This window comes from Lonchura striata, chromosome 14 (genome assembly GCF_050655825.1).
Source record: "Lonchura striata isolate lonStrDom1 chromosome 14, ASM5065582v1, whole genome shotgun sequence".
Taxonomy (NCBI): domain Eukaryota; kingdom Metazoa; phylum Chordata; class Aves; order Passeriformes; family Estrildidae; genus Lonchura; species Lonchura striata.
In genome coordinates, this window is record NC_140716.1 from 16,326,334 (window position 1) to 16,605,468 (window position 279,135).

General features: G+C 44.0%; 9 protein-coding genes and 2 pseudogenes across 25 annotated transcripts; 8 read left to right on the plus strand and 3 right to left on the minus strand.

Moving 5' to 3' along the window:
- Positions 1 to 5,389: 5,389 nt before the first annotated feature.
- On the plus strand, positions 5,390 to 17,941 carry AMDHD2 (amidohydrolase domain containing 2). Of its 7 annotated transcripts, XM_085591846.1 has the most exons (12): positions 5,496 to 5,786; positions 6,337 to 6,473; positions 7,134 to 7,273; positions 7,617 to 7,671; positions 8,067 to 8,279; positions 9,310 to 9,398; positions 10,370 to 10,514; positions 10,774 to 10,881; positions 11,574 to 11,642; positions 12,080 to 12,181; positions 15,317 to 15,404; positions 17,704 to 17,941. In XM_085591846.1, the coding sequence occupies exons 1-12, from the start codon at positions 5,704 to 5,706 to the stop codon at positions 17,939 to 17,941; spliced, it is 1,467 nt and encodes a 488-aa protein (XP_085447972.1). In that variant the 5' UTR covers positions 5,496 to 5,703. The 7 variants fall into 7 exon arrangements, 5 of the variants coding, with proteins under 5 accessions (XP_021385309.1, XP_085447972.1, XP_085447971.1 ...); XM_021529634.4 differs by lacking the exons at positions 15,317 to 15,404; positions 17,704 to 17,941 and adding an exon at positions 12,551 to 14,183 and having other exon boundaries at positions 5,390 to 5,786; XM_085591845.1 differs by lacking the exons at positions 5,496 to 5,786; positions 6,337 to 6,473 and having other exon boundaries at positions 6,480 to 7,273.
- Positions 14,604 to 21,900, plus strand: C14H8orf33 (chromosome 14 C8orf33 homolog). The gene is made up of 7 exons (XM_021529637.4): positions 14,604 to 14,658; positions 15,140 to 15,265; positions 17,899 to 18,033; positions 18,222 to 18,901; positions 20,389 to 20,479; positions 20,590 to 20,736; positions 20,860 to 21,900. Exons 3-7 carry the CDS (start codon positions 17,970 to 17,972, stop codon positions 21,051 to 21,053), a joined length of 1,176 nt encoding a protein of 391 aa, XP_021385312.1. The 5' UTR covers positions 14,604 to 14,658; positions 15,140 to 15,265; positions 17,899 to 17,969; the 3' UTR covers positions 21,054 to 21,900.
- Positions 21,901 to 23,645: 1,745 nt separating this feature from the next.
- Positions 23,646 to 60,301, plus strand: LOC146766098 (uncharacterized; annotated as a pseudogene). Its single transcript, XR_014958503.1, has 9 exons — positions 23,646 to 47,916; positions 52,641 to 52,856; positions 53,777 to 54,077; positions 54,775 to 54,977; positions 55,363 to 55,522; positions 56,849 to 56,964; positions 57,735 to 57,914; positions 58,434 to 58,533; positions 59,486 to 60,301. The product of XR_014958503.1 is annotated as an uncharacterized LOC146766098 (transcript).
- A 133-nt stretch (positions 60,302 to 60,434) lies between these two features.
- Positions 60,435 to 62,669, minus strand: LOC110470227 (uncharacterized). The gene is made up of 3 exons (XM_021529710.4): positions 62,269 to 62,669; positions 61,964 to 62,136; positions 60,435 to 61,232 (listed from the first exon to the last, which is right to left on the minus strand). The coding sequence occupies exons 1-3, from the start codon at positions 62,666 to 62,668 to the stop codon at positions 60,855 to 60,857; spliced, it is 951 nt and encodes a 316-aa protein (XP_021385385.4). The 5' UTR covers position 62,669; the 3' UTR covers positions 60,435 to 60,854.
- A 12,011-nt stretch (positions 62,670 to 74,680) lies between these two features.
- RNPS1 (RNA binding protein with serine rich domain 1) lies at positions 74,681 to 83,314 on the plus strand. The gene is made up of 7 exons (XM_021529633.4): positions 74,681 to 74,722; positions 77,840 to 77,995; positions 78,271 to 78,462; positions 79,623 to 79,725; positions 80,261 to 80,414; positions 80,881 to 81,022; positions 82,224 to 83,314. Coding segments are annotated over exons 1-7 (855 nt in total). The 5' UTR covers positions 74,681 to 74,720; the 3' UTR covers positions 82,330 to 83,314.
- A 129-nt stretch (positions 83,315 to 83,443) lies between these two features.
- TELO2 (telomere maintenance 2) lies at positions 83,444 to 103,930 on the plus strand. Of its 3 annotated transcripts, XR_014958427.1 has the most exons (21): positions 83,444 to 83,771; positions 84,282 to 84,559; positions 85,054 to 85,122; positions 86,082 to 86,229; positions 86,610 to 86,712; positions 87,447 to 87,515; positions 88,368 to 88,509; positions 89,706 to 89,842; positions 90,561 to 90,649; positions 91,893 to 92,003; positions 92,598 to 92,683; positions 92,931 to 93,028; positions 93,930 to 94,046; positions 95,007 to 95,078; positions 95,594 to 95,764; positions 96,403 to 96,494; positions 97,354 to 97,453; positions 97,976 to 98,040; positions 98,187 to 98,286; positions 98,650 to 98,765; positions 101,705 to 101,807. XR_014958427.1 is itself a non-coding variant. In XM_021529692.3 (20 exons), the coding sequence occupies exons 1-20, from the start codon at positions 83,455 to 83,457 to the stop codon at positions 101,806 to 101,808; spliced, it is 2,484 nt and encodes an 827-aa protein (XP_021385367.3). In that variant the 5' UTR covers positions 83,444 to 83,454; the 3' UTR covers positions 101,809 to 103,930. The 3 variants fall into 3 exon arrangements, 1 of the variants encoding a protein (XP_021385367.3); XR_014958426.1 differs by having other exon boundaries at positions 98,187 to 98,765; XM_021529692.3 differs by lacking the exon at positions 98,187 to 98,286 and having other exon boundaries at positions 101,705 to 103,930.
- On the minus strand, positions 103,145 to 181,882 carry IFT140 (intraflagellar transport 140). The gene is made up of 29 exons (XM_021529630.4): positions 181,736 to 181,882; positions 180,399 to 180,620; positions 176,890 to 177,011; positions 176,088 to 176,230; positions 170,974 to 171,149; positions 167,851 to 167,942; positions 166,673 to 166,779; positions 165,382 to 165,530; positions 160,089 to 160,292; positions 159,650 to 159,722; positions 158,463 to 158,554; positions 157,534 to 157,661; positions 155,938 to 156,055; positions 155,379 to 155,506; positions 151,564 to 151,711; positions 149,837 to 149,968; positions 147,489 to 147,685; positions 111,826 to 112,003; positions 109,480 to 109,670; positions 108,361 to 108,456; positions 107,878 to 108,010; positions 107,645 to 107,788; positions 107,124 to 107,252; positions 106,735 to 106,917; positions 105,857 to 106,063; positions 105,482 to 105,694; positions 105,236 to 105,402; positions 104,130 to 104,271; positions 103,145 to 103,582 (listed from the first exon to the last, which is right to left on the minus strand). Exons 1-29 carry the CDS (start codon positions 181,880 to 181,882, stop codon positions 103,382 to 103,384), a joined length of 4,362 nt encoding a protein of 1,453 aa, XP_021385305.1. The 3' UTR covers positions 103,145 to 103,381.
- On the plus strand, positions 118,957 to 147,197 carry TMEM204 (transmembrane protein 204). Its single transcript, XM_021529631.4, has 3 exons — positions 118,957 to 120,028; positions 132,938 to 133,093; positions 145,042 to 147,197. The coding sequence occupies exons 1-3, from the start codon at positions 119,749 to 119,751 to the stop codon at positions 145,284 to 145,286; spliced, it is 681 nt and encodes a 226-aa protein (XP_021385306.1). The 5' UTR covers positions 118,957 to 119,748; the 3' UTR covers positions 145,287 to 147,197.
- Positions 181,883 to 190,529: 8,647 nt separating the features above from the next.
- Positions 190,530 to 239,794, plus strand: CRAMP1 (cramped chromatin regulator 1). 7 transcript variants are annotated; one of them, XM_085591810.1, is made up of 22 exons: positions 190,530 to 190,835; positions 193,080 to 193,429; positions 202,396 to 202,589; positions 204,024 to 204,177; positions 207,039 to 207,122; positions 209,615 to 209,663; positions 216,990 to 217,075; positions 217,760 to 217,883; positions 218,974 to 219,055; positions 220,089 to 221,348; positions 223,593 to 223,767; positions 225,955 to 226,136; positions 226,803 to 226,877; positions 228,156 to 228,237; positions 228,928 to 229,032; positions 229,678 to 229,856; positions 230,394 to 230,462; positions 231,779 to 232,013; positions 232,329 to 232,493; positions 233,139 to 233,284; positions 235,543 to 235,706; positions 235,831 to 239,794. In XM_085591810.1, the coding sequence occupies exons 2-22, from the start codon at positions 193,081 to 193,083 to the stop codon at positions 236,018 to 236,020; spliced, it is 4,149 nt and encodes a 1,382-aa protein (XP_085447936.1). In that variant the 5' UTR covers positions 190,530 to 190,835; position 193,080; the 3' UTR covers positions 236,021 to 239,794. The 7 variants fall into 7 exon arrangements, with proteins under 7 accessions (XP_085447936.1, XP_085447932.1, XP_085447934.1 ...); XM_085591806.1 differs by lacking the exon at positions 190,530 to 190,835 and adding an exon at positions 190,865 to 192,611 and having other exon boundaries at positions 202,399 to 202,589; XM_085591805.1 differs by lacking the exon at positions 190,530 to 190,835 and adding an exon at positions 190,866 to 192,611.
- LOC144247168 (lysosomal dipeptide transporter MFSD1-like) lies at positions 210,349 to 264,815 on the minus strand (annotated as a pseudogene). Its single transcript, XR_014958508.1, has 8 exons — positions 264,776 to 264,815; positions 264,517 to 264,596; positions 263,913 to 264,044; positions 263,269 to 263,429; positions 261,713 to 261,821; positions 260,762 to 260,862; positions 259,137 to 259,250; positions 210,349 to 258,513 (listed from the first exon to the last, which is right to left on the minus strand). The product of XR_014958508.1 is annotated as a lysosomal dipeptide transporter MFSD1-like (transcript).
- Positions 243,389 to 255,294, plus strand: JPT2 (Jupiter microtubule associated homolog 2). The gene is made up of 5 exons (XM_021529623.4): positions 243,389 to 243,564; positions 249,440 to 249,588; positions 250,044 to 250,186; positions 252,146 to 252,191; positions 252,955 to 255,294. Exons 1-5 carry the CDS (start codon positions 243,389 to 243,391, stop codon positions 253,131 to 253,133), a joined length of 693 nt encoding a protein of 230 aa, XP_021385298.2. The 3' UTR covers positions 253,134 to 255,294.
- Positions 264,816 to 279,135: the final 14,320 nt, after the last annotated feature.

Here is a 279,135-nt window from a genome sequence, read left to right on the forward strand (position 1 = left end):
TGTGCTCACCCTGATCACATCTGGCTCGGTGTGGTGCTCTGCAACCAGGGGTCAGGGAACTTCAGCCTACACCAAGAGCCAGGGAGAGAGGGTGCAGGATGCAGCCTGTGACCAGGAGAGGAGCTGCCTTGTCAGGAAACAAGCAGCCTGCCCAAGATGAGCTGCTTTGGAAGCTGTACTGTGAATAGTAATTGCCTCTGAAGTACCTCAACAATAGTCTCATCAACAAAATGGCTTCAGTCAAGAACTTGTATTTTTATCTTTTAAATCACAGGACCATTTTAGCTGGGAGACTCTGCAGCATCTACTGAGTGCTGGAGCAGCCTCCTCTGGCCTGAGGATTTTGAGTACTGCCAAGCTTATATGAGAAATGTGTTGCACCTTTTCAGTGGTAAAAGCCAAAATGTTGCTACTCAGACACCTGGTGCTAGCAGTGTATTTGACATCAAACCAAGCTGATGTATTTAGAGGGATGTTTCACCTGGTTGGGAATGAAAATGCATATGTGTGTTTCACCAAGGTACCTGTCCAATAAGTGGTGCAAGTACCATGAAGAGCAGTGGCCAGAACATAAGGAATTCACTGAAGCTGTTTGGAGCTTCTAACCTGGAAATGGCATTGCCTAGCCCAGGCCTGGTGCCACTGGGTGCACCTTGTGGGCGGTCAGGAGTCTGTAGCTATGAGCCAGTTGTCCTGTCAGGGTCAGCAATAATTATTAACAAAGGAATGGGCTTATTTTTTGCTGTTTGCTAGAACACTGATCTCTATGCAGTCACCTCTCAGTGGGCTGGCCTGGCCCAGGCTGGTTTTGCTTGGGCAGTGTTTTGCCTCGTGGCAATGTGAGATGGTGGTGAGGCAGTACAAAGGCATAAGCTGACTGAAGGAAAATCCTGCATGCCTGCTGCAGCAGTGGCTGGCAGAAGGAGAAATTCCTGATCTAAATGGTTTTGGTCATTCTTTTCATCAGCAAAAGTAGTAGACTAAACCTCTGAATTAGGCTTTCCCCAGGGCTCATAAATGTTTGTGGAATCTGTAGGTTAATTGTGTCTCACAGTGACTGCAGAGGGGGCCCTGCCTGGTGCATTGTGACGGCTTGCAGCTGTGGGGTGAATTCCAAACCCAGGCTCTGGAGAGGATGCTGCATCCAGCTTGCAGTTCTGGTGAGAGGAATTGATTTGGCAAGTCAAATTGTATGAAAGGATAGGAGAGGGTCCTGTCTGAGGCTGCAAATGTGCTTAACATTCCGTTCTACTTTCTGTAAGGGGACCCTACTGCCAGTCTTGCATTTAAGAGAGCAGCTAAGTGCTCTCATCTCCAAGGGCAATAAGCAATTGAAAGGTCCCCTATTCCAATCACCCCTAAGGTCCCTTGTAGGTTGGTGACATCATGCAGAGACAGTTAATAGGTACTTCCAGAACCAGTGCAGAGAAGGTCCCTTCAATGGCATTTTGCTTCATGCCTTAGAACATGTAGCCTTTGTCATTAATTTATAGCACCCATGCAAGAAGAACAGAGCTGGGGTGAGCATGAACTGGGGGAGGATCACTTTGTGCCAAGTACCTGCAAATACACCCAAAGTCAAATTAACAGTCAGTAGTGCTGCCTCAGCCATGACAGTGATGCTCTGAATCCTCTGTGATGACTCCCAGCTGAAAACTCCCATTTCAAGTCCTTCACTGGTACTATTGCATCAGCAGGTTTCTCAAGTGATTCAGGGCTTTAAGAATATGAGGGGTCTTTGGGGTTTTTGAAATTCTCTTACTGCCAGGAGCACGGCAGCTCAGAGGGCAGTCCCAACTGGCAGGGTGTGTTTGGTGGTGTGTTTGGAAGAGGGGAAGGGGGTGGCTGTGCCGGCACAGCCATGGTGGTTTTGTGTTCCACGCGTGGCTGGGAGTGCTGCAGTGAGTCAGCCCTGCGGAGAGCAATGGAGTGGGGCCTCTGCAGCAGCAGCACCACAGGAACAGGGCCATCTGCAGTCAGTGCAGGCTCAGGGAGGTTCAGGACCAGATGTTAGAGCTGCCAGTACAGACAATGCTTCCACAGAGCCTGCTGACCTTGTTCTTTGTTAACCCTTTCACACTGTTTTGTTTGTTTTTTTCCAAAGGCTGCAATTTTTTTTTCACTGCTGTTGGAGAAGCATTTTTCAGTACCAGCATTTTATCTGTGATTGCTCAGAGACTGGCTTTCCTGGGGAGATCTGGCTTACAGAGAAGCATTGTATCCTGGAAAAGTAAATAAGCTTTGGGGAAGTAAAAACCTTGTGTTACGAGAAACTGAAACCAGTCGCTGTTTTCAATTACAGAGTAACAGCAGAGCTAATGACTGTAGCTCTCAGTAAACCTTGTGTCCTTCCCGGGCTGGCCATGGGAATACTGATTATAGGGCATTCTGTTGTTTCCAGCTGGCTGCACTTTCCAAACCATCACTGTGCTCAGGTGAGAGTTACTTGTCTCTGCACAGGGCTTGCAACCTCTACCCTTAGTTTTACAGCTGTTAACCATCTTTTCCGCTTGACATGATTAAATTAAATCCAGAGCACATCTTCACAATGCCACTTGCCCTGGAGTGGGAATTTTCTGTTTCAGGCTCAAAGGATTGTGTCCCAAAATGCTTATCCATTTTTGTTCCTGCTAAAGCTAATAAACACCGTTCTTTTTTATTCTGTGAACTCCTGAGAGCCACAACTTTGCAACTTGTATCAGTGGTTTTCAGCCAAGCTGGTTCTTGTGTCACAACACAAAAGCACACAGGATAAAATCCTGCCCTAACCTTATGTATTTAGGGACCGAGGCTTTTGGTGCCCACACTGTATCCACAGGGTACCTACAGGCCCCTGACAGCTCTCTTGGACCTGAGAGAGCACAAGCTGGGCAGGATGCAGCTCCTGGAGAGCTGGCGGCTTGTCTTTGCCATTTTCCTTTTGCTGGGGGACAAGCTGCCCTCACCACAGGATCAGGTTTGGCTCTTCAGGATTCATCAAGGGGATACCAGGGACTGTGTAAGTTTCAGAGCCTTTTCTGGCACTTTGAACTGCGCTGTCTGTGCTGTTACACCTGTGCTTTCTTCTTTTGCCTTTGGCAGAGGGGAAAAGGGTGACTTGAGTGGCAGAGAGTGAATTCAGCCACCCTCTCCTAATGGCTGTCTGCATGAGGTAGGCTAAGGACAAATTTTGGGAAATCATGTATATTCCTAAGACTGGTAGTTTGTTCCAAGCAGCCTCCATGGCTCCTGTGTCACTTGGGACAATTTCTTACACATCTTTGTGAAAGCCTATGAAAATCAGAAGACAAGGCCATATTTCAAGCCCCTCATGCAGCAGCAGTGCTGACCTCAGCCCCGCTCCTGCAGCTGCTCCATGTGCTCCCCAGTGCCTCCCAAGTGCACAGGTACAACTGCTCATGCTGCCAGGCAGTGAACCAAATTTGGGAATTGAGCCAGATTAAAAATAACAACCTGAAGGAAAAACATGCACATTTACTAAAGAAAATGCAAGCAAAACTACAGCCTGTGATTCCTTCCCCCTGTTACTGGGCCAGTAGAGAGAAAGAATATGGAATTATTAGAAGAGTGTGCAGTATTGGCAATGCAAGACAGGGCTAATTTAATGCTGAGAAATAAAAGGAGAACATCCAAAGGATTAAGACTGTTAGCAGCACTGGGCTGGATGTTATACATGCAGCCTCCAGGAGCAGTGCCCATCACTTGGCACAGACTGGTTCTCCCAGCAGTGCAGACAGGAGGTCTCAGCACTCTGATCCAGGCTTGGGACTGGCAGCTTGAGGATCTGTGTGGCTGAAGGGCTCTCAGATGAAACTCTGTCACTGCTCTGGGTGGGCCTGAGGCAGGATGTTCATGGTGGGTGGTCCTATTTTTGCAGTCAGTATTTGCCCTTACCTTGGCATCTCTTCCACTGCCAGCTCAAGATACTGTCACAGCCCTGTCAGCTTGTGTGTTCCTGGGGAAGGGACCTGTTTTGACCAGCGGCAGTCTGGGTGCTGTGCATGCCCTTCTGACATCCAAATTCGATTTAGCAGCTTGGATGGGTCCTTTCTTCTTCACAGACAGATAAGCAGGGCTGAGAGCTGGTTTTAGAATTCTTCTCAACTTCTAATTTTGGAGTCTCCTCAGCTCCACTTGTATGAAGCTAAAAATCATTCCCAGCAATACAGTGCTGGGTGTCCCAGATGTGCATAATTTCATGAAGAAAAACTTACAGCTCATCCAGTTCCACCCCCTGCCAAGGGCAGGGACACTTTCCACTATCCCAGGTTGCTCCAAGCACTGTCCTACCCGGCCTTGGACACTTCCAAGGATCCAGGGGCAGCCACAGTTGCTCTGGGCCATCTGTGCCAGGGCCTCAGCACCCTCACAGGGAACAATTACTTCCCAATATCCCATCTAACCCTGTCATCTGGCAGTGGGAAGCCATTCCCCTTGTCCTGCCCCTCCAGGCCCCTGTCTACAGTTCCTCCCCAGCTCTCCTGGACCCCCTTTAGGCCCTGGAAGAGGCTCCATGGACCCTTCTCTTCTTCAGGTTAACCCTCCCCAGCTCTCTCTGCCTGGCTCCAGAGCAGAGGGGTTCAGCTTTTGGAGCCTCTCTGTGGCCTGAAACCATTCTTAGCCTCAAATTCCCAAAACAGTGCTGTGGTGCACATTGTTTTCCCAGCCTCCACCAGCATCATTCCCATCTCTCCCTTTCAGGCCCCTTTCCCAGCATCCTGCTGACAATGGGAGCAGCTTGTAGCATGTACAAGCACTGACATCATGGCATGATAAGCATGGCTCAAAACCTAATAAAAACCCAATTCCAGGCCAGTCAGGGATATTACATTCTGACAAAATTACATTCCCCATCACTTTTCTTTCCTAGGAGAGATTAATCAGTAGTGTCAGAGCCCACATCTGCTGGGTGGAACCATTCCTTGTCAGCTTCCCTTGGGTTCACAGGGGCTAGTGGTCCCAGGGCGTCACAAGGGCGTCCTGCGATGGAGGTGTCAGGATGGGGATCTCAGGATGGGGTTTCTGGATGAGTTCTCAGCATGAGGTCTCAGAATGGAGTCTAGGATGGGGATCTCAGGACGGAATCTCACAATGGGTAGGGTCTCAGCATGGTTTCACAATGGGATCTCATGATGGGGGTTTGACAGTGGGGTCTCACGATGGGGCCTGGAGAGGAGGGTGCAGGACAGAGGCTCATATGGGTCTCAGGGAGGGCTCCTCCGCCGACCTGCTCAAGATGGCGGCGCCCTTCCCGTGATGGCGGCCCCGGGGCCGGTCACGTGCCGCGGGGCGGGGGCGGAGCCCCGCACATGCCCACGTGACCAGGAGCGGGCGGTGCGGCGGCGAGGCCGCGCCCAGGCCGCGCCCCCGGGCCCGGGGGCACCGGGGCCACCGGGGCACCGGGGCAGGGACAGCGCCCCGGGCCCGGCGCTCGTCGGACGTCGCGGTGGCGCCCGCCCGGGCGGCCTCGTGGGGCTTGTTCCTCGCAGCGTCGGCTCAGAGCGCCGGGCAGGGGAGGGAGCTCACCCTCCGCCTGCCTCGGAGGCGGTGCTCCGGTGCCTCCGCCCCTCGCCGCCTGAACAAGTCCCGCGGCAGCCGCTCGCACCGGAGCCGCGGCCTGGCCTTGCTTCGCCGCGCCCGGTTCCTTCCCTCTGCGTCGGCCACCAGGGGGTTCGCGCTTCCCCCGGCTCCCACTGCCCCGCGATGCCGTCCAACAAATCCGTCTCGGACGCGCCCATCGTCCAGTTCACCAACTGCCGCATCCTGAGGGACCACCAGCTCCAGAGGTGAAGCGGGGGGTGCCACAGTGGCTGGGGTCCCAGGGGTATGGTGGTGTCCGTGGGTACCGAGGCTGCGGCGGTGCCGGGCTGTGGGGGCTCCCGGACAGGCTGCCGACCTGACCTGACACCTGCAGTGCAGAGGGAAGGTCGCCGGTTCCCCTGCGCACCGGCTCTTGGCCCTCACCCCGCCTCGCTCTACCGTCCCACGTCCCCTTTGCCGAGTTTTGGAGGGACATAGGGCGGGTTGTGGTGTATGGTCCCTGTTTTGTCTCTTCTTCCAGCCCCCTGGTGCTTTGCCCATCATCACCACCACTTTTAAGGGGTAGCCCATGAAAATCCCATTCCTGTGAGTTTTGCAGAGCCAGAGCCAGGTAGAGAGGGCTGCTTGCTGTGTCCCAGCTGAAAGAGCAGCTGTGCTCTGGCACACCCCACAGAGCCCGTGGCTGGAGGTGCCGGTGGGATCCACTTTGCTCAGGATCACTGTCACTGGGCACGCCTACCTGCTCCACATGGTGCAGATGGCACCAGAGCTTGATATGTGTGACTGTCCCTCCAGGGAGGACCTGTGGGTACGAGAGGGGAAGATCCTTAACCCAGAGAAACTCTTCTTTGACGAAAAGGGCTCTGCTGATGTCCAGCTGGACTGCAAGGACAGCATCATCGCCCCAGGTTTCATCGATGTCCAGATCAATGGTACAGTGATGCTACATGCACTTGCAGACTGGGGGCATCCTGGGTTTGTCCATCCCCGATTCCCAGCCCCACTGCGGGTGTCCTGCCCATGGCCACATTTCAGCTGCTCATGGGAGGTGTGAGTCACCCAACCAGTGACAAAGAGCAATTTTGCCTTTGGTTGCTGCTATTTTGTAAGTGATCCCCTTTAGCCAGGTGAGGGTTTCCTCTGAACTATTTTTTATCGGTATTTTGTCCTGCCCCTGCACTGGCAGGATGCCTGCCCTACCCTTTCCAGGATGTGGGAGGAGAGGGCAAGACTTCCCACAGGAACAATAACAATTAACTGCAACAGCTCTCTTCAGAAGGAAAGAGGAGCTTGTTCTAGTTGGAAGCCAGTTCCCTTTTCAGCAGAGAATCGTCACATTTTGCCCTGCATCAAAATAAAAAGGTTGTGCTTGCAAAACACTGGGTTGCTGTGGGGAAGAGCACTTCATAAGGGCAGTGATGGTGAGATTTGTACTTGTGGAACCTTGGAATGTAGGACAGAAGTGCTGGTGGAGTCCTCTGTGTCAGCGCCCTACAAATGGAACATCTCCCTCCAGTCACAAAGTCTTTCTTCAGTGTTTCCACACCCACTGAGGAAGCAGCAGTTTCACCCCTGTTTTGTTTGTGGTGCAGGAGGCTTCGGGGTGGACTTCTCTCTGGCTACAGATGACTTCAAATCAGGTATTGACCTGGTCAGTCAGAAAATCCTCTCCCATGGAGTGACCTCTTTCTGTCCCACCCTGGTGACCTCTCCTCCATCTGTATACCACCAGGTAAGGGGCCTTCTCTCCCATCCGCAGGGTGATCAGGGACTGAGGTTGGTATCAGGAGGTGGGTGGGCCAAGACTGGGATAGCTGCCAGGACAGAAAAGCCATGGGCATGAGGAGCTGGACTCTACCCTGGGTTTCTTGCCCTCAGCATTTAGAATGCTGAGACAGCCATGTCTCCCAAGCGAGCTCTGCACACCAAGGCTTGAGACAGCTTTTCCTTTGTGGGCTGTGATGGTCCCAAGTGGTCCAGCTACAAATATCCCTGTGGACCTGACATTTGGGTCTGATTTGGCAGGCTGGGGGGCTGTGTCTGTGTTGCCATGTCTGACAAACCTCTTTCTCTAGGTTCTCCCTCAGATCAGTGTAAGAAATGGGGGAGCCCATGGAGCAGGAATCCTGGGTAAGTGGATTCAATCCTCTGTGGTGCTAGTCTAGGTGGGCAATTATCTTGTTCGCAGTTGACATGAAAGAAGTTACAGAGCACAAATAGGGGAGGAATGCATAGGTGGGCACAGACCCACCTTGTCCCTTAGTCTGTGCTGGCTTTTACTGTGTTTTCTGTCATCATACACATTGCTCCAGCCCCTCTGGGGCCCCTGGAGCAATGGCAGTGGGATGGCTTGGCTTGGCCAGTGGCCAGCACTGCATCTTCACTGTGATGAGCTTACAGTTGCTTGAGACGTGTAATGCTGCAGAAAAATGGCAAGAGTGTGACTGGAGCAGAGTAGACATCAGGTTTCATGGTTCTTGGCAGGGGAAGGAAGGGTCATGGTTCTTTTTTTCCTGTTTGGACAGGAGCCCACCTGGAGGGGCCGTTCATCAGCAAGGAGAAAAAGGGTGCCCACCCGGAGCACTGCCTCCGCACCTTTGAGGCAGGTGCTTTCCAGGACCTGCTTGCCACCTACGGCTCCCTGGACTGTGTCCAGATAGTGACCCTGGCCCCTGAAATGAGGAGGAGCAGTGAGGTGATCCGGGAGCTCACCAAGCGGGGCATCTGCGTCTCCCTGGGTAAGGGCTGGGTTTAGGGAAGCTCTGGCTGCCCCTCCCTTGAGGCTGTGGCATCTCTAACAGTGTCTCAGTGCAACTGGACGGGGTGGGATTCTGGATGGAGATGACAGACCTGTCACAAATGGGGACCTCACTTGATGCTGTCAATCTGTCATGGCAAGGGCCAAAGTTTGTATCGACTTAGAAGCCCCTGCAGTAAACACAAGGTGCTGTTCTAACACAGGGAAGAACAGCAGTCTTAGTTGGAGGTTTGATGATGTGGAAGGGTTCAAACTCTGAAGTTCCACTGCTTTCAGCCTTATGTGACAGGTGAAATCATTTTCCAAAGGTTACTGTTTGTTTGATAATTCTGTTTTTCAACTGGAAGTACTGTAGGAACCTCTTCCACCAACATCTGGCTGGCTTCTGACTTAAAACTGGCTGTGTTTTTCTTTTCCTTTGCTTCACAGACTCTTCTTTGTCTCAGATCATTGAAGAAGTTTTTTTAAAGGGGGGAAGTTATTTAGGGTGAAATTAAACCTCAAGTGAGAAGGGCATTCATACAGCAGACTGTCTCTTATCCCAAAGCCACATAAAGAGCTCCAGAAAGGCAAGGTTAGCACACAGAGCTGCTGTCCTGTTGGGGAAACAGAAGTTTCTTTCTTGATAGTTTCATTCCCATATGTTTTGCTAGCAAAGTTCCCACTGTTGTGAGGGTGTTTTCTGATAATTCTCTACAAAACATTTAAGTGTCTGAGGCCAGCAGAAAGGCGTATCATTGGACCTCAAACTCAGCCTGAAGACAACATGCTGTGAGCAAGGCAGCATTGTGACAGCTGTGATGTGAACACTGAAGGCATTCAGGTGACACACCCACCCCCCAGAGTCCTCCCACCGGGTCATGGCCAGACACATCTGTGTTGAGGCTGCACCTGAGACCTCAGGCCAGGGTTGGCATTAGAGCATAGTCCAGTGATGGAGTGTCTTTGCTCCTGTAGGGAAATCAGTGGAGAGATGGGCAGAGGAATCAGGCATTGGTCTGTGTTCCCAGGTCACTCAGTGGCTAATCTGTCCCAGGCCGAGGAGGCTGTGCAGCACGGAGCAACCTTCATCACTCACCTCTTCAATGCCATGCTGCCGGTGAGTCCCCAGAGGCACCTGCCCTGCTCCAGGGCTGCTTTTGGGCTTTGTCTCCTGCTCCCCATGGGTCTGTGTTCTCCCCAGATGGCTTTGTACCATGCTTTGCAATGAGGTTTTGGCACTGAACCTCTGGCTTCACATTCCTACTACTGGATCTGAAAGAGATTCAAGGCTGTAGCAGACTCTTGAAGTTCATCACTGAGAAGGACTAGCAAGTATTAGTGGGTGAGAGCTGGACATGCCCTTTCTGTGCACACAGACCCCCTCCTGTGTGTGGACAGCAGGGAAGGGGGGGGGATTCTGCCCCACTCGGATGAGACCCCCACCTGCAGAACTGCTTCCAGCCCTGGGACCTTCTGTCAGAAGGATGTGGACCTGCTGGAGTGAGTGTAGAGGAAGCCACAGAGATGCTCCAAGAGCTGGAGCCCCTCTGCTATGGAGCCAGGCTGGGAGAGCTGGGCGTGTTCACCTGGATAAGAGAAGGCCTCAGAGAGACCTCAGAGCCCCTTCCAGTGCCTAAAGGGGCTCCAGGAGAGCTGGAGAGGGACTTTGGACAAAGGCCTGAAGTGGCAGGACAAGGAAGAATGTTTTCCCACTGCCACAGGACAGGGTTAGATGGAATATTGGGAAGAAATTCTTGGCTGTGATGGTACTGAGACCCTGGCACAGGTTGCCCAGAGGAGCTGTGGCTGTCTCGGCCCTGGAAGCATTTAAGGTCAGGTTGGATGGGGCTTGGAGTACCCTGGAATAGTGGAAAGTGATGCTGCTCATGGAGGGGTTGGAATAAGATAAACTTTATGGTCCCTTCCAACTCAAACCATCCTGTGATTCTGTGATTAAAGGCAATGCCCAGGTTTGCCTGGTAAAGCTGCCCAGGCACTGTGATAGAGATGGCAGCTGCATCCCCTGTAATGAAGTCTCAGCCAGTGTGTCCTGGTCCTCTCTCTTCTCCTCTCTCTCCCCTTGAGCAGTTCCACCACCGTGACCCTGGCATTGTGGGGCTGCTGACAAGTGACAAGATTCCTTCTGGGCGGAGGGTCTTCTATGGCATGATTTCTGATGGCATCCACACCAACCCTGCTGCCCTGCGCATTGCCCACCGAGCCCACCCCAAAGGTGAGCCATGGCAGTCCCCACAGTGTTACCAGCTATTCCCTCTGAGCACTGTACCATCTCCCAGAAGACATTTGTGCTGCCCTTGCTGTCTGGAAGGGCACAGTCACTTGTGCTGATCCCTCAGTCCTCTTGCTTTGGTGCAATGTCGCTGGAGACACGTGGTTCCTCTCTGGGAGGGTCAACAAGGAACAGTGCTTGGATGGAGCTGCAGCAAAATCAGCAGCAGTGTTTACAAGGCCCCTTTCCTTGTGTTCTGCAGGGCTGGTGCTGGTGACAGATGCAATTGCTGGCATGGGGCTAGCACCGGGTCGGCACACACTGGGTCAGCAGGTGGTGGAGATCGATGGGCTGAACACGTACATCGCAGGTAAGTGCTCTTCCTCTTGCTGAAGAGCTGGGGACAGTGCTGCCACTGGCACCATTCCTGAGGAGCTGAGCACACCTTGCTGTCCCTGTTGGTGTGTGGCAGCGTTTGTGCCATCCTCTTGGGTTTCGATGCCTGGTGGATCTGCAGTGACTTGGCCTTGGGGATAATGAAACTCCTGGTAAAGAGGAGAAGTGTGCTACCCTTGTTGAGGAATCTGTCCAGTTACAGCTGTCTGCAACACTTTGAAAGCTTCATTGCCCAGTGTCAGGGGTGCTAGAGGTTCAGGGTGTCAGTAAGGACAGAGAAATCTTAGAGCTATTTATTGTCCCTTTTCTTCATTATAACACTACCACTACTTGCTAGCTAAATTCCCTAAGTTTCAAATTCCTAAGCAGATGAAGACTGGGAAAGTATTTCAGAGAAGGAACATTCCTTTCTCCATTCCCCTCCTCTGGCAGCAGATGTCTGTGTTGTGAGATGGTTTCACCCAGTCCAGCTGGTCTGATAGTGGAGCTGCAAGTAAAACCCAGGTACCTCTTCCTGTGCCCCAGGAGAAAGTGGCTGCAGGCCCTTTAGCTTGCTCCTCCTGCTACACAGGACTTCTGCACTTCTGGTCCCATTATGCTTCCCTAGTGCCCTGCTTCTTGTGTGAGCTATGGGCACTGCTCAGTGCCATCCTATTTCTCTCCCAGGCACAAAGACCCTGAGTGGCAGCGTGGCGACCATGGACACTTGTGTGCGACACTTCCAAGAAGCCACAGGTAAGAGAGCCTTGTCCACAAGTTGCTGCTCCCTATGTTGACACGGGAGGAGGTCTTGCTTTTCCCAGATGTCTCCATTCCACCAGGAATGTTCCCTCTCACTTGAGACATGGCAAGGGCTGGAATCCCTGCCCTCAGATGAGCCCCTTTTTGAGGGGAAGTTTCAATTTAACCCACAGAACTAATGAGAGATGAACTGTCCTGCTTCTTCCTCACAAAAGTGAATGGTTTTCTCCGTACCCTAGGTATTCAGTTTTCCTATGCCTGCTCTCTCCTGTAGGGATATTTCCCTTTCCAGCTCCAGCTGGCCGTGCTGAGGGTGTTCCATCTTGGGTCCATCAACTGCCTGGTTGACAGCTGCCTTGTCCAGGGGGATTTGGGCTGCTCTGGCAATGGGGCTCTGGCTGCCCTAACATCTCCCCAATTCTCTGTCCAAGGGTGCTCAGTAGAGACTGCGTTGGAGGCAGCATCTCTGCATCCCGCTCAGCTCCTGGGGATTGAACATAAAAAGGGGACACTGAATTATGACTCCGATGCAGGTACTGGTGTGGGCACAGCATGTACTGGTATGGAGACAATGGTGCCAGGGCTCACAAGTGCTGGAGCAAAGCAGGGGCTGCTGTAAGCACATGCTCATCCCCTGTTTCAGTGGGAGCTGCAGGGAGACTTGCTCCACCTGGGATATGCTCTGGGCTTTTGCTCCAGTGTTTTTTTCCTTGGATGCTGGTGGTTTGGGAAACCTTCTAGAGTGCCCCCCACATCTCAGCTGAGCAGAAAGCAGAGCTGCTATTGCCAGGATTGCACTGCAGCGCCATCCTGGGGTGGGGAGAAGCCCTCCCGCAATGATCTCAGCTCTCTCCAGCAGCTCCATTCTGACAGCTGCTTTCTTTCTCTCTTGTTCAACACAGATTTCCTAATGCTGAATGACAGCCTGTATGTGCGAGCCACATACATTGCCGGCGAGGAAGTCTGGCGACAGGATGTCTTGGGCATGTGACACTGGGCTGTCCCAGTGCCCTCCAGGGCTCACTGGCACTGTGGTTAGCAGCTCTGGCAACCACTCCACTTCTCTCTTTTGGTTTCTTTTCCCAATTCCTTCCTGCAACTCCCTCTAAGGAGCCTCATACCAAAGAGATGCATTTTCCAGCTTCCAGTTCAGCCATGCCTGCCAAGAATTTGTTGGTGCTCAGTTGGTGGTATGGGGAAAGAAGGCAGCTCTGTGCTGGCAACGAATGCCAATCCTGGAGTGACCTACAGGACTGCACATCTGTCCTGCCCCCAAACAGGTGCTCCTGTCACCATCTGACAGCAGTGAGGAGTTGTCCCAGCCTTTGCACAGTTTATACAGCACACACTAACCTGCTCTGCACCTGAGGCAGGCTCAAGCCATTCCAATTCTTCTGCCTGCTGTTTGCTTCGCTTCCAGGCGGCCATGACTTGTTAGACATCAGCTTCCACCAACTCAACTTGCAGCTCTTCCCATGACAAGGTTTCTGTTGTGTAAGCAGAAGCCGAGGATCACATTCGGATCTCCTGACAGCCCTTCTGTCGTGTGTCCTCAGAGCTGCCTCAGCTGCCTCAGCTCGCTTACTTGGTGTCCTTGTGGGGCTGAATCCTCAGGGCAGAGATCAAATCCAGGAATACCAAGGCATTGCTGGTCCGTTGTGCCTTTTTCCTGCATGGGCACTGCGTCCACAGAGCTGGAGATATGAACAGCGTCCTACGACACAAAACAATGTTCCTTTTACTCCTTGCTCTGTCGAGATGGGTTCTGCAGGCTCTGTGCCAGCCATACCAAGAAGAGCCTTTGCATCACCTGCAGGGTTTGTGCATTCCTCAGGCTATGGATGGGAAGCTTTTGCTTTAGGGGATGCATCCAGACTGGTGGTGACAGGCTCACAAGCCCTCAGTCCAGCTCAGGCACTGAGGGAGAGGAAAACTGCAGTGGGATTCTGGTCTTTCAAGATAGATACAATAGCTCATTATTTTGTGCTCATTATCTTCTCCAATACTTGACTGTCAGATTTTTTACTGATGCAGGGACACTTATATGTGAGGACTGATGCTGATTTCAACCCTACTCAACCACTCAGAATAAGCCTTGAGATAAAGTCTCAAGACAACCTTGGGTAAGGCTCAAACCACTGAGGAGGTTTTTGTAATGAGGAGAGGGCTCAGCAAGGGTGGAGATTGTAACGCAGACAAAAGTCTGATTTGGATTGGCAGAAGTGTACCGATTTTTCCAGTACCATTTTATAATCTTTAGCAGCAACACTAAGAAGTGCTTCCCCAGCACTTTAGAGCCCTTCTGTCAGCCTTGGAGAATTTCTAACATCAACTGCCAATGACGAGAAATTACAACCTCCATGGTTTGAAGCATTTGAGAGACACCAAGCCCTGTGCAGTGACATGCTACGCTGCTGCAGTACTGACCTCAGGGGGATCTTCTGGCTGTTGAACACAATCCAAGAGGGGGAAATGCCTATGAAACAAGCTTTTATTTACAAAATTAAATAATCAAAAGGAAATCTAAACTAGAAATGGGATTAGACAGTGCCAGTAGGTGTATATTACCCTTTTTTGCCTGCCCTGGTGCTTGCTGGCACGGCCTCTGTCAGGCTGGTGTGGGTGCTCCTGCGGGGGTTTGGCTCGGGGAAGGCGGCCCCGCCGGACACCCGCGGCGCGGTCCGTGGGCACACGTGTGGGGCGCAGGGGAGCAGCAGGGAGGCGCGGGGGGACAAACGCGCGGCCCAGGCGGGCGCCGGGGGCTGCGGCCCGCCGGGCCCGGCCTGTGGGGCGGGGCGGCAGCGCGGGGAGCGGCCCGAGCGCCGCGGCGGGGACCCGGGAGGCGGCCCCGAGCCCCCGTTGGCGGTGCCGGCCCGGCGGGGCCGGGGACCTGAGCGGCGGCCCCGAGCCCCGTTGGCGGTGCCGGCCCGGCGGGGCCCGTGACCGGAGGTGGGCGGCGCGGCGGGGCCGCTTCCTCCGGCGGCGGTGCGCGGAGCTCGGCGTGCGGCAGGTAAGGCCCGACCCGCGCCGAGCCCCTCTCATTGCAGTGTTCTCCCTGAAGTCTCCCATCTCTGGTGCCTTTCCCAGCCCCTTCTTATCTCCTTATCCTGAACATGCTTTCTGTTCCTAGTGTTTTAGTGTGCCTTGTCCACAGGCGGGCTACAAACCTTAACTTCCACCTGCTTATCAAGAGGCAGCTAGCGTAGAAGTAGAGCATATAGGGCCTCAAGGGCTTGTGTTTAGGCTAAAAATAAATTCTGTGTGTTACCAGCGCTGTGCTAAAGGGAAATTTCTTGCTTTGGAGGCATTATGCCATTGCCTAAGCTTCAAGAAAAATGAGAAATCTTCCATTTGGGGCTTTAAAAAAGGGACAGGTGGAGAAAAAGATGAAAAAAAAAAATCGGGGGGTAGTCCTAGCTTGCTGGGAGTGGTGAGGTTTCCTGCTAGTAAGAGCTGTAATTTTTGTAACGCATTTGGTGCTCTCTACACAGGACACGTGTCTCTGTGCTATGCTGATTTATGGTATAAATGGGCTGTTACACAGCACACCTCCAGTGTAAAGCCAGGTGTGATCTCCTGTGAGAGGGGAGGAGGCCTCAGGAAACTCAGTTTTGGAGGTGAGAGATTTGTGCTTCTAATCATTCTGCCTTCCCCACACAATGTCTAAGGATCCCCAGGGTGTGTTCCAGGAGGAGCTGGAGTGGTGCATTTCATAACTGGAGGCAGATCTACATCTCATTCCACATCCCAAACTAGGTATGTTCCTCTTTTCCAGCCCATACCCCCCCCCATATTCTTGCCTTGGATGTGATTTAGCAGATGTGGATGTTTTTCTGTTTATTCTCTCCTTTATGTTCCCTGTTATTGTGTTATTTGGGATTTGTTCTAAACACAGGACAACACTGGGCTTTAGGGACTGTGTTTCTGGAAGCAGTTTTATTTTTTATTCATTTAGTGTTTGTTCTCTCTGCTTTCTATATTCTTTGTCATGTTCTTTTTTCCAATATGACTTGTTTGGTTCTGCTACAGCTTTGCCTTTGTTTTTCATCTTAGGGAAATCCTGTGCCAGTGTGTCTGGCCCTTAAATACCAGTAGGCTTATTTTTGTGAAGCTTTTTTCAGGGAAAAATTATATGGAAGATAAAATTCTATAAGGTCGTAGTTTGATCTTGTTAGTCCAATTTGTAGAGCTGCAGACACATGTCCTATCAGGTACCAGTATTGAACTGACACATGTCAGTACCTAACCCTGGGAGAGGACTGTGAACCCTATGTAAGATGCTCAGGTGAGTGTTTGCTGGCCTGCCTGAGGATGGAGTAGTAACTGATAGGTGCCTACACCTTGTGCTTGAGCATCAGGCTCCAGGAAAAATTAAGGCTGAGAGGGTTGTGGTTGTTCATCCTGGAGAGGGACGGCTCTGAAGAGAACCTCAGGGCCCCTTCCAGTGCCTAAAGGGGCTCCAGGAGAGCTGGAGAGGGACTGGGGACAAGGGATGGAGGGACAGGACACAGGGAATGGTTTCCCACTGCCAGAGATAATGCTTAGATCAGATACTAAGAAGGAATTCTTCCCTGTGAGTGTGGTGAAGCCCTGGCACAGGGTGCCCAGAGAAACTGGTTACCCCTGGATCCCTGGCAGTGTCCAAGGCCAGGCTGGACAGGGCTTGGAGCAACCTGGGATAGTGGAAGGTGTCCCTGCCCATGACAGGAGTGGATGAACTTTAAAAGTTTCTGCCCAAGCTATTCTGTGATCAGACCATTCTGTTACAAATGTGTCCTGTGCTGGTCTCCAGTGCCCAGCAGCAGGGAAGGCAGCTCCTGAATGGGAAGCAGGAGCTGAGCACAGGAATGAGGCAGCAGAAGCAGTGCCCTGGCCAGAAAAGGACCCTTTTGCACAGTATGTGAGCCAGGAGAGCTGAGCAGTGGTGCTGATGGTACTTAGGCTCTGCCTGGAGTCCCAGCTGCTAGAGAAGTCTGGTGAGGAGGCAGATCCAACATCTAGTCAGGAATTCAGGATCTGGATCAATGAGTTGTTTGGCTGTAGCACTGTATGCATGAGGTACTCAGCTTAGAGTAACTTCCAGGTGAGGGAGGGAAGCTTTTCCCTGGAGCTTTCTCTACCTCTTGTTGTGTAACTGGCCTGGGTTGCAGCTAGCCAAACCCCTTGAAAGAAGAGTTCATGTGGTCAGGACCCTGACACCCAGATGCTGTGAAGGTACATCTCACTTCTGTCCCACCATGGTCAGGGTGCATCAGGCCCAGCATCACTGGCTGAGACAGGGAGGGTGTTGTCCCTCTGCCCTGCCTGGGGCAGCCTCACCTCAAGTGCTGGGGGCATTTTGGGGCACCACAATGCCAGAAGGGTCTATAACTGTTAGAGAGTGTCCAAGGGGAGGGATATGAGGATGCAGCAGGGTCTCAAGGGGAAGCCATAGGAGGAGCAGCTGAGGGCACTTGGTTTGTTCAGCTGGAGGAGGTGGAGCACAGAGCTCATCAGGGCTCCTGAGGGGCAGCAGAGGGGCAGCTCCGATCTCTGCTTTCTGTGACCAGAGACAGGACCTGAGGGAATGGCTGGAGCTATGTTAGGGGGTGATTATTAGGCTGGATGTTAAGGAAAGGTTCTTTCCCGAGAGGATGGTCAGGTGCTTTAGCTAGGAGACTCTCAAGTTGTTCTGTGGCTTAAAATAAGTGGGAAAAACACTACAAGACTATATTTAGGGTTTCCAAATTGAGGTCTTGGGGACCACTGTCATAGAACAACTCTGTTTGTTTTGTAGAGAATTTGTTCTAACACAAAAGCTTTGGATTCTTCTTGTGGTCAGGCTGGTTTGTAAGCAAGAGCAAGAGTCCTGTTTTTCAGGGTATGCCCTCTACTAAGATTTTTTCCAGTTTCCCAGAGAAGAAACACTGAATTAGATTCTGGGATTTGTCTTCACCTTGAGGGAAAGATTGCTAAGCCCTCTGTAGCTTCTGTGCCATTAGCAGTACACTCATTGCAGTGTAAGAGTCTGACTGTAAGTAATAAGCAGTTAAGATTTTTTTTTTCCCCTCTGTAGGAACCTCTCACAGTATTTGAGCTTCTGGAAGCACTTGGGAATTTCCTTTCAATTGAATGTTAGTTATGGATTAGTCAGAGGTGGTATGAACACAGAGCACATTAAGAGAAGAATCAGTCATCAGCATCCCACAGTGTGGGTTTTAAGGCCCACTGTAAACTGTTTCTTGTCTCTCTTGGTGTTTTTTGAGTGCAGCAGAAGAGACCCAACACATTTTCAAGGTCCTGCACTCCCCTGAGACTCCTCTTGCAGAGAAGCAACAAGTGATGAGCAATGAGTTTGGGGATTGTCATCTCAAGATGGATGAGGGTCAGAAGAGCATGGAGAAAGGTGAGCTTGAGGTGTCCCTCGGGGGATGGTGAGATTTGGTTCTTTTCTGTAGATTTCTTACGTTGCAGCCTTAATTGAGTCATCTCTCTCCACTCTCTTTAGAGTGGAAACTGCAGTGGTACCCCCATGGTAGGAAACTGGTGCATGGAGAACACCAGTATTGAAGCAATATTTTTTGTCTTTTCTAGGCATGACCCCTGATGTTGTGGAAGTACAGCCAAGCAAGGGACAGGCTTCAGATGGTGTGAAACAGTCTGACCCAATGCCTGAGGCAAAGCCAGAGTTGTTCACATCATCTGGCAGCAGATTCCAATTTGATTTTACACTTTCCAAGACTGACTCAGAAGCTGATCCTGGTGACAGTAGTGCTGAGCAGGTACAAAACTATGTCAGAGCCACCAAGCAGGAGAACTGGAATGGTGCCTTGAGGTTTTCTGCCTCTGGAAAAGAACCCAAGTTTGCTTTCAACTTTGCCATCCCAGATGAAGACTGTCCTGATCTTCAGTTACTTCCAGCAAGTCAACATACAGAGCACACAGCAGATTCTTCACTCCCTGCTGAATCAGCAGCTCTGCCACAGGCTGCAGCCTTGCGGAAGCCTGAGGCGACTCAAGAGACAGGGAATACACCCAAAGAGGATAGAAGCCATGTCCTATCAAAGATCACCCAAACAGAGACAGCCCCTGCAGATGCAGCAATGACAGAGAAATCAACAGGAAGTGGGGCTGCCCAGAAAAAAAAGAAGAAACAAAAAGCACCTGTCAGTAAAAACAAAGCAGAAGAAACTGAGACCAGCAGGAAGGCAAAGGCAGAAGCTAACAGCTGTCAAAATACAGATACTTCCCATCAGGATGAGAAGATCTCTCAGGTAGTTAAATACTGATGGGATCCCGTTATTTATAAACTCTTGAGCTAAAGAGACACTTTATTATCTATCTTTGTACAGATGAACAATTAGCATACTGCCCTGAGATGGAAGCTAAAAGACCACATTTGCTGCTTACATGTTCCAGCAGCTGTTAGCTTTCTCTGCTACGCAGCTGAGGAACCTGACCAGAGCAAAGGAAGTTAATGGTCCTTCAGATTTGTGCTGAAAGATTTCATGTTTAGGCTTGTGACAGCTAATCCTGGGGAGCTGGATGCCATGTTTTCTTAAGGAAAAAAAAAATAGGAAATGGAGGTAACTGTTTTCAGTTGGTGCCAAGCTGGTGCCTGTGGGTGCTGAGCCAGGCCCTGTAGCTCTGATGTGTGTGTTGCAGGGTGAATTACTTTTGTAGTACAAGGAGCAAAGCCAAGGCACAGAACTGCCACCTGGTGTAGCCAAGGACCTGTGGTAGAACTCAGGGGTGCTTCTGAGAAGGTGCTTCCTCTGAAGGGCATGGCCCAGAAATCAACTGAAATTGCAAGTTATGTGTAAACACAACATTAAGACACACCCTGAGGTTTTCTATTCTGCTAAGATCCAGGTCTTCATTTTATTTTACCTTCCAGCATTGGTGTAGACTTATACTAACAAACAGTGCCAGGTGATCTATATTGTGACACAAGATTGCACAAAACCTTCCTTTTCTTAATATTTTACAAGGAAATTGCACTGATTGTTCTCCTGCCTCTGGAACATTTCATCCAAAGGTCTGCTTCACCTGCAGTCCTACCAATAAACACTGCTGAGCACCAGAGACACAGGAAGAGTTGAAGGTCAAGTAAAGCCCCTCCATTCCTTTGGAAGGACACTGTTGTAGGTAAAATGAGACAGTGTGAGGGTATTTGTATTTACATGTACATAACAGTTAAGAGTTGCTTCAGTCCCAGGGTGCAGCCCTGTTTCCCTGTCCCACTGCTGACTTAGCCAGCTGGCTTTGCTCAGTGGCATGTGGCTTCCTTCATCTCCATGGGCTTCATCTTCCTTGTCCCTCAAGCACTTCTGGTTGAGCAACCACAAAGGAGCTGAGAAGAAATACTCAGCTTCTGATTTTGTCCATTGTTTGTTTGTTTTTGATTTTGTGCAGGTTTGAGGATAGGGGTTTTGTGTTGTTAATGTTTATTTCTCTCATCTGTAAGTTTCTTTGAAAGCTGAACACCTTTCCAGAAAACAGCACATTCTAAATGCCAGCCACACATCAAATCCATCTAATAGAGACAGTGAGTTGCAGCTAAACATTTGCACAGTTCTTTTACTTTATTTGATGAAAAACACTAGAGGGAAAATGTAATGAAGTCTACTAAGCAATCACCAGAACATAATATTTGGAAAAGTCCTGACTTTACGGAGTTCCCTTTCATCCTGTGTAGCAACTGCTGCTGTAATTTTTGGGTAATTTACTTCCTCTTGCTCACTGTGCTTTATGCTGATAGGAGTCAGAAGAGCAGCTGTGGAAGGAGGTGGACTGGTGTGTGAACCAGCTGGAACTTGGCTTGAAGACACAGAAACCCACTCGAAAGCAGGGTAAGCATTGCAGTAAAGAAGAGGTCTCTCCTGGGGGCAGCATTGGCAGGAATGCAGGGGCAGAGCCAGCAGGGAGCCTTAACCTATGTGTTGTTTCTCCATTGCTGCAGCTGAGGAGGCTCTCAGGGCAATCAGGACATTGCGCAGTGACAAGGCTCCACTGGTGAAGAAGCGTCAGCTCATGAGATCGATGTTTGGAGACTATAGGAAGAAGATGCAGGAGGAGCTGTGCAGAGAGCTGAAACTTATGGAAACAGGTAGGAGAAATTTCCACGGTGAGGAGGAGAAGAAAAGGAGTCAATCCTGCCCTATGCTTTGCGGACTGAGGCCTCGCTATATGAGATGACTGAACGTTTCTTATTATTTCTCCCCTCTTTAAGCTGCAAAATCTGCCAAGATCATGGAGTTGAAGGGAAGCATCCATAAGAAGAATGGCCAGTTTGTCCGGAAGTGCTTGGGAGCTTGCAGGAAAAGCCACAGTTTGGGAGAATCCCCTTCAGAGTCACACAGGACACTTAACACAGGCTTATTCAATTTCTCAACTCCCCAAGAATTTCACTTTAATTTCTTCTAGAAAAGTCACTTTGACTAAAACTGTGCCAGATCTCCTGTAAATTGAAGAATGGTGGAAAGGTACTGTGCAGAAGGAAATGTCATGTGTGAATCTCTGAATCTTCTTCCAGGGTGCCTTATCAAGAAGTTTAAAGTAGATCTGCCTACTATGCATATGACCCCAAAACTCAGCCTACTTAAATGCTCCTCTGTGCTCATATTGGACTTTAAAAGGGTCAGCAGTGTGGAAGGATCTGCTTTCTTTCCTGTAGAATTGACATTAACTGTAGAATCTGTCTTTGTACCATGAGATTTTCCCTTTCTCCCGTTGCTCTTAAATAAAGCAGAGCCTTTCTAGCAGCTGAGGTAGCAATGCATACAGCAGGGAATGGTTTGGAATCAATATCCAGAGCAGTGGATAGCTGGGTGCTTCCACTCCCCAAGTCTGTGTGAATGCAGCTTCTGGCACCCAGCAGATACCAGCAGAGCATCATCCCTGACCCGGAGGAGCATGAGCTCAGGGTCTTTGGGGAAAAGTGAGCGAGGCCCATTTTTGCTCATTCATCTCTTTCACTGACAAGTACAGACCTAGAATAAAACTGCACATCATGATTTAATCCAGCCTAGAGATGTAAGGACGGTTGTTTCTAGGAAAACAGGGAAAATTTTTGTTGCTGAAGCTAGGTTCTGGACAGCTAGGAAGGATGTGTACTATCAGCTCTTAAATAAAGTTTATAAGTAGCTCAGTTACAACCACTAATGCCTCAGAGGGAAAATTAGCTGCATGCCAACCTTGGGGGATGGTAAAATAAACTGTCACAGCCCAAAGACTCTTCCATTTGATTTGTATTAAATTTTGGCTTTTTGAATGTGTGTCTCCAGTCAATACTGCTTGAGTCACTGAACCTATCTCTTAAGTTCATGCAGAAGATCTTCCCACCAAGTGTAAAAAATGCTGAAAGAAGTGCTGTGAAAGGCTACCTGGTATCAGGTATCCCTAGGGAGCAGTGCATTCCTGCCTTTTATAGTCCAGTCAACCTTTGTGAAAAGTGGGAAATGGGAATGTAGCCAGATTCCAGGGAGTGCTGAGAGCAGCTGAGAGATGGTGAAAAACATAGGCTGTGAAAGACTGAAAACCTGATTGTAGCTCTAAAAAATTAATTAAAAAATTAAAATTTAAAATTTCAAAATTAAAAAATTAATTTTATTACTAAGCTCTGATGGCAGGCAGTTGCATCTGCAATACTTTATTTCTTTTAAATTTTAAATATTTTAAAAGAATATTTTAAAGAATTCCTGTCTGGGCATAAGAAGAAACTGAACCTGGGTAACATATATGATGAGGAGAAACATGGAGAAATGAATTTGTCTTTTGGAAGTCAATAGATGAAAACTGAAAATTGAGGTCAGCATGCTTTATTTGCCAAGGAGCATAGCTGTTACTTTGAATGTGTAGAATGATCTTAGTTTTTTTTGTTTTATTTTTTTTTTTCCAGGATTTTACATTAAACATACAAAAGCTGTGTCCTTGTCACACTTTTCATGTTTTCATGCTGTTTACTGAGATTCAAGAGCATCGTCTACATGACCTTGGAGCTACAGCTGTTTGCTTCCCTGGCTGATTATGCAAGAGATGTCTGGGAAATAGTTGTTTTTATCCTTGTCATATCTCAAGTAAAGCTAAAGCTGCTAAAATACTATAAAGCCCTTGCTGCAGAAGACTGCAGAAGTATTCTGGAAAGCATTCTTACATAATTACCTCATGTTCATGCCATTCATTAGGCATTTACAGTTAGACTAAAGATACCACTGAGGTGGGCATCTGGTGTGACTGATCCAGCAGTTATCTTCAAAGGGGTCAGAGAAAACTCCATTCTAATATGAGAACAACTCCTATGGTTTTCCAGAGGTCTGAATAATGTTGACCTGTAAAACCAGTTCTTTTTTCTGTACTTCATGACTGGAGGACTTATGTATGTGTTTGTGGGAAGGCAGATGTTCATCAGTGTGATATGTCGTGTTCCCGAGTGTCACGTCGGCTCAGTTCCATGAGTCGGCCATGGAATCTTGGACAAAGTGTTTTGCCTTTTTCTGTCTACTCCTTGTTTTTATAGTCAAGGTGATGCTTCCTGAGTTTCTGACAGATGTGCTCTAGTTACTTCATTAGTGATTGTATCTTAAAGAGCTGTCTGAAACTACAGCAGTCTGTACTTCACTTTTAAGCTTTGCGGTATTATATTTGTTTGAAAGGAAGCAAGCAATGATATTAGAAGTTAGGAAATGCCATGGCTGCTCCATCCATCCTTTCCCCTTTTAGAAGGGCCACAGTGCAGTCCTAATCATGTTTTTTAAATGCTGTGATTTCCACTTTTAACATTTCTTTCTTCAGGATTTCAGTGCTGTTTAGGGTTTCAGTGATGTCTCTTATTACAGCAGTGTCAGGTTTGGATCAGGGCTTTGCTCTACTAGTAACTGTAATACCTGTGGCTGGAGGTTTGGTCTATGCCCCAAGGTATTAATGAAGTGAGAGAGAAGGGAGATACTCTGATCTACCTGGATATCTCTGACCCACTGTTCTTTCTTTAAGGAAATGTATCTCAGGTTTGATAAAAAATTGAGCTCAATTCTGACCTGCCTGTTTTTGCATCCTCTCCTCAGCTTTGTGCCCAGCATGTGAGTTTGGTGCCACCAGAGTGACTGGACTGGGAATCTCTTTGCTGACTGGCCACCTAAATGTAGAACAGCAGTGCCAGGCCCAGGCTTATAGGCAGGAAACTGCTTACAGAAGTATCCTGCACAGCTGTGAGCACAGGAATGAATTAAAGACAAGGCAAAAGGGGATGGGAAGTACCACAGTGCTTCTAGAGCAAAACTTGCTTCACAGCATGAGTCTTGGAGAACTAAAAGCTGAGATCAGCTTCTAAAGAGAATAAGGGGTTACAGGGACGCTGCAATTTGTCTCAGACCATTCACTGTAGCAAAGCAGGGGAATTGTCTCACTTTTGGGAACAAAGTGGCAGGGTAAGGCCAAAAATGCACACAGATGCAGCAGAAATCTGGGTATGATCTCTGCTCCATTTAGGCTTGGCACCCTCCTCTGTAAACAGATTCCCTGAGAAAAGGTTAGGAAATGCAATCCCATTCCACAGAGACTGCCTTCAGATGGAGACCCTGCCTTCAGGGGATGGCCTGCCTGCCCCCTCACAGGCTGGCCCTTGTCCCACTTGGCATTTTGGCTGTTAACCTGGACACTGGGCACTAATCAGACGTTTGTCCAACCCCTTCTCCTGTGCTTGATCAGTAGAAATGCATTTATTTCGCTCATCTCTGAGTAACCAGGAGGCAGAGTCACCAAGGAACAGCCCACAGAGAATCTCCAAGGGATCCCTACAAAGTTCAGCTGGAATTATTTTCAGAATCCCAGCAGGGACTTCTCTCCCAAGACCAGAAAGAAGCCAACATTGGTCCCACTGATCCTGTGTTTCAGGTGACTGATGTTATCTTGTCTCACTTGGATTTTCTGGATGCTGAGACTGTGGACTTAGCATCCAGTCACTCCTAAAGGATAACATTATCTTCATTTGGGGAGGGAAATCCCTAACTTTTATTTGAATTAGAAAGAAGAAGAACTTACCACTTCAGGAAAGACATGGTCAGGAACATTCTAACAGAAGGAAAGTTAAAGATCAATTAACTTGCAGCTCCATAACAAAAAGTGGAGAGATGCTGCTATTTTAAGACCATACAGAACTGTGACAGATGATATTGTATCTTTCTGTTGCCTAGAATTTTTCTGCTCCTCATTGTTTCTGCTGCTTGCATCTTTAGAACTGTGGAAGGTTTGCAAGACATGCTGCTTAGAAAGTCCAGCTGTGACATCTCCAGTGGTTTGATTCCTGTCACCTGTCCTTCGGTGCATGCTGACAGCTGGGGAGTTCTGACCACTGGCAGTGTTTGGTCCATTTGGCTTCTTCCCTGTGAGTACATCAGCAGGCACCAGCTCCTGATATCTCACCTCCATAAGGGATGTTGAAGTCTGGATTGTGTATCTGCAACTCATCTCGATAATCATCATGCATGTTCTAATGAAACAAAACCCAGATGTGGAAGAAGCCAGGAAGAAGGAGAGGAAAAGCAAACTATCCCTGCCACCCTCTTCTTCCCCCAGAAATGTTGGCAAACAACTGGAGTATATTCAAGAAGAGCTGGATAAGTTTCTGGAGAAGCTAAACCATGTTGTCTTTGACACAGAAGCCAGAAAAAGGGATGGCCACCATGATCAGAGGTCCCTCCATCGCAGAAATACTGATGTTGTGTCAGAAACTAAGGAACACTTGGGAAAGGAGGTAGGACACTCAACATCTGTCAGGTGGCACAAAAGTTCAAGTAGGAGACTTACAATGGCTCACAGACACAACCCAAGGCAGAGCTCTTGGCTAAGTGTACAGCGTGCGCCGCGCGGGGCGGCTGCGGCGGGGCCGCGACCGTTCCCTGCGAGCTGCAGTCCCAGTTATCGGCAGGGACAGAGCAGGGACACACAGCCATGGCACGGGGCTTGGGCTGCAACAACACGGATTTATTCCTGGGCTCCCAGACAGGACTGAGGGGGTGAACAGAAGTTTTTATACAGCAGCTCAGGAGTAGGGGTGTAGGAAAGTGAACCGAGGAGGATATGGTAGGAGAGGAGTATAAGGTGGGGTAAGCAGCTTACGAGCCTATCAGGGAAAACAGGGGGAATAATACGAAGTAACAAATGGGGTGTCGAGGGCATCAAGACAGACACAGAACTCTCTGGAGAAAGGGGTAGGGATAGGGAGGATTGACAGCTTGGAAGGGAGGAGGTTAGGGAAGGGCTTGGGAAAATTGGCAACTGGGAAAGGGAGGGGATTAGGGAGGAGGACAGGGAGCAAACGTGGATTCAAAGCAAAACATGCCAAGACGGCTAAAGTGGTTAATCCTGCCTGATATAGTGAATCCTGATGAAATGAACTTGGAGGGGAAGAGGTGGGAGGAAGTCTTGTTATTTTGAAGGTAATCATTACCTATTTTTGCACTGCTTATATCAACATTACACAGTCTTCCAGAGAGAGCTCTGCATGGTGTATATGTTACATGTGAAAGATGTAAATGTTGGCATTAGCATCTGTGTATGTGTATGTAGCTATTATGTAAATTTCTCCTTCCTATAGAAACAGGCATAATTTCTTACTTCAAGAAATTATTGTGCAGCTCTTCAGCTGTTACAAATCTCCCACTTGCCCCTCATACAGCAGCGTTTTGCCTGTTTTCCCAGCTAAGGGTCTGGCCCAGTACAGAACAGACATTTTTCTAGAGGCCACTGCATGGTACTGAGCCATGGGGAATACTTACGTAATTTTTCTTCTGTGCACAATGATCACACAGTGTACTCTGTAAACATGAAAGGCATTACTGGGAACCTGCAAAATTCTCTTTGCCTTGACCAAGGCCCTTTTTTAGGGGCTGAAACAATGTGAGTCTATATATTTTTATTATTAGCCTCATTGCAATACATCAGATTTTGCCCTCGAGATGACAGTTTTCATGGCAGCTCCATGAGGCTGTGTCACTTTATGCCAGCAGCTGTTTCTCCCACTTTCTCCCCATCCAGCACCTGTTTCTATTCTTCATTCCTGAGACATGGATCCCTTAGTGCCAGTGCCCCATTGTGTCATGGAGCACCTCTTGAGTCCAGGTGGGAGCACCAGCATGAAGCCTTCAGTGCAGAGGAGATCTTGCTGTCAATAATGGTGTCCTGCTCAAGAATCAAGAGACAGATGTGAACAGTCTTTGCAGTGAGCTAGGACATTGTAACTTCCTAAATCCTCCAGAGCTGCCTGAGTTATCTGAGAGAATTAGTACAACCAGTTGAAGGCAGAGGGACAGATACACAAAATGTGTGGCTGTTTTTGGAAGCACATAGGCAGGAAGAGTAATTCAAGTTTACTTAGTAATTCAAATTTATTTAGCAGCCAATTTAATTTACTGAACAAGATGCTATTTTATTAGGTCTGCTACAGATAAAAAAATAGCAATGATTTTTCATTTTAGAAATAGATCATATTGCAAAGTAACAGTGTTTGCTTATATTTCTGTTATGGTTAAAGATGTTACAAGAATGGAGACTGGGGAGAAAAGGTGCTGTGATCATTTTTCACACAGTTTAATCCAGTACTAGGTAGCTTCAGGGAACATTCACTTGCTTACAAAAAGGAAGTTTTCACACACAAATCACAGTACAGTTCACGTTGATAGGGTCCACGGTGGCTCATCTGGTCCCACCTCCCTGCTCAAGCACGGTTATCCCAGAGCACAGAATTGTGTCCAGATGGTTCTGCACTATCTCCAGTGAGGGAGAGTCCAGCCCTCTCTGGGCAGCCTCTTCAGTGCTTGGTCAGTGCACAGGAAAGTTCTTCCTCATGTTCTGGTGAAACTTCCCGTGCATCAGTTTCTGCCTTTGCCTCTTGTGCCATTGCTGGGCCCCTGGAGCAGAGCCTGGTCCCTGCTCGGAGCCCTCCCTGCAGACAGGAACAGATTTTTCTGTCATTCATTAGACTCATCTAAGCTTTTGTCTTTTTCATAAGAATTCATATTTGTTGCTATACCTTATGATCTAAAAATCCTTTCTAGATTCCCTCCTATTTCCCACTTCCAACCTGTTCTTGTAGAAACCGGGCAGTCCACTCATTAGAGCCAAAACAGGAACAAATGAATTAATTCAGAAGTGCCAGAGGGATAAGACAAGTGTCTGTCACACACAGCAAGAGTGATAGAGCAGTAACCAGATTATTTGGGAAATAAATTTACTCAGAGTGTTTCCTGCTTCATTAAATTTAATCAGAGTTATTTTTCAGGTTGCTTCAGAAGCAACAAGAAATGAATGGTGGCAGATGGCAGAGAGGCCAGGCATGTCTCCAGGACATGCATTGGGCAGCAGAGCACATGTGCCCATTGGGACAAGGCAAGAGGTGGAAGCCCTTTACATAGCCATAGATTTAGAAAACCCACAGTGGCAGTTTTGAGTCCCACAGGAGCGGGAGGTCTGTGCAATGCCCCAGCCGAGGGGGGTCAGGAGTCATTTCCAAAGGGTCTGCGTTCTGTCACAGCAAGAGTTGGAGTTCAGAAGAAGCATGCCTTGAGTGTCTGTCATCAGGGACTGTGAAATACCCACTGGGTAAGTTAATGGTGGCTTGCCCAACTCTGATGGGCCTGTAATTGTGTATGAAGAGTTTGAGATGGGTCAGCCTCTCCTGGAAGTGCTTCATAGTCAGCAATCTCCAGTGCTGTCCTTAGCCCAACTATAGAATCACAGAATAGTTAGGGTTGAAAGGGACCTTAAAGCCCATCTTGTTCCAAACCCCTGCCATGGGCTGAAGCACCTTCCACTAAACCAGGTTGCTCTCAGCCCCATCCAACCTGGCCTTGAACACTTCTAGGAATGGGGCAGCCACAGCTTCTTTGAGTTGTGCCTATGGAAATCCTCATGGTAAAGTGTCAGTATCAGCAGAAATTCATGTGAGCACAGCCTAATGGACAGAGTTGTGAAGGAAAAAAAAGATTATTCACCTGCACAAGGTTCACTTCTATTGTGTAGTACTGGGCCTTCTCACTCTTCCAGGTCTGATATGAGTAGCAGGCTTTCTGCAGTGCATTCCTGGTTGATATTGTGTGGTTTGTGCTGCAAGAACCTCTGCACCTTCAGTCCATCACCTGATTCAGCCTGCTTCCTCAGCCCATCATAGGCCATGAAAACTACCTGGATGACTAAAACAGTCATGTGATTAAATCTCTGTGGATCTCATGGTGCAATGACAGACACCTTAAATGACACTGCCTGAAGTGATCTATGTATAATAGAATATCCTGAGCTGGAAGGGATCCACAGGGATCATCCAGTCCAGCTCCTGGCCCTGCACAGACACCCCAACAATCTCACCCTGGGCATGCCTGGGGGCATTGTCCAAAGACTCCTGGAGCTCTGGCAGCCTTGGAGCTGTGACCATTCCCTGGGGAGCCTGGGCAGTGCCTTGCCACCCTCTGAGAGAAGAACTTTTCCTGATCTCCAACCTTCCTGTCCCCTGACACAGCTTCATCCCATGTTGTCTTTTGTAAAACTATAGAGGGGAGTGAGGTGGGAAGGATGAGATCACCTAGCCAAGCCCCCCTGGTCAATGCACAGCCAGCTGGAGCATTTTTGCCCAGGGCTACATCCAGCCAGATTTTTAGTATCTCTTTCTGGATACTGGATATTCTCTAACATATGAAAAATTGAGCATTTGTACAGGAAAAACAAAACACTGTTTCTTTTGCAGCCTCTGCTTCTCTCAGGTTCTCCATCTCTGTATTGCATCTAGATGTTTCCCACTCTCTTTAGCTCACGAGCACACACTTATCTCAGAGAAGAAATTTAGGCAGATAACAGGATGTGTATCTAGAAAATAAAGTTTCATATTTGTGCCTCAACTCTGACTTTTCATCAGATCTATTCCAAGCAGCTTCTAATTGTCTCTTTCAACAGGAGGAGACATTTCTACCTTCTTTTTCTTGCTGGTGAGAAAACATAGAGCCTTCAAGAAAAATGATTAGAGGTTCAATAGGTTTGGAGCCCATCATCAGTAACAAGCATTTATTTACAGGTACAGAATTTCCTTCTCCTTGAATCTCTTTCCTACCTCAGCAGTTGGTGACACTTAAGTAACACCTATATTTGTAGTCTAGAAGATTAGGATTTCTTCCACTTGCAAGATTTAACTTCCAGTTGGCTGAACAGTTAATTGTGTCACAATCTTCATGTGATTCAGATGCTCTGTAAGGACCCAGCTTGTCCCAGCAGTCTGTAATGTGAGCCAGCACTCAGTGATGTGTGTGAGGATCCACCCCATGCATTCAGAGAGAAGGACTGATAACTGGAGAGGAGCACTTGATTATTCATGCTTTGTTAGGCAACATGTGGGAGATTTTTGTGGACTTGCTTTCAGAACTTGATAAAGGAATATTCAGAGAAAAAGTGAGTCAATATTGTCATGCTATACACATTTCCATTTTTAGGCTTGTTGAATTGATTTCCCATTTCAGAGTGAAAGTAGGATTCAGGTTAATGGAGATAAAGGAAGGGTATAAAGTCACAAATTAGCAGAAATATTGAAAATGGCAAAGGATGGATATTTACAGCCCTCCGTGGACCTTTGCTCTCAAATGGCTTCAAGAGTTCTGCTCCTGGATTTTATTTGTTCAAGGACATTGTGTAAATACCTCCAAGTTATTAATAAGCTGACTATTGCATATGTTGCCCATTTGGTATCACTGTGTGGCTTCGTGATGAGGCATTTTTAATCATGTGGCATGTGCTCAGAGACCTGGGTGAGTCAAAGTGAAGGAAGAGAGAGAGAACATATCTGCTCAAAAAGATGGTTGGTTCTTGGGGGAAAAGAGTGGAAAAGGTTGATGTTATTTTAGGGGAAATAATAAACAAGATTTCATTGGAAGAGTCTTGCCAGCTCTTGTTTCCTTTCCTGGCTCTTTGAATCAGGCAGTGTTGATGCACATCCCCTGCAACTGAGCTAGTGCTGAGCTCTCAGCACAACCTGTTTATTCTTTCCCAGCTGGGGTTAGGAAGGTCATAGCATCTGTGTCATATTTGCCATGTCAAATCTGGGGATCATTTCAGTTCTCCTGTCCTTGACTCTTGTTGTTAAATAGGACATTGTTTGTAGTGTGCTTTAGAGACCCAAAAGGAGTTAAGAGCAGCAGGCAAAAATTACCATAAACAAGCAAATGACCTCTTACTATAAGCAGAATTAGCCTGGTTTCATCTTTATAGCTGGTCATGCCCACCAGTGTGCCCTGCTAGTTCTCGTGTCAGCAGTTTGTCCTTCAAGCTCTGGTCCACAGTGGCAGCATCCCAGCCCTTGGCAAATAGAAATCTTTTTAGTGTGAGGGATTTTTGATCACTCTCTTCTCTATACTCTCCTCCAAGTATCTGGAACTGTATCCCTGCCAGCCTCTTATGGTGAGCAGAAGTGGCCTCAGGCATATTCACACTACCTAGCTGCAGACATTAAATTTGATGCTCTGGAAGAGAGGTGTGGTTTGAAGGTAGGAACGAAAGTAAAATGCCTAAAATTACCTCAATTAATTAACCATACACCAACTCCCTTCCATTAGCTGCCCCCCAGCCTTCACCACTCCAACAAGCCATGGCATTGCCACTGGAAGAATTGTGAGTGCAGATGTGCAGCTCAGGGGTGACAGTCTTCAACAGTGAACAGCCTGCAAGTGCTTTAAAGAGATGAGCCGAAACCTTTAATTTGTCTAATGCAAGACATACATGGGAGAAAAATTCCTGTGTGCAAATGTAGGTGCCTAGAAATTAGATATGCAAACCCTGAGCTGCCCCTGTGCTGCCCCTTGGGAGGACATTGAAGAGCTCGATGAGGTCTCCCCTCGGTTCTCCTCCACACTCAACACACAAAGTACCCTCAACTGCTCCTCATATGACCCCTCCAAACCCTTCCCCATCATTGTGACCTCCTTTGGATGCTCTCCAATGGCCTAATGTCTTTTTTATATTGCATACAGGACTTGAGGTGAGGCCACCCCAGAGCAGAGCAGGACAATCCCCTCCCTGGTGTTCCCCCCCCAGTTTTCTCTTGGCTTAGCTGCTGGTGGAGCATTCAGGTGCAGTGTGTTGATCCCTTGGAGTAGGTCTGAGGAACAAGGGAGCAAGTCACCACTTACCACTTGGTTGCTCCAAGCCCTATCCAGCCTGGCCTTGGACTCTTCCAGGGATACAGGGGCAGCCACAGTTGCTCTGGGTAACCTGTTCCAGGTCCTCCCCGCCCTCACAAACAAGAATTTCTTCCTAGTACCCAATCTCTAGTCACCCTTTTTCAGCTTAAAGCCATCCCCTCTTGTCCTGTCACTCCAGGCCCTTGTCCAAAGTCCCACTCCAGCTCTCTTGGAGCTCCTTTAAGGCACTGGAGGAGGCTCTAAAATCTCCCAGGAGCCTTCTTTTCTCCAGGTGAACACCCCCAGCTCTTACAGCCTGGCACCAGAGCAGAGGGGCTCCAGCCCTTGAAGCATCTCCATGGTCTCCTCTGGACCTGTTTGAACTGGGGCACATACTTCCTGTGCTGAGGACCCCAGACCTGAAGGCAGCTCTGCAGGTGGGCAGAGTAGAGGGGGAGAATCCCCTCCTCTAACCTGCAGTCTGATCTCAGCCCATTCTATATAATCAAAACAAACCAATCAAAAACCACCTTAACATGGAGGCTCCCATGCAACCTTAGCATAAGAGCTCCAGAGTTACTCGTGTCCAGTTCCTGGTGTGTAGCTCAGGTGTGTAGCTCTGTGGACAGACAGACTGCAGGATGCTGAGCTGTTAGTGCTAACTGCAGTCACTGAGAAGGAGCAAAGCAAACGTCAGACCTCAGATCTGCAAACTGACTCCCACTGCCTGGATCTTGCTCCAGCTCAGCTCTCCTCCCTCACTCATCCTCATTTACCTGGTTAGGTACTGGCAGGATGAATACAGAACATGTGAGACAATGTGGAAAGTAGGGAGCTTTGGGCATGGCTCCAGTAGGGAGCTTGTAATGAATAAAAGTGGGATTTGTGCACTGCATTTAGATTTTTTTCTACCAAAGACATGAGATTTTCTGAGCTGGATCCTGTGGTGGGCAGGGAAAGAACAGCGAGCACCCAAACTGATGGAAGAAAGGGCTTAGCAAGAAGCTGCCAACAGCAGAGAGCACAAAAAGTAGTGCCAGCAGGGATTTGACATAGCACTGGACTACAGGTGATAGTTTTTATCTGAATTGAATCAAGTCAGAGTATTTTTATTTCCCCCTTATGACTGCAAAAAGGGTTCTTTATTATGATTTTTGAAAGGTTCTTAATTTTTCTCTCTCTAAATTTAATTTTTTTCTTAATGTTTAAAATTTGCTGCCAATTCAGGGACTCTGTGTTGCGATTTCCTTTGTTATCCCAAGTGACAAAGCATCAAATACTCCAGCACCTGTGAGATCAATGTAGTTAGTCTTGCCATGGATAAACTCAACCCCTGAGGAAATTTGCAGGATCATTTTACCCATTTCCTTTCCAAATTCACCCTTTTTCCAGATATACTGTGGCTGCTGAGTTGAATTGATTAGAAAATGACATCTGCATTTTGAGGTATTTGCATGTATCATTCAACTGAAATTAGGAAAGCCTCATCAGGCATTACAGGTCCAAATGAGTGGGTTCCTGGATCTGTTCTTTCAGTACAGGAGGGTAAGATCCAGCTCCTGAAGACATGAACATGTCTGCAGGCAGCTCTGATGCAGCTGCAGGAGGACAGTGTGTGTTTAGATGGCCTTGTGTGCCAACAGCTGTTTGTTGTTAGAGTTTACTCCTTTCTTTTACAGAAATATCTAATATTTGCTTATTTGAAACATATCACTCACAATAACTTTGTTTACAGGTTTGGGGCCAACACTGTTCTCTGTATGCATGTCAGTCACATGAGTGGTGCTTATCAGAAGAATGAACTGTGCTTTTCTTGCTCTTTTTCCAAACTCTGGAGCAAACAGTGCCAGTTTGTACAGATATCTTTTAAGAGAAGTTATCTGTTTTAAGGAAAAAAACACCCTGAGGAGAATAACTTAGGCTGCTCATGTGGTTTCACAGCACCATAACTGAAGGCCTTGGGCTTGGGTGGGTTGGACACCACGCTGCTGGGTGGGGTGTCTGAAAACAGCCATGATGGTGCTGAGAGCAGGAGGGTGACAGCTCAGTCCCCATGGTGTTGGTGTTAATCAGAGCTATGACCAGGAAAGCCCCACTGCTTCATAGAACCACAGATTCACAGAACATTAAATCATTAAGGTTGGAAAATATGGGTATTCTCAGTTCAGTCAGAGAGAAAGGAGAGTTTCTAACCAGGCTAGAGCCTGGGAAAGAGTTGCAAAGGAATGTAAACAATTCTCTATCTCTCTTGTTGTTCACATTGTGTATAGATATGTTCTGCACCGTGTGTCATGGTGTCATCACACACCAATGGTGTGAGATGTTTTTACTTTAAGACCAATGAAATTGATCTGCACGATGCTCTCTATAAAAGAGCAATATATTTGAAATAAAGTACTTAGTGTTCACATCATCTAGCCTTCTGAGCTGGAGTTCTTTTGTTCCCATCCTGCCTCAACAGTGACAGGAAAAGACCTTTAAGATCATCAAGTCAGCCATTAACTCACTGCTTCCTCTAACCTATGTCCCCAAGTACCACATCCACAGGTCTTCTAAACCCTCCCGGAGATACTAACTCCACCACTGCCCTGGGCAGCCTGTGCTAGTGCTTTACAACCCTTTCTGTGAGGAAGTTTTCCCAATATCCAACCTAACTGTCCCTGGCACAATTTGAGGCTCTCTCCTTGTCCCCTGGGAGCAGAGCCTGAACTCCCTCTGCCTGCAGCCTCCTGTCAGGGAATTGTGGAGAGCCAGAAGTTCCCCTCTGAGCCTTCTTTTCTCCAGGCTGAGCCCCCCCAGCTCCCTCAGCTGCTCCTCATCAGACTTGTGCTCCAGAGCCTCCCCCAGCTCTATTCCATTCTCTGAACATGTTTGAGCACCTCAATGTCCTTCTTTTCTTCTTCTTCTCTCAGACCCACGGGGCAGGTCAAGAGGCACTTGATAGGTTATTCCTTTCTTGGTTTTGAGCAGGAAAAAACACTCCTTCTGGAAACACTGAGAACATTGTGGAAGAGGTTGGTGTGTCGAGCCAAACAAGATTGTGGCTGCTGAAATCACCTTCTCCCATGCAGGCATTTGCTTCTGCTACTTCAGCCAAGAGTAATCGGTACTGCTCCTGGCTTTGCCATCTCATGCATGAATATCTGCATGCCAAGTATTCAGGGTCCTTCTTAGCATCCAGAATCCAGCTCTAAGTGCTTGCATTATCCATCAGGCAAATGGGCATTTCCCTGTGGCCCATTTGTTTTTGAATGAAGCAAACATACACAAACCAAAGGGCTGTCTTTGGGCATTGGTTTAATGAGGCCCGATGCCAAGAGATGGTTCTCCTGAACACTGTGTCTGCAGAGCCCTGAAATGGGGTCAGTAGGATGGTCCCAGTGGCATGGCAGATAACCCTGGAGGCACGTGGCACTGTGGCTGGCACACTTGGCACGTAGCACCTGTCATGTGCCCGAGGGTGGTCTCTGGCTGCATGTGGGGCCACATGCAAAAAGAGAGGGGTGGCAGTCCTCATCCTGACCCACAATCACAAGGCAGCAGATAGTCTTAGTCTTGCCTTCTCTTTCATTCTGTCACTCTCCTCCAGCCCAGCCCACTCTATGTGTGCTGGATCCCTTCCCCAAACTTCTCCTGCTCAGCCTGATTTGCAAACAGGTCACTGACTTCAAAATCTATTTTAGCATTCTCCCCTTACAAACTGCCCTTTCTCCATGTGAAAGCAGAGGTCCCAGAAACTGAGGTCCAAAACTGTCCTCCACAAAACATTGCTGGCAATTACTCCTGATGGAAGCTTTTGGAAACTTCTATTGCTTCTGTCCACAAGCATAACAGGCATTTTTGACAAAAAATTCAAATAATTAAATCTGAGCTTTGTTTTACCACAAATCTGTTGCCAAAATTGATTTGACCAGCCATGTAGTACTGTGTGTGATGAAAACCTTCCTAATTTTAGTTTTCTCTATTATATCACAGCCAGCTCTTTATTAGCTTTATCATCTGCAGATTTAAGCTTGGAAACCACAACTTATTTACATACCACAGCTTATTTATGTACTTCCTTGTGATGCTAAACATACACATATTTGACATAATCAGTGTTTACAGCAGGTCACAATGGGCTTACTGACACCTGCACAGAGCTTACAGGGGTATAGCTCTCTCTGCTCTGCTTCCAGAGCAAGCAAATCAGCAGACAGTGCACACAGAACAGGGTGAGAGAAGACACCAGTGCCAGTCTGCTTCCAGGAGATGCTGCGAGCGTTACTGGTAAAGATCATTTATATCTGTGGGATTCTTGTCTCGGCTGTTGCTCTTGTTGCCTCCCTTTCCTGTCTTTCCCTGCACTTCTGGACTCTGCTAAGCTCAGCCACATCCTTAATGAGTTGGGGTGAGAAAGCAACTGCTCCTTCTGGTGGGAGGTGTGCTGTGGGGTGGGATTTGGCTAGGGATGGGTGAAGCTGTGGAGACAGGGATGTGAAGGAACACAAGGGGTTCTGGGATATTTTCCCTGTTGATGTGGGGCAGGAGCTGTGACCATATGGGAGAAGAAGAGCTGAGTAAGGGGTGGTGTTATTTTCTCCGTGTGTGAAGTGAGTGTCTCATAAGTGATTGGCAGAAGGGCTTCTGTATTTCACTTGGTGTCTGTGTGTCTGAGGGATGGGACAGTGGCTTGTCTGGGAATCTTCATGGAAATGGAGAGCCCGTTCCCAGTATGTGGTCCCTGGGTGGCAGCAGAGCCCTCGGTGGAGCCTGGAGTCTGTGCAGTATCCCATGGCCTGGAGGCACTGCAGCTTGTTCAAGACAGCGTGCTGGAGGCTACACCTGAGGGGAGAGGGAAAGGTTTTATTTCTATTGCTGAGCCACAGCAGCACAGCAGGCTTCGGGACCCAGAGTGACCCAGGTAGATAGACCAGAGCTAAACAACCTGTCACAGAGAGTTCACCCAGCTCCAAAGTTTACTGTGATCTAAGTGACAAGAAAGGAAGAAATGGCACTTACGGAAACCCACTGTGGGTTCCTACTGCCAAGGAAGGAGAAAAAAGGAGAAGGGTAAGGGGGATATAGGGCTTATAGAAAAAGAAAGAATGCTTTTTATGTTCTTCAGCCATTAAAAAGCATCTCCTTGGGATTTTATTTCTTTTTTTTGTTTCAGTGGTGAATGCTCATACAGTCTGAGAATGGTCCTGTAATCCACAGCTGGGGGGAGATGGTTTCACACCTTGTAGTACTGCTGTGTGCCCAGCATGATGCACAGTGCATAGAAGAATGTATGTGCACATATGATCTGTGCGTGCATTTAGCTAGAGCATCTGCTCCCACCTTCTCCATCACAGGTTTAACTCTTGTGATGATTTCAAGGAAGTAAGCACAGTTGAAGAAACACACTTATGGTTAGGTATCCCCTAGATATCACAAATATATGCATATACATTATGTGCATATAGTGCATTAGGATACTGTATATGTGTATATTATTATATACTGTTACCTCCATGTACTGACATGGTTTAACCTTGCTTTGGCTCTGCCAGGGAGGTCACACCAATGGCAATTTAGACTTGATCCAGTCTCCAAGCATCAGGTTATGTTGGCAGCTGAAATAGCCTTCCTCAGGCATCCAAAACATCTGCTGATGTATAATTGGAACCCTCTCCTTGGCACCTGAAGTTCAGAGGAAAATGGGGAGCAGGAGGAGGGATGCTCCAGACTTTTGGACATGGAACCCTGATGAATCATGTCAGCCCCTGTCCACCATATCAGGAAGAAGGTGGATCAATGAGACCTGCTTCCCCAGAGTGCTGCTGCTGGCAAAGCCATGTCTTGAGTCTCAACAGGGAGCCAGGGCCCAGCCCTGCCACTCCATTCTCAGCTGGTGTCCAGGGCCAGGCAGATGCTCAGGCACCTTCCTGTCTGCCGTGAGCCCAGAGTAGAGTAGGGAAGTATATTCTGAGAGTCTATCTCCCAGGAGCTGCTGAGCAGAGAGGAAGGTGTCATTTTCTGTCAGGGCCACATGCAGCAGAAAGCAAGTAGTTCTCATGCTTCCTGGTGCCAAGGGTTCTGTGCATGTGTCAACCCCCTTTGGAATTTGTTCAAGCACTCACTGGACAGGTTCAGCCTTTCATAGCTGGGATGTCCCTCAGGAGTGGGCACTGAGCTCTGCATGCTGGGAAGGCCATTGACAGCTGCTCTGCTATGGCTGCTGCTTGCTCACAGCAGGAACACAGCTCACTGTGCTGTCACAGCTCATGGCTTCAAGGTTCAGCTTAGGGGACTGAAGGATTTGGACTTTGTACCAGCAGCAAAATGAGCATTTGGTCTGGAGCTGTGAGTGACTAGATTGTGACTAGTTTGTCCCAGAGCTGTGCTGCACTCCCCAGGTCTTGAGTGGGCTGAACTGCTGCATCCTCAGCCCATGAGAACTGAGGTGAGACCACTGGTGACAGTGTACTTCTCTCCAAGGGTAACACCTTTAGTTTTTCCTTTCTTCAGTTTGCAGATGTTATCCCCCTCTCACTGACTAGTTTGGCTTTGGTTCTTGTCTTGCAGGCCTGAAGCAATTGTTCAGCCTGAGACTGACACTGCTTAGAGCTGTGGCTGCTAAGTGTCCCCCTAGCACACACTGCCTGTTTTATATCACTGCATTGGCTGAAGGGGTGAAACGGCCACAGCCTGTGACACCTGTCTGCTGACAGTTCTGTCCATCTGTCCTTTCCCATGGATGAAGGAACTGCAGAGCATGAGGTCTGACATCCTGGGGGCACAGGTCGACAGCCGGCTGAACATGAGCCACCTGTGCCCTGGTGGCCAGGAAGGCCAGCAGCATCCTGGATCAGGAATGTATCATCCTGTATCAACGGCCTGCATCAGAAACAGGGTGGCCAGCAGGAGCAGGGATGTCATTCTTCCCCTGTACTCAGCACTAGTGAGGCCACGCCTTGAGCGCTGTGTCCAGTTCTGGCCTCTCACTTTGGGAAGCGTTGAGACGCTTGAGTGCGTCCAGAGGATGGCAACAAGGCTGGTGAGGAGCTTGGGACACAAGTGCTCTGAGGAGCGACTGAGGGAGCTGGGGCTGTAGAGCCTGGAGAAAAGGAGGCTCAGAGGTGACCTTAATTGCTCTCTACAACTCCCTGAAAGGTCATTGTAGTCAGGTGGGGTTGGTCTCTTTGTCCAGGCAGCAACTGAGAGAATGAGAGGACACAGTCTCGAGCTGTGCCAAAGGAAATATGCCACCCTGTTCTTTTAAAAGTTTTAAAGTTCCTTTAAAAGTTTTCTATGCCCTCTGATGTTTACATATTTCTACTGGAGTTCTCACACACTGTTCATGTAAATAATGATTGTTTTGCATTCTTCTTTGTGGGAGGAGAGAATTGATGGACTGTTGGTTTGACCAGTGTGGTTGGAGAGGTGGCAATTTCACCCTCCAATCCACTGTCACCTTTGGAATTCTATATATTGCAAGGCCAGAAATAAAACTTCCTCTTTTCCTTCTTTTGCATCTTGAGCAGGTGCATGAGTTATTTCATGTTGTAGTGTGACAGAAATATAGGTTGAATATTAGGAAAAAGTTTTTTACAGAAAGGGTGATAATGTTCTGGAATTGCCTGCCTGGGGAGGTGGTGGAGTCACCATCCCTGGATGTGTTTAAAAAAAAGACTGGATGTGGCACTTGGTGCCATGGTTTAGTTGAAGTGTTGGGGCATGGATTGGACTTGCTGACCTTTGAGGTCTCTTCCAACCCAGTAATTCTGTGATTCTGTGAATTCTGTCCTGAACCTCTGGCTGTGTTTTGCCTTGCACCATATTTTCTGATTGTTGGATTCACAACGTGTGCCTCTTCCTGCCCAGCTTGTTCCTGTCTGGAGCTGCCAGAGGATAGGCTGAACCCACCTACCTGCATTGCCCACCCCACAGTGTTCCACCTAAGTCCTAGGTTTTGGTGGTTCCATGGATATAGTCTGTTCACCAGCTTTAGACTCTCTTGGTGCTGTCAAGCACTGTCTCTGTGAGAGCTGCAGAGCTGGCAGAGGATTTGTTTGGCCCAGGGTTTTCCAGAGCCATTCAGAACCAGCATTCCAGAAGTGCTCTGTGTCATCATTGTTGTCCTCTGCCTTCAAGTGACATTGGTGCTGAGTAAATACTTTCCTTCCTACCAGGAAACCCTGTCAGGGCTTGCTCTTGCTCCTCCTCCTCCTCCCACAGTCACTGCTTATATCCCATTCTTGCAGTCTTCAGACAGGTCTCATTACCTTTTACTTTGGTCCCATTCCCTTTTCCTTTCTGTTTCCTGACAGCTCCATCTTCCACAGTGTGTGGCAGCAGCTTGCAGCAGTAGTGCTCTGCATCCCTCTTGGAGGAGGCCTGGAGAGAACCAAGAGGTTTAGTGGGGTAAGGTGAGAACAGGATTGAGGTATCTTTAAAGGTTCCCATCCACCTGGGTGAGGGGACCACTTGGTGTTGCAATTCTGTTGCAGCCAAGGCAAAAATCTTTGCTTGTGCCAAGGCCAGGCCAGGCACATTTGCTGTTTCCTGGGGATAAATAGTTTTTTTTTTGGTTTTTTTTTTTTAGGACAACTGCAGTCTCCACCCAACCAGGCACTAACTGACTGGAGATAAATGGCTCCACAGCAAGCCCTTCCCTGCTCCTCTCAGCAGCCATTGCTTTCCACCCAGCCCATGGCCCTGACAGCACCCCATGGCACTAAGAGAAGAGGTGATGCCAAGAAAGAGGAGACAGCATCTCAGGAAATACCAATGCTCTGGCCTGGCGAGTCTTTGGCCCATTTGTTGCAGTGGTTGCCTGTCTCAGGCCATCCAAAGCTATCCCACAGCCTGGGACTGATTTAGCTGGGCTTTTCTGGCTAAGAGGACACAGGGTTTGTGTGAACACTGGTGGAATCGGGAGTGGGCATTGTTCCCACTCTCAGGGTCCATCCCAAATCTGTTACCTTTGGCTCTATTCATGTCTGTTCACGAGAGCAAAGCCAGACTGCACTGGGGCTGAGCAGTGCTGCACAACCTTCATCAGAGCTTTTATACCTGTTCAGTAGTTCTCCAAAGACCCCTCCTGCACAGCAGCAACTGAAAGTCAGAGCAGTTGGCTCTATCACTGGGAGGCTGTGGCAGATGCTGAATGAGTGGAGAAGGTCCCCACTGTGCCTTCTTTTCTTCAGGTTAAGCCCCCCTAGCTCACTCAGCTATTCCTGTATTCCTATCAGACTTGTACCCAGAGCCTTCCCCTTTCTCTTCTCTGGACACGCTCCAGGCACTCAAGATCTTTTACATCATGAGGGATTCATCTATTTGATGTCATTAACCTTTCTACCTCTGTGCCATGCCCTGGCAGGGGTGGGAGCAGAGCCTTCCTGAAAGCTGGTATAGGGATGCTCCTCCAAGATTAATGTGGAGGCTTTAGTCTCTGCTTTAGCCCCTGAATGTCCTTGGTTTTCTGGGCTGAGGTGTGAGTTCTGTGGGCATCCTACCCTTAGCACAGGTTAAGTGGGAGGTGAGAAATCCCCTCAGCTGGGCTGAGACACTCAGTTAAAAGTCCCTGCTGCTGGGCTGGCAGAAAGCTGCACAAAGGAGCATCCACTGTCCTTTCCATGGTACAGGTGCCAGGAAAAGCCTGCACAACACCAATAAGTCTTATTTGCTGAGAGAAGAAAAACAACTCCCAGCAGAGCTCTCAATTCATGGCCGGGGAAGGAAGAAGGTTGAAGTGGATAAATACTAAGGATTTCCTCAGGATTTCATCTAGAATAGATGCAGGTGAGCAGCATAAAGATACTGAAAATAGCCTTCAGGCAGATAATAACAGCTCACCCTCAAGATTTCTTGGAGCAGGAGGGGTGGGTTCAATAGGAAGGAAAGGCATGGGCCACACTTCACCTGAGGCAGCACATCGTGCTGAGGGACAGAATCCCCCAGAACCGGGCTGCTGCTAGCTTGGGAGCATTACCTGTTCCATGGGACATGATCAGTCCCACGTCTTCATTCGTTGCCTTCTCTGATCCCAGCGCCACTGGCAGAGTCAGCCCGTGGTGGGTGCTGTTGCTCCGGGCAGGTAGCCGTTCTGCTCGCAGCACCCGGCAGTCGCTCGCAGAAGAGAAAAGGAACAAGGGAAGGCTGCAGCTCACCCACCTCTGCCTCTGCGGGCTGCCCGGGCCCTGACAGCTGAGCCCGCAGGTGGGAGCATCTCCTAGCGGGTGCTGTAAAACCCCACCTGGGACCTCACACCTCCGCCCCCTCACTGATACATCCCCCCTGCCGCAGCTGTAAGAGCTCGGGCTTTTCCAGCCTGCAGGGGACGGATCAGCAGCCCCGCAGGTGCTTTGCTGTAGGCAGCGAGAGCGTCTCTGGGCGTGGGAGGGCAGCATGTGTCGGAATCGCTTTGCGGAGCAAGGCGCTGGCTAACCAAGAGATGTCGGCAGCGTAGAGGAGCCATAGGATTAAATCGTCCCGTAACTGCAGGGCGGGAGCTCAAAGGAATCTGTGTCCTCTGCATCTGCGTGTGCAGCGGAGTCGGCTCATTCCTCGTACAAAATGTTTGCATCAAGCTTAGTAAACACTCTGTGCCTGTGCCCCTCACTGAGCTGAGCTCCCCAGACCCTTCCCTGCACCATGTGCCACTGGCAGCTCTGCCATGGTCACCCCACCAGCAGGATGAGGCACCCACGGTCACAGCTGACCGTCCAGATGCGACATGGCCACACCCTCCAGAGCCCTTGTGCTGGGTGCCCAGCAGTGATACCCCACATGCCCAGTCTGGGCCAGGGGTAAGAGTATGGGGAGGGCACAGTGCACCATGCTGGACACAGATTTGGACAAATGGCCCTAGGGGCTTTGCTGGAGATGGTTCTGCTGTGGCTGGTCCGGCACAGATCCCTCCAGTGTCCCCCAGCCTCAGCAGCACCAACAGGTGCTCCCGCTTCTCCCCTGTGCACTCAGAATCAGCCATCTCTGATCTCCCCACAATAAGACTCTCCACCCCAGCACCTGAACCCCTCTGCTGAGGGGGTATTTCTGACATGAGAAAAAATTCATCCCTTCTACAGTATTTTCCTGGATTTCATGTTTTTAACAACCTGACCGTCACAGCTTGTTCAGAACACAGGTAAGGTACACATTCCAGCAGTGAAATATGTTGTCCTAGTAAAGAGGTTAAAGGTTTGGCAGGGCTGTACATGCTCAACTTCTGAGTCCTGCTTGCCCTGGAAGCTGGGGAGCACAGCCATGACTGTGCCCAGCCCACCCAGCAGACACGGACCCCACAAAGCAGTGAGACCTGCAGCTTTCCTCCTGGTGCCTGCATGGCCCAGAGCTGCCCTGCACTGCAGATCAACCTCCCAGCCACACTGGACACAAGGGGAGTTTTGGCATCAGCCCACGTGCCTGAGCAGAGTGGCCATGGACAGGAGGTGCTGCCCGTCACCTCTGCTCTTCTCTCTGGGGGTCCAGCTCTCCCTCACCAGTCCCTGCTCATTGTATGAGCAGCAGCCCCACTTGTTGGTGGCTCCACAGGGGCTCCCTTCACCTCATGGTAGGATGTTTGGTCTCTCCCCAAAGCACACCTGACTGTGCCTCTCCACAGGCTGCTGGGCCACAGTGTAGGTGGAAAAGTCAGATGAGAGGAAGCAGCTTTCTGGGGATCCAGGAGCTCCCCACCAGGATTTGCTACTGCTCTATTGGCACTGAGCAACAGTGGGTGAAGCAAGTGGAGCACACAGGGACCAGAGCAGGTCTGGGATCCACCACAGGCATGATGGAGTTACTGAGTCTTTGCACCATGTGGATCCAGCAAGCTGAACAAAGTCAGGGCTGTTCTGGGTAAGGGTGTTTCCCTTCCTCCGCCCTTTGCAATTCCAAAGCCTCATGATTACATAAGTACAGTGGCTCAAAAATGTGATAGTTCAACTAAATAAACCCTCTCAAAGGGATTGTTGACTTCACTACCCTGTCATGGAGAAGACCCACAGAGCACTCAGGGCCAGCAGTCAGCTCCACATGCTCAGGGAGTTTGTTTTGCTCAAGCTGGGGGTGGGAGCTGCCTCAGCACCATTCAGCAGACTCCAAACTGCCTGAGACTGTACCTAGGTCACTGGGAAAGCTCATCCTGCTCCTCCCTCTCCAGGGACAGACACCAATTGCAGTGTTTTACACTCCAAGGAGCACTGTGGGGGAATAACTGTGGATCCCATGAAGACACTAAGGCTGTAGGGGCAGAGGTACACTCAGCCCAGATGGCAAGACCAGGGACAAACATGGCCTCTCTGGAAGAGTTTCTCACTTACTCTAAAGCAAAGAGAAGAGGAAGGCATCAGGCTGCTGAATTGTGAGTAGGAGTTGGATCTGGGAGAGCAGCAGAAGCAGCTGCTGCACCAAATGAGTGTTTCTCTGTGGTCTGAGAAGAGCCTCATGAAGGGCTGTGGGGCAGAGCATTCCAAGGCACGGTTGCTCAGGGACACCTCTCCATCAGGGCCTGTTCTTTTGTGGAATTCCTGTCAGCTTCATTCTCTGGAGTTACTGCTGAGTCCTCATGTTGGTGAGGAAACACCAGCCCTGGCATCAGCTCAGCTGTCCATGAGAACGGGCCACAATCTCGCTCACAGCCTGGGCATGTGCAGCCATGGCTGAAGGATGTGATGCTGTGTCCCTCTGCGGCTGGCACTCTCCTAGAAAATATCACAGGTGTCCATGCCTTGGGACTGCTGTGGTCAGCAGCCCTGATTTTAAGTAGCAGGAGGATTGGGTGCATCCTTGATCTGTCCCACTCACATGGAAGTGGCCCTGCATTGCAGGAAGGCAGCAGGTTCTTACTGTGCTGGTACTGTTGCATGGGCTGGAACCTTCCCCAGGTTTGATCTCTACTGGCCAAGGACTGCAGGAAGGTCACCAAAACTCAGCATATGATGATAAAGATGTCTGTGGGATGTGAAAAATTGTTGTGGTGTGTTTTGCTTTGAATCCATGTTTGCCCCCTGTCCTCCTCCCTAATCCCCTCCCTTTCCCAGTTGCCAATTTTCCCAAGCCCTTCCCTAACCTCCTCCCTTCCAAGTTGTCAATCCTCCCTATCCCTACCCCTTTCTCCAGAGAGTTCTGTGTCTGTCTTGTTGCCCTCGACACCCCATTTGTTACTTCGTATTATTCCCCCCGTTTTCCCTGATAGGCTCATAAGCTGTTTACCCCACCTTATACTCCTCTCCTACCATATCCTCCTCGGTTCACTTTCCTACACCCCTACTCCTGAGCTGCTGTATAAAAACTTCTGTTCACCCCCTCAGTCCTGTCTGGGAGCCCAGGAATAAATCCGTGTTGTTGCAGCCCAAGCCCCGTGCCATGGCTGTGTGTCCCTGCTCTGTCCCTGCCGATAACTGGGACTGCAGCTCGCAGGGAACGGTCGCGGCCCCGCCGCAGCCGCCCCGCGCCCTACACAGTGCACTCTGCAACAAAAAATGCACATTTTATGATTGGCTTTTTGCTAATATTACAATGAATATTAGATGTGTAATGTTAGAAAGTTATGCTGTATTATCTTAAGTAATGTGTTAAATATATTTTTTGGTTATAACACAATGTTAAAATAGAAACTTTGCTATGTAAGATACTTTTTAACTAGCTTAAGAAAGAGATGAGATAATCATTAAATTCTTTGCACAGAGATAACAGCGACAGCACATGTTGAGGATGATGAATAAATATGATTGTCTGGCAGAAGATTCACAGTAGTACAGCCAGGATGAAAACAATCCTCCCTACTAGCTGGACAATACGCTTACCTACAGATAGGTCCAAAGGTCAAATGGACTGTTCCATCTCAACCCCCAAAATGTACGGCTCACCCCGCACCTATAACCCTCCCCTGAAGCATCAGGTGTCTCTGACCCCATTGGCCCAAGCCTTGCTCCAGCCCACCCTGAAGCCCCCTGATAAGGGGTCTCCGAGGGGCCGGACGCCGTCCTATTGGATCTTCCCCCTTTTAGAACTTCCACCCTCTCCTAGAGCATCCTCTTGTCTCTCCCTTCCCCTATCCCCTCAAGCCTCGCCACGTGCTGTGTCTGGCAGCTCCAAGCAGGACCTTTCTCCATCCCTAATAAACCTTATATCCCAAAAGCAGCCTGCAGAGATCTCTCGTCTCCATCCACCCACACCGTCCTGGAGCACAGCGTCCCCACAAGCGCACATAAAGAGTTAAAGCCTCCTTATCAGAAAAGACAAACATTCTTCCACCTTCTCTCCTTCTTTATGGAACCACCATGATTAAGGGGAAGAAGTGGAAAAAACCAGAAAAGTTCTTAATTTGCAAGAAATTTATGCATCATGTATGAGATATATGAATATGCAACAGGCTTTTAAGGGTTATTCCTTTGTTCACAAGGCAGCTTAGTGTCCAAAAACATCTGGACATCCATAATTCTTTCCTTTTTATTGTCATGTAATTGTCCTAACTCTAAATTATTATTACTCTAATTGTATTACTATTTTAATAACCATTTTATTATTATTAAACTTTAAAAAATTCTAAAAATAAGTGTTTTTCACAGGGGAAGAGCTCTGGAAATGGGAAGACAAATCTCACTATTTCACTGAACAAATTCCAGGTTCATCCCAACTGCTGCAGCCTTGGCATCTGCAGAAGCTGCAGCTGGGTTCTTTGGTGGGAGAGTCAGTGGAGCTGCTCCATCATGTGTGCGACAGGAATCCACCTTCTGTAGTCTCCTTCCCCACCTTCATCTCAATGAAGATGGTTACTATCATCTTTGTGCCATTTTGTGTTAATTTCCATGGAATAAATTTGATCCAGGGAAGTAACTATTAACACTAATGTCTAAAATTTCCATTGGTCACACAAGTCTCAGGGCACTGAACACTGCAGACTTCTGGGTTTGCCCCATTGCATCATGATAAATCTCTGAAGAAACACGGAGGAGAAATTAGGGGGCTTTAAGTCTGTTCAACGTCACTGGTGTGTTTCTGTTTCCTAACACAATTCTTCTTTCTTCCCATACCCTCCCCACAGCGTTTAAAGCACCTGAGCTAGGAATTCTCTTTGTTTAAGCCATACTCTTCAGGTCTGTATGGGATTGATATTTTGTTTGCCAAACCTAAACTCTGTGAAGAAGAGTGCCTGCCTCTGCCATTGAGAACCCAGGTCTTCATATACTTGTCCTGCACAGCCTGTGGTAGCATCCTGCTGTGCCCTGTTAGTGGCTGTGAGAAGAACAGGCTCTCTCTCTAGACTTGAACTGTAACAAAAATCCCAGCCTTCATCATGGGAGGTACCTGGCACATTGGATTCATGGTACTTCTGTAACCTCTGCTTTTCCAAGGGTGCTGCTTAAAATCTCATAAAAACCACCAGGGGCTGGGAAACTGAGCACACTCTCCTGGTCAACGAAGTCAATGCTGATAGCCCAGGAGTGGACACTGCTGAATTTATGGAGCTCTATCACACCAGTGGGCAAACAGCCCACCTGGATGGCCACTACCTGGTCTTGTACAATGGCAACGGGAACCAAGTGTACAAGGTGTTAAACCTCCAGGAGAAAGTCAATGACAGCCAAGGGTTCTTTCTCATTGGCTCCTCTTCCCTGAACCCTGCCCTGGTTATCCCTAAGAACACCATCCAGAGTGGCCCTGATGTCATTGCTCTCTACTATGAAAATGGCACTACAAAGAAGGCATGAGCATCACAAGCTATGGACTGGTAGATGCCCTGGTCCATAAGACTCAGAAGATAGACAGAGCAAGACACTCTTGTCAGGGTGCTGACCCCTGGCAGAGAGGCTTTCCTGGAGGACCCCACCTTGAGGGCTGTGGATGAGTCAATAGAGAGGTGCCGTGGGAAAGATTCTCAGTGGATCTTCCATATGGCCTTCCCCACACCAGGCAGGGACAACCAGTGCATCCTGACTCCTGAGATGAACTCATCTGCTGTCCTCATCAGTGAGGTCCTTCCCTCTGCTCCTTCTGGCAAATTTGAGTTCATAGAGCTCCAGGGGCCCCACTCCACCGTGCTGAGGGACATTGTCTTGGTGCTGATTGATGGTCAGACCAAAGACATTATTTCACTATGGATGTCTATGGCCAAACTTCCATAGATGGACTCCTCCTGATCGGCCCAGCACAAAGCAAATCCCCAGGTAAGAACTGATGTGTGGGTGGTGACCTCTGGGCTGGAGGAGAGATCAGCCAGGCTGGGGGCTGGGGGATGCTATTGTGTTTTATTGTTGAGCATTCTGAGAGAGAAGTGAAAATGTGACTCAGAACTCAGTGGCAAATAAAAAAGCAAATCAAATGTTGTACATTATTGAAAAAGTAATTATATAAAGCAAAGTGAATATCAGAAATTATTAGAAGAGGAAAAAACGGAGGACAGCTTTTATGCCTCTGTATAAATTCATGGTTTGCTTGGATGTTTAGCTGTGTGCCTTGTGTAGTTCAATATATCAATCTCAAAAAGGACGTATTAGGACTGGAGGCATTCAGACAGGTCAGCCAGGATGGGTAGTGCTGTGGAAATTCTTCCACAGAAGAAATAACTTAGAACACCTAGAAAAGGAAAAGCTGAGGAGGGCTCTGGCAGAGGTTTTAGAGATGTGAGCAGCCCAAAGAAAGTGAACAGAGCTTCATTGCTTACTCTTTGTCATGGTTTGACACTGGCACCATGCCAGTGCCCCCATGAAAATGTGATCCCTACCTTGAATGCTGTGAAGTGGAATCTAGAATAGAGCAAAGCAGGCCCAAGCTTAATAACAGGAAAAAAACTTTATTAAACTACTACTACTAAAAGAAAAGAGAAAACTAAAGAAGGGGGAAAAAAAACACACAAAGATCAAATGAAAACCTTGCAAAACATTCCTCCCCCCACCACCCAACTCCAACAAACCACAGTGAGACACAATCTGGACCCCAGTCAGGTTTCCACCCTCCAAGCAATCGATACTCAGTCCATTGAGGGAACAGAGTCTCTCCTGTGCCACAGACCCCCCAAGAAACACAGCTCCACATCCTGTGTTTCCATGTCACACATGGCACCGCCCGGAGAAAAAGTTTGCCATGGTGACCCTTCTCCTTTCCATGCACAGTGCTCTCACCACAATGCATGGATGGTCACTGCCTTTAGGATTTTTCCTTTCAAGGATGCCCTGCCAAGAGGGGAGAAAACAACAGTTCAGTTTTTCATTGTTTGGGACCACAGTCCCCCCCATTTTCCCCTGGGGCCGAGGGCTCAAGAACAGAGATCTTCTTCTCTTCTCTTTCCTTTCCAGGGCAAGGGGGCGCCACCACAAACCCCCTAACCTTTTCTCTGTTCACTCCACTTTTGTCTTTTTTCCCAGCTGAAGCAGGTCTCTTGACTCACTGGCATCCTCCCAAAACACAGTCCCTCTTGAAGGAGAAGATTTGTTTCAGGTTGTGGCTAACACGGAAAAGTCCAGCCAAAAGCCACTCCTTGTCCCCCTCTCATGTAGAATTCCTCCTTCCAACATCCCATCCCAGGGTCCAAGGTGTCCCTCTTCTTCTCTTTCAAACCGAGGAGGGGAAAGGAAAATTCACAAAGCTTTCATTTCTCAAGGAAAGGGTTAAAAGTCTGAACTCCTAGGATGGCTCGATGCCCGGACATCCAGCAACTCCCACACAACTGGGCACCTTGCAGCTCCCCCCGCTCCTCCTTCCTTGCGGCTTTCTCTCTCCCTCTCGGGAGAGGAACTCTGGGGGGGGAAATGGAGACATCCCAGATTTCTTCCACCATTCCATCTGCAGGGGCCAGCCCGGTTCCAGTCCTTTCACCACCCTTCGGGCTTTCGGCCTACCTTTCTCAGGCCATGGGCTTCCCCTGCCCCACCCAGCTCGTGGCTGGGCGGGGGAAGGTCTGCACTGCACGCTGACCGGAACCAAAGAGAGCGAGTTCCCCTGGGAATTCTGCTTTCAACCCCTCTGTGTTCTCAGAGGCGTGTCTACTTTCAATTGGTCAATATCTAAATTGACCTCTTCCTTCCGGGAAAAATTATCTTTCCGTGTCAAACCACGACACTCTTCCACCTGGCACAAGTGCTAAGGGGCAGCAAAAGGAGATAGTTTCAGGGCAAACAAGAGGAGGTGGTGTGCCAGTGGTCTGCAGAGCCCCAGGTTAGGGACTTGATGGAGGTCCCAAGCCCATGTTTTCTTTGCCTCTTGGGAAGATGCAGTTCCTCTCTCAGCCCTGCAGCCACCCTGCCATCATCCCTGGTTGTGTCACATCTCCTGGAAGTATCCCCCTTCTCTGTGTGAAACATCGTGGTCACCCACAGCAAATACACACACTCCTACAAAAACCACAAGGGCTTTACTTCCGTGGCATCAGCTGCAAGCACAGGTCACACGTGTGCCAGCTGTGTGTACCTGCCCTCTTAACTTTCTCCCAGTGCTCTCAATTTCTTCCAGGCCACCAGAGAAGGAAGAAATATTTTGTTATTTTGGGAACCTCGAAAGAAGATTCTGGGGATGGTGACTCTGCAGATATCTTGTGTAACTCACTGACTCATGATTTCTGGGAGTATAGTTTTCCTGTACAAAGCTGGTTCCCTTTGACAAACTGAAACATTTTTGAACAATTTAACTCCTTACAATTCAAACTGCGCTGAATATTCTCACACCACATGCAAAAGATCTGATTGTCCACTTCAACTCTGCTTTTTCCCCAGGAAAGGTTCTCTGATTTCCCCTCTGAATGAGTTGGGCTGTGAGCAGTAAATAACCAAGGGGGTGGGCCAAGAAAAGCAATATGAAAACACAACCAGTTTTCAGACTAAGCAGGACATTTGTAAGGATTTGTAAGGATTATGTTTAACTCTTCCTCAAGACTGATACTAGTCAAGGAGATGACTGGAGTTAGGCTTTGACATAACTTTCTGATGAGGCTTTGTTAAGATGTCTCAAGCAGTTTGGGGAAGATTTTCCTTCATTCCACCCAATGACACTGTATGACTGCATTTTAATTATCTTAAAAGGCATTTTTAAAGCGACTGCATGCTGAGCATCCTGTGAGAAGCTGACTGTTGCTATCATGCTGGCATGGTAGTGTGGAAGGAGGGTTTTAGAAAGGCCTTGGGAATGGGAAACTGAGGAAAATATCTGGGACAGAAGCTTATAAAAATGTCCCAGCTTCTAGTCCTTAGTACAGCTCATCTGTCTCATACTGAGAGATCTTAAAGCTGTGAGAGCACTGAAGCAAAACTCCACCCTTGAGAGATGCCAATATAGAGACATTCCACTGAATCCCTGAATGGTTTGGGTTGGGAGGGACCTTAAAGGTCATCTTGTTCCATCCCTCTGCCCTAGGGACACCTTTCACTAGACCAGATAGCTCCAACCTGGCCTTGGACAATTCCAGGGATCCAGGGGCAGCCACAGCTTCTCTGGACAATGTGTGCCAGGGCCTCACCACCTTCATCATAAAACTTTCATTCCTTATTCATGTAATCTAGATCTAGCCTCTCCCACTTTAAAACCAATACACCTCATCCTGTCAGTAGGGCTAAAAAGTGTGTCCCTTTCTTAGTACTGAAAGGCCACTGTAAGATCTCCCTGGAGCCTTCTCCTCTCCAGGTGAGCACCCCCAGCTCTCCCAGCCTGGCTTCAGAGCAGCGGGGCTCCAGCCCCTGGGGCATCTCTGTGGCCTCCTCTGAACTCTCTCCAGCAGCTCCCCGTCCTGCTGCTGTTGGACCCCAGGGCTGGAGGCAGCTCTGCAGGTGGAGTCTCACCTGAGCAGCACAGAGGGGCAGAGTTCTCCCCCACCCCTGCCGCCCACGCTGCAGGATCAGCCCAGCACACAGTGGGGTTTTGGGGCTGCCAGGGGATCTTGCCATGTTGACTGGAACATTGCGGATGCAGCCATTCAGCCAATTCCCTATCCATTGAATAATCCACCCATCAAACCCTACCTCTTCAATTAAGAGACCAGGTATTGTGTGGGATGTGTCCAAGGCCTTGCAGAAGACAGATGACATCAGTTGCTCTTCCCTTGTTTTCCAGGACAGTCGAAGGCCACCAGATTAATCAGGTGGGTGGAAAATAGTTCCCAGCACAGGGCTGTCCCTTGGTATCCAAGTATCCTGGAGGCACTTCTCCAGGGGTAACCACTTCTCCTTACTCTTCTGCCTTTCATGTGATTTCTTCTTTAATGTTTGTTCCCTGGAGCTATTTACAGAGCCAGAAAGCCTGTTTCTGAAATACCAGAAGCCTCTTTCTGAATGGCCTCATCAATTCCTCCTGGAAAAACAGCTTGTGAAGGGAACAGTAAGTAGAAGGAAAGAAATTAGGAAGCTCATGAAATTGCAAAACTCCACCAAACCTCCACCTTAATTCTGTGTACTGGTGTCCTGTCCTATATATGTGTGTTTGTGTGTAGTTTATGTTTGTAAAAACCACAGAGTGTTTAATGCTAGAGAAAAATGTAAACTCTTAAATATTGTTGTGTAATAATTGCTACCTGAAAGGTTAGTTGAGGTTGCAGATCTCTTTTAGAATTAAAAGTTAATGTTACTGTACAAGACCACATCAGTACTGGCTTCCCAGTTCACCTGCTCACACATGGATCAGCTCTCTGCTCACAGAACAAGAATAGCAGGATGAACTCTGCTCAGATTTCCCCCTCCAGCTTCCTCCACGATGTGGATCTGGCCATGAATGGGAAATTCAGGCTGAGCAAACATGAAAAGTGTTTCTGAGGAGAAAGATGGGGCAGCAGATGCCACATTTGTACTAACTAGTCAATCCCAGCCACCTTCTGAGTCCTTGTGTGCTGCTGTCCAGAACCAAAGAGATGTTGTGAGTATTGCCCAGGTGTTGCTTACATCCCTGCATTGTTCCTTACCTTGGTGTGCAGTACACCTGCTGTTCCCAGAGAACACCACCCATCCTGTCCTCAGAGGTGGCCCCACTGCCATTGCCCTCTACAGAGGCCACAGAAGCAGTTTTGTGCCAGGGAAAATGCTGCTGGAGACCAGCCTGCTGGATGCCTTTGTGTACATGAGCATGAGGAACAGGACCCAGAGCTGCTGCAGACCATGACCCCTGGCAGACCTGCCTTCCTAGAAAAGCAGTGAGGGGCTCTTGCTGGGCAGGGCTGGGAGCATGGCTGGACACTAGAGCTGCTCCTGCCAGATGGGCTCACTGCAGCCTTGTGCCCCAAACACTGATAGGACTGGGAGACAAGTGCCACCTCCACAGCAGGGTCTCCTCATGGCAGTATTGAGTCCCATCCTTGTCTAAGGCCATAGATATCCCCCTCTCCACATGGGTCCTAGTGCAGCTTCAGAACTAAGTACTTGAGGAATTTTCTGATCAGTTGATTGCTGGCTGTAACATTTATATTTTATTGTTTATGAAAGTGTAATTGTCAATGTAATAAATTCTTCAGGACTCCTTTCAATTAGAAAAGGTTTTTCTTAGGTTCAGATTGGAATTTCAGGTCAAAATGAGGGTGAGGAAGGGACCTCAGCACTGCTTGCCTGACTCAGGAGGAAATCCCTGTTTCCTCCAGACCAAGGACTGGAAGCAGGATTACTGCTCATCTGGGTTCAGTTCACTTTCTTTTTTATTTTTGGGTTTATTTTTGCCTTTGTGGGTTAAAGATTAAGAAAGCTGAAGAGGGACTTTGGACAGGGGCCTCGAGGGACAGGACAAGGGGGAATGGCTTTAAGATGGAGGACAGTTTAGGTTGGGTATTATAAAGAAATTCTTCCTTGTGAGAGTGGTAAGGCAAGATTGCCCAGAGCAGCTGTGGCTGCCCCATCTCTGGAAGAGTCCAAGGCCAGGTTGGATAGGGCTTGGAGCAACCTGGGATAGTGAAAGGTGTCCTTGCCCCTGTGGGGCTGGATGGGCTTTAAGATCCCTTCCAATCCAAACCATTTTGTGATTTTGATTATATCCTCTTGCCTCACCAGGGAGCCTCAGGAGGTGTTCAGGTGAACAAGAGGTAATGCTGTGAGCGGCTGTCACTCCACCTGAATGAAATGACAGTGTCAGTGGTGGCAACAGCTTTTGTGTCTCCCCGCAGGTGACCATGGGGACACCACTGGGGAAGAACTTGTACATCAGCTTCACAGTGCCAGGCCCTCCTGCCATCTGCATCAGTGAGCTGTGCCTGGCCAGTGGCGATACCCATATCTGCTTCATGGAGCTGGAGGTGAAGCCTGGCACCAGCCTCAGAGGGCTCAACTTGGTGTTCTTCTCTGGGAAGAACATACCAGCATCCCTTTGCAGGGCACTGTTGGAGTCACAGGGCTGTTGGTGTTTGTGCTGGATGGAGAACATGGGCATGGTAAGTCCAACAAAATGGGCCTGGTGTCTTCAAACACATGGGCAGGGGCTTGAGCAGTTTAGAGGAAACAGATGGAGGAGGGTGCACAACATGGGGAACAATTCTGCCTTGCCTTTCCTTTCCTGTCTTTCATTCCTGGTTTTTCCTCTATTTGTTCTGCCTGGGCTGTTCTGTCATACTCAAGTGAGAAGGTGATAAATCCTCCCCTGTGCCTCTGCTAATGCAGGAGAGTGGGAGGACCAAAAGTTTCTCCTGCTGGTACCAAGACAAGGGGATTTCAGGAGAAGCAGGGCCCACCAGGGCTGTGGGTTGTTCCCTCATGTCATGTTCACTGATGCTCTCTGAACCCTGCAGTGGTACTGCCTCCTCCTGATCCTCAGCTGGTGCTTTGTCAGCACCAGCTTTGTCAGTTCCTTTATCTTGTTCACCTTAACACATTCACATTCTTACTCATGTTCACCTTAATTTCTGTCTGGGCTGCATGAAGATGACTGCATCTCAGAGGAACCTTGATCTTTCTGGAAACACGTTCACAGCAAGCAGCTTCCTTGCAGCTTTACTTGGCCTCAGTCACAACCATTACTGTGTTTCTCATTTCTTGAGTTCTCCTTGTTGCCAGCTTTGAGTCCTGTCAGGCTCAAAGTTCAGCCTAACACTATCTAGATATTAATCTCATCTATTTCCCTGGCATTTCCAGATGGGACAAACCTGATCTCCAAGAACATCTCTGTTACTAGTGAAGGCTCAGCACAATAGCTGCGTACAGCACCAATGGGATTCCTGCTGATGGGAAGGCAATGCCAGAGAACTTGGTGGATGCCTTGGTTTACATGTGTGAGCCTGCCACAGCTGGAGGACCCTTGGGCTTCCTTGGGCCATCTTACATTGTGCCCTGCAAGGGTGACAGCTGAGGTTACTTCTCTAGGAAGGTTTGGGGTGTGAAGAGGGAACAATAGGTTAATGAAATGCAGGGGCAGGTATTGTGTAGCTTGGAAAACTCTGTCCTGGAGGACAAACTCTTAGGTGTGGAAGTCTGGCTGTAATGAGGCAGCAATCTTATTCCTGCAGAAACTAGTCAGATCAATTAAACTTTCTCTGTCCAAGCTCACATAGTCTCCAGCTGGAGGGGTAGGGTGGACCTATCTCTATGATGGCTCTGTGAAAGCTGGCTTCAGCTCCAGCTTCAGTTCCAGCTCCAGCTCCCGCCAACTCTCCATCATCCAGCGCCAGGAATTGGGGCCCAGGGTGGGATTTAGAGGTGGGACAAAGGTGTTAATCATCTAAGTGAGTTTTGACTTTTCTGGGGACAGGCCCGTGTCCCTGAGCTGCTGTGGCAATGCCAGCACAGGACTGCAGTTTGCCTTGTCAGAGCCTTCTCCTGGGCTGTGGAACAGCTGTCCCCAGCACGCCTTCGCCACAGATCTCCACCTCTGCTTCGTCACACCCAGTGAGTGAAGCAGGGTATCCCACCAGGCTGGGGTGGGAGGGCTGGGACAGGGGCTGACCTCAGCTTTCCATGGCATGGGAGAGGGGCTTTTGGGCAGCCTTCTGCTGTGAAAGAGGATGCACTGGAAGAGAACTGGTACACACACCAATGTGTGGATGTGGGGCTGCCAGCCCAAGAGAACACCTGCACCTACAGCTCCAACGTGGGCTTGTATGGGCTTGGAACAGGCTGCCCAGAGAAGCTGTGGCTGCCCATCCCTGGGAGTATCCAAGACCAGGTTGGAGGAGCTTGGTGGAACCTGGGATAGTGGAAGGTGTCCCTGCCCATGGCAGTGGGTGGGCCAAGATGAGCTTTAAAGTCCCTTCCAACCCAAACTGTTCTATGATGATTCTGTGATATGAAGGTGGCCACGTATTTCATTTGAGTTGTCTCTGCTCAGGCCAGGCTGAGCCCTGATCTGTCACCCTGTTCTTTTAAAAGTTCTTTTAAAAGTTTTCTATACCTTCTGATGTTTACATATTTCTACTAAAGTTTCTTACGCACTGTCATGTAAATAATAATTGTTTTACATTCTTTGTAGGAAGAGAGAATTGATAGACTGTTAGTTTAACCAGTGTAGTTAGAGAAGTAGTAATTTCATCTTCCAATCCACTATCACTTTTAGAATTCTATATATTGCAAAGTCAGAAATAAAAGTTCCTTCCTTTTACTCTTTTAATCTTAGTGTGCTTGCGTGAGTTATTTCATGTCATAGTGTGACACTGATCAGGATTTCTTTCTGCAGGGTTACATTTGCAGCAATGGCAGGAACCCCCCTGCTCCACGTCTCTCATGGTGGTGGGGGCAGTCAGGGAAACTGCCAGCACACCCTCCAATCTCAGCCCATCTGTGGAAACCAATTCCTGTGTCTCAGTGCTGACCCAGAGTCAGGAAAGCACAGGGGGGTCTCCAGCCTCTGCAAAGACTACACTTGGATCAGTGTGCCAAGATCTGGCAAAATGAGAATTCCTCTTCCACCCTTCTGAGAGGGGCAAGAGTTCGTGTCTCCCTCCTCTCCCAGCATAAGAGACTGCTCTGTCCTGGCCCTTGTGGTGAGATGAGGAACATGCCCCTTCTTCACTCTCCTGGGAGGCTGTCAAAGGAGCCAAGCTGGTGTACAGTGGTAGAAGGCCAGAAGTAAAGACTCACCCGGCAGGAGAGGGCAGAGGAGAATGGGAGGCAGAGGAGGGTGGGATGAAGCCAAGTGTTTTGGAAGGGACACATAGCCAGGAGCTTACTACCAGTCCTGAACTGCACCCAGAAAAAACACATATACTCTTCCCCTAAACTGTTCCATGTGAAACCTGCACCACAAGAGGATGCTGAAAAGTTTGGAGAGGGTGTTGGTGAACTCCTTGGAGGAGGAGTGTTCCTCCAGTGTCTCTGACCTCTACCTGCAAGGCTGATACCCAGCTCTTTGTGCCCAGTTCAAGTGCCCTCTTCCCTTGTAATTGCTCATCCACAGCTGCCTTATCAGGACAGTCCCTGCTCCAGCCCACCCTGCAGGCTGGCACTGGAGTGAGAGGACCTTGAGGATCAGTGGTGGGCACTGGGATTTCAGTGAGGGGAGCAGGAGACAACCTGACCTGGGCTCCTCGTGAGGCCAAGCTGGAGGGCCCCATGAGGAATAGCAGTCTCTGCTGATCCTTGTGGGGTCTGCCAGACAAACCTAAACCCACAAAGCAAACAGCCCTTTGCAGTCCAGAGGACTCTGCTTCCCAACTCTTGCATTTATTCAAAGTACCCAGACCAAACAGTCACTTCCAGAAGCCATAGGGACTACAACTTTTGAAGGAAAAAGTGTTTCTGGGTTTTGGCTGGATTTGTAAGGAAGAGAAGACTTTGCTGCTATGCTCTGTCTCCCTAACCCAAATGCCTTTTTGACCAGTTGAAAAATTTCAGTCAATTCTGACTAGTGGGTTGACGTACAAAGTGCAGTAAAAAGTATTCTGTTGGGTGGGATGATGACCTCAAGTCCCTTTTGTGACCAAAAGAAAAGTTGAGCATGTGCTCAAGTTACCTGTGATGCAGCACAGCAGCATGATTTCAGAGCAGGGGGGAGAGAAAGGTGAAGAGCATGGGAGCAGCAAGGCACAAAGTCATGGGAGAAGTATGATCCCTGACACCAGAGGGTTTCTGACGACCCAAAATGCGCTGTTGTTTCTTGGCAGAGCTTACCATGACATGTGTGGACTCACTGGTGAATGTCTGGGCTCAACAGTCAGAGCAGGAGCAGTCCATCAAAACCTGTCTCCAGGGATTCTTGGTCATCTCTTCTTCATGGATAGGAGACTTCTGAAAACCAGTCTCGAGTGTGTCACCCCCAAAAATATGCCATTCATATCATACAGCGGTGGTAAGTAGGAGGGACTCTGCTTCCAGCACAGTCAGCGGGGCTAGGACCAGGGCTAGGTGACATCTCTACAGGAGAGGGCACATGTGGGCAAAGCACTGGCCTTAAGTGAGGAGGCTCTTGCTTTTGGACCTGTTGCTCAACAGTCAGGAAGCCCCAAGCAGCTACTGGCACTCAGGCTGGAACTGTCCAGAGCTGTGATGTCACAAGGGCTGTAATGGAAGAAAAATAGTGGGAGGCTGAGACAGCCCAACCTGCTGTTGCCCAGAGAAGCTGTGGCTGCCCCACCCCTGAAAGTGTTCCAGGCCAGGTTGGGTGGGGCTTGGAGCAACCTAGGATAGTGGAAGATGTTCCTGTCCATGGCAGGGGATTGGACTAGATGGCCTTTAAAGGTTCCTTTCAACTCAACCCAACCCAACCTGGCCCAATCCAACCCATTCTATGACTCTGTGTGACCTCTTAGGGCCCCCAGTGCTGGGAAAGGTCATGGCTGTAAATGCCTCTTCTATGCCTTTGTTGCCTCATCTTCCTTCCAGGGCTGGGAAATTTCCCTGTTTGTTATGGGATCTCTCCTGCTGCTCTTATTGTTTGTTGGCCTGGCTTTCTATTTCATCAAAAGTTGAAAAACCACCACTGTATCTGCTGTGCATCCCCCACCCTCTCCTTCCCCAGGGCCTCCCCTCTAACTGCTGCAGAGACTGGCTCCTTCACTCAGCTACACTGCCTTCAGACTGTTCAACATGATGCTCTGCATTCTTGCAGCAAAATCCCTTCCTTTTCACAAATCCCCTTTGTTTCTGACAGAGCAGACTGCAGGTTTTGCGGGAGGTTGAGATAACACCAGTAAATCCTGGATGATGCTGGGAATATCAGCAGGTGCAGTGTAAGAGCCATCAGTGGCACTGACAACATGTTGTGGTGGGAGAGTAGAAAGCTGAAGGCATGTGGCACACAACAGATGATGCTCTGGCCACAGGGAAGAGCTCTTCCTTGGAGCAAGATTACCTGGGTGGGAAACACCTTCCACATTATAACATGACACCACATTAAATAATAACTTGGTGTTCCCTAATGTGGTCAGGAGGCAAACAGCAGCTGAACACTCAGGCTGTACATCTGTCTGAAATAAATGTTACAGTGGATGGTTATTTAACAAGCCCAGGTGATTTATTTTTATTAATTTTGGCTGGGTTTTTTTTAGCACTGGATAAAGGGCTGATGTGCAAGAGTTAGAAATGAGGAAAGTTCTTAGAATACATTTGGGGAATAGAAAAGCCAGTATATATATTGGTAGATACATATATATTTTTAAAATAATTTAAGAAATAGCCCAAGTCAGATTTAGGGAAGCTCTTTCAGAAACCAGCATGGTTTTATGTACATGTGCCAGGGAATAGCAGCTGTTCTGCTCCTCTTTTCCTCTGAAACTTTAACAGAGACATTAGGAAACTGTGATTGCTGAGTGCTGGTCCTCCAGCCTCTTCTTTTCAAACCTGAGGTGCAGATTAGCTGCCTTGTGCAAAAGAGCAGAGCAACTGATCATGTGTTTTTCTTCATCTGTTGCTTTTCAGATGTCCACAAAATTACACCAACATCAAAATGAATGACTGCAGGCAGATGGCAGAAGATTTCTAGTTCTCTTGGGCACAGCCCTGGAGCCAGAAATGTGTCTTGGGGGAGCAGAGCGGGTGTCCGGCTCCCTCAAACACTGGGGCTGCTGCACAAACCTGCCACATGCACCTACATCTATGCATACGTGTACAGCTCTGTATGTGTGCCTCTGTACAAACACCTCAATTGGTTATTACCCTTCTTAATTTTGACCTTGGCCTCAAAGAGACCTGAGAAAAAGGCTGGGAAATTCTCAAAGGCACAGGTTGTGCCAAGCGTGGTGCCCATGCAGACAAAAGCCTGCTTGGCTGATGCAGAGGAAGAACACATGCTCTGCCTCCTCTCAGGATTCACTACTGGGTGCTGAGCCAAGGCCACTGCCATCAGACCCTTCCTCCTGATAGACAAGGCCAGTCTCTGGTCCTTCTGGACTCCAGCCTCCCCTGTGCCCTTCTGGTCCAGGCAAGCTCTAGGGAGAGCCCTTGCAACTGGGATCACAACCAGGAGGGTATCCTTCCCAGGGAAATTGGTTAGAGGAGAGCTGAACACCCAGGTAATCAGCTCCTGCCCAGGTACAACTCTTATTGGTATGGTCCTACCCATATCTTGCCAGACAGTGGGCAGCACCAGTACCAGACTCCAGATCTGCTGGGTCTGTGGGGTGAGGAGGATGGAATCTCCTCAGTAAAAGATTGTTTCCTACAAGTCTGATCTATCCTTAAGGGTGCAGGACCTGATACCAAGCTCCAACAACATCGTGTGTGGAGTGCTGGTCTCACCTCATGAGTTTCTGCACCTTGTGCAGTTCCGTGCATGGTGACAGTGACACAGACAGATCCAGCCTGCTCACTGGCCAGGTGAGGGGTAGGGCATATGTGGATACTGATCACACACTGGTTCTGAACCGTGGTGTAGACAGATTTTTACTGAACAAGGTTCTGTGGAGGGGAGGGCAAGATTGATCATCACGGCATTGATTCTCACAAGAAGGAAGCCTCCTGTATCCTTGGAGTCCCACCTCCCTGCTGGGTCCACATTAGCTGCATCTTCTCCTTACAGGCAACTGCCTTCTGCTGAGGTCCATGGGCCCCAGCCAGCTCCAGTGCCAGCCAGGATTAGCAGCACAGGAGGAGCAAAGCCTCAGCCTTCCACTGCCCAGCCTCTTGTGCCAGGCAGCGCCTTCCAGTCAGCAGGTCTGGGAACATGAGGCACCAGGGACCTTATCTGCTGGGTGCTGCATGTAATCCTTGAGCAGCCTCTGAGAGATGGTTGTTCCTCTCGGCTTCCTTAGCACAGCACTGCTGGCACACACAGGCCTTGCAGGAGCTCAGATCAGCTCCATCTTGAACTGGCTGAAGTTTGCCATGGTGGGCGAGGGCTCAGCCATGCTGCTGAAGGGGCCACAGGGCTGGGTGGCTGGCACAGCGCCGTGGCTCACGGTGGAGCTGAGCTGCTGCAGTGTCATCAGCACCTCTTGTTGCAGCCGCTGCTGGTGCTCCTGCTGGCGTTCCAGGCAGCACTGCCGCTCCAGCACCGCATGCAGGGCCTGGCTCAGCTTCTGCACCTCCATCTGTACAGCATCCAGCTTCTCAGCAATGGCAGGGCAGCTGGGAGCAGTGGGGGGCACTGGTCCACCCCAAGCAAGGCTGTGATTTCCTGGACCCACAGAGTTTGGCAAGGCAGTCTGAGTACTGACATCTTTGACCTGGAATAGTGGGAGGCAGGAGAGAAGGGAATGTGAAGTATTATCAGCTGCTCGTTCAATGGCATTTAACAAGAGATTTATTCTGCACTTAGCTACAAGGCTCAGAGAAGAGCTCTCAGAGAAAGGCATCACCTTGCTGAAGACCTCGGGACCTCACCATGAACTGTACTTCAGTCCCACCCAGCCCCTAGGCTGTTGCTCCACAGGAGCCCCTGGTGCACCATGTTGTTAGCACATGCTGACCCATCCTGGGTGAGCGCTGCTGAATGGCAGTGGGGCTGCCCATGCTGATGCCAGGCTTGTGTTTGCTCTCTGCAGGGACAGAAACAACATACCCTGGATTTTGCTTTATAGCCTTGGGTGGCTGGAAGAACCTCCTGAGATGGTATTGACACCAAGTCTTAAAAAGAGGTTTGTGAGCAGCTGGTTGGAGGACAAGCCTGGCGTGACTGGCATCTCCATGGCCAGCAGCGAGTGCTGGCTGGAGGTGGGGGGGCGCATGGCCTCACCCCCACGTGGGAAGAGGGGCTTCCCAGATATATTTGCCAAGTGCCAGGGTTAGCATTGCTGGGGAGTGCAGCTAGCAGAGGTTGGGGGCACTCTGGGAGCCTTTCACCCCCAGAAGCCTGCCCCACCACATGGTGTAGATGCAGCAGGGTTCTGTGCAGGGCTGGCCAGATGGCAGCAGCTCCTGGCTGGAGCACATGGACTCTCCCATCCTGCCATCCTACCTTTTTCTGCAGGAGGATAGCCCTGTCCACTGTCTTCTTTTTCACCATCAGGGCTGAGTTCTGAGTGGAGGGTGTTACCAGCTGCCCTCGGCTGGACAGTGACTGGGGCAGGGGGGCAAGAGCCCCCAGAGCAGTCCCTGAAGCCAGGGCTGTGCCTGTGGAGCTATCATCACCTGCAACAATAGAGAGAGAAACACCTCAAAAGGAGGCCCTTGAGGGGTCTCCAGTGGGGAATGGGGCCCTTTCATGAGCCCAGCAGTGCCAAGGAAGTGGCCACGGTAAACCCCAGTGGGGCCAGGACTTACCATTCGCCAGCTCCATAGCCAAAGTGTCCCCAAGCTGCCCACCGTCCTTGCAGAGTGAGGCCACACTGACAATCTGGATGCCTTCCTTGGTGTCCTGGCTGCCATCACAGCAGGGTGCCCGGCTGCCCATAGGATCCCCAGCGGGCAGTGCAGGGTGCCGGGTGCCCAGCCTGGGGGGCTCAGCCTCATGCCCCTGCAGTGGGGGCCAGGGCTGGTCCCCATCCCAGCCAGCTGCTGCTGACCCCGGTTCCACACTTTTCCTCTTGAGGAAGAGGTACACGGCCTGTGGCGTCACCCGGATGTCATCCAGCTCCAGCACCTTCTTGATCTTGCGGAAGCTCAGCCCAGCCCTGCGCAGCTCCACGATCCTCCTCTTGGCATGGTCATCCAGCCGGCCCATTGCTGCCAGAACTCCTCCTGCGCCCAGCACCTACATCCCTGGAGTGTGTCTGTGGTGGGGATGCTGGCACCCCCCAGGCAGCTCTATGCCCCGTGATGGTGCTCAGGCTCAGCTAGTGCCTTGCTGCCAGGCTGCTGGCTCTTGCTCTGTGTCCATGTGGTGCCATCCCCAGCAGTGACACGGTTCCCAGGTGGAATGGGTGAAGGATGTGGCTCTTCCCACCAGAGTGAATATGGACAGCCCTTGAGCACGTGGAGCCCCTTTAGAGAGAGGGATCCAGCTTGGTCCCCCAGTCTGCCAAGGGCACAGAGGATGGTGATGGGCTTGGCTCTGCCCAGTGTCCTAAACTGGACATCAATCCCACCCTACCAGCAGCACAGTGAGGAATCAGAAGCAGTCAGGATCTCAAGCAGCAACTCAATGTCTCAGGAAGCCTGGAGAGAGTCCTGGCAAGTGACAGTTCATCGCACAAGGCTGGCAGGACCCCATTGTGTTTCCCTGGTGGCCCAGAAGGTCACAGCAAGCAGAACTGTAGAAAATCCATGTGCGAACTGCTGGTGCTGCAGAGCCCGTCCTTGGGTCTGGAGACAACACTGTCCTGTACCTTTGGGAGAAGCAAATGCAACCACTGATACACTCATAAAGAAGGCACAACTATAATATAAGCACTTTCTGTGCTTCCCCTCTCACACCAGGTACATGCCTATACCACAGAGGAATATACCTATATATGTCTATACATGCCACATGTATGTGTCTAAACAACTATGGTGGAGAATATTTTTCTACCAAATTCCTTAATCTGTAGGCATTTCTTGGGCCCTCAGCACTACAACCACTCCCTAAAGGACATACGTTTAGGTTTCAGTTCACTAAAACCAGAATCTTCTAAGAATTCCCAGAACGCAGCAAAACACTTCTGATTAAAGATTACCTCAAGTGGCTGCTGCCAAGCAGATGTGATATAAGAATCTTTTCCAAACCACACTTCCCAAGGTACACATGGATCTTAAAAAAGACAGTAATGTTTTATGTTGGGCAAGAAAGCACAGAGACTATTGGACATCAGCCTCAGGGAGAAATGGAGCCACATAATTTGATAGAGTGCCCCTCTGCATCTTACTTGTTCTATGGCAAGAGGAAGACACATTAGTTCCAGAGATGTAGGCTCTACTTTGATCTAGCTCTGTTTATGTCTAGAGGCCACCCCATGCCCTGCTTGTGTGCATTATGGACCTTGTAGATAAGAGCTGAGGAAGGGGGTATTGGAAAACAGACATCCTTGGATGCAGACAGTACAACTGCAGAGCAAGAACAAAAGGTCAGAAATTCTCAACCTACTCCACATCAAAAGATGCTCCAAGGAGACCACCACCTTAAAGCTGCAAGTATGAGAAGCTTAAGCCCTGGAAATATACTCTGTCTCCAGTGTCTCCAGACACAGCCAGAGGACACTGGAGTATCTGAGCAGCTGGTGACAGAAACATATCATTTACATAAATGTCAGGAAAGCCAACAGCCACAGCTGCAGCCTTCACCCAGCCTTCACAGGGAAGATGAGGAGACCACCTTGGAGGAGCACCAACTCCACACTACATCTCCTCCAGTTTCCTCTCCACTAAAAGTGTTGCTCTCTGTATACCATTCCCATGTCCCAAATCCCTCCTTCATCACATGCTCATCCCCTTCAGCCCTTCTCCAGCCTTTGACTGAGATCCTACCACCCTACCCTGCTTTCCTGGGCTTGGGAAAAGTTCACGGGAGGCACAGACCATCCCTGCCTCACTAACCCCACATAAACTCAGCATTTCCAATTCACAGTGCTCCCTCAGAACCCTCCATTTGTTGGAGGAGCAGCAGGATGAGAAGTTTGGCCAGGATGGCTTCATGGCTATGGACAGCAGCTCCATAGAGATACCATCAATGCTCAAGGCTTCACTCAATCTCCTTATCCTTCAAAAACAGCACTTGCCTCTTGCAGCAGGGCTTTTAAAAATATCTATTTATTGATCAGAGGTAGACCAAGACCTGAAAAGCCATTTCAGAGAAGATACTGCAAAGCAGGCTGGGAGTCAGAATCCAGCAGGTGAGGAGATGCAGGTATTAAGTGCAGGTCAAAAAACCATCTCCAACCCTGCTCACTTACACCTTGAGGGTGAACAAAGTGCACAACAGCTACTCCACCCCTGTCAGGTAGGGGAAAAGGGTTACCAGTGAAAGCAATATGGGTCTCTCCATAAAATACAGTATTCCAGCAACTTCCGCCAAGATCACAGAAATCAGCTAGGTTGGAAAAGACCTCTGAGTGCAACCTTTGATCAACACCTTGTCAATTAGACCATGGTACTGAGTGCCACATCCAGTCCTTTCTTAAACACCTCCAGGGATGGTGACTTCATCACGTGCCTGAGCAGCCCATTCCAATGCCTGATAACCCTTCCCGTGAAGAAATTTTTCCTCATGTCCAACCCGACTCCTCCCCTAGCTCAGCCTGAAGCTATGCCCTTGTCCTGTCACTAGTTCACTGAGAGAAAAAGCCTTTCAGGTAGTTGTAGAGAGTGACAAGGTTACCCCTAGACTCCTTATCTCCAGGTTAAACAACCCCAGCTCCCTCAGGCATTCTTCATAAGATTACCCTTTAAACCCTTCCCCAGCTTCACTGCCATTCCCTGGACTCACTCCAGCATCTCATTATCTCTCCTGATTTGAGGAATCCAGAAGGCTTTGGGTGGGAAGGGACCTTAAAGCTCATCTTGTTCCACTGCCCTGGCATGGGCAGGGACACCTTCACTATCCCAGGTTGATCCAAGCGCCATCCAACCTGGCTTTGAACACTTCCAGGGGCAGCCACAGCTTCTCTGGACAGCCTGTGCCAGGGCCTCACCACCCTCACAGGGAACTTACTTCCTAATATCTCATCTAAACCTACTCTCTAACAGTTTGAAGCCACTCTCCTTTGTCCTTTCCCTAGATGCCCTTGTAGAAAGTATCTCTTATAAGCTTATCCTTATAAGCTCCTTCAACTACTGGAAGGCCAACTCACAAGTCCCACAGTCAGCCCTTGCAACGGCCTGGCCTGGCCCCATCTCTACTTAAAACTTTATTTATCCAGGTCTTGCTGCAAACTCACAGTTTTCCTGTACTAAATGTGCTCCCCAATTCCACACTGAGTCCATCACCTTCTCCTCCTCCTCCCTCTCCAGAGGGTATTTTCCCCAGGGAGCTGCAACCTGTGCTGTGCACACACATTATCAACTTACACATTCACAAAAGAGTGAGATCTTTACACTCACCTGGCCCTCAAGGTGTTTGTTACTCTCCAACAATTTTTGCACAAGGAAAACCAAAAATCAATTCAAGGAGAGGGAAAGATTCAAGGATTTTCCTAGACCTGTGACTGATGAGGTTCCCTTTGTTTTCCAGAATCAGGCCAAGAGTGACATGGTTCCTCTAATTGTTTCTTACACCACTCGAGAGAAGTTAATTGGTGTTTTTTCAGGAGGATAGGTAAAGGGAGCACATCTGTGTAAGAAAATTCACAGCAATTGTGTGAGCTCACCCTCTGCCTCTAACACTTTCTGTAGATATCACAAACACAGAGAGGGTTCATCTCCTCCAGAAAATCCTGAAACAGTCTCATCTCAACTGATTCAATCTTTGCTATTTCTAAAATATAGCAGCACCGCAAAGTTGGCTTGGCTGGCATTTTGATACAAAGACCAGGTGCTGTCTTTGTATTTGTGGCAATAAAAGTTCCCTGTTTTGAAATCCTGCTTGCCTCCGCCTCCCCAGCTGTCACGCTGTGTTCCAGCCACAGCTGCAAGTCCTTTGGCAAATCCCACATTCTGCAGCCACAGATTAATCCCCTGCAAGCTGCAATGGCTTCTCATGGTATGGAAGTGTCTTCCCCCCCCACCCCTTGCATTTTGCAGTGGGATGAGGATCCCGGTGGGGGATGTGGTGACTGGATCACTCAGTTTACTTATTTCCAATCAGAGAGGGCTTTCATGCAGCACCACAGGCTACAAGTTTTTCCCTTTAGTGGGTTGGCTTCTGAGACCTTACAGAATCAGACGGACATACACATTTGCCTTGTTACACAACCACACCTGCAACAGGAATTTTACTCCAGCCTGCCAATTTAGGCGTCAGTCCAAATTTCAGATTAGCCACCCTTTCTTCAGCTGCTGCTCAATGCTTGCAATGCCTGAAGTTTTATATACTTAGTTGTAGCTGAGAAACGTCCTTTACCCCAGTATTACTGCTGATAATGCTCTATTCCATAACTCTGCATGCAGCTATAGCCACAGAAACACAGTCTAGAGCCTGGAGCAGCCTTCTGATTACCAGGACTGTTTCATTAGTTCCCATACGCTCTGGCCCAGATAATATTACATACAAAATGAAACAGCCTCAAGAGACGAGGAGAAAGAAGACAGCATGCTTCAGACTTCCTTTCAGAGCAGAGTGTATTTAAGGTCTAAAAAAGAGGAAGAACATGAATTCAGGCTTCCTACAACTCAAATGATGTAACCACTAGCCTTAAGCCAAGCAGGCTCTTCCTCTGTACAACTTGTTCCTGTGCTTGTGCAAGCCCCGATTCCAGGAGGTGAACCTGAGAGAGGACCTCCCCAGTGTCTATCCTGCAAGTCCTTGGGGTAGAGCTCCCTCACCTGCCTGCACTCACATCCACCCCAGCCACTGTCACCTGTCTCTCCCACAGTTCTTCTGAAGCCCTGATTACCTCTCTTTGAATGCCAAATTCCCCAAGAGTGAAACATTAGTTGTGTGACCATGGAGCTGGCTCAAGTCTGGGAAGATTAACTTCTCCCTTTTGTCTCACAGCTGCTCTTGGACACAGGCAGTTTTTATCCTTGTGAGGTACAAGCAAAGCTGCTTCTAGAATTCATGCTGGGGTGAAGCAAGGAAGAGTTAATCCTTCAACAGTCATGGCACAGGTCGCTGTGCTACCCTGGGGCTGTGTTTTCTCAATGGCTGTTTCAGCTGCAACACAGCACACCCATGGCCAGCCTGGCCCAGAGATGGAATAGCCTTGGAGACATGGAGGCATGTTTGTACAGATGGTCTTAATCAGAGCAACAAGCTCCCATCCACTATTTCAGGAGCAACAAAGTCATGAGGCAGCAGGTACAGAGGTGGAGCAACAGGTTTCACCAGAGAGACAAACTGCTGATGCTGAGAACAGATGTGATTGAAGGAGAGAAAGCAGAGACACAAAAGCTGGGACCCACAGGGAGCATGAAGATGCAGAGCATGAAAATACAGCTTATTGTCTGGTCTCAACAATTGAAAACAGACACTTTAAGTTGTTAACATCCCAAAGCATGTTGAGGTTAAAGGCTTGCTGTGCTGCACAGAGTGCAAAATACTCTTGCCCTAAAGAGGTTCATGTCAGATTATGAAGAACAAAGTTGAATGTGGCTATGTCTCTCCTTTCAGTGCTCTTTTTACAGTGCAAGGCCAGTTTACCAAGGCACGGGAAACAGTTTGTCTCATTAACAATGGCTTCAGTGTTGCCAAAAGGGGATTGATCCTTCTGGACCTTGTAAAGAGACACAAGCCAAATCTGTCAGATCTTGGCCTTGTGATTAGGAACAGCTCGACAAGACTCTCTTGCCCCCACTTTCCTTTGTGTCTGATTTCCAGACCTCTTTCTCAGACCTCCTGCACAGCCTGGGAAGCTGGAGCAGCTGCAAGAAGCTGGGGAGGGATACTCATCCATCTTGTTTAATTTTGTTTCTTTCCTGTAGTGTTCTGAATAGCTGCTGCAAAACCTGACAAGGAAAGTCCTTTTTCACTCTGCATCAGCTTGGAGGGGACAAAATTATTAAAAACATCTCCCAGAAGCACAGGGAAGACAGTGCTGGGATTCAGATACAGATTCAGACAGCAAGAAGTGCATCAAGTAGAGCAAGGAATTGTGGAAGGAGTGAGTCTACTAGGGATGCCCAAATCCCTGCAGAGAACTGTGCTCTGAACACAGTCGTGTTCACGGGCAGGACTATCCTCCACTGGGCTTCCTGCCCTCCGGGTCCTGTTCCAGAGGCTGTCTGGCACACCTCACAAGGAACATGGATAGTTCTTTGCTATTCATGCAGAGAACAGTTTCACTGCAACAGGGACAGACTGGGAAGTCTCTGTGGAGATAAGTAATCAGAAAGGGCTCACAGAATTGCAGGATACCCTGACTTGGAAGCGACCCACAAGGATCATTGAGTCCAACTCCTGGCCCTGCACAGGACAGCCTCAAGAACGGCAATGAGCTGGCCAAGGTGGTTCAGTGGAACTTAGCCCAGAAAAAGATGAACAGTATTAGGTGTCCAATGCTGAAATGTTGCCAAAGAGAAAGATCTGTGCCAGGGAAAAATGGTCACTTATCCTAGGCTGCAATTTTACTCAGTGCCACTGTTCTGTGGGATTTGCCAAGCCTTATGGAACAATAACATTATCTAACAGCACTGAGTGTAGTGTACCTTACCCTTTCTTTGTAAAATTGGTGAACGAGCAGTTCTGTTACAGGTTTTCAAAAGGTGATGATGGGTCAGATGAATTTAGACTCTGCTGCCACTACCTGAGCCATGCTAGCTCCCCTCTGAAGGGATAACCTCAAAAGATGATTTTAATCAAGTTGTACTTCAGACATCAGAATAGCAGAGAGAAAGTGTTGGGTCTGGCCCAGGATTTGAAGTGAACTGTTTAGAGCCTGCAGCTCAGTTGGCTCTATCACCTACTCTGACAACTGCTTCATTCGTTTAGGCTGTGCTTTCAGAGCAGTTGAGAAGCTACCCCTACCTAGCCATACTTTAAAAATCAGATCCTTACATGGAAAACACAAAAATGTATGGTTCTACCTTAAGATTTGCAAATGTGAACACTGAAGAAAGTTGGATCTCCACAAGGTTTCTTTAACAATGTTGGGGGATGCAAAAAAAAAAAAAATTGTGAGTACAATGATTCACATAGTTTGCTCTTGCCTCAGACAATGCTACTACAGCCTGAAGCCATTGGGGAATAGGGTATAGAGATATGGTGGGAAGATAAAAGAGGAGTGTGTTAGGATGTTTAGGAGCACAGCATGACAACACTGTTAGTATTGTTAGTACTGTTACCTCACCTTTCAGAGGAAAAAGGGAACAGTATCACGAATACTGGAAAATCCTCCCTTATTGGTGAAAGGGTCCCAGGCCACACACCACAGAACAGAGATACTGTATAAAATCACACTTTGATAGCCTTGAACAAAAGGCTGGATCAACCCTCCCACAGCCCAAAATCCAGAGGTGACCCTCAACGTTTTTACTTGGTCTGACAAACTCAGCATGGTTGTGATTCTGTACCTGGTGGAGGTTGGGTATGTATTAAGAAATTATTTGGAGCATCCAAACATGATATTAAGGCAGAACCACGGCCTGAAGGAGTAAGATGCTTTCACAGAGCATCTGGAGGCCTTTGGGAGAGGAGCAGGTTAGATTTCACATTCTGGCTCCAAAATCTATCTTTGCCCTCACACTGAACAAATGCATCAAGTAGTATTCAGACAAGAATAATAAATGCCAAGTATCTCACTGTCCTACCTCTACCTGTGCCTCTCTGTAAAGTGTTATGTACTTTGAGTCACTGCTCTCCACAGACACAGTCCTTCCAGCAGAGAGAGCTGCACTGGCAATGCCACAAGCACATCTTGAATTTCTAGTCTTTCACACACCTGAAGAAGAAATAAATAAATCACTGCAAAGTGGAACATAGTATTTATTCCTTGTGGTGAAACCAGGACGTTTGACTAAGTTTAGCATTAAGCAGGTATATTCCTATAGCATCAGGATGGAAGAGTGTTGCAGGAAAATGAGCATCAAGGCACAGTTTTTAAGCTAAAAGCCCTGAAAGATACAAATGTATGCACTGACACATCCAGAGGCAGATAGTCATGAAGCCCTAAACCTGTTCATAGCCTAGCTACCAGTGTGCACTGCAAGAATAGCCTTAGACCTCAAGAGAGTTCAGAAACTACTACAGATGGCTTAATAGACCTGTAAGTATTTCAACTAAATTGCTAAATTCACATCCTTCTGCAGATTAGAGGAAAATCCCAAAATCTCCTATTTTTGTTGTTCCAAATCAATGTAGCTACTCAACAAAGCAGCCAATGGAAACTCTCTCAACTTCCTGCAATGACAACGAAGGCTGTTTCTACACATTTGGATGAAAAGTTTCCAAGTCCTCTGAAGACAAATGCTCCACCCTGCAATTCCTCTAAGGAAGCCACACAGACCGTGCCCTCTGAAGCCACACACACATCTACCCCTACTCTCATAGAAGTGCCATACTCCCATAGGGAGTAACAGACTGAACAGGGAGGCAGACCAAAGATCTCCCAGCACAGGAAAAACACCAGCATCCAGAGGCTGTGGGCTGAGCCAGTGCTGCAGTGCAATCCCCACAAATGCAAAGGCACAGGGTGCTCACACCTCACCATGATAAAGGAATGCCAGTGTTGCTGTGAGCAGAATGACCCACTGATCGCCTGGATTTCCGGGGCCTCAAGGAGAGCTCTCTAGTCGCCACCACAACCCAAAGCCAATTAACAGGAAGGACAAATGAAGCGCCAGTTGCAAGTCAGCGCAACACACGGGACAAGCGCCCTCAGCCTCAGGCAGCGTTTAGAGACAATCAGCCCCAACCCCACTGGCACCGGAGCAGAGCAGTTCACCTGCGGAGGTGGCTGGAAATAGTCTGTCCTCAGCAGAAGCCTGGGAGTGCAGGAGGGAGGGGAAAGAAAAGCACTGAAGTAAGAGCCAAAAGCAGCACTCACACAGCTCTGTTATTTCATCTCTTGCTCGTCCACCAACACATGGGCAGTATCTAAAGGAATCTGCACTTCGCTGGAAAATTGCTGGGCAGGCTTCTGAGTTCAGGAAGAGCCTGGAGGACAGCACTTCTGATTGGGCGTGCCACTCCCAGCTCCCACACCGAACCTCCGCAGCGCACAGCCTCCGCACAGCCGGGGCCCCGGAACCCTGTCCTGCTGCACACTCCCTGCGCTGGCACCTCTGCCGGGAGTTCTCTCATCCTTCCCCACGCCACTCCCAGCACCCAAACCAGCTCAATGCACGGAAGCAAATGGGCAGAGCACCCACGTACAGGGACTCCCGACGGCTGCCGGGGTCCTCTCAGGCGACGGCACCAACTCGCTGCCGCTTTCTCCGGTGGCCGGGACCAGCTAGGTGCCAGCGCAGCCCAGCTCTACCGCAGCCAACTTTCCGGGAAGCGGCTGTTTGAAAACCTCCCGTGGTCTTTGTTTGGTTGGGGCAGAGCCAGCAAGGGCTGCTGGGAAGGTCACCCAGGAGGACACCGACGTAGAGGCAGGGCGGGGCCCTCCTCGTAACCCTTTCGGGGCAGCCGCGCTCCGGGGCCGCCGGGAGCCGCGTCACCTCGGGGCACGGACCCGGCTGTACCGTCCCGGAGCACGGCCCAGGGGTGGCTGGTCACACCTGCGCAGAGGATGGAGGACAAGCCTCACGGGAGCAGCGCTGCCGTCCCTACAGGTGCCCTTCAGCCCTGGAAGCACCAGCTCGATCCCTGCGGGGGATGGTGGCCGTGCGGTGCCAGCCGGGCTGCTGGCAGAGCGCAGAGGCCACAGCTGGGCCATTCCTCTGAAACTGAAGCAGACGCGTGCTTTGAGCTATTCTCATCTCTGCCAGTGTTCCCACATGAGATGTTAAAATGTCTCTCCTCGTTCGGGCTTGGCTTAAAGGCTCAGTCCTGCCAGCTGCTGGCAGCCCCTGGAAGCAGATCACACCCCCCACACGCTGCCACCACCGTCCTGGCGCTCTCAAATCTTCAGGACCCTGCTTCAGCTAACAGCTAGCAGCAAGCCTTTTTTACAGTACTATTATTTTTCTGCTGGGTCAGTGACCTTACCTGCCCACGTCTGGGGGGGATGAGAGTTGTTATGAGAATAAGGGTGTGCAGGACTTTGGGATCAGTTAGCCTTTATGGCTTTGCTATAACTGAGAGAGGAAAAAATGTTAAACACTGTGAATGCAGATAGGTGGGCATTGGGCTCTGCTCCTAGCGAACACTGGACAGGATAAGAAGAAATGGCCTTAAGTTGCACTAAGGGTGGTTTCCTTTGGATATGTTGTAAGTACATATTATATTGTTGGCTTCTTGCAAATATTAAGATCAATGCTGTATGTATAATGTTAAAATAACTTTGCTTTTATTTCTGCTATTAACAAAAATTTAGACATAGTACTGATAGCTGATACAGTTATGAGTGAACTGTCTGTTCACTCAGGATAACATCCAATGAAGATGTCATGAGGACCCTACTACTGATATGCCAACTACCAGCATCTGCCATCTGAAGAAAATATGGACCAAAGCCCAAACTAGAAGTGACAAAGAGAACAGACCAAAACCACAGCCAAGAAACATTCATGCTCTAAAAAGGCGGACCCAAGGAGGGCCCATGCAAAATAGTTCCTGGAATTGTTTATGGGAAGGTAGTTTATGGGAAAATATGACTATGCATAAGAATCTATGAATATGCACTGAAAAGGTATTTAAGGGGTATCTCCAAAGATAACAGTGTGCTCTTGCCTGAATGCTAAGCACCTGGCCGTTTTTAACCCTTTACTTTATTTCTGTCTCCTGTCTTTTTATTAAACTTTTAATTAAACTTTTATTAAACTTTAAATTAAAATTTTACCAGGAAAGTGAACCTCATTTTTCACAGATATTAGGGAAATACTCCTTGCAGAATGGGTGGTCAGGCACTAGAAGAGGCTGCCCAGGATAGTGGTAGAATCACCATCTCTGGAAGTGTTCAAAAAAATATGTAGATGTGGCATCTGGGGACATAGTTTAGTGGTGGCCTTGGCAGCACTGTGGGAATGGCATTGGAATTAGACTCAATGATCTTAGAGGACTTTTCCAACCTAAATGATTCCATGATTCTAAGCTCATCATGACAGTCTACTAATAGTGCCCATTTGACATAATGCAGTTTCTCATCGAACCAATGTGAACTTTTAGTAGACTACAAAATTGCCTGTGAGAGAAATCTGCCCTTAAACAAGATGTTGTGGACAGAAGAACAACTTCCTTTTTGCTTTCTTGGGGTTTTGTTTGTTTTCTTGTTTACTGAACCTGTTCCATGCCAGGTTTTATGTAATACCCCTTGATTTTGCAGCAGAACGGAGAATAAGTCTGTTTTTCTTGTTGCCACACACGAATTTAAAGATACCTGCCCTGGTCTTGCTCATGTCCTGTGATGGAGGTAGACAGGACATATCCTTCCACTGCATTCAAGAGGTGAAGCTTCCATCATTAGGAATTTAACAAACATGCCTCTGGCCATACACATAAGCAGATCGACACACCTCTTAGAAAGATCTGTCACTTTTAAGGCCCTGTATTAGGGATGGGATCAAAATACACTTCTGGCTTTGTTCCTCTCAAGTCAAAAGTCAGGCAGCCAATGTGGTGACGTCAGAGGTTCAGTGTCTGCAGTGGCAAATTCCCTTTTAAGTTCACAGCAAACACATTTGGCAGGGATATCCGTCCCACATGACATGAAATGCCACTGTATGGTGCTCCATCTTAAGTCTTTCATTCTCCTCTTCCCAATTTTCTTGCAGTTGAGAGGGCAAATCCCCGCACAGTAGTGCCATCCCTACACCCGCCACCACCTCAAATCAGAGTCTGTGCGCTGTGTGAGCCTGAGGCAGCGTGGGCCAGAATTCACGTGTGGGGGCTGCAGCCTACTGGGTTGTTAAGCTTTTAAAACCCAGAGCTGAAGCCCAAGCTGCTACTGTCATTACCACGGCTATGCAGGACAGGGTTTGCAAGAACCTTTACGTCAGCGGCGGGGGCAGCAGCAGCCGCCCCGCCACCCCGCTCCTGCTCGCTTGAAGCCCGTCCGCCCGCCCCGCCCCCGCTGTGACGCCATCACCGCGCGCGGCGCCGCTCCTTCCCGCCCGTCGCGTCAATCTCGCGCGACGAGCGCGGAGCGGCGGCGGGGCCGAAGATGTGAGTGCGGGGCGGGGGCTGCACCATCCGCGTCCATCCGGCCGGGCCGTGGCCCGACCGGCCCCTCCGCCGCGCGGGGCACCGGGGGGAGTGCGCTGGGGCTGCCGAGAGGCGATGGTGGCGCGAGGGTCGGGGATGGGGTCTCGGAGCCGTGGCCAGAGGCGGGGAGGGCAGGGGAGGGAGAGCCGGGGCGGGGCCGGCCGTGGAACCGGGCCCGAGTGTCGGCGGTGCCGCGGCCTGGCCTACGGGGAGGAGCGTTGTGCAGGCCCGAGGGACGGGTTGCTGTGCTGATCTCGCGGGCCCTGCCCCACGGGCGCCATACCGCACCCACGGCGGGCGGATCTGGCTGCCCCGCGCTTCGCCGGCCGCACAGCTGGGCCGAACGGCCGTAGTGGACAGAGAAGTGCCGGGCGCCGAACCCTCTTCACACCTGGAATTCTGCCGGTTTGCAGCTGAAGACCTGGAGCAAACTGTCAGTAAAGAACTCGCCTATAGCCTTAAGGGAAGCCTGAGGGCAGCGACTTTACTTCTTTTGCAGAGAACTGCTGCTCTGAGTGTGCAGATTCTGTCTCTAAAGCAGAAGTATGTGTGAGATGGACGTTTGGGTTTGTGTAGATTGCAATTTAGACTTTCTGTTGTAGGGTGGATGCCCCTAAACCAGCTATTTTTTAGACAGTGAGAGGTTTTTGATTATAAAGATGAAGCATATAGTTTAGAGATGCAATGTTATTTAGCCTCGTGTGAGGACTGTGATTTATTCTTTCCTCATTTTCCAGTGAATGTCTGAACTTGTGCAGGTGAAAATGCCCTTGTGTAGGGTGAGGTTTCCAACTAAAGTGAGTATGGTCAGGGGCATTCCTGAGAAAGGATTAAAACCACTGGTTAGTTTGGAGACTGCTTTAATGTAGCATCATTTGGTGAATATTCCAAAGCTATGTGGCTGATCTGCCTGCTAAGTGCCTGTTCTAAGGAGCAGTAAGCAGGGAATCCTGAAAGGAGATTGTAGCCAGGTTGGGGTCAGGCTCTTCTCCCAGGCAATGGGCAACAGAACAAGAGGACACAGTCTTAAGATGCACTGGGAGGTTTTGATCAGACATTAGGAAGACTGTCTTCACAGAAAGGGCAGTTGGGCCCCTGGAAGGGGATGCCCAGGGAGGTTGTGGAGTCACCATCCCTGGAGGTGCTTATGGAAAGACTGGATGCAGCACTGAGTGCTCTGGTCTAGTTGACATGGTGGTGTTGGGTCAGAGATTGGACTTAATGGTCTCAGGTCTGTTCCAATGTAATTGATTCTGTGATTCTATTTCCTGCCTCAGCAGCAGGCTGGGTAACAGCAAACATGCTGGTCTTTATCTGTGTTTCCGTTTCCCTTCTCCCAGAAGGGGTAAACCAGATCTGACTCTTGAACACTAGCAGATAGTTTTGTATGCTGATAACATTATGACTTTGATAGTCCACAGGTGCAGGAGGAACTGATGTGTAGGCAGAGATAAACCAAACTTGGCTATGGGGTATTTAGAAGAAGAAAAATGGGCTATGGGTAACCTACTTGCAGCCTTCAGTACCTGAAATGAACCTATAAGAAAGATGGAGTGAGACATTTTACAAGGGCCAGGAGAAGGGGGAATGGCTTCTCACTGACGGAGGGCAGGTTTATGTTAGAGATTAGAAGAAAATTCTTCCCTGTGAGGGTGGTGAGGTCCTGACCCAGGATGCTCAGAGCAGCCCCATCCCTTGAAGTGTTCAAGGCCAGGTTGGAGCAACTTGGTGTAGCAAAGACCATAGTTGGGGGGTTGAAAAGTGATGAGTTTTAAGGTTTATGCCTTCCCAAACCAGTCAGCGATTCTGTGATTTTATGAAAGGAAAAATCTTAGGTTCCTGGTTTCACAAGACCAGAAAACCTGTCTGTTTTGTACCACCCAGCTGGGCTCATGCAGTGGCTTTACAATCTGTATGCCCCTCAGAGCTTGCACTGGAGAGGCACGGAGCTGGATAGAAATATCCTAAAGCTGAGTGATATACACAGGTTTGCTTGTCTTGGATCCCTTTGCGATGCTTGTGGGACAGTCCATAACTGCTTTCTTCCTGCCGCTGGTGCTAGAGGAGGCATTTCCTTTCCCAGCAGCTTCTGCCAGTGGCACATCTGTGGTGTGGGTTTCTTGTCCTCCATGTAGAAAGGCCATGGGTGTTTCTTGGTTTCTGCAGGGAGCTGGGTTTGTGAATAGTCATTTGTGTTGTTTCTTGCAGTTGGTGTATTAGGGAAAACTGTGAAGCTGAAAATCAGGAAAGCAAGTTTGGCTGTTCAGAAGTAATCTCTTCCCAACCATGCATTTAATTGCAATTCAGAGAATAAAGTAATTGCTGATCAGAAGCACAGAAGGAAAAAGATTGTTTGATGCTGTGAGCTGGTGAAGTTTTTTTCTTGTTCACTGAGTTTGCCTGTGATGTACATGGGGATGGAGATGTTTCCAATATCCCACATTACAGTGCATATTTGGTGCTGCTGCAGATAAGGCTGGCAGCTCCAACAAGCTTCTACTCATTCCCGGGATGTTTAATTCTTTGGTAGTTGGGAGTGTCACATTCCTTTAAAGGTTATTAAAATGTTAGAGGCAGATCTGTATCACAGGTTTTAAATGATCCCCATGGAATAATCAAAATGCTGCATGTTTATAGATGTTGCAGATTTTGTGATGGATGCAGCCTCATATGGTAGACATCTGGAAGTCAACTAATGCCCAGCATTTCAGTGCTAAATAGAGAGGTGTTAAATCTGTCTCCTTTTGGAGCTAGGGCAAAGAGGGAACTGGTTCTCTTAATCCAGGAGTTAGAAGTGAGATGTGAGACATGGGGCCCATTCTGTTGCTATGGATATCTCGGAAGGGGAAAAGGAGTTACTAGGATTGAAAAAGAAGAGGTTGCTAGAACTTTTTCTAAAGTGTCTGGAATTGCCTAATGCTTTAACTCCTCAGTTTCAGTGATCCTGAGTTACATTCAAAGTTCAGTGTTTTGTGTTGCAGTCCTGTTCTTTATTTGGGTGTGGGGCTTTTGTTGGCTATGTTGGTTGTTTTTTTTTTTTATAATTAAGTGATGCCTTCTGCAATTTGTTGTGAAAAGGGCTCCCTCACCAACCAAGCGCAAGGACAGGTCAGAAGAGAAATCGAAGGACCGGTCCAAGGATAAAGCAGCTGCTAAGGAATTGAGTGAAAAGGATCGTGGTCGGGACAAAACACGCAAAAGACGCAGTGCCTCCAGTGGGAGCAGCAGTACCAGGTGGGTACTTTTATGGGAATATCAAATGACAGCATTTTCAGTAATCAGTAGCTTTATTCGTGGTAGTCTTTGGCCTGTTGAAAGCTTGTGTTGTGTTAGTCACTGTGCAGTTTTCTCTAACTTAAGAGGGTTTATATTTTAGGTGTGAATTTCTTTGAAGTTCCACAGCTCACCAGAGAACCAGTCACAGTTATTCTCTGTAGTTGTCAGAAGTTTCTCAGATGTTATTTGTCTGGGTATTCCACTAATTTTTATTCTTCTCCCCCTTGAAACAGGTCCCGTTCCAGCTCAACTTCCAGCTCAGGGTCCAGTTCCAGCACTGGTTCTAGCAGTGGCTCAAGTTCCTCTTCTGCCTCGAGCCGCTCTGGGAGCTCCAGCACCTCACGCAGTTCCAGTTCAAGCAGCTCTTCTGGCTCTCCCAGTCCTTCTCGACGGAGACATGACAATAGGAGACGGTCCCGCTCCAAGTGAGTTTTATTTGTCTTCTAGAAATTGCCAGATGTCACATTAATTCCATTTGAAATACAAGATTGTGATCAGAAGAGATTGTTCTCTGAAGACCATTTGCTTTCTCCATAACTTAGAGACGTGAATTTTGTTACAGTGGGTGTCTTGTTTCCTTAGAATTGAAACATACACCCTGTAGGAACAGAGATTAAAAACCTAATTTTTAAGAGTTTAAAGATTTTAAATGCTACATTTTTAGAGGTGATTTTAATCAGTGTTTCCTTAGTAGTATGGGTCTAGATCAGAGTAAAGCTGTTCAATTCCTGTAAACTACAACCATGACTAACAGAAAAGTCAGGGCTAAAACCAGCATATATATGTACATATTTATATTCTTATTTATGAAAAATAAAATAAGAAGGAAGGCAGAGGAAACCTCTGTAGGGGTAACATGAGAATCAAACTATCTTAATGTCTGTACAGTTTTTCCTTTGCATAAGGCGATGAAGGCTGATAAAAATCTGCGTAAAGATGTGTGGGTTTTTTGTATGACTCAATTTATGGACTTTAAGTTTAGGAAGAAGCATAAAGATAAATTTTCTACATACTGATTTTTTTTACAGAATAAAGTTTCATTCCAGATTTCTTTTTTTTTTAACTGCAAAGGCATTGTGATATGCAGCTAATTTTAAATAGATTTGTTTTCATTTTTGGACCTCTGTAGTGAATGGAAGATAAAGAAACACAAATTATTGAATCTGTTCATTTGACTGATTGTGGTATTTATGTGATCTTTATGGCCTTATTTTGCCTCTTCAGTTGTTAAGGCAAAGAACGTTTCTGTGTTTACAACTGGGAAATGCTCTAACTATGACAACAACTTCATAGAAGTGCTTACCAAATTTTATGTTTGTTACTCTAGTTGCAGTGAAGTTGAAAAGTTACAAAAAAAAAGTTCTCAAATTCCAATAGGTTCTAAAGCAAAAGCAGACAAGAAAAATGCAAGTCCTGAGGTGTTTCTGAGTGGAACACCCTCAGCACCACCCCAACACTGTAACTTCTTCAGGACAAAGATCCCCTTCAATAAAAATTGTACTTTTAATCATGTGATAATGACTGGCTTTGGATTTGTCCTGCATGTTCCCTGGAGACTGTAAATGTTTTCTGTTCTTCAAATCAGGTCCAAACCACCCAAGAGAGATGAAAAGGAGCGGAAGAGGCGGAGTCCATCACCCAGACCCACAAAAGTGCATGTTGGAAGGCTCACTAGAAATGTGACAAAGGTAATAATGGCATGTTCCCATGCAGTCAAGCATTCATGTTCTTCTGTGAGAATGTGTGAGTTGCTTTTTCAAAGCTCTCCAAACCTTGGTTACTACAGATTTGCCAAGGTGTTGCTGTTGGATATTGTTTCTTTGTGTCCAGGTTGATCAGTGAGGAAAATTTTCATGTGATTTTACTGAATCAAATACCATGAAGCCTTCTGAGAAACTGTAGTGCCTAAGAAGTTTGCTTGTTTTGTCACTATTCCAGACCTTATATCCTGCTTTACTAGGAAGAAAATGATAGAACTTGGGACAACAGCTGAAATTACCTTGGAGGCATAAAGGATATTGGGGAGTTTTTGATAAAGGATCTACAGGGAGCTGGGTTGGCTTGAGTTGTCTTTGCTAGAATGTACTTTAAGGTCTTCAGAGGTAAAAGGTTTAGGCTGCTGAAAAATTATGTGCTGTGGATTTACTGCTCTGTGCCAGCCAGCCCTGGCTGGCGAGTGTGCTCTGTGTTCAAAAGGCTTGCTCTCTTTCTCTCTCTCTGCAGGATCACATCATGGAAATCTTTTCCACTTATGGAAAGATTAAAATGATTGACATGCCCGTTGACAGGTTAAACCCACACCTCTCCAAAGGTTATGCTTATGTGGAGTTTGAAAACCCAGATGATGCTGAGAAAGCCCTGAAACACATGGATGGAGGTAGGTACTGACCTGCAAGGAGCCTGTGGGCTTTACAAAAGCTTCAGAGTAGATGGATTTGATCAGAAAATGAGTTAGAGGTGATAGGGATGTCTTTGGTGAACAGATCTAAAGTACTCTCAGTTTACAGCCCAGATGGCTTTTGTGAGGTTCAGGGCAGATCCAGGAAATCACAGGACTATTAAAACTAATCATTTTTTCAAAACAGTGAAAAAATAATTTTAAGCTTATGTGAAAACTTTTCCAGGTTTACATCTGAACTGCACTTTGATGGGATTAGATAAAGAAGTCTAGTTGGTGTGTGGACTTTGTCAGAATAGCCCCTGAGGAGCAGGGTGTGGAGCTCTGTGGGCTGATCCCACTTCAGTTGCTTGTGACAAAGCAGTGAGTTGCAGTAGTATGATGTGTCTATATGTTAGTGTTGAAAAATACTTATTTCTCCCTGTTTCTTTGATGCCCTAAAAAGGCCAGATTGATGGTCAGGAGATCACAGCCACAGCTGTGCTGGCACCACGGCCTCGACCACCCCCCAGACGCTTCAGCCCCCCGAGGAGGATGCTGCCACCGCCGCCGATGTGGCGCAGGTCCCCCCCTCGCATGAGGAGGAGGTGAGAGCTGGGACAGCGCTTTTCTTTCTCAGTAGCAACTCGTTATCGCTGAAAGACTTGGCATGGGGAAAATCCTATTTGACTTCACTTTCCCAAGCCAAGTGACAGTAACAGATTTTGGACATTGGTTGAACCTGGGTTGCAGTTCCTAACTCATTAGCTCCAGGGTGCCTGCTCTGGTCTGTGCCCTGAGCACAGTCTCTGGGTAAGGTCTCATCCTTCCCAGCCTGTTCCCAGGAGTGCCTTCTACATAAAGGCTTCAAGATGAAACGGGAACAGACTTTGGCTGAAAGAACACTTGGGGCAGGCCGTGCCAGTTTCTTGTTTTTTGGAAGCCCTTGTACCTCCCTCCCTTACTTCTGAATGGGCACAATACCAAAAAGCAGTCCTCTGTCAGGTGAGTGGAATACACTGGCCCCAAGGTGTTATCTGATAGTTGTGCAACTTGGAGCTGCCTGATTGTGATCAGGTACGTTCTGAGTCTTCAGTATTAACGTGTTTTCAGAATTTCTTACTTGTCAGTAATAACTTGATTGCTAAATAACTTTCAGCCACAGGTTTAAAAATGAGCAGTAATTACTGTGGCATAAGATCTAGGAGGCTTCTTGGTGCTCCTTTAAACACACCTTTTGCTGAGATCTCAAAGATGCAGGTTTGCCATTCTCTCCTCCTTTGTTATCTTTCCTACTCCGACTTTTACTGTCCTGTTAGCTCTGCTAGTATTCTGTGCCTGGAAGCTCTGTGTCATAGCAGTAGTTACACTGATAAGACTGTTGGTTGTAGTACTGAGAAGCTTGAAGCTAAACTACTTCTGGAATAAGCTTCCTCTAAGAAGCTTCCTTGTAATTTGAAAGGATTTGGATAAATCCTTCCCTGAATATCACTCTTTCAGGAGTCAAAGATGACTTCAGGTGAAGGGGCATCTTACATATGATCTGAGCTAATTTTCCTTGAGGAAGATGAGTTTCGTGTTGTTCAAGTATTAATCATTTTTTCTGGTTCCTGAAGCAGAGGGAGGATAGCCAGAATAGTCCTGCTATGTCCTCTATGGAGCTGTGTCATGCTCATTCTTTTCCCATGGTGTGTGAGGGATTTTGGTATGATGCAGGGGGTGTTTTCAGAAAGTTGGTAGCTGAGCTGACCAATTACTTGAACCTGTTGCTTGTCTCCTAACAGAAACTTTCTCCTCATTCCCTGCCAGGTCCCGCTCTCCTCGGCGCAGATCCCCTGTTCGCCGGCGGTCCCGATCCAGGTCTCCCGGGCGAAGGCGCCATCGCAGCCGCTCCAGCTCAAACTCCTCAAGATAAAGCAAAAGGACTGGACAGCTTTTTACTTTTTAACTTAAATCCCATCAGATGGAATACTGTACCTTTTTTTATAATGAATCTGGGTGGGGAGGAGTGAGAGATAATCCTGGCAGTGAAGGCAATGTAAGAGGAGAGAACAGCAGTTCTTGGCCAGTAACCTTTACTGTGAGGCTTCTGGATTCCTGGCATTGAACTGAAATTATTTAAAAATGGCTTTGATTTTAAAGGCTGCAAAAACATCTTTTTCAGATAGAGGGAGGGAAAGATGTTTCAGCCTCTCTTTCTCCAGTTAGCAGCTGCTGCTTGGTGATTTGTAAACGTTTAGCACGCTGTACAGACCAGCATGTAAATCTTGAGCTAGTTCAGAACCCCAGTGAGTAAGACAGTGAGCCACATACGTTGATCTCCAGGCCAGCACAGGATTTTATCAGGGCAGCTGGAGCCCAGACCTGCCTGAGACTTAATTCAATACAGAATTGTTGCTTTATTCCAGTTCCCCTGGATGGTTAGTTTCTGCAGAGTACACTCTTCTGTAAGGCTTACACCGGGCAATCCCCACAGAAGCAATGGTCCAGCCCGGTGAATATGATGCTATTATAGAGAAGAAGCTGGAAAGCCAATGAAGTGTTCTGTAGCTGCCCCCATAAGTGATTTCTTTCACTTTTTCATTGAGGGTGTCAGTAACAACTTGCTATTCAGCCCACAGTGAAACAGTGTGAGTGGTTTTACAAATACCAAATGAGTAACTGAGCACCAGCCCCTTGGAAACTGCAAAGCAGAGAGGGAGGCTTGAAGCCATGATAGTGGCTAGAATAACTGGGGTTCACACAGGGAAAGGCAAAGAACTTAACCACCTGTTGTACAGTCAATACTATACAGATTTGTTTTCGTTTTTTGTTTTGTATAACTTTGTATCCTTTTGGGCCATGTTGTGTTTGTACTTGTGTAGGACAAGCAGTTACTGAATAAAGCGGTAGGGTTGAAAGCGGCTGTGCTGGCTGGCGGTGCGCGGGGTGGGGCTGTCGGGCCGCGCGGGGCGGGGCTCGTCCCCGTCCGTTGGCCGCCGCCCATTGGCGCCGCGCGGGGCGGGCGGAGGCGCGGCCGCGGCGCGCTGCCCTGGGCGCGATGGCGGCGGCAGCGGCGCCGCCGGGGCCGGGGCTCGCTCTCGAGCCGGGGCTGGAGTCCGTCCTGCGGGACGCCGTGGCGACTCCGGGCCGGGAGGGGTTGGCGGCGGCGGTGGGCGCGGTACGCGCCGCTCTGGCGGCAGCGGGCGGCCCGGCCGCCCTCGGGGAGCGGGAGCGGGCGCTGTTCGGCGCCTTCCTGCGCAGGCTGGCCTGGGCGCCTGGCGCGGCGCGGCCCGCGGGCCTGTGGCAGCGCTGCTTCCTGGAGGGCCCACCCGGCCTTGTCCTCTGCGTCTTGCTGGAGGCCCTTGGCTCTGCGGGGTCAGTCCGGCTCCCGGGGCAGGCGGGCGGGGATCCCCAGGGCTGGTCTCGGCGCGCAGCGGGGATATCTGGGGGTGCAGTTCATGTGGGCTGAAGTGCGCAGGGGGACGGAGATCTCTGTGAGCGCGGGCAACCCTTCCCCGCCCTGCGTGCCTTCAGACCCACGCGATGCTGTGCATCCCGCAGACACAGAGCTGTATCAGTCCTGATTGTTGAAGGTCCTGAATATTTAGAGCTGAGGAAGCTGCAGATGAAAAAGACGCTAAAATCGTATTGGTGTTTTTTTGGGGGGTTTTTGGTTTGTTTGTTTGTTGGTTGGTTTGGTTTGGTGGTGTTTTTTTTTTTTTTTGTGGTTTTTGTGGGTTTTGGGATTTTTTTGTTTTTTTTTTTTAATCCAATGTAGCAGAGCAGAGGCATTTCAGTAATGATACCGTAATAGAAAACCAGTAGCATGCAAAGCTTATTTTTACCATTTAAAAGAGGCAGGAACCTAAAGTTATTTTCTTCCAGCTCTGGCCTTGACCCGAGGGAGGTGGTTGGGGTTCTGGAGCAGTTCCTGCAGCAGGACCGGTTGTCAGCATTACTGTGGGAGGTCTGTCAGCCGCAGGCACAGGCAGGCTGCCTGGAACTGCAGGGTGGTCTTCTCAACAAGATCGTCTGTTTGCCCGAGCATGTGAGCAATAAACTCCAGGGGAAAAACCCACCAGTGTTCTTCCCACAGAACTACTTCCCTCTCCTGGGTGATGCAGTTCTCCAGGTGCTAGAGAAGATCTCTGACTCTCTGCGGGGTAAGGCTGCAAAGATGGCTGTACTGTAAGGTCACGTTTTCTGAAGAATTGTTTTGAGCATGGACCCCATGGCTGCTGCTTGAAATACAGATGATAACTGAGGCCTTTTGGAATCCACCGAAAGCCTCAATCTTCTAAGCAATTAGACAGCATCATCTGTTGCTAAAGCTTGGTTGTGGTCACTTAGTGTCTGCTGAAGGAATTGTTTGGGAGATATGAGTGGTACTGAATCAACCAGTGGCATTGCTACCCATGGCATCACGTTAAAGTGGGACTGAGTTGCTTTAGCCTTCTGCCTGTCACTGTAACTAATACTGAAGAATGGTTTATGCCTGAAGGCAGGTAACGGAGGGAGGAAGAGATGGTGCTTGAAGAGAAAAAGTCAGTGTGTTTTCAGAATTCAGGACTTGTGGAAGTCTCTGCACCTCCTCCTGAAGGTTGGTTGGAGGATGCTGGTGCCACGCTTACTTAAGTTCACATCTCTTTTATCCCAGGTGGCTTGGACTGCTCCATCTCTTTTGTTTCTCATGTCCTGGGGAAGGTGTGCTTTCATGGATGGCAAAGTGAGTGTTTTACTATGCTCTTCTGGGGAGGGGGAAAGTGGTTTAGTGTATTAGCATGGGAGGATGACTGTGATGATCAATGGAAGGAATGGGAGACCAGTGATTTAATTTGGAGCTATTCTGAGTTGAGCTGCGCAGGCTGCTCAGCCATGTCTGGTAGATACATCTTGTGGGAGCAGCTGTTGGTCTGGCATTGCTTAGAACTTCGGGGCTACTGATGCAGTAGTTAACTGGGAAGAAGAAGGAAGATTTTTCCGGCTTTTTCCTGGGATGAAGAATTCTGGCTGAGGATGAGGAATCCTTAGACTGCTTAGGGTGGTTCTTACCAGTCAGTTCTGTACTTCTTGTTTGAGCATGAACAAAGGAGAGCAAAAGAGCTGGGGAAGGATCTGAAGCATAAGTGTGAGGAGGAACAACTGGGGGGGGCTCAGCATGGAGAAGAGAAATCTTAGAGGGGACCTTCTCACTCCACAACTCCCTGACAGGAGGGTGCTGCCAGGTGGTGGTCAGGCTCTGCTCCTAGGGAGCAAGGGACAGGACAAGAAGAAATGGCCGCAGACTGTGCCGGGAGATTTAGATTAGATATTAAGGAAAACTTCTTTGCAGAAAGCGTGATCAGGCATTGGAACAGGCTGCCCAGTGTAGCAGTGGAGTCACTAAATTAATGGAGGGATTTAAAAGCCATATGGATGTGGCATCTGGGGATATGGTTTAGTGTTTAGTGTTGGCCTTGGCAATGCTGGGTTATAGTTGGACTCAATGGTCTTAGAGAGCTTTTCCAACCTAAATGATTCCATGATTGTAGTCATATTTCTACTTCAGGAAAAATATACAACTTCAAACTGTACATTGTATTTTTTTTCATGTTGTGAAGATCTTAAAATTCTCAGGTTAGGTTCAAATGCCATTGTACCAGTCCTGCCCATCTGGGGTATTTACTGTTTTCTCTTGTGCTTCAGAGGAAATTCTGGGAGTTTTGGTGCCCCGCCTGACAGACCTCACCAAGTCAGACTACATCTGGCAGAGGATATGCTGGCAGTTGGTGGAAAGTGTGCCAGACCGCTGGATGGAAGCAGTGGTCCTTGGTTTTGTGCAGCTAGCACCCGAGTAAGAACTCTCCTTTTTCTCTGATCCACAGCAAAGGCAGGAATTGTCACAAATACTTGCAGAATTGGTCTCTGAAAGGTGCTGTGTTTGTGTAGATGGTTTTTTACACTGCCATTTCCTAAAACACTCAAGGGATAAAGTAGTTGATTGTTGCCTCTTAGGGACAACCTATACCATTTCTTAAGTATCTGCATCATGACATGCAGTGGAAAAACAAGAAAAACAGGTGAAAGCATTCTTTGCCATTACTGGCTCACTATCCGAGTTTAGAAGTATTCTAGAGACTTAGTTGCAAATAGTTGCTCTCAGATTTTCATGTGATTAAGAGCAGCAAGACAAGAATAACATGGATTCCTGCTGTTTTATTGTTGTCTTGTTAGGGCAAGTGTCTTGTCCAGATTGCTGGGTAACCTGGTTGTGAAGAACAAGAAGGCTCAGTTTGTGGTGGCACAGAAGATGCTGCTCTTGCAATATGGTCACACGGTGAGGACTCTGTGGGGAACAGCAGTGTAGTAGTGCCAGGTTTTCCCTGATGCCAATTTTTAGCTGAGCTCTTACTCTCTCTGAGTAAGGTTTAACTCCATTCGAAAATGAGTCCTCAGTCTCCCCACATTTGTGCAGCTGTAACAGAGTGGGAATGGTGAACAGTAGCTTTGACAGCATGGGATTCATGTGCTCTCTCAGAGTTAATGGTGATTAGCGAAATTACTGTACTCCTCTGGATCCAAGTGATTATTTGTACACAGTCTCAGAATTCTGGGAAGCTGAAGGCATTAAATTATATTAGATTCTGAAATAGGAGATTGAAACATCCAGGATCAGCCCTCGGGGATAAGAATTAAAGACATGAGGCAGGGACCATTGGGTTTTTTCCTGTGCACCTAAGTTTGTCATGGTATGTTAGGAACTGTATTGTGGTTTGTGATGCTGTTGTGAGAGATGTTCTTTAGACTTCACGAGTTCTGTGTTTGCCTGTGACTGTGCTGGTTTTGTTGGTAAAACACTGAACTGTATTTCTGTCATGTTTTTCTATGTATTTAATCAGCAACTGCATATGTGTGCTTGCTTGTTTTTTTTAAATTCATTTACTTTTCTGTCTCTGTTGCCAACGACTCCCTTAGAATGAAGTTTAATGTAGTAAATAAAAACAGACACTTGTCATTTGTGGATGACAGCTTTATGACCAGTTGAAGCAGGAGTTGTGGTTTTCCTTGCAGACGGCAGTGCTGCAGAACCTCCTTGGCTACCTGTCCCTGGACAGCATCCGGCGCACCTTGTTGCTCAGAGTAAGGTTCACTGAGTCGCTGATGAGGTGTCTGATGGGGAGCATTCTGCTCTGTGTGTGTCTGGGGGTACAGAATTTTGGTTCTTCTCTCAGACTTTCTGGTTGCTGTTCATGAGAGTGAGGGAAGCCCAGCTATATCACGTGAGCTGTGATAAATGAATCAAAGCTTTCTGCACTGTTGGCATTAAATTTTCATATTTCATTGGTAAGTCATCTTCCAAGTAGCAAAACTAGTAAGGCTTGGGTTCTGACAGATGTCCCATGTCCTCTGTCCTTCTCAGCTTCCTCAGTAACCCAGTTTATGTGGCTGGGCACATGGCAACAAGGGATCAAACTGGTGGACAGTTGTCTCTTTACCAAATGGTTGATATTTCAGAATCTCTCTCATGCACATTTTCCTCAGTGGGGATGGCAGATATTCTGCCTCTCCAAGTCAGCAGTGTGATGAAACTTTTGTGAAATCTGTATATCTGGAAATCCCTACTATTTTTTTCCCACTGTTTACATGTTCTAAAATGGTCTGGAAGGACTGACAGTTATCTAAAATTGGACTAAAAACAGATAAAACCTTATAATATCTTACTGTTTCTTGATAATAATACATATCGCTTTGTATATAATATTTATTAAGGAGAAATAAACATCACTTTTAAATTAAAAAAACACATTATATTTAACAATATCTTAAATGAAAGTGCAGTTCTTGGTTGGTCAAACACAGTACATTTTGGGCCCTGAAATACAAAATTTCTATTTTTTTCCCCCTCTTTGTAGGGAGACTAAAAATATTGTTCAAAAAATTACCTCTGTATAGAAAAGATCCATTTCAGCCAACCTGAGTTCTCTGGTGTAGGTGCTGCAGGAGCTGTTGGAGACCTGGAGCAGCAGCAGTGCTGTGAAACACTCCCCAGCTGAGCAGCAGCTGTACATTAGCAAGGCCATCCTCATCTGCCTCTCCCACCTGAAAGAGCCTGAAATTGCCAGCTGCAGACAAGGTGAGGCTATGTGAGAAGTGAGGCTTAGATTTGTTTTAGCAGTGTCCTACGACATGTAGAAAAATATCTTGTTTTGGTCTGTGGATAAGAATTGTCCCATATTCACCTTGGCAAATGAGATGATAAGCTGCTGGAGTCCTCTTAAGCATTGATGTGATAGAATTCCAAGTGCATAACTTTAGGTTCTGGAATTGAAGAAGGTCTGTCTTTGCCTTAAGGTTCTTACCTGAGTTGTGGTTTAAAAACCCTGAAGTTTTGTCATGGGAAAATAAGGACTGACTCTGGGACTAAGAGGAATGGTGTGATTTGTAATTTATAGGCTTAACCTTGGAGCACAGGTGCAGCTCCAGAGAGGCAGGGAAGGTAACTGGGGGTAAAAAGCTGTTAGCTTGGTGTCTGTGGGCATTCCTCAGTGAGGTTAGTCACTGGCATGGACCTCCAGTTCTGTGCTCACACAGTGCATGGCATGCTGGGGTCCTGGCCTAACATCTCTGTTTCTGTTGAAATTAAAAAAAAAAATCTTTAAAATGCCTAGAATTACTTATGTGTGTGTGACATGGGGGATGTGAAGGTTCACTTCAAGACTTGCTCATCTGTTTCATTCTAGAATTAATTGTTCTTTAAGTGAATAAGTGACTTGATACATACTACAAGTTCTGTAGTTTTATAGTAATTTTTTTGTCTGACAGCTGTTGGAAGGATAAGCTTTCTGAGATGAAGGATGTCAGTCAAACAGCAGTAAGCCTGCCTGGTGAAGCTGGCAACCAGTATTCCCTGAGTGCTGAGAAATACTTGTGTTATCTGCCTGTTTGAGCTTATCCAAAGTTAGGCAGATATCTGTCTCTATGTGATTGTAGTGGTCAGAATTTGTAATGTCCTCAAAATATATCATTTATTTAAGTGACTCTGAAACACTCTAAAACCAAACTAAAGATTGGCTTGACTTACCATCCTTTTTTGTTTCAGCGAAAACCAAAATATTGCAAATTTAGAATATATTGTTATGTTTTGTTGACTTTGTACCCCCATGGAAGGGTGTGGGTTTGCATCACTGACACTGCAGGGAGGGAAGCTTTTCTATCCATTATTTTGTGGTGAGTTGGCAAAGTTGCCCTCAGGGAAGCACATAAAGATAGGTGTTTCTGCCACTGTTTCAGAATTTCAAACATGCACTGTTTGCTGGTTGTTTGTTTCAGAGCTTCTGACAAGCATGATGGAGGGTGTGAAATGCCACTTGGAGAGCAGTCTGCCACCACTACGGCGTCTGGGCATGGTGGTGGCAGAGAGCATCAGCCTGAAAATAAACACTGAGGGGCCTGTCCTGAAGTTTGAGGTGAAGATTTCACTGAAACTTATGACTGCTGTACTAGGCTTAGAGGAAGTAAAAGCTTTAAACCAGATGATCCAGGGCATTATAGCACTTTTTATCTGGAAATAAGGAGAGGCAGTCACACCTTCAAAACGAGAATCTATTTACAAAAAAAGAATTGTATGTAATGGTCAGGTGGCTGAGAGTTATCTCAGGAGTGCAATCTTCTGGCAGAGGTTAGGATAAACTTGGTAATTAAAATTTATCTTATTGCATGAGAGAATCAGAATCTGATTTGTGGGAGTTGAGAGGGAGCTCCAAACCTAAAGCAGTGGTGAGCGTTCAGTCCCTGACATGGTGGGAAGCCTTGTCCTGAGCTGGGATTTTCAAGACTGACATGGAGATATTTGCTCTGCTCTTTCCAGTAGAATTTATGTGACTTATCTGAATAAATCACATTAATTCTTTAGAAGCCTGCCACATTCCTCCTGTCACATTGCCATTTATTAAATGTTTGAAATATGGAAATAACATTCAGAAAAGGTGTCATCAGGTACTACTTTTAAATGTAAGGTCAAAGATTACAGCTGCCTGCTGCTGTCAACACAGGGATTGAAACAGGATTGGTGAGAGTTCATCTGCTCATGATTTAGTCCATGTGCACTACAAGGCTGAAATGTTGAATGCTGGGCATATTTGCAGTAAGTAATAGAGTGCAGCAACAGTTATTTTGAATGTCTAGTATGAAGAGGACGATGAAACAAGAGAATTGAAGTCTCTTCTGGTGCAGACTCCATCATTCTGTGTTGTCCCCAGCCTTCCAGATGATGAGTAAGTTGTTGCTATTCATTATGTCTTTTTGCCCTTCTCCATGCCTTTTTCCCATTGCACACAAGAACTATATACAGCATTCAAGATGTTTTATGTATTCTTAAACATCATAATGCACCACCTTCTTGCAATGTAATTTAGTTACATTCATAATTCAATTGGTAGTGTGTATTAAAATTGCCTGTTGATAGCTGCATGTGGTGAAACTGTGGTGTAGGAGTCTTGTGTGCCCTTTGGCACAAGCAAATGGACATTTCTGTTTGCTTCTTGGAAAAATGGTATTTGTGTTGTATGCCCCCAGCCCATTCACCCATGACAAAAATCTACTGCATCTGTCACTCTAAAAACTGGCTCTTCAGTGCTCTTAACTTCCAGAACATCTACTGAGGCTCTTTGAAGCACTTTTTGATTAGCAGAGGAGTGAAGCACTTATTAGCAGATGAAGCTGTCGAGCACTCCAGGGAAGTACAAAAGATTTATTGCTCCCATTTTAGGGGCATGATCAGCATAGACAGCTGTTAGAGACTGGTTTTGAGAATCAGAGAGATGAAAGGACAATGCTGAAGTCCACAGAAATAGTAGAGACAGAAAAAATATTCTCAATTATTGTGTTCACCCTGGGCAAGACCTAGCAATTGTTAAAAATGATTTTTTTCTCGTTTTGAAGAGTCGTGGAATGGTTTGGCTTAGAAGAGGCCTAAAAGTTCATTCCATTCCACACCCTGCCATGGGCAGGGACACCTTCTATTAAAACCAGGTTGCTGCCAGCCCTGTCCAACCTGGCCTTGAACAGTTCTAGGGATCCAGAGGCAGCCACAGCTTCTCTGGGCAGCCTGTGCCAGGGCCTCACCACCGTCATAGGGAAGAATTTCTTCCTAATAGCCAATCTAAACCTACTCTCAGTTCAGTTTCATTCACAGTTTCAAATCTCGTGTAAGTCAATGCGGTCTGGTTTGTGGAGTATTTCCTTAGCAGTCCCAGGTATTGTGCAGGGGAACACAGGAAACTAGCCAGTTTAATTTTTTTTATCAATTGCTCTTCTGTTAGAAGATTCTGCATCTTTTCTCCCCTACTCCATTCTCCTTTCCAGTACTTTGTTCTTTGTGTCAGCCAAGCTGGGTGTGAAACTGCAGCAGGAATAATTATCCTGTTTTATTTAGGCAGCAAGGGTTGGTAGGGTGAGTATTTTCTTCCTTGTAAGAACTGTTACAGTATCCATTTTAAAAATTCCTGTTCCTCGCAGCAAGAGTGAGAAAGCAGGTGCTGCACTGCCATTGGTACCAGAGAGTAATGAGAAATCCTATACAGCAACCCCTGTGATGCCAGATGAGGAGTCGGATGCTGAGCTTGACAGGTACGAAGAAAGAAACAGGGAGGAAATGGATCTGCCAGTACCTGCATTTCTTGGCAATTGTTGTGATTTCTGACCTTGTTCAGCTGAGTGGTTTGCAGCAGGGCAGGACTTTGCATAGGCAATTGCGCTAGTCAATAAATTAGGTAAGGCCTGTGTTGTATGCTACCACTGTATTTGTTCCGTTTGGCTTAGATATATATTTCCTGGAAATTGTGGATGTATTTACCCATTTTAATAGTGGACCTGCTTTATTCTGTCAGTATATGAAGAAATATATCAATATATATATGTAAATATATATGTGTATATTTATATATATATATAAAATGAAATCTCAAGAGTCTAGTCTCTTGGTCATCTGTATCCTGTACCTGACCAGGATATCCAGTTCCAGATCTAGTCACAGAGCTGCTCTTTCCCTAGAACTCCCAAGGATCCCTCTCAGGCCAGGCTTCAGCAGTGCTGCTGAGTGATACAGGAGTAATGTGGTTATGACGGTGTATGCACTGGTTCCTTCTCTTTGTGTGGCTATCTGGGTAAAACAAGAACATCTGCACTCCATAAACTAAACCCATGCCTTTAACTCTTTTACAGTGATGATGACTTCATCCCTTATGACATGTCTGAGGATAAAGAGCTAAAAATTAAGGCTCCTATGTATATCCGAGATTGTATTGAAGGTAGGAGATATTGGGCTGAGTCTTTATCTGTTTCTTACTGAGCTTGGGAGAGTAAATTCTTGCATAGGTTTATTTTTTCTGATCTAATTTGAAGAAGCTATAGAATTTTTGAGTAATTTTAGTTTAGTTCCTAATGGTGGTCATGCTGAGTGTCTGTCCCAAGACAAATGATTGGCAGAAGGAAGTTTGGGTATATACCCAAACACAGCCATTCTGTTAGTAACTTTTGTTTGTCCTTTGATTTCAGTTCTGACTGGATCAAGATCTGAAGATGTGGATAAATGGGAAGCTACAGTCAAGGCACTTGAGAGCTTGGTTCGTAGGAATCCAGCAGCAACAAGAGAGGTGAAGTAATATGATCTAGGTTACAAGGGGCCTGTATTGCCAGAGGGCCTATCCCTTTGCTGTCATGAGGAGACTAAACATGCCAGTGGAGCAGAAGGCCTGGCTAATGTGTAACTGTGTTAAAGGTACACATTCACAAGCTTTCAACTTGGAAGTAAAAGGAAATAGTTACCTTGAAGGTGAGGCAATAGAGCACAGGGGAACAGAGTAGCAGCAAAAGTGCTGGCAGCACTCTGCCAAAATGAAACATCCTACAAGTAGTGTTTGCTAGTGTGAGGAAGTTCCATGCTTTGTGCTGGGCAGGAAAAACACTAAAAAAGGAGATTACAGAGCTGCCATTTTGGATTTTGAATTGAAATTCAATTTAATTGTTATTACCAAACAAAAACAGAGGCAAAATCAAATGCACTTTCTCTATTTGCTTGCACAAGCATAATGTCTTGTGGAGGGAGTAATTGGATTGTACTGGTCAAGATAAAAAGCTCAGGGGAGAGGAACCTAGGACAAGGTCACTGTGCAAAGAGTGCTTGCCATTACCTGCTAGTGAACGCTTGAAAGTGACAGAGACACCAGCTGAGAAAGAGAAGGGCTGTGCTACTGTACCCTTTAACCCATCCATTACAGTGACCATTCAATGTCATGATGCTACTACTTCTCCAAAACAGTCCAAGTGAAATGTGGACAGAGAATTGACAGGTGAAGAATCTGTTCAGGGTTTTGGGAAATAAGTCTGATGGCATTTGGCTTAATGCGTTTTCTCTCCCTCTTAAGGAATGGACATGTTGCCTAAACAGAATACCTCCTTGTCTTTGTTTGACCATTAGAAGTGGTCCATAATTCCTATGAGGAAAAAACCCAAACAGCATCAGGGTTTTGATTCTTTTTTTCATACTTTGAGCAGGTTAGTGTGGAGCTGGCAAAAATACTATTGCATCTGGAGGAGAAGACCTGCATTGAAGGCTTTGTGGAGCTCCGTCAAAGAGCTCAAGTAGCTGTTTTAACCACAGACCCAATACCTGTGAGTTCCTCGCACTATTTTCCTTTTTCCGGTTGAAGCACAGGCAAAAATTGAAGCAGCTGGAGTCTCTTTCTCATTTGATAGAAGGAGCTGTCTGTGTGGTAGAACAGGTAGTTCAGGTCTAACAACATTTATGCTCCTGAAGAATCTGCAAGGCATGTCTGAACGAGGAAAAGAACACCCTGTCAAACAAAGGTCCTGTTGGGAGGCTTTTGGTTTAGTGTACCTGACAAGGCAGATCAGATAAGGACTTGTTGTTCTGAAGGATTTCACATAAAGGGAAGCTGAGGCATAAATATATATAAATAATAAAAAAATACATATTATATTATACATACAAAGACCTGACTGGTGATGCTAATCAGGGAATCACAGCGGATCTTTAAAGCTCACCTCATTCCAGACCCCTGCCATGGGCAAGGACTCCTTCCACTGTCCCAGGTTGCTCCAAGTCCCGTCCAACCTGGCCTTGGACACTTCCAGGGATCCAGGGGCAGCCACAGCTGCTCTAGGCAACCTGTGCCAGGGCCTCAGCACCATCACAGGGAAGAATTCCTTCCTAATTCCAATCTAGATCTATTCTCTGCCAGTTTAACATCTTTATCCTTCATGCTAGCCAGGCCCCAGTAAAGAGCCTCTGTCCATCTTTCCAATAATGTTCTTTAAGTACTGAAAGGCCACAGTGAGGTCTCCTAGCTGCTGTGGTGGTTGTTTGGGTACCTCTGCATAGGAGAGAGAGAAGAATGATGCAGTCTCATCTGCCATTTAGATTTTTTGGGAGAATCTAGAAGTGGCAGTGTCTGAATTTCCCATTTACACTGCATGTTTCTTCCCTTCTCTTGGAGGCTTGCTGTTACGTAACAGGAAGCAGAACCTGTGAAATTAAATGCTTTTAGAGTTAATGGGAAGGCTGTTTGTAGCATGGGTCTGTGTTCACTGTACCCTGATTTTTCTGTACAGGTTGCTAAGTACCTGACTTCCCAGTTCTACTCTCTGAACTACAGTCTCCGTCAGCGCATGGACATCCTTGATGTGAGTGCTTTCACTTCCCACCTTCCTTCTGTCTGTTGCAGCAGTGATGAGGTGTAATGGTGTAAATACCTTTTATTCGTCATGGGAGAAGGCAGTGGCATGGGCATCTCTTATATTGCTATTTGTGTCTGGCATTCCCCTCTTGTTCCTAACTGTGCTGCACTCCCATCACACAGAGATCCGTCCCCACAGAATGCAGAGCATGTGTTGAGCATTTGCCTGGGAGAAGCCACTGTTTACTTTCACATCATCAGTCTATGTTATCTTCCCTTTCTGAAGGACAGTCATGTGTCTGTGACTCCTTCCACACTTGTGTCTCAAGGAGGAGCCACCACTCTGTTTCAAGGCTAAGTGACCAAGTGCTTGGTCAGTACCTCAGAGCCAGGTGGCTGTTGGAGGTCAATTTCCTGCTCTCTCACTTTCCTGCTTTCTTCACTCTAAAACTGTTGTGCCTTTCTGCCTTATTGCTCCTGTCAGTTTGGATGGAGGTAATGCTTTCTCTCTGTTTTATCTAGGTATTGGTTTTGGCAGCTCAGGAACTCTCCTGTCCCAAATTTCATGGGAAGACCAAGCATTCTGGTGTCCAAAAGCCTTGTATCCAGCTCCTTCCAGGAAGTGACAGCTCTAAGGGCTGGAGAAGAATTGTTGATGAGAGGATCAAAAGCAAGACTCGGAGATTTGATACGGTGAGGCCAGAGGCAAACTAATATGAAATCCACCAGAAATAGGGACACTTGGAGTTACTGTAAGCTCTGTCTGGAAAGAATAAAAAACCTGTGAAAGTGGACCCAATCCAAAAAAGTTTGGATTTTTTCTCTCCAGCAGGGAGAGGAAGATAAACCTGAAATTCCTTACCTGTCTTTTAGGGATAATTGTTGTTCTGAGCTTGTGTGGCCACTGCAAGGAGCTGTGACTTCACCTCACAATCCCAAGGCCGCAATCAGACAAACTGCCTCTGGAACTACACTGTCTCAGTGTTCCTGTTTTCCAGGGAGATAAATTGATGCCAGTTTCCTAGTTTCCAGAACTCCCCTGTGGTTCATCCTGGAGAGTTTGCCTTCCAAAACTCCTTTATCCCTTGCATGTTCTTGTTCCTTATATCTAACTGAGCAGTACTGAGGCATATTGTATTGAAATGTTTAGATATGGAGAAGATCCGAAGTGGGAAGTGAGCAGTCCAGTTGGGAAACTGGTAGCTGTAGGTGTACAAGCAGTAGTTGACAAAGGGCTGGCTGCAAGGAATCTGTAGTCTTGACAATGTCCAGTGAAGTGGAAGAGCTGGATGCTGTATCTTGTGCCTAGACTTCATTTTTCTCTTGGACAGGGTCAGTCTCGTGTGGAACTGGTGTCCTGCCCAAACGGGTTCAATTCTGTTGCTGGGTATTTCTTTTTCCCATTGATTCAGCATTTTGACAGGTGAGTGTGAACACCTTAGGATATGGGATGTGGACATCCCATGTGAACACCTTAGGATATGGGATGTGGCAACTGCCAGAGGGAGCCTTTCTGCTTGTCCTGCTTGTCTCAAAGCAGCAGGCTACAGCCCAGGAGCTGTGCAGGAGACCAGTGACACCACACTGACACTTGGGTCCTTCATAAAGCTTGGAGAGGAGAGGGTTGTGGTCTCTTGGACTTACCCTTTGATGTCTTGTGGGGCAGGAGTATGTAGGACCCTGCACAAGTGAAGATCCATCAGCAGGTACACAGACAAGTAATTCTGGCAGCACCACACCACAGATGTCTTGGCTGAGCCTCTACTATGGGAGGTTCACACAAACCGCAGAGCTCAGATTGCAATCTTGAACCAAAGTTATCTCTGTCTCTGTTTTGGCCTATCACCTCCACTGGTCTTTGAAGCCACAGTATAGGACACAGGACTCAGTTTATTGTCAGTCCCTTAAGGCTTTGCAAACCTGAGGAGGACTGAGTAATCAGTTTCATCAGTTTCAAGATTATTGTAATACCAGTTGTAATGGTATGGCAGTAGGGGCAGCTCTTGCCTATAGCTCTTCACAGGTAAAGCCTGTTGGTAGAATGTGTGATACCTGCTGTACGAGTAGAGGATATTGCTCTGCGAGGTACTGGTCTGGGAGAAAAGATGAGAGCAAACAGCTCTGATCTCTGTTAACCTGGTAGTGCCTGTATAATGACTGTTGTTCTAGGGATTCAGGCTTTTTTTTGGGGACAGTTCCCCCTGCATAACCCTCCTGACTGTTCCAAAGAGGCACTGATCATCCTTCTCACTGCTACACAACTCTGTGTCTTGTCCTTGCAGGCCTTTAACAACATTTGATCTTCTGGGAGAAGATCACTTAGTCCTTGGAAGACTGGTCCACACTTTAGCAGTCCTGATGTACTTGGCTGTCAACACTGTGGTAAGGAAGGGCAGAGAGGGCAGGGGTGACTTCCAGCCTTGGAACTTGAGATGCCTTCTGGATTAGCTGTGTGCTTCTGGGCCTGCTGCATTGAGACTGGCAGCAAGTTGGAGTTGAGTGGGCTAAGAAGTTGTGAAATGGGCTGGAAAGAACTGGTCAGAAAAGAGACATGGGATTCAAGCCACCTCTGCACTATCCTGCACTATCTTTTGCTTCTTGTCAACTTCTTGGGGGGATTGGGCACATTATTTCCCTTCACTGCCAAAGTTTCCACATCTGTAAAATAAATCCAGTTGTATTTGATCTTAACAAAACCTTTGTTCATGCATTTGGACAACACTTCCAGGCGCATGATGTGATTGTTGGGGTGTCCTGTGCAGGGCAGGAGTTGGATTCATGACCCTTGTAGGTTCCTTCCAGCTCAGGACATGCTGTGATTTGATGAGCAGTATGTCTTGAGGCCCAGTTCTACAGGGCAGTATGGATGGTGTTCAGTGGTGCTGTCACGATCCTCTTTTGCAGGCAGTGACAGCAATGGGAAAGGCACTGCTGGAATTCGTTTGGGCACTGCGTTTCCACACGGACTCGTGAGTTATTGTAGTTGTATGCTCTCATTTTTAAAGATCAGCTGTGAGCCAGCCTCTAATCATGGTTTGTCTTTGTCCAAGATCAGCATCTGGCTCAGAGTGTCAGTGCCAGTGACTTAATGCATTTATGTTGTGCTCTCTTCCAGCTGTGTGTTCTCTCCTCCAGCTGTGTGTTTAATATCAGCCCAACATATGAACTTTGCTGTTGTCTTCTAGTGTGGCACTACAGTCATTACCTATAGAAAGGTTGACAAATTTCCTGACTACCTGTCCATGTGATAGTTTTATCTGTGTTTACTCAGGGAGCTCAGAAAACTTTAGAAACAATTCCAACATTCAGTCTTGGAAAGCAATTAAGTCATGTAGCCAAAAGTCTGTAAACATCCAATTTCTGTTTTGCTCTCAGATGTGTCCAGGACTCTGAATTGTGTTAGACTTCTGTGCACAGCATGACAGGGGCTTTGTATGTGGGACACACTGCAAGATTACACCCCTAAGCAGCAGGAATATGGCAAAAGTTGTCATGCCATTTGAAATTCGAGAGCCCCTGAGGTGAAGAAATCAATGCAGAGCATAAAGCTGCATTACAAGTTCAGTCCTTGTCCACAGGTACGTGCGCCAGGGCCTTTTGTCCTGCATCTCCTCCCTGCTCCTCAGTGTCCCTACAGAACGGATTCTGGCAGACATGACAGAAGAGCTATTGGAGACTCAGTCCTGGCTGGGAGGTAAGACCTGGTGAGGTACAGCAGTGCTTTTCTGGTTAGTGGCGTGGTCTTTGTACAGCATCTCTTTAATTGTGATGAGCAGCAGTGATGTCCTGGCATTGTGCATCAGAGATCTGCATGATCAGCAAGCAGAGCACCATGTGTGCTGTAGGGATGCAACACTGGGGCACCTGATGTATAAGCCAGCAACTGGGTATGGCATTACAAGCTGTGACTGTCTTCAACAGGCCACCCAGAAAAATCCCCAAAGATAGTCTGTGCCCCCTTTCTCCACCTCACCAGCCAACTACAGGAAGCTCCTGAAGCTGCAGGAAGTGTTATCATGTTGCCTGTTACACCCAGGCAGTGACTTTAGCCAGCAGGAGCACACTAAGCCTGTACAGCCTGTTTACACCATGTGCTCATGAGGAGGGTGTTGTTAGAGCTAAAAACAGGAGGAAGAGGGGCATGGCCTAGTCTCTAGTTTCCTATTGTTGATGGAAAGAAAAAGCTACAAAAAACAGCAAATTACTTTAAATGCTGTACCCAGCACATCTTACATCAACACAAGCTGTGTCTGTGGGTTCTGGCAGGCTGGAGCTGCACAGATCAGTGCTCAGGTACTGCAGTGAGCTGGAGGGAAAAGAACAACTAATGTTGAAGCCTTCACTCTATTGTGAGGGTGATTCTTACGATTCCCTAGTCTGGTTTCCCTCACCATTCTCACTTTTGGTGAGTTGCTTCCCACAGAGAGAAAGCAGGAAGAAAAACTGACCCAGCTGGCCTCTGATCCTGGCAGGTTGGGGTACTTTGTGCCCTTTGAATGGAAGAGAGCTACCATGTGGGGCTGAAGACTTCACTTTTCCCATGACACTATGTGCTCTCAGGAATCTGCTTGTCTCTACATTTAACACTGCTGTTACCAAGCGAAGCCTTTCAGGAATGTATTTCCAGCATGAGGGTTTGCATAATCTGTTTTCAATGAGTTATTTTGGGGAGGAGGAGGATGATGACCAAGATAGAAGAATCTTCTCATGGTTCTCATGTAGGTAGAGTAATAGCCCTGTCTTTTCATCTAGTGCTTTTGCATGAAAACTGCATGGTTATTCCTGGTGGGAATGAGAGCGGGTTAAGATAATTGTTGTGGGTATACCGGAGAAAGGAAAATGCTGCAGGAGTCATTCAGAAGCCTTAAAGAATTCAGCTTCACATATGCAATTTAAGTGCAATTTAAACGGCTTCTAGAGCTGCTTCCTGAAACACACCAGCTTCTTGGTCTGTGCCTTTGCTGTTTATTGTAAGGCTGTTGGGGAAACAGTTGCAGAGGGAGGTACTAGGCTCTCCCTGCTGCTCCAACAGGTCAAGTTTGGCTCTAGAGACATGTTTCTGTGACTGAATCCTGGACTTGGCTGTTGCTTCATGCCTCTTCCAGACAAGATTTTCAAGAGGAGTCATGTATTAGCTGTGCTGTAGCTGGGAATGACAAGCTGTCCTGTATGGGAGCCTTGACTACTATGCTTTTTAGCCATTTTGGGTTTCAGCTTAAAGCATCTCTGTTTCTCCCAAAGCACAGTGATGAACAGTGGGATAGGAAATGTTATACATGAAGTGCTTAGTAGAAATCCACAGACCTCTTTCAGTTTGTTGTTCCATCCGGACCTTTGCAAACGGTTGTAGTGTGTCCTATGACTGACTGTTGGCCCTTCAACCTGTTGGCTGCAGCCCTGGCACTGTCTGCTTACTGGATGCTTTGGGATGTACCAGCTACAGAGAGAGGCGAGAATCCACTTTGAACTTGTCTATCATTACCCTTAGTTGCCATGCTGGACTTGCTGCCAAGCAGCCCAATCCTTCCTGGGGGAGGGAGGGAATACCTAAATGCTTCTAGGAAATGGTCCCTTTGATTCCTCAGCAGCTGCCTTTGAGGGAATTCCCCACCCCTTACAAGTACTCTGCAGCTATGTCATGAGTAAGTGAGGTTTATGTCAGGACCAACAGGACACTGTGGTGCCTCCCATGCAGTGCCAGCAGTGCCAGGTCCATGCTCATGGAACAGAAACAGCACTAACAGCACTCTGAGCTTTTGAGCTTGTTCCAATCTGCCTTGTAACCTTCCTTTTAGTCTTCTGCAGAGGGAGTATGGAAGCACCAGGGTGCAGCTCTCCCTGGATTATAAATAGCTGTGCTCCAGTGACATGAGTCATGTGTTTGGGCTGACAGTGCCGGGCTCCCAACACACTACTCGTGCGTACAGGATATCCTCACACAGGCTCCCTGCTCTTCCAGGCTCCCCTGCTCAGACATCCTGCATGCATCCTGGTTGTTACTTTGCAGGCCCATTAAGGGCCCCTGGAATAACAGCTGCTGGGAACAGCCTCATGCTGCCCTTATGCACTGTGGGAAGTGTGGAACCCATTTATCAGAAGATTGGTCTCTCAGAATGGAGACTATGCTGAACCTTGGGGGCTGTCTCCTTTCCCCATTAGATCATGACCCCAAATTCAGGAAGGGGGACTGACCATTTTAGATTGCAAGAATGACAAAGTGGAGACTTTAGACTTTGGAGCAAGTGGATTTCTAGCTGCAGACTTCATTCACACTTGTAGTTCAGCTGTACAAAGCTTTTGTGTAGCTCAAGGTGACAAATGCAAATTATGGCATGAAGATTATCCCATGGGATCCAAGGTCAGACAGTTTCTACAGTGTTTCAGACGAACTGACTGTTTCTCATATGAGACTGGAGCACTACCCCATGTGGCAGTCAGGACTTGGCTGATGCTGCTTTACATGATCAAGTTTGTGCATCTCTGCCTTCTGACCTAATGCAGTACCTGCAAGTCCTGATGCCCAGCCATAGGTGCAAATGCTGTTGTTTAGTTCCATGATTGTCAGTAAAACAGTAGAAGGGTTGCAGGCACTTTTTCCCATTCTCCAATTAACAGTGGCTGCTTCTGTTGCAGATGTGATGGAGAAAGACCCTGATGGGGACTGCAGAAGGCTGGCCCTGCAAAACTTGCTGCTAATGGAGAACCTGAAAAATAAACTTGAAGCTGTTCCTTCCTAGCTGAAGAGTAACAGAAATGACTGGACATATTTGGGCACTGCTGGGGCCTCTTCAGCAGTCACCTGGCTGGAGTAGAGGAAGAAGGGGGAAGGGTGCTGAGCTGTAAGCCAGCAAGCCTGACTTGACATCTGGACTTTGTAGTGGAGGCCAATTGAGTGAGCTCTGGGTATCCGGTACAGCATGTACAGATGCAGGAAGGTAGGCGAGCGCTGCCATCCTCCCGCGCCCCCAGCCCCCACCCCAGCTATTTATAGCCTGGCAGGTCTGAGCACTCAGCTAAAAATACAGGGAAGATCTCACAGAGCCTTCTTGACAGAAAAACAGGAGGGCTGGGGAGGGCCACTTGCCACTATGACCTGCTCTTTATGAAGGCTCCCACATCCCTGAGCAGTTGGAGTTTGGGGGATCAGCTGTTGGTCTGCCGCTGGAGGGGGTGGAAGGATTGGCATGGCTGATGGGATGCAAGCACTGGGATAGCTACACTGAAGTGCTGAAAGCATGCCAGACTTTAACAGCCTGAGCTAGAGCTGGGCTGTGGTTAGGAAGGAATAACACAGGGAATTCTTTTTGTGTAATCTTAGTACAGAAGTATGTTTCTGCTAAAGAATAAATAATGTTCAGATTTTGATTATAAAATCTCCCTAAACCTTCTTCCCTGAAAGCAATTTAGAAACTTCATGTTCACCCCAAGTTTTTAAGCAAGTCACAAAACATGAAAAAGAAAAATCATTCTAAGTGTAAGGGCTAGTTGGTAAGAAAGGTGAGTGACCTGGTAACTACTCCTTGGCAGGGCATGGTGACAGGCAGAGAGGTGAGCAGAACCTTGGTTCTTACGTTGAGCTTCACTTCTCTCAGTCCTGCTTGTGCCAGGGAAGAAATTAACCTCCAGAAATCTGACTAGTACAGAGTGGCTTGATGTAACTGCAAGAGAAAAAGCTTCAAAGTAAGAAAGAAACTTCACTCACGAGTGTCCCAGCTAGAGCAGGGATTGGATTGAGGGGCATCCAGGATCTCTTCCAACCCAGACATTCTGTGACTCTGAGGTTTACCCCACTGTAAGGAGTTGCTCTACCCCACATGACCCTCTCATGTATTTAAACACAGAAGTTTTTGTTGGGGAAACTCTGCCTTCAACCTGCAGAAGTGGATAGTTTGACTTTTAACCAAGCTCCTACCCAAAGTGGGATGGGGCTTGTTTTCAGACGGTCTCATTTCTAAGGAATCACAGATCTGCACCTTTGCAGATCACAGTTGTACTTAAAAGGCAACTCACAGTTTCCACCTCAGTTATTCAGCTCTTCTGTACTGAGAAAAAGTGAAGTTGTCATATACAGTCTTTACTGTTTTTTTCTGCCTCAAATTTATTAAAATACTTGCATTGCTGTATGCTGTGTGCGAGAGAACATATTAACTCTAATACTGTTGCTTGTACAGTCAAGCAGGAAAAATAAATTTATTGGTAATAACCAAAAAGCTGTGTGGCAACAGCATGTGACTGATCTGGGCCCCCTAATGAGGATGGAATAAATGAGCTGATAATAAAGTCAGCTTTGCGCTTGGTAAATGCTCATTGTCAGGGGTCTTCCACTTCATCAGCCACTTCTTCCTCCTCCCTGTTGTCCATGCTGCCATGGCCAGAGTGTGCTGGGGCCAGGGCTCGGCTCATGGGAACACCAGCACCTCGGTGCACGGCCTCCATGGTCTGTGGGGACACGTAGTAGCTCAGGTTCAAGGCTGGAATTCTTTTCTGCATCTCTTCCAGGTAGCGATAAGCCTAAAGGAATGCAGAGATCACTGTCAGAGGGAACACTGCCACAAGGGGCCCCAGTAAACCATTTATTTTACTTTACACATTGAAGTTCATCAGCACAGCTGGAGGAACTCACACTTGGCATCCTCATATTTCATAGGAGCAGCAGGCACTGGAGCTGTTCAGGGGATGTGTGGCACATCTGTCCTGAAGGAATGATTCACTGTTTCCTCAAGTAATTGCCATTTTACAGTTTTCTTCTCTGGCCAGGTAGCAAACACAGTGTGGTGGCATTGCTGAGGCACACACCCAGATGTACCCTCTGTTCTCATTTAATTACTGGGAATGGTTAAAAATCTACCACCATTTACACTCTGTGTCCTGTGAGCTTTCCTCTTATCTTCTCCCATAGAATGAAAAATAGAGGTAAAGTTCCTAAGCTGTGCCTCACCCTGCTGTGCATGTAGGCTCCTACCATGGAATATCTTCCTGTGTGAGAACCACACTCCACCAAGCTGCACAGGTGGACAATATGGCTTCTGTAGGTTAGAAGAATTTAGACTTCACTTACTGTATGGAATTCCTTCACTTGTGCATAATGCTGAACCAAAAATCCCAGGACATCGCCATGCCGGATGGCATCATCAAAGTCCTGTTCAGCCAGGAGAAGTTCACACTGCCTGACTGCTTCTTCAGTATCTTCAGGGTAAACTCTAGGAAAGGGGAAAAGGAAAGTGTCACAGCCCAGGGAGAGAGCCTTATCCAGCCAAAGACAGGGAAGAGTTTTTACTGCATTAAATTTCATGACAGAAGCCCAGACAAAACCCAGAAACCCCCTTGTCCTGGGGCTGATTGGCCAGTGTGGGCAGCAAGGGAGGTGGAGATTCTGCCCTGTCCTGCTCAGACAAGACCCCCACCTGCAGAGTTCCCTCCAGCCCTGGGGTCCCAGCACAGGCAGGATATGGAGATGCTGGAGCAAGTCCAGAGGAGGCCATGAAGGTGTTCCAAGGTCTGGAGCCCCTCTGGACCGAGGCTGGGAGAGCTGGGGGTGTTCATCTGGAGAGAAGGCTCCACAGAGACCTTACCTCCTCTAGGACCTAAAGGGGCTCCAGGAGAGCTGGAGAGGGACTGGGGACAAGGGCCCTGAGGGACAGGAAAAGGGGGAATGGCTTCCCACTGCCAGAGAGCAGGGTTAGATGGAATATTGGGAAGGAATTGTTCCCTGGGAGGGTGGGGAGGTGCTGGCACAGGTTGCCCAGAGAAGCTGTGGCTGCCCCATCCCTGAAGTGTTCAAGGCCAGGCTGGAGGTGGCTTAGAAGAACATGGGGTAGTGGAAGGTGTCCCTGCTTTTGGAACAAGATGGTCTTTGAAGTCCCTTCCCATCCAAATCACTCAGTGATTCTGTGATTTTATGATAATCACCTTTCTAGCTACACCTCCCTTGGTCCATATCCTTCTCTTTCAGGTTGCCTTTCCATCTTTAATGCAGCTTTTTAAATGCACTTTTAAAAATTACATTATGGTTTCCCTGGTAGAAAAATGTATCAGCAGTTTGTTGTTTTTTTTTTTTTTCAGCAAGCTGCAAATTATTTATTAAACTTTAGGTTCTGTTATGACTTCTATTCTGGTATGATATTTCTGTCACTTAGTTTCTGTGCTACCCATGCTGCAGCTCACCTCTGAGCATGGATGAACCGTTTCATCAGACTAATCCTGTTCTGCAGGTGACCAAGTTTGCTCTCCTGTTCCACAGGGCTTCTGGCTTTTGCTTTGGAAAGGCACTTATATGCTTCTGTCAGTGCTCTGTGGGCTTTTTCATAGTTCTGATACTCATCGATTTCTACCTGCAAGAGGAGAAAGGGGATGGTCTTGCTCCAGAGCCAATAAACCAAACACCTTCAGCAGTCACAGAAAGGGCAGTACCTGAGCACATGCATCATAGAAACCTGCCAGGAGGTCAAGGGCCCCTCCTTTGGTGTAGAAGCTGATGATATTTGCAATAATTTTTGCGTCCTTACGCCAGTCGAGTGACTGCAGGTAGTTGGCTGCCATGATATAAATTTCTCTCTGTCTGGAAACTCCCGCAAAGAAGATAATTTTCTCAGTATCTCCAGATTTCAGCAATGCCCTCATAGCCTGGCAAGGGAAAGAGTGGCACAGAGGGAGAGAGGGAAAAGACTGTGAATGCAAAAACACAATCAAGATGGCTCAGAAGTTTCATCTGGGTACCTACTGTAAGAAGTCTGCTTCAAGGTTTATTTTTCAAAACACCCTAATTTTGAGGCTATCCAGACTGACCTTTAACTTGTTTCCTGCTTGTGTGTATTTCTTGGTGGCAATGTGGTAGTTGCCTTGTCTCATGCAGCAGTCGGCAATTTGCTCCAGCAGCTCCCTCCGGGACTCCTCAGAGAGATCCTGGGACTCCCTGGAGATTGTCATCTTCTCAGCCAGCTCCTCGGTGATGGTCAGGTTCTGTTCCAGGCAGAGCTGCAGAGCTTCGTGGTACTGATGGGAGCAAGAGAGCATCTCATTGCAAGCACTACCGTGATGCCTCATGTTTGCTTGTGACAGCTAGAAACACAGGTAGCTGGGGATGCTCTGTCTGGAACACTGGGCTGCAGTTACTTGTCTCAACATCAGCCCCTATTCAGGCACACACTGTCCCATTTGTTTGCTAAGAAGAACATGTATGCATGACAACATTGCTCTCACACAAGTGTGCCACTAAAGATTCAGCCATTTTGACTCTGAACATGAGATTTTCAGAGACATACAAGTCAGGTTTGTTAGGCATGATCAATAGTAGCATTTTCAGCAAATACAAATAAATTGAAAGATTTTGTTAAATATTTTGGTACTTCCCATACAGGAACAAATTCTGAGTAGGCTATACAAAAGTTTGCAGTCCAGAAAAGGGCTATGGTACCCTTGCAAAGTGTAGAAGAAAGCCAGCCCACAGGAGCTTGTTCAAGAGGAGTGAGCACAGACTGGTCTGGTACCCAGGATTTTGGCAAAGCTGAGCTGCCAGTGCCTCTGAATCACTAGCTTAGGAGGAATCTTGAAAATGTACACGTGTCTCTTGTATCTGTTTATCAGCACAGATGAATGGCTGTGTGCAGATACACACCTGTTGTGCTCCTCTACCTGTGCAGAGGGCACCAGAGGGCTCAGCTCACCTTTTTGGCTGTGAGCAGCAGCTCCACTGCCTTCTCATACTGAGCATGTTCAATGAAGAACCCAGAGCAGTGGGCAAGCAGGGCTGGGTCAGATTTCTCATCCAGGTCCTCAGCAATGAGCTGTAGGGCCCCAAACTGCTGCGTGGCGAAGGCCAGCTCCAGGGCTTTGGAGAAGTGTCCTGCCTGCAAAATTAGGAATGAGGCTTCAAAGACTAGAATGAGCACTACAGAGCCAGTTCACAGGACACCTTGGCTTAATAAAGCATTACTCACCATGAAAAAATTACTAATAAGCAGGACATAGTAAGCACCACAGCTGATTTAACATTCCTCTGCTGTAGGAACTGCTTCAGTGTAAAATTTGGGAGTTTTTACTAAAAAACATTTACCTTGTGGTATAACATAACAGCTCTGGCCATTTGATCCCCCTTTTCCTCATAATAGCAGGCTGCCTCTATCATGTCTTCTGGTGAGCTCAGGAGAGCCAGGTTCATCAGCTGATCATTTAAATTATTTGCCTGTTCAAAAGTAAAAGGTTTGGCTCTGAGTGTGCACACAAAAATTTCATAATTCCAATTTCTGACAGGCCTGTGTCTTTATGCTGTCCCACAGTATTAAAGTCTGACCCCCTTCTGTGTAAAACCTCTACAACCCAAGTTGTTTCAGCTTCGATTATGATTGTTTATTTCAGGGAGTTTCTGATGAGTTGTTTAAGAAAATACATTTCCAAACCACCAAGGCTTTATTGATCCACCTTTGGTAGAAGAGGTCAGCAGAAACCAGGAGCAGCTTCATCATGGACTGTTCAAGAGCAGGCAGTGTCTTAAGGGACAGAACAGGCACAAACACCTTATACGACCAAAGGGCAGAACCCTGTGCTGGTGTGGGCACACTGTGCCTCTCCACGTACCTTGCACAAGCGGATGGCATTGTTGAATGCCTGGGCCCGGCTGTAGAAGTGCACGGCCTGCTTGATGTCCTCCTGACTCTCATACTGGCGTGCCAGGTGATAGGAGGCTGCCCCATTCCTCGTTTCATTTGCTATTTCAGCAGCCTGCAGAGGGAATTGTACAGCTTTACTTCATGTCCATGCTCTTCCCAGGAATGAGAACTCTGGAAGCAGATGGAAGCAGGCTGCCTTACCTTTTCAATGTTGCCTTGAAAGCAGTGAACACGGACTAGGGAAAAATAATCCTGAGCCAGTGCATAGTATTTTAATGCAGACTCCATGTCTGACTGGCTCTCCAAGTACTGTGCCCACCACTTCCACAGGCTCCTGGAAAAGCAACGATATTAACTGCAGCAATGAGAACTGACATATGCTAGTTTTCACTCCTAGAGAGCTTGAACTAAAGACTGAACACACTTCTTAGTGTGTCCATGGTTTACCCCACCTAAGTGTGACACTCCCAAGATCTGCACTATACAGGAAGTCAGCCTGGATAACCAATGTGGCAGCTCTTATGCAAGTCCGGCATAAACCGGAAAAGCTGTTGGAGGGTCATAGTGGATAAGGCAGGGGTTGAGTGAGACTGAGAAGATTCACACTCTGTCGTCCTCGCATTTGTCACAAATTGTATGTCAGACCTGATAGCCCCGTGTAGAAGGAACAAGCATAATACTGACTTGTCTTTCCTCTTGTTGATGTAGTTCTCCAGAGCTTGTAAGTCTTCAGAGAGCATTCGAGGTACCTCGAACCTGTGTGTGTCTGATTTTTCATAGCTGTAGAGAAGAACATGTTAGATGTGAAATGACAGCCTCCTTATTAGGTCTCTATGTGTAAAACATCTATTTAATCTTGTTTGCCAGCCATCAGCAGAAAACACTGGCAACAACTGCTTCAGCTGTGTAAGTTCACTGTAAGACCAGTTGCAGTCCATCAGCATTGTCAAAAATTAAAAGTTTAATGGTACTGCCAGGTACTTGGAATGAGGGAGGTGTGATTTCATAGCACACAAAATACTTTAAAAGTGCCACTGATGGCCCAAAGAAGTATTCCAGAAAGTTCCCCAAGCATCAAGCACACCTGTCTGGGCAGGTCACAAATGGCCCAGGCTCCACACTGTACCACCCACTCCAACATCAGCCTCTGCCACTGCTGAGAGGTCACTGCCCTTCAGCACCCATGTCTCCTAAGCCCAACTGCCCACATGGTCATCAGTGGGTCTGCCTGAGCACAGCAGAGTTCTGCTTTGATTCTGAACAGAATTGACCTTATTGGATGGTGATGATGATCATCATCATCATAACGGGAACTTTCATATTGGAAAACTCATATAAAAACAAGATCTCAAACAAGAAATAAAAGACGTCAAAAATACCCTCCCCTAACTTCTTATGGGACTTGACAATCACAGGAGAGGATCAGCCACCAGAAGCAACCAATCAAACTAAAGTCTGTTCCACCAGTTGTGTCTGGGACTCTTGGGAAAAGCAAATAATTGTTTTTTTCATGGAAAAGGAAGGAAAATATAGCAACGGTCTTCCAGAGACAAACACAGGACTGCATATGAGTGGGTTTTAACTACTGGCTCAGACAGACTCTTGACTTTTTAAGACACTGCACATTATTTGCACAGCATGGTTGCTGGGAGGTTTCATTGGGAATGCTTTCACTCTGTGAGATAGAAGGCAAGGAAAAGAGTTTAATTAATTTTTACTGGTCATCATCAAACATACTCCTTCACCTATCTTCACAGGAGAAAGAGGCTCGCAGTCCCCCAGCTACACCCAGCTGGTGCTTACTGGGTGAGCGCCAGGCTCTGCTGCCCGGTTGCCTCCAGGTGCTTCGCGTAGTTGTAGTGGGTGGTGCGCAGGTGGACCCGGTCATGAGCCTCGGCCGTTTCGATGGCTTTCTGCCACTGGTTGGAGGCCTGGTAGAACTTGTTCAAGAGGTCATACCGTTTGCAATCCTTGTACAGCTGCTCTGCGTCCTCCTGGGAGAGGAACACCCAAAATCCCCATCAGCCCCAACCATGCTGCGTGTCAGTAACACCAGGCACTCCTTGGAACAGTTTATTAGTGCAGGGCATTGCAATGCAATTAAAGCAACAATCATTCAGTCAGAAGTTTTAACCAACTAAATATATGTGGTCTGGGATAGCATGTTATTGGGAAACAGGATGGTTATGTAAAAATAAGGAAAGCACTCAGATCCTGACATTTATTGTACAGGATTGCCTGGGAGGGAGGGGAATGACACAAGCAAGTCATCAATGATCAAATGCTGTCATTAGGAGTGTGAATCACCAAAAATGGAGACATGCTTAGGTGAGGGTACAGCTACCAATCATGCTGCCCACCCAGGGGTGAGGCTTAAGAGAAGATCCTGGCACTCTGGCTTTGAGAATTAAGGTGTTACAAGCCAGGGAACCCCTGTGGCCTCCCAGTAGATCTCAAAGGTAGCAATGCTGTTTGTGGACAACTGAGGTCCATCCCTGGGAATAAATGTTAGTAATTTATTGCAGAATTAGAACAGGAGGGTTTTGCCAGTGCTGACGCAAGGGTGAGCAAATTTGGAACTATTATTTTTATTCACTGAGAAGTTCTAACTCCTGTGGAAGGAGCATTTTCCTGCTCCACCCAACTGCTGTCCAGCTGAACACTATATTTAGTAAATTGAGATTATCTGTTCAAGACAGAAAAATGCTTTCTGTCTCTTATTACAGAAAGTGGAAAAGGAAGATGCCTGCCCTAAGATTCTGTACAAGATGGAAAAAAGCAGTAGAACTCATTTGTTTTGCTGTAGTTCCCTTCCACCTCTCTAAACAGATATAAATATCCAAGAGAAGAAGCACTGACACTTTTCAGCCTCACAGTTTTCTCTGCCAGGAAGCCTTTACAAACATTTAGTTGGAATTTTCCTTTTTTCCTTACCTTTAACTCAGAATAGTCACTCTCTGTCTCTTTTTCTCTCTCATAGTCATCAAGTTAACTATAGATTACTAAATACCTTTTCAAGCCAAACTCTAATTATTTGGCCATTTTCACAGATTTCTTTTTCTGTGAAATCTTCCCAAGAGCTGGGCAATTTGCATTGATTTTTTTCTAAATCTTTTCCAGTTCATCAACATTTTTTTTCTGTAATGAGATACTTAAAGGCTGGAGGTCATTATTCCAGTTGTAGCTGCCCTAAATACACACACACGAGTTACCAAATCCAGGCCCCAGGATTTGGCATCTCCTCAAACATGGCCCCAAACTAATTTTTGCTGTCATAGCACCTTGTTATTTTTTATCTAATTCAGTATTTCCTATAGACTGGGTTATTTCATAAATTCTTTTCCAGTTTTTCCCTCTGACGGATTGTATGCCTGGATCTCTTACAGTTCCCAAACTAAAAATTTCTGGCTTTCTGGATCATTGCTGAAGGTATAAAATAAGTGGAATACAAATTCCCCTCTAATTAGCACCAGTCAATTTTCAATCCATGTGACAATGCTGGTCTCAAATCCAGCTTAGATCTCACTTCTATTGGCTATCAAGGGGAATGAAGACAGACATGAGACACAAGGTCCACTTTGGGGTGTAGTTGCTGCCAGGTTGGGCTCCAGATGAGGGAACAGCCAGATCTTGTCCTCTGGCTGAGCTGGACCCAGCCAAGTTCCTGCTCACACAGTGGGAGAAATCAGGATAGAAATCTGGGTGACTAGGCATCCCTGGGACAGCACAGGCAATGAATGTGACTGAACAGAGCTCTCCAGCCCCACAGGAAAAGTCTCCTTCCACAACTACAGGTCAGCCCTCACTCTGTTACAGCACACAGCTCTAGCCTTTCACTCTAGAAACAAATAATTTCAAAATGGAATTTGTGTTCCATATCAGAACTTAAATATTAAAGCTCCATATCAGAGCTTAAAACATGTTTGTTGAAACATTTTAACTGTAATAAAATACAGCGTTTTTTAAATCCAGTGAAACCTAGAATGATTCAACTTGGATGAGGCTTATGCCCCAAGAAAGCAGATTTTTGTTAAATGTTTCACACATAAAACATCTTTCAAAGATGTTTCCTTTAGTCAGCAGTTTCTTTCACTGAGTAATTTTTCAGAGCCTGATATAAATGCTTCACAACCTGGCTGTGGGATTTACCAGCATGCCCAGCTGGATGGCCAGCACAGCCACCCTGGCGTTCTGCTCTGGCTCTTGCTCAGCCTCCCGCAGTGCCTTGGCTCCTCTTGCATGACCCATGTGCCCCAGGCAAATTTTGGCAACATCGAGCCTCTGAGTCTTCACACACATGCGAGCCATGTTCTCCCAGACAGCCTCACTGCAGGAAACAGGAAAGAAAAGGAGAGCTGTTACTGTGTCACCTGGAAGGCAAGTGAGGTGTGAGGAGGGAGAGTGTGAAAGGGGAAACCATCAGTATGTTGGGAAAGGGGTGACTGTAACAGACTCCAGCAGCTCTGTGAAGATTGAAGAGGAACAGAAGCAGGCTCACACAAAGGTCAGTTCTTGAGCTAAATTACCCTAACCTTAAGGAAATATTGTGGACTTTGATTTACAACAATGTCTAAACAACAACAGTTACACCTCTACTCTGGAGACAGGCTGAGAGAGCTGGGAATGTTCACCCTGGAGAAAAGAAGGTTCTTAAGAGCACCTTCCAGTGCCTAAAGGAGCTCCAGGAGAGGTGGAGAGGGAGTTAGGATGAGGGCCTAGAGGGACAGGACAAGGGGGAATGGCTTTAAATTATAAAAGGGGAGATGCAGATTGGAAGAAATTCTTCCCTGTGAGGTTGATGAGGCCCTGCCACAGGTTGCCCACAGCAACTGTGGCCCCATCCCTGGAAGTGTTCAAGGCCAGGTTGGACGGGACTTGTAGCAACCTGGGAATAGTGGGCATCCCTGCCCAAAGTAGGGGTGGTAGAACTAGATGGTCTTTAAGGTCCCTTCCAAACCAGTCTATGATTCTATGTTTGCATGTATATAAACATGTATCATGTGCCCATCTGCTGTAGCTGCAACCCATAGACAGTCACAACTCCCACAATGATGTTCAGAAATCACAATTAAAATTATAAAAAAAAAGTCTTAACCTCACACTGGAAATATCCTGTTGCAGTCTGAAGTAGTTTAAATATAAACAACTACTGGGAGCACAATTATTGTACTCAGTAATAGGGAATGATGTGTAGAAAAATTACCAAACAACGACATTCTAATTTAAAACTTGCATAAAATGGGCAAAAAGAAAAAGCTTTGTGATGCTCAGAACAAGAACTCAGGGCTATGAGCTTGGAGTTAACACTGCAAAGTCCCCTGACCAGGCAAAGCAGGATGGGCTGAGGACCATGCTCCCGGCTGGAATGGCTGGCGGAATGCTCAGCAGAAGGAGCACAACAGAACTGACCATCACAGAGTGGGACAAGCAATTATTTTCAGAGATTTTATTCACATGTGAGACTCTTCAAAATTTCATGCAGTATGTTTGACCAATAAAAACCATGAGCATTCAAAATAAGATTTTTTTTCAATGTCACCCTCAGCAGAGGTACAGTCTGTGTAGTTCTCAGGTACCAACACAGCACAAAGTAAAGATCTAAATTTTAAAAGCAGGGAAAAAAGAATTAAATAATAGAATAGAATGACCTGCCACTAAATTCCATTCCAGTTTTCCTAGGATTAAAATGTTTTTCTGTTTCCAGTGGCTGTGGGAAAGCCCTGCACACACAAGGGTGACTAACTGGGATGCAGCGGAACAGGTGAACCACAATGTGCTCTTCAACACATACACTCTTCAACACAAAAGGCACAGGAAAAATTCTTTTCATAATTTACTTAAGAATTAGAGTATCTTTTACTTGCAGTGCAACTCATATAAAGGCTGCAGGTATTAATCAACATAAGTAGTACAGACTTCATTGAGACACATGGTATAGAGAAAATAAAAAAAGGAACAGAAGGGATAAATCAGGGACAAATTTCAGAAAGATCAGAAGTGTTTCTGGTTTAGAAAAGCAAAAATGCATATCTGAGTGCTGCCTTTTTTACAACTGAGTGGTATTCAAACACAGCCTCCTTATGCTCTTCTCCCACATGTCCAAGCTCCCCAGCTGAGTAGCCAAAAGGAACATTGAACTGAAGTGTGGTAATTTCAGACCTGGAAGGGCCTGACAGAAACCATCACCACTTAATACAAAAATGCTGCCTTGTGTCAGCAGATGTAACCTTCCTAATTTAGCAAAAGTTGGAACAGTTTTCTCTTTTATTCCAGACACTATCTGTATCTGAAATTGGGAAAAGTGGGGAAAACACCTTTAAAGAACATTGACATGATCAACATGATGTTAGTTATGTCCACCTGGCTTTGTCAAACACAGCCAGTTGAGTTCTGTCCTGAGTTTTGAGCTGTTGAAGGCTGTGCCTGGGCACAGCTGTGCTTCACAGCACTTGAGAAATACATTTTCCAAGCTCAACAGTGTGCCAGAAGAAGCTGCCAACAACCAGTTGGCTTGGGGTGAAGGAACGCACGTCTGTGCTGGGCTTTGTCAAGCTCACTAACAGTGAGTTTCTGAAAGGAAATCAAAGTCTTCCTTTTTCAGAGCTCTGACAGCTCTCAACTCCCTCCATGCAGGAAGATGAGAGTTCATGGGCTCAAACAGGGAAACGGATGAGATTCTTATTTAGACTACAGGGAGTGGAAATTTTTGAGAGGAAACAGACTACACAGTGTATTTTAAAGTACAAAGTTAAAAGATAACGGCATGCAGAGAGTCATAGCAGGATTTGCTCATCATCTCTCAGCTGTTTTATGCTTTCCTGGATGGCAATAACTCCTGCCAATGTCAAAATTCAGCAGGAGCTGCTGCCCCTAGGACTCCTCTTTGGGAGCTCTGTCCCCACACACCTGCTTGTGGGCCACGCAGGCACCCAGGAACCTCTACCCCGAGGAGCTGGAGTTCTGCCATCCCACCCCTTTGTCCTACACTCCAAACCATTTGCAAAATGAACCTGAGAGTCTTGAGCCATGGGTATGCTGCAGGCAACAACAAATGCAGAAGGGGAAACATCTGCAGCTGATATGCTCTGCAGTTGGTTTTATTCTGGCAAACACTGCCTTCTCCCACTGTGGCTGGGCAGGGGGTGAGCACACCAGGCTCAAACTGCACCAAAGACACTGAATTTGGGAGTGTTCACAGCACAACTTGCATGGACTCACCCAGCACAGAGACCACAGCAAGAGATAAGAGGGATAGCAAAGAAAGGTGTCCCTGCTCAAGGCAGAGAGTTGGTGCTAGATGGTCCTTTAGGTCCTTTCCAACCCAAACCATTCCATGATTCTAAGATTCAGAGAGACATGGTAAGAGCAGCTTACCAGCACCAGAACCCATGCCATGTGAGACCACTGACTCCCTCTAACCATCCCTTCTCCTGCTTCCACCCTGCAGAAACACCTGAAGGAATGTTTTGCCTCAGGAACCCAGCCCTTGCTCTGCCCAGAGCAGCTCCCATACCCCACTCAGTTTGGTTAGCAGCTGTAAAGGGCAGAGCAACAGCCATGGTCCCCATGGGACTGCAGCAGACACTGGTTCTTTCCAGTAGACACATCCTTCACAAGAGGATCTGATAAGGTACATGGAGAGGAAAGGATAGGGAAGGGGATCCTGGCAGCACCCATAATCCACTTCCATTTCTCTCTGCGTTTCACGAAGACCAACCTCAGCCATGACATGACAGCACAACCGCCCTGGCAGGCACACACCTCCAGCACCAAGCAAGTTTTGCTGCCCCTCAGAAATGTGGGCAGATGGATGTGGGTCTGGTGAAGGAACAAAAAACAGGACGTGCAGACAGGTTCACTTAAATCCCAGGGAAAACCACAGTTTATCTCCCAACAGCTGCCAGTGTAGTAAGAAAGCTGAATCTCTCCATGCATCCCTAAAAGGCAGCAACTCTACTTTCCAGGCCTGGCCCTGCTGTCTATATAAAAATGCCAAGTAATATTTTTCCCTGCCCCCAACTGTGACTCCAAGAATTTCCTGTTCTTCCCCTCATCTTCCTTTCATCCCCCCTGGAAAGCCGCTCGCATCTGTACTTCATCAGCCGAAGCTGGAAACTTAATGAAGCCCAGGCACAGCAGCAGTGGGAGCAGAACCATGGAAAGGCATCCCAAGCAGCCTGGGAGCCCCAAGCCCCCCACGAGGCACAGGGATACCCTGCTGCTCCCTGTGCTCCCAGGCTCCAGCCACATCCACAGTGCCGGGGATTTGGGAAGTAAATGTTGTTGCCTCTTAAGAGTGGACACAAATCTTACCACATATTTTATTAAAGTTTCCTTGCTTTGTATCTGACCTTTCACATCTGTTTTTCTGATGTATTTACAGCATCCACAGTCCTCACAAACCCTTCTGTTCCCATATATTTTTCATTGCCTATTTAGCACTAAAGTTTAAAGAAAAAATGCAACATTATTTAGAAGTGCTGGAGATTTATATGTCTGAAGCATTTCACTGAAAAACCTTTTCTCTCTCTATTTAATGGGATATATTTGGAAAATGAACATTGATCAGGATAAAAAAACCTCTTCAGTTTGGGCCCCACTTTGTTGAACTGGACCCTGTAATATACACATTATATATAACAAATTAATATTGCATCCTATAATGTTATATTATAGATAATCACAGAACCACAGAATAGTCTGGGTAGGAAGAGACATTAAAAACCATCTTATTCCAAACCCCTGCCATGAGCAGAGACATCTTCCACTAGATTGGAAAACACTAAGTACTTGAGAAAATGAGGTTTTAACTGATATAGCTAAATTAGGTTTGATGTTTTTAAAATAAAATGCATTTATGGGATCCTGGTTATATCTTTCCATGGGGCTGAAAGACAGCAAGGAGCTAAGTAATAGATGAAAAGTTCTAACAGTTCAATGAGACTCTTGATAGTGTTAATGATATTCTATGAGCTACTCTATGAAAAGTCAGGCATTTTTCATGTATGATCCAAACACTGAAAGCTGATGAAGCTACTCCTAAAAACTCTTCCCTGGAAGAAACATACCATTTGATAAAGCAGCTTCAGAGAATATATCTATAATATCCCATTGAATACATAGCTTTGTTCCAAACTTACCTTCATAAAACCAACACCAAGAGATTGCTCCATGTGGGTTGTATGACACAAACCCCTGTGCCCCACAGAATGCCATGAGTACTGCAAAATGCACATCCTGCTGCTTGTCAACAAAGAAGCATTCACTAAGGCAGTTTTATATCAAGGATCAGGATTCTCATACTTTTTGAATTGAGTATTAGGGAAAATTTCTTCATGGAAAGGGTGGTCAGGCACTGGCACAGCTTCCCAGGGCAGTGGTGAAGTTACCATCCCTGTAAAGATTTAAAAGCTGGGTGGATGTAGCACTTGAGGACATGGGTCTGTGGCTAGGGCAGTAGTTGGATATGATCTTTTCCAACCTTTATGATTTTATGACTAGACTGATTTGTTCAGCCTTTGTAAAATGTAATTGCTATTGTTTTTAATGTTACATGAGAAGGAAGCTTGGACCCTCCTGAAAATACATACCCAGACTTCATCAAATCACAAAAATCAAATGGGGGGCTCAGAAGCAGGCGTATGACATTTCCCTTTAGGGAAATGTCACCTGGTGTTATCTGCATGTAAACATCATCTGCCTTGCTGCTGAATGCCTGGCTTATAATAAACACAGAATCATAATTACAAGTAATCCAAGGGGGGTTTAAAATACGCAAAGACAGTCATTGCTGGTAGGAAATTTATTTGAAGAATGGCAGACACTGGTGTGCTTATACTGGGAGTTCTAAAACCAGTAATGTACAGAAACATGACTAATCACAGGGAAAAAGAGAAACCACAGATGCTACAGTGCTCTCAAGGGATGAAGATGCTCAAAGTACTTAAAACTCAATTTGTTTAAAGATTAAAAATTACCAGAGCACATGGAGGAGGGCTGAGTTCATAGCCAGGTTAGGACATTCAACTTCAGTAGCTGAAAACTAATTATAGGAACATAATCAGCTTTAGTGGAATTCCTGCCGCTTCTCTCACCAACAAGTCTTGAAAAGAGAATGTTGCCTTGTAAAAAATTTCAGACCAGTTTCTTTCAGTATATTGGGTCAGGGCAGATTGGTTGGTTAGGGGCAAAGCTTCTTTTCCGGTAAGATGGAGCCGCTATAAAATTAAACCTGTTTGCAATCTAATGTATGATTACCGGGATGTGAACTCCTGTGCCAGCCCCTCATGTGTGGCAGTGCCTGGCGAGGCAGGTCTGTGCCAGTTCTTCTCACTGCTGACAGGATGTTGTGCCTTCAGTGTGTACAAGGCAATGATACTCTCGTGCGGTATTTGTGAAGCCTGAAGAACTGTGCCGAGCTCAGCTCAGGAGGGGCATAACCCAGGCAGTGCCACCCGGCTGCAGGGTAGTGCCCACCAGAATCCCTGTCCTCCTCCCGGTGCTGCCGAGGCAGCTGAAAGGAACAGCAAAGAGCGTTTGGAGCGCCAGTCTGGACAAGAGCGCTCTGGAAACATCCAGGTTCAGGGACAGTTTGGAATACCCTCAACAACTCTCTTTAACGGGTTTACCAGAGAAACACCTGTCCTGTGAAGAGAAGGCACTTGCCCTCTGGCAGTCCGTTCCGTACCGGGCTCTACCAGGGATATCCCTCCAAGCAGCAGTCTTCACTCCCTGGGCACCGAGCGGAGCGGGCAGCCTCCCTGCAGGCTCTGCGGAGCCGACACCGCGCCCAGCACAACGCGGCTCGGGCTCGCCATACGGCGACTCTCAACATCACTTTGCAGACATCCCCAAACTGGGTTGTTACACGGTTGAGAATCTCGAGATTTTATACTTCCTATTTATCTGCCACGGTCTCTCCTATGGTGCAGAGAGGACGCGGACATCAGGGCACCCCCGCAGCGTTTTCGTCGCGCTGTCCCGCAGCGAACCCCAATATAGTTTTTCTTCTAATAAACGGTATTTCAAAATCCCTCTCCTCGATCCGCTTCCACAGAGCTGATGCCCCGAGGGCTGAAGCTGGGATTTCCTTCTCTCCTTTTCCCGAGGAGCTCTGCTGCGCTCCCCGGGCTCCCCGGGACGCGGCGGGTCCCGACAGCCCGGCTGCGCGCAGCGGCGAGGGGAGGAGGCGTGAGGCAGGGAGGGGGCTCTCCGAGGGGAGGAGGGACAACTTTAGAAGTCCCCAGAGTCTTTTCCTTTCAGGAAACGCATCCTGTTAATGTTTGACTGCCGTGGCAGTGGTCCTTTTTTTTTTTTTTTTTTTTTTCAGTCGACTACGCCCTGAGGCTCACCAAAACAAGCCACAAAAACAGGCATTTCCTCTTGGTGGGGGGGCCTTTTCCTCACCGCAGTGTGTGTTCTCGTCCCGGCACTCACAGCTCGGCTCTTCGGAGAGGGACAGGGCAGAGCAACCTCCTCGAGATACTCCAGACTTGCAGATCACCTTTGGAATGACCGCACACTCCTCTGGCTGGGCTTGGCTTTGAGAGGATGACATCTGTCACCATTTGCAGGATATTCTGAAGTTTGCAACCAAACCTAGGCTTTTGGAGCTGCACTGGTTGGCTTGGAGGACCCAGCACTCGCCAGGCTACAGGGACCATACCATTCCACCTCTGCCCCACCTCAGCTCAGGCTCTCCTGCCCCAAGACTGGATTCTCTCTGGATTCATCCCATCCAACACGGAATGGACCTCCCTGACATCCACTTCACCATGAGACTGGCATTACTTATCAAAGTGCAAGAAGGCGGATAAGTCAACGCTTGGAAGGACATAACAAAGCTTCTTTGTGTTCTTATTTTATGGAATTCTCCTATCTACCTCACAAAATTCGCATCTCCTTGGTCAGCAATCCCTCAGGAACTGACTTCAAGAATGAACGGTGATGTCCTCTAGAGCCCCGTAACGCACAGCGCAGCTGCCTGTTCCCAGCCCGATTTCAATGTGCTGCAGCTGACTGGGACCTCGTGTCATCTGCAATTAGAGACTGGCAGCAAGCTGACAGTCAGATATGACTGTCCAGAAACTGGTAGCCACAGCTGTATTGGTAGCTCTGGTCTCACTCATTCTTAACAACGCGGCTGCCTTTACCCCCAACTGGGTGTACCAAACGCTGGAGGACGGGCGCAAGCGCAGTGTGGGGCTCTGGAGGATGTGCTGGCTGGCAGAGCGGAGCAGAGGAGGTGCAAGCAGCAGTGCCAGGCACGGGCAAGGGGTGGAGCAGGAGTGTGAAGCCCTGGGCTGGGGTTCAGAGTCGACTGGGTTCCAGGAGTCACGCAGCACTGTCAAATGTAAGTGCAGCCTCTTATCTTCTCTGCAGACACAATTGGTAGGGTGCATCTGGTCCCCAGGAGTTCAGTAGTCTAACCCTAAAATCATGTTACCTGTCTTAGTCTAATCATCTCCTCATATTCATTCCCAAATAAATTAATTTCAGAAAATAAGAAGTATGATGTCCACCAGTGAACTAAACTCCTTGTTCCCCCTCAAAACTAGAGATCTGCATGGTGCTGCCTGGCTTATATAGCTCAGGAATTGATCTGCTTTGAAAAAATTATCTAAGAAGTATAAGCCCAAAGTTTAGACATCTTGGGCTCACTTCTCCCTCCTGGGCTCCTGTCATAAGAGACCCCTTCCTCCTCAATACAACAGCAACCACAGTTATTCTGAATACCCTAAAACTAAAAAAAAAAAAAAAAACCCACAAAAAACCCACCAAAACAAAAAACAAACAAACAGAAAAAAAAAAAAAACCACAAAACCAAACCAAAACAAAACCAAAACAAAAAAGCCCAAACTCAAAAAGGTATTGCAATGAATGACATGTTGACTTATTTCTCCCTTCTGTTTGTTTTTGTTGGAAATGTCAGGAGCAAAAACATCAGAAATAGTTGTGGCAAAAACATGTAAAATTGAGAAATGCCTTAAAATGTGTAACTATGCTTCTTGGTGAAAAAAAAACAATTAATATACAACTTGATGACTACAAAAATCATTACCCATAGTGTATTTTTGCACTTTCACGGATTGTGGGATCTGAAGAATGCAAATAGCTTACACCGAAATAGGGAAAATTACTGGATAACATGAGAATTACAGAACTGATTAATAAATAATAAACCTTATGTATCACATTTATAACATTAACAGTGCAACCCTGCTCTTACAGAGCAGAACTGTGCTGGATCAGGATCACAGAAAGGCTTGGGTAGGAAGGGCCCTTAAAGACTGTCCAAAATACCTGCAGACACTGTGGCTGGGAAAACACTACCCTAGTGCCAAGAGGTTTCTCCCCTAAACCCCCTCCACTCTCAGCAGCTGGGCTGTGAGCAGCCATTCAAAGGGGAGTCAGTGCTTCCGCTGCACCCTTCAAGGCATGGAATTTAACAGAACATATGGCTATAAAGTCCTTGACAGACTACAGGATTCTTCCAAGATTTCAGGGATGCTCAAAAACAGCTCTGACACCTCTGAGGGATTCTATGTTACAGCATCTGTAAAATACATTATTTCAAACCAGATTTTGAAATGTGGAGAAAGAGAAATCGGTCCTTGGAGTTTCTTAGATCCCTTTGGAGAGAAACCAAATAAATATTAATTTCTTTTAAAAATGCTTTAATGTGGACTCATTCCAGATTATATTTTCCAGTAAAATTATACAGAAACCTTTTTTTAACATTTGCTTATACTGAGCCTGCATAAATCAAAATCAGAACATTTCTCAAATGTTTTAAAGTCCTTACCCTTTCAATACTTTTTTAAACTGAAAGAACTTTTTATAACAATAAATGGTTATGAAAAGGATTAGACTGTGGGAGAAGTTCCTTGATGTGTTTTTGCAGCTTCATCTCTGGAATCACTTCCCCAGTTAATACTGATAAGCTATATTCTAACCTGAAGAACATGTGTACCATTCACAAATTGTAAAAGTACATGTTATGTACTCAACACTGGAATGAGCTCCTGCACAGTGAATTTGGCTCCTGCCACATTTTTAAAACACAAGCTTGTATTTCTTGCTGTGTGCAGGCCAGGCAGTGTGTGGTACCTAACAATGACAGGTATTAGTTTCATGGCAGAACCATCTGGGCAGCAGTTTCTGATATAAAATAGAAGGATAATGTGACAGAAAATTTGAAAATTTCCAAGTAATTATAGCGTGGTCAAGTGCTCAGAAGAATTATCTCACAACCATTGTTAAAATTCTAATTTAAAGAGGCTTTTCAAGCCCAGGGACTTGATCTGTACAGGAGTAAAGCATCCATTCGCTATTTAATCTGGAAGCAAATAGTAATCAAATGCCAATTCTGTACCTTGATACAGCATTTAAAGGAAAATTCCTCCTCTACAGATGTCATGACAAACTCAGTAGGAAACACGACTGTGGCATTTATTTTTGAGACAATTTTGTTTCCATGGATGTACACATGGTTAGTATGAGCCTGATCTTGCATCCATGGATTTGTCATCCTAAAGAATTTCTCTAATAAGAAACCACACATTAATTGAGGAATACCTGTAGCAATCCTCATCTGTCAGCTGCAGATAAATCACAGACATGCAGGGGTGTGTGAGTATGCATATACATACATATATCTCAAAATAACTACATGAAGTTACCACAAAGTATTTTGGATGCCATTTGTAGAAAAATACAGAAAAGTTGTTCTGGTAATAGCAATGTGAAAGAGGCCACAATCTTGCTCATGTACACATAGAGACATACATATTTGAGAAGCAATCTATTTATCTCAACAGAGTTCAACAGAAAAACTGTAAACTCTCTGGGAATTTGTGTGTCCATATCCTAAAGACTCCTGTACATGCAGTATGTATCTAACAGCCAGCTACAAGCACTACTATAAGCTGGCTTCCTCCCTGGCAGAGAGAAGTAGATTCTTAGAACCTGCTATTCACTGACCTTCTCTGCCTGCTCTTCTCTCCCATTGAAATCACAGAATCATTGAATGGTTTGGGTTGGAAAGAATCTTCAAGTCCATTGCATACCAACCCCTGCCACGGGCAGGGACACCTTCCACTATCCCAGTTTGCTCCAAGCTCCATCCAGCCTGGCCTTGGACACTTCCAGGGATGGGATAGCCACAGCTTATCTGTGTAACCTGTGCCAGGGCTTCACCAACCTCATAGGGAAGGATTTCTTCCTAGAAATGTAAAAAAAAAAACCAAAACCCAAAGAAAGCTGGGGCAGGAGTAAATAATATTAAAAATACAGGGAAACGAAGCATTGCAATGTGAACTACTTCTGCAAGGCACAGCATCAGAAGCATGGGCAATTGATTCCATGGGAAAGCACTTCCAAGTCTGTCCTTCAAACCTCACTGTTCCTGGAAGTGGAGATCCCAGGCCCTTTCACTTGTCTTTATCTACCTTTCTCTTTCTACCTCTTGCTGTGCAGCCCTGCACCTCTCTTTCAACCCCCAGTGATGCTGAAAAGCTTCTGTGATGGTTCAGATGACTAACAGCAAAAGAATCCCCAGGTTAGGGTGGAAGTTTTGGACGTGGGGTGGGGTAAGGTTTTTGACAGATATTTTTCCACTAGACTAAGCAGTGGTATTGAGTCCAACAGGTGCTGCTACTAACACTAAGTGACAAACGTGTTAGGAGGGGTGAGATTGCTCCTTTTTTAGTGATCATAAACTCTCAGATCTGGAACCTTCACCTATGTTGAGAATCAGCCCAGCTGTGAGGACATACATATAAGCTTTTATATCTTGGACAAACCACTGAATGATACAAACTTGAATGCTTCACTGAGAACTCAGGTTTTATAGCCCCTCTTCAAACACTTTAAGGAAACATGGCCAGGTAGCCTAATTCTCCTGTCATCTGAATGTAGGTAAAGACATTTGACAAAGATTATGGAGCTGAAGTTTTAGAGCTGTTGAAAAAATTTGGAAGATTATGCTCTTGCCTGCATCTCTTTATGCTTATAAGGTAGTAGTGTCACGGCCTCAGTAAGAGCTGGGGTAAGGCAGCATGTCATGAGCACAAAGCACTGAGCTTTGTGCCCATCACGTGTGAGCAAAGGCAGCACACCCAGCGATGTGGCCCCACAAAGGGACATGGGAGCTATCCTTGAGTGGCAAGAACACGCAGTGACACCACCAGTGATGCCTCTCAGAGCCAGCCCTTCTCAAAGCCACCTAGGTCCTGACCCTGTACCATGCCAGGAATACTGCATGAACACACTACATTACTTGGAATCAACTTTGATATTTTTAACCACACTGTAGGGTACAAATATACCCTTAAGTCCAGCTGTGCTCTGAGGCTATCTCTGGATGGGCACAGGGAGATGATGCATTCATCAGCCAAGGTCCCAGTTTGTCCCTCTTTGTCTAAAGAACATTAGGAACGATGTGGAAATTCAAGAATAGGCAAGGGTTTAAAAGATACAAAACCTCACTGGGTTCTTCAGGGCTGCAGGACACATAAGGAAAATTGCAACAGGAGGATGTGTTTCAACTTCTGATGTTCAGAGCTGGATTTCCTGTGGGAATTGCAGTTCTACCAAGGAGTATAATTCACGCCAGGGAGAGGCACAGCATCAGGAGCAGCTACATGACTGCCACACTGATGTTAGGTAAACACCTGTCCAGCCTGGATGGATGATTATTGCACACACATGGACACAGGGACATTTGCTGGCCGAGGCAGGAGGCTGCTCAGGGTGGGAATGAGGAGCTGAGGTTTGATACAGAAGCAGCCATTCACCTTAATGCCCATGTTCACTGCATTTCCATGAAGATCCAGTGTCTCCAAAATTTCCAGTTTTTCTGAAATTTGGCTGGCTGGAAGCCAGGCTGAGTCAAGCAGCTGAGTGTGCTGTAAACATGTTACTTGTCCACATATATATATATTTCCATACATAGAAACCCAGAAAAGAGACCAAGCACATCTGGAGAACACAGGAACTATCATCAGATTAAACAAGCCCCAAACCTTATTATACACATTATATACATAGCATGATAGACTGCTCAGGCTGTTCCACAGAGGTGAGGCAACATGGGCAGCTGGCAGCTCAGGGTTTGTGATTTCCCATCATAATATCTGAAATATGAGCAACATTTAAATAAGTGACACTACTAATTTAATGATGGAGGCCAGTAGAGATGAATTCTGAGAGATGGATTTTCAATTTAGAGTGAATGATCATTTTCATGTCAGGGTGCAGTTTTGTGTACTCATTTTGGAAAAGTGCAAAATTCCTTAGGATTTGGGACAGGAAAATGAAGCTAATACACGTTTCAATGCAGTATATACACATGTGTTGCACAGAAATATTGTCAGAGTAATCACAGTTTGGTTACTCTTGCCATCAAGACTTTGAAATCAATTAAAGCATCATGAGTGAAAATGGCTCTGGGGCTTTTGAAAATTTCAGATTAATGCATTTATCAGAATACCCTCCTGAGGTTTATAAAGAAGCAAATCATGATATCTAGACAACTCATATCTCATCAGAAATAGCTGTGTCTGTTAAAACTGATTGCTGTATTGACGGCTCTCAATGCTGGGCTTGTAAGGGCCCATCACTTAACCATAAGCACTTGCTTGTGTTGGAAATAGTTAATGGAGCCATGTCTTCACTCCAAAAGTAGTAAGTGAAGCTGTTATAAAAAAACACCCACCAACCACACTCTTCCCAACAAGATCTGTCTGCCTTTCAAAATAAATATTCAAATCTGAAGTTTCACACTTAGATGAGCTGAATGGTTAAGTTCCAAAATACCTAAAGGTTTGGAAGATTACTCCTCTTTGCCACATCAGAACATTACTATAATTGTGCAAAACCAGACTGGGTTTTCCCTGCTCTCTTCCTTAAATTACTATTTTTAAGAAAAGGAAAAAAAAAAAAAAAAGCATAAATTGCATATTTCAGAAAGCCTCCCAGGAGGTGAAAAAAGCAAAATAACAAAATAATTCTTGAGATATCCATGCATTCATAGTTTTTAAGATATTAATCCAGCAACAGAACATACTGAGGACTCTTGTTGCTGAAAGCTCTATGGCCACTTGCAAAGACTTTTTAAGATGAGCAGGCGAGACTTCCTTTTTCAGGACAAAGTCAGTAAGACCTGCAAACAACATAATCATGTGGAATGGGTACAAGGCAAAAAAGAAATTCAGATCTGTTTCACTTAAAAAAAAATGTCTCTTCAGACCATCAAAATACATTTGCATTACATAAACATCTCTTTAAGCCTTCCCATGGTCTCAGTGACACAGTCATGCAAAGGTGCACTGAGATACTGCCAACATTTGGCTTAGTTTGTTTCACGAGTACTTTTTAAGTTTTTCCATATATTTCCTAATTCATACTCAAAGAGACTAGCAATATAAATACCACAAGTTTAAATCAACAGAAGAAATTGAATGTGAGACTTTATAAATACAGCACATAGCATAGCATGATGCTGATAATTTGGGAGGCATAGCATGATGCTGATAATTACAGTGGTTCTATTTATTGTCCCTATTATCTCAGAATGGTTTTAACAGTAAGTGCTGACCTCCTATGCCCATGTTGTAAAATGAAACACAGTTGTACTTTGTACTTTCATAGTGCTCTTGGTATCTGAGGCACAGCTTCAGCTGATTTCCATGGCAACTGCAGAGATTGCTCAGCACATCTCAGCTTTGATGACATCCAAAACAAAAGAAACATGTGATTCATTGCCAAAAGTTTGACCAAAGTGAGTTTTTCTTAAATTTTAAATGTTTCTTCTAAAATTATTTATTAATACTGAATCCAGCTCTCCAGGTTGGAACTCAGGTTTATGAACAGCAGGACTATAAGTAAGAGTCAGCAAGACAGAAGCCTTGCTCTTTCTGACTCTTGCCTTTTATCCATTTAGGTTCAAGCATACTATTCTAATTTTCCTCATTTTGGTACTTGGTTTGCATTTCTGAAGTCCCTATAATGTGGATTTTAAAAATTACTCCAAAAGGCCAAAAATTATAATGCATTCTTTATCTCAGGATAACAGCTCAGCAAAACATCAAGTTCTAAGAGGAAAATGGCATGCTCAATTAGAGTCTTTGATTATATTAGAGAAAACCTAATTACTTATCTAGTTAGATTTTTTTATCAGAAGATTATGATCTCAGCCTGCAGACATGCCCAAGAAGATGAAGTCTAGCACAGTTACAAGAAATTGAAAATGGGTTCTAACAAAAGTAGGTGAGGCAACTTAAGTGTAAGGAGCATTACCAGTTTCATCTATAATAAATTAGAAATCTCTTTTCAGAAACACAACCATTTCTTTTCCTTTCCAGAATAAAGTCATGTATGAACATGAAGCACTTAAAAGAACAAACAGGTACATATCAGTATGCGTCCCAATAATTCACCAAGTGATTCATAAATAAATCCAAGAACCATAGGAAATGGCATCAACAGAATATATTTTTTAAATTCCTTTCATTACAAAACCAAGAAGCAATATCCCTCAGGAGATTTAAAGAATGGATGTAATTATATATGCAATCAGCTTCAGAACAAGCTACGGTGGCACCATCCTTCAGCTGAGCGTAACCCATCCTGAATTATTAAGAGTTTAAGAGCAAATTAGAATTTAAGTACCATTTTTGAGATGTAACAGATTTAGTGTCCCACAGTGGACAGAGATAACAGCACACTCTCAGTCACCTCCAACAGCTCAGATGCCATCAGGAGAATGTGAAGCCATACAGAGATGCTGGGAATGAGCACTGACCCCATGCACTGAATAAATGTGTGGTCACTACATTCTTCCCAGGTCTGGATATTTAATAACTTCCTCGCAGAATCTGGATTAAAGTTTGCACTAAATTTTTGTTTATCAATAGGGTCTTTCCCAGGGGAAGTTTGAGATTACTATGAAAATATCTTGAGCCATTTTGCTTAACCATTGAAATGCTTGAACTCCCACTTCACTTTTTTTTTTTTTTTTTCCTTCTATGCAGACAGAAAAGGAAAAGAAATGTTTGTATTTTAAGCAATTAACATAATGTGATCTTCCAGTGAGATCACCCTTCTTCATCATCCCCAAACCATGCAAATTACTCTCCAGGATGACTAACCTACTTCTGCAAACAGTCCTGGTCTATCCTGGAACATACCACCAACAGTTCTGGGGCTATCATGGATCAAAACAACAAAATTGCTGCTTGCAAATAAGAAAATCGAATTAACATCTCTAATCTGCAGGGATAGGGATGGTTTAGGAAGTGAGCAAAACAACAAGGAATCTGACTTGGTCTCATCCTTAGAGTTTGGGGTTTGACTCTTGATTGATCCCTGTTTTAAACAAGGCAGAATTCATTAAGCCAGTACCCCTGGCTGTACAAGAGTCCCAGTTGGATGTCCTGTCCAGGAATTAACTGATTCTCTGAGAAAATGGGACCCACGGAGAGCTTCCAGAAGGAAAAATGCAAGACTAGCACTGTATGCTGATGAACAACAGATACTTAGAGCAAAGTTTCTGGAGCCATTCAGCTGCAACCCTTTCCAGCTCTCAACAGCCAAGTTGCATCTTAAGGGAGGTGAAAAGGTACAGATGGAGGGCTTGGCCTCCCTCTTTCACCTGTCAGATGCACACAAAGAAATTAACACTACAGGGAACATCCACCTCTGGCCACAGGGAACTCCATCAGTTAAATTTCAAGAGACAAGTGACATTAACAATAAGTTTGACAAAACAAAAAAAAGTAGAATATCCAAAATACCTGTGTCATGACAGTCTTAGGCAATAGATTCTAGAAGTGAGAGGTTAACACAAATGCCACCAGTAATTGTGCAGACACTAAACCCACTATGACCATCTGGTTTTACAAACTGTCACTAACAAACAAAATGCAAAAGTTGATGAAGTCTGCAGTGGCCCCAAAAAGTGATACTGGCTACTATAATTGAAGCGGAAATAATTGAACAGCTGATCCTAAATTTATACTAATTATGAAATCTATAGAAAACTCATCAAAATAGACTAAAGCTGGCTATTGAGACATTTTTGCTGTACATATAATTTAAAATACAGTAAAAGAGCACAAAGTTAAGTACTAAATTTCACAGCTTTTACAAAAACTATATTCCAGCCAGTTTTATAAGAGACTAGAAATATTTATTCCTGCATTGAGCAGTCATTCAAGCAGGAGAACAGCCTTGTGGCCTGGCCTTCCTCAACAAGATTTCCCTCTTCAATGGCATTGGGCTGAGCTCTGAAGAAATACTTTACCATTGCACATTCAATCCCCTTTCTCAATCTACACTGTCCATTGGTTGTCACCACTAAAAAGAGGCCAGAGATGATGATGCAGAGGCTCAGCTTAGGATTGGTACGTACAAAATAAAATTACAATGTGCTGAGTTGACAGCATGCAAAGTCATAATGGTGAATAAGGAAGCACAGTTACCTCACATTTCCAGGCTGAATACAATTAACAAGCTCTACTGCAAGAAGAATGGACTTCATGCATTATTATAAAAGTTATACATTATTGATGGGCTGCCCAAGGTAGGGGTGGAGTCCCTATCCCTGGAGGGATTTAACAAATGTGTGGATGTGGCACCTGGAGATATGGTTGGTGGGGGCCTTGGTAGTGCTGAGGGAACAGTTTGACTTGATGATCTCAGAATCATAGAAATGTTTACCCTGAAAATGAGCCCTAGGTTTGGTTTTTCCCCAAAAAAGAATCATTTCAATTCTACAACAAAACCAAAAGATGACAGATCATACATTAAACCTGTTAGAATAAACCAACATCTCTCATATGATGGGAAGGTACTCAGGTTGTAATACTTTATTCTATAAAAATAATTGTCTTAACATTTAATTAAATCACACTAGCTATGTCCTTCTTATTCTACAAATCATCAGCCTGCTGCAGCTCCATGGACCATGTGTAACCTTCCTTTTGGTTAACAGGAGCAGCTATGCAAAATACCCATTGCATTTCCACATCTCTCTGAACAGTGGTAGTGAATTAGGCCAATAAACATCCCTAAGTGTGGGGCTCTTACAAACAGCAGCAAAGATCATGTTTCCCATTCAATGCACTTCCAATGCTGCAGGAGAGGACAATGATCAAAGAACTATTTTGTAAAGATTAAATTGTTACAAATTTGCTTGAAGTTCAACTGAGTCACAGTCAGAAACTTACTATTTTTAGTATGCATGATATAACATCATGGCAAAGCTTTAAGTCTGTAATGCAGTTAAGCATTAAAAAAAGTCATGAATAGCAGCAAAAGCAAAAATTTGGTGTTAATTTTTGTGTCAGGGGGCAGTATGTATTTCTGGCATAAACTTCAGACTTTTAAAGGTTATTTATATACAGAGGCTTTTTTTTTTTTTTTTTTTGAGCTCATGCATACTAAATACAGACAAGGCAAAAGAATCCATTATGGCAACAAGTTTTTAATTTGACACTACAGATAGTTCCGTCACCAAATGAAAGTACTAATAATGGCTGTAATGGCTGTAAGCCTGCTCTTTGGGCACTTCTCTTTTGAAAATCATTACTATCTCTTCAGCAAGCAGTGGTGCTCAATGCATTACAGAAGTCCATCTGAGTGGAAAAACAGAACACTCTGAATGTTCAAAGTTTACTGGTGTTTACAAAGCTCACACATCTGACTGTGATTCCGTTATCCATCCAGTGTGCTTCATGATCTGTGAGCATTCAAAATGGCAAGAGATGGAAATGCTGCCAATGCTAAAAGGGCTACTTTAGAAGTTAAACACAAAATCTTTGAACAAATTTTTTGAGTAAATGATCAGAAATTAACTCACTAGGAGAAGCCAAAAATACTTAGTATGTTACCATCTTAACATTTTATTCAATAGAAAAAGTTTAATGGACTATGGTTCTTAACTAACTCCTCAGATACAATATTATATTTTATTAAATTTTAATTAAATAATGAGTTGCTACTTGGAACACGGGAAGCTGAAGACAGCCTATGAGGGAAAAGAAAGGGTAAACACAAAAGTAGGTCAGACTTCATGATTAACACAATTAAATTTCCTCTTGTTTATATCAAGTTTTGTTTTCTGCATTTCCTAGCACTCTCCCTGGAAGATCAGGAACCAATTTCTGGTGGTCAATGCATCCACCAAACTTAGAACACTCCTAAAAAATCTACTCCAGGCTTTCTCTAGAATATGCCAACTTACACATGGTGCTACTTCTATTTCACAACAGCAATGACACATTGGCAAGCGATATGGAACAATGATATTTGTAACTCCCACCTTTTGCTTGAGAAGAAGGAAAAGGATAAAAACAGGACATCCATCAGGTTAACAGGAAAAGCAGGGAAAAAATCTGACTAAAAGTACCCAACTTTGCAGTTGATATAAGCCATTCAGTAGCCAGCTGGGAGACATATTTTAATCAGGTTTCTAGACAAGACTGCAGATGTCCGTGTCTGTAATCATTGCTGCATTTGTTCTTTAATGGAGAATCATAAATTATCTCAGGTTGGAAGGGACCTACAAGGATCATTGTGTTCAGCTCCCTGTTGCTTGCAGGACTACCTTAAGCTAAAAGATATCACTAAGAGCATCCTGCACAAACCACAACTCTGGCAGCCCTGAGGCCATGACCACTGCCCTGGGGAGCTTATTCTAGAGCCTGGCCACCCTCTGGGGGAAGAACATTTTCCTAACAACCAACATAACCTTCCCCTGACACAGCTCCAGCCATTCCCAGGTCCTGGCACCAGACAACAGAGATCAGCACCTCCCCACTGTGAGGAAGGTGCAGAATACAACAGGGTCACCCCTCAGCCTTCTCTTCTCCTGGCTGAACTGGCCAAATGATCTCAGCCACTTTTTGCATGTCTTACCCTCGAGGCCTTTCATCATCCTGGTCACTGTGCCCTGGGCATACTGCCATCATTCAACGTCATTTTTATTTTGTTATCCTCCCTGTCATGGTGTTCAGTACAGACTCTGGCCTGCACACTTTCCTTTTCAGCTCAGGAAGATCCCTGCTCAGCCAGACCCTCCTTTCCTTCTTGCATGATTCCCTATGCTTTAGAAGTGCTGGTTCCTGCCCTATTAAGAGGTCATCACTTTGCCCATAAGTCTCTCTTTACAAAATGCACATCTCAGAGGGCACCTTTTCAAGTTAGCCTTCAGTCCCTGCACCCAAGGTTACCTTCAACATGCTTCAGAAATTTCCTGAATCTGTTTGTGTCTGTTGTATGATAGTCCCAATTGATGTCTGAAAACTTAAAATCACCCTTAAAGCCCAGGGGAGCTGATCTAGAGATATCCCTTAATTCCTTGTACTGTAATTCATCAGCATCATTGTCCTGGCCAGGTGGTCAATAGTAATCCTCCACAACATACTCCCACAACTTCACTGTTAGATATACATGAACTTTATATATATATGTATGTATGTATATATATGATTGATATATAAAACAGACTCTATTTTCAAAAACGTGGCTTTTTACATGTAGATGCAGATTATGCCCTACCATCTCATGCAGAACTGCCAAGCCTTGACATCATCATTACAACCATCTCTCTCATTACACAGATGGAAATATAAAGATCTTTGCAGTGTATCTCAAAGACTAATAAGTGATAAAAAAAGTAAAAAATAAGAATCCTCTATACAAAGCTTCTGTAAACCAGTAAGACTGAACATTAAAATCCACAGGATGTTTTTAGGACAATACAGATGGACTAGGGGAAAAAGAAATTCAGGGTGTTATTGGTTTGTCTTAGCAATTATTATTATTTTAGGGCCTTGGAAAACTATTTGTGGTTCAATTTCACTCTAAGTCACACGAAAAAACAAACATCAATCCTGCCCCAAACAACTCTGACTATGGATTAGGTAGAATCTTCAGTGAAGAGAATTCCAGCATCACCAATGGGCCATTCTGGGAAATTAGCTGCTTGTTCCAAATTAGCTTGTAGCAAATCAGCTGCATCAGTTCCATTGCACTGAAGCAATACTTATGAGATGCTGTGCAACTAAAGGAAAGAATCAATACATATCCTGAAGAAAATCCTTTCTTAATCAGACCACAAGGAAGGCAGTTACAACAAGGGACTGCTGTCTACAAATTGTTTTCTGTGGACTGACAAACTTTATATTCCTGCTCAGTCAGGATTTGCTTTTTCACAATTTTATATTATTGTAACTTTATGCTGCTTCTGTTTTCCTAGTGCAGTTTGACATGATGCGTGCCTGCAACCTCATTGCCACGGTGGCTCTGACTGCTGGCCAGCTCCTCTTCGTTCTGGGGCTGATGGAGCTCCCCATCATCTCCCAGGATACCCAATGGTGGGAGGAGGCCATAGCTGCTGTGTTCCAACTTGCCAGTAAGTCCACTTCTTTCTACTGATGGAAATGTGCTCACTCTCTATTAAACCCAGGTGGAAAAGTGTTTCTTATTTTATAAATCTTTCAAGTGACAAAGAATAGCAAAATGGCTTATATCTAAAAGCAAGTTAATTGTCTCCAACGAGCTCTCCCCATAAGATTCTGCAGTACATAAATAGAAGCTTTTATTTGGGATATATCATAATGAGGCTTCTGCCAACCAAAAATACCCCCAAGCATTTATTATTTCCTATGAAACCAAGAAAGTGAACATAAGAGAAACAAACTGGATACACCGCAATCCCACAATTTAGCAGGGCAAAATATATTCAAGGAACTCAAGAAAGCAGAGCGGAAGCCTTGTTGAAACATTATTATTTTATTTTAGCTAACTGAATTTTACTCAATGACCACCAGCTGGATTTTGACAAACAGATACATTTGCAATCCAGCAAAGAAAGCCAAAGTCAATTCATACCACTGACTGCTATAAATAAAATTCCCACAGCAATTCTCATGGACTGCATGCAGAACTGCTGAGGAAAAGAGGAAATGGGTTTATCACAATTCCATTTTGACAACAGTGGCAACAAAGAGAAAACATTCTGCAATACCTTTCATTATTACATAAAGTAAGTAACTTCAGCATTCATTGCAGTAAGAATCCAATCCTATACGATAGCTATGCAGGAAACTGTCATTAATGGAGTAACAATCAAGTTGATTATAAGATCAGATTAAAAATACTAAAACCATATATATATATATATATATATACACACATAAATATTATTAATGTAAAGATCAGGTTATAATAAAACAACACAATTTTATTTAAAGTTTTAATTTCAACTTTAACAACTCTGAATATTAAGAATGGCATAAAATTACTGAGATCTCAGGTTTTCAAAAATGCAAGATCAGAATATGGCCTAGGTCATTTAAGTACAGTGTCACAGCAATAAAATGGTTAGGTTTTTTTAGGTCTACTAAGGATGAGGAACCTGAAATCCAGATGAGAGGAGGAGACTGCAGAGGTTCTGTAACCCTCAGAGCACCTGATCCATCTTCCAGGTGCAGCAAGTGCCTCAAGCACCAGACAGTGCTTTCAAAAGACTGATATACAGCCTTGCCATAAAAGCCCTCCCTACAGCCCCTTTGTGTCTGTGTAACTGTGGATACCTTCTGGATAGTTCTCCCTGACTATCAGCATGATGCCTGCTGTACTCTCCCATCCTCTCCAAACTTGACCTGTTTTTCCAGAGCGGAAATGCGTTCTGGCCCTGTTTGGATGTGTTGTTTCATTGACAAACAGCACAGGAGACAGCCATGGGCCTTTCTTCTACCATGGCTGCTAATTTTAGATTGGGCCTTTTTTTTTTTTTTTTTTCCTGCGCTGGAGTCTGTTTAAAATACAGTCAGAGAGAGACTGAAGGGCGCCAGGATATCCCGACACAGGAGGAGGAAATGCCTGCTATTACCTGTTATGCAAGCTGAGCCTTGAAATCCCCAGTGCTGGGAGGGGACACGGGAGAAAAGCCGCAGTTAGAATGATTAACAAAACACTAGTAAGAATGGATGAAGAAGCTTTTGGACCAAGTAGCCCATGTCCATCTGCCTGTCTGTGTTTAAAAGGTGTGAAGGGATGGAGCTGGCAGCCTGTGACAATATGAGGACAGACATTGTGCTGTGTGAATCTGCAGAGATAACACAGCAATTATCCCTGCCCCATTCCCCATCCCCCTTTGCAGTCATGCCACACTCCCCATTACCATCATCAGATGGTTTTCTGCCTTGAAGTCATAATATCATTTTACATCTCATTATCTTATTGTAACTTTATGTTTAAACAAGTTCCTTCCTGATATCCAGAACAAACACCTGAAGTCTTCTAGAATGCATGCTTTTGAAAAAAAGTGGGAAGTCATTATATCTGCATTAACCCAACATAAAATAAAAATTCTTGGAGACCTCCTTAGTTTGCAAAAAAAATGGTACACCAACTGCTGACTCCTTGGGAATTTGGACTCGCCAAACTCCCTGGACTGGGCTCAGGCAACAGCATTTAGACATTATAGATTAAGTGTCTTTGAAATCAGACAATACCCATGTGCAATGAGAAAGCCCAGCAATTCCACTGCTCTGATGAAGGGCTGCTGCCGCATCTGGAGACTGAGAGTTCTATATTGAAGGGGAAGAAAGTAGCCACCACACATCATATGAGCCACAGGTGATTTTCAGTCTGAGTCTCCACTCTGAGATAGTAACCTCTCAGTCATGCTCAAAGAAGAGGGGCAATATGAAGCAAAAACATCAGAACAGTAAATATGACACTTGTATTTGAAAGCATTTGTCCAATGCAAACAATCCAAGAGAAACCACTGCAAGGCTCTCTCCTGCTTCATTTGAAGAGTTAAAGCCAAGGTACTTTAGGTCAGACTGATCATTTATGTGAGAAGGGCAGGTAATGTTTAAGAATAAACAAACTTAGATCTTATTAAACATTTCTGAAGCACTGGTTGGATAATTTTTGTTTTTCACTTTCAAATGAAAGAACACTAGGATCAACTTTCTGGTTTTTCCTTTTCAAAACCCAAAGGATCTGAAGAATTGTTCTGCAATTCCTTATCCTTTCAGTAATTTCAGAAATTATCTTGAATCATATTCCCTCTAATTCCAACTTCTCCTTGATCTCTGTCTTTCATCCTGGAATATGCCAACAAGTGCTGAAGAGAACCACAGTGGCCACTGGTAGACTGAAATCTTCTGTTATGGGGAAAGGTTCAACTCACAATTTTCTTGTTTTTACTCAACTGAAATTATGAATTTCATTACAGTTTCCCATGGCCTGAACAAAAGTCCTTGTTGGCTTAGAAAACTAAGAGTGCTAAATATTACCTCCAAAGTCTATCACAAGTTCAAATCAATGATCCTAGATCCACTGAAGCTTGCAGTAGCTCCAGACTCTACCACTTCCTCACTTCTGCCACCTGCACAAGGATTTGACAGCCATTCAAAAAGGATGGACCTCTGACACAAAATCAAGCCCCAGGAAGCAAAGAAGAGAGGAAACAGCAATGCTGTTTAGGACAGCAATGGGATTCACACAACTCCAAAGCTCCACAGCCCCATACCTCCCTGTTAACAGGAAAGCAATCTGTTTGCTTTGGAAAAGGCTCCTAGTGAAAATGGAACCAGTGTCGTACATGGAATTTTGTGTCAATGCTCAGAAATTTCCCTCTAGAGGATTGTGGGGTTTCTGTTTTTTTCCAAGGACCTGTTACAAACTCCATATACTGAATATAGGATGGATAACAGCCAACAGAAGACCTGTTGGAAAGGGAAATCCATACAGCACAGGGAAGAAAGAGCACTTCAGAGGATATTGAACTATCACAAACATTAACCTCCCAGACAGGATCAGGCCTTATGGGGCTCCAGCCAAGTCTTGATCTTGTCCAGTGATGATTATCACAAAATTTAGAGAGAAATATTAGAAACTTAATAGGAAAAATCTGGGATAGAATATCCTTTACATTAGATCTCATCCTGGTTTCTGAATGTCCAAGACTGCAATACACCTGAATTATGATTAATATTTTGCCAGTCCACTTTCAGCATTCAATAACTTTAATACATAACATCCTGAAGATTAAAAAGTTTCATGTTCCCACTGAGCCTGTCATTTACAGCCAAATAAATTAGTCTCATATTTCCTAAATTTCAAGCATTGCATTCCAGCTTTGCCCAACATGTTTTTCTGATGAAAGCATTTCACTCCAGACTCCTAATGCATCATGGAAAAGGTGAGCTCATATATACTTTAATTTCTGTGCTCTTAAAACTAAATCAGACAATTTTTGAATCATTGTCTCCAACCACTTTAGATTAGCTGATATCCAGAAAATGTCTATGTAGAAAAGAACTGCACAGCAGCCATTGGAAAACATGGCTGAAGATATTTCTGATAGCAGTGTGATCCTGAGTTCCATATTACTTCCTTCCATCTTTTTGTTTTGTAATACCCTCAAGCCAGATCTGTTCTAAGATGAAGTCTATGGAACTGTAAACCTAAAACTTCCTGAAAAGGAAGCAAGTAAATGAGATGCTCTAAGTAACCTAAAAATCATAGCAACAATAGAGGATTTTATTTGTGCTAAATGTTTTCATTTAGAAACATAATAGAGATTTGATTTCTACTAAATATTTTCATTATTTGTCAATTTTATTTCAGTGCCAAACTTCCCCATTCTTTATGCAGACCACAAATAATCACAGTAAAGTGATTTTGCTTTCACACATTTGTAAAAGGAACCACATTGGCAAAGATCCTAAAATCTGGATATCCATCTCATTTATTTTGTCGGTTCCTAGAAGCAGCTGAAGTAGCAAACTGGGAAGGACGGCAGCTCACAAGAAGTGTGGTGAACTCCTCATCTGGTAAAGCTGCAGTAGGAAGAAGATCTGCCTGTATTCTTTAAGGCTAAACTCTGATAAGAGCAGCAGGCAGGTTCTTGTAGGATCTCAATGTCAAGGGCAACTTTTCTGATCAGAAATACAGTAAAAAAAAAAATCTATTAACAGATAAATATAATTTGGATAGGCAAGCATAAGGAACATGTAATGCAGAGAAAAGTGTGTGAGACAGAAAGTATCTCAATTCTAATATTCACTGTATTGCTTATGAACATGCACATTTTATATGTGGAGGTGTCTCCTAAAACTTTGAAACTGGAATTTAAACCCAGTTGCCTTGCTGGAACCAATTACGCAGTTCTTATCCTCTGATGTATCCCGAGAAGAACAGAGCACTTGAACAAAAAAAGCAGCAGATGATGCTGAAACGTCCAAAAAGATCACCTGTCAATGACTGCTTCTTTCTGCACAGGGTATTTTTGCTCAGACCCCACCTGCAGCACTGTAGCCAGGTCTGGGATCCTCAGCATGAGACAGACAAGGACCTATTATAGTCGGCCCAGAGGAAGCGATGCAGATGCTCCAAGGGTTGGAGCACCTCTGCTATGGAGACATGCTGGGAGAGCTTGGGGTATTCCACCAGGAGAAGAGAAGGTTCTGGGGAAAACTTATTGTGGCTTTTCAGTACATAGAGGGTGCAAGAAAAGACAAAAAAGTGACTTTTTACATGGACAGACAGCAAAGACAAGGGGAATGCATTTAAGCTGGAAAGGGGAAGATTTAGATTAAATGCTAGGAAGAAATTTTCCCCTGTAAGAGTGGGGAGGCCATGGCACAGAGTTGCACAGAGAAGCTGTGGCTGCCCCTGTATCCCTGGAAGTGTCCAAGGCCAGGCTGAGTAGGGCTTGGAGCTACCTGGGATAGTGGAAGTTCCTGCCTTCTGGCAAGTGGGTTGGAAAGAGATGGTTTTAAAAAATTCCTTTCAACCCAAAACATTCCACAGTTCTTATTCCAGACAGAAGCCCATAGCTGTGCCTGGTATGAGGCCTACTACATTAAAGCAGAGCTTTAATTGGCTCCAGCTGTCTCAGAACCCAATAGGCCAAGCAATGCTAACAGTCGACATCAAGTGTGAGAGTCTGCACATTCCTCCTTGTTTAAACAGCTGCCCAAGAGGAATTCTGCCTAGTTCACTGGGAATACTTTTCACCATTCCATTCAAAGACTGGCATAATTTCTAAGGAAACCTCCAAAAGGTAACAACAAGCACTTACTGGTAATAGACCTAAACTGGTCAAAGATTTCCAACATAAGGTAGGACTCACTGCCTTACACTGACTAAATCTCCCTTCAGGTTAAAGACACAGACTGACAAACTCAAAGAACACAAGTGGAAAGCCCTTGTAATTCAGAAAAGTGAGCAATAAAAGGGTCTCATCGCATCTGAGAAGCTGTGCTACTCACATGTTTAATTCTAAGATGTTACATGCTACCAAAATCCTTGGAAGGAAATTTTAAATTATAACTAAACAAAACAAAAACAAAAAAAACCCAACCTCAAACAAATTATTCTAGAACTGAAACCTCAAAGGTCACTTGACTCTAATGGTCACACTCTAATTCCTTGTGGCATTAGATACCAAAGCATCATCCAGCCTAGTGCAACAATGAAGAGCACATGACTGTTCCAGAGGCCCCATATTTGCCTTCAACTATAACAATTTCTTTTGTGCCAAGTTGATATAAGAAAAGGTATTTATAAATAAATAATTTGCATAAGTACTATAGGAATCACTTTGTGAATCTGCCTCATGCTGATAAATACAACTGAGCTCCTACAAACAGCCCATTCAGGCACATGACTAATCACAGCTAAATCAGTCCCTGTGAAATTTAGTGGGATACATAGAAAAGGAGTGAAATATTTCCCTTCCCTGTTTGCAGTTCTGAACAAGCATGGGTGGTGTATTCTCAACACTCTGGCTGCTCTATTTTCCTTCTTCTCCCTTTTCTTGACATCAAAAGCCATCCTCCAGGACAAGCTGTAAAGAGGAGGATTATAAATCCCAATATAGACTTTCTGGTAAACTAGAAAAAACAACATGTATTTCTTCAAATGCAGTATCAGTACACTAACAAAAATGAAAGAGTAAGAATCTAGGGGTGTCAGAAAAAAAACCAAACAACAAACTATCACAGAAATAAAAAAGCTACTATTAGAGTTCTTTTAAAATGCTAGAATTCTGTGGTTGGCTTGCAGCCAGCCTCAAACAGGAAATCCAGCATACAGATCTGAAATATAAGTTCAAAAAGTAACATTCTCCCAACCCACCCCCACTACCACAGTCAATACTGTTCTAACTAAAAGTCTTGTGAGTGACTTCGTTATCTGTTTCCTTCCCCAGCGGAAAAGCCACCCCCCTTCCAGCTTGTTTTGCTGCAGATGGGAAACAACTAGAGATAAACAGCAGTTCTAGGGGAAAAAAATGCACTTCAAGTAATCTTATCAGGATTTTTAGTGAAGTTCTGGCCTCTGTGCAGTCTTGAGACAATATACAATAAAATTATCTGAAACTGATTTATGCACTTAAAGTAATTCAGGGAAATTGAGCCATGCATCTCAAAGTCCTGTCATCACTACAAAACAGAAAAGAAACAAAATCAGATTAAAATGGTCAATATTTCCATAAATAAATTTAAAGAGATATGTCCTTTCTACAGGCCTTGTCAACCTGTATTGCAGACTGTGAGCTCAGGAATCCTCATGGCAAAGAGATCAATTTTCTGGTTAATTTTAGTAGAGCTGTTTATAGGAAATAGTCTGAGAAGCCAACTGTTTTCCTCTAGTTGTTTTACTGAAATATTGAAAACTGAATTCAGACATGGTTACAAATATCTGTCTAAAAAAGGAAGTCACCACAGTCAGCTCTGGAGACTATTCTCACAAGGTTAATTTTTTATAGGGATACTTCTATTATATGGCACAAATACGTGAACTGCATTTTTTTGCCCAGTGACTTAGAGAACAGACTAAATGTTCAACCCCAGTTCTTGGCTAGTGTACAACAAGATTCTTCTAAGGGCAAGAAGAACATATGTAGCACATTGGAACACTTTGCTTCAAGAAGTCCAAGTTTGATTAAGCTGTTACACACAAAATCCATCCAAGCAAAGTTTGGGGTTTTCATACATCATCATCTTCACAAAAGCAGCATTCATCAAAATTTGAAACACACCATCCTATGCAAACTCAGTCTTTTGGGATTATTACAATTTCTTCAGCCTTTGCTCTAGAGTTCCTACATTTATAATTCCCATATCAAGCCATGCTAATATGAAGTAAGAATGCTGGATAATAACTTTGGAAAATAACTTTCTGGAAAATAACTTTCTCAGTGACATTTATATTCTGTTACAGTTCTTGCAGAACTGTAAAACTAATAGTATAAACTCTATAGTAACGTGCTTCCACCTCTGTTGCTTCTGTCATGTGTTTGTCTGTTCTTAATGTCAGTTCCAGTCTAAACTACAGTAAAGGATCAGAAACAGAATGCACATTTTCACTCAAGTGCTCTGGTAATTGCCTCCTGTGATCTGTCAGTTCGAGGAGCTCTCAAACCCAGTGTCCCTCTATCCTACTCAGCCATTGGCCAGAACTGGGAAAGGAGATAAAGCCTCTTGCATGACTGGCTGCTCATCTGTGCAGGGTTCAGGCAAAGGGCTTGTGAAGGAAAATAGTCCTCCTAGCAAAAACAGCTTTATCTGGGAACCTGGAAGGAAGCCTTAGTGCTTTTTCCCTGGCAGATAATTGCTCCATCAGATAGAACATTGAGATATTAAGCCATTTAGGACAGTAATTTGCTTTAAGTCATATATACAAAAGCAAGAAAGACAAAGCAAAATAATTCCATAAAAGCTGGGTATTTGGAAAAACTTTTAAATATTGAAAATATTCCTATAGTGGGAATTAAGCTGCAAGCCATAACATAGCATCAGGGTTACTCTATGTAACTGGCATTCCTGAGCCCATGTCCCTCTGCCAAGAGAGCCATAAAAAAATACTACAAGATAGTGGGAAGTAGACACTTGTTAATATTTCTAACTGTCCCTTAGAGACACCTGTGAGTGGTCACTGGTCCAAACAGCTCCTGCTCAAAACTCCTCCTGCTTAAGGTTTTATGATTTTCTTCACGCTTAAAAAAAAAAAAACAACACTTTATGGATTCCCTGTGAAAGTGTTCTGAAAGCAAAAAAAAAGTTCTGAGAGGAAAACTGAAACAGAAAACTGATTACACAAAGCCTTTTCATGTGCCAGACTAAGTAAGATGGGTCTCTTGATTTATATCAATACCCTCCCTTCCTGCCAGTTTTAAACTGCAAAGAGATGAAGCCAGTCAACTCAGCTGCAGGAAGTACAAGCATCTCCTTTCTTCCTGATTTCCTACCTTCATAAGAAAATGGCCATTTATCATCCACTGAATAGTGATTGCAAAGCAGTACCAGTGTGTATCATCCTTATAAGATCTAAATGAAGCTGTAGACACCCAAATTCTTTATAAGCACATCACAACTAGCATGCTCTGCTCCCAGTGCTCTGCAATACAAAATAAACACAGGAAGTTGTATCATCCTGGTTCCACAGATAGGGAACCGAGCCATCTCAGAGGAAAGTTTAAAAAAATCTGATGTCACTTAAAAAACAGAACCTAACCTCCCACTCTCTTCTCTACCATGTGCCTCAGGACAAACTGAAATTGGAGACTGACACTGGAAATGAAGGAAAAATAATTTATTTGCAATAGCAAACCCTTACTGTATAGATCAGTGATTTCTATAACTCAATGTGGTCCAGATGGCCACGTTCTCTCCAAATATATTTTTTTTAATTTAGAACTAAGCTGAACCATAAAATAACTACCAGATTTGCTGACAAAACCCATCCAGGGTACGTTAGGCTTTTTTAACATCAGAGTGGGGAAAGAGCAGTAAGGAGCTACTACTCCCATCAGAACCTATTTCTTCTTATTTGTCTTCAGACAGAGAAGTGCCTCACTCCAAACCCTCTCTGGACATGCCAGCTGTGAGACAGTGCCACTTCAGGATGAGAAGGTGCAGCAAACAACTGTTACAAAGCACCTTCTAGGTAGACACAGGAGAGTCAAGGATGCCAGACAGCTCCTAAAGGAATATTAATTCAGTGTTTGTATTATGAGGAGATGGATTCAGCCTTCATTTTACTGATTCTCAGAATAGTACAAGTGTCACAACTTTAAGTAATTGACTTTTTTCCTCCTACTTGTATGTCATTTCCCTCCTCTGTGTTTATCTGTATGCAGCTTGTGTCTTTTCCATCTTCACCGCATTACTAGCACTCTTTCAAGAAAAAAACATGATACAGTGCACACTCGAGATGTGCTCTTTCACAGAAAATCAAGGACCAGGGCCAGGGGTCACACCATTGCCATGTATCCACAAGGAGAGTGTTTGCAGGCACGGGCACTGTGGCTAACTGAGAAAACAGCATACAGCAATTGGGACCTACTCTTGACTTCTCCTTGCCCATGAACTTAGGAAAATGGTGTCCAGATATGTTCTGGCAGTTCATGGATATTTATTTATTCCAGTCTTCCTTCATGAAAGGGTCATTTTGGGAATTAAATTCCTTTGTAATAGTGGCAGTTAAGAAGTGTGTAGGATAGCAAAGAGAAAACATTTTTTTGGTTAGTGAGGTACATTTGTGTCTTTGTGCTTGTTTCAATCTAATTACATCCATTAATTTATTTTAAAAAGCTGAAAAGTAGCTTTGTTTGACAATAGGTACAGGAAGAGAGACTAGACTGGAGTCCCACTGCTCCAGAGTCAGGTTGCGAGACCTGGGAATGTTCAGCCGCAAGAAGAGGAGAAGGCTCCAGGGGACTTCAGAGCCTCTTCCAGTGCCTATTGTCAAAGCCATGGGACATGCATGGGGAAGCTGTGGCTGCCCCATCCCTGGCTGTATCCAAGGCCAGGCTGGACAGGCCTTGGGGAAATTTGGGACAGTGGGAGGTGTCCCTGCCCATGGCAAGGGGTGGAGTGCAATGAGCTTTAAGGATCCTTCCAACTCAAACCATGTTGTATGGTTCTCTGAAAGTACAATAAACAGACAGCAGAAAAGTAATCATGTGGTCGTCAATGCATTCTTCAAAGAAAGGGTAGGTGTAACATAAAAAAGGATGTGTAAAGGGATGAAGATTGACCCTTGATCTAACATGGGTTTGCTGCATGACTAGAACAGTTACCTCACTTCTGAAATAACATTACTACTATTCATCAGTAATGTAACCACCAAAGAGACTGAGAAATTTTTCCTTTTTATAGTTTTTTTTTTTGCAAATCACTTTGTGACATCTGAATAGAAATGCTAGACAAGTGCACTGTTATTACTCTAATATTACCTATCTTTTAGGGAACTTAGTACTGTGCCTAAAGTTATGAGGACAATAGAAACTTTGCCTTCAGTAGCTTCTGGAGGTATGACATTACTTCTGCCTCATAAGACTTTTTTTCCAGCAGGAAAAAGTAGGACCACAAAGTTCCATTTACTTCATCTGCCCTTTATTAAAGTATCTTTACTTATAATTAAGTACAATACTTACTCATTGCTTATTATTATTTCTGTAAGATATTTAGCTATTCATTATACTAAAAAAAGGCAACCCCAATTGGGAAGAAATTATTTCTAGATTAGAAGGCTGAAGGATCTGCTTTATTAAAACAATACTATATTACATTAATATACTATTTAAAGAGAGATTATTTTATTCTACATACATACTTCTTACTTATCAACTAACAAACTCATGACTGCCTGCTAAGAGTCCGAGACACAGCTGGATCTAATTGGTTATTGAACTTAAACAACCTTCACTAGACTCTAATTAATCACTTCAAGTAAACAATCTCGATACTAAATTCCACATGGAGAAAACAAACGAGTAGAGATAAATATTGTTTTCTCTTCTTCTCTTTGTGCTTCTCTTGAGAGACAGAATTATGTCTTTCTGTCTAGCGAATGTGAATGTCACAGTTCATCATCTTTGCAGTTTACATAGTTGTCTGCCTTAATAAACATTTAAAAATTTCAGAATAAGAGTACATACTGTGAAAAAAAAAATTAAATTATTATTATTATCACCACTAATACAGCTGTTTTCTCTTTTGGCAATGGGAGTAAGAAAAAGGATATCTGTGTAAGTGATTCAAATGCATGGGGGCAAAAACCCAAGGTGAAATACATGTCAGTGGGTGTAAGAAATTGAAATTAAGAGTGAACAGATTAAAACTTAATATTGAGCCTTTGTTTAAGGCACTCTCTTTCAATGTATCATGAGGATCAAATATGCCTTCAAAAACACATCCAGCACATCATAATAGGGATGCAAAGGCACTACAGACTTATGAGTCTGTAAATGTTGAGATTCTTTGGCATTTTGCCACCACAGAAATTCAAGATAATAACTCATCAAAAATAACTCTAACATTCTGTTTGCAGGTTTTGTTCTGGTTATCGGACTGGTGACATTCTACCGAATTGGACCATACACCAACCTCTCATGGTCTTGCTACCTGAACATTGGAGCCTGCCTTTTGGCCACACTGGCAGCTGCCATTCTAATCTGGAACATCCTCCACAGGCGTGAGGACTGCATGGCGCCCCGGGTCATCGTCATCAGCCGTACCCTGACCGCTCGCTTTCGCCAGGGCTTGGAAAATGACTATGTCGAGTCACCATGCTGAAAGAGCATAGCTGAAAGGCGAAAGATCTCCAAGGAGATCTGCACTGGAGTTATTTTCTATAAATATATGCTATAATTTAAGGATTGAAAGACATAACATTCACTTGTGTGGGCAGAGGCCCTCAATTATTATTCAGATGGGCTCCATCTATATACATATGTATAAACCACATAGTTTTATATATATATATATAAATATATAAAATATTGTATTGCACTCTCCTTCTGCTGTACAGCACAGAATTGTTGGGTTGGCTGCATGGCAGCAGGGTCAGCTGGAGAAGATGCCAAGTGTATGCAATGAGAATACAGGAAAGAGGGAACCAGACATTTTCTCTGTCTACATCAAGTTCTCCTGCTCCTTAAAAATAAAACTAAAGGCTATAGGAGACCAATAACAATAGCTTGGGAGTCAACAGGCAATCTGAGAAAGCAGAAAACTCACTATAGATTAAATGATGGGTTTAAAAGCCATTTAATTTCATGACTTCTAGTCCTTCTAACCACCTCTCTACATGGAACAAATTCACATTAGCTGCAACACCTGCTCCTAGCCCCAGAACAGACCAGAGAGTAAAAAGGCAAAAGCAACTCTCACTATTCTTATGTAAAGAAAGGGATTTCAGAAGAATTAAATTGCATTTTTTTCAGACATTTCTTTTGTATGCTGAGGCACAGGTTTGCTAGCGTCCTATGCATAAACAGATGCTACAAATGAGAAGGGTACACAGCTAGAACAGGCCACATATGCTGCTGAAAAAAATGTTTCAATATTACATTAAGGGCAAATGTCCACAGGAGGCTACTGGAACTCCCTAACAGTCAGATATATGATTAAATTACATTGTTGGGAACTATTAAAGAAAGAACTATACCAGCCCAAAATGGTTTCTTTTCTCTTCAGCTAGTTATAAGATTTGCTGTGGCATTAGAATGCTATGGCAGGACACCAGCTCTGCACAGCAATGATCAGAGCCACATAACACAGGGAATATTGGAGAACAGAGCTGCCACTCAGGCACCCAGACTGGAGAATAAGACAAGTATACAAGACTTCAGGACTTTGAGATTTGAAAACAACCTGCCTGATAACTTAATATGATATAATGAAGTGAAAAATGAACACCTTTAGAATTAGGTATAATGTTTATAATCCTTACCTTGAGAAGCACATGGCCTCACAAAAGTCATATGCATATAATTTTCAGAAAGAAAAACAACACATCAAAAACTATTATGCAGGAATACGTGGGATATAGGATCCTGAGGCAATGACAGGTGTGTAAGTGCTCTCAGAATGCTGCTCTGAGCACAATTAAGTGACACGTTTGAGGGACCATGACCTGTGGATGTTACAAATTCCTTAGGACTGTTGTGTTACTCCCAGGTGTGCACACTGCTTCTTTATCACTATTTCCACACTTTGTTAAAATGTGATCATCAAGCTGGCTCTTGAGTTCTGTTCTGCACTCAGTTTGGATGTGATAAGAAACTCAACCCCAACTGCTGCTTTGCACCACATTTCAAATGAGCAACACTCCACAGACACTGATGCTCTAGAACAACTGCACTGCTCTAGACTGTTAGGGGAAATACCATAAAGCTGACAAAGAGTTTCTTCTAGCAGTAGGTTTGTAAAAACCAACTAAGATTAGTATTCATCTGCCTGCATTCATTTTCTGGGAAAAAAAGAAAGAATTCCAGAAACAATATGTTATGATTAAATGGAGCAGTTTTTAAAATAAAATACTGGAGTATTTGAGAGACATTATATTATTTCCTCTAATATTGCAATATCCATATTAAAATAATGTACATGTGAATTTAAAATTCAGCTATGTGGTTGGTAAATCTGTAACACTCAGTATTGGTGTGATTATTTTAGATATATAAATAAAATTGTGAATGTTCATTTTCTTCTAGTGATGACATTTTTGCCATTCAGACACCGTATAAGGTTGCAGGTTATCAGTAATTATTTCACTTTTACCAAAAAAAAAATCCACAATGTATTATAGACAAAGAATGAGCAGAGAATGCATTAAAATGTCTGCGAGATAAAGATGTTTCATCTGGTTAAAAATGAAAAGGAGAATGAAATCAGAGAGGGAAATGTAAGGAGAATTTAGGAGGATTTACTCTTCAAACTTTTAACAAAAATAAACTGCACCCATGAAGAACGAGATGCAAATAGTTCTGATACCTTTTTATCAGCTTGATGGATTTGAAAGCCTCATCCATGTCTCCAGCAGTTAGATAGTAGCTGAAGTTCAGCATGGCATCCTGGGTGGTCTTATCACAGTCTCCCAGTCCAATGAAATCTCTCATGGGTCTTCTTGCAGCCATCTGAGAGACTGTTCCTGAGCCAGACTCTGATGCTCCCTTCTCAGCTTCTCCCAGCTAAAATTAGAAGGTTGTCATATAGGTATCAAGCAGGTTGAAACTTACTCCTTTGTACATGGAATTAATTGTATTATTCCCACCACAGTCCATGTTTTTTATATCTGCAGGACCACAATCAATAGTGTCAATAGCTGCAAAGTTTCAGAGCTTTTAGAAAACACCACAAAATATGGAATGTCATAGAAGAAATTAGCATATTGCAGTGAACTATCACATTATGTTAGTGATCACTGGAGATTGGTAATATACCACAGAAAAGTAACCTCGTTTTATTAATAGCAACTGTTAAGTTCCCAGATTTCTGAAGATTTCAGATAAGCATCTCTCCAAGTTTAGTCTCTTCTCAAGTATTAGGCTGCTGCTCTGAAAGTTAACTATACAGACTAAATTATTTTACCCTTGCCTTTATGTAAATCTTATGAATACTGAAGCTTCAGGGCTACTTTCACCACCCACTGAAAGGCAACTCAAAGCAATTCAACCATTATGCAGAAAACAAATATCTCAGTCCTCAATGTCAAATGATCTGCCTGGTGTGTAACAAGGAAACTTTCCCAAGACAGGTACAGAGGAAGATCATCTGAGTCATGAAGGATGCCAAAATCCATGTACACGCTACCCTAATCATATAGTTACATACGATAACTAAATTTTAAGGTATACAGAAGCCAATAAAAATTGTATTGTATTATAACACAATGAAAGTCCTAGGTAAAGTAAAAGACAGAAATCAAAAGTGCAAATCTGTTTGACTAAAACTTGAGGAATTTCTGGAGCTAGGGCAGTAAAGACATTATAGTGAATAAGGAGAAACCCTGGAATGAAACTTGGTCAACAAGGCTTGTTATATCTACTTGATTTGCTGTATTTAAAGCAGACCGCTCTTTTACTAAATTTGGTTTCTCAAATGAATACAAGCGATGTAAAAAGTGACTTTGCCATAAAGAGACAACCACCTACCAAGAAAATGGAAACAACAGAGAGGAGCAGAGGATGAAGGAAGACCACCAAAGCGATGCAGATACTTACAGGTTTATAGATACATCCCCTCCGAAAACACAACTAACAGCAGCAACAGTCCACACAAAGTCAAAAAAAAAAAAAAAAAAAAAAAAGAGAGAGAGAGAAACATAATATCAAAGTAAAATGGCACGAGACATGATGGAAAAATGTTTAAAAGAGATTGGAAAATGCAGCATATCACATTTGACCTTTCAGTTTAAGGGAAAAAGAAGAGTAAAACAGTACAACACTAAAAGCTCAGTCTGCACAGGAAGACTGACAACAGGCAGTGCTTTGAAGGAAATGAATTGCAAAGTGCTGCTGTGAATCTGGACATAAGTAGACACCTACTCCCTGTCTAATAGTGCTCCCAAACTACATGAAGATTAGAACTCTCCTTAATATTAATTTCCTGTAGATTTTACAAAATTAAAGATATTAGTATAGTAAATGGGCTGTTACACTCCCCCTACAAGACAGGAACAGAGCAAATCATCATCCTAAGAAGCACCAGGAAACTCAGGTCAGAACTTCACCAGAAACCAATTTGTAGGTGAAAGGCTGCAGCTCGCCCAGGATGCATGGAATTATGCAGGGTATTATTTACCTGAGATGCAAAAGGTTTTGGACTGAAATCAAGTTTTAGAAGTTAGAGTCTGCATTCTTCGCATTTGCAGCAGACAGGCACTTGCTGATGGTGCAAGATGACTGTTCTGCTCACTTAGGTATTCCTGCAAGGAAGTTGGATGCTTCTGCCAAAGCCAGTATGAAATGTCCTGTCTTATGGCCTACATAAATCACACACACACATCCCTCTTGCACTTGCAATAGGTACAGTGACTAGATAAAGCAGAATTTTTTCCACATCCCTTTTTCAATTGCATTACCTGGTAATTCCTGTTTCTCCTGCACTTATACATCACATTCAGTTTACGAGGCCCATAAAAAGCCATCTCATTACAAATTCCACAGTTCTGTCAAGTTCATCTGCATCAGAATTATCTTTATGCCATTTCTACATATGATGTATCCCTTGCAGTTGCTGTTGCTCTACTAACCCCAGATTCAATTTGGTTAAATTTGATTCCTGTACAGTGGAAAGTCTGAATTTCTGGGAAGGGAAGGAATTCTTAGAGATTACCTCACCTTTTTTGCAAAGTAATAATGTGGCACCTCTATGCCGAGAAGAACCTGGTAGGATGAAGGCAATGGAAAGCTGTCCTGCAGCAAAAGGCCATGCTCTTCAGTGCTGAAGAATGATATAATCCAAACATCCATCTGGAAAAGGAAGTGAAGCATTGTTTTATTTTTAAGCTGCAATATCCTTCTTTCTTTTTGTTTTTCTTTTCCATATTCATTTGGCAGAAGCTTCTCTTGACAATAGTATGACCTATACATTCAGGCACACAGCTGCTGGGAAGGCACAGCCACACACTTCCTCCCTGCAGCGAGCAGCCAGCACCTCTGCATTCCAGACTGGTCCTCCTGCACAAGGACCTCCACCTCTGCCTCCACAACTAGCTTCACACACCATAAACAGAGAAGCCCCTGGCACAGATGGCTGCTTCAGGCATCTCTCTGAGAGATATGGATCACGGCAAAGAAACAGAATCACAGAATAAGAGAATCAGAAAATGGTTTGGGTTGGAAGGGACCTTAAAACCTGTTTTTTAAAAAAACATATTGTTCCCATTGTAAGTTCATCAGCTCACTGACTGCTTTGAGTTCCCAGGAAATATATAATCCATGCAAAAATAGTTCCTCTAACAGTTTAAATATTGACCTGACTCAAGTTAAAATAATATTTATTTCCAGCAGAAGTTAATCAGACTTCTCATTTAGTAAGGCATAAGCAGACAGTAAAATGTTCTGTTGAATAAGGGGCATTCCCTTTATATATTTTTTTCAACTTTACTTAGAAGCCAACCATTTTAAAGTTTTTTTTACTTGAGTAATATTAGGTTGAATTGTTCTTCTCTTTGCTAGAACACCCTAGCCCGGTCTTTTGAGACATCCCTATCACTGTCACATTTCTCCTTTTTACTTGGATCTTCCCATGGCTCTTCTAAGGTCATTTTAACCAACAAAAGACACAAAGAGCTTTCTATATCTAATTTTATGAGATTAGTTAAATTTAGGTACAAATCAAAAAACTTGAGATTAAAATGGATACTTCAAATCAATGCAATGTTTATACAGGATAGGTAGTTCTGTACAGACAAAGTGGTAAGGAGCACTACAAGTACAATAGCAGGGAAAGAAGGGAAGAATTGTATGATGAAAGAACTCCTTGATTAGATAATTTCTGATCAATAAAAATTGCTTTCTAGTGTAAAAAAAACATAATAGATAATTTGGGAAGTCCCATAAAAATGGACAATATCTCCCCAGAAAAGTAGAAGATGAGAGGGATAGGGTAGAAGAGCGTATTTCTCTGTTCACCTTAACAGTACTGTCCCTGTCATTCTACCAAGTTAATTCTTGCTGCTAAAAGTGGACTCAAGATTAAAAATCAGCAATTTTTCAAGTTACAAACTTCTAGATTTTATCTATCCACCCAATAATGTCACCTGAAAAACTGTAGCCCAGATAGAAGCTTGCATTATGGTCATTCCCAAAATTCTATCACAGCTAAAGAAATCCCCACTTTTTCTTCTTCACTGTATGCAAGCTTGGCCCAAGCCAGAGAGTTGCCATAGAGGGACTGCCTGAAGCACAGACAGCAAACACAGGGTTCATGACTCAATTTGCATGTAGTAATGTGTACTACCCACCCCTACATCCTTAAAAAAGCACAAAGGACTTATTACTTGGATAGGGAGAACTCCATGCAAAAAAAAAAAAAAAAAAAAGATAAATAAAAAGGATCATACTGTGCCCTCAGTCTGTTTTTTCTTTTGGTCTGGAGGTTGGAGGCCTGTTTCAGGAATTACTTCACATACAAAAAGTCTTGGTTCACTCTGGTCCCAGAAATGGCAAGCAGGAATGTGACTGTGCAAATCTGGATACTCCACTACAAACCTACCAAGAGACAAGAAAAAAATGTAGAAAGGGAGACAAAGTAATTCAAGCCCATTCGGTGCATGAGTGTAAATAAAGCTCTAGCCAAGGAATCATTCCTCAGTTACTTATACTCTGTATTAGAACATTAACCAGATACATTTTCCTGACTCCTGACATTTTACACATGGCAGTGACACTTCTAGTTTGGTCTGTTACACTGACAGTGGTGACAGGACATAAAGCATTTTTGGTTGAAAAAAAGTTGGTACCACCTATAAAAATAGGTACTCAAAATCTGCCTGCCCTGAGATTGCAGGTCCTACAGAAACCCTTGAACATCCTTCAAACTAACTCAGTGCCGGCTGCTGTAACACAGGGGCCACCTCAGCTCTGTCTTCAAAGCATGGATTCATTAAGATTGGAAGAACCCTCTGAAATCACCAAGTCCAACCATGCACCCATCACCACCACCATGGTCACCACTAAACCATGCCCCAGAGTGCCACATTCACACATTTTTTGATGTAGCCAGCCTGTTCCAATGCCTGACTATTCTACCTGAAGAAATTTTCCCCAATACCCAATCTATACCTTTACTGGTACAACTTGAGGCCATTTCCTCTCATCCTATTGATAACAGGAATAAGAGTAAGGAAGATAGGAAGTTATCTGGGAGAAGAGACCAACCACCACCTGGCTACTGCATGTCAACAATTCTGAGGCACCGTGGAACAGCAGAAAGGACTTCCCCTGCAGCCTTGGGAAAGCCAGTCTCTGTCAGCATTTTAAATAATGACATCTTACTGCCTCCTTTGGGCATTTCACTACTTCATTGCCAGCTATGTCAACTACAGACATACAGAACCACACTATTTTAGCAATAGCTTAGTATTTATTCTTCTGAAAAAATGTCAAATTATTTAAAAGAGAAAACAAAGACATCATTAAAGTATTTTCTCACTTGCTGTCACCACTGAAGGGTGGAATTTCTGGGGAGGATTGTAGTAGGGCTAAAGGGCAAATTGAGACATTCAAAGAGGTGCAGAAACTCCCTAAGTCCTAGCTCTGCCATGGAATTCAAAATCAGAAAACTGCAAATCAAAAAAAGAGTTTGTGTAGAAAAACCTAAGAGCGTTTCAATTTTGCCTTAGGAGGTAGAAAGAGAAGCAGAAGAGGTGTAGGTTATCACTTTCTACTTCTTGACTCACTCTAATTTGAAGATACTTCAAAAGGAAGCACAGATAAAAGGATTATTCACACAGACACTATCCAACACTCAAACACTGAAACAGCATTCCTGGCTTGGGTTGGCCTCTGTTGGGTTACACAAGATACTGCACTTGGAAACAACTTCCTCACTTACTCTTGACAACACTGCTGCATGACTAACCAGGATGTAAGACCCCAGATTTGCACTGGCCTTAGTTTTTGATGAGCTGGGTAGTTTCTTCTGTCTTTCAATGGTAAGGAGAGTAATTCCTTTTTTTTTTTTTTTTGGCTTGTAATACCCATAGCAGATAGTAGCTAAAAAAGCAATCCACCTGTTCCAATGCTGGTTTTGCTTACATAAAATACAGCCAGAATATTATTGTAAAATCAAATGGGAATTTGTACTCTAATATTACACCATACTTTCAAAAGCATTCCCACTTCACTGCATTGTGCTGCTAGGATTTCTAATGCACTTCCTACAGCACAGTTCACATGAACAGAAATGTGTCAGCTCTAAATAGACACCTCATGAGTTTTTACCCACACAAACTCAAGTTTTATTATACTTTAGAAATACCTTTATTCCTACAAGGACCTTCAGAATGTCATCTTCTCAGTTCCCTATTATGTAAATTCTCCAAGGAAGGGTAGCTTTCCAAGATTTTTTTTAAATTTAAAAATCTGGATCCTGATTCCAGTCGTGTAATACCTCTGTATAAAACCCCCAACACTAAATGATCCTCTCCTCAGAGATCTCTAGCTTGATATGGCTTCCAAAGTGCTAGTAGCTCTCCCTGAATTTCTCTTCTATGAATTTGTCCAGCATCTCCATAAGCCCTTCCTTCATCTTCTCTACTGCCTTTGCAAGGAGTTCCTTGGCTCAGCTGCATTTTGGCTGAAGAACTACCTCCTGCTTATTTTGAGCTTGCCTTCAGGGTGTGTTGATTTGGCATAGCCTGGCTTTTGGCTGTGGGGGAGGGGGGGCAAACACCTCAGGGGTAGCTTCTAAGAGAAGCTGCTAGAAGCTTCCACCATGTCTGACAGAGCCAATCTCTGATGGCTCTGAAGATGGACATGACATGCTGCTGGCCCAATTAGAGAGGTTGGTAATGCCTCTGTGATAATGTATTTAAGAATAAAATCAGAACAGCGCACATGCAGTTTTCCCCCAGGGGTAGGGAGGCACCAGGGCTGCCACCATGCTGGCACAGCCCATGGCAAGCCTTGCCTGCCTGGCCACCCCTAGCTAGCCACGCCACAGGCAGTAAGGCAGTGGCAGCTTCCCCATCCCAGTGCCCCACGTGAAGAGAGGTGTTCAATAACACCAGCACCACGGGGGCCACCACTGCCCCGGCAAGGGTGCCAGGGCTGCCTGGCCAGCAGTGAAGGCATGATGAGCGATTCCCTGACGCACAACCTAGACAGGAGCAACTCCTCGGCATTGCAGAATCCTGCAAGAATCTTTGAATTAGTGGAACTTGTTGACAATGGTATCTACAAGCAGCAGGTTTTTTCTAGTCAAAGAAGAGGAGGAAGTTAGAACACGAGGGAGAACAAGATGGTGGCACCAAGGTCAGTGGAAAAGAAAGAGAGAGAGGGGGTGCTCCAAGTATCAGAGTTCAGATTCCTCTGCAAGCCATGGTGAGGACCATGCTAAAACAGTCATCTGGTAATGCATGAAGTCCACAGGGGATGCAGAAATCCATTCACAGCCTATGAGAAACGTGTTCTTGCCAGAGCAGGTGGATGCTAGAGGAAAGCTGCAGTCTAGAAGACCTGAATAGAGAGATAGAGCCCTTACTTCCAAACTAGAGCAGCCTATCCTTCAATGAATGCACCCCATGGATAAGTGACCCATGCCACAACAGTTTTGGGAAGACTGTCTGTGGGAGGGACTCCATGGCATAGCAGAGGAAAGACTCCTCTCCCTAAACGAACAGAAGAAGATCTTGAGTGACAAACTGACCAAAACTCCCATGTCCTATCTCTCTGCACTTTCAGTGGGAAGGAGGGAAGGGCTAGCAGGAAAATAGGTGTTTTAAGGGCTTATTTTACTTCTCGTGATCATCCTCTGACTCTGTTAATAATAAATATACTTTATACCTTTACATTTAAACCTGTTTTGCCCTTAGAGTGTTTTCCCCCCAATCCTAATCTCAACTCAGTAACCTTTTGTTAATTCCCCCCCAACTTTAAAGACGAGGGTAAGCAAATGACTCTTGTGGGTACCTAGTACTGGGCCAATGTCAAACCATGACACTCTCTAGCTTGCAGTATTGGAATAGATAGGGATGTAGCTTGATGGACATACAATTAATTCAGTGTTAATTAGTTCTTTAGAAATAAATAATTAAATTCATACAAGCTCCTTCCCAAGACAGAGGAATGTCAGAATCAAAGTGTGCTTGTCTCCACAGGGCAGATTTCCATCTTAAATCCGCCATTAATGCTTCTTGAAGTAAAAGTTCCTTACTTCCCAATGCCTTGTCCAGCAGAAAGGTTCTCTCTATCATCTCCCTGTTCAGCCTTGAAATCAAATAGCGTAACTTGGTCCGTTTCAACATCATAGAAACAGATTTTGGAATCAATATTCCCATCCGCCTACAAGAAAGGAAAACAAAGGGTACTGGAACATGCAGTCAAAAAGAAGAATAGATAAGTTTATTCCATATGCTTCATACTCTCAGCTTTCTTTGCTGGTAATCACTTGAGGTCATTCTTACCAAGAAATACCAGAAATTTCCTGGTTCTTTTTCTATTCCAACAAGCCAGCCTTGGATTTCTTTAAAATGCTACAAAGCAGCTTTTGTAACTAAAATAATCCTTTTTTGAATTGTTTCCAGCACAGTACCAATCCTTGAGAGACCTTAATTAATGCTGGGACATAACACTTCATTACATGACTCAATACACTGCCTGGACTAGGTGGGTTTATTTCTGAAAAGTGATTTGCATCCTCAGTAATCTTGACCCGCACCAGTCTATGAACCAATGGACAAGTCACAGACGGTTAGTAATGAGCTGTGCCTCACCCTGCTGACAAGGATGCTGACTTTGCTGCCATTAGCATTGCACTTCACAGACAAAATGGCTCCATGGCCAGGGAGCAGCTTGGATAAACTCTTGCTGTTGCAGTGCACTTTTGCCTCTCTGTGGGAAGGAATAAACTTCAATTATATGGTGGCAAGCAACTGGAAATTTAACAAATTATGGGTAACACTTTTAAAAGCAAACCATTTTGATTATATGACATAATTGCCCCAGACTCCCACTTCTTCTCCAGAGGATTGCTGCCACTGCCCTTATTTCAGGACTAAGTTAACAGACACTCTTTCCTCAATGAATCAGCAAGAATAAACATCAGTGCTTCTACAGGATTCCCAAAACATGGCTATACGGCAAGACCATCTGAACAGAATTCTCAATTCAGAGGCCTACTTTTCCCACAGAAATAAGTTGAACAGTATCATGAATGTTGACTAAAGCCCATTACATAAAAGTTCTGTGTATGGAAAGCACATAGTGCAGCAGGAGTAAAAAAATGTCACTAGCAGGGCATATTTTTGTATTTTATTATCTCAAAAAGATTTTATTGCTTGTATAGATACAAACCCAGAAATCAGTCAGCAAAAAAGAGGACAAATCTCATGAAACGAAGAATGCAGCAAAAAGTGATAGTAATTTGAAGTGACAGCAATCTAGAGCTATAACACAATCTCATAAAAAAAAGTTTGATTCTATAAAAATAACATTTGTCCCCAGCCAGTTATGGTGCCCTGAAATTAAAGTGTCATAATTTGAGAAGGGCTATTTTCAGTACCAAATGCAAAAATTTATCATAGCATGCATAAGTGAATCTATTTTTTCTCAATATCAAACATCATAATCCAATATTTATGCTAGTTACAACCTGCTCAAATCTAATAACCTTCAAACTGTCGCAGGTGAAATGTGTTGATCCCAACCCAAGTAGTTTCCAGAGGGCAACTAACTAGACTTTAGCATTCCTCTAGTGACAGCATCCAAAGAACAGAATCTGTTTCACTCTTCAGGTTTTTCAGCTTTTCAAAAATACATTTGTCATCAGCAGCTACATTTTCAATATGAATGGCACGTCAGCATCTTTTTCACATTTGTCAGTATGAGAGTACAGTAACCTATGAACAAAGTCAGGTAAACTCCTTAACCTAAACAGGAGAAAGAATAGTTTTAGGTTCACTTTCTCCATAGATTCATTGAAACAAGTTTTCTGATTTATGAGGAGATACAAGACCTAGTTTTATTTCAGCTCTTTTGAGATTCAAGTCTTGTTCAAGATACCAAAAGGAATGGGACACTCCTAGCTTGATCTTCCACAAATTCTCCACACACTTTTAAATGCACTCAAATATCCCTCATGGTATCCTGTTTTTAAAATAATAAACATCATCATCATCAATCCCTGACTTGCCTAAGAATTCCATGGTTCCTCCCTTGCTTTGGAAATATACCATCAGTTCACATAACTGCATATATTGTTTCAAGATTCAAATGGACTGTTGCTTTTCATCAAATCAAAAACAGCTAAAGATTCCCCACAAAATACAAGCTTAACTGTAAACAGATAATTTTAAATGCGTTATTAATACCTGCGTGAGAGATCAAAGATTTTCAAGTGAGACAGATCAGTTCCCACAGCCAGGAAATTCCCACAGACATCCAGAAGGCACGGATTCCCCTCTGCTTCAGAGAACATGAGCAGCTGTTTAATTGTGCCCTGGGAAGAAATGTGTAACACCAGGTTTGTATGGTCATAGCCTCACTAGAAGGGACTTATTTTGACTTATATATCAAGTTGAGTCACAAATTGCTGAACTTCTATGTTAGATGACTCACTCCAAGCAAATTGGAGAAACATACACACACAAATGCAATCTGGGCTTCGGGTATGTATGTAACCTCAGGAAAAGTCTAAATTTAAAGGCATCCTTCTGCAATAATTTCCTCTTTAGGAACATCCTTTACCAAGTGAAAGACGTACAGAATTATCAAGTACCTGAAGGTTCTTAAATATATAGCTGTAAAAACAAATCCATTGTATTTATGTGATGAATCACACCCATTCTAAAATCTAGTATTTGCTTCCTAAATAAAATTATGTATCACAGAACTCTGAAAATTAGATTTCTCTTTTTAGTTCTCACAGCCTAGCAGAGGCTGCAAAGGTTCACACAAATTGTGCAAGTGATATTTTTCATTATCTTGTAAGAATATTCAGTATGAACATCTTCCTGAAAATAGTGTATGTATTTCAATGTGCATGCAATTTGGATCATCTTAAAGCCTGTAAATACTTATTAGTTACACTGTAGTAGTGTTCAGAGTGGCAGACTTTTTAAAGAACACAAAATGTCAAAGATCTTTCTGCTGAAATACTCAAAATATATTTTGAGTATTGTATTATGACAAGGAAGTATTAATAGATTTAGAAAGATCATGCACATTATTTTAAGCTCTAACACCAATCTTTGAAAACAACAAGGCCTTTTTATCCCTTCATGGTTTTCTCAGTCCTTACCTGCCAGGTGCGGACCTGGATCCTATATGGCTCCACTGTGTACAGATTTTCTCCGTGAACAGACAGAACTGGAGAGTCACAAAGGAAAGAGCCTGGAACAATCACAAGAAAGCCATCATTACAATAAATATGTTCAGTAAAAAGAAAAAGTAACTTATAGCACACAATTTCCACTATCTTGCACCAAATCTCTTTTTTGATCTGTCAGTCACTATTGAATCCCAACTCCTTGGTGGTTTAGCCTTCTTCCATGCTGCCACTACATTTAAAAGCTAGGGTTCCCATTATAAACAGGCGTTGGTACACTCTGTCCATGGAAACAAGTGAGAGAGGAAGGGCAAAGAGTTGATATGGGGAGTGAAAGAAAAAAAAAAGTGTAGTGTGAGGTTCTGGTAATAGAATTCACTTTTCCACTTTAGTGAACTGCTACTGAAGAGGGATAACAATCTATGTCAGAACAGTGGCTCTGCAATAACTTCAGAAGTGGTGTAGATTGTTAGGACCTTGGTGGTAATAAAGCAATGATTCAGCATGGAAAAGTTATAAAATATATCTGTAAATATAGACAAGCAGAAAACACTTAATGATTCTTAGAAGACAAGTCCCAAGATTTAAGATGGAATTGATAGAATTCTACATCACTTATTTCTCAAGGCAGAAATATTTAGGGATAATTAATAATTTAAAAAGCTAATTTACTCTACTTGGCACTATACAGATCAATTTATGGGACAACTTCTCTTCAGACCTGGGACAAAAAGCCTCCTTTCCAGTTATTATGTGAGTGCTGCATAACCTTGATTACACTTTCTCTCAAGCAAAGTAGAAAAGTGTTCAATAGTCATTGCCATGTCTTATCTGTAAAGGCAGCAGGAGTCACAGCTACAAAAGTAGGAAAAAATGCTCTTCTTGATCAAATCAATTAAAAAATATAAAAAGAAGTAGTTCTAGCCTCGCACAATATTTTGTGCAAGGCCCTCTAAAATGTAATTTAACTACATCAGATAAAAGCTTTCTCTAGCCCTGAGGGCCCATGGCAGGGGGGTTGGAGCAAGATGCGCTTTAAAGTCCCTTCCAACCCAAACCATTCTTTGATCCTATGCTTACAGTGATCAGCTACCATGAATGAACATGTAACTCCGGAAGAAAAGAAGCACTCAGACTCTGACCAATGTTTTAAGTCCTACCTGCACTTCTGAAGGTATCTCCTGAGGACTCAAAAACAGCCACTTGCTTCCCATTCCAGAATACTACAGCATCCTAAAACGAACAAACAAAACACCGAATTAATAAATACTTTTAGTTCCTTTTGGAAGCATGTAGGAATTAATGCAATAACAAGGCAAGAACTCCCCTACAATAGCCACCAATTACTAGTTCCTCTGGGTTCTGGTGAGCACCCTAGAGCATTTCTGAGTCCCTGCTCTATCTTAGAAAAAAAAACCAAAAAAACAGCTCCATCACAGCACCATTGCTACTGTTACAACAATACCTTCATAACAATCTATTTTGAATATTAAAAAAAAATATATTTATCTTAAAGACTTAGGAAGTTTGGTCTCAATAAACCCAACCAGGCAACTGATTTGGCAAATCAACAACAACAACAAAAAAACCCTGATTAACCTGAGTAGCAAAGACTCCACTAGCATTCATATCAAGACGAAGGCTGTGAGTGGTTCCTGTGCTGAAGATCATCACATTGAAGAGGTTGGGAGACACCTGTACCACAGCCACCTGCTGATGAAAATGTGCCAACATGGCCTGTTCACTGAGGATCACCACAGAGCTGATGTTGTTCACTGCCAGAAGGTTTTTTCGGGACCCCCACTGTACATAATGGGAAAAGAAAAAGACACAATTTCACCTCTAGTCTTGAACTGTCACAGCAGTGTCCCTAGAGAAGTAACATGGGAAAAGACAGAATAAATATTTTTATACAAAATCCTACTATCTATCTACAAACTATAAGGAATTACTGGGAAATATGACAGATTCAAACTATTATGCTTGCTACCCAGTGTCCTGGTTTAAAAAACATGTGTCTGCCAAGGAAGGCAGGAACCTTCCTGGAATGGAAAGATGGCCCCCTCCCTCCAAATTATTATAACTTTAAAAATACAGGGCTTCCAGGAAAAAATATGGGAAAACAAACAGTTCTTTACTAGAAAATATATATCTATAAAATAAAACAAGCAAAAAACAACAAAGAAAAAACCTGTAAGTTTTCCCACCAGTCAAGCAATTTGCCCTTGGTTGTAGTTATGACCACAACCAACAGGGGGGCACCACTGGGTGAGACAGAGGGTCTGCAGTGGCTCCCCGCCATGGCTCCAGGGGATGCTCCAATGTGAGCCCTGAGCCTCCCCAGGGTTAATGGTGGCTTCAGGAAGACAACAAATGGGAAGCAATTCCTTGGAGAAAACCTAACCCCCACCATTATCCACCCCAAATTTTTTTTCCCATACCAACATGGGAAATACATTGAACTTCCCATACCAACTTACACTTTTTAGCTATAGACATACAGGCATTATCCTAATTATATACATATATTCATGCAGATATGGATACAGACACAATGTCCTAGACAATTCACCCCAAAACAAGGTCCCGTTTCCTTCTTGCTGCTCAGCAAGAGACATTGCTGTGATCTTGATGACCTTGGTGGTTATCTGGCACCATTTATCTTGCCGCTTCACTCCTAGGAACTGGATCTCTTGAGCAGGTCCCTTGACCATAGTCTTTGGGATGACAAAACCAGATTTCAGGAGAATCCGGATGATCTTTTCTTCTTTCTCAAAGAATTCTGCTGCCTTGTTCCTCCACACAATGATGTCACCAATGTATTGCAGATGTTCAGGATATCCTTCTTCAGTGCAGCCTGGATCAGTCCATGGCAGATGGTGGGATTGTGCTGCCACCCCTGGGGCAGTCAGTTCCAGGTGTACTGCACGCCCCTCCAGGTGAAAGCAAACTGAAGCCTGCCCTCTGCTGCCAGAGGAATGGAGAAAAACGCATTAGCAATGTCAATAATGCCAGAGTATGTCACTGCCTTGGACTCCAGCTCGTACTGGAGCTCCAGCATATCCAGTACAGCAACACTCAGTGATGGTGTAATTTCATTCGAGCCACAATAGTCCACTGTCAATCTCCATTCCCCTTCAGACTTGCACACAGGCCAAATGGAGCCAAAGGGCAAGTGGGCCTTGCTGAACACTCCTTGGGTCTCCAGCTCATGGATCATCTTCTGAATAGAGATCATGGCATCTTGATTTGTTTGGTACTGCTGGTGATGCACTGTTGAGGTGCTGTTCTTCTACCTTCTAAAGTCCCAACCACAGAAGGATTTTCTGAGTCCAGGCAAGGCGTTTAGCTGCCTAGTTCTTTCTGTCTCCACAGCAGCAATTCCAAAAGCCCATCAATGTCCTCCTGGGTCTCTGAAGTACCTGTTCTTAAGGTGGTCAATGCCCAGAATAAATGGGGCATCTGGGCAGTTACAATGGGGTGCTTCTGCCAGTCCTTCCCAGTCACGCTCACTTCAGTTTCCAACACCCTCAGCTCTTGAGAATCCCCTGTAACCCCAGAAATGGAGACTGTTTATGACCCCAGACATCCCGGTGGCATTAACATACATTGAGCACCAGTGTCAACTAAAGCCTTGTACTCGTGTGGGTCTAACGTGCCAGGCCACTGGATCCACACAGACCAGTAGACATGGCTGTCCCCTGGTGCCCCTACCTGGCTAGAGACAGCATCTCTCTAATACTAGTTCTTGTGAATACACATGGGAGGTACCTTCCAGTGGCTCAGATACTTGCCCATGGGAAACTGTCACTGAACTAATCTCACTGACTTGCCTTTTCCTTTCTCCTTTAGTTCTTGTATTCAGGGTTCCAGGACACAGGTAGGTTTCCTGTCCCACCATCTCATGTCTTCTCCATGGCTGAGTAGGAAATATAATAAGTTTGTGAGGCATACCCGCTCTCTCTGTCTGGAGGACATCTAGCTCTGACTTCAAGGGCTCTGGTTTGCATTGGTGCCACAGGTAAACATCTCTCCAAGTTTTTTATCATCCTTTGGACTCTCAACCAATGTCTCTACAGCAGAGATGTGGGTCTGCATCAGGCCATGGACCCTATTGTAATTTCTAAGTTTGCTTGCTACAGAGCCCATTGTCTCTTGGTTGCCCCTGAGATGCATGTTTGCCATTAAACTGGAGTATTCAGATGGACCCTGATGTGCCAGACTCCACTAAATTTGTACTGTGCACCTGACCTCGTTAGGGTCATTTATTGTGTTGCCCATTCCTTCCAAGAAGTATCTCCAACACTGCCATTTCTCTCAGGCACTGGATCCTTCCTCCATGGTCTTGTACGGCTTTTTATGATGGTGCTCCTGCAGTCTGTCCCTGTAAACAAACCTCTCCTTACATTTGCTAGAAACCACTCTCAGAAAGAAAGGAGTCCTGACTCCCTCACAAATGCCTGCTCAATGGCTACACCCTGGGGCAAGGATGCCAAAAGCCTTGCTTTGGTACCATCAAAGTTGCATGCCATATGCATAAGGTCCCAAACTTGAATCAACCAAGACAAAAAAGCCTTGCCTCCCCCCCAATCATGTAATGTCTTTTTGCAGATTGCAGAGACTGTCAAATGATAGGGACTCAGTAATGATCTTAGGCTCTGGCTTCTCTGCTGGTTTTGAGGGCCCTGGTTCTGCATCATCATTAGCTAGGCATACCAAATTGGTTTTATCCTTCCTCACTGCAAAGGGCCAACTGCCGCTGCTGGCTGTGGCTGCCCCTGTGGTTTAGCTGGAACCTGGACATTTGTATTGTCTGTTTGTTTCACTACTTCATTATCCACCTCTCCCTCTGACTGCAGTGGCTCCGCTGGGCAGTGTCCCTGTCCTCTGTGGCAGGTTTTGGGGCAGCTACACCCTGTCTCTGAATGGTGAATGGACCTCACTGAATATAACATCAAAAATTATACAGTATCTTTAACTTCTAAGGGAAATTTTAACTCTTCAGAAGCTGTTGCTGTAGGCCCAGAGAAGTGGGGGAGAAAACTCCCCTCTGTGTTTCTTCCTCAGAACAGGTAGCATTATTAAGGAAACCCTGAAGATACAGACTTCATCTGTGATAGTTATATAGCCTTGTGCCCATATTTCAGAAGAAGTGAAGCAAGCACTGAATACAAGCACTGAATTCCTCACCTTATTGACCCATTCTACAAACAGGGTAACAGCCGCAATGGCCTTAGGTATAGGACTCATGTTTGAATAATAACCTGCAAATGGGAAAAACATAGCCATGATCATAGGCCAATCAAACCAGGGTAGGCTAGACCACATTGTGCTGCCCAACAAGGCTTCCACATCCAGTACACAAATGGGTCACTCAAGAATTAGTATTCTCCTTTCACCCTTTCTTCTCAATGCCCTTGGGCCTCACACTGGTCACCAGTTAATGTCCTGGCTTAAAAGACATGTGTCTGCCAAGGAAGGTGGGAACCTTCCTGGAATGGAAAACTGCCCCCCTCCCTCCAAATTATTGTAACTTCAAAATTAGAGGACTTCCAAGAAAAAATATGGGAAAACGAATAACAGTTCTTTACTAGAAAAAATGTATTAAAAACAGAACAAGCAATAAACAATTAAAAAAGCCCAATGACCAATTTCTCCTTCAGTGTAGTTACAGGGGCTGCAGGGGATGCGCTATTTCTGTACAGTGCCCATATCCTGTTACCTGGAAAGGCTTGAATGGGAAAGCTGACACAATCGCCTCTATCTATTAGGAGATGTATGAGATACTTACAGCACACATTATTTCCTATATCCTGGATCTTTTGTTACTGAAGCTTATTAATAAAATACTTGGATTCTCCATTTTCTCAGCACTTCTGTTTTAACTTTGTAAGAAGGATGGTGCTACAGGCCCTCACTCTATACCGACACAGAGTAAGCAAATACCATTGCTTTTAAAATACTTTCCACTCTTAAGAGAAAACAGAATAGCAAATATAAAATTACTTTCTCTTGAAAGTCACCAGATACATTTGATTTTCTTTCCTTATAAAAAATAATGAGGATTGTTCTCACATATGAAGCACAGCAACAGAATGATGTAAAGTGTAACAGAAACATTCAAAAATTGAAAAAACCTAATATGGTATAAAACCCAATAGCCAAAGATGTTGGAGAACCTAAAGCACAAGCTTTGACTTTTAGCAGAATGCTGATGGCAAAAAAAAAAAAAAAAAGCTGTTCATTAATATAAAACTTTTTAAATTTAAATTTACTATTGTTATACTCAGCATTTCTCTTCTGTGCATATCAAAATATTATTAGGCATAGAATGACAGTTTAACTTCATTGTGACAAATTAAAATATTCCAAATAAATAAAAATGCTGCATCCTGATGTTTAACAGACAATATGTTAAAATATATAGCATTCCTTTCTAGATGGCACATCTCACCAAAGAATATTTTGTTGTAAATCCATATTTTTATTTCTACAACTACCAGTGAGATGAAACTTTACATTAAAAAAGTGAGAAATAGAAAAAAACTAATAATTCATTTTAATCAGATTTTCTTCCTTTTTTAATAAATTTAAGTCAAATTGACATTCCTGATAATCCTTTTTTTCCAGAAAATAATTTCAAGGAGCTGAATCCAAAGGCTTTGCCAGTGAGCCACATGATGGAGAGAATAGCTACAAACAGGGAGTATTTCTGGCCATTTCAATTTTAAAAGTTATTTGATTCTCAGGGGTTTTCCTCCTACTTAGAAGGAGGACCAGCCTCTGCTGGAACACATACCCATATGATAGAGATCATGGTCATCAGTTTCACAAAGACGGTCTATTCATCTAAGATTTGTGAAGTCTACTAGGAAACTCCTTCCTTTCTTACTTTTATCTGAGTGACATTTCCTTCAAGTTCTGTAGATGCCTGGAACTTCCACTTCTCCTTGCCCTCTGAAGTCCATGTGCTCTGATGAGATCCTGCTGCTTTCTTCCACATTGCTACTCTCCCCTTGCTAGTTCCAGCTGCCAAGATACCTGCCATTCACAAACATTTCAGGCATTTCATATTGGGCTTCAAAACAAACCCACATTACACAATGCAACAGACAGCAAACTCTGGTTCTCGGGTACTGAGAAGCCACTTTCCAACAGCAGCATTTCTCTCCTCACTGCAAACCAACATCCTAGTCCTATACTAGAGAACTTTTCTGGAGAAACAAAGGGAGAAGTTCCACATGGTAAGGTACATCTAAGCTACCAGATGAGGTGATTTTTTAAATGCATCAGACAATTACTTCATTGTAACCTTTTCTTAGAATATAGAACTATTGAATACCCTGAGCTGGAAGAGTCCCCAAGGGTCATGGCCCTGCACAGAACAGTCCCAGCAATCCCAACACGTGTCTGAGAGTGTTGTCCAAACACTTCTTTACCTCTGGCAGCCTTGAGGTCATCTCCATTTCCCTGGGGAGCCCGACCACCCTCTGGGGGGACAAACTTTTGATATACAGTCTAACCCTCCCCTGGCTGGACACAGCTATGGCTGATCCCTTGGGTCCTGTCACTGCTCATAAAAACCAGAGGTTGGATCTGCCCCAGGCATGTGCCCCACAGTCTCCTCTTCTCTAGGATGAACAAACCAAGTGACCTCAGCCATTCCTCCAATGGCTTGTGTTTATTTTTAAATAGCTAGTTTTGTAGTCACTTTGAGCAACCAACCACTGAAAACTATTGCAGCAAATATCAGCTGTGCTACACTAGCAAAAAAAGTGGTGCCCAGGAGCAGGTCTGTAGAAATGATTTGTTGTGAGGACTTGGCAGACACACAGTACATGTCACTAAGCTCTATTCTGCATTAGCTGTAGTGCAGGCTTGTAGACTGAATGCCCAAAACACATTGGAGTGCATTAGGTGCACTCCAGGCGTACTATGTCAAAGGGAATCCAGCTCATGCACAAGACAGCTCCACAGTGAGTACAAGTGTAGTTGAGTATCGAATGATTTCCCTGCACCTTTCAAGGCATATTTTCGAACCAAACTAAGATCTTCAACATCACATACTTCCACTGAGATCCTCAGCCAGAAGACAAACATACTGAAATTATTACAGGGCATGGAAGGCTGAGGTTTGACAAGGTTTAGGACCAGAGATCACAGGCTGTCATGTTATTTCTCACCTTTAGCACTGCAGTAAGATACACAGTTAATACATTCTCCCCCCTCAAAGCCAAATTGCGTATCTAGGGAGAGCACATAGTTCTCATCTTGATCCAAATCCCAGAACCTAAGGCACACAAAACAAGAGCGTTAAGAACACTTTTCTTTCCAGGTGTCTTGCAAACACAGTCAATAGGATGCTGTACAAGGCATTAGTTTACTACATCCGCAATACCTAGATGATTTAATTTTTTAACAATCTCCTTCCTTTTCCTTTGAGTTTTTCATCTGCAGCATGTTTAGGGATATTCTCCTATGAAGAAAGAAGTCAGAAGCAAGTGTAGCTTTAAGAAAATGAAAGAAGTGAGGGCTAGTTGCAATTTTCTTTCTCCCTAATTATGTTTCCTTGTCTATTTTAGGAATATTCCTGGGTTAGTCAGTAGTCCTATGGATTCCAGATTTACTTTCTAGAACTAAATACTGCCATGAAGCTAATCCTTCTTGATACTTGGTCTTTAATGCATTCTCACAAAATGAACAAAAGTCGCAGACAGGCTCAATAAGGGGAAATACTGATATTAACGGAACACTCCCACCCACCCAAAAGGTTAGAGGAATAGGTAGAGCAGGTCATAGTAAAAACAAGGAAGACAAGATTGCAAAAAAAGGTAAAACTACAGAACACATTAACGTAACAGCATGGCAATGCAACATACTTTGAATGATTAGGGAAAGAAGTAATTGAAATATTTGTCTAATATTACAGTAAAAAAACCGTCCTGAAAAGTAAACACTTTTTCTTCTGGTTGCTGGTGCCATGAGTATTCTATGGATCAGAAAATAATATTGGCAAGAATGGCCAAGGGGCTGTATTTTCATGCAAAACCCCCAACTGGATTTATTTTCAGATGAAAGCAATAACAGCTCAAGGAAGGAACAGTGTAGGTAGTACTTCCTTGACAATATACAATACCTAGAGAGAAAGCAAGCCATACCAAATTAGTTTCTGTCCTTGAGAAAAAAAAAAAATCATTTCATTCCTCAACTTATTTTTACAAACAAAATTAGAAAATATTGGGAGTTTTTCATTATTGGTAAAAAAACCCAACCAACATTTCGGCAAAATACTCAGTTCACTACAGACTGTACCTTTTAGCTGGCCCTTTTCAGGGGCAGCCAAAACAACTTTCATCCTTACCTGATGACTGTCTCACCTAATGCTGTAACAACCAAGCTGTGGTCTACTAGAATCATGTCTGCAGAATGACCAGTCTTCCCACTTAACTTCACCTGTTAACCATAAGCAAATAAATACATTTGCAGAAGGTCAGAGGAGCATGCTGAAGGACACTAAGCATCTGAACTGCACATTTTGGCTAAAATGTAAAAATATGAAAATAACTAGACCTATCTGTCAATTCTGACAGACATATTCAGACAGTGAATTCAGATGATTCTGACAATGATCACCATAAAATGCATCAAGACTGCAGTGTATAAATTTAGTACAAGAAACCTTGTAGTGGGTTAATAAAGTAGATAAGGAGCAGTATTTTACTCTTGCACTAGAACTTCTCTTAGAATATAAGAAAGATTCCTTTAAAATGTGAAATTCCAGATTTTACTTCTAGTCAAACATAAGTAATGATCAGTAAGAAGTGGACACCACTGTAATACACAAGTATCCAGTCTTTTTCTCTCTTGGATAAAAAGAAAAAAAAAAAATTTAGAAAAGTGAAGGTTTGGGATCTACCCACAAGCAGCATTTTGTAATAGCACAGGGCAGGGTGTGAGACATTTTCTTTTTAATTTCCTCTCTTAATTTCTGGAGGTCCTCAGTCAGTCTTTCCACTGAGGAGACACAGGCCCATAATGGGGTGGAGATAGTTTCTTCATGTATCTAGGGTTTGGTAACCAAATAGTCCACATTTTGTTCTCCTTCTTTCCATGACATCACTCCCAATAAGCTGACATAGGACACCAGCACACTCTGCAGGAATTTCCACCATATGTTTCGTGAACACTAGCTGTTGTCTGGATTAGTAGGAAATTTCTCATTATTTGAAAATATCATCTTCCACACAGCTAATTCTCTCAGGTACCAGATACCTTGCTCCATAGTGTTCCACTTGTCTCAGTGCACTAAAAGGTTATCTTTCCAAGGAAATGTTTTCCTCACATTTGATAGGAGCTGCGTCCAGAGGCTGAGACTTTCTGGTCTTTTCCCAATGCCCTGGTCAGTACTTGCATCCCATGACATGGATCCCAGTTGCAAAGTCACTATCGTCTAATTCCATATTGCGTACCACAGTAGCCCAGCATCAGAGCACCCAGGTCACCGGGGGCTCCCCTGATTGGAGGCTGAAATCTTTTTGCATGTCTCACAGCTCACTCAAGGATAGGGTTTGGGTGATTATCTCTGGCCCTGCCTCTTCCTCCTGTTGTGAGGCCCCTGTTTCCTTTTCATCACTCACTACATGAACTGATTTGGTCTTGGATTTCTTCTTCGAATACAGGCAACTGCTCTTACCACAGGTTGTTCTTGTGGACAACCTGCAGTTTGAATGGCCATTGTGCCTGTTGCTTTGCTTTCCTCCTCCTCCTCCCTCTGAGGGTGCTGTGTAGAAACAAGCAGTGTCCAGTAAATACTAGTCAGGGTCCAGCACATTCCATAACTTCACTCCTCTTCGGAACTGCCACAGCAATTCTCTTTCAAACACTTTATCAGGGCCCTGTAGTTGTTCAGGGGTGAACTTCTGAACCAGGAGTAGAGTACTCTTTCAAAAGCTGGCCCATTTTCTCCCATATGCCACACCACTAATGACTATGCATCCCAGGATATGTTTCTGGACAGCTTCTCTAGAATTCTCTGTCCTAAGTCTTAACATGGTGTACACCGGACAGAAGAAACCTAGTAGACATATCAAAGAGGGCATGCTTCCCAGATCACTGTGAAACAGGTTGCTGTGGTGGATACATAGTGCATATACGAGAGTATATGCAGGGTTAGGTATCACACCCACATGAACAGAACAAGCAACACTAGAGCTCTCTACCTAAAACACAAATGCTTACATCAAAATTATTTCAGTCCTCTTGAGTCTTATATTTGGCACCAATTAAATGTGGTGGCTTAACACCAGCAAAAAATTAAATGCCAAATAAGCCACGGTCCTTCTCCTGCCCCTTCTAGTAAGGGAGGGACATGTGCAAAGACTATGGACCGAGATAATTTACTGAAAGCAAAAAGCAATGGAATAACACAAAGTAACAACAGCAATATGAATTTTAAAAAATATCCAAAACCAGAAGGTGTTTCAGCCAAAAACCTTAGTTTTATGTGGCTGCTGAGACCAAAACCAAAATGGTGGATGCTCCCCATAGGTTGCGTCCACGTGACTTCCCCAGGCTCCCACATGCTGTTGCAAACAAAAGCAATATGGCAAGAAGCTTCCTGCCCCTCCCAGGCCAAGACAAACAACAATGGCAAACAGACCCTCCCGAAAGATGGGTCATCCAAGATGGGTCACATTGCAGCCTTGCTGGGCTCAGTTCCACAGAAGTGCCTGCACCATTTCTTCTACTGCTCCCCCATACTTGGGGTTGATCCTACAGCTCCTACAGGTTGCTGCCACTTCCCTGAAATTCTGCTGCACTCCTTTTTGCCTGGCTTAGGAATGGGCTTGTCTGGGCTCCCTTTGGCTGTACTGGGAGCATTCCCTGTCCCCTGCCCACAGTCTCCCCACTGGTGCTGCCATTCAGCACATGTCAGTTCTGTGTTCTGCTGCTGTCCTTTCAGCACCATATCCCACAGCTCTGTCTCAGAGAAAAAGGAGGAGGGTGGATGGCAGGAGCAGAAGACAAGAGTCTGTAGGGCTGATGACGACAACCTTTCCATGAGAGACAGCAAGACAGAATGGTGCCCACTTATGGGGTGTGTGCATTTTCTCCCTGAAAACAGCAATGATATAGGTGGTATAGAATATCTTAGCTGCCTACCTCTGCAACTAGGACAATTGAAATTTCCGATTTTTCTCAAACTCACTAAGAAACTGAAAGTAAGCATAAAAGAATTAAGATAGAGTCAAAATGAAAAGAACTATGAAAAAACAGAAAGACAAGATGAAAACCATCTTTCCAAGTTCAGTAACTCATCATTCTACTCCACTTTTAGATAAGCTATTTTTGCTTCCTCATTAACATATTATCTGAGAAACAAATATGAGAGTTGATTAATTTGAAAACAAAACAGTGATAATCAAAAAACAAAAAACTTACAAAGAATAAATATTGCAACTTTACCCTGTAGTATAACTCTTACCTTCATGAGTTCTTCTGCCTCTCCCTCGGGAGAAACTGCATGTAAGGACAACTGCAGAGTCTCTGTTATTACAAGTAAAATATCTCTTTCCTCTAGCAACAGGAGCTTTTGGACCAGACTGTCCATAGATAATACCTGCCTTGACCTCCCTTTCTCATTCACATAGTGCACAGCACCTGTAGAACAAATAAACAAGGTACAGATTATAGTTTACAGCTTTTAGCTACAAAGCCAAAGTTGATACTTTCTACCTTAATAAAACATTCCTCAAGTGCTTAAAATGTAAAAATAACAAAAATTCTTTTGTTTTCTAGTTCATCTCAGCATAGAGAGTACAACAGTTGACCAGAGCAATAAACCAAAGCATATTTTTCCTCATTTAGAAAATCCAAAGGGAAATACTTTAAATAATTTTAAACAGCAAGTAAACTTTCTGTATGAATGATAGCTTCTGAAATCTTCAGTCTTAGAAAAAAATCTGTGAAAGAAGAATGGCAGCTAAAAATTGGTTCAATTTACAGCAGAGTTTAGATGACAGAAAACTGTGAACCTGAAGTTCTTCATTGTTTAGGAAACACTGCACCATGCACCAAATTCAGCTTTAATCCATAATTTGACTGGCAAATGGGACAGTGTTTTTCTAAAAACACTGATATCAGTAACTAATGCACCTATCAACATTTTAAAAGCCATTATAATGTCATTAAGTTGTACTACTCTATAACCATAGAATCACAGAATCATTAAGGTTAGAAAAGACCTCCAAAATCATCAAGTTCAACCTTTGATCAAGTAGTACCATACCAAATAACCATATAATGAAGTGTCACATCTAGTTATTTTTGAACACTTCCTGGGATGATGACTCCACCTGCCCTGGGCAGCCCATTCCAACACTTTACAACCCTTCCTGTGAAGAAATTCCTTCCTCCAGTCTGCCCTCCCTTGGCACAACTTGAGGCTGTTTCCCCTTGTCCTGTTCCTTGCTCCCTGGGAGCAGAGCCCAAACACCCATCTGCCTGCAGCCACTTGTCAGGGAGTTGTGCAGAGCCAGAATGCCCACCCAGAGCCTCCTTTTCTCCAGGCTGAGTTCCCACAGCTCCCTCAGCTGCTCCCCTTCAGATTTGTACTCCAGACCCTATTCCAGCTCTGTTCCTTTCTCTGGACACACTCTAGCCCGTTAAGGTCTTTCTTGTTGTGAGAGGCTCAGAATCAAGGTGCTTTAACAGCATCCAGCACAGAGGATAGTCTCTGTGCTGGGCTTGTGGCCACACTATGGCTGATCCAAGCCAGGTGCCATTGACCTTGCACCTGGACCCAGGTTCAGCTGCTGTCACCAGTATCCCCAAGGCCTTTCCTGCTGGGCACTTTCCAGCCACCCTGCCCGAAGCCTGGAGCACTCCATGGGGTTGTTGTCACATAAGTGCAGCACATGGCATTTTGCCTTATTTAATCTCATACAATTGGCCTTGGCCCATTGAATGCATGGGTTTGGGCAGCGAAACCTACAACAAGCAGTAGAGGTGCTTGCAGGTGGTACTACAAAAATCACCCAAACCTGTCAGAACCCCTGGCCTGGTTCAGGGGTTCCATGTGGTGGTAAAGTCTCTCCTCCAACCCGTGCTTCCAAAGAAAAACTCCGCAGCCTCTTGTTGTTCGGTCTCAAGGCAGTTTATTACTAGTTATCTAAAAGATTGTCTTCGCGGGCTGCGGCTGTTAGATCAGCTGCCCAGGCAGAGGCACACACACACCCTGACATCCTCTCTGTCTGCTGTCTTCTTCTCTCCCCCCGCCCAGGGCTGCCGCTATCTTTTATATGATCTATTACATGTTCCATGTTTACAGTTTTTCCCCAATACCTACTACCTATGTTACAAGGTGCTTTTCTACTCTAAACCAATCCATAAGTGCCAGCATCACCAAGAACATGGAGGCAAGGAAAAAGAAGGAGGAAGAACAGGATCAGCCCACTTTCCTCCATCTTAGAACTTCTGACCCCCATGTACAAAGTGAAAACCCCCCTGTACAGGTGCTAAAACCCCCCTGTACAATACTAAAAAAATTTCCCCTCTACTTTGTAACTACTTCTACTATACTATCTAACCCTTTGTGACTGCTTGTTCCACCTTCAAAGTTGGTAACTCATTCTATAGCTCAAACTCAAAATCACAGCTGTTTCCAGCTGCCTGCCAGGGTCTAAAATGCTTCTGACCAAGGCCTGGAACCTCCAAAAACATCTGAGGGATATTTTGAATTCCAGCACAAACCAATGTCATCAAAATCTGACAGATCTCAAGCCACATCCACATAATTTCTTAGCAAATCACAGTATTATATAAGGGCAACATTTTACACCACAAATCAAAAAACCTATTAAATTAAATAGTATCTTCCCCCAAAAGCAGAAATCAGAGAACACAAGTGTATAAGAATGAACATTAAGAATCCACACTAAAATGTAAGAGATATGATCTGATTAAAAAGAATGTTTAAATTTCCAAAACTCTTGCAAATATATTACCATCCCCCACATTCCAGCTATATAAAAAAAAGAAATTCCAAGTCCAGTCCCACTGCTTTATTTTCTCCCTGCAATAAAACCCTGCATAGATATCCTCATCTTAAATCACAGGACATTTTGAGTTTGAAATTACTTTGAAAACAAATGTCTTTTTAACCCTCTTGCCACAGGCAGGGACATGTCCCTCTAGTCCAGGTTGCTCCAAGTCCCATCCAGCCTGGCCTTGAATACTCCCAGGGATCGAGGGGCCCACAGCTTCCCTGGGCACCCTGTGCCAGGGCCTCCACACCCTCACAGTGAACAATTCCTTCCCAATATCCCATCTAACCACATCCTCTGGCAGTGGGAAGCCATTCCCCTGTCCTGTCCCTCCAGGCTCTCCAAAGTCCCTCTCCAGCTCTCCTGGAGCCCCTTTAGACCCTGGCAGGGGCTCTGAGCTCTCCCTGGAGCCTTCTCTCCAGGTGAGCACCCCAAGCTCTCCCAGCCTGGCTACAGAGCAGAGGGGCTCCAGCCCATGAAGCATCTCCATAGCCTCCTCTGGACTCATTCTAATGGCTCCATGCCATTCCTGTATTGAGAACCCCAGAGCTGGAGGCAACTCTGCAAGTGAGGTCTCAACTGAGTGGGGCTGAGGTGCAAAATTCCCCCCCTCCCCTGCTGCCCATACTGTGGGATCAGCCCAGCATACAGGGAATTTCTGGGTGCCAGCGCAGACAGCTGGGGCATGTCCAGCTCTCATTCACCACCCCCAAGTCCTGCACAGGACATTTTGGAGTTATGGTAGATTACTACTAATTAGGAACTGAGTCCAAAATACATATGCTCAAACCCATTCAAGCAATGAGGCTGCTCAGAAGGAACAGTCAGACAGTATAATTCGATTGAAATTTCAGAAGTATGACAAGGAAGCTGTCTTGAGGTGACTTTATAATGCTGTACCCCTATTGCTTGCTTTATGCCCAGACACAGGTTCTGTAACTTTAAGCTAGGTCCTAGAAAAGGGAGAAGCTGGGGGAATTCTTCTGGCAGTTTGTATTCAAACACAGATTCTCCCTCAGGTCTTTCTCAAGAGAGGAGAGTTAGACCTTTTGCTTGTAGCTAGCTTCTTTTCATTAGCTGAGGCAAGAAGTTTTTCCCAGGACTGTGGCTTCTTCTTCTGGAACTGTTCAGCTTTGCTCCGTCCAAAAAACCGGACCATCACCAGGAGCCCCATGCCACAGCCCGGTGGGGGGACGCTGCAGGGACATACGGACTGGACCTCGGGAGAAGCCAAGCAGGGCTCTAAAATGCACCAGCTTTCACCATAGCAAGCAGGTTTTAGTATCTAACATTATTCATTCTTGTTCCCGTGCCTGTATGCACTCTGTGTGTTAAATAAACAGGTTTTTTTCCCTTTTCTCCAAGAAATTCCTTTCGTCTGATGGGAGGAGGGTGTGCTGCAAACCTGCCTTTTTTCATAGGAGACGCCCCTTTCAGGATGTTTCATCCTAACTTGTCTCAAACCGAGACACACGCCCAAGCCAAGGACAGCACCCGCAGCACACACAGTCTGTCACTAGATGGGGCTCTGCGCCATCACAACAGCAACTTTGTAGATGACGATGGAATGGGCACAGCTTCTCAAAGCTTCACTCCTTGTAATCTTCATGAAACACCCTGCGTCCATTTTCCATTTAAATGGTACCTTTCTAGTAAAGAGGCTTGTATTCACACATTGAAAGAAGATACACTGCAAACCAACCACGCAGCTGGCCCATGCCACTCCTGCAAACTGTACTGGTGTAAACAAGGGTTATCAATTTTGGTACAACACTGAATCAAATTGTAATGGAACTGCAGAACCAGCATAACTGAAACGTTTTCAGAACAGTTAACACTTGAATCAACAGGAGGACTTGAATCACCTACCAGAAACACCCATTATGCAACTTCTCACACACATTCTGGCTCCAGTTCAGAGAGCAAGTTACAGAGAGATTGCATCACAAAAAAAAAAATGGGGTGGGAAGAAAGTTAGCTTAGAGCAAACTAGTACTCAGAAAACTAAAAAGGATAGGAAAAGACAGGGAAGAGTAAAAGGCAAGGAAGAAGAAAATGCAGAGAAGAAACAATTTTCAGCAGCAAACTAACAAAACAGATTCTCAGACTTTTTTTTTTTTGTTCCATAAGACTGAAGCATCATTTCAAAGCATGAGAAAAAAGTGAAAAGAAAGTTGAGAATTTAAGACATATGTTTTAGCAGAATTTGCCTATTTATAGACAAAAGAACCCGCAACACATGTAGTATTTTGAAGCTTTGAACAAAAGCTAATTTTATCTACACTTGTATGTTAGAGATTGTTTTCCTCATACACACTTCTTCAGGAACCTAACCCAGTCAGTGACCTTGTGAACACGACCATCCTGAAGATAAGATTTCAGTAGTTTTATTCATTTCTTACCAAACATTCTACAACTCCTATAGAATACTCTACCCTATTGAATATATGAATATGAGGGATATATGAATACACTCCAATATCATGCACTGAGCTATTTTGAAGCTCTAAGGAAACAACTTCCCAGCCAAATGGAAAAGTGGTTTTACACTTACCATCTGTCAAAGTGATAAAGAAGGAGAGTCCTTCCTGGACTGCTGTTTTCAGAGGCAACCCTACTCCAGCTTTCTTCCAGTTAAACATATCCAAGGCTTTCTCATCACCACTCACAGCTGCTTTTGCCAACTGTCCAAAGTCCCTGCAAAGAGATATACTTCATTCCCAATTCTTTTCATAACTGTAGCTGCAGTCTCAAAGAATGGATGAGCAGTTAATAAAGCTTATTGCATAAAGAGAACTAAGATGTTTCATACACTGATTGAAAAAAAGGGCAAACACAAAAAGATACAAAACAAAATTTCTATATTAGTTTTCATTTGCATAGTTTCACCTTTTTTTTTCAAAATACATCACTATTTTTTCAGAGATGTGAAACAGAAAAGCCCAGACAAGGAAAACTCTTCTTTTTCACTACAGCAGCTTCCTATTTCTTGCTTGGACAGGAAAGAAATAATAATGTTTAAGAATTGACTTTTAATTTAATTATTTTTTACAATAATATAATGATAATTGTGTTTCCAGTGTGTTTATGGCTTTCCACAATCAGCAATATTGCTAATTAGAAGAACTGAGACAGAAGAGTCAACAGCAATGAACAGAAGATGTGGAGAAGAGAAAGAATACCAGCTACTGCACACTGGACACAGAGCCAGCTACCAGACTGGAAGAAGAGCTTGGAAATATAGGGCAGTTAGGACAAGATCAATTTTTAATATATTTAAAAATAGTTCATTTGTGGGTAGGACTTTCTTTCTGTGAAACAAGGCAAAGCAGAGTTCTGATGGGACCAATACTCACTTGCTAGGAGGGGGTGGCCGAAAGACACACTGCCCCAAGCATTTCCCATACTCCTGCTTAACCAGGGCAGGACCCTGGACTCTGCCCCGATGGTCCATTTTCCACAGAAACAAGACACCATGCTAGAAAAAGACGAGTTAATTCATTACCCTTTGCACACAGATGAGAATTCAGACTCAAGCTAATCACTGCACATAAAAATAAATGTTTTATTGACAGAGCAACACCCTTCCTTTTGTTTAGTTGACACATACAATTACTCCCACTTAAAACTAAGCCACAGGGAACCAAAGCTGTATTTAACAGAATATTATTTGCTCCCTTAAAATAAAATTAACCAAAAATAGCTTGTTAGTCCTATCCTTTTTTAGTTAAATCACACTGCCAGAGCAATTAAATGGAACAGTCTTGGTTTTCTTCTGCAAGTAGCAGATGTAAATATTTGTCTTGATAATGTCCTTTCCACAATTTTTCTTGCAAGTAGTCTGATAGCTTATTTTTATTTTTTAGCAATTGAAATAAAGGATAGCAGAGCATATGCATCCCCCTTTTACATGCACAGTAAGTGCATGCAAAATTGATGCAGATGAGCATGGTTATATGATTAGACATGTAAAGTCACAGGATGCAGAAAGACTAAGTGCAAAAAAACTTTATTTTCTGGTGCTTTCCTCCTCTTTCAGAGCAGACATTCAAGAACTTACTTATAGAAAAATCAAGAACTTGCTTTTAGAAAAATAACCTAGTAACTAGAAAAATCATAGATGCTAAGGAAAGGAAGTCTGTTTAGCTAATTAACAGTGCTTAAGACAGGCCAGCCCTCGAGCCTGGCACAGGTGCTGACATAACTCACACCCTGCAGTGCCAGCTCAGGAGCAACAGATCCCTGGTGACTGGAAAGAATGGAGACAAATTCCAGCAAACTGAATTACACTACATCCTCACAGTTGGAATGCTAAGATGATTATTTATTGTTGTTGTTATGCTAGTGCTTATGAAACCAAATTGCATTTAGGAACTTTCCATGTAAGCACAACATGAAAAAACACAGTAACAATTTTCAATATTAAGTTCAGTCTCATTTTATTTCATTAAGATAGACAACAATAAAGTGGCATGAGAATTTCCTCTATTTTAATTTATTGTTTTCAATGAAGTATCATCCTTTACCTAGAAGTGAAAGACTGTTAGCAGTGGTCACTTATTCACAATTCTAACTAGAAGCCACACAAGATGCAGCCGAGTCCTTCCAAAGTAACATATCCCTTTTTTTCCCCTAAGATTCAAAGTTCTAACTTCTTTTCAACAGTAAGATGGCAATAGTTATACCATCCAAAACTATTTATTAAGTGCAATGTGTCTTGCAGCTTAAAGAATGCCACTCAGCTGTGCAACTGTGACACTGCTGTACTCCTGTCCCAAGAGGACACTTGCAGTTCATAAAATGTTTGCTAGTTACCTCTGGAAATCACAGGATCCTATGAACTTGTTGGTTTCTCCTCTCATTCCTTCGTCAGCTTTATATGCCACCAATTTCCAAGGATCCCAATTAAAACCACCTGCACTATTGATAAGATGAAGGAAAAGCCTGCAGCTTTCTAAAGCTGCTTTCATTCCATCTCCTTCTAGATATTCCAGCCTGTATCCAGATAGCCTACTTGCAATCTCAATTCTTAGTTTGGAGCACATGAGATTGGAAACAAAAAAGGCTCACAATCTCTCCTAAGTCTCACTGGAAAGGATGCAGAAATCATCTGTTTTCAAATTATATTTTTAAAGGACACAGGACATTGACCTTATCATCTATCTAAATGTTCTTTCAAAACAAATATTCTCTAATTCTATCCTGTAACGTTCCAATACTTTTTAAAAACTCAAAGCTTTAGTTCCTTGGTATGAAAGCAATTTTCTTTACAAATAGGCTTTCATTATAGAAAGCACCTAGATCCTCTGTGTGATCAAAACTGGAAACCATGTTAGTTTTACTTAAAACAAATTAAGAGCTTCTGATTTTCACAGTAACATATTCCAACTTTATGAAGATATTTTCAAACAGTTTTCTTGCATTTCAAGATGTATGATGACAGAAATGCTAATGACGACAGAATCATAGAATATGCTCAGTTGGAAGTGACTCACACAGATCATTAAGCCCAACTCCTGGCCCTGCACAGACAACCCAACAATCCCACCCTGTGCCCAAGCGCTTGTCCAAAGGCTCATGGAGCTCTGGAAGCCTTGCAGCCCTGACCATTCCCTGGGGAGCCTTTCCAGTGTCCAACCACCCTCTGGGCGAAATAGAAACAAAATCAGGATCCAAATATTTATCTTCTTTCTAAATAATTTCCTCTAATATGAGCAGAACACGATCCTGGCAGCACTTGCCTAATGGAAGTTTCCTACATATAAACCCTAATGGGAAAAATATTAAAGATAAACATATAAACTATTGGAAAATATGTAGGAAATTGAGTATATCTGTGCTGCAGACCAGTGACACAGTGACACTGGTTTGAAATCAATTTGAAAAGTATTTTGTTCATAAACGTAAGCTCTGTCTGCATCAATGATTTGTCTCATTATGACTAAGGCCTCAGCTACACTGAGATGGGTCCATCTTTTGCCTGGGCAGAACTTTCTCTTTTATAATAAAGAAGATGACAAATTCTCTTTTTACTTAATTTTGAATTTCTGCATTTCTGTCAAATGCAGCAGCAGAACTTTATAAACAATGAATTAAAATAATTTTTTCTTCCCAGTAAGAATTCTGACATATAAGTAAGAGCAGAACTGAAATTTTTGGGCAAGCTCAAGTTTGTATCAGGGAAAATACAGGGGAAAAAAAAATCCTTTTTTCCTTCATTGGTTGACTCAGGAACTGTCAAAATCAGAATCTTCTATGAATATTTAATTCTGAATATTCAATAGCTACTTTCTCACTTCACTATGTAAAAGGATAACCAGCTCATCAAGAAATAAGAGTGTCACATTTCCCAATACAATCAATTTGACACAATTTTAATGCATTAATAAAACCAGAAAAAGAGAGATTATCATGGGTTTCCTGTGAGCACTGCTCTGCACTCAGTATGGATGAATATGTTGTAGCTGAAATTTGCTTCTCAACAGCTAGCTAGGCTTTATTCTTGAGTCTGCCATAAAATTCGTACATGGACAGGAGCAAAAAAAATCAAATTGTCTATACCTCAATTACTCCATCCATGAAATAGCCTTAAACTTTCATAAATGCTCAGCACTCACTGAGATCCAACACATTTTTATTTAAAGAAAAATTATATTCCTTAATTGTAGAATAATATTAAGCAAAACTTAAACTACTGAGATTTGATTTTATTCCCTAACAGTTTTTATTTGTACCTAAAGAAAGGAAATTCCTCTCCCACACAAATCTCCCTTCCCCATGGATATCCATTCCATGATCCTATACTATTTCAGAGCTTCCAAGACTGTGTTCTACATCAAAACCACATGGCATTTCAGCTACTCACCCCATCCCCAGACACAAGGCAGGTACCACTTGTATTCCAGCTCAGGACTGTGATTTTGGCATTGTGATTTGAGGGTACAGTGTGCTGCTCCTTGTCTTGTTTGTTCAGTATCAGAACTCCTCCTGTCTCCCATCCTGATGCCAGAATGGGTCTGGAAGGGTGCCAGGCAAGTAATGTGACCTGAAAGCTTCTCTCAACATGGAAATCAGGCACATGTTCTCCCTGAAAACAGAAGTCAGTGTGAGCTCAGTCCTGTGGAAACTCAGTAGCCAAACCCTCCAATTCACAGCCCAGTCAATATCAAGCTTTCTCTCCCATATAAAGGATATTAGAAGGCTTTAAGTACATTTCAAAGTAAAAAGAAATTCCAGCTATTGAAAAATAACAAAGCACATCACTAAGGACATAAAATAATCTAATGCTTCAACAATTCTTAAAGGCAGATCTTCCTTTAGGCACAGTTTGCAAGAATATTTCATGTTAAACATTTACCATCTCTAAGTATTTATTTTTCCATTTGTTAAACTTGGATAACAATTTTTCAAAGTACACATTGTAAAGTACACATTTTATAGACTATTGTATTAAGAGACTTAGAAGTTTCAGTAAGTCTGCTGCTTAGCACCTTTTAGAGCTACTTCCCTAAAAATTATGCAAACCAAAGTCTTACACAAGGTTCTCAAGTAAAAGTTAGAGTATGCAAAAGAAGTATCTGTTTAAAGGCAGAAAATCAGTTCAGTCTTGAGGTGGTGGAATCATTTGTTCAATTTCCATTTCTTAGTATGTTCCATTCACTTAAGAGTGAGTTAAAAAGCAGCAGCATACGTTCATTTACATATAAGCCTGAAATTCTCACACTATGAGAAGCAAAAGGCAAATCAGTAACCATCACAAACAAGACTTATAGACTGTAAACATCAAATTTCAAAGGAAAGATCAATTTAATTTATGAAGATCTTTTTAAAAGTACATATAATGAGTGGCTGAAGAATCTGTTATGTTCTATATAGCACAGGACATAGACAGTAATTAAAACCCAGAGACATTTCAGGAGGATAAATAAGCCTGCAAAAATAGAGATTAAAACTGTGAAGTTTTAAATTAGGACAATGATAAAGGCTGCTGAGAGAAGCTGTGTGACTTCTCACACATCTCACATCTCTGGAAGTTTTTAAGGCCGGGTTGGATGGGACTGGAACAACCTGGTCTATGGTAGGTGTGTCTGCACATGGCAGGTGGCTGGGACAAGATGATCCTAAAGGTCCCTTCCAAACCAAAACATCCTTTGATTCTGTGACTCTATATCAAGAGCAAAAGCAAAGTTGATGATTTTTCACCTGTTCCAGGTAGATATCCACACAGCCCCCAGATGCTGTGCTGATGGAAGCAACTGCCAGGAGTGGATGAAGTGGGTGCCATGCTATATGGGAAGGGGAGGCAACAGAATCAGGAGCATCTGTTCGGTGATCCACGTACACAGCCATAAAAATAGGAGCTATCTCAGACTGCACACCTGTACAAGGAAAACAAACATTTCTATCAGGTTTGCTTATGCAGATAATACAGATACACTACATCAATGCTATAATATATTGAATTTATGTACCATATATAGTGACATATATGTTTAAAACATAGGGGGGGAATAAAACTACAGCATCATCTTGTTGCACATACTACAACAGACATGAGAATGTCAGAGTGGCATTTTAAAAAAATGGAGAAACACTGAACCTCATACTCTACTGTAGATTCACAGTATGCATAGGCTGGTACCAGTCTCTTACCAGTGGTTTGTGCTGGCCTGCTTCAATGGACTCTGAAATAACTCAGTATTTACCAGAAAGCTACTTCCAGTACTTCATATCCAAAGATGCTAATTAACGTACAGATTGAACCCTTTTATGTTGTTAAGTCTCATGTCTGGGCTTTCAAAGTAAGCTTCAACAGTTGTTACCACCTTGGAGCTTGTACTGTTGAAATCACACTATCTGCTATTTACATTGGAACTGTTACCAACATTTGAATGAAAAAATAAGTGCTGATGTTGCACAGAAAAGAACATGAGAATGAAACACTTTTCAGTGTTGTGAGTCAGAAATAGAGGGCATTACTAATAATCTGAAATAATTTATACACAGAAATGGTCTTTGGACTTGTGTCATGGGATCCAGTAAGGTCAGTTTCAAAAGAAAAACAGCTGGAGCAAAACATCTCAAATTCCTAGCAAATAATCACAGAGTCATAGAGTTCAGTGGGTCACCTGTTTTAACCTCCCTGCTCAAGCAGGGTCTTCCCAGAGCACATTGCATAAGATTGTGTCCAAACAATTCTGGATATCCCTAATGAGGGAGACTTCACATCCCCTCTGGGGCAGCCTACTCAATGCTCAATCACCCACACAGTAAAATTCTCCCTCATATTTAGATGAAACTTCCTGTGTTCCAGTTTTGGCCCAATGCCTCTAGTGCCATTGCTGAGCCCTGTGGAGCACAGCCTGGTCCATTCTCCTGAACTTTTCCTGCAGACACTGACAGACAGGGATGAGGTCCCCTCTCAGCTATCTCTTCTCAAGGCTCAATAGGCCCAGCTCCCAGAACTGGACACAGTACTCCAGATGTGCCTCACCAGGGCTGAACAGAGGGGCAGGATCCCCTCCCAACCCACTGACAATGCCTTTCCTCACACACCCCAGCATCGACCACCTTGGCCCCAGGGCACAGGGCAGTGGTCAAGAACAGCTGGCACCCCCAGGTCCTTCTCCACAGGGATGCTGTCTAGCAGGGCAGCCCCCAGCCTGGACTGGTGCATGGGATGACTCCTCTCCAGGTACAGAACCCTGACAAGACCCAGTGAAAACCAAAACAAAACCCCCAAGAACACAACACAAACACACACACAAATAAGACCCCAAGCATGAAACGTTTAAAAGACTTCTGTGACATTTAATGGGAAGAGATGTCTTCTTCTGCGCAAGTAAACCATAAGTTCAGAACCCACAGGCATACACGTGCACAGCAATGAGACTTGTTTAAGCCACCAGCATGGAAAATGGGCATCAACAGACTCTTAATGTCTCTTATTTAAATCTTCTGTCAGCACCTAAAATAACTAATTTGCTGGGCACTTAATTTAGAAAGGTGGGCAACTCTGTTCAGCAAATTGGGAGTTCTGTATCTTGCCTCTGACACATACAAGGAGCAGCATCAACTACAGGATATGAGAGCAGACAAGAGCAGTCAGCCTTAGGGCAAACCATTTAATCTTCCAAAAAGATCCACTCTTAGCTGCACAATCCTTCAAAATCCTCAGCATTCCCAAAGTGGTATTGCATGGGTCCAGTTTTATCACCACTCAAAAAAAAAAAAAAAAACCAAAAAAAACCCAAAAAAACAAACCATTCAAATAAATTTTGGAGTGTTTTTCATCTTGGTTTCATGTATTTTAAACATTTTCTTACATCTTCAATACTGTTCCAGAATTCTGTGTCCATACTATTACTTTACTTCTTATTTTATCTCTTTCATTTTCTCCTAAGAGAGGAAGGATTTAGTCCATATTTGACTATAAACTTTAGATGGGCTCAAAATTTGAAATAATAAAGAATTTCACTTCAGATTAAAATAAAAATGTAAGATGCCTAAATTCAAACATAGCTACATTTCTTATGAAATAAAAGTTTTATCACACAAACCATACAGCTGTAATATCTTCTCTATAGCCACCACTTTCTATTTTAGCTGTTCCTTGCATCTGTAGTCATAGATATTACTTATTACATATTACTTATTATTATTCAGCTATTTCAGTCCCCTTCAATGACAGAAATAAGTTTATCACGTTTCCAAATTGCATCTCTTGTTCAACTCACTAATTTAACTTATGGAATTAATAGACAGCAAGAAAAAATTTTCAACCAGAACTGTGTATATTTAAAAAGGCAGACTGTCACTTACTAAAACAAGATTCAGTGATACTGTCGCATAAATTATGGACAACGCCAAATATAAAATACTCTTCACCACTGCAATAACTACACAGAATTGTGCAGCAGACTGCTACACACAAATAAATAAATGGCTTACATAAGTGGATTACTCAGTGGTGTAAAAATAATTGAACCAATATTCAATTGCTACAAATCTTGCTGTGATCTTAGGAATTCATTACTCACATGATTACTACTAGCTTATGTATTTACACTGTAGCTTTGACAGCGCCTCTTCAAAAATGTCTTCAAAGAAAGAAAAAGAAAACCAAGAAACACTGCCCCTACAAACTATTCTGGCACTGCATGTTCTATTTTTCCACGGTTTCAAAAAAAATAAAATTTCTGAAAAAGTTAACCATTTTGTATTTTGGAATAGAATATGACTAAGTCCCCATACTCGATCTCAAAGATCAAATTAGATACATCTGACAGACAGTTTTGAAACAGTCCAAACAATTCTTAAAAATGGTTAGATCTCATGGAATCACAGCACGGTTTGGACTGGAAGGGACCTTAAGCTCATCCAGTTCCACCCTCTGCCACGGGCAGAGACTCCTCCCACTATCCCAGATTGCTCCAAACCCTGTCCAACCTGACCTTGGACACTTCCAGGGATCTGGGGGCAGCCACAGCTGCTCTGGCCAACCTGTGTCAGGGCCTCAGAACCCTCACAATAAAACTCTCCTTCATTATGCCTAAACTAAAACTAACATGTGCCAGTTTAATCCATTAGCCCTTCATCCTGTCAGTACAGGCCCTGGTAAGGAGGTATCTCCATCTTTCTTACAAGATCCCATAAAGTTCTTTTTAAGACAACTTCTCTGTCCAAACATCCAGAAGCCACCCTGACAATCACTCTTGCACCACCTGGTCACCAAGGCCCCTGCACAGCTATACTTCCACACCCATACAGTCAGACCAGTTTTCCTTACCAGCTCAACCATAGGTTTCCCATAGTAGTATCAGACATCTGGATCATTAAAATAATTTAATTTTGGTGCAATAACAAAATTACAGCTCAAGCTGGTATCTCCAAGGAGGAATGTCAAACAAAGGAACCCCCAGGCTTTTACACCCTTTCAGTCTAAGGGTGTGGAAGCTCTAAGTGTCCCTCACCTGGCTGGGCCACAGATCCCCATGCCCTGTGTTATGCAGAGTTGTCAGTTTGCAGCCTCTTGCTCTGGACACTCAAAGCTCAACCTGCAGTTTGCACTCAACTGCACCCTGAGCTACCGGCACTGGCACTGAATGAATTCCTAAAATACTAGAAGGCCACAATAAGGTGTTCACAGAGCCTCCTCTTCTCCAGGTTAAATACCCACAGCTCTCTGGCCTGTCTCCAGAGCAGAGGAGCTCCAGACCTTGGAGCACCTCTATGACCTCCTCTGGACTCTCTCCACAAGCTCTATGTCCTTCCTATGCTGGAGCGACAGAGCTGGAGATACACCTGAAGATCTTACCTGAGCAGGGCAGAGGAGCAGAATTCCCCCCTTCCCTGCTGTCCACACTGTGGTGATAAGCCCAGGACACAGGGGTATCTGGGCTGCCAGTGTGCATTGCCAGGTCATTTCCAGTCTTTCACCCGCCAGTACCACACTTCTCCTCACGGCTGCTCTCAATCTGTTCATCTTTCAGACTATACTGGTAATGGAGATTGCCTCAACCCAGTCCAGAACTTTGCACATGGCCTTATTGAATTTCATGAGGTTCACAGAGATAAACACTACAGACAACATTAACAACTGCAAATGACAGCAGCGAGCCAAAACATGTGCACATATTTCACAAAATGATCATCAACGTTCAGGAAAAAAATATATGCTATTCTATCTTTTGGGATAATACTTAAAAAGCTGCTTTTATGTTCTGTCACAGTGCTACCAGCATATTTAATCGAGGTTGACAGCAACTTGGTTTGCTGTACCTGTGGAGCTGTGGACTCAGCAGCCACCCAGTCACCACACACATGGTGAAAGGGTTCTCTGTCCCAGTTGCCTTAACAAGACTCTCCGGCAAGGCTCAAGTTACCACAGCAAAGTCTTTCCTTTAATCCCTACCTATGAGAAATGCTGTTTTTTAAATTTGAAATTGTTTAAAAGAGCCAGCCCCAGGAAAAAAGAAAAAAAAATAGTACAAAACTGCTCTGTGCTACAAAGAAATGGTTAATGACTATGTACAATCTTCCCTAACTACTAAAACAGATGAAGCAAAAACCCGGTTGAATCCTGCACCCGCACCGAGGGAGAAGGGGTGAGGAGCCTATGCTGCTGCTGCCGTGGGAAGCTCCTGGAGTGAACCGAACCCTGCGCGGGTCCCTCGTCCAGGCCGTGACCGCCACTCGCCGGCACAGAACAAGGGGCTACACAAACTCCACAGCTCCAAGAAGACAAACACGCGGGCCACGCCACTATGTTCGCGCCCGCGGGCGGATTCGGCCGCCCCCGCCGCCCGCGGGCAGCAGCTCGAACGCCTCTTACCTCCTCCTGACCGCCATCAACCCCGCTGTCCCGGGTACAGCCATGAAGAGCCGGCCGACACGCGGCGGGCTGCTGCGGGCAGAGCCGTTCTCCCGCTCTCCCCGCCCCGCGGGCAGCGCCCGCCGCCCTCTCTCCCGCCCGCACGCTCACCGCCCGCGCCGCAGGCCGCACTCGCTCCGCGATGCTTTGCGTTACCTCGACAACGGGACCAGCCGCGGGCGGAAACTGCCGAGCGGAGCCGAGGAATGGCGGGAAAGGCCGAAGCCGTCCGGGAGCGCACGAAGAGTGGCGGAAGGTGACGAGCGCGGCGGGTCCGTCGGCTTACTCGCGCGTCCCGCTGCGCTGTCCCCGCCGGGCTCAGAGCCGTCCGCAGGGCCCGGCGGCTTGACCTGTGAGGAAGCTTTCTACCGCAGGTGATGGACTGTACCGCCGTCCCGAGAATCGAGATCCTTTCCCAAATCCTCCCGGTCCCCAAGGCTATCAAGTACCTGCTGTGACGGAGTGTAACCCAGCTGAACCTCCGTGATATAGAAACGCATATCGTAATCATATTTAATTGTACCGCCCGGAGCTCAGACTGGCCATGTGTAATGTGCAATTTATGTGTTGTCTATCAGTTTCCTTTCCCAAATAACCAGGGACTCTTGTGAAAGAAAAACAAACAAACAAACACCAAAACAAAAAACCAACCAAATATAAAAGCTCCGTTTTGGTTGCAAGTAGGAAAAAACCCCAGTGAGAGGCACACAGTACATTGAAACACACTGTATATCTGCTAGAATTATGGTAGGCCTTCAGGTAGAGAGGCAAAACACTGGCTTTAGACCTTCTTGTTACAAGTCAGCAACTCCCATAGACCAGAGCCACAGAACTGACAAAATCCTGTTTCCTGGAGCTTTTGATCTTATCCCTCTACAAGGCACCAGCTCTAACAGTAATTTATGGCATCTCTTCATAGTGGATTCCATGAACATGCAATACCCCGGTTAGCTCACTCAGGTGCTACTCCCAGAGTCAGTAATTCATCTCTTGCCTCTGCCCAGCCAATTGTTCTCACTGTAGCCTTGAGTTCCTAAGACTAGAAGTTGAGGACCTGAGAAGACTGTGTGCAGGTGCCATGTTTTCTCAGACAACCAGGCTGTCGTGGAAACTACTGCAATTACATGATACACTCAAGACAGAAACATTCAGCTAGCTGGAGCCTCAAAAAATCATCTAGTCTATTATCCCTTTCTGGACTGGAATAAAAATAGTCTAAACAACCCACTGACTGCTCAATTGACCACGTCACAGCTCTCAGAATTAGCTGGTTCAATGTTAACACAACATTTTTCCCAATAACTAAACTACATATTCATACTGTGCAGGCTTAGCTGGAAATGAAGTTTTCCTGTCCTTCAATATTCAACAGAGAAGCCCTGCTTCTATGATAAATAGGCATGTGAATGTGGACTAACATCTTCCCTTCTACTCATAAAATTACATAACCACAGAATAGTTTGGGTTGAAAGGGGCTTTAAAAGTCATCTAGTTCCAAGACCCTGGTATCATAAAAGATGCCTAACGGCCCCAAACCCCTGAAGTCCCAGGAATGGCTGCAGTAGTGCTGTTGCTCACAGCCCATTTCCTCCCTTCCCCTAAGGACTTGACCTCACACACCAAGAAAAAAACAAAGTTGCAAGACCAGGTGCTTCCTTATTCTGTAAGCAATAAGGGATTAACAATAGCAGTCTGTCCTTCCATTTAAATCTGCTTACATGCACGGGAAAGAACTGCTTTAGCAACACAAAGATCATCCATTATTGTCTGCCAGAATAAACAACTTCAGAGCCTTCTTAGAAGAAATAAATTATGAATGAAATCTGCAAGCTTCTAAATAATCTAAAAGGAAAATACAGAACATTCGCTGTATTGGTGGCTTTTATACCTAGGATCTTTGGGAAAGTATTTCCATGTTATAATTTGCAGTAATCGTGCACATTAGATTCAAAATTTTAAAAATTAACAAATCTAAAATATTAACTTTGTCATTCTATTGAACAGTTATGCATTGCTTGCTCTATTTTCTAGTAAAAATGCAATTTGTTATTCATACCTTAAAACACACAGAATGTGGGACAAATCCAAGTTAATGTTCTTGCCTGGCCTAGGAAACCATGACAACAAACACTGGAAGATTATCTGCATTTTGTAGCTGTGTGGGTCTGTAAAAACAGACTAGCAAGGAAGAGCCATGATCAAAACTGAATAAAGCTCAAGTGTCTTTTGACATCTCACCCTAGCCCCTGCCTCTCAGCTCTTGTCCAACTCCTTTTCAGTCAGCTTTTCTCTCACAAACATTTAGACACATGAGCAATTTCACACCTTAACAGCCCACTGGAGGCAATGAGGCTATTCACGCAGGGAAAGTTATTTATATACAGAGAATGGAAACCTTCAGCTGGAGAGCTGAACATAACTGCAAATCTCTCAGCAAAGCACTATGGAAACACATGGTAGTGGAGATGCAGAATCCATAATTTCCTAACAGTATTGTTGAATTTGGTTGTGGCCAAACCAAGGAGGAAAAATAAGCCATATAATTTTGTGTGAGATTATTACAAAATTGAAAAATATTTTCTTCAAAAAAACCCAAAGAATTAAGATGTAGCTTTAAATGTAAAGCTTGGCACTGGAGACAATTTTTTTTTAACAAATTCCATTTAGAGTAATCCACTTGGTTGGTTACTCACAAATACACTTTACAGCTTATTTACATATTTCCATACACAGTGCTCAAGACACGCTACATTTCTACCATCATAGATAATTACTTGCAACATGCTCCACGGGAGCCAGATTTTCCAGAATTCAGATACCATCATGAGGTTTAACAACTTATGACCTTATTTCTAAGTTTACAGAGATTTTCCTTGGAACAGGACTGACATCCTTTCCTGCTATGAAAATTATAAAGATTCAAAAGAGGATGATCTAATTTTCTTTCCACAAACACATTATTAAGAGGAAAGTATCTCATGCAGTATCAGTTATAATTTTTTTTTTTAATTATCCTGCTTAGCAGTTAACGTGAAGTCACTACATAGAAGTATTAGTTCACATCAAGCAGCAAACTCAGGTCGAGCGAAGGGCCTCCCCAGGGGTAATCGCCTGTTTCCAAATGCAGCCCACGAACGTCCCAATCGGCCCAGGGAGAGCGGTCCCACGGCTTTCCTGGGGATGCCGGCCCAATACGGCGCCGCCAGGCAGCGAGCTCCAGCAGCTGCCGAGCCCCGGGCGACTGATACACCAGCACAAGTTGGCGGCGCCGCCGCCCGGCAGCCACAAATACTGCGCCGCATGCAAATCACCCGCTCCTGACCAATGGAATCCTGGACCCCATCCAAAGCCCTCGGCTAGAGGGCTCTCCATTGGCTTTTCTTTCAGCCAATCAACAGCCAGATCTCGGGATTCACCCCCGCCCCTGGCGGACACGCGCTGCCGCCTCTTCTTCCGCGCGGAGCTTTCGTCACGCGCCCCGCGCCGCGCTTTGTTTGGCTCGCGCTGGGGCCGTGACCCCGCCCCCGCCTCGCTCCCGCTCACTGCCGGCCAATGGAACGCGTTGCTTGGGGGGCGGGGAGCGCCGGCGCTCTCAGCTGGGCCCGCGCGACGCGGCCCCGCCCCCGGCCCGGGCAGGGTGAGGAGGAACCGGAACCGCCGCGGCCCCGGCCCGGCTGAGCCTGGCGGCGTTGGGACCGCGGCTGGGTTTCGGAGCAACCCGGGAAAAGAGGTCGGCCCCGCAGCCGGGAGCGGGGCTACCGCCGTCAGCAAAACTGGGAGGGCGGCTGGGCTTCGCGCCGGCTGCCTGTGGAGCTGGCGGGTCTGGGCGCAGCCTGGGGGTGCCTGAAACTGTGGGTGCCGGAACAACCGAGGCAGCCGCCGCCGGCGGAGCCGGAGCGCAGAGGCTGCGTGACGGCATTGATGCGGCAGGTGAGGCAGGGGCGGGGGATGGAGCCTGCGGGGCGGCACGCACCTGGCCCTGGGGAGACCGGCCCGGCCCCGCTTGCCATCCGGGCCGGCCGCGCTTGGGGAACGCGTCTCTGGGGCTCTTACGGGAGGAGGTGGAGGGACGGCCACGAGGGTGTAGACGACTAAAGCAGCTTGGCTGAAGAAATTTTGAGTTAAGGAGAAAAAGGAAAAGGAGGAAGAAGGTGAAAACGAAAGGAGAAAGTAGCTATAACGGGGAAACTGCACGGCTTAGGCAGAATGCTGAATGGAGCCAGCAGTTGAGAAGTGGGGCAGATCCTGCGGTGTGATACTCGGGTCCTGTAAGGAGCTGTCCCCAAGGAGTGTGTCTTTGTTTCCCGCCGCTAATTGCTGGGGGAGGCCAGTGGCTGGATGCATCGCTTGGTTATAACCAAATAATAAATAATAAAACCAAAACCGCTAATTGATAATTCAGTAATAAAACCAAACTTCAAATTATTTAAGCCTTACTTACGCAAAGATTTTGAGCATACACTGTCAGAATTGTAATATTTCTGTCCTCAAAACAACTAGAAACTGTAGGTTTTGATGAGTGAAGAACTAGTCTCTAACTAGTCAAGTTATTCACTGTCAAGTGAATAAATAACCAAATTTCAGTGTGAGTTTAGATCCACAGTTCAGATCAGTTTATTGATAATTTTCAAGGAGCAAAACACTACCCAGCACAATTCTGGATGGGTTCAGTGTTTTAGCTGAAAACTAGTGGGAAAGGTATAATTTTAATAGTATGAATACAATTCATAAGCAGTAACTTAATGAATTTATATGCCATATAATGTTGATGCATCTTTGTTAATTTGAACCTTGTTATCCTGGTGTCAGCCTAATCTGTAGTGATTCCAGTGTTTGTGATATTCAGAATTTCCTCCTCTTGTTGGTTATCTTTTCCCTAAAGAAGTTGGATGGTGGCTTCTGCCATGGTGTCAAGGCAATTGCATCCCAAGTACTGCTCCTTGCTGTGTGCTCTAATTGGTTCTTTCTTGGAAGTTGACTTCTTTAGGACATGCTGTCAGAAATATTTTTACACTCTTGAGGAAAAAACTAAAGAAGTTGTTGGGTTTTAACAGATAATGTGATTTAATGCCTTCAGCTTGTTTCTGATGTTTTGTTCCAAGTATTTGAAAAAAGCCTTCAGAATTGACAGGATTTGTGAAGTCAGCACAGGAAGTGGTCATCCCAGCAACTGGTCCCAGTGTCAGGTCCGAAAAGTCGACAGATGTCTTTGAAAGCCTAAGGATGCTCCCTTGGCACAAGGGTTTAGGGCTGCCCTGCTTGGCCGGGGTCTCTGCATGGCCAGGAGCAACGAGGCAAGGGTGCACAACCGCTGTAGATGCATCTGAAGTTTATTGCCCTCCAAAGTAAAAAAAAAAAAAAAAAAAAAAGAAAAAAAAAAAAGAAAAGGGGGAAAAAATGGGGTGTCATTAATTTCCTTCCAGCAGAGGCGGCAGGCAGGGGTGCTGGCCTGGGGAGCCGGTCCCTGCCCGTTCCCAGTGACAGAACAGACCCGGCCCACGGTGCTGCCGTCGGCGGGGGCGGCGGGGTCGGGGCTGCCCGGCGGAAAGGAGCGCGGGGAGGTGCGGGGTGGGGGCGGAGGGGAGCGGGAACCTCGGGAGCCTCGGCCAGTCCCAGCCCCAGACACACACACAGAGGAGGAGAAGCCGCCGCCGCATCCAGGAGCATGCATCCCCCCCCCTCGGCGGGCCGGGCCGCGGCTCCGCGGTGAGGAGAGAGGAGAGCCCCGGGCTCGGGAGCCGCGGAGGGGTGGGGTAGGGTGGGATGGGATGGGGGAGCAGCACTTTTCCGTTCTCCTCCGCTGGCCCAGCGGCTGACGCTCCTCCGGCGCTGGCGAGCGCTGCTACACGCCCGAGTTTGGCCGAGCGATTTCTCGGCCAAGGGCGGCCCGGAGCACTTCGGGACAGAGACGAGGGGCTACCGGGGGCTTCTGGCCGCCGTTTGGGCCGGTTTGAGAGGGGTTGTGGCGGGGCTTTCCCCCTCCCACCCTCGGCACAGGTTGTTGGGTCGGGACAGCAAACGAAAGGGGATTTAGTAACAAACAACGGCGGCCATGTTGAGAGGAATTTCTGCAGCTAAACTTCTCCCCTCTCAGCCCAGGGGTTTTTCTGCCTCCCCGGGGGGCTCCCTGGCCTGACTGGGTTGCCTCCCTCTTTTCTCCCTCCTCCCCCACAGGATGACAGTGAAACTGGGAGAGAGCAGCGGGGAGGAAGGGGTGAAAAAACTGGGCAAGAGAACAGGAGGAGATGAGGAGTCCCTGGAAGAAGAAGGGGCAGGAGGAGGAGGAGAGGCAGCTCCAGGCAGCAGTAGCACAAAGAAAGAAGAGAAGATCATTAACAACAACACTACCAGCAGCCCCCCACCGAACCCCAGCTTGTCACCGGCCCCTGCCTCTCTCCAGCCCTCCCAGAGCCAGGACCAGCATCATTTTCTCAGGTCCAGTGTCAGACCGCAGAGCAAGAGACTGAAGAAAGATTCCCAGGCATCCTCCTCAGTTGGCAGCAGCACTGCTGGGAAAGGCAAAGGTAATGTGTTTTGACACCCTAAAAACATGCAGGGAAGGGTGATGGCAAAGAGGGGAGGCACCTGTGGGACTGTGGGTTGCCATTCTCTTTCTGTAGATGCCATCTTTTTTTTTTTGTTTTGGGAAGGTGTTTTGGGGCTTGTTTCTCATGGCTGAAATCTTCTTTGTGTCCCAAGGCTTCAGCTTCTCGGCTGCGCACTGTCCTCTCTGCGCTTCCAGAAATGGAGGGTCTGGACATTTATGTGGAGGAGGAAAAATTCTACATTATTGAAGCAAATCTTTAATGTCTTTATTTCATCTCTCCTGAGTTTTGGGAAAATCCTGTCTTTTGATTAGGAAATCAGACTCTAGCTAACTACTCTGTGTAATTAGATGGCTGCACACTGAATTCTGTTCTTGGATGGTAACATAATATTCACTGGGTGCTAGTTAGCATAGGAAAAAAAGTCCCACCCACAAGACATTGGTGATTTCCCCCAGTTATTTCTATTATCCAAATAATTATTTTGGAAACAGCAATGAAATACACATATTGACATACTTGTTTCTAAGGTGTTGGGAGTCCTGGTTCTCTATATCAGAATAGGTTGAGCATCTATGTGATTTGAGTTTTTATTAAGACTGATTTATATACATCTGAAGGTTTGTAGGTACAGACATACGCACACCTGCTTTTCCACTTAGCATTGGAGACAAGAATTTAATTTTTTGGCACTGTTTCTAACTTGGAATAGCTGGAAGGCAGCAGGAATATTTAAATATTTTGGTGCTATTATGTGTGCTCAGCAGTGACTGATGACATCTCAGACTGCAGTTGAGCTGTACTTGAACCTAATTTTGGGTATCAGGTGCTAAAGTGCTATTTTCTGTTAATTTTTGAGAAAAACAGCACTCAAAGATTGCATCAACATTTAAAATAATGAAATTTACTCTTGTCTGCTAAATTGAAGTATAATTCCATGTAGCATAAATGTGTCTTGGAGGTTACCTCACTCTTTCCCTCTCAGGGCTGTGCACATGCTAGGCATTAAGTAAGCATTACAGTTACGATAGTTTTGTGTTGCCATGATAAATCAGTGCAAATGGGGATATTTTAGTTATTGTTATATCAGAAAAATATTATTGAACTCAGTTGCTTGGCAGTTGGTATAATTGACTAAAATATTTCTAAATACCTTAGTAAGTCCTCTTTAATCTCTTGAATGTTAAATGAAAGCAGTGTGTAGTGGCAGAGGACAGAACAGAAAGGCCTATATAATTTTTCTTCCAGTTGCACGAAACCAAATAAACAAACAAATGGAATACCCAGGAGTGTTTAGCTATGTATAATTAATCCCAGGATTGTAAATAGTATTAGATGTGAGGAGGTGTTTCCTTGAAATACATCTTGTCTGTGATTCACAAGTTGAATATGTCCATTTGAAATTATTCAATTGATTTGGAAGTCCATACGTGTGTGAACAAGTACATGTGTTTGTGTAAGTGTATATTCATGTTTGTACATGAACATTTATTTCCAATTCCAGAGCAGCATAATGATTTTTCACTAAGAATATCCATGCAATAGGAAAAGAAATTTAATTCACTTTTGCAATTCAGATTCCAAAACAAACATTAAAAAATTACATACAGAACAGGAAATACAAACTTAGTTAGCAGCCATGGATTGCAATCACTGTACCATGTTGTCAGGTTTGGGAGAACTTCTTAAATTCATCAGGAGTGACAGTGGTAGAATTATGACTGTGCTTTCACTTTTTTGATTTTAAGACTGGCCACACCTCTGCCTGGCCAGATTTGGTGTGAATGTGTCCTATTGATTGAATTCTCTGATATGATTGAGAACATAACTGCTAGATTTTGGAGAACAGAGCCATGGAGCGGGGATCCTTTCTAATTTGGGCTCTTTATGTTCAGAGATGCCTAATGAGAGATTTTCCAGGCTTGTCTAAATTCTCCCTAGTGGAATGCCTTGTGATCAGAATTCATAGTGCGCTGTGTTCCAGGCAAAGTGTCTCACAGAGCCAGCTTCTGATACAGAATGAATGGAAGGGTGGAGATGACTAATAAAGATTGTACTTAAATCCTTTCTTTAGCTGTCCCACTAACTTTCACCTCCCTCTCTAAGTATAAAAATGATGAACAGCTGGAGTGCATCAGTTCTGAACCTGGAAGCTTTTGTATTGTTTATGTCAAAGTCAAGGTGATGGCTGCACAAGTAACTCTGACAGGGGCCAGCTGAAGTGACCAGACCATGCCTATGCTTGGTGCAGTGAAACAAGAAACTTGCTTTTGTAATAGGCATTCAATAATGCTGTGTAACCCTTAACATTTTATTGAAGTGGTTCTACTTGTAGAACCTCTGTATTCTGAAAGGAAGACTCTCACTTGCCAATTTCTTAGGAGTGTGATCAATGCACTTTCTTTCAAATTGTAGTTGCTCAGCAGGCGTTGGTTTGTCTTCAGAGAAATTTTGAAAATAGTAATTTTTTTATGTGTGTTGCAAATTCCTTGTTACTTTTGGCATTTATGCTTTTAGGGTCCTTATTGTAGCAGACAAATCATTAATAAACTCGGCTGTAAACTGTAAAAAGAGTGTGCCCACTCAGCAGCTGCTGACTTTTCAACTTTATCTTACTGTGGTTCTGGGAAGCTTGCTCATAGTAATTCCCGAGTTCTGCCTCGTGGAGTGTGTAAACATGCTCCTAATGTTGCCCTGATGTACTCTTTAATTCCACCTTTGAATACTGCCTCTTGTCTTTTGTGCACTGAGATGCAGTTTTGAGTTTGAGGCAAAAATTACATAGGAAGTAGTACAGTAAAATACAGTTTGGAAACTATTTCACTTCAGTAGCCAATCAATTTGGAATTGTGGGAAGGTTTATCAAATTTCCTGCATAAATATCTAAATCTCTACATTTTTTTTAGAATTATTGTCATACTCTGTTCATCACCTTTTAATTGTATTTTCAAGGTTGTAGTCACTACCTCAACTGATGGATGACTTTTAAAGCATGAAGGCTTGAAAAGAAGTCAAGTAACTTGCATGAAACCATAGCAGAAACTTGAAGGACTAGTGGTGTCAAGACAGTTTATTGAAGGAGTTCCAGTGCAGGGAGGTCTGTAGAGGGAGGAGATGTAGACCAATGGAAGGTTGCTGAAAAAGAGGGATTTCTGAGAGTTTGCTTCTCAAACACCAGTATGCCACATAGTTGCTGAGCACAGGGGTTAAAGTGTGTTTTGAGGCTTTGGTCCATGAAGCCGGAGTGGATGGAATATGTATGCATGTGTATGTTGTGACCACATTGATAAAAGGCATATTGGAATACATTGCTACAAAGTACTGTAGATTTAGCTTATAGAACTAGAGTATTGCCATTTTTGTGTTTTTATCCGTTTTCTGAATGCAGAATGAAGTCAGGAAGACTAGCGTAATGGTGATGAGCTGAAGCTTGAAGATGTCTTTCATGCTGTTGTTCTGGATTTATTCCTAAAATGTGTGGAATAGCTTAAACAAGTATTTGGGTTTGTTTTGAAGTAATAATCAGTTATTTTTTGAAAAAGAACTTGTTCAGCTGAAAGCTTAGTCAAATTAAAGTGTTCAATCTCTTTTGGCATGGTATAGAACTTGCTAAAAAGCAGTCTAGTTTGTTTCAGCATGCCAAAATTTCATGTTTGGTAGCATGTGGGTTAAATCAACTACTGTCTTCTGTAGAGCGGATGTAGATACCAAAAAAAACTGATGTATGTACTTACAGTATCTTCTGTTGTATCTTCCTGAGTTCATGGGTTGCCGAATATATTGTAACCATCATTTGGGATGTTATTCCTCCAGCATTTCTCTGGGACATGAACCACTGTTTAAAAACTAGTGGCACAGTCCGTTGTTCTGACATTCTCCTTAATTCTGTCCATCTCACTTGCACTTAGTACCTCTCCTTCCATCCTACCCTGAAATGATTCATTCTTTGCCATCCCATTTACACCAGTTCTCCCTCCTCCCTCCCTTTCAAAGTGGCTTGGGGCTGGGACTCCACAGTCTCTCATCCTGTACTGCAAGAGGAGGATTTTCTCCTTTGGTGCAGTAAGTACTGAGTCTGACAGGTACCTGCCTGCAAGGCTGCAGGATTAAGTGGAACTGAGCTTTATGGGTATTTTCTTCGGGAAAAGCAAGAGAATAGTGATTTATGGGAGATGGGGTGGTGACCAAATGTATAATAAAACATGGAGGCTTTTTATAGCTCTTCTGGGTTAGCTCAGATAGTACTGCCTTTGATACATTATATACTAAACAGATCCTGCTTAGTATAGAGAGAAGCAAGCCTTCAGTATAGCTTTGTTAAAAGGCTCCGGTTGACAATTGAAACTCTCTATGCTTTTAACTCATTCATCTATCTCTAATTTTCTAACTAGTACCAGTTAGGAGAAGATAGGCGGCCATTGTCTGTGTAGGACAGTTACCAGTTGAGCCTGAGATTAGCTGAGTTGGTCATGGCATGGTACTAAGAATGCCACAGTCACATGTTCTGTTCCTGTATGGGCCATTCATGTAAGAGTTGAACTCCATAATCCTTGTGGGTCCCTTCCAACTCAGGTTATTCTGTGAGTCTGTTGCAAACTTTGGATGTTAATTCACAACAAGAACACTATATGGCATAACCCTGCTGTAAGCTGTTCTAGACTTGCCTTTCTCAGGTGTCCGTGCTGTGTTCTGTGGAGGCAGGATGGAAACTTCCTTTCCAGTTACAAAGTTTGCAAAATGAAGTGTTGACTTGTGGGGAACTTGTCTGTTACAAGTTGGCATTCGCATCCCACGCTTTGGGGAGTGAGTTCAGCATTTGAACTGCGGCAGGCAAGAGTGTGAATGCCCCATCTTGTTTATAAAGGTATTCCCACATGAGTGCTCCACCTACAGTGACTGGTGACACCTGAAGAAGTTAAGATGTTGTGAGCTAAGCCTGTAACCCAGCCTGTGTGTTTGGATACAAGGATGTAGTGAGAATTTACTCTGGGGACTCCAGCTTCTCTGTGTATAATCTGTCACAGAAGACATGAATCAGCTGGCCTGTAAGAGCTGTCAGTGGAAGACTGAAAGGCAAATTCTAACACACTACCTAGAAGGAAGAAGTTGAGGCACTATGAGATCCTGATACTATCAGTGTCTGTTATTTTAAATATGTGTATTCCATTGTTTGTCATTTTCATATCAGATTCTGAAACTGCAGCTTTTAAATGTTTTTGTATAAATTTTTGCAAGTGTTTATGTTTTGCCTTGAACTACAGAGACAGCTTTTTCCATGGGAATGTAGTTTGATATGATATTATGCCAGTCACAGATCAATGACGTTTTAATAATGGGACATGTAGATGGGTAGAGAACACTGGACAAAAGGATTGAATAAGTTTCTCTGGAACACTAGTGTTTTGACCCATGATTTTGTTAGGTGTTGCAGTTCAAATACCGAGCACAAAAACCTGAAGTCTTTGCAAACTGTGTATTAGAGGCTGAGGGAAAATGCTGGGAACTTACATATCCAAATTAATACCTGGTACACAGATGCTGGTGTTCTGGTGCACCTAGGGCAAAGGAAAGGAGTTGTTACAGCTGTAATGGTGTGGACGGCTAATTCACTGGTTGAGAGATGCAAGAGGAGTAGACAGTGGGAGAATGTCCAGCTTGTCTTTGTCTTGTCTCTTCTATAAATGATTTTACATTGAGCAAACACCCCAGCAGGTTGTTAAGAGTGAGCCCCCTCCTTCTCCCCAGCATTCTGCAGCAGTAATTGTATAGCTGGCCTCAGGGGAGCTTCTTGTTTCAATGCATTGATGAATTTTTAAATCATCCATTATTGGAAATTAATAATAGAATCTTCAATCATTAGTGAGGGGATGAAAGCTCATTAGCTGTTCTGTATGTAACGAGAATTGCATACAGCAAGATTGAAGTAATGAATTTATGGGGAGTAATTTATTGATGTACGACTGGTCTTGTTTTTGCTTTGTATCCTGAACTCGTCTGTAGTTCTTTGTTTTAGACTACAGTACATTCCATTGCCGTACCAAGGTTCAGTATACTCTAAGTTTGATTGGGATCACCCAACAATAAATATTACCATGCACAGTAGTAAGAAAGTTTATGCAAAGGAATATAGAGCAAGCGCGTTTGTTTCTGAAAAAACTGAATGGCATGAAAGAGCTCTGTAGATGTGAAAGGATATTCAGATTTTTAGATCTTCATATACAATATTCTGAACAATTGTCTGGATGCTAATTTTTAAAAGAGTTTAAAACGAAAAAGATACTGTTAAAATTCCCAGGACTACAGTTTGTCTTGTGCAATAGTAAGTGTGCATAAAGGAACAAAAGATCACTTATGAGCTACGTGTCCTTTGTAGAAGATGAATTCATGGAGTCCTCAGCATGTCCAATAGAACTCTTCAGTCCATCTTTTACCTACAACTAAAATGTAAATGAAAATTAATTGAACTTTAAATTTCAATAAGACCATAAAATCTTCACTGACACTTTTGCTTTGTACGCTTTTTAATAAGGAAAACTTTATGTGTACCAAGTGTACTGAACAATCTTTAGAAAATTCTTGGTAAGATCTGTTCCTCAAGCAGCTTACTTAGGATTTATTTGCTTGACTAAGTATTAAAAAAAATAAATCCCCCCCCCCCAGAAACCCCAAACAAAAACCAACCACCCAGCACACAAATGAAACCCCCATATCCTGCATTCATTGTTCCTCTGAAGGATTTCTTGGAAGTTAGGGATCTGTGATCAGAATAGTGACTCTGGACTGAAATCCTGTACCTGGCTTCTGATAAAGGACATCTTTGTGTTGGGAGCTGGTAGCAACAGGAGATTGGAGATTGAGTTTGGGGGCTGACGTGTTTGATTTTCCCCTTCTTGACCAAAGATCTGTATTTCATTACTGTGCAAGTTGTGATATTCCAATCTCACATTTGCAGAATGAGGAAGTGTCAGTTCTGTGTCTGTGTTGGCTTTTTTCTCAGCCGTCTGTTAAAGTGCTCAGTTTTTTTCTTGTGGTTTCCTTTTTTATAAAGGATTTACCTACACAGTGCCAGAATTAAATGGCATAAGTTTCAATTATTTTATCGGTGGCTGAAGACTTTAGGAAGTAAAGAAGCTGTTTATTTCAGAAGTTGTTTATAAGTGCATTTCCTTCTAGATGTCTAATGATTTTTCATGTCTTGCCTTGCATGCTTCCTTGTGGTAGACAGTAATATTTTCAAAAGAGTCAAATAGTAATCCCTAGAATTAAAAGAAACATTAACTCCAAAATAGTCACAATATCGTATTTTATATCAAGTAAATATTTTTTGTATGCATGAAAAAAAGTACTTTCACACCTCTTGCTTTCTTCCAGGTTTGATTTCAAATATTCTCCATTACTTGCGCAAACCACCTTCTCTAGGATTTGGAGAAATATTGTCACCCAAAGGAATTCCTTTCAAATTGCAACTGACTTGTTAAGATTTACATACAAGTCTTTAAATCTCTAAAACATGCTGGGCCTGTAACACCTGATTCTTCTGATACTTAAAAAAAATACTGTTAAAATTGTCAAAGTGGGATCTCTGGGTTCTTGAATGAGATATATATGTATGTGTATATATAAAAAACATATATATAGGGGGTTTTTTTAACCTTTGTCAGGGAAAAAGACCTGCTTCATGAAGCTGAGTTTGAAAAGATAACTGAACTTTTTAAGCCTAAATATGAAAGAGAGAATTATGTTGATACCTATAGAAGTTAAGGAAACCAGTTAGGACCGCTGTATTGTACAAGCTGGGTGTATAAGCAGATAAACTAAGGCAAGCCAATATATCATGAGGTAAAACACAAAACATAATGGCCAGTAACTAGAGAAAAGGAAAGTGTAATGAGCATTCTTTATAATGAGCAATGAATGCTTAGTGTTAAAAGACTTCTGTTCTATTAAGTAGATGTTGGCATTGATAAGGACAGTCAAATCCTAAATAATTTTTTAAAATAAGATTGAAGACAATTCATTTTGGAAATATAAATTACTGGGAATGTTTATATTTTTACAGAAAAAAATGAGTACAATTTGGGGAGTTTGCCTTAGTTTCTGGATTAGCGTTCCGATATACAGTGTCAAACCGGGCATGGTGTTTTGTCTGTAGATTTTCTATCCCATTTTCTTTTCAGATCCCTACTTGAGTAAACAGCAAATTCTCTTAGTTTTATCCAGCATTATTCTCATTTTAGTATTTCCAATCTTCACACCTCTTTTTCCATGTTCTTTGCTGATAACTGACAAAGGGACAATCAAGATTACACCTCTGTGCCTTTTTCTGAAAGCCACAGCAGGATTTGGGAAAGGAGAATGGGTTGAGACTTGCCGTCCTTTGGATAGCTGGAGGCTTCCTAGATGGGCCGTGTCAGAGGTGGTGCTCTGAGGATCATACACTGTGGATCAGATTATGGAAATGCTGATCTATTGTTGTGTGATGAACTAAAGTCCAAATCTCTCAATCCTTCCTTTTTCACAGTTACTCCGGAGGCAGTAGGATCAAGACCAAAGACAAGGTTGTCACTGTCCTACCTATTTTCCTCATGGACATCACTTTGCTCCACTGGTCAGCTCCCTGTTCAGCACTGCTCAGGAGTTTCCCCTGGCTGCAGGGCAGTGACTGCAGACCTCACCAGCATATAAGCACCAGCAGGGGTTATCTGGTAGAGGCTGCTGTGATACATTCCTGCTTATCTGTGTTACTTCTGGAAGTAGAAAATTAAGCCATTGAAATCTTCCCCTTGTTTTCTGTGCTTTGAGATTTTATTCCCATAAAATGAACCTTGTTATTTGCCCATTGTATTTCAAGTGAAAAAGGAGAAAATCCCAAGTTACTCCCTTACCTCTCTATCCATGAATTCTCCTGTTGGTTTAATATTCACCCTGGTCATGGATTTTTACAGCAGCAGATAATGGAGGAAATGCGCCTGGTGGCACATCAGGAATTCCTCCCAGCAATCCTGCTGGGAATTCCAAGTCAGCAGCAAGGAACTTGGGTTCCTCGGCAGGAGAGAAGGAAGAAGGGAAGAAAGTCCGACGGCAGTGGGAGTCATGGAGCACGGAGGACAAGAATACTTTCTTTGAGGGACTGTATGAGGTACATGTAGAAGAAAATAACAGACATCGATGGCTTTGGTTAGAGTCTGGATATTCCTAAAGAAGGTTGATTAGGGTGAGATTGGCAGGAGCAGAAGGCTACTTACAGATGAGCATTTGTAGGGCCATACATGGGGCTGTAAAACAGCTGTCAGTCCAAGTCATATGTTAAAAGTGTCCAGTTTCTTGGTTTTTTTTTCTTTAAATACACAGGAAATATTTTTGAGTTTTATTAATAAATGTTTATAGTAAGTTCAGTTGTTCTTTAATTATGGTTGTTTCAAATGAACATAATTAAATAATGTCCCCATCTGAACATTTAAAAGCAACACACTTGCTTTGTAATAATACCAAACAAGAAAAGCTGCTCTATTCTAAAGAGAATTGTGTTTAATCTTTGGTCCTGAAGAGGCTAGAGCCTGTTCAGTCCTAGGGTTGAGAGACAAGAAAAAGTTACATCATCTTATCTGCTGTCTCTTATGATGTATATGATGGATTCCTGCTTTTCCTCTTCCTGTGATTATTTCAACAGCATATCTGTTTTGAAACTACATGCCAAAGGTAAAAACAAAAGCAGTGATGGGGAGTTATCTTTGCACATGTGCATGTTTTTGAATTATTATTTTTTCATAATACATATGGTATCACATATATATGTTTTCTGGACAAAAGGAGCACTTGAACAGTATTGTCTTTTTTTAACTCCCCTGAATTTCAGTAATATTCCTAAGAATCAAGTAATTTTTAAGTCACTTCACTGACTTTTTTTTGAACAGTGAGGGAAAATTTTTAAAAATTGTTTTAAGGTAGATCTGAGACTCAGTTTGTTCAATCCCTCCTACCATTCATTTTGTGCCACTACCTTTCAGAAGAGGTTTTCATACTTTGTATTTAAATGAGTTCCAACCTTTTCTAAATACAAAAAAAATGTGATAGCAGAAGTTAATGTGTATAAAATCAAATCTTCTGAAACTCAAATTTTTTACTTCTAGTATCAGTAACATTAAATGTACTGTAAATAAAACTGCAGCTGGTATATATAGTATGTTTTTCATTTACTCTAGTCGGATATGTGGGGGAAATGCAAAGGATGCTCAGGGAGAAAAATCAATGTTTTCAGTCCATCTACTTAGCACATTTGTAAGTAAAGTTGAGTGATTTTTTTAATTTGCTAGCAACTTACTGGTTTTATTTTGAAACAGTTAAAGAAATTGGAATGTAATTAATTTGGGATCCATATTGCATTTTATGTAAAACAAAGGAAGCCATTGTCATTCTTTCACAGTTGAGTTCCGGTCCCCAAAAATTTTGTTTGTGACCATTGATATCCAGTTTCCCACAAAGAACCCCAAAGTCCCTCATGTTGTTTGACTTGACTTACAACAAGATCCAAGTTTGTGTTTGAGTATTTCTATCTGATTTATTCTTTCTTCAGCATGGGAAGGATTTTGAAGCTATCCAGAACAACATTGCCCTGAAATACAAGAAGAAAGGCAAACCAGCAAGCATGGTGAAGAACAAGGAGCAGGTCCGGCACTTCTACTACCGCACCTGGCACAAGATTTCCAAGTACATTGACTTTGACAATGGTTAGTATGCACCGAAATGGGCTTTGTGCAAGGGTTGGAGTCCTACCTTTTAGAGGTGAGGAAATAAATACTAAGGAGGAACAGAGAGTTCACAGTGTCTCACTTCTTATTTTTGTTAGCATGGCCCTATCAAGGTTCATGTTTTGTGAAAAATGCTTTTCAGAACCTGCTGTTTATATCACTACTATTCTGTGAATTCACCAAGCCAAAGTAAATGCAGATCTGCTCTTAATACTGGGGGGAAAACCAGGTTCAGGGAAATGTTTTTGTATTCTCAGGAACATACCCGTACCTTCAACAAATGACTTAACATTGATCAGGCATGGCTCTATCAAGCAAACTGACCCGGCAACACTTTGCAATTCTTGGGGGAAGGTAGAAACAAATAACAGTCCGATACATTTGTAAATGGTGACATATTTGCTCCCACTTTACAGAAGTTTGAATATTATTCCCAGTGCCATATTCCCCTTCCCATTCTTTTCCCTCCTTCTGCAACTGGTTTAATGAAAACAAAATTAGGATGTCAGATAAACTGCTGGTGGTGTTTAATAACAGTAACATTTTAATTGATAATGGATTTTTATCAAATCCATACTACTTAGGAATGGGCAGAGAGAATTTGAGTTAGTCTGTGGGTGGCCTAATCTGAATAACAGGCTAAAGAAATGTATTTCAGTGTGATCAGATTTTAGTAAGACTCAGTTCTTCTGACATTAAGGTGTCAAACTCCCATTAGCTTGTGATTAAGTAGTAGTCTCCAGAGTTTTCTGGTCATTCTAATTGTGTGTTCTGTAATGCATAAATCATGGCAATTTGCGGTGGTTGAATTTTTTGGTCTTTGAACAACTCCTAAATATCAGCAAAATTTTGGATATAAATTCATCTACAGTTTGTGGCCAGAGCCTCTCAAGTTAAAAACTAATCCGGGAAAAATTGATGTGGAAAGAAGTTAAAAGAATGCAAAGCTAGTGTAAAATACAATCTCTTTATCACAGAATCAACTAGGATGGAAAAGACCTTTGAGATCATAAAGTCCAACCTATGACCACCTTGCCAAGTAGACCATGGCACCAAGTGCCACACCCAGTCTTAAACATCTCCAGAGACAGTGACTCCACCGCCTCCCTGGGCAGCCCATTCCAATGCTCAATCATCCTTTCTGTGAGCTACTTCCTAATTTCCATCCTAGACCTCTGCTGATGCAGCTGAAGGCTGTGTCCTCTTATTCTGTAACTGGTTGCATAAGAGAAGAGATTGACCCCCACCTGGCTACATCCTCCTTTCAGGGAGCTGTAGAGAGTGATGAGCCTCCTTTTCTGCAGGCTAAACAATCCAAATCCCTCAGCCACTCCTTACAAAGACTTGGGTTTCAGACCCTTCTCCAGCTTTGTTGCCCTTCTCTGAACACATTTGAGCATTTCAACATCTTTCCTAAATTGCGGGACCCAGAACTGGACACAACAGTCAAGGTGTGGTCCAAGCAGTGCTGAGTACAAGGGAAGAATCACTGCCCTTGTCCTGCTGGCCATAGCATTCCTGATCCAAGCCAGGTGCCATTGGTCTTCTTGGCCACTTGGGCACACAGCTGGCTCATGTTCAGTCAGCTGTCTGTCAGCACCCCCACGTCCCTTTCTGCTTGGCCATTATCCAGCCACTCTGTCCCCAACCCGTAGTGCTGCAGGGAGTTTTGACCAAAGTGCAGGACCCAGCACTTGGTCTTGATAAACCTCACTAAAAATTAAAAATAAGGAATTATTAAAAGTAACCCATTAAGGAGAAATGGATATGGCTAGAAAGAAGCTGAAGGAATGCAAAGCTAGTGTACGATACACTTAGTATCATACTATGCATGATAGTACATACTATACTACGAATGTATCGTTTTTTAGGAACTTTTGTGTTCCTGAGCTTAGGTTATCTAAAGGAGGACTTGAGTATCTAAACAACCTGGCACAAGGTATATTTGTGGGTTCCTTTTTTCAAAACAAGGCAGCAGTTTAAGATGGGAGCCATTCATATTTTATTTAAAAGCCAGCGTTACAGTGAACGCAGTATGGAAGAATTTTAAAAATAAAAATAAGTTATATATCTGTATCTTTGGCTTCTAGAATCTCATTGTCTGAAGGAATTTTAACAATCAGTGCAGTAGTTCAATTAGGTTTTAGTATTGATAAAAATATGTGTGCTTGGATTTTGAGATCAAAGAGAACTAAAGTTTTGATGAATAGACAAGAATAAATATTTTCACTTGATCTGTAAATCACAAGACTCTCCTTGCTGTTATAGATCTTTAGATCTATTAGGAGTAATGTCTGCATCTTGTGTGTTGAAGAGAAAGGACAAAAAAAAACCCTTGCAAAGTTGGAATAAAATGTCAGCAATTTTTTGTGTAAAAGTTTAGAATCTAGAATTTGTGTCAAATCTCTTATGGTGTGTTTGTGCGTAGAAAAAATCTGTCTCTGGAAAATCCAAACCTACCCCTGAATTTTCATGTAAAAGTGTTCTGTATGCATTTGCTTGGGGGCATCTGGACATTTCCCTTAGAATTTGTAAGCAGTTGATACTAGATCTAGCTTTATTGTGATTTAGCTTTATTTTGCATATTGAGCAGTTGCATATTTGTTTAAATTCCATGGAGATTGCTTTGTTTTCCTGTAATCTAAAATATGCCATAAAAAGGAAGTTGGTGAACCAATCCTATTATAGTGTTTCTTGAACCAAAACTTAATTTTGCCTTTGTGATTTGTCTCATCATTGAAAATACAAATCTTCTCCTTTTTAGTGTTGAAATGAGCATCTGCAATGTAGCTGTGTGTATCTGCAACCTGCATCTCACGGACACCTTTTCTGCTTTCTAGTGTTTTCTCAAGGGCTGAAAAAATCCTCCCTGGAGCTGTATGGCTTAATCTGCTATGGGGAACTAAGGAAAAAGATCGGGGGATGTGAGTATGAATGACTTCAGGTTATTTTTACATGATAGAATCAGAAGTTACTACACTTGAGGCTTGCAGTGTCTAGTTCAGATCCACTTTTGAGTTGCTGTTATCTGTGGTGTTATTTCTTCATTAAATGTGTTTTTATTTTTACATACCTTCTTAGTCTGTTGGATTAATCCACTTTGATAGATTTCTTTAGTTTTATCTTCTGCAAAATGCTGTGCATGTATTGCCCACAGGTGATAAGAAAACATACACAAAGTTTAGATTATCTATTCTGTTATTACTGAAACCTAAGCAATTAAGGGTGTAAATTATACACACCCAGAATTATCTCTGCCCATGCAGTCAAAATCTGGGATGTTGTATTTTTCTAAGTTTTTCTTTAAATATTTGCTCACTGTACCCTGAAGATAAAAAGGCACAAACCACAATTGGAAATAATTTTACTGGCTAAGCAAGATGGGTTCTGACCTTGTCGGTCCCAGAGTCCAGTTTTGTCCATATCGATGAGTGGAGATGGAGGAGTACGTGCCATAACAATGCTTCACTCTGATGTTTGCTGGCAGTTGATTAATTGCATTAGCAACATACCTGAGCTTAGGCTCACAGAACTACAGAGTGGTTTGGATTGGAAGGAACCTTAAAGACCATTTTATCCCAACCCCCTGCCACGGGCAGGGGTACTTTCTACTAAACAAGGGTACTTTCCACTAGACCAACCCCTGTCCTTCTTGGCCTTGAACATTTCCAGGGATGGGACACCCACAGCTTCTTTGGGCAACCTGTGCCAGAGCCCCCCCCACACTTGTAATAAAAAATGTTTTCATAATATATTTTAAATTTCCCCTCCTGTGGTTTAAAACCATCAACCTTTTTCCTGTCCCTCCAGGCCCTGCTGAAAAGTCTTTCCTTGTCTTTTTTATAAGCCTTCTTTAAGTACTTCATATGCTGGGACCCCCAGAACTGCAGGTACAATCTCACTTGAGTAGAATAGAGGATCCCTATCTTACCCTACTGTCCACACTGAGGGGATGAGTCCCACGACATAGTTCCTATGGTTTTCATGGCTTCCAGACCAGAGAGAACTGTGACTTGTCTGCCTTGAAGAATGGGCAGATAAACATGCCCTGTATGTGCCAGTCCATGTGCATACACTTTATCCATGTAGTTTTTCATTTGTCCCCAGGCTTTTTGCACAGTCAGTGTTACATAATAGTGCATCTTCTACCTGCTTTGTTTAATTCGTGAGACATAGAAAACCAGCAAAATACCTTCACTTCTTTGTGAAGTCATACTAGTTGTAAGGTGAAATGACACTAAAGTCTTCATAAGTGAACATGTGCAATTCCTAAAAGGGTTGTGGGATTTTGGGAAAGGTTTTTTGCTATGTTATTCCCTTACCTGGGATTGCTGTCATAGCAGGTAATGAATGAGAATTCACTGTTGTGAATGTTCATACTGACTTTATTCGGTTTGTTTAAAGATCTCCAGTGTGTTAACTGGAGAAGCAGTGCTCAACTTGGAGAAGCAATTTTGAGCTGTTTGATGACAAAGCAGGTGCAGAAGCAAGGCACATTGCACTGTCAGCAGAGATCAGTGTTAGTGTTTCTTTCATGTACCCACATCTGTTTTACAAGCAGACCCTTCCTGCTATGACTGGGAGTAAGATTTCACATAGTCACCATGGCAATGCCTGCAGCCTCTGTGCTTCTGTCTTTTTAGTACTTTGGGACTTGGTTACATATTTTACTTGCTGTCACTTAGAACATTCTTGTCTCCAAGACCAAATGTACTCAAGATGCAAGACTGTACACCCATTTATGACAGGTCTACTCTGTAGCTATGGAAAGCAATTTCTTCCTTCCCCCCACCCCCTTTTTTTAACTCTTGTGGTATTCACAGTCACAGAAATGGTGAAGACTTACTGTGAGCTATTGAGACACAAAAGCACTCCAGAAATACTTTTAGCATTGCCAGAGGAAGGTTAATTGTTCAGTTAATAGATCTGGGCCTAACTGTCATATAAATCAAGTTACCAAAATGTCTGTTTAAAAACATGCTCTATAATGCATACAAAACAGTGAGGGTTACATGTGCACTTTATTATTTTTATTTACTCTTTTGTTGTGTTAAGCACTAGGGTGCTGTTTCATTCTGCCTTGCTGCCTTAGTAACAGAGATTGAGCAGGAAGAAGCTTTGCTTTTTAATAACCTGGTGTCAGATTAAAGCCCAATGTTCAAAGGTGGGTGTAGTACCTAAACTAGGGCTATTTAATCCATGTGTAGAAAGTAATTTTTGTGGCAAAGATCATGTGAAGCTTGCATGTTATGAAAATACAAACTTTCCAGAAGAGCTATGTTACAGTGCATTTATGTATGTTAATCCTATGTGAGAATAAAATGTAATAGTTTTGAAAACCCAACAGGACACAGAGAAGGCCATGAGTTTAAATGTGTAAATCCTAATTCACTCTGTTATCTCATTTACTGAAAAGGTATGGATGACAAGAATGCAGCTAAACTCAATGAGCTCATTCAAGCTGGGTAAGTAAGAACTTACTCCTGAAACTCATAAAACTGTGTTGCTCAGCTGGATGTTGTATTGATCCAAAGTTTGGGACATTTTTTAATTTTCAAGAGCTGAAGTTTGATGTTTTCCATTCTTAGTTTGTTTTGTATTAGGATATTTCTCCCCTTTTCCATGAAGCCATTAATTGTTAATAATAAGAAATGATGGGTTAAGTTTAATAAAATAATTAAATGAGAATTCTTTACAGAAGCTACACTCACTTTCCCTGTGAATCCACTTACTTGTGGATTCACTCAGGGAAATCACAAAATTATTTAGGTTGGAATCCAAGATCATCAAGTCCAACCATTACCTCAGCCCTGCCACCACTAACTCCTGTCCCCAAGTGCCATATCCATAGGTCTTTTAAATTTCTTCAGGGATGGTCATTCCACCACTGCCCTAGGCAGCCTGTTCCACTGCCTGACCACACTTTCAGTGCAGAAATTTTCCCAGTATCCATCTAAACCTCCCCTGGCACATCTTGAAGCTGTTTCCTCTTGTCCTGATCCTTGTTCCCTTGGAGCTGAGCCCAACCCCCAACTGGCTGCACACTCTTGTCAGGGAGTTGTGGAGAGCCAGAAAGTCCCCCCTGAGCCTTGTTTTCTCCAGGCTGAGCCCCTTTCTCAGCTCCCTCAACTGCTCCTTATCAGACTTGTGCTCCAGATCCTTCCCCAGCTCCATTCCCATCTCTGCACACATTCCAGCCCCTTAAATGTCCTTCTTGCAGTGAGGGTTCATCTCCAAACCATGCTACCTCAGCAGGGCTCACAAGTCTTGACTTTCAGGCCTGAAATGACCCTTCAGGACCTTGGAGGCCTCAGCCCTCCAGTGGCTTTTGCATCTCCTTGACATAAAGAGCAAATGTTCTCTTTCACTTCTAAAGCATATTGTGGGATTTGGGGATGCAGTCTATGATTTGATGTACTCCTAGAATGCAGAAGGGGTTAGAAGTTGTGTATTATTATAAATGAGGGCATACCTGATGTATTTGTGCATAAAGTTTTCCAAAGTAGTTCAGCTTTTAGAATTTATGTGTTTTAAAGTGAAATCTCTTTCAAAAGACAAGGCATGTAATTACTTAGGAGGCAGTGATGTGTCCTTAACCCCATCTTTAAAAGTGATTTGAAAAATCGTTATTTTCTGTCTCTTACAGGTCTGCTTTTACCTTTTACATTCTTGCTTTTAGGGTGTTCACTGTAGCAGACAAGTTATTGATGAAGTAAACTTGACTGTAGACAGGAGCAGGAGTTTGCCCCCTCAGCAGCTGCAGTCTTTGGACTTTACCTTGCAAAATATGGATACTTGGCATTGTGCCTTTCATGTGTTCTCAAATGGAGTTTCTAATTCAGTTTCTTAGGAGTTGAACAACCTTTTCTCTCCTGGGAGATGCTGTTTGTACAGTGTGCTTGTGTTGATGGTCTTCAATCACTTGAATCACTTGTTCATTCTTCTGTTAACTGCAAGGTTTTAAATTAGAAGAGAAATTCCCATGTGGTTTGGGTTTTGTAAAATTAGGAAAATATGAGCTGTATGTTTAATGGCATTATTCTTAAAGCAAATTACTTTTTTAAATTTGAGTTACCAGTTAAAGTGGACCTGGGACGAGCCTTCATCTGTAGTTTCTGGAATATCTCTATGTTTCAGAGTTTCAGCAGTTGGTTTAGTCACACTGTGCTATACTAGAGCACCTTTCTTATATTGGGTTATCCAAACATACTAAAGCATAACAAATGAGCCTAATGACGTTTAGTGAGCTGTAGTATCAGTATACCACTTTGCATGATTCAGGCCTTAGTTCTTCTGATTAATTGTTAAATGAGGGCTAGTGATTTCTGTGAAGTCTAGGTGTTTACTTCATGAAAGCCAATCTTGTAACAAGCCATTTTGGGAACAGGAGTCTTACATTTGAAAGTATTAATACTAATCTTCTATGCCAAAATTAGAGTGTACATAACATTAACCAGTTCAGAAGTAGTTGCTTTTGCATAGGCTTTTTGTCTACATCTGGGAGACCCATTTTTGCTTCTGTTTTTCTCCTGCATCCTTTACCCCATTTGGTGGTGAACCTCATCAGTTGAAGAAGAGCAAACTGTGTCTCATTACCGTGTGGATGTCTGCATCACCTGCACGTGCAGGGCAGCCTCATAGCTCCCAGAAGGAAACACATTGCATAAACCTTGGTTGGTTCAACTTCCCATCTTGTTCAGTGATAGTACAATTCTGTGGGCCTCTTCCCTATTTATAATCAGTGTTTTCTCCAGTTCCTGATACATTTCTTTCAAGTGTGACACTCCTCTTCTGAATGCAATGCACTTTGTAAGGCTTGTCACTGAGGAAAGCTGTGAAAGAAAGTGAAACCAAAGTGATTAAAAATGGGGAACATGCATTATTCTGATGATCTGTTCCTTAAGTAGGTAAGCATTCTCTTCATTTAATTGGTAAGAAAAGCCAAGAAAGGTTGTGAGGAGCTACCTGGCAATTTATTTGCAGCATGACTCCTGACCCTGGAGTTACATGCTCTAATTCAGTGCTTGTTTTGCATCTGTGGTTTCTCTACTAATTTCATGGAGCATTGAAAAACAAATGACCCTGTCAGGGACTCACAAGAAAATCATACTTAAAAGCTTCCTAGCTTCCTAGAGTTTATAATCCAGGACATGGATACTAAGGAGTGCCTGACAGCTCCAGTCAACTGACTCTGGTAAGTACTGGCAAAGTCTGTGTGTGACACATCCCTGTTTGGCTGTTGGAGTTAAGGTTATTCTCTGTTGTACATCTCTGTACTTGTCTTCAGAATGTCAGTAACAGGCAAATGAGGCTAGTCAACAGCCAGTGGTACAGGGGTTGTTGAATAAATAGAGAATCTTGCAGAAAATAGATCACAGTTTACATCTTTATAAATGCAAAGGGGAGCTAAGAATTATTCTGTCATCTTCTGTAACTGTTCTGAGTAGTTCAGTGTACTCAGGGCAGCACTGGCCTACTTTAGCTGCTGAAAGACAGGATCACTCTCTGTCCAGTCCTTTGTGCTAAGATTTTTATTACGGCATTTTAATTTCACGACACATTTACTAGGTCATTGATTAGGATGTATAAAAAGAAAAAAAAAAAGGTTTATAGTGGTATAGCAGAACTGCTCAGTAACTAATTTAAATAAACTTAAACTGAAGGTCTGTTGTTTTTTTTCAATTTTAGGAGGGAAGCAATTTTATTTGACTTAGGTTTTGCAACACTCTTTACATTTAATGAAAACTATATATGAATGAATACAAATATTTTCTCTATGTCTTTGTAAATATGCAGAAATTTTGGGTAAGTTAAAAAAAAACAAACAAAAAACAAAGCACAAGAAACACCTAATTAAAGAAGTATTGTAACAGTGGACCAGTTAAGCAGAGCACTCTTCAGTGTCTTGTAGTGTATGTGGTTTTACCCCTCGACCTGAGAGGCTCTTTATAACACAAGTTAAGAAAGAAAGAAGCCATTAACAGGCATTAGTTGTTCTGTCTGGTTCAGATTCTGAATGTGGGATAGGAGTGATTCTTTACTGTCTCCCAGTTGCTTGGGAAAACTCTTTGGCATGCTGAGGGGAAATCTGTAACTCTTTTTAAGATTTTAATCTTGATCATAAGATAACAACTGAAAAAAATAATGTATAAACCAAACCATTTTAAGTAGGCAGGTTATGCTCTTAGTATCAAGTCAGACTGGTAATTCTGAATGCATAGTCAGTAGAGTGACTTTTTTTAAGACTTACCCTTTTCTGCATTTGGAGACATCCAGAATCTAGGTAGCAGAAGAAAATAGGGATTTTGAAGCTTAAAGTAGTTCTGTTGTAGACTGACTGTTCTACTGTGCTTTCCCTAAATTTGTGGAAATAGTGTTCTTCCAGCATCCCAGCTACAGATTTCAATTAGAAAATTATAGTCTAAATATATCTGCTTTTATATTAGTTTGATAAAAAGTTATTCTTTAGACTCTGTCCTAGATTGCTTGAAGCTAAGCATACTTAATGGAGAAGGGAGTTAGGGGAAGCAGAACACATGAATGTAGTGAGCTGGGATATTCAAAAACATGTGCGATGGAAGCATGAAAATAACATTGATTGCTGTTGTGGAAGAGTTTTGTAGTGGCAGGGTGAAAACTTGCATGGGAAGTCTTTAATGGTTTTTCACGTTTGTGTGTGCTCTGTGTTTCTTCATTTAGTGAATGGTGTACTTTTCTTGCTGACTTCTGAACTGTGCCATTTCCCCTCGTGCTCAGGGAAGGCAGTAGTTCCTGCTTCTCCATATAGGTATCAGGTTTGCAGTTTGGTTTTCTCCAATGTGGTTTTCCTCTTAGTGTTTCATTGTTTTGTTTTGGCTTTTTTTTTCAAACAATATATTTTCCATAATATACTTATATTTTTCACACTTCTTTTCTGGCTTTTATCTTAGGTTTTGGTTGGGTTGGTTGTTTTTTTTCTCATTTCTCTGCCCTTTGAAGCATAGATAGAGAGTCGTGAGTCTGTGATGCTGATCCATGTTCATTTATAAGCTGTTCCATGGTAACAGGTGGTGGATACCTGCAGCCCAAGGTCCACCTGCACAGGTGGCAGACAAATGGAGCACAAGCAACTACCAGGAAGCCTGACTCAACAATAAATGCTTTATGACCAAGTAGCTGGGCTCTTGAACAGAAATAGGAAATACGAAGAATGAACAACAGCACTTCTTTCTTCTTTTTCTTAGATCAGTTAGTTCAGCTGTTTTAGGCAGAGCAAACCTTCTGAGCCTTCTGAGTAGCCAGACTCTTGTTTCAATAACTTTCCACTCATGTGATGAAACAATTTCCACAAAACTTGATTGGTTTATATAGTCATATCAGTTAATATAAAAAATGTTTCTCTCGCCAAACCCCTTCTTACTTGTACTGTTATAACTGTCAAGATAATAATTATGGTGATGATGGTAATAATAATGCTATTTCTGACTCTTCACTCACATGCTTCAAGGGGACGTGTGATAGTAAAGAATTGCATTAGCTAAAATCAAGGAGGAGAGTCTCAGCTTGCACAAGTACTGAAAATAATTTGTTGTATTAAAACAGATTACAAATAGGGAAGAAGATCATTGTACAAAATGCTGATTTTCTGATAAACTCATATCTACACTTTAATATAAGGATAAATACAAGAGGATATGGAGTCTCATGCTAAGGCTGAGGTGCCCAGGAGGACGTTTCAACTTTCATCCTTGCCTTAACTTATTGATTAGATATCTGCAAGGGTTTCTGTGTCCCTCTCTAAGAGTATTTACACTGGAAGACACTGACAGAGACTTTACACTGTTGGACTTGGTGGGACCAACTGTGTTCAAACAATTCTTGTTTCCAATAATTAAATTGAAAAGAAATACGCCCTTCCAGCCCAGGGATATTCCAAATCTGTAGAAGTTCACAGTTCAGTAACAAACTTTTGAGTTGCTCATCCCATCAGCTCTATCTTCTCAGGTCTGCCCTCAGTTCTGCTGCCCTTTTGCAAGTTTTCCTCTTAGCACTGTAGACAGCTGCTCTTCCTGCTTGATGGTGTTTTACTTACAGCATAGGAATATTCTTTATAATTTATTTTGTTTTACTGAAAGGACTTGTGTTCAATCCTGATGCTTCTATGCCAGCTGATCCTTAATGCTTCGAGTATTAGAGAGTAATACTGCCATTGGTAATTTGATTGAGCTCAATGTCTGCCTTTTATGTCCCTACAAAGAAAACAGGACTGATGGAGTGAAGAAATCAAGTAGTTTCACAGTGTGAAAACAAAAATTACCTCTGACTTCTAAGGATCTTTGAAACTGCTAGTGATATTGAAACTGAACCAGTGAAATCATACTGTAAAAAGTTACTTTGTTCAGATTTTGCACAAGCTCTTAGACCTCATGTCTGCGCCAGATATGGTGATCATATTTCCAAATGAAAGACTGCAAAGACTTCAGACTCTTTCGTCCTATAATTAAGAGTCATGAGTATAAAGGGAAGACTAAATCAAAACCACTCGTCTTTTATGAAGCAGCTGTCTGTGAGGGCACTATTGAACCCAAGTAACATGATCTTGGTCCACTTATAAAACAGAACTCCCTCCCTGAGTGGATAACCAAGTATTTCATGAAAGTCTGGAAGAGGAGAATCACAAGAGTAGCTCTTCCACAGTGAAAAGGTGATAGGAAAGACTGAATGCTCTGTGAACTTGCACTGCAGACCCTTACATTTCTGTATTCATTCCTGTAGCTATGGTGGTGTTTTGCTCTGTGTCCCTGATCACAGAATAAGCTGAGTTGGAAGGTACAGGGATCCAGGGATCATCAAGGTCAACTTCCAGCCCTGCACAGCACCATCCCCAGGAGTCACACTGTGCCTGAGAGCATTGTATTAATGCTTCTTGATTTCTGTCAGGGTTGGTGCTGTGACCACTGCCCTGGAGAGCTCTCTGGGGGAAGAAGCTTTTTCTCCATCCTACATATCCAGCCTACATCTGCCCTGGCACAGCTTTAGGCCATTTCCATGGCTCTTGTCACTGGTAACCAGCACAGAGAAGAAATTGCTGTCTGCCCCTTCTCTTCTCCTCATGAGGAAGTAGTAGCTGCAAGGTCTCCCCTCAGTCTCCTTTTCTCCAGGCTGAACAGACCAAGTGCCCTCAGCCAATCCTCATATGGCTTCCCCCTTCACCATTTTCATTGCCTTCCTTTGGACATTATCTAATAGTTTATTATCTTTACTATATGGTAGTGACCAAAACTGCACACAATACTCAAGGTGAGGCCACTCCAGTGCAAAGCAGAATGGGACAATCCCCTCCCTGGCCCAGCTGGCAATGCTGGACCTGGTGCTCCCAGAACAAGAACAAGGACTTCCCTCTTGGCTGGAAGGCACTGGTGACTCAGCTCCAACTGGCCTTTGACCAGGATCCCCAGGTCCTTTCTGCAACACTGCTTTCCAGCATCTCATTCCCCAGTCTATCCATACATCGAAGGTTGCCCCATCCCAGGTGCACAATCTGGCACTTTCCCTTGTTGAACTTCACATGGTTGGTGATTGCCCAGTCCTCTAATTTGCTGAGTTCTCTCTGCAGGGCCTCCCTGCCTTCAAGGGAGTCCACAGCTTCTCCCAATTTTTTATCATCTGCAAACTTGCTTAGTATCTCTTCCAGTCCTGTGTCCAAGTCATATATGAAGATGGTGAAGAGGACAGGGCCTAAGATGGATAGGTCTGTATTCACATACTGTTGTTACTGGTTCCTCTAAGTACTTCCCTTTCCATATATCCAGGGCTACAACTGTTCGTTACAAAGGCAGAAACCTGCGTATCAAAGCTCCCATGTGCAGGGCTTTGAAGAAACTCTGTGATCCAGATGGTGAGTAAAAGATGCTGGAACGTGAGGGTGTTCTAGAAGATGGCTGGAAACATAGAAAGTGAGAAGGCTTGTTCTAGTGTGTCCATCACAGGCAGGGAAATTTGGGCTATTGCATGTTTGTCCTGGACACAGTATTCTGTCTTGGCCTCTTTGCTCATATAACCCCAGTAACTTCAGGATTCACCTAGTTTTCTTACCAGCTAACTTGGAAAGAAAATACTCACACCAGACCAGTTTACTGCTGCTTTCACTGTATGTGAAGATGCTAGTGAATGAGCAGTAGTATTGTATTTAGCACTGAACATTTTCAAATGTTTTACCTTCTCCTATTCAGCTATGTATGTTTTCATTTTGGATTTTTTATTTTCTTCCTCATTCTGAAGTAAGTAGAATTAGGCTGTTCAAAGGTTAGAAATACTGTACTTGCTCAAAGTTTCCAGACATCTGATTTTTGACACTGCTTGCTCAGCTGGAATCCCCAGTACCACTACAGTGTCCAAGGATAAGAACATATTGAAACAGAAGGTAAATTAAGGAAGCAGGCTCCACTGGTGAAGCTGACCTGCCCGAGTTGTCTGTAGGTGCTGATGACGTAGGTCTGATATTTTGTATTGTGTAACTGAGCATACAGTGTTGTGACTGAGCTGTCCTTGCTTTGACTCTTTGTGCTTCTTCTCCATTCAGGTGTAAGTGATGAAGAGGACCAAAAACCAGTACGACTTCCCCTCAAGGTCCCTGTGGAGTTGCAGCCACGGAATAACCATGCATGGGCTCGAGTACAGAGTCTTGCCCAGAACCCACGGCTTAGGTAATGGAGAGCTGATTGTGGTGCTCAGAATAGGGAAATAGATGAGCAGCATCCTAGCCCCTTCCTCTTTCTTCAGGGTTCTCTTTGCCAGTTGAGCAGTTCATCTTTGATAATGCAGTTGGCCTAAGTGTACTTAGTCTGAAGCCTTTGTCCAATCAGTGCATGGTTTGTAAACATGACTTATCACGTGGGAAAATTAGATTACCATTGTTCTTTATATCTTTTAATTTGAGTAATGAAGGAGCTACTAGCTTTGGAGATGAGTGTAGTTTGTGCCATGTTAATGTCAGAGCAGAGGCTAAGTAAAATGGAGATAGTAGCCTTAGTTTTACTAAAATTTGTATTGTATGTACCATAAACAGAGAGAAGGAAATATACACAGTGGTCAGAGGTGCCTGCGCCAAGGCTCTGAATATTTCACTTGCACCCAATGATTAAAGTAGCATGGAAAGTGTTTGTAGTTTCTCCCTTGCGAAACATTGCTGGTGCAGGTGTTCAGTGTCATCAGTGGCTGTTCATCCTGGTACTTACGTCTAGTCCAGAACTTGGGACAGCAAACACGAGACCTCAATTGAGTGTTGTTTCAAATGCAGCAGTTCAGTGTAGTGACTAAAGATCATGATAAAAATATCCATTCTCTTCTCTGCATTAGGTTTATTTAGTAAAATGCTTTCAAAAAGTGAATGTTTGTCTTTTGTGCCCCTTTTTCTCTTTCTTTATATACTAGCTTCATGCCTTGCCTGCACTTGAACTGCACTTTTGCAGTTCAGCTAAGTGCTGCCATCTTTTCCTATCTTCTTCCATCTGGAAAAAAAATAGTTTCTTGAGTCATGGCAGTCAGGTTTATCTGACAGGGTTTTAGAATGTATGAGTTATCACAGTTGTGAGTTAATCTAAATTTTAAAGTTGTGGGATAACATGTTTTTGGTTTTGTTGTAGATTTTTTTCTTAGCACTTGGGAGTATTCTTTGTGCTGGCATTATAGAATGCCAGTTTATTCCTTAATTCCCCTTCTAGCATCAAGGATAGGACTTGGAGCTCCTGCTGACAGCTGTTCTCTGTTCCCTTGCTTTGCTTCTTGTGCATACAGGATGATCGTGGAGTTACATCGGAAGGTCTCCAGCCTCCTTGAATTCCTGAAGCAGAAGTGGGCTCTACATGAAGTGCGGGTTGTATCCTTTTCCTACTCAGTCTGTTCCATGTGCTGTGTCCTGGGAGAAATTCCCTTCCTATTCCAAGTTCAGTTTTGCATCAGAAAAGTGAATCTACTTCATTAATGTATGAGTCTCTGCTTAGTAAAAATATAGATAAAGTCTCAGCATCACTAGTGGAGGCTTTTGTGGGACATCCCATGGTGTTCTGTTTTTATCGCAACTCTTCTCTGTTATCATCCCATAAAAGCTAGTTAAGAAAAAATTACATTCCTGCCTTTATTTAATTTCCTCAAAGGGTGATCTTAGTCTGGTTCATTATCAGTGGGTGACCCAAGTACAGCCTGGATAATAACTGGCAATTCTGTTTCTGGTTTCAGTAGAGAGATTAAGGACAGATCTTTGCACTTGGTGCATTTTCACCTTGTCCAGGTAGGTGCTGGAACCTGCAATGTATCTGCACTGTCTGAGCCATACAGCATTCAGGGTGCCCGTGCCTCTGAACTTTGATCCATGCAATAGAAGGATTTGTGAGTTAGCAGCTGTTCTGTTCTGAACATAGTCTTTCCCACTTGTCGGTTTTATCCTCTTCTTTGACCTTTCATTCAGGCTTTTCTGTTTAATTTGTGAGCCTGGAAGAAGCAGTGGCATAGCACTTGAAACTCTGAAGGATGTCAGACTGTGTAAGGTGGAGTTTGTTGCACTCATGAGAGGCTGCTTTGCTGTGCAGTGTTAGAGGTTGTGCTTTGCTTTTTTGGGGTTTGTTGATTGGGATTTTTCTTTTTTACAATTACAGTGGTGTGTGAAACGGAGAGGTAATTTTGTTTGGAATGGATATTTGGGCTTGTAGCAGGTCTTCACTGCAGTCTTTATCACCACAAAGGACCTAATTTCTGATTATACTTGTCTTCACTACAATCTGTGCTGAATAGAGAACATGTCCTTGATCAGCTAGGTTTTCTTTTTTTTTTTTTTTAACTTGCAAAGTAGGCTCCCAGGTACTTTTTTGGAAGGGGAAGGCGACTGTTACATTCTTTGACACATCTTTTTTTAGCGTAAAACACTTGAAGAACAGCAACCTCAAGACTCCAGAGATGCAGAAACAAGAGGCAGCTTCTCGGAGGAGAAAGTGATGCTCCATCTCTTTCCAGGGGAGAACTGTACCCTCACTCCACTGCCTGGGGTAGCCAGAGTGGTCCACTCCAAGGCCTTCTGTACTGTGCATTGGCAGGAAACGGGCAAATGCAAACAGAACACAAAAGATTCTCACTTACTCCCCCCTGCCCAAATCCTTGGCATACAGAGTGGTCAGGGGACAGCAAGGGGACAGCTGAAATACCTGCGGGGGATGGAAGGTAAGGGTGTGGGAAGGGGAGAGAGCACTACAGAGCCCAGCCGAACCTTGCAGCCTACAGCTGAAGTTTCTGCAAGCACTGAAGATGGTGCCCCAGAGCCTGTCCTGGTGGAAGGAGCAGCCTCAAATCTTGGCATCACTAATTCCCTTCAGAAATCACCTTCTGGACTTCAGGATCCAGGAGGGCCCCAGGAAAAGCTGAGCTCATTGGCCCCCTGCATGGAGGGCAGGGAGGCCCTGGCTAGTGACCAGGCAGGATTGCTACCCTCGTGCAGCACAGAGTGTGCTTGCAGCAAGATCCCTGATGTGGAGGAGCTCTCTCTGCTCGATCCATTCCCACGGTACATGAAGTCCTGCCAGGACCTAATCGTCCCAGAGAATTGTACTTGCACAGACAAACTGCATGGGAAAGACTCTGCTTCAGCAATTGGTAATGCTTCTCCAGTGATTTTTCCAAGCAGGAGGAGTGCAGAGACCTCTGACTCTTATTCCCAGCTGCTGAGAGGTGGTGTGGCTTCCCCTGGCAGCAGCAGATGTGAAACTCAGGCCAGCCACAGCCAGGGCCAGCAACTTGATGCTTGTACCAAGGATATCATGGATACAGTAATGGAGGATTCTCAAGAGAAGCTGGGCTCCTTGTTTCCACCTCCACCTCAGGGACAATCCAGTACAAAGTCTCTCAAGGATGACCCAAGTCGACTCTCCCAACAAGTTAGAGAAGAAGGATGGAGTCTGCGAACCTCTGAGAGCCTTACGCTGGCTGAAGTCTACCTCATGATGGGCAAACCAAACAAGCTGCAGCTGGAATATGACTGGTTGGCTGTCTTGGAGCCAGAAACCCAGCATGCTAGAGAGCATGCATCTGAGTCCAGTACTGTCCCTGCATGTCCTACCTTTCACAAGCAGAGACTCTTGAATTGCCTTCTGAGACTCATCTCTACTGAAGTCAATCCCAAACCAGTAAGTAGCTCTTGTTCATGCTCCAGATACTAAACTCTAGTTTCATTTGGGGAATAATTGCCGAGTTGTGCATTCACAATAAATCAGTAACTAGCCATGTCAAGAGCTTTGGAGATTCCTGTGTTTAAATTATACAAAAACCACAACACAAGACAGCTGGCTACAGAGTGGACTTTGCTTCACTATGCTTTTTACACTGCCTTTTAGCTTCTGTTTTGCTGTGAGTTTAATTTGTGTTCCAGTGAACATTTGTGACTAGTGACTACATTTGTGACATCCAGTGACTACTCAAAAGATCAGTTATGAGGTGAGGTGCCTTCTGTTATCTCTCAGATTCACAGAACCTTAGAACAGCCCAGGTTGGAAGGCGCCTTGGAAGATCATCTAAGCCAGCCTTTTGTGGGAAATGGAGCCTGGATGAGGTTAATATTGCACATGAAAACTGCATTGATTTTCAGTGTTTATGCAGTTCAAATTACACAGTGTGAGAGTGAAAAGAATGTATTTCTTCAGAATAGTAGAGTCAACAGAACTGTGCCTGTCACAGTTGATTTGGGTAAAAGTTCCCAGACTCTAAGATAGCTGTTCAACAGTCCCAGTCCTTAGACAGACCTTAGGGAATTGAATTTGCTTTCCTTCTTGTGCTTTGTAAACTTGTATTTAAGATTTGCCCCAGTGATACCTGGGTAGCCAATTCCACCTAGTGCAGGCAACTGAAACTCAGTAAAACATCTTTTAAAAAGACACAGAGTTCAGCAGATCTGCTTAAATGCCTGTGGTAGATATGATGAACTAAAGATTCAGTTCCACCCAGGATGCAAATGCATCACTGTTCCCAAACACACAGTTCTTTAATCCTTGTTTGTTGGTGATTTAACCTCCTTCAAAGTTCCTTTTGATTATCATTCTGCAGACATGGAATGCAGGATTTTATCAATTTAAACCCGTCTTTGTTCAGATGCAGCTCCAGATATAGACTTTGTTTAAACTGCAAAATTTAAACATCTGACATCTCACAGATCTGGAATACAGTCTCCTCTTTAGCATCTACTTTTACTTCTGGTGACACAGGTGATAGCTAGGCATGATATGATGAAACAATCACAAACTATAAAGAAGGACATCCCTGAGACTTGCAGGAAAAGGAATTGAAGAGGAGGAGAAACCAGCAGTTAGGATTTGCACGTGTTTTTCTGTCACTTTCACACTCTCGGCTGTCTTACAGTAGCATAGTACTACTGAACAATAAAGGAGCTCTTTAAGGATATGTACCATATTGTACATTCCAGCAAAAAAAAGGAACACAATCATTCATTTTTCAAATACCACTTTATTCTCACTGTTTTTCGGAAAAACATACTCTCCTTGAAGCATGAACATTGTGGCACTGATAGTGCAAAGACCAGGAAGATATTTACTGCCTCACTGAAAGCACTGTAGATGTCTTGAAAGTTGCATTTCTTAAAATAATGACAGGAACTATGATATTTTTGCCACAGGATATTTTAAGAGGAAGGATTGATTGTGTGCATGCCTGCTGTTTTCTCCAGATAATCTGTAATGGCCAAAGCAGCCAGCTGTGCTGTGGTTCATCCTTTAAATCAAAATCATCAGCATAAAACAAACTGTGAAGTGCCGTTGTAGTTGAGCAGAGGGTGTAATTTTAAGCCTGTGACTGCATATAGATTCCTTAAAAAGGGAGGGTTTTCCAGAAAACAGTTTAAAGAACTTAATGAAACAACTGGATAGGCCTTTAAAATTATTGAAGGGCATGTGTCTCGTTAGTGCTGTATTACAGTGTGAAAGACAAGGGAAGGGAAAAAATTCAAAACTCTACTTGATTAGAATTAAGAGAGAATTAAAATGTTTTTGTCCAGATGTATTTTTCACCAGAGCAGCCCTCTGTGTGGAGTTACAAAAAATAGCTTTGCACTGAGTTAAAACCAACACAATTTTTCTTCTCTTTCTTTCTATCCTGTGGTGATACAGTACATTGCATGAAGCTTGTCAAGTGTTAACCCGATTGTAACATAAATTAATATATTGAATGGGTGACATCCAGCAATGCTAAATGGGCAAGAAGGTAATTTCAGCTACCCCTCACACCCACTAGGAGATATTGCTTAGAGTGCTTTAAGGTATTGTAGTATGTCAAATCTTAATTTTAAGTCTTCCTGAGTACAGTGAGTTTCCCAATACATTTGTTGTACCAGCACAAAATATTCATTTAATGTGCATTTTCAGATGCCTGAGATGAGCTCCATTGCCACATCACCTATAAAGCCTGCTCAGGAGGAGCAGTCCCTGACTCCCCCCGGAAAGGTGATTGCCATCAATACCAGGAGTCCAGGCTGTGCACGGAATCAGTCTGCCCTTCGCAACAAGACTTTTTCTCCTGGTGCTGCTTCCAGCTCCTCAGGTGAGTATTCCTAAAAATCCACTTGATGAAATCAACTTATTAATAACTCACACCATGATGAGAATTTCCCAGAGATGGAACACTGGAAGGAGAAGTGCTCTTACTCTTAGGAGCTCCACTGTCTGAGAACATTGGTGTGTGCTAATTTGCTTTAGAATTGTCCTAAGTCCAGTGCTGCTTTGAATCTTGAATAACAATGCACATCAGTATATGCAGTTCACAATCCAGAGTAACTCCCGTTAGTCACTCTTAGAGAAGATGCTTGGGGTTTTTTTGGGAGCTGTATCATGGTTTAATCCCAGCTAGCAACTCAGCCCCATACATCTACTCAGTTACACCCCTCTGGTGGAATGGGGGAGAACTGAAAGAGTAAAACTGAGAGAACTCATGGTTTGAAAAAAAACCAGTTTATTAGGGGAAGTAAACACCATTAATACAAAGTAGAGCAAGGAATTTGTTCCCTGCTTCCCCTGGGCAGGCAGATGTTCAACCATCCCCAAGACAGCATGGCTGCATCGTATGTAACAGTAACTTGGAAAGACAAACACCCTCCCTCTGAATGTCCACCCCCTTCCTTCTTCTTCTTCCCCCAGCTCCTTATGCTATGCCTGACCCCCCCATGGTGTGGAATATCACTGTGGTCAGCTGGGATCAGCTGTCTTGGCTGTGTCCCCTCCCAGTTCCTCATGCATCCCCAGCCCCCTCACTGGCAGTGTGGGGTGAGGAGCAGCAAAGGTCTTGACCAGTGTAAGTCCTGCTCAGGAGTAACTAAAGCATCCCTGAGTTGTGAGCACTGTTTGCAACGCAAATTCAAAACTGCCACTAGAGAAAATTAACCCCTTCCCAGCCTAAACCAGTACATGCTGACTGGCACAGGGCGTGAGATCTCAAGACAATATCAGCTTACAAAACAGGCAAGTAGATGCCCAGTGTAAAATCTGTTGATAGATACTTACTGAAATTTTTCTGTGCCATCCTGCCACTATAGGTTTAAATTAAATATTAGGAAGAAATTCTTCCCTGTGAGGGTGGTGAGGCCCTGGCACAATTGCCCAGAGAAGTTGTGTCTGCCCCTGGGTGCCTGGCAGTGTTCAAGGCCAGGTTAGATGGGGCTTGGAGCAACCTGAGATAGTGAAAGGGGTCCCTGCCCATGGCAAGGGGCGGAATGAGATGAGCTTCAATGTCCCTTCCAACCCAAACCAGTTTCGTGATTCTATGATTGTGCGATAGAGAATGATTATGAATTGCCTTTTCTTTAATAGGCGGTATGGCGGCTGTAACCTGTGAGCCCCAACCACGCACACCAAGAATTTTGGTTCTGTGTTTCAGCCCAAAATTGCATTTTCCACCAAAGGTTTATGACTTCAGGAAAGTTTGTGATGGTGTTGGGGTTACTGGGACCAGCTGTGATTCTTAGGCAATCCTTTTCACAGCCTGGAGCAGGTTAACTCGGTTAACTGGTGCTGTTAAAGCACCTCTGTGGATCTTGGCTCAGAGTGACAGGCTAATGATGCTGGCTTTCATCCAAGCTGGCTGCATGCAGATGGAAATCCTAGCAAATTTTTTAAACTTAAACATAAATGGGGAAGTTTTACTCAGACAAGTTACCATTATTTCACTATGCCAAATGTATTTTGAAGTCCATCTTTGGGAAGGTATTTTGGTAAATTGATCTCCATTCCATCACCAGATTGATTTTATTTGGGTTGCACTTCAAATTACTATAGGGAAAGAAGGGGTGGGGAGTGTAAATAAATCATAAACACTGTAAAATGGCTCTGTGTTTGTATTATCTTTCCCCACATAAGAAATGGTAGATATAGTTTGTTTACTGAGATAGGCCCTCAGGTATGCCTACAAGATGAACAGATAAACTGATTATCACAGTGTATGTGCAGCTGAAAACAGGGCTTCAATTCTAGTTTCTTAAGTAGTGTAAAATTACATTTAATCCCATACTTCCAAGAATTGCAAAGCAAGTGAATATTAGTGGTATTCATAGCAGATACATACTGTCAGTTTGCAGGTGGGACAACTGAAATATGGAGAAATTCCTGATTTTAGAAACAGCTGCTGACAAAGCCTAAATCCTGAAGTCCCAGCTCGCTATGATCCTTCAGTTACTAAAGAGTTATTTCCTTTTTGTTTTCACTTTATTTCATTTAAATTGCTGTTAAAATCTTACAGGTTTGAGAAACCTCCCTAGACCTCTCTTGGTGGCTAGTCCTTCAAGTTCTGGGAGCACTGAGGCTGACAGTGGACTGTTTGCAGTCCCTACAACTTTGCCTCCCAACAGCCGCCATGGGAAACTGTTCCTACCCAACAAGGAAGCAGAGCTGACCTTCCGGCAGCACCTGGACACCATCAGTGTAAGTGAGATGACTGAATAGAAAATGCAGCATGGTGTGCATGAGCCAGCTTCCAGGAGGTATCACAGGCATTCTGAATTCCTCAGAAAGTATGGGCTGCCTTGTGAAGCAGTGCTTCTTATCATGCTTAAGTTTAACATTGTATTAAATGAGATGAGTGAGATTTTGACTATGTAACTGTGCTTTGAACTGACATTACCTGTTCAGGTAATTCAGGTAATTCAACTCTGAATACCATCACACAGCCTGATTACACTTACTTGCTGTCTAATTAAGTTGCTCCAGCAAATATTTGTGCCAGATTTAGCAAAAACCTATCCCCTTCTGATGTGTAGCTAATTTTAACACATCCTCATTGCTGTATATAAGTCAAATTCTAATTTTTATGTATACAATCTCAGTAAGAATTTTGTAGGAAGCCAAACTAGTTGGTAATGAAATGGCTTTTTTGGGACAAAGCTTCATCTCCATAAAAAAGAAGAAAAAATACATTCTTGGTGGAAAATTCTGACTCTAGCAGGAAGGATATTGTGCTATCTGAAACAAAACATAGTATTTTAGTTAACTGTTAACTCGTCTTTATTGAAAATAAGAATTTGTGGGATGTAATTTATTCTGTGTCTGGATGCTTAAAATAATTGTAATTAATTTCCTGTTGTTGTCCAGATGCAGTCGGACTTCTTCCTTCCAAAGCCCAGGAAATTACGGAACAGGCACTTGCGGAAGCCACTGGTAGTACAGGTCAGAGCAATGTGCAAATGCCTGTTTTGCTCCCTGAGTATCAGTAAGGCTGTAGTAATTTGCATAGAAGAAAAAAAAACCTGAATTTCCCTCATGCATCCACTGGAGATATAAAGATGTAATTATGAAGGAACAAACATTTCAGTCTCTTGTGTAACTAGCCATGTTACATTCTCTATGAAGAATATAAACAACAGAAGTCCAGTGCCTAAGGTAGTTTGGAGAAACCAAAAGCCTCTGGAAGAGGCTTCTGAAACCTGGAAGCAGGTTCTGCTACCTGGGCCTTCTGGCACTGAAGCATAGGCTGTGTTGTCCCTGTCCTGTCCTGTGCTGTGCTGGCAGTGTTGGGAGCTGGCAGCCCTCTTAACAGCAAAATCTTCTGTTATATCTTTTTCCTGCTTCCTGCTCAGTAGTGGATGTTAAACTGTGGTGGATATAAGCCTCTGTAGTGAACCATAAACACTTTACCATAAACACATGGCCATAAAACACTTCGAAGGAACAATGATTCCTGGGAAAAAATGGGGCTTGTAAAAAGATGTATGGAAGGAATGGCCTGTTGTTGTGGAAAAAGATGTATGGAAGGAATGGCCTATTGTTGTGGTGCTTTGGTGACAGACAGGTATTAATTACTCTCCTTCAGACTGCTCTAACAGCCCTGGGAAAAGGCACATGTGACTGGGACACCAGAGACAGGTCAGAAAAAAGAAATCTGAAACCTAAATAATAGCAACCTACTGGGGAAAACGAAGTTCACAGGTGTCACTATACCATTTTTTCTATTCTGTTTTGTATGAGTAGGGGATACAGAAATCACTCCTGGACTATTTTTGATCTTGAGATCTTCAGATCTGGGCAATTCCATCTGTTCTAAGAGCTCCTAAGTACACAGAGCTGTCTCACTCATCTACCCTTGCTGAATTTTAAGGGTAGATCAGTTTGTATACAGACTAGGTACCATGCTTAAGATCACTGCTGTAATTCTGAGAGAGATGTGAAAATCACTGCAAGTATAATCAGAGAGGATTATAGTTCTAATCAGAATTTCTCTGAGAATTTTCCCTGTGGAAATACTTTATTTTAATAATTCACAGAGAAAACACATTGTTCCTTTCTGTAGCTTTTTTCTCAAGGGCACACCGATCACATTGCTGTGTCTGGTGCAGTATAGTAGTGCCACGGAAATACTCTGCTATTCTGGAAGGTCTCATGAACTCCTGCAACTTATACAACTGTCTGTGTTTAAATCTGTTCTGGTTTATTGTTTCTCTCACATAGAGAACACTGCTCCCCAGACCATCTGGAAATCCATCCCAGCATGTCTGTTCCTTTTCTATCTTGTCCAACTCATCCATTACAGGTGAGTCTACCATTTACACAAACTGAAAAGTGTCCCTTAACACTGTATAAAGAAATAATTTCTAAAAAGAAGAAAATACTCTTTCAAAATGACATTGTCACCAGCCTGCAGGATGATGGAATTGCTCTGCTGGATCATTGTGAAGCAAGTCATGCTTTTGATAAATTTTTTTCTTCCATTTCCCAAGACTGAAATCACAGAAGAGCAAGGAGTTCTCAACAGGGAGATGAAATTTGGAATAAAATACTTAGATAGGAATTTTTGTTGTGTAGGGTATAATAATTTGTCTAGATTTTTTATTGGACTTTGCCCAGTACCTGGCATTCTGTCTAAATTTTATACAGCAGAAGCAATCCACTGCCCATATGTTCTTTTCTGCTGGTACACTCTTGAATACAGTGGTAGTACATGTGATCCCCTATGAAAACCAGCATGAGACCTGAAGGGTTGTCTTCACTGACAGTATGAGAGCAGCTCCAGTAGCACAGCAGCACTTGCTGTTGCATGTCAGTGTCAAAACACTGATTAGCTCACATCACTATTGTAGCTCTATTCCATCATTTCCACTACTTGCATTCGTGCACCTTGGCTGCTGTTTGGAATTTATTTGCTTCCATTGAATTGTGTTGTGTTCTGCTTTAAAGGTGTTAGATTTCAATTGCATGAAAGGTATTAATGCTTCCCCCCCAGGGAGAGGTTCATTTCGGCCAGTCCAGTCCTCACTGACTAAAGCTGCTGTTTCTCGTCCAATTGTGCCCAAAGTTCTTCCAACACAGGCCACCAACCATCTGTCTAGTAAGTCATTCTGAATTCTGCAATAAAAGCCATGCTGGTGTCCTCCAGTCAGGTCCTGTCTCGCAGTAGAGAGTGGGTTCCATAATTAGAACAATTAATCAGGTGAAAACAGTGACTGCTATGTTTTACCTAGAGGATTCTTTTGAGATAAGAAGACATTCAGATGTTTGAAGTGGATTTTAAAAGGTCTGGTTGAGGTTGACCCTTACAACAACTTAAAATTTTTACACAGATTCTGCATGGCTGTCAGAGGCAAGATAAAAAAATAAGTCTGTATTGTTTCTAGACCTCCTCTAGTAACCCATAGGAAATTTCTGGAAACTGCATAATGAAATACTTACCAATTTGGAGGACAAAAAAGAAAAAAAAAGAATGGGAAGAGAACTGGGATGTTTCTCAGTTATTTTGATATACCTAGTAAGAGGTTGGAACAGGGCAGAAAAGTTAAATATTTTAGCTAAAAGCAGTGTTACCCTTGGTGCAGAGAGGCAGCTGACCCAGATTATCAGATCATTACCATTGCTGCTTTTTTACATAGGCTGACTTTTGACTCTGGGTAAGTTTAAAAAAATCATCTTTTAGAGAATCATAACAAAGTGAAAAAGAAGCTTGTAATATGTTTTTTGGTCTTTTGTTTCACCCTAGGTGCTATTGACTTGGCAGCTAAAAGTGCTGGCATTATCCCTGGTAGTCCCATGCCTGTCCTGGATGCAGATGGTTTGCCAGGTGTGTCTCCATTGTCACCGGATGCAGTGACCACGGTAGTGACAGGGCAGGAGCAAGCAGCAGCACATCAGAACGGAGGCTCCATCACCACTGTGGAGGTCAGAGGCTCTTCAACAAGCTTCTTTCAAGTGCTTAACTGTCTTGTTCTTTCATTGTATAAAAAAGCTGTATTATTATGACTCCTCAGTGAGCTTTCTCCTGGGGCTTGCTGTTAGGCGCTGCTGTTCATGGCAGACCCAGTCTGTGTTGTGTACTGTGTAGTTGGGGTTGAGGGATCAAAGCATCATCTTATTGAATGAATTTCCATCCTGTGAAATAGTTTAGAGCTGGTAGAGCATTGAACTTGGCCATCCAGAAATCTGGCTTGAAAAGAAATGATGGCATTTCAGAAATTCAGCAGGGAATCTGGGGCAAAACATGGACTTTTTGGGATTGTATTTGGAATGGAAACTAATTTCTCCTTGCTGTTTCTTTCATTGAGACCCAGACACATGTTAGTCCATGTCATGTTCTTAGGGAGTTGATGGATAATTTCAAAAGACATGGGATGTATGAAGAGCACAGATAAATGGTGATAGGCCTTTATGTCTTCCCTCCCCAGCTGGTCACTCACGTGATTTCTGTTGTGCTTGCAGGGCTCAGGCCCAGGGTGCCGGGTGCCATACATCAGCCTGCCGACCCAGCCCGAGCAGGATGGCTTCCAGGTACAGTGTGCAGGAGGAATGGGTAATGTTCTGTGAAAACACCACTGGTATTGCTAGTTAAAACTCCATACTCCCAGGTAATTGTGCACCACTGGTACTGTCTGGTGGAAATTAAATCCCAAGCATCTGAAGAGTTTTAAAGAAATTTAGGAAAGCTGCTTAAATATGTGTTGTGTGCCATTCCCTAAAATTAAAGTGACACTGACAGTCCCTGACCTGTGAGGGACAAACAAGCTTTACATATCTCTTAATAGAGTGGAGGAGTTTATAATCGCTCTGCTATATTTATGTGTGTATTTTAGACATCACAAGGAGACATTTCAGGAGTTTGCAGTCCTGCTGCCTCACTGTAGCTAAAGCAGGATTATTAGGACTAAAAGTGTGATTGTAATGTCAGCATCCTTTCCAGAGATTTACTGTTCATTGTGAAGGATCCAGTAAGACATAGACAGATACTTAAAGAGTAACTATGATGGCTCTTGATGAGGCTCAGCAGGATATTGTCATCCTGTCCCCAGGCTCTTTTTCTGGTGGGATCCAGGACCTGGTGCTGGATTTTTAGGCCTCATAATATAGGCTCTTCTTTTCTTCAGTGGAAGCACTTTCCACACTCCCTGTGATGCCTGCATGTGAAAAGAAATAGTTTGATTGGAAGGTGTAAAGGAGATTAAGATTTTTCATGGGACAGATGTTAGGACATGAACCTATGAGGCATTTATGGTAATGGGCCTTGGGTTCTGGTACTTACTCTCAGGACAGTTGTGTATACACTACATCAAAAAAAAAAAAAGTTACAGTTCTGAAATGTGGTATTGGTAATGAGACTCCTAAAAGATCAGTTGAATTTTGGGAAATCTGGCTGTAAAAAGTGAATAAACGTGAGTTACCAGTTTAAAATATGTGTATGCTCTTCCAGAAGTTAAAGGGGTTTTGCCTATACAAAGACAAATTAATACAAATCTATTGGGAACTATCTTGTAGATATATCAAAATTATGTTAATTTTAAGACTACGCTTGTTCTGTTATGTAGGCTGTTTTAAAAATTCTTTGGAATGTTACAAACTCATATTTTTTCAGATTATTTGGCAGGATATGGGCTGAAGCATATTTGTTTATGCTTACAGGTACTTTTCATTAAAATAATACATATTTATTATATAAATAGTATATTCCTCTAATTTAGGCATATTATCTATTGGATTTTTTTCCCTTAGAAGTCTGGTTTAAATCTGATACTCAAGAGACAAAATGTTGCTTTTTAGTTTTCTGAGTTCTTAATAAATTTATGAACACTTAATTCCATTTCTTATAACAGGGTACATCAGTCCTTTCTCTGCCAGAACTGGCCAAGACTTCTCTCCAGAATGGTCTGTCCACCCCTCCACTTCCCTCATCAGAAGCTTCCAGTACTCGGCTCTCTCCTCCCAATGTTTCTGCTCTCTTGGATATTTCTCTGCCTGGACCACCTGAAGATGTGCTTTCCCAAGGCGAACCTACCTCTCAGATCAGTGATTCCATCATTGAAATAGCCATTAGCTCTGGCCAATACAGTAAGTCGAAGACTAGCTGAAGTCTGCCTATCAACTTTTAAAAAATCCCTGACATCTTACATAGCAGCAGAAACTTTTCCAGGAAGCAGTTCTTGGGTTATGAGTTTTTTGTGGGTTTGGGTGTTTTGTGTGTTTGTTTGTTTCCAAATACCTGTTGCAAATAAAATTCTGTGCCTGATCTTTATTTTCTAGCAAATATAGGGCAGGTGGGTTGTTGTTGTTTGGGGGCTTTTTCCTTTCTAAACAAAAACTGTTGCAGTGTCCTATAACTTTACCATATTGACTGAATTTGTGATCCTCAACATCGGTTTACAGGTGAAGGTGTTTCTCTCTCTCCTGCAAAGCTGAATGGCAGTGACAGCTCCAAAAGTCTTCCGTCCCCATCCAGTAGTCCTCAGCAGAGCTGGATTGCGTCTCCTACCCATGATCCCCAGTGGTACCCCAATGACTCCACAGACTCCTCCCTCAGCAGCTTGTTCTGTAAGTGTCCAGATGCAGAGAAGTGCAACCAAAAACTGTTTTCCTGTTAACAAAAAACCCCAACATTGTTTATCAGAAGTGAATCCTTTGAAAAATTGTAAACCCAGTAGGACATTTGTAGAATTATTCCGAATACTTCTTGCTTTCATTTCCACAGTGTTGCTTTGAGTACATTTTCTCTCTTTACAAGTCTGTTCCTGGAAAGATCCTGTTGCTATATTGGGGCCTGTAGCTTGGGACAAGTAATGCCTTGGCAGTTCCTTGTAGTCTGTTGGGAGCCTGACCCATCAGTTAGGGTGAGACATCTGGACTGTTTGTACGAAAATGAACAAATGTCTTTGGCTCTGCTGGTGTAAAAACAGACTTTGTTGTGTGCTTCATAACTACTATCTCAAAGACATGAGGTGAATCACTGGGCTTAGTTGAGATTTAGTTTTTGAGAAGTTTTTTTAATTCATAATTCATGGGTCCAGTATAATAAGTCTCCTTACTCTTAGCAGAGTGGTGATGCTGGCAACACATAATTTTTAAAAATGGAAGAAATGGATATCTGTCCTCCATTTTGAATTTCCTTGCCCTTCTTTTTTATCCTCCCAGTTAAGAACACCTAGTGAAGTGACTTACTGATGTGCTTTTTCTCTGCAGCAAGTTTCATCTCCCCAGAGAAGGGACGAAAAATGTTACCAACTCCAGCTGGGAACACCAGTGGCACCTCCTTACTGGGACCCAGCCTGCTGGATGGAAACTCACGGGACTCCTTTGTGTCGCGGTCCCTGGCAGATGTGGCAGAGGTATGTCAGCAAATTACACTCGGAGTCGGCTTCCTCTTGCAGTGCTGGAAGTTACAGTTACTGGGTACTGTCCCTCAGACCTTCCTGAGATACTTCAAACGCAGAGGTGCTTTGACACCTGCACTTTAGCTCAGTAGATGAGAATTACAGTCATAACAGAAAGGGCAAAATTATCTGAGGGTAATTACCCGACACCAGAGCTGGTGTGAGAAGCTGCTGTGAGTGCCTTCAACCAGGTTCTTTTTGCTCAGGGAGGTCATATTCACCTGTTGGATACACCTTTGTTCTGACAGAGAAAGATTCTATCATTCTGTTGTGTGTGTCTTGCTTTGTAGAGCAAGAACTGAAAATGCTAAAGATAAGAGCAAGATTAATAGTGATGCAGCTACAATCCAGTTGGAAGCCTGGTAGGAAAAAGCAAATAGGTCCAGAAGGAAGAAGAAGGACATGGTTCTGTGCTGCTGAATTAGTTGTCTCTGTTGGCAGAGGTATCCCTTTGTTTTGAGCTCTTCTGAAGGAGTAGAATGAAGCCCAGCAGTTTTTAAAGCTGTGACACACTTAAGGACAGTGCTCCTTTTCAGAGGGACAGACGGGAAGAATACATTAATTACTCATTAATTACTCATTAATTACATAATGTTACAGGAACATTATGTAGCTTAGTAAGGAACATGCAAAGTCCTGCCCTAGGAAGGGATTAAGGAATAACCCCACAGCTGGGGACTGGCTGTCTGGGAAGCAGCTCTGCCATACCTGTATATGCCGATAGACACGAGCTGAGCATGATGCAGGGTGGATCCAAAGGTGTGGATCCAAAGATTACCAATGATATCATGAGTTGTTTTTAACAGGAGCATGGCCAGGATATTGAACAAAATTATTGTTAACATGCTCAACTCTGTCGAGTAGTAGCATCTACCTGCTGTGAGACCATGCTTAGAATATTGTCACTAGTTTTGAACACCCAATATATAGGAGAGATAGATTAACCAGAGCAAGTTCAGCTGAGGTTTACCAGGAGGATCAGGTGGTGGAGAAAGGGTGATGTCTGGGCTTGTTCAGAAAAGGCTTCAGAGTGGGAGGAATCCTGCTGCCTACCACTGCCTGCAGTAGAGAAGATGTAGCAAGCCCTTTACACAATGGTGATGGGAGGTGGGAGAAACAAGCAAAAGCTGAACTGAGAAAGGTTCTGCTTTATCCATAGAAAAACTTCACTTTGATGGTAGGCAGGCAAGGAAACAGGATGCCCAGAGGTGTTGCACAGTGACTGTCTTCAGAGCTTTCCAGGGCTCACATTAGTAAAGCCCTGAGTGAGCTGGTCTGTCCTTATAGGTGAACCTGCTTTGACCAGGCAGCTGAATTAGAGACCTGTTCAGATCCCTTCCCGTCTTACTTATCCCACAGTTTAGTTGTTAATTCAGTACAATACCACATAACTTACAATTCCTTGGGGACTTGCCCTTACGATTTGGATAAGGAGGTTCTGTATAGACCATGTAACCGGGAGCTGCAGCAAGCTCATGCTGATTTAGTGTGATGTTGGCAGCTTCAGACCTGAAACACAGATCCACTTCTGGCACAAATACGAAGATTTTGTTGCTTGGTGGTAATAAGTTGTCAAGGTGTGTTCTAATTAAATAAATATGTGATAATCTATTTGCATGGTTTTGAAGTGACATTGCAGCCCTCAGTATTATCAAGTCCCTTTAGAAGAAAATGGGGTAAGCCTCCATGTTATGCACAGGATAGCAGCTCCTGTGGTAGAGATAATATCTTTAGACCTGTGCACCTTAATGCTAAATTGGAGCAGGTAAGACCCATTGAGACTATGGGTGGTTAGGTTTTTTAGAAGCTTCCGTTTAGTTGTGGATGAGAAGAGCTGTTCTCTAACTCAGGTCAAGTGAGATAAAGTATCTCTTTCATATGAGGAGAGGCTGGGAAGGAAGCTGAGGGAGCCAGACTCTTCTCAGGATGAGAAACTGCAAGCAAAATTTGAAACACAATAAATTCCACCTGAAGACAAGAGATCTATATTGAGGTAATCAGGCATGGAAAAAGGGTACCCAGAGAGTTTTGGAATGTCTGTGCATGGGGATAAATTCAGCACCTGCCAAGGTCCAGTGCGGTCTGTTCTAAGCTGACCCTGCTCAAGTGAGATGGTTGGATAAAATGCTCTCAAGATGTTCCTTCCAACCTCAATTATTCCATGAAATTGCCACTGACATGTAGCTTATCTCTTCTCTCCTTGTCTCTTCCAGGTGGTGGATTCCCAGCTGGCTTGCATGATGAATGAGAACAGCATAGATTACATATCTCGGTTTAATGACCTTGCCCAGGAACTGTCGATATCTGAGCCAACTCGCAGGGAGATCCTGTTTGATGGAGGAGGTGGTGGTGGTCCCCCAACTGGGGATCTGTCACAGTAAGGGAATGACCAGCAGGCTGATGCAGACTGTTCAGCTAAGTTGGAGCTTGCAGAGCTAGAACTTGATGAGGGCAGCAGCTGAATCTGAGTTATCCCTGTCCTGTGTGCTTCTTTCTAACAGAGAGGCACTGGTTTCAAAGATCCCGAGAAGTACTTGCAAGTCCTGGAATGTGCAATATGCTGGCAACAATAGAACGTGGAATAACATTACAGGAGATAATGTGTCCCTGCATCAGCGATGTAAGATTGCAGGTTTGTGGGACAGTCCTGGACTTGTACTTTGGAATAGCCTAACCAAGCAGATCAAGTAGGGATGGGATTGCCACAAGCTCCTGTTTATGAATTATTGTTTGTGTAGTGATCAAAATGCCATGCTTTTGGATCCCCGTGAAAGTTGTGGAGGATGAAGGGTAGGTGTGGGTAGGGAAACTGTTGTGTCTCATTACATGTCCTAGTTGGCAGTCTTCTTACCATTCAGTCAAACTGAAGTTCTTGCACTCTCTCTAGGACACTGCCACTCCTTGATGCTGTGTTCTTACAGACCACTCTGTTCCTTTGGCTCTTTGACCATTCCAGTAGGGCTCACGCCTGCTTGCTTGTTTGATAGGGGAGCTCTGATCCAGCCTCCTTCCATGCTGCTTGGATCCCCAACTTTTAAACCCCATCACATCACAATCATCATCATCATCACCCTGACTGCACTCATATTCTTAACCTTTGAGATTTTTCAGCACATTGCACAATTCACTCTGTGAGTGGGAGTGTGCTATATTGCTCTCCCTGAAGAACAGTTGCTTTTTAGGTCTGGAAACATAGCAAAAGAGCTTACACTAGGAAAACTGTGTCATAATTAGTCTTGGCTTTGCTGGAAACATGTAAATATTGTCATCTTCACCAAAACTCAGGATTTACCTGGGAGAGGAAATAGAGAAAGAATATTGTAATTTGTAGGAACAAATACTAGGTTAACACTACTAAAGCAGTTGAGATTGGTTTTGTGTTATGAAGAGAAGTGTCAAGTCCTAGCTTAATCCCTTAGTCCTTCCCTACTTCCTCTTTCTTCTGTGAACTCTGGATGCTCTGTAGTACCTCACTGTCATTCTTCATTACAGTCACTCCCAAGCATGAGTGGGTCTGGCACTCCCTCTCTGAAATCCCTGTGCATTTAATGTTGTGTTTTCTTCTAGGAAAAACCCAGATACTGATTCCAGTGGGTTCAAGAGGATAGCAAGTTAATAGTTAATCCGTAGTTAATTTCTGGGAGCTGGTTGTCTGTCAATTCTAGCTTTATAACTCAGGAGACTTTTTTTTCCCTTTCCTTTCTTCTTTCCTGTCCTGAGCAAGAATACCCATGTTGTGCCCCTTTTGTAAGCACTTGTCTGTTTCTCCAGTTAGAGGATGTTCCTTGGCTGGTATGGGTAGCTCTGAAATTTTCCAAGGGGCTGCTCCTATATACACCTCAACTTTGTATTAATAATGAATAAACAAACCTTCTCCATCCTGTAGGCTGTTATCATGGGTTCATTTCCCAACTTGCACTATACTTGGTGGATGTAGTTTTGCCTGCCTTTAGCTACTTGTAGGAGGCATTCCTTTGACTGGGAGTCTATTGTAACTTGCTCACAATGCGCTGACACTGCTGTTTGCCCAATCCCTTCACTCTGCTTTAGGCCAATGATTTGTAGCTTCTAGGGAGTTGGCCTTTTGTTTTCTGTCATTAGGAGAAAATTGAACAAGTTTTCTGATGCACATAGAGCCTAATTTGAGAATTCTGACAGAATTGTCAGGAAATCACATAAACCTGGAATAGGAAAAGTTGAAGGCTGTCACAGAAATGAATGCTAGGACCTATTTTGTTCTGAGCATTCCCCCTTGGTATGGAGAAGACACCTGTTAATCTCAAGAGTTATGCCCACTAAAACTTTTCAGTTTTACTTAAAATTTAGCTGTATTTTGGTTTGGACTTTCCTAGGTTGTTCTCTCTTGGTTTTGGGTTCCTCCATTACTAATGCTGATTATTCTATATGCTGTGTCTCCAGAAATCCTTCAGGTTTGCAGGACAAAAGTAGAAGGCACCTACTATGGCTGTGGATTACAGAACATGCAGGAGGAAGTGTGTTACAGTCTAATCAAGTACTGTCTAAAAAGAAATCTGAACTCTCATTCTTAAACTTCTAAATATTGCAAGAGTAATGTGAGGGTCTCCAATGTATTTGTAACTTGCCAAACTTTTCATCTTCCCTAGTGATGCTGGTAACACAGTGGATATGACACTGGGTTTGGCTCTGAAGTTGCCTAGAATAAAGACCAGTGTTGCTGTGCTTGCTGCAGGAATGGAGAGCAGAGCACTTCATCCTGATCCATGAAGGCTTTTTGCCTTGTGATAGAAGGAGCTGTCAGTTGCCTTGCCTCAGCCTACCCAGGGGGAAGGACCCAACTGCAGAATGAAGGCAGCACAAGTGGCTATTTTTGATGATGCCATGACATCAGAAAACTTCTAATACCCTGAACCTTTGCAAGTGGGCTTGAACCACCCAGTAAATAACAAAGTATAAATTACAGAAATCGTTCAGCACTCAGAATGTTTGGGTTAGAAATGTGCTTAGCATCAGCCCCTTAAAAGTTGGCATTATGAAGCAGAATTTGATTTCAGAAATGTAATGCATTGCAAACTGCTTTTTAAGAATAAAGCCCTTTGAGGAAAAGGCAAGAACTTAAGAATAATTAAGATCATTATGGTAATTCTGAATTGATTCAGTATTTGTTACCCTTACTATGTGAATGGCCATTTAAACACATCCCTGATTGGACCAGCTCTAGATTTTAGGTGAATGTGCTTTACAATAGTAGTCATCATCAGTTTGTGCCTGAGACTGCTAAGGAGGTGGTGTATACACACATGCACACACACACACAGACACACATGTGCATGTGCGTGCGCAGATGGTGGGGGGGTGGTAATACTCAAAACTTCTTCAATTTTAATTATTTCAGCTTTCCCAACAACAGTAACAAAATCTATATGAGGGACAGTGTCAGGCCAAGCAGACATCAAAGCGAGCGACACTGAAATGCACACAGTATCATTTCTGAGGTAGAAGTGATTTCATTAGGTTAGTACTTTCCTGGTACCTATGAGGTGTTGGAGAGGACTAAGGGACGCTAACAGTCTCCAGGTCTAGGATTAACTGCTCTAGGTTTTTCCCTCTCAGTGACCGTAAGGCAGCTCTGAGTAGCTGACAAGGTAAATGGCAGAAGATTCAGTGTCTCATCACCACGGGCTGGGTGGAGAGCAGTACCATAGCCCGAGGCTGGATCCACCCAGGTGTGTGTGACAGAGATCCGTACTGGGTGCTGCATCCTGATCACTCACACAATCATTTTATCCTGCATCCCTAAATCTACTAAGCATAGGAATAGTAATGGTTTTTCATACAGCAGTGTTAAGCCTTTTTTTGACACCCTCTATATTTCTAAATTGAATTAAATGGCTTGATTAAAATCTAACCTATAAAGACATCTCATTTACTGACAGTAGATCCCAGAGGAGAAATTCAGTTGCATTTTGTTTTCTACACTTAGACTTCAGATGCATTTATAAGGAAAGTACTGCACTTTTTTTTAACTTTTTCAAATTTTTCAATCTGTTAATTTCACAAGTTGTAAATGTTACCTAAGTGAAACCTTGGCAAGCACTACGGCAATAAGTTATCATTAATTATTGAAACATGATAACTGCTTTAGAGCTTATGGTTCTGGCAGCAAAATGTAATGCTGTTTCTTTTAATGATAGTTAAGCCATATCATCTAAGGTTTCTGGCTTGTTTGAGATGTGAATTTGTTTTATAGATTATAAATATACCTATATAGTGTATGTATAAAGCAAAATGCCTGTCCTTATTGATTATTTTTTGTACCATACTGTAAATTATGTTATTTATTCTTTACCAATTTTGGAAAAAAAATGTTTTGGTTATTTAATATAATATACAAAAGCTGTTAAACTTCTTCTGTTTAAATTTCCAATTCAACTTGTAAAGCTGTTTTTATTCTTGTGCATAAATACATACTAATACTTGGTCTAACTTGTGTCCAGTGTGTTCTTTGCTGTTCATGTCCTCACAGATTTTTTTTTCATTTAAGCTTTATTTACATGGTCATGGCGTTGTGGGAGTTAAGATTCTTCCATAAGGCCAAGCCTTTCAGAGTGATTTGATTGCAGTGAAATCAGTTACCAAACTCCCATTGGCATTTCCCATCCCAGAATTTTGATGATTCTCAGCATGATCAGAGAAAATGTTGGTAGGATTGTTTTTGCTTTATAGCTGGCATTCCCAGTAGTGTCTGCTCATGCCTGTCGGTGGCCATGGGTACCAGTAACAAGAGGGAGAAAGAGAGAATAACAATCACAAAAAACACCAAAAAAATCCCAACCACCACCACCACCAAGAAGGTACAATAAAAATGGTAGTGTTTATCTTGGGGGTTTGTTTTGTTTTGTTTTTTTGCATTCACAGTTTGAGATAGGCAGAAACTAGGCTGTGAAGGTTGTATTCAGGCCATCATGTTTTATACAGCCACTACCAGAAACACCTTTTCACCCCAGGACTGAAGAACAGGAAGCCCTAAGAGGGTTGCATAGTCTATCTTCAGAGCTTTCCAAGATAAAACTAACTAAAGCCCATAGAAAGGTGGGCTGACACAGCACACCCTGCTTTGGGCAAGTTGGACTCGAGGCCTGAAGTTCCTGTCATCTAGGTCAGTAACACTTTCAGAATCTTGATCTCTACAACATACAAAAAGGCAGCTTATTGTTGCACTGAGAAAGTGCAAGTGTATAATCAATCAGAAATTAAGAATTTTCTAAAAAGCTCAATATAAGTTTTATTAGTATTTTGATACTTCCTTCCCATCCAAAAAGTGCATAGTTACCTCTCCTGCCTGTTTACTGAGAAAATTGGGCTATGACCGTCTGAGCTCTTTCTCTGCAGCTTCTCCCGTGTACTGGCTCTGAGCCTTTGTCAGCATAAAAGACCTCTAAATCTTTTCCACCCTCTAATAAAGCTGCTACTGAATCTTCTTTCAAAATTTAGTTAATTTTGCCCTTAATGACCAAAATTTAAGACTGTGAAAACAAAAGGAATGAGTCTGAAAAATTATTAGCAAAACAAGATACTGCAGTGATAGTACATATTTTTCATGCTCTTTTGTTAGCTTTGATTTGGTTTTTTCAGTCCTTCCAAACAAAAGTAGCAGTATGCTACTAAATGTATGCCTCTGAGTTTAATTCTTGACATATCACAGCTGTACAGCTGTGAAATAAAACCTTCAGCTGAAAATGTTAGCTTGTAATGTTATAGACAACGAAAAATGGTTAGGCCATGCAAATGCTGGCTTTGCAGGTGCAGCTATACCATCTCCTCCCAATGCAGGTTGTCCAGGCAGCCGGTGGCTTTCATGTGGCAGCCACCCATGCTTCAGCCACAGAGCTGTGAGCAAAACATGGACACATGCCAGGCTGCAGAATGGATCACAGCAGCCAGACTCTGCTCAACACTGTGCTGGCAAACCCCTGTGCATACTGACAAGGCCAGATGAGGTATAGAGGCCCAACACACAACAATCACAGAATTTACCATGTTGGAAGGGACCAGAGTGGGTCATCTGATCCCATTTCCCTCCTCACGCAGGGTCATCCCAGAGCACATGGTATAGAGCTGTGTCCAGATGGTTCTGGAATATCTCCAATGAAGTAGACTCCACATCCTCTGCAGTGTTCAGTCGCTGTACAGTGAAGAAACTCTTTGCCATGTTTGCGTGGAAGTTCCAGTTGCTGCCTTTGCACTTGTTTTGCTAGCTGACACCAGAGAGAAGAGCCTGGTCCATCCTCTTGATATTCATCTTAGATATTCATACACATTAATGAGGTCCCCTCTCAGCCATCTGTTCTCAAGATTCAACAGGTCCAGCTCCCTCAGCTTTTCCTCTTAAGAAGGATTCTCCAGACCATTGACCAACTCTCTGATAGAACTGCTCCAGGAGCTCCATGTCTGTCTTGTACTGTGGGGCTCAGATGTGTAAGCAATGCTACAAATTTGGCTTCACCAGGGCTGAGTTGAGGAGCAGGATCATCTCCCTTGACCTGCTGGTAATACTCTTTCTAAGGCCTGGACAACATTGCCCTTCTTGGCCCCAAGGCATACAGCTGGTCAGGGACAGATAGCTGTGCACCAGGACACCCAGGTCCTACTCTGCAGCACTGCTGACCAGCGGGTCAGCTCCCAGCCTGTACTGGTGACCAGGGCTGTTCCTCCACAGGTGCACGACCTGCATTTGTCCTTGTTAAATTTCAGAAGGTTCTTCTCTTACCCATCTCCCCAAGCTGTTGAGGTCCCTCTGAAGGGCTGCACAACCCTCTGAAGTATCAGCCACTCCTTTGTATCAACAGTGAACTTGCTGAGGACACAGCTGCTCTTTCATCCAATCAGTGATGAAGAAGTTATACAACACTGAGCCCAACAGAGAACCCTAGGGGACAACCACTAGTGACAGGTCTCCAGCTTTACTCTGTACCACTGATCATAGGCCTCTGGGATCTGCCACTCAAGCAGTTCCCACTGTCCACTCATCCAACCCACTTTTCTTGAGTTTGACTATGAGAGTACTGTGAGAGAAAAGCAAGGTGGGCAAAGAAGAATTTTTCTTGCTTCCCTAAGTATGGATTGCCCTCCACTTGCTTCTCACTTCACAAATGGTACCTGCTCTTTGCTGGAGGATGGATAGAGCATTTCCTTTCTGTTGGATGCTACTGTCTTAGGGAGGCCAGAGCATAGTCCCACCAGCCTATGTCCCTCTCTGATTTTCTAATACTTCTCAGCCTTTCTAGTTTGTCTTGTAGCTCTGCTACCAGGCTGGATAGTTTATCCACCTGGTCTTACCTGATGCAGCTGCCCATCACTGATGCAATCCACTGACAGGCTCAGGCATTAGCTACAGCCAGAAGCCTGGGTGGCCACATGGAGTTTTTGCATGTTTTGCACGGTTTTTTGGGGACTTCACTCTGAGACACTGCATCTTTTTTGGTGAGTTTAAGGGACTCCCTTCTGAGTGGGCACCATATATTTGAGTTCTCTCAGCAACTGTAATGACCAGAAAACCGAGCAAACTGCGTGCGCTGCAGCGCCCTTTCCCGCTCCATGTCCTGCTCGCTCGCGCTCCCTGGAGCCGCTTCAAATCTCCCGCGCTGCAACGCTCCCACCGCGCCTGAGGGGCTGCCGGGTGCGGGCAGGCTCGGGCCTTGCTGCTCGGGTATCCTCGAACTCGGAAACGCTGTGGAGGGCAGCAGGTTACGAAGTCCTCCCTGAAGTTATTCCATACGATGATCTTCCTTCTGTTTTCTACGTTGCATCACCATCTCGAGGTGAAGTCCTCACATAAGGTCTCGCCTGTAAGGCCCAGGCTCGAACCACACTACTACAGCCCCATATACCAGCCCCACCCCGTCGCTTTAAATGCCCACCCGCTGCTCGCCCCGCCTTTCCCCTAGCCAATGGCTGTGCAGTTTCCTCTGACGGACGGGCAGTGCAACCAATGGGAGCATCCAGCATGAGCGCCGACGCGGGTCGTTTTAAGCTTCCCTCCCTCTGCGAGGCTGGCCGAACAGGCGGGATCTCGAGCGAATGAACTGCGTTGATAGGCTGCCCGTCACGATGGGCAGCCAAATCGGCCAATGGCCGAGCAAGGCGGGGCGGCCGGCTCTCCCCGCGGCGCGGTTGGAGCGGGGCTGTGGAGCGGAGCTGCTGAGTGCCACCATGTTCCAGGGCGCTGAGGCCGAGGCGGCCAAGCCTAGCTCCAGGTGGGGCGGCGGGCGACGCTTGGCGGGGCGAGGGGAAGAGTCGTGCGGCGGCGCGGAGTCCTTTGCGCGGCTTCGTTTGGGCGCGGGAGGTGCGGGCTCCAGCTGAGGGCCGTGAGGGGAAGAGGAGGGCGGGTCGGGATGTAGGTTCTGGCGGAGGACATTGGGCCCCCCGAAGGGCCTCTTCGCTGCGGGCGGAAACGGAGCCCCATACCTCCCGTCCCGCCGGACAGAAGCCAGCGCACGGCTGGTGCCTTCGCCGTCCCTCAGTTGGCTTGTCCCGCGCCCCGGGTGCTGGGCGGGGAGTGGCCGCACTGCGCTGCCGTCGGTGGTGCCTTGGGCTGGGGCCATGCTTGAGGCGCAGGAGGAGAGCCCCAGGCCGGGGGGCACCCACGATTGCCGCGCCCAGCCTGACCCCAGAGCTCCTGGGCGGGGAGAAGGGCCCGGCGCTGGGGAGCACCTGGTCCCGCCGTGTTTCGGCTCTCGGGGAGCGAGGGGCCCCACCTACTTTCTGTGCACAAACGCCTGCAGAAGCAGATTGTTTTCGCCCTGCGAAGTTGAAGTATATTGCTTTGTTTGGAGGAGGGCCGTTGCCCTGAATACTGCAGGGCGTGAGTGCAGTGATTAATCCATCTGCGAGGCTGTACGGGAAGGTGGAAGGGTTTCGAAATTGTCTTAAGAGCGCTGTAAGTTTTCCTGTATTTCAATCGGTCCAAGCTGTGACATGCTTTTAGAAGAAGACTTTTGAGGATGCTCTGTCTTTGGTGTAGTCTCTGAGAAGTGTCAGTTTACATAGTAATTTTGAAACTACGTTTAACACATAAATTGGGTTTCCGGGCAGACCATTGCAACGTGTTAGTTAATAGCGAGCAAAGGTGGCCTTACAGCTTCTTCCCTGTTGCCGTGTCGGGGTGTGTTTGTGGTGCCTGAGAGCAGAATGGAGCCCCTCACAGCTCTGTACCAGAGACTGGCAGCACCGCAGGAACTTCTTTTAGCGGGTTTGCAGCATGGTCTCTGAGGTGTTTACTATATCGACTCATGGCCTGTGCCATCAAGGGCAAAAGTACCTGGTCTAAAGACACAGCTTATTTTGTTCATTCCCTGAACAAAACTTTGTTTAGTGAGAATGCAAATCCTTTTGCAGTTCTTGGTACGTAGAAGTTGCTCTAATTAAAATCTGAGCCTAATTCAAAATCCCTGCAGCAACCACTACTAGCTGTGGAAGTGGGGAAAAAATGTCTTCCTAATGTGTAAAATCTTGCCTAGAAAATTATAAACAAGTGTTTGCATTTTGAGAACTTCATAGTACAGGGGTATTACAGTTAGAAGTAAATTACGCTAAGAAGATCTTAAGTGAAAGCTTTAATTGTCTAGTGAAATGTGTTTCTAGTGATCCTGTAAATTACCACAGTGATAGAGCAAGCAGCTAGTTTGCTGAGTTGAATTAATTGCCTAGTTTTATTTTATTAAACTTTTAACAATGACACTTTGTATTTTTAAGCAAGTTTTCCTTTTTCAAAATAAAACCTGGTACTACTCATCTAAGAGCTTCTAAAAGCAAAACAGGACAGAGTTGTATCATTCTGCTATTGTGTGCTATAGATGCATTGTATTAACATACACTCCATTTGTCCTGTGTATGAGCAGTTTCATACCTACTGCAGAGAGCTGACTGGTAAATTTAACCGTCTTGGAAATGTAATACTTGTGTTCCTCTACTCTCATCGGGGCCACTGCAGAGTATCTTGGAGCTTTCAGGTCAGGAACATGGCTGCATAACACAGCTTGCTGTTTTGTATGTGAGTGAGCTGTTTAATGAGCCATGAGTCCTATTGATCCCACTGCAGGAGTACCCCAGGACCTCTGGTCTTGTTTTAGAGCCGGCAGTTCCAAACCTCTACACATGCTTTCTGCTAGTCTCTTATGTGTAATGTAGCAATTATCTACTGTATTAGAACAGTCTGAAAACTGGTAAAAGTTCAGTGTTTAACTTTCAGGCAGGATTAAGAACAAACTATGTAGAGGGCATCTTGAAGTAATGAATAAGCCTTCCATAGGTTGACTGAAAGGCTTAATGAGGAAAGGGTATTCAAATTGTAGTGTTTCAGAATGTAGGGGATAAAAAAAACCCAAAAAAACCCAAAAAAAAAAAAAAAAACAAAAAAAAAAAAAAAAAACAGAAAAACTAATTACAATTCTTCCAGTCTGCCAGAAGAGAAGAAGGCAATTAGTGAGGGTTTTTAAACTTGCAGACCGGGGCTCTTGATTTAGCTGTTTTAGAGGAGTTCACCAACTTCTGGTCTGCTGGAGGGGAGAGAGGGAAAGGTAGATTTAGATTTTGTAGGAGACAAAGGGTTGGTTTTTCACAGTTTGACAGAATAAAGCAACACCTTCCCAAAGGAATAAATACCTGACTACAAGGGAAAAAAAAGTATAAACTGGCGTAATACTGATGTAAACTAAAATGACAATAAAGTATAAACTAAAGTTACTATACAGTATACATGAAATTTCTGTGTACTCTGTTGGAGCAGCTCATCTTGGTTTGCTGAGTTTAGCATGTTGTTTTCCTTTGCTAGGATTTACAGGGGAAATCTGATTTTCTTACTTGGTGTGGGGGACCTGCATGTCTCACTGCTTTAGAACTGAGTATGTGGTAGTACAGGGAGGCCAGCAGTGCTCTGGAGGCTACACAGAAAGAAAATAGCTTTGTAGTCTCCCACATATTTGGTTGGAGGGAGCAAGTGCAAAGCCCTGTCTTCTTGTTGGCATCAGCTGACAGACTTTGTTGCTTCAAGGTTATTTTGACTTTTAACCTTTTAACTTCAAAGTTATTTTTGGTAAGTCCTATCAATGACTTAGTTATCTGACTTTGTATTAGTTCAAATTTTATTAACCTGGTGTCACTGCCATTTGAAAGTTTATGTAATGCTTGGAAGGTTCCCAGCATTTCGAAGTTCTTGAAATTGAGATTGTAAATCCACTTTGTGTATGTAGAGTCGTTATTTTGTGTGATGCTGGCAGAAAAGGTACTTGTGCCGATTTCTACCTTGTAAGTACCACCAGTGATGCCTCTGGTTAATTTATTCAACAGTAGGGTTTTCACAGACTGGCTACTAAGCTGAAAATAAGAGGACAGTATAAGATTAATCAGTGTTGGATTTATTTTGATGAAGTTTCTTTAGTGAATTACCAAGACTTTTAATCTTAAAATGGATTTTCTCTAGAATTTCTTTCTGCAATAGTTCTTAAAATCCATTGCAGGAATGAGAAGTAATTTGATTCTTATAACTGGCTATTTTCCTTTAAAAAAATCTGAATGTATTTATTTGATTATTCCCTCCTATGCTTATAGGCATGTGTTAAGTGACCAAACAATGTGATAAATTGAATGAATCTGGGCTGTAAGAGACTCCAGCTGTATAAACAGCTTTTTACTTCCTTTCAGTCTCTTTCCTGGTATACTTAGTGTAGTTGGAATGCAAGAAAGACTAAATGCAGTTTAAAAATAGCTGAAAAGAATAGGTAAAGTAAAAAATCATTTGTGAGAGGAGTCCACTTTAACAGAGACCCCTTCCCAAACTGCTTTTTTGTGGATTTCCATCTTCTTTGTCTCCCCGCTTTAAATACTTAAACTACCTCATGGTTTCTAGACCGTTATGAATGTTTGAAATACAGAATTTACCTATACAGTGTTTGCTTTAATTGTGGGTTTAAGTCTCCTGAAATAAGTGGAGAGCACAGAGGCTAGTTGGATCTGTAGTCTGCTGGACACTAAATTGTAAATAAATAAGCTTTGTAAGATCTAACCTGTACTTTGGACAAGGAGTTGTCCTGTCTGCTGGAATTCTAGTTACTCCTCAAGCTAAAGGCATTTATTAAATCCACAATCATACTAAGAATTAAAATCTTGAAATTGGCTAGCAAAGACAGTCCATCTGAGGCTAGTACTGTGTATATAAACTATTCCCAGACTAAAAGAGGAACTTTTTTCTCCTTCCCAAAAGACCTAAAACTGTGTTCTGCATCTTAAGATCTGAAATGCACACAAACCACATTTTCTGACAGAGCAGCCAAAATCTCTACTTTTGTGAAATTAAATCTTAAACTGGAGTAGATCTTGGCACCAAGAGGTACCTCATTTTATACTCGGTGTAGCTCTCCTGTAATGACATGCTGCTGTCACAGGGCTAGGCAGAGGAGGGATTGTAATAATTCACTGACATTTGAATTGTGTTCAGGTAGGGTGGGATCAAGATCTTGCAATTTATAACTGTTCTTTGGTTTAAAAGCAAAGGTTACTTTAGGTTCCAGATCAAGGGTTAAGATCAGAAGCAGTATAATTGAGCTGCTACCTTTGTTCAGCTGCTAAGACTGTGGGTAATTGGTAGATGTAACTGTAAAAATTATTTTTGATACAGAATCCAAGAATCATTGAGGTTGGAAAAGCCCTCTGAGATCATGGAGTTCAACGTTTGATTGCTTGTCACCTAGACCAGAGCATTAAGTGCCACATTCAGTCATTTTGTGAACACCTCCAGGAATGGTGACTCCACCACTGCCCCGGGCAGCACATTCCAATGTTCAACAACCCTTCCTGTGAAGAAATTCCTTCTGATGTCCACTATGCCCTCTCCTGGCACAAATTGAGGCTGTTTCCTCTTGTCCTATTCCCTGCTCCCTGACAGCAGAGCCCAGACCCCCCCTGGCTGCAGCCTCCCATCAGGGAATTGTGGAGAGCCAGAAGGTCCCTCCTTAGCCTCCTTTTCTCCAGGCTGAGCCCCTCCAGCTCCCTCAGCTGCTCCTCACCAGACTTGTGCTCCAGAGCCTTTCCCAGCTCCATTCTCTTTTATGGATATGCTCCAGCCACTTAAGGTCTTTATTGTCGTGAGGGTCCCACAATTTGAGGTGCCTCAGCAGTGCCCAGCAGAGGTTACTCTCCTGGTCCTGGTACAGGCCAGGATGTTACTGGCCTTCTTGCCCACCTGGGCACACCCAGCTCATGTTCAGCCACTGTCAACAAGCACTCCCAGGCCCTTTTTTTTGCTGAACTTCTTTCCGGCCATATTTAGGTATTAATCTCTTTCCTGTGCATTTTCTGTTAATTTTCCAATAAATTTCCACTGATTCTACTCCCAAATAATAGTTTGGTTCCTTTTTGGGGCAGAACCTGTAGTCTGTTGAACAGGACCTAGGCATTACTACTGAAGGACAAGCATGACTTATGGTAAGTTTTCAAGAAGTCAGATGATTTCTGCTGTAAGCTCTAATTTTTCTGCAGATCCATTTGATATCCTCTGGTGCAAAGCTTTAGTTTTAATGGATTTGCAGCTTGACCACTAAAGAATTGGTTTGTTGTTTTGTCTCTCCATTCTAATCTAAACAGCTATTATGATAACTGATGGTTGAAACTAGCAAATTTTTTAGTAGTTATGAAATGTCTGCCTTTATTTAAAAGTCAGTGGGTTTGAATTGTATCACAGATTCAAAGTCGGTATGTGCAGTTTAGCAGAAAGTCTGATTCTGTTGTAATGGTTATTTTTAAAATCCTGACCATCATATGGCTTCTCTTAATCTCTGGAACACCACAGATAGCATAGCCATTTGTGTTGGTGGCAGTGTTAGGATCATTCCATGAAATCATAGATACCTTAATGATGAAGTTGACTGACCTGGAGATTGGCAATATTTGTGCTGAACTTAAGAATATTAAAACAGCTCTTGAAAAGTAGATAGTTCTTGGGTATAGCAGAATTACTTAAAGTAAGTTAAAATCAGGATAGTTACATACAAGGAGAGAATGGGAAGGGGACATCAAATATGTTGAATGCTATAAATTTTAAATGAACTTTTGTATCTTGTTTCTTCTCTGATATAGGGTATTGAAGCCCCCAGGGGGAGATTCTAGTAATCTCTTTGGGAGTACAGAAGAAGTGTCTTCTTCAAGCAGGCCACACCGGATGGCATCCAATATCTTTGGAGCATCAGAAAAACCTCAGAACATTCCAAAAAGAACAAACCCTCCAGGTAAAAGCTGCTCCCTCTTTCTGTGTGGGCTGTGAATTGCAGCATAGAATGGTTTTGTGCTCCTAAACTGGAGCACTTGGATCTGTCTTTTTATGTTGCATTCTTTTTTACTGAGTAGATTTGAACAACAAATCTCTTCAAACTTCTGAATATATGAATATTTCAGTGATCTGTATGTTTGCAGACTTTTTAGCACATTATTCAAGTCTTAATTCTTTCCAAATTGAGGTTCTAAGAAATGATGAAAGGAAACTGCTTCTGTTGTAGAGTTGTCAGCAGTTAGCTCAATTTGAGACCTGCAGGTGAATTGTAGCAAAGGATTTCAGCTAGGCAAATACAACTAAGTCCCTAGGCAGCAGGGTTGTAGAAGTCCTTGAATTACATATTTAATTTTTTTTTTTAATATAGTGTGATAAAACTAATCTAGAACAAAATTCTTAACAACTGCCTTGCAGGAGGAAAAGAAAGTGGCATTTTTGAGGACTCTACTTCTGCTCAGCCTCGTCCACGCTTGAATCCACCTGGTGGGAAGACAAGTGATATCTTTGGGTCTCCTGTCTCTCCCAGCATTGTGCGAGCACACCCGAACAAACCCAAGGTATTTGTACTAATGTTGCTGTCAGATGAAGAAGCAGCTTCAGGGTCCTGTCATGTGTCTGTGTTCTCCATAAGAACAGAACTGAATATATATGTAGTGACTTTGAGTTAGACAGTCCCAGAGTCTCTTTGATAGCTTGGTACTTTGGGTGTGTTAGATCTCTGCAGTTTGTTGTAAAAGTATTAATTAGACTGTGCATGTGCATTCAAAAAAAAAAAAAAGTCTTTGATCTTTCTTGTGAGTGAGGTACAGCTGGAGCTCTTGACAGAGCCAAGAGGCATTTAAACTGGATAGGGAGGAGTTATTTCTCCTGATTCTGCAGTTTAGCAGATGTGATCTTGATGCAGGCTTGGGAAGTTGGTGAGCTACAGTCATAAACCTTTGTGAGGCCTGGCTGTGCACTTCAGCTGTCTTAAATACATGTATCTACAGTCACCTTGAAAGCACTTCAGCAGATTAGGCTTACAGTGATCAACAATGAAAAAGTGAACTTTGGGTCAGTGGTGTCGGGCCCAGCAGGTACTTGATTTGTACAAGATAAACAAAAGTGTCTCTTAGTATAGTGTTACAGTTGTTACATATAGGTTGTACAGTTGAGTTTTGATCTTAAAGCTGGGATGTGTAATAGTTCCTTGTAGTTATGACCACTTCTGAGTTTGGAAAAAGCAGGATACATTACCAGTTACTGTATTTAAGTGCCCTATATGCAGATTTACGGCCTGCCTTACTCTAAGTAAATACTAATAAGTGAGTAGCTATTATGGTGATAATATTTTTGGCATGTCAAATAGCATGGAAATTTAACATTCTATGAAACTGCTGTGGTTTAGGAATGGTATTCCCCAGTTTAGTGTTCCTGCTGAAAACACTCCAAAACATGCACCACTCATGCTCCCCTCCCCCTTCCCCCTGTGGCTGGGGGAGGGAAATTGGAGGTAAAAACCATGGGTTGAGATATGAACAATTTACTGGAAATAGAAATGAGATAATAAAAGAAGAGTAACAGCAACAAAATTAATAATTAAATGTACAGGAATGATGAATACACAATGGTTCACGTGTGAGGTCTCACCACATGGAACACAGCACTACCCCAGCTGCTCAGCCACCACTGCCCACCCCACACCCTGCACATGATGTGGTTTAGAATAAGCTTCAGGTCCTGGCCTTGCCCTCCCTGGCTACTGCAAAAATTAACCCCTGTACTGGCTGGAACCAGGACAGAAATTGCGCTGAAAACAGTCTCGTTTTTCCTGGAAACTTAGGAAGAAAGGATCAATCCAATTTAACTTTCTTGCCTTTGTTTTTTTCCCCTTAAATTTAAGGTGTTGGTATTGTGGGAGATACTGAGCTGGAAAGAAGACCTGCGAGTTGAGTTTCATGGGTGGGAAAACACACTTCTTTGAAGTGTGACTGTGTATTTCCAACAGTCAGTTCAGATTGTTAGGGAAATGGTCTTAAATGTTTTGATTATTACCTGACTGGGGATACTTGCTGAAGAGAGGAATTACTGCGTACAAATAGGGTCTTCAAGGGCTGTTTGTATGTGTATTATAGTTGTGTATACCAACTTCTTCGTGATAGAAGGTACTTGAGAGGAATGGTAATTCCTGTCCTTAAAATCAATGAATCCTTAAGGTTGGAGAAGGCCTCTAAATTTGAGTCTGGCAGTTAACCCACCACTGTTGTGTTTACCATTTTGATGATCTAATGTAGCCTCTTCATCCATGTTACAATGAATTGTCTTGAGATGTACACCTTGCCATAACATAGAAGATTTGTGCCCCTGCTTTTGGGGTTCTATAGAAGTAGAGGGGATGAAGGGTTGCACACAGCTTGCTTTTATTTGATCAGTGATCTATAAACTTGGAAGTGAAGCAAAATTTCCCAAAGGATTTTGTGACAGACTTGTTGTTTGAGAACAGTAATACACTAAGATAGTTTTTGATTTCTTTGCAGGATCACATTGTCTTAAAAGAAGAGGAAATACCAAAGAAACTAGAAGGTCAGCAAGAGAAATTCTTTGTTCTCTTTGGGAAGATAAGCTATGAGGAAGTTTCTTGTGCTTCTGCTTAAACACTAGCCTTAGTCTCATGTTTTTAGGATAATATGACTGAAAAGTTTAGTCAGAAGTCTAATCACTTGTCTGAGGGAAATGGTTTTCTTCCTCTTATTGAGGAGAACACAGGTGTGAGTCATGGTACTCCATGTCTGTGAGTTTAGACTTTGCTTGATACCATGTGTATGTCTATATACAAATATGTATGGAATCTGTATATGGCAAACATCTTACCAGGTTGCCACTTCCTCTCTTGCCATCTCCTTCAAGTGGCTAATTTTGGCCTTCTACAGTTGGAAATAATGAACAGCTAACTGACAAAATTTATTATTGCTCCGCTAACTGTTAAAGAATGAATGAGAATCCTGCTTTCAAGTTCAGTATGAAAAGATTGATTGGTACCTTGTATCTTTTAATTTCCTGCAACTGCCAAAATAATTCTGAAGTGTATTGCTCAGTCTTTATATCCTTAGAAAGGATATGGAAGATTAGAAAGATTGCTGAAGGAAGAGAGGAATTGTTGAGAAAAGTGAAATTCTTTTCTTACTACATGTTTCCTTCATAGAAAAATGAATAGGTAATGAGAAACCTTGGTGTGCTATGGATGGGAGATGTGGGGAAAAAATGCAGCTGACAGAAGATGAGGTACTTTGTGCACTACAGAATCGTGAGTGATCTGATAATATGTTTTTTTTTAATGTACCTACAGAAAATACCAAACCACAGCTGGAAGACGGAGGCGAAAAAAAGGCTCTGGGCAAAGAGGAGCAATGCAAGGAGCCAGAACCCAAGACAGACAATCACGAACCGCGACTAGGGCCAAGGCCACGCTCGCACAACAAAGTCCTCAATCCACCAGGGGGGAAATCCAGCATTGCGTTCTATTAGGGTCATCATGTCACTGTCACTTATGGAAAAGTCTTGTCTATGCCGGTGAGGTCAGTTTATACACTATTGCTTGTGAATAGATTCTTAGGCAAATGGATGAGGGTTATGTTAGAGCATGAAGAAAGGGTAACCTGGTGATTTGGGGAGGGAATGGGTGCCTTGTGGAAGATGTGAGTACTGGCCTGCCTGGGTGGGTGGCAGAGCCAGACATTAGTGTAACTTTGTGAAAAAGCAGTGCTACTTAGTGGTAAGTTCCTCAGACTGTTAGATTCTTAGCTAGCTTGTGGCTCAGGAGGCTCTTGGGGAATCAGGCTTCCATAAAGTCAACATGTCAAACATTGTGAATGGGAAGGGGCCTGAAGGTTCCACTTGAAGCTTCTGAAGTAAAGCAGTTAGGTGGGGCTTTCCCCTAGGCAATGGGATGCAGCTTCCAGCGTGAGCTGACTTGCAGTTATATGACTATAAATATGTTCCACAGGAACAAGTACTGCTGCCATGGTTAAGAGTGTCTTCAGTCATTGCTTCTTTTTCTCCTTTCTTGCTTGCAGCACGATTGCTGATACAAGGACAAAATATGCTGAAAATTTCTTTTATACTCGTAAACAATCACACGTTTGTAAAGATTGTGGTCTTCCCCTGTCTAGGTATTCAGGTCTTTTGGATGCCTTTAGTAATTTGCTGATTACTGTGACTAGCTCTTCACATGTGGCAGTCCAACTTGCTGTTTCATGTAGGTGCTTCTAGTTGAGTGCTTGTATGTTTTCTGGTAAAGATGTGGGTGCAAACAATAGCTTTATGGTACTCTTTGAACAGAGGCAACAAGTTTACCACGGAGCATAGGCTGAGGTGTTAGCCAGGTCACTCTGACCCAGCCTTTGTAGAAAGAGCTTAGCTTCAGCACATGTTTTCACTTGGCTCCCTGTGGAAACCAGGACAGTTCTCCTGTTTCCACCACAGTGAATTTCCTGTTGGTTTTGCCTGTGCTGGCTCTGTTAGTGAATTCTCCTGTCTTTCATCAGCCTTACCTTTGCCTTTGTCTCAGATAACCTAGAGCTGTAGTTGATTTTGCTGTAGATTACCTTAGCTGGAAAATCAAAGACAGCACAAACAGCAGGTTTGTATTACTAAACTCTGTCATAAATCATGTTTGAAGATGTGCATGTTTTGCACAGATGTTTTTGGGGGAGGGTTTGTTCCCTGAATTGATTGATGATCCTATCCAGAGCTTTGATACATGAATGTTAACTCTAGGTGCTTACTGTTAAATATATTGAATACTGCCCTTTTAAATCTGACATATCAAAACATTTCTTGCATTTCTTTCTTTGGAATCTAAACAATGTTTTCAGCCCCATCAGGTACATCAAAGAACAAGTGGCCTTACTCTGTGTATCCACTGCTGTTCTAGCCCACGTTCCTTGGGAACTGCTGCCATTGAGACAGAATGCTGGGCCAGCTGCTAAACCTTTCTGTGATTGTAATGCTTCTTAGGCCGCACAATTTCCTTGTGTCAGCAGCAGTGGGTGACTGCTTTAAGACTTAGTTGCCTTTTCAAATAGTGAAACATATGGGGCAGTGGTAGGATAGAAACAGCCATGGAAAGTAGGGATTTGAATGCCTTTGTATCTTTCAGATTGGTTTGGAGCTGCCTGTTAATTTTCCCCCCAGGAAAACAAGGCAGTAGTTCAAACTGCAACCATGGAATGAACTTATGTTAGTTCCAAATATGTACTTCTTAGCACCTCTTCCTGAGTCTGTGCTCTCCAGCCTCTGGCTGAGTCTCAGACACATTAGCCATTTCACAGTTCCTTGTTCCACTACTTGACAGGAAGCTGTCATATAGAAAAGTCAACCAAAGGCTGCTTCCTACATTGCAGGCTCTGGTGTAGCTGATGCTATCTGCAATACCAAGCATTTGGCATCTTTTATTTAGTACCTGATGTGCACTGGCTTCCGTGCCTGTCCTTTAGGGAGCAACTTCTAACTAGGCCTTAAATCAGTTAAATTCTGTTAAATTTCTTGCATTTCTTTCTTTGGAACCTAAACAATGTTTTCAGCTCTTAAAGTAAGGTAGATCTGAGCATTTCTCTGGGACAGAAGGGGATTTGGAACCAAATGACAGAACATGCAGTTACCAATAAACAAGTATTTTGTCACTTCATTGTGTGCTATAGATGCCTGCTTTTATAAATTGGTCAGTACTCTATTTCACTATAGATACACTGGTGAATTTTATGGTCTGAAATGGGAAAAATTGCACATATATTTTCCAGCTTTCCATACATGGGACTGTACTCAGGAGCTGTGACATCCTGCCCAAGGCTGCACATGAGACAGATGCCTCTTATCCCTGGGGAGCGGTAGGACAGTAGCAAGAGCTCAGCTTAATGCCTTTTTGTGGGCAACATTCCATGATGTTCTGTACCACACTGGGATTCTGTTATGTTCTTCAGCAATATTGTAAATATAATTAAATATTCAAATATTTTAAATAGTTAAGGCTATTTGTAGAAAAACATAGTCATTCCCCTTGAACGAGTGATACTCTTTATGTGGAGAAATCATACCCTCACTTGTGTATTTCTAGTGAGCGCATAAAACACCCTTCATGTACCAGACTGCCTTGGCTGACAGAGGAGGGGACTCCAGCTACTACAGACATTGCAATTCTGGGTGAGCTGGACACAGTGACCTCTCGGCCAGGATGTTGTGTGTCTGCGGCATTCATCGCTGAACTTCCAGACTGTAATGCTTGCAGAGCCTCTTGGCCAGCCCTCACTCAAGAGTGACTTCTATGTTTGGCCATTTACAGTTCAGAACTCTCCTCTGAAACATATACAGTTTGGGTGGGATCTGCACAGTGTGGGAATGTGGCAATGTCCTTGATAAATAGCACATTAGCAATGAAGTATTGTCTTTCCTTTGAGCTGCAGCCAACAGTAGACTGCAGTATAGCTCCAGTTTGCAACTGTGTGTGTTACCTCATTGCTTTACCCAAAACTGACGGTTTGTAGCTAAACACTTGGGATAGAATTTTATCAGAGTTGCTGCTTCAGTCTGGGAAGGAAAATTATGGTGTCCATAGCAAGCTTAGCCTAAGAAGTGGTTAAAGGAGGATTTTGCATGCTTTAGTGAGTCATGTGTGGTTCTAGGCATATGTGTTGCTTAGTCACTAGATATGTCACTGTGTCTGTCCTGAACAAGATCTCACAGCTCTAGTGAGCTGGCCAGCTGCAATGTGTCATCCCTCCTGATCCTCATGTGTACCAGTTAACCCAGATCATGCATGTTTTTTCCCCTGTGAAGACTGCTGGCAATTGTACAAAACCTTTTAAGCTGGCACGGTCTGATACTGTCCATCTGTTGCATCACACCCTGCATTGCACTTTCAATGAAAAAGATTAATGTCCTCCTCTCTCTTGGTGTTTTAAGCAGCATTATTGTGAGTTTTTAAAATTATTTATACAGGCTAATCAGACTTGGAATATCCAAAGTACTTTCTTGGGGCTTGTCTAGTGCGAGAAGATATATAAAGTAGTGACGTGTGGAGACAATTACTTAAGCACTAAATGAGTAACTTCTGTAGTATGTTCCCTGGAAGGCTGTCAGAGTTGCTTATGTACAATATATGATCATACTGATGTATGGATGTCCAAGTATCTTGGCTACCTGGGTGATTGTGTATTGGAGTTGGCCACCCAGTGAATTTCAGCTTGAAGCTTTGCTGAAACGGTGTATCACTTCCCTTTGGAAAAGGTGATGGATTAAATGTCATTGAGACTGGAATTTTCCATTTTTTCTTAAGGCGCAAAGACAAGTCACAGCATCCTGGCTGGGGGAGATTTGGCCACATGTAAGCTGTTTCTGTCGTTACTGGTTATCAGCTGTGCAAGAAGTGGACTGGGTAACAATTCATTGCTGGCCAAAAACTGGTGTCTAGAAGCCTCCCAGCAGGCTAAGCTGGCTGCCTAGGCTCTGCCCAGTCGCCACTCCTCCCTTTGAACACAGTTGGTGAGCAGGAAGAGGCAGGTTTAAATTATTGGGCTAAATTAGTAGCCCTGATTATTTTTGTAGTTTTATCTTGCTTCTGGGAATTAAGACAGTCTCATGTTGAATTTGCTCTTCCTTTCTTTCAAGTTCCTTATATTGCTAGCTGGACAACCTCTTCTTCCTCAGGCAGATCGAAATACTCTTCATAGTCAGCAAGAATGCAGAAATTGGCTTTACTTATCAGCCTCTCTAGGTCCAGCTGCCTTCTAATTCTGGTGTCTTACCTACTGCTTTCATCCCTCCTCCTACATATACAGATATTAGAAATAGTAGCTATGCTGCCTTTGGTTTCTCCGTGACTCCTCCTCTGCTGCTTGCTTGGGTGTGTGCTATGTGCCACTTAAGCCAAAACCACAGACTGCTCTGTGTCCAGGTGTATCAGAAGCCCAGGGGCCTGCTGAAGTAATGGGAACTTGTCGCTATGCCAGGTTTTTCATGAAGATCATAAAAATGATGGCTTTTTCTCCGAAGTCTTGTCCTGCAGACTTATATAAATGTGTGCTCTACTGTGACACTGTTTAACGTCCTGGCTGCTGGGAGAATGTGCTTAGGCATGAAGGGCAACACAAGTCCAAGTGTGAGCTGCCTGCACTATTGTCCACTTTCAGGCTTCAGTCTGTATTTTACAAGTCTCAATGCACTGTGTGCAGTTTTGGCCTGCCTAGTACAAGACAGATGTGGTTTAGGGAATGCAGTGATGGGCCACAAAGGTGATAAAGAGACTGGAGCATCTGTCACAGGAGGAGGGGCTGAAAGAGCTGGAGCTGCTCAAGAAGGTTCTGGGAGATCTGGCCAGTGTGCTCAAGTCCCTGCTGGGAGGAAGCAAGGATGAGGGGGCCAGATTTTGCTCTGGACAGGAGGCAATGGGCAAAAGAGAAACCACACAGAATTCCAGCTGAACACAAGGACATACATTTTTCCTGTGAGGGGTCAGATACTGGGACAGGTAGCCCAGCGATGCTGCAGAGTCTTCATCCATGGAGATGTTCAAACTCTGCTCTGTACTCTGCCTTCTGCTCCATGTTGATTCTTCAGGGTTATTTGTTTGCTAAGCAAAGATGCCAGGCTTGCAGAGCTAGTGACTTCAAACTGTGACTGTGAAACCTGCTCAGCAGGAAACCAGGGCAGCTGTAATACGCCATCCCGATGTAGGTGTATAGCCACAATACACCCAGCTACAGTTGGGAACTCACAGTAGCAAAGGAATAAGTGATTTTGAGCCAGCTGGTAGAGACCAGCAGGGGCATAGACGTGAATGCCAAGAGAGTGAAGACTGGCAGAGTCAGCATGGCACAGACAATAGCAAGGACACCTCTCAGTCTAACACGGTGGTGAAGGGAATGAACAGAAAATCTCTTCCAGGGGACCCTGCTTCCCATGGGTCCTAGTGGCACACGGGGCTGTGCAAAGTGGGCTGGCAGGAGTGGCAGTGACACGGCCTTTCCTTGGCTGTTAGTAGTGTAGCGGACCAGCTGTTCTATCTCTTGCTGAGACTTCTGAACTGAGAACTGAAGTGTTACTAGGTGTCTGGCACTCAAGCGAAACCCCAGGTTTTAACAAAGGGGAAGGGAAAACATTGTTATACCATGATAATTATGGAAATAAGGAATGGAAGCTGTTTGACAAAATGGGGCCTGATTGCATGAAAGTTGTCTTTTCCCACTTGCAAAGCTTATCCCAGTCCTTTCTGTTTTTGTCTCAGGCTTCCCAAAACACACAGCCATATACCACAGGTTGATGCTACAATAGCACAATTACAGGACAGAGGTAAAACCAGGGGACTGTTACTTCTTGTAATTTAAGTCAGGTTAAGGTGCGTCTCGCAGTTTGCAAGGATATAAAGGACTCCTCGTTCAGCTACAACAGGTGAAATTCTGTTTGAGGGGGCTGTAGTGGATGTTTCAAAAAATCAGGAGCAAGTTATCGGCAAGTGCTTCATGTTTTGGGTACTCACAATTAATATGCCAATTGCTACAGAGAGAATGAGGGAGCTGTCGTAAACTGCCCCAAAAAATGCAAGCAGCTGCCTGCTGATTTTAACCAGAATATTTATCCTGGATAAACTTGCTTAAAATAAAATGAAGCCAAGAAAAAAAAAAAATTAGTATTCTTGATCTGGTTATTTTGATAGAAAGTAAGTTTGAGCACAAGCATATGGGCAGGAAGGGTTTGAATGAGAGGATGTGTAAACAAGGTTGGTTCTGTCTGGTTTGTACTACCAAGCCCTTGGTGGTTTACTTTCTTTTTAATTAATGTGCACCACAGAGGAGCTGGTATTTTCAGACACTTTGAAGGCAAGTCAGCAAGTGCAGAGTGAAACTGCAGGTTAAAGTGGAGCATGTGTTTCCTGTATCAGCAAAGCTCACAGCTGCAGCATGTCCAAACTACATGGGTGAAGTTTTGACATCCTCTTTTAAGAGGCTAAATGCCTGATCAGTTAAAGGGGGTGAATGCTGAGGGGCAGGACCATGGTTTAAAAATAATATAGCAGCAAGAAAAATTTATATTGAACATCTACATTTGAGAAATACCAGGAATTGCACAGTAAATTACTTTAAAAAGACCCTAGTTACAGCAAAAAACAAACCAAAAATACCACCCTGTCAAATTGTTAGGGACATGCAGAAATTTTATTAAATTTCCTCAAATTCTTTATAGAATTTACAGTAATTCAGTTTAACAGCTTTCACAGAGGTTTATTTAAAGATCTTAAATTTGATTAAAACTGGTTTGATTTGATTAAAAACTTAAATTTGATTTGGCGATTTGCCTATCTGTATGGCTGCTTCCCATCAGTTGTCATACTGATGACATTTCTTCCCTCCTGATTTCACAGTGGCTTCTTTCAAATCACTAATGAAATAGTACCAAAATAATTTTATTTATTTTACTGCAGGCCTTACCTAATATAAAAGTTCATCCTCATAATGTGACAGAGGCTGCTACATCATCCACAAAGGGCAACAAAGCAGCAAAACAAGTCTGTGGCAGAACACCAGAACAGAAGCAGGAGTCTCAATTTAGATAGCCAGGTTGGTGCTTTCTTTTAAGCAAAGGCAAGCATTAAAAAAGAAGTCTGAAGCTTTCCCCAGATACAAAGGCTTCCTCTTGTACAGACTCAGGCTGAGCAAGCCCAGTTATATTCTGGACACAACAGTGCGGCATCTGCAGGGCAGAGCTGCCCCAAGCATGTGACATTGACACCCCACCCAGCTCAGGAGGCACCCACTTTGTTGGTCTGTCACGAAGGTGAAATGTCTATGGACTGTTTTTTAAATGGAGTATTTCTTCCCATTCTCCCAAATCCTTCTGATCCTCCTTTGGCAGTGTTTGAAGCTTTAAATATTGGATGAGTAATTTTCCTTTAAGGTTTTTTTGCAGTCTTTCAGAAGACTTTGAAGGGAAAGAAGGGTCAAAGAGTCCTCAAACTTTTAGGTGTCAAAGGCATGCTTCTCCACATTTCACGAGTGGAAGGAACAAGTCTTATTACTCCTGTATTTCCTAGTCCCTCCAAAACTGAGGCCTGCAAGGCTTTGTCCGCTTATGTCAGTCAATGGGCCACAGCCATAGAACAGTACATGGTGTCTGGCACAAAGGGGGCAATACAGTTGTGGAAGAACATGATAGTGAGGACCAGGAGCCAGTAGGGAACGGGAAGGTGCTGTATGTCCTGAATGTGCTGCAAAGATAAGATGTGCCCTCACTCTCCACGAAAATAGCCCAGCTTCACACCAGTGTTACTTTCTGCAAGCCACTGAAGAGCACAAGAGATTTAAGAAGTGATGGCAGTTAAAAGGGAAGTAAAAGGCAGCTCCATATACCTCTAAGTGAAATTTGAGATGTACTGACTCTAAAACATGCCTTCTGTAACACTATCCAGTAAAAAAAAAAAAACAAAAAAGCTTTCTTATTTTTGTAAAGGTTCTGGCTGCAAGAGACTGTTTTGAGCAGGCTTTGTTAAGAGTCCACTGCACATCCTTAAGTGAAACACAACAGAAAGGTACAGTATAAACAGGAGTCAGAACACAACTACAGAAACCAGTTGAGAGTACTGTCATGAGAAGGAACCCATCTAATAGATCAAGGTGCATAAAAATTGCAGACTGAAGTTGCTTGTAATGCTTGTTCCTAGGCAGAATGCAAGGAGGAATTGAAGTTAAGGTCTAGGAAGAGAACAGTACTGTCCACATTAGCTATTTCCTATCCTGAATCCTGTGAGCCAGAAGGCAGTTCAGAGGGAGGCTACCAGCTAGTTTTGTGCACAGTATGCTCCTCTGAGCCACCTACAGTCAAAAAGTAACTGGCTCAGAAAGCTGCTGCCAGTCTGAGTAACACCTGAGCTCCCTAGAAGGCTCTAGGCAGGGAACTCTTGGCTGGTGGCTCACAGATGCAATCTTAGCACTGCTCTGCAGGGTTGACCCAAGGGGTGTGAATGCCCTCTCCTGGCCAAGACTGGCTCCTGTTGCTCCAGTGGCAGTGCTCCTGCACCAGGGATTTCCAGGATAGAGATGGGGAAAAAAAACATGTACAACTTTTTTGGATTCTTGCTGGATAATGCCATCCAAGCCCAGCTACCCACTTTATCAAGTACACTGATTGTAAGGGCTGAAACAAACCCCAGCACACAGAGCATGTTCCCTGGGAAAAACAAAAAGTATTAGAAATTCCTGGGAGTGGAGAGCACTGAACGACAAAACCCACTGCATATAAAATGCCGAATTCTCCATGACTCCTAAGCCCAGATTCTCTTCAAACAGAGTAGGACCCTTCACCTTGCACCACCCTGTCACAGTCCCTGAGCTCTGCCCACTGAGCTCCCATGGCTGCAGGCCAGTGAGGCTAAAGCCACCTGAGTCTCAGGCAGAACTCAGCTGGCCTGTGGCTAGAATGCTCCTGATCTGCAGCAGAACTGTGCAATAAACCCAAGATAAAAGCAAAGGGAAACCCAAGATAAAAGCATTGGGAAACTTACCTGGTCCGCAGAGCAGGGGAGGCATATCAGGGCCGTACAGGAAGCTAGGCTGTACCTCTTCATTTGTGTGACCTGTTGCAGTTACCCCAGCAGTCTGGTCTGTGAGCACCAGCAGCTCCAGAGTAGTGAGTGAGTCTGTTTATTGCTGCCTACACCAAAGCAAGTTTTACAGTGGTCATCTGCTGCAGACATCCTTCTTAGAAGGAGTTTTGTACACATTTTGTTTTCCAGCGAGCCAAAACAGCTTCTGAGATGAATGCACGCTTTGTCTGATGTATTGACCCCTTTGTGGGCTACAGAAGTCACTGTGCTGTGCTTGTAAATGCTGCATGAGCACAAAACTTAAATGTCAGACAGGATGCGATGCCCTATGCTCACCACAGCTTTCTCTCTGAGAGCTGGAATCAGAGGACACTAATCAGTTTCAGCTTCTGCAAGAGATTAATCTCTTTTCAGTGGGTCATGGCTAATACTGCCTTGTTTTATAAATAACACTTTTCTATAGTCACTGAAGCAAGTCTCCCTAACATCACCATTCCAGCAGACTACTCATGTGCTGTATAATCCTTTCCTTCCACTTGAGACAGATCTTGTTTCACTGCACCAAAAAGAGGAGAGAAACTCAAATCTTATAAAGCCCCAGAATAGATTCACACTAAAAAATGTGCAATTCAGGTTCTTCTCACAGTAATTTGAACATGTGGTTTCAATCAACCATGTGCAAGGCATCTTCTGCTGGGACCAGTACAGACACTGCTGCAGAATCAGCAGGTTCTGCTGGCCAAAGTACAGAATGATGAACACATTTCGTTCCTGTCTCTTTCACTCCGAAGTCTCTATTCCATGGGAGTTCTCCTATATTAAGTACTGACTGTCTGTGATTGTAGATGCTAAAATATGCCAAGAAAACTAAGCTGTCAGGCTGACACTAGAGAATTAGAGTGCATTTTCTGGCATCAGTGTAGAAAACACCACTCATTGCATACAGAAAGCAACAGGAAAAACTGGAAGATCATGTGCCATTTCCTGCTTACCTCACTACTTCTTTCAGGTTCTTTTAATCATTGGACAAAACAAGCTGGCCTTGGTCTAGAAAACACCAAAGAAATTCACCTCCCTAGAGTGTCCATTGCATTCCAAACCTTGTCTCAAACTGCTGGGTGAAGAAGAAATTGAGAACACTCCCAAGATGGGAGAAAGACAAGAGTCAATCCAAATGCCAGTGCCAGCTCCTTCCCCTTGAACCAGAAAATTGTGATAACGATTCTGCACAACTTACAGAAGAGAAGAATCCTCTCTTGAACAGACAGGCTTGACCAAGAGCATGGCACAGAAATAACAGCTCTCAAGCTGGAGAGCTCACGCTAGAAGCTGCTCCATGCATGCCAAGAGGAGGCATGTGCCAGAGAAGGTATATGCTAGCCTTACAGTTCATTTAAAAATGTAGTAAATCATGCAGAGGCATGGGAGATGAACTTATTCATCCTCTAAGGCAAGCAAAAATAATTTCAAAGGCAGAGAAATCACATGTCAGTGACCACCCTTAAGAGAAGGACAAACTTGTTAGAGGGGAAGACTTAAAACATTCCAGCACGCATTAAATTAAGGAGCAGTGGTCTACCAACAACACAAGTCACTGGGGAAGAGCAGGTGAAGCCAACTGGTAGGACAAGGGTCCAGAAGGCAAAAGTGTATCATGACCCTTTTGTGAGATGTAAATTAGAAAATATGAAAGTATATAAATGTGAATTCCTTACTACTAAGTGACCCATTCCCAGAACCAAAGAGCTATTAACATCATTGGGAGGAGGTATGGAAAGCCCTTGAAGCAAGCTCAAAGCAAAGATGGGTGATCCCAGCACAGTGAGAAAAGAAAGCAAAAACACCAACTAGGAATAAACAGAAAAAATGCACAAACCTCAAAAGACATGCTTATGTCAGGACAAAGGCATTCTGTGTCGAAAAGCTAAAGAACAACCTTAAAACACACCAATAAACCTCATCAGTTTACTCTGTGCTTTCAATTTCTTGAAGACTAGTCTCTTTTTATAAAATGACTTGGCAATCATCGAAATAATGATGCTATTATCAATGGTGGGAGGTCAGAGGGACAGGTAAGTGGCAGGGAACTCTCAAGAGTACTCTATATAATCTCTGACTCTGCCCTGAGCTCCATTGCAGACTATGACCTAGAGAACATGATCTCCTGTGTACCTTTCCTAAGACATTTACCTCTGTGATACCTAGTGAGAGGGACTAATCTGATTTTTATTTATGCCTCAACATATGTTACTCATAAAATAGAAGATTCCTATAAGGGCTGTACATGTGCTGGCAGCCCTGTCCCTGGGAAGGCTTTGCCTGGCAGCCAGTCAGGGCAGAGAACGCTTCCACGATCTCCCCCTCCCCCACACTTGCCGGTGGGACAAATGCCCAGATGCCTGGAAAGAATGCCCAGGAAACTGGGCTATGGGAGGAGCTTTTAGCACATAAAAGCAGTTAACTGTGACACAATGAGAGCCATTATTCTTTGGGTTTCTTGGAGGAAGCAGGGCCTCACCTCTAGGGTCTCTCCCCATCTCGGTTTCTCATCCTGGTGGTCCTGCTTCCCTGTCCGCACCTGCTTTGCCCTGCTTCACCATTTCCATGAACCAGCTCATCGCCACAACAACTTCATGCTCTGCTGCCTCCCCAGCAGAGCAGGTGCTGCCACAGCCAGCCGCCCCTGCCGTGTTTCCTGGGCACAGCAGTGGCTACTGCTGCTTGCACCCAGCTGCAACCACACCTGCCACAATATCAACCCGTGGCGACCAGCCTCTACCCGCCACTTGCACCGAGCCATTCACAAGAGCTGTGCAAGGCTCGCTGCAGCTTGCAGCCAACACCAGAGGCATGCTGCCACTTTGAAAGCCCCACCAAGCCGCCGCTAGAGGCACGCAGCTCGCTGTGGCTTGCAACACACAGCACCATTTGCCTTGCTGATGCTGACAGAATGCTAGAGTTCTTACGGTAACACTGTCCCTGTCTTGTTTCTCTCTCTGTCTCTTTCCCTCTCTGCTCGTGTTTCTATCTCCTTCAGTAGGAACACTCCTTTACCAATAAACAGTTGTCAGATATAATATTGTCTTGTTTGCACTTTATTTTCATCTGATAAATCTACTAAAAAGAATCCTCCCTGTCTCCCTCTTTAACAACATGTCTTGGTTTGAAAAGACAGGTGTCTGTTAAGGAAGGCAGGAGCCTCTCTTGAAATGGAAAATGTCAACCTCCTCCCTCCAAATTATTATAGTTTTGAAATTAAGGGGTTCTCAGGCAAAGATATGGGAGTATGAATAACAGTTCTTTATTAGGAAAAATAAAAATGCAGTAATACAAAACAACACTGACACAGTCAGAATATGACCTGACATTCTGTTGGTCAGGGTGTTGGTAGCAGTCTGATTGAACGGTGGCTGCAGTCCTCCTGCAGTGACAGATGTGGTTCTGTTGAAGCAGTGATCCTGTAGAAGTTTTCCTCTGAAGGTCCCGAGGTGGTGTAGATAGACCTGGTCTTCCTTTGGGAATCCAGTGGAAAAGAAAGCTGCTCTGGGTATCCAGTGGGAAAAGGCTGCTGTGGTTTTCCAAAAATCAGAGTCTATCCAGGTAGGAATGCTTGGATCCTCTCTGGGCAGAGCATCTTCTAGTGGGATGATGTAATTTGATCAGTCATGCAGTGAGACTCAATGGCCCATTAACAGAAGATACCTCCTGGAGGTAGGGTGGGTCTGGAAGAGAAAGAAAACTGCCCCGCCTGGTTTTAACAGGTTGTCAATTAACACAAGATAACTGCCCCACCTCTGACAGATGGCTATAAAATACACACCCCCAGCCACATCTTGCATTTGCAATGTAAGACACAGAAGAACAAGATGTGCAAAGTATGACTGCATTTTCTGGGACTGCTGGGTCTTGGCTTTCAGCAAACACCAGAGCAAATGCCAGAGCTGGGAGAAGAATCCTGCTTTATCAATTTGTCCCATCAAAAATATGTAATACTAGTCTCTATCATGTCTGTGTCAGCAAAAAGTGTGGTCCCAGACTTCAGGAAAGCAGACCCAGCAAATGAAAGGACCCTAAATCCACCTACTTCATGTGCTGTAAAGAGACCAGAGATGCACCAGCTTCCTATATGTTTTTTCCCAAGCTACTGCATGAACTTGTTGTTTTTTTTCTTCCCTGAGACAAAAGCCATCACCATTTTTCCCCCTACACCCCACCAGGTCATCAGCCGTTGGGTTTTTTGGTAGGGTTTTTTTTGTGGTTTTGTTTTGTTTTGGGTTTTGTTTTGTTTGTTTTGTTTTGTTTTGTTTTCCCCTGGTATGTGTATGTAGTATGGTTCTGACATTTCAATATCTAGCGTTTATTTACTTTTTTCGTGTGCTGTGTGGACACTTGGTTTGTCATAAATGTCTGGCTTTTTCCACTTTCATCCATTAACATTAATTTCTTATCAGCCGGAAGAGATTTCTGAAACCCTTTTCTTCAGAGGAAACATAAATTCCAGAGTGTTTCCTCGCAAACTTGTCTCTAATCCGATGTCAGAGTCCAGCAAATCCCTCTGGCTGCCCTGGCTGTCTTGAGACCCTGGTAGGGGGCTCAGAGATGCTGACATGAAGTAAAAAATATCTGTGGCTTCGATATTGGCCCGTGGAAAAAGCTGTCAATTTTGTATGAGGAATTACAAGTCACAAGGGTTTTAGTAGTGTGATATTTGAACTAACACAGGGTGGAAAAGTAGAATTTTTGGGATTTTTAGAATGTGATTCAGGGGGTTCAAGATGGAGGAATTTGGGCATGTCCTAGTCTTCTTCTCCTTCATCTTGTCCTCCATGTCTTGATGTGATGGTGACACTTTTCTGTTGGTTTAAGGTAGAGATTCACTGTGTAACATAGATGATGTGAACTAGTAATAAATTGTAAACATAGACATGTAGTTTTGAGTGTATAAGGTGGGAGCCATCTGAGGCTTGGGGGCAGATGGCCATGGCCTCCTTTCTGGATGGAGCTCGGCAGATCAGAGAAAGAATGTTATAGATAAGAAGAAATCAACAACCTTGAAAGTGCAATTGGACGCATTCCAGGCTCCTTATTTGGCTGCATTGGGCTAGGGAAGCAAAAACTCTTTATGATCTCGGGGTCACCTCGACCATCTGAACCCCAAGACATCAACAATCTGAGACACATTGCTTTATACAAAGCAATGGAAATAAATGGGGATGTTGCTGTAAATTTTTGAGGCACTAAGGTGTGTGCAGCTGCACCTTCCTGCCTAAAGAAATTGTCCCCAGCCAGGCCTGTCTGCACCTGCAGCTTGTCAGCTGAGAGTACATCAGGAAAAGTGGGGCTGGAGTCCAGGACAGGAGAAAGAAAGCAGCATGCTGGTACTGAATATATGGACAAACGTGACATTGGCTATCTCCCATCCTACTCTGTTCATCTTTCTGTCTCACTGGATGGAAGGCCATTGGGTACAGAAAGGCTACAATAAAACATTTAACAGCAGCCAGCATTTCTGGGATTATCATGAGCCTCTGTATATTTTACTGCACTTTTTAGCTCTTTCTTAGTTTAACATGAGATACCTGTCCTAGCAGAGGCTACGGTTTATGTAAACATAGCTTGCTTTTTCTGTCCACTCTATACTGTATAGGGCAGGGAGTAAAATGTATGAGATTGGCATGCTAGAACATCTTGGCCTCATTCAGGAAATCTTGTTTACCTTTTACCTTCAGTTCAAGGTCTACTCATTGGTTTAATATGCATGAAAAAATAAATAAAGCCTGCATGCAAGTTAATAGAAAGAAACCAACCCTGAACTTACACTTTTGCATGCACATGTTTGTTGCAGTTCGTTTGTGGTCCCCAGGGAGTCCCCCTAAACTGTATGTTCGCTGGTAGCAGTAGGCAGGCAAGGAGACTCCACATGCTTCTAAGGGTGCTAGTTAGATGAGGGTTTACTGGGGGTCCTACCCCTGGGAAGCAGCATGGTTTCTGAGGGAGAGGGAGGGGGAAGAGGGAGAAGCTAGGGAGAAAATGGCCAAGAGAGAGCCTGGTCCCCCTGACACAGTTTAACAGGGAGATTCAAAGTGGGCAAGGAAGAAGACTTGGGCCAGTGGGATTACAGACACATGATACTTCAGGGGAGGATTACAGGCTTGGAATAAACCGTATATTTTTGAGGGGTGAGATAGAGCATACCATTTAACTAAAATGTAACACCACACGTGTTATGTTCATATCCACTGTGATTATCATCTTCCCTGAAAAGCACCCTTTGATATCAGTAACACAGCAATGAGAATTAGTGGAATTCAGAACTGGAAGACAGGACCGCTATCCTACAGTTCCTCAGAGTAGATCCCACTGTACTTAAGGTTTGGCACTTAGCACAATGACATTAGAAGGGAAGGCTGCATCACTCAACCATCATTTCCTGATACATGACAGAGCTCTCAGGGGACACTTGTGAGTGTTGGGGACAAGGTAGGTAGTACACAAATCCAGCAGTTTATTGTTACAGATCAAAAGGTGGGCAGTAACTGGATATGTGCTAATTTGGGGGACTCTGGCAAAAAGAATTTGCTTTAGGCAAATATGCCATTTTTAATATTGTCCAGAAAATGCTACTGAAGCATACTGAAGAGAGGCAGAGGATAAAATATGTTGCCAAACCACCTCAGCACAGCAATGAGCAGGTCACTTCAACCTTCATCAAATCAGATGATTTTTAAAGGTTACAGCAAAATTTATAAATCTGTTTTGATCAAAATGTTGGAAAAAATATAGCTATCTGAAGCATTTTAAATACAGAATCGCACTGCTTATACTGAATTCATCTCTGCTTTCTTATGTTCTTTAAAGAACTTAAATAAAATAGAGTATGAAAAAAGAGTTGGAGTTGCTTTCGGAGATGCAGAAATCCATGTTTGTGAATCTCAGGGGTTTCACCAAGAATGAAAGTTGCTTTCACTAACGTTTTATGAGCACTAAACAAAACCTCTCCTGAGCCTTCCCTACAAGACCTGACTTCCCCTTCTGCTTTCCTTTCCCGTTTCGTTCCCTTCCTTTTCCCCTTCTCTTCCCCTTCTGTTTTCTGTTCCCTTTCCTTTCCCCATCCTCTGTACACTGAGGCACTGTGTACAGTGCCACCAGAAACTTCCAAACACCTCTTTGATGTACCATTAGTGTTGAACAGGGAGCAGCAGCCTGAGATCCTGCTTGGTATATTCACAGTCTTGCCTTGTTGAACATGTTTTTATTTTGTTTATTGTGCACTGTTCTGGTTTGAAAGCAAAACCAGTGAGAGACTCCAAGTCAGAAATACAATTTATTAGGGAAAAAAAAAATATCCATGCAATAATGTAAAAGAAAAACCACTGACAGAGTCAGTATGCAACCTGAGACCCTTTTGGTCAGCATTTTGGTAGCCATCTAAATTGGGGTGGCTGCATTCCTCCTGGAGTGGCAGATATGGTTCTGTTGGAGCAGTGGTCCTGTAGAAGGGTGTAGTCTTCCTCTGAAGGTCTAGTGAAAAACCCCAAGCTGTACCTCTTGGGAACCTGTGGAAAGGCTGACTACTCTGTTGCAAGCCCCAGAATATATTGAGGTGGGGATGTTTAGCTCCCCCCCCTGGGCGGAGCATCTCACAATGGGCTGAGGTCATTCTGAGTCATTTGGTGGGTCATTGATCACCCGTTAAACAGAAAAGGTTCTTGGAGGGAGTTTTCTCTGAGTAATGTGGCAAGACATTGCTGGGCCCATTGAGGGGATAAGGAAAATTGCCCAGAAGACAGCTGCTGCATAGATGGCAGTAGAAAACATCTCAGACAATGTCAATCTCGGACATGCACATTTATACCGGTGCCACTTACTACTCTGAAGCAATATAAAGGATTAGAGGTAACAAACCAGCATATGCACCTGCTTCTCTGTTGGTTAGAGAAAGCAACATGCTACACTGAAGCCATTAATTACATTTTGACTAATGAGAATATTGTTTGCCAAATGATGATGGAGTGCTCAGATGGACACAGCTAGTCTATACAAAAATTTCCTGGTTGTGAATGTATCCAACCCATAGTTTTATCTATTTTTTTCAGGCCATTTAATTAATAAAACTCTATAATAAGGTAGAAAACTACAGAATCTGCAGTATTAAAATTCAGTCAGATGACAACAGATCAAACAGAAATAGTAAGAGTCTGTGGTCTCTGAGTACCTAACAAGTCAGGTATGTGGGAGATTGCTCCTTCTAACATGCTAACCCAGCACTTACACAGCACAATATATGGTTAAATGTCATGCATATTCATTACATTCCTTGCGATAGGAGTGGTTTTACAAATCAATTCTCAGAAATCATTAATGTCATTAACATATGTAATACACAAGCATAGCGTACTCTGGTGGTCACATTGAAGAAGGCTCCGGGTCTTCCTCAGGGGTTGTTCTGACAAAGACTGGCAGTCTTCCTCACTTTGCACTTTTCACCTTTATTTCCTTTCCTGGCTAGTTACACGTTTTATGTGCTGGCTGGTTACACGTTTTCTGTGTCGGTTTCAATAGGTTTTATTCCTTTTATCTTGACAAGGTACATTCTGTTTCTCTTATCTTAACAAAGCTAAGGCACATCCTGCTTAGACTTGTGATTAATATTTGCTGACTCTTACTAGTTTACTCATGGTTACATGAGTTAACTGTTGATCAACTCCTTTCACCTCGTGGCTGTAAACTAAAAACTCTAGACGTGGACATACTGGTAAGGGTTTCCAAGATACATTGCTGGTTGTCTATTTAAATGAAGGCTGACAATCTCTGTAGCAGACATTCCATAGCCAAAGCACCAGTCACTGCCAGTCACCAGTCACAGTTCAGAAATTACTTGACAAAGGAGGTTTTGAAAAACTACTTCAGTGAGTTTTCCTGACCTTAACAGATATGCAAGAAGCTTTTGCAATAGGAGATGAACTTCATTAAACTGTTTTGAAAGGAATGAGGGACTTGTCTTTACAGACTGTGGATCTGCTGGTAAACAAAGGTAGATACTGAGAGATAAAAGAAACAACCGGAAGGATTTCACTGATTGATAAATGGAACGAGAGACAAATTGTAGGTCTGCTGAGAAATAAAATTGTATACTGAGAAATGAAAGAAACAATGAGAAGAACCATAAATTCCATATATATAGTTTTTAGGCTATAGCATAATATTAAAATAGAAACTATGTGACTTTTGGTAACTAGCTCAAAGAAATCAATAAATTATTTGCACTATCCTCTCTGGATAGAGATAACACCAACAAACAAGATTCCAAGAAAAGAATTATTGCCCCCTTCTTGGGAAAGCCCAGATTTCAAGGAACCAAAAAGACTGATTTACAAGATGAGGGGGGGAAGCTGAAATTAAGTAGAAACACCCTAGTGTGAAAGGAATGAAAGGAATACTTGAATCATGTATGAGATATATGAATATGAAATTGGCTATTGCTTTTAAGAGGTAATCCTTTGTTAGCAAGGTGTGCCTTTTGGCAGAATGCCAGGCACCTGGACATCTGTAATTCTTTGCTTTTTGTTGTCTCCTATTGTCCTAATTTTTATTACTATTTTCATTACTATTAAACTTCTAAAATTTTAACACAAGTGAATGGTGTTTTTCACATTTGTGCATTAATTTTCCTGACTATTTGAAGCCAAATAAACATTCATTTTAAATAAACAGGAATGCTACTAACCAGTTTTTATTCTATACAGAGATAAATATTTTAATAAATTTATTAGTGACAAGCTAAAGCTTGTCAATCACCCCTCCAGATACTACTGCCTTATTGAAAGAAAGCACAAATAGTTTCTGCTATCCATGCATTTTTAAACAAGAATAATCTTGTAATGTTATAGATGATAATATAATATTGAATAATCACTTATAAATCTTATAGATATATGTTATACATATAAATGTGAAGTAGAATTTTTGGAGTTCGCTTGAGTTAACAAAATAAATTAAGCATTTAAATGTTAGCTTGTACAATTATGCATTGAATTTTAACCTTTTACTTAAGAAACTTCTGCCATGATACAAAGGGCATAGGAAAATGCAAATTCCTGAAGCTTCTTCCATAAAGAACAACACCGAGGAGACTAGGAGATGCAAAGAACCCAGATAAAGGGGCTCCTCTGTCTCCAAGCTTATCAAGACTGACTGATGTACTCAGATAAGCACCAAAGAACCAAAAACACATGCACAAAGGAGAAAACTTCTAAAGTTCAATCATGATAAAGACCACAATCTTCAGCCTCAGAGACTGAGATAAGTGGAAAATCATTTGTTCACTGTGATATGCTCGCTTACCTTGGTTTGCATAAGAATGTACTGGTGTGTCTTTGAAATGCTTATTTGCTTACAAGGTGATAAGGAGGTTGAGATTAGAGTCCTGGGTGTGTGTATCTGGTCTGCTTGCTGTATCTCAAAAGAAGAGACTTAGAAGCTATCACAACGACCAGACTCAGACTACATCTGGAGAGTCACGCCTGCAAGGAGAAGGGGGGGGATAAAAGGAAGGTTGGGACAGAACATTTTTGCACGCCGTTGGTGGAGCAGGAGACTCCCCGGCCGCCCAGCGCTGTGCTTTGCCTGCCTTACTCGCTTGCTATTTTCAATAAAATTGCTTTATTGGATTAAGACACTTCAAATTGCCGTGTCACAATTTATAACAGAGACCACTGAGAGACCCTCATGTGACCACTCCAGCAAACCACACATGCCCAGAAGGGCGTGGCTCTATTTAGCATGAGAGGCGAGGACAGATGGGGCCAGGGGTTGAATATGCATGGGAAGGTTGTGTAATGTATTGCATATGGAATAAAGAATAAAGATGTGGGTAAGACTGAAGCTCGGCGCACAAGTTTTTTGAGAGATATCTCACTTGTGCCGGGTGCTGACACACGTATACCCACTTCATAACTACATCAGGTTGTGGAGTCTATTTATTATGCGTATTGCTTCAAATGTTATACAAGAATAATCACTTGTAAATGTTAGAGATAATAATATAATATTGGTTTCCACATTCATAGATTAGCTTTTTGCATCACAAGTATTCTGATAGGGTATAAAATACTTACTACTTTGTATAGTATAATCTGTCAGTTTATGTATTCACTGTATAGTTCATACGAATAGTAATGTGTTAAATATATCATAGACTTTAACAAAATATTAAAATAGACACTAAAATACTTCTATGTAACTAACTCAGAAAATGGTGTAAAGCAATTATTCTCTTTCTTACATGTGCGGATTGGCCTCTCCAAGTGTTAAGATAACAGTGACAAGAAACAGAGCATAAGCATCCAGGAAAGATTTATTGACTCCGTGGTATCAGGTAGTGTGAAACAACAGGATAGAACTACAGGAAGAAATAAAATATATGGACCTAATCTACAGAATGTCCTGCAGACAAGTCAGAGGTTAAAACTTTACGAGAGTTCCTGGAACATCAAAAACTCAAAGGAATGTTTAGTGATGTACAAATTAATTGTGAGAAACACCTGCTCACTTAAAAAATTTTAAAAGGTTTATTCAACCTTAGCAAAAATATAACAAAAATACTAAATAAGGGGGAAAAAGCACCGAAAGCCTCCTGTGGCTGCCTACAATGTGGCTGACTCGTCTTCAAGATGAATGCTCTGCCTTTTATACCTCTAGCCTCTCCTAGAACCTTGTCGATCAAGTCCTTCCTTGTCCTTTCTCACATTCGGATTGGAGGTCAGGTGCTACCATAGCAACAAGCCGACCTTCCCAAATGCCCAGATTACCAAAACCATCCAAATAACACATACTGGGGGGGAGCACATTGCAGTAACATAACTATACAAAATTTCTTTTAACATACATATAATGTTCACGCCTTAATTGTGAGATTCACTCATCTATAACATAATGAATATGCATGTAACCCCAGCAAATTAACTGTATGTAGAGAACATGATTTTAAGATACTCGTGTGCTCTTTGGCTGTTCACCAAAAAAAAAAAAAAAAGCACTCCGATGCTGAATTCTTCTTTTATCCTTATTAAACTTTTTAAAGTCTAGAAAGTGAACTCTGTTTTTCACATAAAACCTGGTTTACGTAAATTCTTCCTCTACCACAACTGTCATATGTTACTCTGGTCCATCTTTTGTTGTAGAAACAACACCTTGAATTTCAGCTCAGTACTAATTAAAGGGTAGATTCTCGGTACTAAAAATAATATATTTTCATTAGTTGTGTGCCATCAAAGTAGAAACTTAATGTTAGGATCCCCTCTGCCCCCCAGGGAACTCTCTCCCCATCTGTTGCCTAAGAGATGATAATGACCAGCACTTAAGAGAGACAAAAGAAGTGACTGAGGAGGGGAGAAGGAGTGCAGCTGCCTGCTGATTTAGCCGGGGGCTTTTCTCTTGGAAGGACAAAGATAGCTGGAGACTTTGCTGGGGGGTCAGGGGGCTGGGCTTTGCCGCGGCCCCGCCCCAGACCCCTGTCCCCAGCCCCGCCTAGCTCTCCTGCGGGGCGAGTAGGGTGAGTGGAAGCACCCGCCACTGTACCAGCTGGGCTTTGGAGAGTGCTTTGCGGGTCCTGAGGGCGCTGCTGATTCCAACGGCGAGGAAATGAGGAGAGGCACTTGTTGGGGCAAAAATCCGATGTTTATTGAGGTCCTGTGGATCCAACAGCACCGGAGGGGGCCAGCCAACAAGAGCTACTGAGGAGTGCTGGCAACATGTTCCATAGGGAGAGGGAGGGGGGCCGATCAGCCAGTGGGGAACAGACAGGAGTGACTCTGTGGGGATGGACATGGGGGGATCCAGTGAGGGGGAGACAGGGGAGGGGTCCCAGGCCCTCATCCAATCACTCGGTGCCCTGGATGGAAGTTTCCAGAGGTAGGGGAAGGGGCACCGACTGACAGACAAGGCACTTGGGAAAGGGCAGGGGACTGACTCGGCACCTTCCAGGGAAACCGACACTTGGGGAAAGGCAGGAAAACTCAGGGAGAAACCAATACAGTATGGGGGTACACTGGAACAAACCATGACAGAATAAAGATGTAATAAAGCATATAAAAACACAACTCCACAGGGCTTGGCTCTTCTCTTGCTCTCAGGATCAGAGGGGAACAGTCGAGCTGCTGCCGCCGTGTGGAGTCCAACCTGTTACTGCTGTGAAATACAAAGTTGTGTTTCATGACAGGCACATAAAGGCAACCTGTGCAGTTGTGGTTACGAAATGTGTGGAAGAAGGCCATGAGACAATTATAAAGATGAGTTCTAATAAACAACCGAGGAAAGCATGAAAGAAGGCTTTTGAACCAGTTTTTTGTTTGCAAATAACAATTATAAGTCTTGTTATAGATAAAAATTGATCCAGCCAAATTAAAAATTAAAAAATAAAAATTGTATTATTAAGATCGAATTATCTCTCAGCCAGCCACAAGGAAACAGACAGTGCCGAGCCCGGGATCGGGACTGGGTGTGTCACAGAGCAGATAGCCTCAGCAGAGGTTTCCCCGATGCCCACACACCACCCTCCTGGTACAAGCAGGCAATCCGTCTTTTCTTCACATTCAAAGTCCCACATATTCATAAAGTCTCTTTCCTCTGTGTTGGGATGGAACAATTCGGTGTCCAGTGCTGATGAATCTTCTTGATGGAGTTACGGGAACACGGCATTCAGATGTATCAACCAGGAGGATTTCAGTGATCCCGATCTAGAATAGATGGTTGCTGGATGATCAGCACCTGGGCGTTCCTGTATCACCTTGAGAAACGACCCATCTGTGGGTGAACCCCATGTATTAGTTTGCAAATGAGGTTTTGTCAGAAACCGGTTTTCGAATATGTGGGGGCACCTCCCAGTGCCAGCATGTGTACTTCCAACAATATAAAATATTACACTTATCATATTATACTGGAACGAATTACACTGACTACATATAACAGTCTTGAGCTGTTTTGCGATAAGAACTTTTGAATTATAACTTTAGAATGTTGCTTAGTATTAAAGTTATTAAACTGTAGCTTTAGAATGTATAACTCTTAACCTGTTTTGTAATAAGAGCTTTTGAATTATAACTTTAGAATGTTGCTGAGTACTAAGGATTTTTAAGCTGTAGCTTTAGAATATAAATAATTTAAACAGAAAGGGAAGGGACCCTATCCCAAGCTCCTGGAGAAGGAAGATGGACATCAAGGTTGCTGATAGATGATTTCAAAATGGGAAGTTGGACATCACTACCATAGATTAATGATCCCCAAAAATAGAAGTTGGACCCCACCATCTGGACACACATACTGGGATATACACAATAGGTTATAGAAATTGGAAAAGAACCAAATATCACCATCATGTTGATGATGAGGTATAGAATTGTGATGTTAAAGGTAGAAACGGAAACTGTTGAAAGCTCATGTAGAAACTGGGAAAAGCTTATGAATCTGCATTACTATGATCAATAAATACCAGCAAGACCAACAACCAGTGTGCAGTGGGAGGGGAAAACCCCCACCACTGTACCCTGCGCTGTGTTTGCTCATACGTTACCATATTAATTAATAATTTGAATTGCTGCTTGATATATTGGCTGAGTCATGTGTCTCATTTCTAACACTGCTTTCTTCCTTACTGTGGGTGAGCATCTGCTCCTAAGAGCAGCCATTGAGCTGGAACCTTAGTAATGCCTGATCTGACTGGAAAGGATCATCACCATCTACTAGGGTGCCACCAGGGAAAACCCAGGACCCCTGGAATCCTGAGGGTGTGTCTCCTGGGTATGTGTGGCAACTGCTATGGAGAAGCCCAGCTGCTGCTGCCCAGCCCACTGCTTTCTGCCACTGCCTTGGGCTTTCGTGCTACACCCTTACCCAACACACTGTGTCCACCCAACTATTGCAGCTCCTGCTAAAGGCTGCAGTTTTCTGCTACATTTTTTTTGTCACCCTGGGTGACGAACTTCAGCCGTTCTAGCCAGCGCTCCGAGATTCCTGCTACAGCCCATTTCTCCATCTGGACGGGCACCAGGACTGGCTTCCCCTGTGGGTTTGTAAACAGAGCCCCTTTTCTCTCCGCCCTCCCGGCTGAATTTCCATCACCGTGTGGAGAAGCGGCTGACCTTGCGCCACGGCGCCCCCTGCAGCCGGGGGGAATCACTGCATGCGCACTGCCAGGCCAGGAGCCACCAGTGCCCCTGCCGGCTGTGAGCAGAACTGCACCAAAGGGGAGGGTGTCTGCGGCTGAGACAAGGCTGTGATTGGGTTTCTGGTATTTTGTTTGTTGTTGCTGCTGCCATTGTTGATGTTTGTTTGCCTTGTTATACATATATATCTATATTTATATCTATATATCTACTAGTAAAGACACGCTATTCCTTTTATCCTATCTTTTCCCAAAAGACCCATAATTTCAGAGTTATAATAATTTGGAGGGAAGGGAGTCACATTTTCTCTTCCAAGAGAAGTTCCCACATTCCTTGGCAGACACCTGTCTTTCAAACCAAGATACCTAAAAAATACTTATTCTTTCACAAAGCGAAGTTCCACCTGTCTAAGGGAAAAAAAATCCCCAATAGTTAATTTGAGGTCATATGGTTATTGCAAAAGAATCCTGATTTTCCTTTCATAGTCTCAGTGTTTCTATCAATTTCTCACTCCTTGTGCCTTTACTTTGCCTACTTGGAAAGGTAAGCTCTTCAGCAAAGTGCCCTTGCAGCCATAACACAATTGCATATGTATAGCACAGTCAGTTTTTAGTTTGCTTTTAGTGCTAAGCAAATAACAACTTGAACTCCTATGCTAGATGCAATAAACCCCCAAAAGGGTAGAATAAGCAAATATTTTGCTTGCCAACTTTGACCTGGAAGTGGTATTTTAATTTTTTCTCATGCATGGCAGCACCTAGCATTCCTGCCATTTCTTGACTGATCTCTAGACTTGAAGTTATTTATGAATTTATAAATACAGGAATGTATCTTTTAGTGATTGATTTAAGTTAAGGCAATCACTGCCTTTCAGCAGGAGCTTTAACACAGTCACTGGACCTGAACCAGGATTATGTTGTAGAAAGGAGGATGCACTTCAACTGATATCCCCTCCCCTCAGGGATGCCTGCTAGACCTGTTGGGATTACAATCAGAAGAGTGGGTAATGCTATGAGCTCATCAGTCTCTGTGGTTCAACAGGCTTTAGTTTGTGTCATGTCCATTGTGTCAGTTTCTTATGTATGCGGGAAAAATGCAAGAAAACTTTATAAATGTTTTTACATGCTCTCTAGGTTACAGAAGATTAGAAGTTCAGTGTAATATGGAATTAGTGAATTAGTGAATCAGTGAATAAGTCTTACCTCTTTGCCTGCCTTGCTTCTCTCCCTGTTCACCTGTATATTTTTATTCAAAATATTTTCAATGCAATCTTGCATTTAATAAAGCACACTCTTGTGTTTGTTGTAACATAGAACAAAACAGTCATAAAACTTAAAATTCTTAATTATAAGTGAGATGTGATATTCCCACTGCAATTAGGCTTTCTGGGTAGGGTTAAAGTTCTTTCCCTTTTTGCAGTATGAAGCTTTTAGGGTCATTGCTAGTCACGACCTTGGAATTACACTCTTCAGGGCTCTAAGCCAAATGAAGGTGTGGGAAGCCTTTTCCAAATCAACCCCTTATTTCTTTCTCCTGCCAGGCTGTTCTCAGTTCTCAGAGAATAATGATTCCTGCTGTCTTCTTCCAACTCTACAGCCCAGCTGAGCCCAGGATGTGGCAGACTCTAACTTCTGTGACACCTGTTGAGGGTGCTGGAGGCTACCGCCCATAATTTGCTGGAGCTGCTGTCCGTAATTTGGTGTGTGTTGCTGTTGATTTGGGAAATCTGATTAAATTCGGTGGTTGTGCTGAATTTTCTTTGAAGACTTGAGATGGC

What these genes read in the sequence shown, in the direction of transcription:
- IFT140 (XM_021529630.4), bottom strand. Translation starts at nt 181,882, where the DNA reads ATGGCTGTGTACGTGGATCACCGAACAGATGCTCCTGATTCTGTTGCC. An exon ending in AGGCAGAAGAACTCATGAAG is followed by an intron (nt 167,943 to 170,973) that starts GTAAGAGTTATA and finishes TATGGTTAACAG; the next exon opens with GTGAAGTTAAGTGGGAAGAC. An exon ending in GCTGGACAAGGCATTGGGAA is followed by an intron (nt 151,712 to 155,378) that starts GTAAGGAACTTT and finishes GTCTCTTGGTAG; the next exon opens with GTTTGTAGTGGAGTATCCAG.
- CRAMP1 (XM_085591805.1), top strand. Translation starts at nt 192,223, where the DNA reads ATGCATCTGAAGTTTATTGCCCTCCAAAGTAAAAAAAAAAAAAAAAAA. An exon ending in GGCCGGGCCGCGGCTCCGCG is followed by an intron (nt 192,612 to 193,079) that starts GTGAGGAGAGAG and finishes CCTCCCCCACAG; the next exon opens with GATGACAGTGAAACTGGGAG. An exon ending in AAGGAAAAAGATCGGGGGAT is followed by an intron (nt 207,123 to 209,614) that starts GTGAGTATGAAT and finishes TTTACTGAAAAG; the next exon opens with GTATGGATGACAAGAATGCA.
- AMDHD2 (XM_085591845.1), top strand. Translation starts at nt 6,752, where the DNA reads ATGTGGGAGGAGAGGGCAAGACTTCCCACAGGAACAATAACAATTAAC. An exon ending in CTCCATCTGTATACCACCAG is followed by an intron (nt 7,274 to 7,616) that starts GTAAGGGGCCTT and finishes CTCTTTCTCTAG; the next exon opens with GTTCTCCCTCAGATCAGTGT. An exon ending in ACACTTCCAAGAAGCCACAG is followed by an intron (nt 11,643 to 12,079) that starts GTAAGAGAGCCT and finishes TCTCTGTCCAAG; the next exon opens with GGTGCTCAGTAGAGACTGCG.
- TELO2 (XM_021529692.3), top strand. Translation starts at nt 83,455, where the DNA reads ATGGCGGCGGCAGCGGCGCCGCCGGGGCCGGGGCTCGCTCTCGAGCCG. An exon ending in GATCTCTGACTCTCTGCGGG is followed by an intron (nt 84,560 to 85,053) that starts GTAAGGCTGCAA and finishes CTTTTATCCCAG; the next exon opens with GTGGCTTGGACTGCTCCATC. An exon ending in GGCGCACCTTGTTGCTCAGA is followed by an intron (nt 87,516 to 88,367) that starts GTAAGGTTCACT and finishes TCTCTGGTGTAG; the next exon opens with GTGCTGCAGGAGCTGTTGGA.
- RNPS1 (XM_021529633.4), top strand. An exon ending in TCACTAGAAATGTGACAAAG is followed by an intron (nt 79,726 to 80,260) that starts GTAATAATGGCA and finishes CTCTCTCTGCAG; the next exon opens with GATCACATCATGGAAATCTT. An exon ending in CCTGAAACACATGGATGGAG is followed by an intron (nt 80,415 to 80,880) that starts GTAGGTACTGAC and finishes TGCCCTAAAAAG; the next exon opens with GCCAGATTGATGGTCAGGAG.
- JPT2 (XM_021529623.4), top strand. Translation starts at nt 243,389, where the DNA reads ATGAACTGCGTTGATAGGCTGCCCGTCACGATGGGCAGCCAAATCGGC. An exon ending in GCGGCCAAGCCTAGCTCCAG is followed by an intron (nt 243,565 to 249,439) that starts GTGGGGCGGCGG and finishes TCTCTGATATAG; the next exon opens with GGTATTGAAGCCCCCAGGGG. An exon ending in AATACCAAAGAAACTAGAAG is followed by an intron (nt 252,192 to 252,954) that starts GTCAGCAAGAGA and finishes ATGTACCTACAG; the next exon opens with AAAATACCAAACCACAGCTG.
- LOC110470227 (XM_021529710.4), bottom strand. Translation starts at nt 62,668, where the DNA reads ATGGGCCGGCTGGATGACCATGCCAAGAGGAGGATCGTGGAGCTGCGC. An exon ending in GGCTATGGAGCTGGCGAATG is followed by an intron (nt 62,137 to 62,268) that starts GTAAGTCCTGGC and finishes CTATTGTTGCAG; the next exon opens with GTGATGATAGCTCCACAGGC. An exon ending in CTATCCTCCTGCAGAAAAAG is followed by an intron (nt 61,233 to 61,963) that starts GTAGGATGGCAG and finishes CCACTATTCCAG; the next exon opens with GTCAAAGATGTCAGTACTCA.
- TMEM204 (XM_021529631.4), top strand. Translation starts at nt 119,749, where the DNA reads ATGACTGTCCAGAAACTGGTAGCCACAGCTGTATTGGTAGCTCTGGTC. An exon ending in GTCACGCAGCACTGTCAAAT is followed by an intron (nt 120,029 to 132,937) that starts GTAAGTGCAGCC and finishes CTGTTTTCCTAG; the next exon opens with TGCAGTTTGACATGATGCGT. An exon ending in TGCTGTGTTCCAACTTGCCA is followed by an intron (nt 133,094 to 145,041) that starts GTAAGTCCACTT and finishes TTCTGTTTGCAG; the next exon opens with GTTTTGTTCTGGTTATCGGA.
- C14H8orf33 (XM_021529637.4), top strand. Translation starts at nt 17,970, where the DNA reads ATGAGCAATGAGTTTGGGGATTGTCATCTCAAGATGGATGAGGGTCAG. An exon ending in GAAACCCACTCGAAAGCAGG is followed by an intron (nt 20,480 to 20,589) that starts GTAAGCATTGCA and finishes CCATTGCTGCAG; the next exon opens with CTGAGGAGGCTCTCAGGGCA. An exon ending in GCTGAAACTTATGGAAACAG is followed by an intron (nt 20,737 to 20,859) that starts GTAGGAGAAATT and finishes CCCCTCTTTAAG; the next exon opens with CTGCAAAATCTGCCAAGATC.